This window comes from Lacerta agilis, chromosome 9 (genome assembly GCF_009819535.1).
Source record: "Lacerta agilis isolate rLacAgi1 chromosome 9, rLacAgi1.pri, whole genome shotgun sequence".
NCBI lineage: Eukaryota > Metazoa > Chordata > Lepidosauria > Squamata > Lacertidae > Lacerta > Lacerta agilis.
The window spans coordinates 67,515,956-67,804,313 of record NC_046320.1 but is presented as its reverse complement, the minus strand read 5'-3'; positions in this window follow the sequence as shown (position 1 = coordinate 67,804,313).

Sequence of the window (288,358 nt, the reverse complement as noted above, 5' to 3'; positions counted from 1 at the left end):
GCCGCCCTGGTGCAACGATCCCCCGGCGCCCCTGGTAGGCCGCCTCTCCGCCCACCTCCCTCCCGCGCTGGCCGCCCCTCGGGAGGGGGGGTGGGCGAGCGGGGGATGAGGGGCATGGCGCTGCAAGCCAGCCGCCCTCCGGAGCCCCAGCTGGAGCACTGGGAAGGGTGCGCAAAGCCCCGCGCCGCTCCAGCGCCACACCCCTCATCCCCCGAGGGGCGGGCAGCGCGGGAGGGAGGTAGGCTAGCGGGGGGATGAGGGGCGTGGTGCTGGAGTGGCGCGGGGCTTTGCGCGCCCTTCCTAGCGCTCCAGCTGGGGCTCCGGAGGGCAGCCGGCTTCCAACTCGCCCACCGGCGCGCGAGCACCAGCCCGCCCGCCCATGGGGGCGGGCACGGGTTGGGGAGGGGGCGCCCGGTATGCCGGCGGGCTTGCGGGGGCGCCCCTGGGGGGCCTGGCGCCCTGGTGCACTGCGCCACCCAGCCCCTATGATGAGACGGCCCTGCAGGTACCGACATCCCAAAGGAACAGAAAAGACTCTTCATGTAAGTGACAACAGCAGCACGGATGCTAGTAGCCCTGAGATGGAAAGAAGAAAGAGTCCCTACCAGAGAGGAATGGCAAACTAAGCTGTTAGACTATTTCATTCTCCATTTCCTGAAGTCAGTTCTCATAGGCACCCTCTGGCAAAGAGATGAGAGCTGGTTCTATCAAACATCAGGGTTTTTTTTTGGTTTTTTTAATATAGTGTGTTTATGTGTGTTTTTGCTTAAGAAGGAAGCTGCATGGAAACTCAAAAGCCTGGTTTTGCAGCATGTCTTGTAAACCATTTAGAAGTAGATTAATGATTTGTGTATCTTTTCTTTTCAAATCTACTGGTGTGGTGTGGGAGTGGTGGAGTGAACAAAACCCTCGGGACTGTTCCAGTCGCTTTAAGCCCTGACAAAGAATTCATGTGACTTTCAGAATTGTCAACAAAATATTAAAAGCCACATTTGATACTGCTTTGCTGTGAGCGACCCTCCACGTTGCATTTTCGCTTTGCTGTGGCTTGGGCCTGGCATTTTATGATAATATTGTGGCTTACACATGCTGTTTTGCTGCAAGACAGCCTCAGCTTTAGACCCTGGCATCTAGTGAGGTTTTTCTTTCCAGCTAGCGAAACCTCCATCCTTCTCTCTCGCCAGAGCCCCCATCCTAAGGATTGCTGGGTTCCCCTCTGGAAATACTTTTTGGATCCCAGAATACACTAATTCCACTTAGCCTGAGTTCCAGACTAAGATCCACAGCCTAATCTGGGCTTCAGTGGAAACAGAACTTGGAATGGTCTCTGGGCCTGGTGTGCCAGGATTAAGAAAAGGCATCATGGCTGTGAATAGCATAGAATCAATGATAAAATTTCCTTAATAAAACAAGCAGGGCCTACAAAAGGCACCATAAATCAAGAGATCGGATTTATACATCAATATAGCTGGGTCACCCTTTATGAAAAGGGTGAGTTTTAAGCAGGCACCACAATGCAAATACTGTAGGCACCTATCTGAAGTTCATTGGGAGCATATTCCACATGGCAGGTGCCACCACACTCAAGGCCCTGGTCTCAGTGGACGTAAGACAGACCTCAGGAACATATGGCACCACAAGGAGTGTCTCCCACATGGATCAAAGTCAGAACATAAGAACAGCCTTATGGATCAGGCTAATGGCCCATCTAGTTGAGCATCCTGTTCTCACAGTGGCCAGCCAGATGCCTGTGGGGAACCTGCAAGCAGGATCCGAACAGAAGAGCTCTCTCCCCTCCTGTGGTTTCCAGCAACTGGCATTTGGAAGCACTGCTGCCTCTGACGACGGAGGCAGAGAACAGCCATTGTGGCTAGTAGCCCTTGATAGTCTTCTCCGCCACGAATTTGCCCAATCCTTTTTTTAAGCCATCCAAGTTGGTGGCCAACACTGCTTCCTGCAGAAGTGAGTTCCATAGTTCAACTATGCACAGTGTGACAAAGCACCATATTTTTCGCTCCATAAGACGCACCTTTTTCCTCCTAAAAAGTAAGGGGAAATATCTGCGCGGCTTATGGAGCGAATGGTGGTCCCTGGAGCTGAATTGCCCAGGGGCCAAAAGAGGATCATGCTTTTTATTTTACAAAGTGAAAAGGGGGTGTTGAAAGGACCCCACTCAGCAGCTGATCAGTAAGAGATCGGGAGAGAGATAAGAGTCCCCGGCTCCCTTTCAGCCCCACTCTCTTCCCCAGGCCTCCATTGTTGAATGTTCTGCAGAGGGAGGTTGTTTGTTTCCCCAGCGACATGTGACTGGCTGATTAGATTATCTGTCTGGAAACTGTAGAAAAGGCTCCCTTTCCTTTAGAAGCTGCAGAAATGTGAGTTTAACCCAATAAAAATGGGACTTTTCCCCCTTTGCAAAAACGCTGCAAAGCTTTTAGCTGATCCTCAAAACAACAACAACAACAACAACCAGGGCTTTTCCCTTTGCAAAAAAGCTGCAAAACTTTTAGCTGATCCTCAAAAAAACAGGGCTTTCCCTTTGCAAAAAAGCTGCAAAACCTTTAGCTGATCCTCAAAAAAACAGGGCTTTTAGAGGAGGAAAACCAGAAAAATATTTTTTTTTCTTGTTTCCTCCTCTAAAAATGAGGTGTGCCCTATGGTCCAGTGCGCCCTATGGAGCGAAAAATATGGTATGGTATTATCTGTCTTGAATCTTCCAACTTTCAGCTTCATTGGGCACCCACAAGTCCTAGAGTTATGAGAGAGAGAGAGGGAGAGAGAGAGAGGGGGGGGGAAGCTTTTCTCTATCCAATTTTTCCATGCCATGTATAATTCTATAAACTTCTGTCATGTCACCTCTTACTTGCTTTTTTATATATGGAAAAGCCCCAAATGCTGCAGCCTTTCCTCCATCCCTGTGATCAGAAAAGTCTGCCTTTCGCTGAACCTTTTGCAACACGACAATATCCTTTTTGAGCTGAGGTACCCAGAACTGTGCACAAATACAGTTGTGCCATCAATTTGTACAACCACATTACTGTATGATTTTGGCAGTTTTATTTTCCATTCCTTTCCAAATTTGCTATTTTCACACTTGCTGTGCACTGGGATGGCATGCCCATCAAGCTATCCACTATGACCCCAAGGTCTCATTCAAGTCCTTAAACTTGGCCCGGTAGCATATTGCCAGCCAGTGTAGGTCTTTCAGCTATCTCCTATCGACAGGGTGTCCACTTCAGAAGCATCGCTGTGACATTCTGCATTAGCTACATCTTCCAAACCAATGTTCAGGGAAGCCACAGTTAGACTACATTGTAGTAATCCAATTCTGGAGATTACTAATGCCTGGACTACTGTAGCTAGACTATCCCAATCCAGGAATGGCCAAAGCTGTCATGTCAACTGCCAGAAGGGACTCCTAACCACTGAAGCCACTTGGGCCACCAGTGACAAAGAGGGCAACAGGTGCACCCCGAAGAAGAAGAAGAAGAAGAAGAGTTTGGATTTTATATCCCGCTTTATCACCACCCTAAGGAGTCTCAAAGTGGCTAACATTCTCCTTTCCCTTCCTCCCCCACAACAAACACTCTGTGAGGTGAGTGAGGCTGAGAGACTTCAGAGAAGTGTGACTAGCCCAAGGGCAAGGGGAGCCGTGTGTGTGTGTGTGTGTGTGTGTGTGTGTGTGTGTGTTGCACACTGCCTATCTCCATGTTTCCAGGAGTGCCTTCCATCTTCAGGCACCCGGGACCACCTTCCCTTCTCTTTTGCATCTCAAGCCCCTGACAGTTTATATTTGGCTGCAAGTCTTCATAACAACAGATTGCAATGAAAATGGCTAGGCATTTAATCTTGAGCCTTGTTTACACAAACAGCTGCTTTTCCCACAGATCGAGGCTGAACCAACTAACAGAGTTTCTTCTTCTTCTTCTTCTTCTTCTTCTTCTTCTTCTTCTTCTTCTTCTTCTTCTTCTTCTTCAGCATCTTTATTTATTTATTTTTGCCTGGGGCTCCAGGACTGTCCCCTTGGGGTTGCATTTAGCACTAGCCCACTTAAAGAATTTTAAGTACTCATATTAATGCTTCTTGCCAGAGGGTACCTGCACCATGAATCATGCGCCCCTGCTAAACCTTGTGTGCAAACCAAGATATTCTTGACTGCCATCTCTAAAAGACACAATGCAAATCCGAAATAATTATGCACATTTACTTTGCATAAACTTTTGTGGGGTTTTTTTGTGGGGTGTTGGTGGGATTTCAGAATCTGAAACTTGGGTTTTTGCAGAAGTGACATTTTTTGAGGGAGCAGGAGAAAAGAAAGGTGTTGAGAACAGAAGTCTGAATGGCATGCCAGGTCAGAGTCATCCGGCCTGTGATGGCTCTGCGGTGTGCCTGGCCCAGCTGGATGCAAATGGAGCTGGTCCAAAAGCCACGGAGGACCATTGACACCAGGATGTTGAAAGTGCAATGTTTTCCCAAGGGCCTTTTCAACCCCAGCTGGTGAGAGGCGGGGAAGGACAAATGACTTGGCCAGCACCGAGTGACAACTGCTTCAAGGGATGCCTTGCTGGGAGGAAAGAGGCGAGGGAGCATAACCTAGCCCAGACGCAGAACACAGTTATCCTGTGGGCTTCTAGCAGTGATAGGGAACCTGTGGGGCCCCAGATGTTAAATTCCTATGAGCCCCAATCATCATGGCTTATAGCCAAGGATTATGGGTGTTGTAGTCAACCTGGGTTGGATAAACACCAACTAAGGGGGACCTAAGCTACATCATATTTGGGGCTCAATAGCTTTAATAGCTGTGGGCTAAACCACTGGGCCTCTTGGGCTTGCCGATCAGAAGGTTGGTGGTTTGAATCCCCATGAAGGGGTGAGCTCCCGTTGCTCGGTCCCAGTTCCTGCCAACCTAGCAGTTTGAAAGCTATAGTGCATAAATTTGGTACTGACTCCAACAGCATCTGTATAGGTTCCTCATCCCTTGTCATTACTGATGGGAGGCTTCCAACAGGGAGGCTTTCCCAGCAGTGCTGTGGATTGAACCTTCCCTTTTGCTTGTTCAGCGGATAATTGTTCTGTAGGACCACGGAGAGCTCCTAAGGACAGCAGAGGTTCTTCCAACAGCAGCCAGTGCTGAACCTCTTTTTTAAAATAATAATAATAATAAAGTGTGTGTGTGTGGGGGTGTCTGTGTATGGCTACCCTGTGTGGTGAGCCTCTGAACTGCAGGCAGCTTCTCTGTGAAGAAACCTCTTGGCCTGCTCTGCCCACTGTATCCTTCTAAGCAGGATGGTGTTTGCTGCTGACTAATGGCCATGAATTATGGTGCTGGAGGAGACTCTTGAGAGTCCCGTGGACTGCAAGAAGATCAAACCTATCCATTCTCAAAGAAATCAGCCCTGAGTGCTCACTGCAAGGACAGATCCTGAAGTTGAGGCTCCAGTACTTTGGCCACCTCATGAGAAGAGAAGACTCCCTAGAAAAGACCCTAATGTTGGGAAAGATGGAGGGCAAAAGGAGAAGGGGACGACAGAGGATGAGATGGTTGGACAGTGTTCTCGAAGCTACTAACATGAGTTTGGCCAAACTGCAAGAGGCGTGCTCTGGTCCATGGGGTCACGAAGAGTCGGACACGACTGAACAACAACAACAACAATGGCCATGCTGGCTGGGGCTGAAGAGAAGGAGTTCAACAACATCAGGAGGGGACCACATTGGTTACGCCTGCTGCAGGAAATTGCTTTATGCACAGGTAGACCGATGGCCCTTCCAAACTCAGTAATTAGATGGATAATTTGTTGGGGAGTGTGATTATCTTCACCCTGTAAATCAGTAAAGCTGTTAAGCTCACCAACACGAAACAGTTTTTTTTTTTTTAAGCAGAGTTGGTTCTCTTAGCATGCATAGAACACAAACTCTATATTTACACACTTTATGCAGGTTCCAGAGGGATTTCTGTACTTGCTGAACAAAGTCCACACACAAGTTTTAAGTCAATTTGCACGGAGTCCTGCAACAGCTTAGAATTCTCCGAGTCCTGAAGGCTGGCAATTCTTGGATTCTTCTTCGAAGATGAGCTCTTCTCTTAGTGTTCAGGCAACTCCACAGTTCTGCAATGATCAGCTCCTTTCCTTCCTGCTAATGACCAGTGACCCACTTCCAACAACCCACAACCAATGCTGTAATCTGAGCCCTTTTATACCCAAAGTTACCCACCTCATCTGCTCCGTAACACTGATAGGAAAGTCATGAGATTGAGCCAGGTGCATCTCAGGAATGAGTCAGAATGAGTCAGCTCTTTCTTCTCTAATGGAATTAACCCATTACCTGCATTCCTTAACATCATTGGTTCTGATTATTGATTATTGATGGTTGAATTTCTATACTGCTCAATATATTTAAAAAATATATCTAAGCGGAGTACGCAAAAGAAGCAGCAACAGACAACTTAAACAAAATACAGTGGTACTTCGGGTGTCAAACTTAATCCAGTTCATTAATTCAGTTTCTGAACATTTTTTGGAAGCCAAATGTCTGACGTGGCTTCCAACTGAGTGCAGGAAGCTTCTGCAGCCAATCGGAAGCCACGTCGGACATTTGGCTTCCAAAAAACGTACGCCAACTGGAACACTCACTTTTGGGTTTGCAGCATTCGGGAGCCGATTTGTTCTGGAGCCAAGCCTTTCGACAGCCAAGGTACTACTGTATTAAAATAAAATAAAATACACAGTTACATATAAAAAAGTTGCATTAATACAAATACAAATCAATATCAATTCATTTTCCTTCTGACACACCCTCCCTCTCAGCCTCCAGGTGCTCACGCAAGCTGGCCCGGAAAAGTCTTAGCTTGGGGGTTGTATAACTAGTCTGACTCAGCATCAAGATGGACCAGGGGGTCTGACTTGGGTTGAAGATGGCTCAAGGTCTGACTCGGCATAAAGATGGATCAGGTGTCATGCTTGCTATAAACCACCTGCCTATGTAAATTTGCAGTTATATTTATAGACACCTCAAAAGACTAGTCTTGAAATAATCTTTTGCACAAATTCATATGCAGGATTCTTTTCTTCTTTATTTAAAAAAAACATGTTCTAGTTTACCTTCATTAAAAATATTTCTGGGGCATTCCATCCTGTTATGCTCTTGAGACAGAAGTGCGAATGATTGCTCGGTTTAATTTTAGGCTGGGTCTGCTCCTTCCCTTTTCCAGCCCATTGCCTTATGTTTGTATTTGCATCTCATATGCATTTGATCAAATGGCCACCATCTGAAGTCTCCATATGCTCATGTAAGGAATGGAACACAGAACTGCAGGATGTCGACAGGAGCGATTGTTTTCAAGGCAATTTGTACTTTGTCATCAAACGCCATCAAACATGATGTCAGCTCAGGAATTTACTTCTCCCAACACCACTGGAATGGATTAGAGCAGCTTAAATCTGAGGTTTTCTGCTTTAACTGGATTGCAAATTGGTGTCTTCACCTTCTGAGTCTATGAAGCAGCTGTGGAACATCGGCAGTTGCCTTCTGCTGAGTGAGACCGTTGGGTCCATGTAGCGCAGTACTGTCTTTTTAAATATTTATTTATTTATTGAAAATAAAGTTAAACAACTAACAAACAAAGCTTAATTTACATTTTGTACCAGACAGAATAAAAAAAAATGTATACATATTCAACGTTGTACTTTATGTTTCTGCTGATCCTCTTCCTCTTAAGAAATTGAGAGGGGTGGCTAATACCCCAGAGGACAGGATCACACTTCAAAATGACCTTAACAGATTGGAGAACTGGGCCAAAGCAAACAAGATGAATTTTAACAAGGAGAAATGTAAAGTACTACACTTGGGCAAAAAAAAAAATAAAAAATGAAAGGCACAAATACAGGATGGGTGACACCTGGCTTGAGAGCAGTACATGTGAAAAGGATCTAGAGTCTTGGTAGACCACAAACTTGACATGAGTAAACAGTGTGATGCAGCAGCTAAAAAAGCCAATGCAATTCTGGGCTGCATCAATAGGAGTATAGCGTCTAGATCAAAGGAAGTAATAGTACCACTATATTCTGCTCTGGTCAGACCTCACCTGGAATACTGTGTCCAGTTCTGGGCACCACAGTTCAAGAAGGATACTGACAAGCTGGAACGTGTCCAGAAGAGGGCAACCAAAATGGTCTAAGGCCTGGAAACAATGCCCTATGAGGAACGGCTTAGGGAGCTGGGTATGTTTAGCCTGGAGAAGAGAAGGTTAAGGGGTGATATGATAGCCATGTTCAAATATACCAAAGGATGTCATATGGAGGAGGGAGAAAGGTTGTTTTCTGCTGCTCCAGAGAAGCGGACATGGGGCAATGGATTCAAACTACAAGAAAAAAGATTCCACCTAAACATTAGGAAGAACTTCCTGACAGTGAGAGCTATTCGGCAATGGAATTTGCTACCAAGGAGTGTGGTGGAGTCTCCTTCTTTGGAGGTCTTTAAGCGGAGGCTTGACAGCCACCTGTCAGGAATGCTTTGATGGTGTTTCCTGCTTGGCAGGGGGTTGGACTGGATGGCCCTTGTGGTCTCTTCCAACGCTATGATTCTATGAAATAAAACTTTAGGTGAAAAGTAGACACACAAAAAAGAAAAAAATATTAAAAAAGGAAAGAAACAAAAAGGAAAAACAAATGTACAAATACTTGGACTTCCAATCAATTCCCGATGAACATACCTTTTCCACTTACGAATGTACCTAACATTGTTAGGATACCCTTTATAACCTTTCCAATACATTCTTAAAATAAAGCGTAACCTTAACTTATTTCATTCCCATTTTGCAAATCCAGGATCACTCAAAGGCCGCCGTGGACTTTATACCATTATTATTATTTTGTAAATATTTTCTATATTTTTCCCATTTAAGCACAAATGCTTGTCTTGTTTTTCCTCTTAGGTTATTCGTTAGCTGGTCCATTTCCGCATACTATTGTAGCTTATTTTGCCAATCTCTTGTAGATGGAGCATTTTCACCCTTCCAGTTCCTCGCTATCAAGGTTCTTGCAGTGGCATATAGAAATAGATCTCTTAAATTCCTTGGAATATCCTTACCTATACTGCTTAAAAGAAAGGCCTCTGGCTTTTTTAAAGGAAAGTTAACTCATTTTTTTTTTAAGTTCATCATATACCAGATTCCAGAATTCTCTGGTTTTTCTACAGGTCCACCAACATGTGGTACATGTCTCCATTGCTTACTCCATATCACCAGCAATTATTGGCAATATTCTTATACATTTTGGAGATCCTTGATGATGTCAGGTACCATCTGTAGCTCAGTACTGTCAACGCAGGCTGGCAGCAGCTCTCCAGAGTTTCAGACAGACAAAGCGCATTTCCAGCCCTATCTGGGGGTTGTCAGGGATTGAACTGGGACCTTCTATGTGCAAATCAGGAGCTTTGCCACTGAGATGGTGTGGTTGGGGCAGAGCAGTTCCCCAACCCATGTGCCAGCGGAGACCCAGCTTAGCATTTTGAAAGGCCAAACTGCGTATGGCCTGAATGATGGGAAAGCAATTGAAATGCATGCAACGAAATAAAAACCAAACTGCTACAGGGAGAAGATGGTTTTCATTGGGATCCCAGCAAGCAAGGAGAGAGGGCTTAACCCTTCCCTGCCAGCAGAGCTGCTATTAGTCCCAGCACATTCTTCAGGCTAATGGCAGTTTGAAGGAGAGGATTTTTTTTTTTTTTGGTCAGGAATACAATGGGGAGGAAAGGGTTACAGGAGGGCTGGGGGAACTTATTCCACCCAAGGGTCACATTTCCTTTTGGGCAACCTTCTGGGGGCTGGAGGTCAGTTATGGGCAGGACCAGAAGAAAAAGTAGGTGGAACAATGAGTGCAACTTTCTTTTTCTTTTTTATAATATATATATTTTTTAAAATTTCCATTTTAACAATCCAGTAAAAACCACAACAAAACATTCCAAGGTAAAAGGTAAAGGGACCCCTGACCATCAGGTCCAGTCGTGTCCGACTCTGGGGTTGTGGCGCTCATCTCGCTCTATAGGCCGAGGGAGCCGGTATTTGTCCGCAGACAGTGGTCATGTGGCCAGCATGACAAAGCTGCTTCTGGTGAACCAGAGCAGTGCACGGAAACGCCGTTTACCTTCCCGCCGGAGCGGTCCCTATTTATCTACTTGCACTTTGACATGCTTTCGAACTGCTAGGTGGGCAGGAGCTGGGACGGAGCAACGGGAGCTCACCCCGTGGCAGGGATTCGAATTGCCAACCTTCTGATCAGCAAAGCAAGCCCTAAACTCTGTGGTTTAACCCACAGCGCCGCCTGGGTCCAGTAAAAACCACAACAAAACATTCCAAATTATCATACAATCAAAAAAAGCCAATTATTCAATGCCATAATATATTCTTTTGGGTGACTTCCCATGCTCTGAAGTTTGGGGAGTGATGATTACTGCATTTCTTAATTAATAAAAAAAGGCATTTCTCATGTTGAACCTTCAATGAGCGTAAGTTTCACCTTTGTACAGTAGACTAGTTTCAACACGCACATCCTCCATCCCACCAGTAGGGGGTAGGAATAGATGACCCCCCCTCCAGGTCCCTTCCAACTCTATAGTTCTATGATAATAATATATTTATATGCTGCCCATCTGACTGGGTTGCCCCAGCCGTCTCTGGGTGGCTTCCAACAAGTTTAAAACATTAAGCACAATAAAACACCAAACATTAAAAACTTCCCTAAACAGGGCTGCCTTCAATATGTCTTCTAAAAGTCTGATAGTTGTTTATTTCCTTGACATCTGATGGGAGGGTGTTCCACAGGGCGGGTGCCACCACCGAAAAGGCCCTCTGCCTGGTTCCCTGTAACCTCACTTCTTACAATGAGAGAACTGCCAGAAGGCTCTCGGAGCTGGACCTCAGTGTCTGGACTGAACAATGGGGGTGGAGACGCTCCTTCTTGTTGTATCAAGTGCCTTTCCTGCTGGTGAGCTTCCTCTATGCTTTGGGCTGGCTGCTATGGGGAGTAGGAAGCTGCCTATTGGCCTATCTAGTTTAGTGTTGTCCACACTGACTGGCAGCATCTCTCCAGCTTTTCAGGCTGGGAATCTTCCCAGTCCTACCTGGAGATGCCCTCGGGGATTGAACCTGGGACTTTCTGCCCTGCCACTGAGCCATAGCCCTTCCTGGACCAGGGACCAGGTTGACCTTTGCTCTCATCCATCAGAGCTCTTCTGATGTCCTTACCCAGATGAAGAGGTTGCTCAGCTGGAGGCCCTCTGATAAGGGAAGCTGCACAGAACCTGTGAGCCGAGAACAACAGTTTCAAAAGCCTCGCACATCGCTTCCAGCAGAGTGGAATTGACAAATCGGGAAGAGAGAATCTCTCGGCTTCTTGATCAGAGCGATTAGCCACCTGAAGGGAAATAATGGACAGCACCACACGAAGGTAAACAGTGGCAGAATGGCGAAGCAAAGGGCTCATGCGCTGCTACCGTCTCAGACTGCCCGCTCCTTTCAAACCGTGGCTTTCTTTCCCTTCTGAGCAATCAAATGCATCAGCCGGCAATCAGCCTCCCACAGCTGCCGGCAGTTTGACTCAAAATCACTGGCAGGGCTCAGATTCTGCCCTCTCCTCCGGTGCGCCTGGAAGCCCCACCGACGGGCAGCTTGCTCCGATGAGAGCCAGGCGTGCCTGCTGGTGCGAGAGGCAGCATCAACAAGGCCTGCCCACCTCTGCCCCCCAGTGCCAGCGGAGACCTCTCCCCAACGGCTTCATTGCCCCAGTCCCGTTTCAGAGGCATCGTTGGGCCTTGCGTGCCAATCCAACCGCTTGCTTCGAAAGTCAGCAGGATGAAAGACAGCAGCCTCTGTTCATTATTTTAAGCCGAGGCTGGTGGCATGTTTACATCTGCAGGCCAGGTGCTCAGGGGTTGGTTTTGTGGTGGCAAAGACATAGTCAACCGACAGTGTGGAAAGTTAGAAGGAGTCTCTATGTCAAAGGACCTGTCAGACTGGAAACTGTGGTCTCTCTAGCTCCGATTTGGGGCAGAATGTGCTGTTCCCCACAGAGCCTTGCTCAGGCTAAAATCCATGCATGAGCGTGGTTTTTTTTTTAAATGGAAATGTTTAATGCATATTTTTCAAGCGTTGTGTACAGACTTCTACATTAGTGTGACTTGTAAAAGTCACTTGTATTAAGAAGAATAAGGTTTTAAAATTGGATTGTTAGGTTTTATGGACGTGCACGAATAAGCATAAAACAATGAAATCAAGAGGGGGAGTGGAGGGAAGTCGATTGAGTTGAGATTTATGATTTGAATTTCTGTTTGTGATTTTTTTGTCATTATAAAATTAGATATATATATATATATATATATATATATATAGAGAGAGAGAGAGAGAGAGAGAGAGAGAGAGAGAGAGAGATAACAGAATAAGAGAACAAAGAAAGAAAATATGTTTAGAGAAGATTGGAAAACGTTTATTGAATATATGGGAAATAACTGTGTACAGCTGAAAACGTTGGCAGCATTAGGATAAATTCAACAGTGTAAATAGGTCTTGATGGATGGAATATTGGGCTACTGAATGGTTTAGTTTTTGTAAAATATGCAGGGATTTATGATACGCAAAATAAACCATGGAAAGAGAAGAATGGAAGTCATTGATCTCCTAAGGATGTATAAAGAGTATTTTAAATTGTAAAATAGAAAATTTAATAATAATAAAACAGGACCCTCCATGTGCTCCATGAACTCATTCCAACAGGTGGCTGTGATGGCCACCAACTTTGGTGACAAATTCATGGAGGAGGAGAGGGCTATGGATGGCTCCTAGCCAGGACGTCTGTGCTCTGCCTCCATTTAGAGGCAGCAATGCTTCTGAATGCCAGTTGCCATTGGCCTGATCCAGCAGGTCCTTCTTATGTTTTACCTTTTCCCAAAGTTATCTGTTTGATCGATACGCCATTCAAGAGAGAAGAGAGGCAGGACACTGCCGGCCAAAATGCATCGATGGAGAAACACTCGCTTTGGCAGACGTTCTGTACCCAACTGTGCGGCTGGGATTGTTTGCCTGTGTTGTTTACTATCCGTTACCCGAGTTGACGTGTGAAGTCATTAGCGAGTCCCCCTCCCCTCGCCATACCCGTTATTTGAATCAATCTTTTTAATCTCCAACCGATAAGGATCCTGAGAGCTAATGAGTCAACCTGACAAAGCCTTACTCTCCAAATGAGTCATGGAAAGCATTGGCGAGAAGACAGGTAACAACATACAGCATTGGCAGGATGGAGGAAAAGGAAGAAAAGAGCTCAGCCGTACTGGCAAAAGCTCTTGCAAGAAGCTCACATCAACACAACAATACTAAGTGCATAAAAACAGCCTGGCTGTATCAGGGCAGTGGCCTATCTTAATCCAATACCCTGTTCTAACAGCAGCCAACTCCATTCCATTCTCTTCCAAAGTAGACATTATGGTCCCTTGGTGATCTGGCTCCAGAAGTTCTTGCATATGTCCCCTGGAAGCTTACTCATCTTAATTGGGATATGACTTTTTATTATTAAAAGGATTGTCTATACTTTATTTTTTAATGATCCTTCTCTGATTGGTTACCTTTTTATTCTGCCCTTCCACTGGCTCTTGGGAGACGGTGTCCCATGTTTTATTCCCATAATGGCAATCATCTCCCATCCTAAGCTAGGAGCATCCTCAACTAGTATCCCCCAGTGATTGTCATGGGTGATGGCCTATTCCTGTCTTGCAGAGGATCCCACAGTGTGAGCAACTTGCTATGACAAAGGCTAGAGGTGGGCTGAAGTCTTTGGATGGTAGGCTTCTGGGCAGGGGTGTAGCAAGGTAAATTGGTACCCGGGGCAATTTTTTTTTGTCAACCCCCCCCCCCGAGGCGTAGGAAGGTCAAGTGGTACCCGGTGTGGAAAATTTCTTGTCACCCCCCCCCCCATTGATTCCCCCCTGCAAAAATGGTTTTATGTTATTTCATATTTTCTTACAAAGGAATAATAACAAGTAATAATAATAACGTAAGGTATTACGTTAGGTAGCCATGTTGGTCTGCCGTAGTTGAAACAAAATAATTTTTTTCCCCTTCCAGTAGCACCTTAGAGACCAACTAAGTTTGTTTTTGGTATGAGCTTTTGTGTTCATGCACACTTCTTCAGATACGAATAAATTCATATCTTCTTCAGATTTGCATTTATCTACCGGTAACCCTCTGCTAATACCCTCCAAGATGGTGGCAATCGCGGTCTCCTGTGGGAGCAAGTTCTATAACTTGACTATGCACTGCATGAAGAAGTGCTTTCTTTTTATCTGTCCTGAAGCATAAAACACCAAGGCAGTATACAACATTAAAACTCTGTTAAAACAAATATAGGTAACCGTTAAAGTTTACAGGTATCTTATCTATACAGCCACTAATAAGCCCCCCCCCCGGGGGGGGGAGTCAATAGATAAAGATGCAATGAAAAAGAAGTGTTCCAGGACTAGCAGAGTCTCTAAAATTTAGTTTGGCCTTCAACTTAACAGCAGCCTGCAGTGACATCGAGTCTCATTTGGAGTAGTTAAGGCTGTGACATTTGTTGCAGCTAGGGAGAAATTGAAGGGGAAAAAGACTAAGATCATGGCCACTGGTCCCATCACCTCCTGGCAAATAGAAGGGGAAGAAATGGAGGCAGTGAGAGATTTTACTTTCTTGGGTTCCATGATCACTGCAGATGGTGACAGCAGCCACGAAATTAAAAGACGCCTGCTTCTTGGGAGAAAAGCAATTGCAAACCTAGACAGCATCTTAAAAAGCAGAGACATCACCTTGCCAACAAAGGTCCATATAGTTAAAGCCATGGTTTTCCCAGTAGTAATGTATGGAAGTGAGAGCTGGACTATAAAGAAGGCTGAAGAATTGATGCTTTTGAATTATGGTGCTGGAGGAGACTCTTGAGAGTCCCATGGACTGCAAGAAGATCAAACCTCTCCATTCTGAAGGAAATCAGGCCTGAGTGCTCACTGGAAGGGCAGATCCTGAAGCTGAGGCTCCAGTACTTTGGCCACCTCATGAGAAGAGAAGACTCCCTGGAAAAGACCCTGATGCTGGGAAAGATGGAGGGCACAAAGAGAAGGGGACAACAGAGGACGAGATGGTTGGACAGTGTTCTCGAGGCTACCAACATGAGTCTGACCAAAGTGCGGGAGGCAGCGGAAGACAGGGGTGCCTGGCGTGCTCTGGTCCATGGGGTCATGAACAGTTGGACACGACTGAACGACTAAACAACAACAACAAGCCTCTGTTGCTACACAGCCTGAAGTTCCATCATCTCATAAAGCTCAGCACCAATAATGCAGAATTCCGGGATTGCCATGTTAAACCTTCTCTCCTCAGGTGTTTCGGTAAAGAGCCATCCAATCACATTTGAATATTTGGCAGCGTTTTGGAAAGGAAACACTTCCCTGCCGCTGCTGCTCTTATTAACACAGTTGGGTGACATTTGCTTCATGGAAGTTGCTGCAGAAAAGAGGGGTGGGGCCCTTGAGCTCATGTGATTGATTTGCAGCATAAAGCCTCGGGATTGGTCAGATCTAGAAGCACAACATTTGTTTTTTTGACTGGGCCACAAAGCCCCTAGCCAATGGGGAAAATCTGCCAGTTTTCGGGGTCCTGAGTTGGAGAACAGATGCCCTGGTTTGGGAGGGGGTTGTCTAAAGCCACCTGGAGGGTTGAAAATAAGGTTTAAGCTTGTTGCTAAGTCTCTTATTCTTAAAATGGATAAGCGGTCAAGTTCATCTGAGCCTTTTAATCCTTTTAAAAACAGGGAAAAGAATTCAAGTCAATATTTTTCAGGCTCGCTATCACCGCTGCACTTTAACAATTAGGAGTTGTTTGGATAATAAGGTAACCACTTTTATTTTAACTGGCGTGACCCAAACCAAACACACGCTGGAAGGAATCAGGCCTATGCCAAGGGCGTCTAGACAGCGCCATGCAGGATTAAAACAAATGATCATGGAAGCCAAAGGAATGGATCCTGCCAACATGACTGGCATATATTAATTTCTATGTAGCTGCTTGCATGGGTAAGGAAACCCAGCCATCAGGAGGCAGGAATAGGATTGACTTGCCTGGAGTGAGTACTGGGGTGTAGTGGTTAGAACGGGGGTGGGGGAGGTAGGCAAAGTGGAGCTTGCCAGATGTTGCTGGACTACAATTCCCATCATCTCTGACCATTGGTCATGCTGGCTAGGGGTTTTGAAAGGCAGAGTCCATTCTCAGAGGCTCTGCACTTTCTGGAATGGTTAAATGTCTTCCTTGAAAAGGGAAAATACATTGCACACACTCAAACACATTATACTTAGGGGTTCCCCTCCCCCCAAAGAAAAACGGCATTTGGGTATTCTGAAGATCCACAGAAAACCTCAGCTCTGGGAGTGGGGATTTTTAAAAACAAAACTCGCCAGCACTTCTCCCCTCCCCATTTGTTTCTCTGTCTGTCCCCCATAAATTGCAGAAAGGGTAATTGGTGTTAGCTTGCCTTCAATAGAAACAATTTATGCTACCCGAGTTAGGAAGAGAGCAGAGAGAATTGTAGCAGATCCTTTACATCCCGGTCATCATCTGCTTGATTTACTTCCATCTGGATGTCGCTACAGGACTTCATATACAAAATCGGCCAGGCACAAGAATAGTTTTTTTTCCCTTGTGCCATTAAATTGTTAAATTCGTAGTTGTATAGCTGAAGGGGAGGTAAATTATGGGTGGGGTTTCTTTGCTTCTTTGTATTGTGAGAGGAACAGTGTCTGTATGTTTACATTGCAATGTAGCCGAAACAAATTCCAAGTATGTTGGAAAATGTACTTGGCCAATAATAAATTATTCCTATTCCTATTCCTATAAAGGGTGGGGAAGGTTCATATTCTCTTCTGGGCAGCTTTCCAAGGTCCACCTGTCCGTGGTGGGCAGGGCCAGAAGCAAACATGGGAAGAGCAACAGGTACAAATGTTGGCTTTGTACAGTGGGTGAGATTCTACTGTCACACACCTCTAACCACCCTCCATCCTAAGAAGCAAAAGGACCCCAGGCAAAAGCACTCAGGATGCAACGCAAGGGCAGTGGAGGGCCTGGCCTGGGAAGAGCTCAGAAGGCCAGACAGAGAGGCATGGAGGTCTGTATTAATCCCCTAGGCCTGAAATCCCCGACACCTGCTATACATGAACAGGCTTCTAGTGGAAAGCAGTGGTAACCTCTGACAATATTTCATAATAAGCATTTTTTTAAAAAAAAAAAAAAAAAGCCCGCAGAGCCTTTTAAAAAATTGTATTTGCAAACTTATTTCATTATTATGGCCAGAGACGAAATCTGGACATGGCTACAGAAACAGGGTCTCCTGCTTTTTTCATTAAAAAATGCATCTGCTGTACAATCTTCTTTTCGTTTATTTTCTCATCAGATGGTGTCTTCCTTTCTAAAGTCTCCAGGGGAAACTTCCATGTTTTTATAGTATCTGTCAATGAGCCGTGAGACCATTTACTCTTCATCCCACCCCCAAGACATGCCCTCCTATGTGGTACTTCTGCATCAGGGCAGAAGGGGAAATGGGATTAGCAGGGGATTTTTACAGGAGTCTGCCAAGCAAAGAGCTGAATTTCAAGCAAGCACCTGAGCTGTCTAAAAGGCTCATCCTGATGCATGTATAAAGTGGGAGGAGGGAGCTACTGAGAAATTGTTGGATGGTTTGCAAATAGTTGGATGGTTTGTAATTCTGCAAGGGCAGAAAGTGTCAACCTCTCTCCCATTTGCAAACAGTGCAATCCTGTGCAGGTCTACTCAGAAGTATGATCAGTGCTTTTTTCTAGGAAAAAATAAGGGTGCCGGTATTCATCATGAAGTTGTTACAGCATGTGCCAGACTTTTAAGCAGTGTTTTCCTTCTAGAAAAAGGGTGCCGGTACTGTGTACCCTTGAGTGCCCCCAGGAAAAAAAGCACTGAGTAAGATCATTGAGTGCAACAGGGCTTACTCTTAGGTAAAGGGGGAAAGTGGGGCTGCTTCAACCTAATTTGGCCAAATCATCACCATCATGTATTAAATTTGTCTACCACCCTTCATCCAGAAATCACAGGGCTGTTCACAACATAAAAAATAAAAAATAAAAACACAAAATTTAGTTATAAAACTAAAGCAAAACAAACCAATAACCCCATTTCCACAGAATATATTATTATAATGTGTTCAACAGGCACCAGCCAATTCAGTTCAGGATCTGGGATTTAGTTAGATCTAATACATAGCCCGAGTATTTTTCTGAGAGACTTCCAGACCTTTCATGAGCAGGGATGGATGAAAGTAGTTAATCTTTTTGAGATTTAATGGGACACTGTGTTCTTTGGAGTAATTCATTCAATATGGATTGGACAGATAGAGGAGGGCCTTTGTTGCAAAAGCAACAGTTGATAATGTGGTGTGGTTTGAGGGACATACATTCCACAAACTGAATGGCTTGTGCCTTTGGGGGCTGTCTTTCAGGGGTTAAATGCTGTCCATTTTGTGGAAGTTCTCCCAAGACTTTATGAATGATTGTGATTTATAAGTATTACAGTGTAATATGTAGTAATGAGGCCTCTCCATTTGGCATTGCGGTGTTATTAAAACCCAAGAGGAAAGATGGTTGAGGAGCTACTTCTCTCTTGGAGAGTTTTGGTTAACCTGGCTCACAGGGAGCTCTCCAGGGTCCTGTTCAGCATTCCTTTGCCAGGCTCACCGCTACTTAGATGGGACTTCTGGAATATCCCTAGTGCTCATCCACACTTCCAATTATCCCACTGCTTTTCCGCAGGGAATCGGAACAAATGGCAATTGGGTTTTCCCACAAATTGCTGTTTGTTCTGATTTAGCATTAAATGGGTTTTCATGGGGGAAGTGGCAGGGTAAAGGCAAAACTTCTCAGACCCATGGCTAGAAAGCATGGGGCAAGTGGAAAACTGCTCAGACCCCTGCTTTCCAGCCATGGGACAAACATAACTGTGGACGAACCCTTAGACTGGACTTCTGCACTAATCTTGCTTGACTCATGCTCTTCAAGACCTAACACCTCTGTGCAGGCTTTGCATGCCCCAGACTTGACCTGAGGGAAGATAGGACAGGATTGTTAACTGATGAACAGCACATGGGTAGCAGTGTCTACTCGGAAGTAGGTCACATTGAATTCAGTGGGGGCCTGCTCCCAGACAGGTATATGAAGCCTACAACATGAATTGGCATAAACATATGTGGTTGTATCCAACTAAATCAGAGTCAACCCACTGGAATTCATGGTCACAACTAACTCAAACCCATGGATCGCAATGGGTCTACTCTGAATGATGTAGGCTGCAATTCTAACACTAAACTGGGAATAAGCCCCACTGAATTCAATAGGACTTCCTTAGGAGCATTTCATTTATGCTTATTAGTTTTCTATATTTATATCCCACCTTTTCTCTGAAGACCTTGAGGTGGCATGCATGGCTCATCCCCTGAATCCTCACAAAAACCCTGTGAGGTAGGTTAGGCTGAGAGACAGTGAACAGTCCATGGCGGAGTGGGAATTCTGGCCCCCCATTTCCTAGTCCAGCACCCTACACTACACTGGCCAGGATTGTCCTGTTAGTTGGAGACAAGCTGTCAACTTCATGTGAACAAATTAATGCATCTGTACATGGAACATTCTGGAGATCTGAGACCCCACCCCAAAGATTTGGGGTTTGGGCCCTTTGGGGCACCCTTTAGCGCTGCTTCCCTCTGAGTTACAACCTGGAAGAAATGCCTAGACCAGCAATAAATTCTCTAAACACCACTTAACAGCCACTACCCAGTGGAAAATTGAGAGGTCTGGCTTTCTTTTCTGGTGGATTAGGGTTAAATGAACCTGAAATGCTTCAAATTAGTTAAGCGTCCAAAAGTTTTTTTCTGCTTCTGCTTTTTTTAAAAGTCCATAAATTAGCTGGCAAAGGCAGTTAGAATCATGTTTCCCCTCTGCCTTTTCTCTCCCAGGGTGGTTGGATAATCCCATTGCTGCTTCCAAGATGGAACCAGGAAGCAAGGAGATATAATTAAAGAGAACGAGAGAGAGAGAAAAGAGAGGGAGCTGCAAATGGTAATTAGAGGAGTCTTATGTGCCGATTTCAACTTGGAGTGATGGAAAATTGAGATTTGGAAGGATGACAGGGAAGAAAATGAAACTGATGGTCAGTTATCGAAATACAGAGTTTGAGGGGGGCAGGGAGGTCCTCTTGCCCAGCCAGCATTAGATGCAGGGATATCTGAGAACCTCCCACAAATAGGGATATGCCCATTTTGATTCTGTATTTCAAATCCTAAATCCAGTTCAAATCCTAAAAGCAGAGACATCCTAAATCCAGTTCAAATCCTAAATCCAGTTCAAATCCTAAAAGCAGAGATCACCTTGCCGACAAAGGTCTGTATAGTTAAGCTATGGTTTGCCCAGTAGCGATGTATGGAAGTGAGAGCTGGACCATAAAGAAGGCTGATCGCCGAAGAATTGATGCTTTTGAATTATGGTGCTGGAGGAGACTCTTGAGAGTCCCATGGACTGCAAAAAGATCAGACTTGTCCATCCTTAAAGAAATCAGCCCTGAGTGCTCACTGGAAGGACAGATCCTGAAGCTGAGGCTCCAGTACTTTGGCCACCTCATGAGAAGAGAAGACTCCCTGGAAAAGACCCTGATGTTGGGGAAGATGGAGGGCAGAAGGAGAAGGGGACGACCGAGGATGAGATGGTTGGACAGTGTTCTCGAAGCGACTGGCATGAGTTTGGCCAAACTGTGAGAGGCAGTGAAGGACAGGCGTGCCTGGCGTGCTCTGGTCCATGGGGTCACGAAGAGTCGGACACGACTGAACGACTGAACAACAACAACAAATCCAGTTCTCCACATTTCTGCAGAAATTTGAGTTTAAGAAATCCACATGAAAATTAGTGAGCATTTCTCCCCCAAAATGCTCTTGTTTTGTTTGCTGTTTTGACGTATTGCATTTATTTTGGCAACCAGTTCCTTCTAGTATGATACATTTTTGTAAGTTATTTTCACAGGACCCCTCTCCCCTTCCTGTGGTTCCCAGCAACTGGTATCCAGAAGCACTGCTGTCTCCAACCATGGAGAGAGATCACAGACTTCATGGCGAGTAGTCTAACCTTCTTTTAGTTTGGTGGCCTCCCCTGCCTCCTATTATTGACAATATCAGAGAGGTACCCAATATATGGTCTTTGCAGTGTCAGGTGAAAACCTCCTCCTCCCAGACCTTTTAAACTAGGCTTCCTCAACCTCGGCCCTCCAGATGTTTTGAGACTACAATTCCCATCATCCCTGACCACTGGTCCTGCTAGCTAGGGATCATGGGAGTTGTAGGGCAAAAACATCTGGAGGACCAAGGTTGAGGAAGCCTGGTTTAAACTCTCAGATTTAATGTCCAAACTCTGTTGAAATTATTTCCTGGTGTTGCTGGCAAGGTTTTTCATTTTGTCTTTTTTATTACATTGATTTTCTTTGCTGGTTATATTACTCTCTCTCTCTCTCTCTCTCTCTCTCTCTCTCTCTCTCTCTCTCTCTGTGTGTGTTTGTGTGTGTGTGTTTGTGTGTATGTGTGTGTGTGTAGCAGTGTTACTCTTGTAAACCACGCCACGTTATTGCAAATAAAATAAGGACATTTTCTGGATCTTATCCCGTGCTATTTTTCTAGAAAAAGAGGTACCGGAACTCACCATGAGCCCTTGCTCTCTTATAATGGCAATGGTGCCCACCTGAGAAATTGAAAGATAGCCCTGATCTCATCCTTTCTTCCCCTCTCACCAACTATTTTCTTTTCCTAGCAAATTCCAAAATTGGGTTCTAGCTTTGGAAGCTTTTATTCTGGCTTAAAAAAAAAGCTGAAGAGAGAGATCTCTGCCATGCTGACAGTTTGTTATTTCATTTACACACAATGGGCATCCTAGTAATAAACCCATTGTGTCAGCCATTGTAATGAATAGCCGCAAGACAGAGGGAAAGGAAGTCCAGAGGGATTTTAAAAAAAAGAAAAGGTAGGAAGGAAGGAAGGAAGGAAGGAAGGAAGGAAGAGAGAAAGAAAGCACAGAGTGAAACTTTGCATTCTAAATGCACTTTTTGAGTTCAAGTTGTGCTTGGGGACTTTGCCCTTCCTGTGAGCCTGATTTTTGTGAATGGCTAAAGACACCCACACCCACACCCACACCCACACACCATGAATGAAATGCTCACAGCAAAAAGAGAAATGAAAAATCTAGATGTATATGGACATAGCCACACTGCAGAACAAAAGTGGTGTATTTGCTATTGCCCTTTCTCCCCTACAGGGAACTGTAGGATGGCTGGGAACTCTAGCAAAATTATCAGCAATCTCATCAAACTACAGTTCCCAGGATTCTTGGGGTGGGGGACGGGACGGGACACAACACACACACACAAATTGTAAAACAGTTATTTGCACCTGCAACTGTTCCCTGAGACATGTGACTACATGGGATAGTCTTGCCTAACAAGGAAATAATATTAGAAAGGTGTTCAAGGCAGACTCAAGCTGATACTTTGGGTGGGGCTGTCTTTAGCAATGTCAATTGTTTTATTGAAGTTCTTCGATAAAATGGTTCCCCAGATGTATCAAAAGCTGCAAGTTTCCTAAATGCTCCCTCCCTCCCTCCCTCTTACACACACACACACACACACACACACACACACACACTGCTGATAATTGAAATATGGATGTTAAAACTTTGGGAGAAACAAAATAGAAAATTCTTTCCAGTAGCACCTTAGAGACCAACTGAGTTTGTTCTTGGTATGAGCTTTCGTGTGCATGCACACTTCTTCAGATACACTGAAACAGAAGTCACCAGATCCTTAAATATAGTGAGGGAGTGGGGAGGGGTATTACTCAGAGGGTGGTGGGAATGGGTCGCCCAAATGGTGACGCCTGTTGTCCTACCTATCTTGCAAAAATGGTTGTATAAACTGGATGCACTTGATCCTTTCTTTAATTTCTGGAAGAAAAGAAACTGTGAGAAAAATGGTTGTGTCTAGTCCCCGTCCCCCCCCCCCCAGAAAGGAGAAATTCCTATTGCCAAAACATACAGATCATGTGTTGCCTGATATATGAAGATGTTTGACCTGCCTGGTCCTCTCTTCTTTTCATTTGTGGGAAAAGAGTACCGATTAACACACTGTTTGACAAAACGGACATATAAAAAGCTTGTTGAGAAGCAGAGGAAGATACTTGAAAGCTTGAGGCCTGGTGGTCTAATCTGCAAGGTGAAGGCCATTTTCTGTCCTGCTCATTCTTCCAAGGGTTGGCGGCTGCAACCACTGAAAGCTGATCAAGACTGATGGACGCCATAGCTGTCAACTTTCTTGCGAGGAATCCTTTTCGGAATAAGGGAATTTCCCTTTAAAAAAAAGGGGAAAGTTGACAGCTATGATGGAGGCTTCTGGTCTTCTCTAGCCCTTGGAACGACATGTCCATTCAGTGAGATTCGGCTTATCTCTCTCCACATGCGCCCATCTCTAGAAGGGAACAAAGCATTTTTAAAAAAGAAATAATGGGCGAGGGAAGTGGAGAAACTGCAGGTAGGCTGTGAGCTTTCCTTTACTCCCAAGCTGCGTCTCCAGCTGATAACAAGACTTGTTATTTAAGTGTCTGTCAAGACCTGAGATGAATTTTCTGCTGCCCGAGGCAAAGCACTGAGTCTGATTTCCAACCCCCCCCCCCCGCCCAGTAACTTGTGTCAGTCTGACCGAGAGGACAGCTTAACCTCCAGCTTCTGAGGTCAGGATATTTCCACGTGGCCAACTTTTATGGATAATCACTTGTCTCCAAAGAAGGGTTCTGAAAAATCCTACTTTGCTAAAGAAAATGTGTGTCACCCAGATTGCTGAGAAAAAGTCCTCTATGTCCTCACTTGAGTCCTGTCAAGAGTTCTTCTCTGATGTGTAAATGGATGGTTTCAACATCAAATGGTGCATTATATTTCATTGGGGCTCATATGTCTTATTTCACCTTATACTGCAGTCAAATTATTATTCATTTATAAAAAAATATTTGTATACTGCTATTCATATTTTTTTTAAAAAAAATCAAAGCAGTTTACAACACCATCTATATACAATAAAGACCATGAGAAAGTATAGACTCAGAGATCATCAATGAATATGGAAAGAGGTTTTCTCAATTGCTGCCTAAGTTTGGTGGCATATAATTATTTTTTTTTAAGCAGATCTTTAAAGGTTCAAGCAGAAGGCACCTGCTGATTTTCTGTTGCTGTAGGTGCAGGATGAAGACACTAAAGACTCAGCTTCTTGTTACTGTTAGATCATAGAATCATAGAATTGTAGTGTTGACCATTCAGTCCAAACCCCTGCAATTCAGGAATCACAACTAAATCACAGAAGAGCCTTGTCAACTCAGGGGACCACCAACAGTACTCCTGCAGATGATCGCAGTGATAGAGCTGGGATATAATGGTTTAGGTGGTCCTTAAAGTCCTCTGGGCCTAGATTGTTCAGGGTTTTGTAATGTAATACAAGGATATTGAACCAGGCTTGGTAGCAAATGGGCAGCCACAGCAGATGTTTAAACCATGGTGCCACGTTCAAATATAGACGAGGTTTAGCCTGGAGAAAAGAAGGTTAAGGGGTGATATGATAGCCATGTTCAAATATATAAAAGGATGTCATATAGAGGAGGGAGAAAGGTTGTTTTCTGCTGCTCCAGAGAAGCGGACACGGGGCAATGGATTCAAACTACAAGAAAGAAGATTCCACCTAAACATTAGGAAGAACTTCCTGACAGTAAGAGCTGTTTGACAGTGGAATTTGCTGCCATGGAGTGTGGTGGAGTCTCCTTCTTTGGAGGTCTTTAAGCGGAGGCTTGACAGCCATCTGTAAGGAATGCTTTGATGGTGTTTCCTGCTTGGCAGGGGGATGGACTGGATGGCCCTTGTGGTCTCTTCCAACTCTATGATTCTATGATTCAATGAGTGTGAATTAAGACCTAGTAGCAATGTTAGTGGGTCTACTCTGAGTGTATTTCGAGGCGGGGAGGAGAAATTACCCAGTGGACCCACTGAAATTATTAGGTCTAAATTAGCCATGGCCATTCATTTCAAGGGGTCTGCTCTGAGTAAAAATTAGTTGACCACAGCCTTAAGGCTCATTGCATCCCTAAGAGCTTGCAGGATCCACCTTCACCATCCAAGACTCTGCAGGGATATAATTTAAAAGTACGTGAACACCTGCGGACAACAATGCTTTTTCCAAAACAAAGTTAATGTGAACAGTTTCTGACCATAGAGAAGACACCGCAGGGCATACTGTTCCTGGAGGCATTATCAGCACCTAGCCAATTCTCCCCTTTAAAAGTACCATGGAGTCAAGTATACATGGAACATCAATTTTTGTTGAATCAATCTCAATCTTAAATATAAAGAAACACTACATACAGATAGGAAAGCAGCTTTCTATCTATTGATTTCTGCCCTTGGGGGCCTTTTTTAAGTCTCTGCCAATGTAAAATGCTGGGCATTATATATATTCCATGGCTTTTCCAAAGAAAAACTGATTTAGGGATGCAGGCACCATCACTGGTACCCCAAAATGAATTAAAACGTAGTTTGTAGTAGAAAAGAACACCACTAAAATGTTTTGTTGTTTTAAGCATTTTCAATGGTCTGGATTAGTGGTTTTTCATTTTTGTTTTTTTTTCTAGCTCGCTAATGTGGGTATAAAATTTATATTTAAGAAATGTGTTTGATATTCTGAAACTTTTCTGGTACCCATATATTGATGATTTGCTTGCTGTTCTTGTGTGCTGCTTTGAACATAATTTTGAGGGGAAGCAATGTATAAATAAACTTGACGGTGGTGATCTGCATCTGAATTTCTTTTGCAATTTTTTGATTACGCAAACTTAGCAGCGCTGATCAAGGATAGAGAAAGACAGGTAGATGCAGTTGAAAAATAGAGGCTAAAAACAGTATGTCAAAAGAACTAAAAAATTCAGGGAAAAGAACAGACTGTATGCAATACAATATTTATAATGTATTAGGATAGGCTAAGGATGTATAGAGCTATTACTGATGGGACTATACTTTTTATCTTTATTTCATTTAATTTTTATAACATGGAATATGTGCTCTAATATGTGTGGTGTAGTGGTTAAGAGCGGTAGACTTGTAATCTGGGGAACCGGGTTCGTGTCTCCACTCCTCCACATGCAGCTGCTGGGTGACCTTGGGCTAGTCACACTTCTCTGAAGTCTCTCAGCCCCACTCAGCTCCCAGAGTGTTTGTTGTGGGGGAGGAAGGGAAAGGAGAATGTTAGCCGCTTTGAGACTCCTTTGGGTAGTGATAAAGCGGGATATCAAATCCAAACTCCTCCTCTTCTTCTTCTTCTTCTTCTTCTTCTTCTTCTTCTTCTTCTTCTTCTTCGGTATACAGAATATAGTGTAAATTATTAAATGGATAAAATTCCTGTTTTCCATTCTGTGTCTATCTCTCTCTATTTTTGTGACTTCCCTATACCACAACACAACATCCTTTTTATATGTTTTGAACTTTTCATTGTGTTATATATATTAGTTACTCCCCCCCCCAGTACAATCTTACAATAAAAATAAAAAATAAATTATTTATACCCCGCCCATCTGGCTGGGTTTCACTAGCCACTCTGGGCGGCTCCCAACAGAATATTAAAAACACTATAAAACATCAAACATTAAAAGCTTCCCTAAACAGGGCTGCCTTCAATATGTCTTCTAAAAGTCAGGTAGTTGTTTATTTTCTTGACATCTGATGGGAGGGTGTTCCACAGGGCAGGCGCCACTACCGAGAATGCCCTCTGCCTGGTTCCCTGTAGCCTCACTTCTCGCAGTGAGGGAACCACCGAAAGGCTCTCAGAGGTAGACCTCAGTGTCTGGGCTGAACAATGGGGGTGGAGATGCTCCTTCAAGTATATTGGGCCGAGGCCATTTAGGGCTTTAAAGGACAGCACCAACACTTTGAATTGTGCTTGGAAATGTACTGGGAGCCAATGTAGGACTTTCAGGACCTACATTGTTAAATGGTCTCGGCAGCCACTCCCAGTCACCAGTCTAGCTGCCGCATTCTGGATTAATTGTAGTTTCTGGGTCACCTTCAAAGGTAGCCCCATGTAGAGCACATTGCAGTAGTCCAAGTGGGAGATAGCCAGGGCATGCACCACTCTGGAGAGACAGTCTGTGGGCAGGTAGGGTCTCAGCCTGTGTACCAGATGGAGCTGGTAGACAGCTGCCCTGGACACAGACTTGACTCAAACTACAAGAAAGAAGATTCCACCTAAACATTAGGAAGAACTTCCTGACAGTAAGAGCTGTTCGACAGTGGAATTTGCTGCCAAGGAGTGTGGTGGAGTCTCCTTCTTTGGAGGTCTTGAAGCCATCTGCCAGGAATGCTTTGATGGTGTTTCCTGCTTGGCAGGGGTTTGGATTGGATGGCCCTTGTGGTCTCTTCCAACTCTAGGATTCTATAACCTGCACCTCCATGGACAGCTGTGAGTCCATAATGACGAAGATCCCTTCTCCAATCTCCAGCATCCCCTGGTAGGCCCAGGAATGCCCCCTGTCTAAAACCCTGGAGATCTGCTACCAGTCAGTTTAGACAATACTGAGCTAGATGGATTAATGGTCTCACAAGGTGTAAGGCAGCTCCCTCTGTTTCCTGTGTTGGGTTAGCTCTGTCTGCCCTCCAGGGTCTCCTGGCTCTGGGTGGCCTGTGTCTCCATCAGGCTCTACTTATGTTCTGAAGCTCTTACGTGACTGAAAGTTTCCCCCTTAGTACGTCAGACCCCACAAGTGTGCATTGCCTGGCTTAAGCAGATCCGCCATTGGCCAACTAGCTGTTAGTGTTCAGAGGTGTCAATTTAGGAGCCTTTCATCCATCTTGAGCGTCATCTCCCGGCAGGAGAGTTTTCATCTTGTTGCTCCTCTGAAGTTCTTTGGGCTGGCAAAGGCTGGAGGGGGGAGGGGGATAGAGCCAGGCAAAGCACAAGAGATCACAAGGCATCACGTCGCTAAAATGTGGGCTGGGAGATAAACAGGGACCATGGCTCTTTCCCTGAAGAAGAGCTTTATATAGTCCCGGATGTTTACCCTCGCCTTCGGTTGAGAAGATTCATTCCATCCCTTCTCTGCTTGCTTCTGCCAAGACTGTCCCTCTTGCAGTGGGAAGGGGGAAATCCAGATTCCCCTCTACACATGCTGCTGTGTAAAACTCACAGACTCTTCCCCTGACTTTCACAGATTCAGAGTAAACCTGTTGACAACTGCAATTAGTCCTACAGGAAAAAGCAAGGGATAGTATGTGGATGACCAAAATGCTTTAGCATATGTAATGAGACAAGAATCCAATATCTCTATTCAGACCAACCTGGCTACCTAGCTGAATCATTTCTCCTTGAAACATTTCAAGCCTCCTCGGTTTGCTGGCAAAACATGCAGCCAAAGTGCTGTATCCCAAAGGACCCTGGTCTTCTGCCCCCGCCATTTCTCCAAGTGAGGGCAATTGCAGCTATCCTGCCGGTTCTATGCAAATGCACAAGGGTGGGGGTAGGATGCCTACCTGGGAAATGGGAGACATCTCAGGAACTTGGTGGTGACTCTCATTGGTCAGAAAGAACTTCCAAAAAGACGAGAGAGAGCCTTTAAAAGCTGGACTGCACTTGCAGTCCCCTCTGCCATCAGGGCTGCATGCTGGATCTTCCATAAAATTGGGGTGCTGACCACCAGCACTCCTTACTTGCAAGTAGACCAGAAATACTATATTGTTGAGAACAGGATAGGATTAGCTCAGTTTCAGAGCCACGGCACTCTGGTTTATTTTACAGTCTCTTTGGCCTTCTGCTTGCTCTTACCCTACCTTTTATTTCTAATAATGTTTCACAATTTGATTGCTGAAGTGTATGCAATTGCCATCCTCCAGATTCTGGAATCTCCATTGTCTAAATGCTTGGAATCCATGCTAATGAAAGGTTAGGATCAGAGTCGCAAGAGACCAGGACATCCTCCTGAGCTCTGGGAGAGACTTGGAGGATGTGGTCTGCCTTAACACCAGTGGCTCCCAAACTTTCTTGAACCACTGCCTCCTTGGCTCCATAAACTCATGCCCAGTGCCCCCTACCCTTTAAAAAGCAGTATTCAGAAAGCAGTTTTCTCAACACACTAAGGAAGATAGTCAAAATCCAATTTATTAACTTAACAAAACAGATGGATTTGATCCGGTGATGCCAGCTTTTGAAACTCTTATACTCATTCATACCTCCAGAACCCTGGCATTTTAGCACCCCCCCCAAGTAATCCCCTTGCCCAACACAGGGAGTGATACTGGCCACTTGAGGAACCACTGCTCTACACTCTATAAGGGAGTGCATCCCAGGTCCCCTCCTATCTGAGATGTGAGATTGAATGGAGGATGAGTGGGTGCTCCCTGACTTTGGAACCCCCTCCCTAGAGAAGTTAGACTGGCTCCCTACTTGTTGTTGTTCCTCCAGGAGGTGAAGACCTTATTCCACTAGGCTTTGGGGAATGGACTGCTTCTGGCTGCTTTTAATGAAAAGGTTGGTGTTGGGCTGTTTTGGTTGCAATGTTTTAAATCTCCCCCCTCTCTCTCTCCAGATATAGTTGTACAGAACCCCAGTCTCTGAGCAGTGTGAGATTCCAGGAGATCCATGCACTTACCCTGGGTTCATGTTTCCTTTTGGGAATGAGGCACATCAGAGACTCTGGTGTCTTTATGCTATATAGTTTATTTACACATATACGCAACCTGAGCCTACAGTGGAGGGCTTCATAGCATTGTCAGCCCAAGAGGGTCTTGTTTCTCCCATAGCTGCAGCCCTGGATTCAAACAGGCCCCAGCCATTGCTCTGATTTTCTGTAGCTTGCTGACTTTAACAGACTGCAACCTCTTCCCTCAAGATCACATTCCTGCAAACTCTAAACCCTAAACCCTGGCTAACTAACTCTGGGTAGACCCTACTCACTTGCCATCTGGCACAAAACCCCTCTCCATAGGTTTCTTAATGGGCCGCTACCTTCCTTTTGTCTTCTTAATGGCTCCTCTCCCAGGCGATTACCAGTCTGGCCTGGCTATTCAAGCAATTGAATGTGCGATGGATCCAGGAATTAGAAGGGGGGTTCAAGTATTCAGCATACCCCCCAAACCTACCTACCTGCCTGCCTGCCTGCCTACCTACCTACCTACCTACCATCTATCTAATCTACCTACCTACCCAGTGCTTTTTTTCCTTTAAAAAGTGTTTAGGGGTACTCTCATTTTGACTCAAGAAAATCACCATTTTATAGTTCAGATCGGGAAAAATAAATACAGTAAATGGACAAAGGTACAAAGTTTAACAAAATGTTTAGGGGTATGCATATCCCTTTGTCCGTCCCCCCAGAAAAAAGCACTGTACCTACCTACCTACCTACCTAGTTATCTGTTTTTAGCTGTTCTTATTTTTCTCTGTGAGCCACCTTGAGTCCCAGCCAGGAAAAAAGAGGAGGGTGTGTGTGTAAAAATAAATATATAATTTGTTGTTGTTGTTCGGTCGTTCAGTCGTGTCCGACTCTTCGTGACCCCATGGACCAGAGCACGCCAGGCACCCCTATCCTATTGTTATTAATATATAATAACAATATATTAATAACTACCAGATGGTAAGGCACAAATGGCAACATGGCAAGGCTATTGCACGGCAGTTGGGCAGGGAATGTTTTGTGTGAGAGGCTCTCTTGAGCACCCTGCCACCCTTCTCTACAGGCCGGTGTTGGGATCGCCTTCAGTGTTTTGCTTTAAGCCTTGGGGCGTGAGTTTTCTTATACATTTACTCCAACATCTGGAAGGTACTGCGCTGGGGAAGGCCGGTGTTCATTGATGCCTGCAGAATTTAAGATCCTGGAGTTTCTGCGGCCTAGCAGTATTTGGGAAAGTGCTGTAGCTTGAAGGCGGGGGGTGGGGGTGCTGGGGAGGCAAAGGCAACAGAAGGCTGTCGGAAGGATGAGGTAATCCTAAGGAGTGTGGATGGTAGCAAAATGCAGCACTTTCTTCCTAATCACAGTAAACAGCATACATGAAAACTTAGCAGGTGGTTCCTGGCCGTATGCTGCAGCCTAAAATTGTATCCTTGTGATTCTAGGCATAGCTGGTTGGGCGGAAGAGCTCTCTTCTCATGCTAGACACCCCCTTTCTTTAAGAAAAGAAACAGCATATGGATGAGGTTTTCCTAAATACTTGAGGAGTGAAATTCCTTGAATAATTACTCAAATGTAGCCACGATGCAGAGAACCTGCTTGTGGTTTTTAATTTTTAAATCCCTTGCTATACGTTTTAACGAAAGGCATCGTAGGATGACTTTAGTCTGGAGCAGACGGGGTCCGCCAGAGAGCTAGTGCTGTGGTCGGAGAGTTGGGTTCAAATTGAGGAGACCCAGGTTCGAATCCTCACTTAGCTATAAAGCTCCCCAGATAGCCTTTAGCCAATTGATGTCCCTCAATTGATTTTAACCCACCTCACAAATATTGTAGAATTGTAGAGTCGGAAAGGACCACAACGGGCATCTCGTCCAACCTCCCGCAATGCAAGGATCTTTCGCCCAACGTGGGGCTTGAACCCCTGGCCCTGAGATTAAGCGTCTCACGCTCTGCCGCCTGAGCTATAAGTCTGGGGTCTCATTGGGTTGTTATGAGCAGACAGTGTTCAGAGGTTGAACCTTGTCTGCTTCTCTGAGCAGTGTGGGAGAAAGGATAGAGCAGTGGTTCTCAAATATTTTCCTCCAGGCCACACTTTCAGAATAATTTTTTTGTGCCATATCATATCATATATGGTAAGAAAAACATTGGAAAACACAACTAAGGTTGTCTTCAGTCTCACTTGATGCTCGTCCTTTCATTTTGAAAACGTATCTATCCATGTTCTGCAAACAAAAAATAACAACAAATGATACTGTGCTATATTAAACTGAAATGTTTAAATGTTTCTCGGATTACCATCGAATGTTCCTGCCACAGTTGCTATCGTCTCCTGCCACACCCTTTGAGAACCACTGGAATAGGGTAATACATAAATAATAATTGTTGCCTTAGGTGGGGCTAAGCCTGGGCCAAAACACCTTGCAAATACAGTGGTACCTCTGGTTATGAACTGGATCCGTTCTGGAGCCCCGTTTGTAACCTGAAAGGTCCGCAACATGAATGCGCTTCTCTGCATGCGGGTGACGTCATTTTGTGCATCAGCGCATGCGCGAACCGCCGATCCCAGAGGTAACCCATTCCGGTACTTCCAGGTTTGGCGCGTTTGTATCCTGTGATGAACGCAACATGCAGCATTCATAACACGAGGTATGACTGTATTTGTGTCCTGCATAAACAGGAGGTAATTTTTTACCTCATCCCTCCGAGCGCTTCACCACTTGCCGTACTGAGGCTTGCCAGGAAATGTGGTCAGTGGGAAGTGGTAGAGAGCGCCTTGAGCTGCTTCTTGTTGACAAAACTTCCCAGAAGGCTTTGGGAGCACTGCAATATGATGATGATAATAATAATAATAATAATAATAATAATAATAATAATAATAATAATAATTTATACCCTGCCTATCTGGCTGGGCCTATCCAGCCACTCTGGGTGGCTTCCAACACAATATTAAAATACAATAATTCACCAGACATTAAAAGCTTCCCTAAACAGGGCTGCCTTAAGATGTCTTCTAAAAGTCTGGTAGTTGTTGTTCTCTTTGACATCTGGTGGGAGGGTATTCCACAGGGCGGGTGCCACTACCGAGAAGGCCCTCTCTGTCTGGTTCCCTGTAGCTTGGCTTCTCGTAATGAGGGAATCACCAGAAGGCCCTCGGCGCTGGACCTCAGTGTCCGGGTAGATCGATGGGGGTGGAGACGCTCCTTCAGATGTACTGGACTGAGGCTGTTTAGGGCTTTCAAGGTCAGCACCAACACTTTGAATTGTGCTCGGAAACGTACTGGGAGCCAATGTAGGTCTTTCAGGGCCGGTGTTATGTGGTCTCGGCGGCCGCTCCCAGTCACCAGTCTAGCTGCTGCATTCTGGATTAGTTGTAGTTTCCGGGTCACCTTCAAAGGTAGCCCCATGTAGAGTGCATGTGAGGTGGCATTGCCCCAAGGCTTCCCAGGAAATGTGGAAGGATGGCAGGAAACTGTGGAGGGATCTCTGCAGCCTGAGGCTTTGTGAACACAAATGGTAAAAAGCAAGAAAGCAAATGGAGCCCTCCCTGCTGCCCCAGCCACCTTGTAAAGCTTAGGATGGAAAGTTGCAACCTCTCCTCAAAATTTCAGAGAAATTTCTATCCCCAAGGAATAGTTGGGAAATAATTGTTATGCACAGTTCCACATGGGGACTTAACACCTGTGTTGTTGTTGTTGTTGTTGTTGTTGTTGTTAATTTATTTAATCATTTTTTCAATACAAACATCAACCACAAAAGACACATACAACAAAAACCATAATAACAATAATAAAACAATTTGACAATTCAGATTTGAATACACTGATATGACTACACCTTTTTAAACAATATTTTCCCATCTCTCTCTCCTCCCCCTACCTCCCATCACCATCCGCCTTATCGTTTAAATATTTGTTCCAGATTTCTTCATATTTATCCATTCTTATTTTGTGTCGACATGCAATTCGTTTGTATGTAGCTAACCTGTCCATATTATCAATCCATGTGCTCAATGGAATCTTTTTGTGGCTCTTCCAATTCATTGAAACAAGTTTTTTGTTGTTGTTTATTTCCCTCATGCATAACCTCTCAGGAGGCAACCCAAACCAATTTACAGCATGATAACAATATGTATAAAACAGTTTATCTACCTACCTACCTACCTACCTACCTACCTACCTACCTACCTGGATGTCTATGAAACAATGGCAGCACATGCATAACATCAGTTCAAATCCAATCCAGACACTAACTGGTATCTTGTTCATAAAACTGTGCAATGCACCCAAAAATAGACTATCGTCAGGTCAGTTGCAGACAGTAACCAACTAGTAATATCACAGAATTGTAGAGTTGGAAGGGACCCTAATTGTCATCTAGTCTGGCTCTCTGCAATGCAGGAATCACAATAATGATCATATTTTGCATAAGAAATGCAAATGTGCTATCGGTTAAGTTCAATGATGTGTTGTACTCACTTTGAGGATGCTACCAGGATGTCTTCTGCGTGTTAGGCCACAATATACTTTCTTGATTATGTATGTCTTCAGTGATATGGAAACAATAAGTTTCTTTGCATGTATGGATGGGCTGCCTCTTGGTTGGAAGAAGTTCTACAAATGATGAAATCCTCCACGGACAAAGAATACAATTAAAGAATTATGAACTAAGACGCTGTGCAGAACCACCTTAACCAAGTTTCCTTGGGCGTAAAAGCCCTCTGTTTTCATTTGGACTTATTCCCCTTGAAATCATTTCGTTGCAGTCTCAATCGGTTTACAGCTAAGCTCACGAGCTGTACTTTTTGGCATCATCTACGGTGTGGCTCAGCTAATTCATTAGCTAATGCAAAGTGACTCACTGACGTCAGCCAATTCATTCATGACATCAGTTCCCTCAACCAGGCCCTCCAAGAATTTTAACTCAACAAAGCAGTGGGAAAATGAACAGAAGATGGACGTAACAGAGCTGGGTTTGAGATAGCAATAGAAAATGAATCACAAACTTAAGCCTCTAAACAAAATCGAAAATTCTTTCTAGTAGCACCTTAGAGACCAACTGAGTTTGTTCCTGGTATGAGCTTTCGTGTGCATGCACACTTCTTCAGATACACTGAAACAGAAGTCACCAGATCCTTAAATATAGTGGGGGAGTGGGGAGGGGTATTACTCAGAAGGGTGGTGGGAATGGGTGATAGGCTGATAAGTGTGGAAAACCTGTTGACGACTCTAAACGGCTGCAGTTAGTCTTGCAGGGAAAGGCAAGGGGTGGGATGGCTAAAGATGGCTTTGTTATGTATAATGAGATAAGAATCCAATGTCTTTGTTCAAACCAGGTTTCTCCATGGTTTTAAGTTTGGTGATTAGTTGCAATTCAGCCACTTCTCTTTCCAGTCTATTTCTGAAATTTCTTTGTATTAAGACAGCTACTTTGAGATCTTTTATAGAATGTCCTGGGAGATTGAAGTGTTCTCCTACTGGTTTCTCTGTCTTGTGATTCCTGATATCAGATTTATGTCCATTTATCCTTTGGCGTAGGGTTTGGCCTGTTTGTCCAATATAGAGAGCTGAAGGGCACTGTTGGCATTTGATTGCATACACAATGTTGGAAGATGAGCAATTAAATAGTCCTGAGATGGTGTGTTTGATGTTGTTGGGACCAGTAATGGTGTTATCCGGGTTTATGTGGCAGCAAAGTTGGCATCTGGGTTTATTGCAGGCTCTGGTACCAGTGTCCATGTTGAGTCCTGTTTTTGTGTTATTGTGGGTGAGGAGCTGTTTGAGATTGGGTGGCTGTTTGTATGCGATGAAGGGTCTTCCTCCCAGAGCTTGAGAAAGAGAACTGTCATTGTCTAGGAGAGGTTGTAAGAACAGCAAAAGCAGAAGGATGATGGTGATGGAGATATCCTTCATCGCTGTCCAAAGTCTTTGTGGGGTAATCTCTTCACGAAAGCATCAGAAACCACCTCTAGCTTTCATAATTTACACATTTCTCCCTTTTCAGCATCTAGGCACATAGGGAGCTGGCTTCTACTGAGTCAAACCATTGGTCCATCCAGCTCAGTATTGTCTACACTGACTGGCAGCAACTCTCCAGGGTTTCAAGTAGGAGTCTCTCCAGCCTCACCTAGAGATGCCAAAGATTGAACTTGCGACCTTCTGTGTGCAAGGCAGATGCTCTCCTTCTGAGCTACTGCCCTTCCCAGATTCTTGTCATCTGAGCAACTCTGTTGATAAAGACTCACTCCACGCAAAATTATTTATTTGCTTACAGTATTTATAGCCCGTTCTTCACTGAATATTTTCAGTCCTGGAGTGGGGAACAAAGTAATACAAATAAACAGAGGGGAGGGGTGGGTGCGTGGGCAAAGGTTCCAAAATCACATCAACATGTCCAATAAACAGCAAATTAACAATTCTGTCATAAGGCAAACAGCAATGAGGACAAAATGAAGATTTTCACCAAATACGCAGATAAAAGCAAGCATGCACCAATCAATGGTCTTTGCAACAATTTGCAGTCCATTTTTGTTATAGGACAGACCACTTACTTCCTCTCTGTCTATTACATAAAGAGGGCCCCACCCTGGGCCAGCTCATTCTGTGACTTTTGAGCCACTTAACCTCCTTCACCCTCATTCTACAACCCATCCAGGCTCTCACTTGAGTGCTATGAATTGTTTATCAAAAGCATCCACAGCAAAAAACAAAAAAACAAAACAAAAAACCCACCTCGAGCATTGAATCCTAATATGCGAATGGTAAAACAGAAACTCAAAACCTGAGAAAGTGGGGAGAGGAAGTAGAAGAAGAAGAGTTTGGATTTGATATCCCGCTTTTCACTACCTGAAGGAGTCTCAAAGCGGCTAACATTCTCCTTTCCCTTTCTCCCCCACAACAAACACTCTGTGAGGTGAGTGGGGCTGAGAGACTTCAGAGAAGTGTGACTAGCCCAAGGTCACCCAGCAGCTGCATGTGGAGGAGCGGAGACACGAACCCGGTTCCCCAGATTACGAGTCTACCGCTCTTAACCACTACACCACACTGGCTCCTATGCCTTTGCAACTGGTCTTCTGGGAGCTGGCCCTTCTCTTGCACTGAGATCAGTGTAGAGATAGGAACTTGCCCTATACCAGGTCAGACATCTGGTCCATCTAGCTCAGTATTGCCTTCTCTGGCTGGCTGTGGCTCTCCAGGATTTTTTTTTTCTTTGTAAATAATTTTTTAAAATTAATTTTCCACAGTCACGTTTTCACAATTAAAAGCAAAAATAATTTCACATTTCTACCAGATTTTGTTGTTGTTCAGTTGTTCAGTCGTGTCCGACTCTTTGTGACCCCATGGACCAGAGCACGCCAGGCACTCCTGTCTTCCACCGCCTCCCGCAGTTTGGTCAGACTCATGCTAGTCACTTTGAGAACACTGTCCAACCATCTCATCCTCTGTCGTCCCCTTCTCCTTGTGCCCTCCATCTTTCCCAACATCAGGGTCTTTTCTAGCGAGTCTTCTCTTCTCATGAGGTGGCCAAAGTACTGGATCCTCAACTTCAGGATCTACCAGATTAGATTTATACAAATACATTTTCACGAACCTTCTCCTTGAATCTCTGGACTTCCCTCCATACCCTCTTCTGGTTCCTTATATTAACCAAATTCTTCTGAATTTCCATACTTATACTTTCCCAATTATTATTTCCCTTATTTTTTTCACCTAATTTTCTGCTAGTTGCAAGCGTTTACTTAAAATGCTGCTGATGTGTCAGCCTGTTTACAGTATTTTTGCACATAAACAATGCACGATTGTTCGTTCTCCAGAAGTTCAGGCAGGGAACATCCCCAACCCTACCTGGAGATGCTAGGAATCTAACCTGGGACCTTTCACATGCAATGCATTTGTGGGATGTAACATAAGCAGTCAAATACAACATTTCTTGTTCGCCTAGAGTGGAAACACAGAGGAATGTTGCTTTGACCTGGAGGACTTCCTGTCACACCTGGTCTGGAGCACCCTCCCTCTGCATGTGACCAGGTAGATGGGCATGACCCTGGCAGACCCTATAAAGGGGCTAGTCACACAGCCATCTTTCTCTTGTCTTATGCTGCTCTTGTCTTCTTGACCTCTCTTGACCATCTTGATGCTTTTGCTGTGTGCTGGCTCTCAGCCAGCAACACATGGGCTCATCTCTCACAAAGGATGAACTCACACTTTTCTCTGTAACTGTAACTACAAGCTAAAGTCTGCCTTCAGGATCATAATGTGAACTGAATGTGAGTAAACCTTATCATTACTTCTAAAATGAAGACTGTTGTGCCATTATTGTTTTTAAGAGGGGATTTACCAGGATCAGTCCAAACTGGACAAGCCAGACTCCATTGTTTAACTCAAATGGCTCTAATGTATCAACTAGCTTCCTGCTATATACAAGGGAATGTGCTCTACTACTAGCTCACTAGTGTGAAGAAGGATAATATTTAATCAATATATCCTCTCCTACTATCCTCAGCATTCCCACAGCACTGAGCTATGGTCCTCCTGCTAGACCAGGCATGTCCAACAGGTAAATCGTGATCTACTGGTAGATCACTGGATGTCTGTGGTAGATCACTGGCTCCCCCCAAAGAAGCTCAACAACTTTGACCTGAACCTCCCAAAACAGGGCTTCCCTTCTTAAGAAAAGCTCAACAACTTTGACCTGAATCCCAAAAACTGGGGTAGATCACTGCCAGCTTTTAACTCTGTGAGTAGATCGCAGTCTCTTGGGAGTTGGCCACCCCTGAGCTAGACCATCTAGACCTTCGATGGACTAAGGGTCTGACTTACTTTGAGGCAGCTTGTTACATTCCCTAAGAGCTCTGCCCCACTGGCCTTCCATTATGCTGTGCCTGCCTCTGTCTCTCATTCCCCACAGCAGCCCCAAACCCAAAACCCACTGGGAGGGGTGTATCTAGGCACTGGCCAGGTTGACCCTTGCAAACAGCGCAGGCCAGATGGGGGTGGGAAAAGCCAGGACACGTGTTCCAAACCCGAGAGCGACACTCTGCTCCTAGGGATCTTATTGGCATGTCCATGGAGCGCGTGTGAGTTTTCAATCTTTCCACATGTCAAGAACATTGTCAAAGCAGCTCTGGGTGTTGAAAGCAGCTGCAACTGAGATTGCTGCTGTTTCTCGCTGAGCGTCTGTGAGCTCACAGCCCTCATATCTTTTGTTCGATTTAGAATCCAGCGAGCATTTCCATCCACCGTAGCTGCAAGGGACCAGTTGTCAGTGCCCCGTTTGCGTGTGATGGGAATGAGAGCCGACAATATGCTTGTGGAAAGGAAAAGAGGGGCAGGGATTGCCATCACGGTTGCCATCACCAAGGCACATAAAAGTACAAACTTGGATCGACTATGGCCGAAATATAAAGACATTTTAATACAAGAAGGACAGAGTTTTAAGTTAAAAACTTATGAACAACTGAAAGACCAAGTTACAAACTGGCTACAATATCATCAGATTAATGAAATATTTAAAGAAGATAGGAAAGTTGGTTTTCAGATAGAAAAATCCAAGTTGGAGACAGAATTATTAGAACCGAAAAGTAAAAATCTTTCCAGAATGTATAATTTGTTACTGGGGTGGCACACGCAAGATGAGTTAGTGAAATTGGCAATGATTGATTGGGCAAAAGACTTAGGGCACAACATTATGATGGAGGATTGGGAGAGACTGTGGAATCAAAATATTAAATTTACAGCATGCAGTTTACTAAGGGAGAACTTTATGAAGATGATTTACAGATGGTATTTGACCCCTGTTAAACTGGCGAAAATGCATCATGGTTTAAGTAATAAGTGTTGGAGATGTAAGCAATCTGAAGGAACTTTTTTCATATGTGGTGGTTGTGCCCTAAGGTGAAGGACTTTTGGGAAAAGGTTTATAATGAATTGAAAAAAATTCTCAGATACACCTTTAAGAAAAAAGCCTGAAGCCTTTTTGTTAGGCATTTTAGGTAAAGACATTTTGAAATGTGATAGAAATTTAGTGTTGTATGCCACAACAGCAGCAAGAGTTGTAATAGCAAAGAACTGGAAATTGGAAGAGCTACCCACTATTGAACAATGGCAGATGAAGATGTTGGAGTATATGGAACCTGCGGAAATGACCGGGAGAATCCGTAATCTGAGAGACAACGCGGTGGAGAAAGAATGGGGAAAATTTAAATTGTATTTTAAAAAGTATTGTAATATTTAAAATTTTTGTTTGTAGAAGAAGGATAGGCTGTCATATGTATAATTTGAAGTAAATAATGAGAATATTAGGAGATTATAGATTACTAGTGTTTTAAGCCCGTTAAAATAACAGGCGCTAGAACAGATGGTGAAGTGGTGGCATCCAGTTCACCTCCTCTCCAGCCACCACAATTCCTTTCTCCCCACACAAAGGGATGTGTGGGTCTCTCTCCCATAGGAGACACCCCATCCCATCTCTTCCACCCCCTCACCTCATCCTTCACTCCACTTCCCCCAACACACCCCTCACCTGCCAAGCCTTTCTCCTCACAGGCCGCCATGATGTGTAGAGGGGGGAGGCGAAGGGAGCAGGGCACACGGGGCACCAGAAGCGGTCTGAACGGCGCGTGAGGCGGCGGCGCTGGGAGACCGCGGAAGGCGGGGTTTGCGTGTATGGGGAAGCGGGGAACATGCATGCCCGCGCGCTGAGAGGCGGGCGCGTGAGCGAGAGAGAGAGAGCGCGCGAGAGAGGGAGGGGGAGGGGGAGCCGTTGTGGAAGCCCAAAAGCCTCGCAAAAAGACGGTCTGAGGCACCAGCGACGTCCCCACACCCCTACACCTCACCGAGTGAAGGGCGGAGCGCGCGCATGGTCTGTCCAGGGCGGGGATCCCTGCCTTTGTTTGTCACATGGCCCTTGGGGGAGGCGCCTCCTTCTCTGTCGGTCGGAGATGCAGCTCTCCGCCTGCTTCTGCTGCTAAGCCGGGCCGCGGTTGCTGGGGAGGGGGGGAGGAAGGGGGCAACGTGAGCCCAGCTCTCCTCAAGTCTCTCACAGCGCGCCACATATTGACTCGCCTGTCCCGCTCAGTGCCCCTTTCCTCATGTCCCGCCGCTCTAGTCCCGCGTTGCTTGGGGGGGGGAAGGCTGCCGAGTCGAGAGGGTCTGTGAGCCCGCCCTCAGCCCGTGCCTGCCTGAGGGGAAGTGGTGTGGGTGCCGGCCAGCTGCGCCAAGTCCCTCCAGCCTCTGCCCGGAGCCACCCGGTCCAGAGAGACACTCAGCCTCCTCAGCAGCGGCTCCTGGGGGGGCCGGCGGCAGCGACCCCGACATGCTTGGAAAGCAGCCCCCTGCACTGACTGGCAGCAACAACAACAACAGGCTTTCAGCGGCGAGAGCGGCAGCGTGGCCTCCCTTCTCGGACTCCCTCGTCTTTTGGAGCACCGACATTCCGATTCAACCGCCCCGCTTCAACTGCCGACGCTGCTTGCGGCCCGATCTCTCTCCATCCAATCCCTGTGTCCCTGGGGCACATGCGCAGTAGCGCAAACCCAGAGACACACGGACTGGATGCAGAGACACTTGCATTTTATATATATAGATAGAAATAGATTGGGAAATTGTTTTAGATATAAAAGGTTTTAGATTTAAAATGTTTTAAGTTTAAGATTGATTAGTATTTACAAAATATGTGATAATGGTTAAATTTGGAAGTTACGTGAATTATTCTTAAGGGACGTAAATAAGGGGAAACAGGAGGAAGTCCGTAAAAGATGACAAGAAAATGGAGTTTTTTAGTAAGATGAAGTATTTTTTGTGGTTATTTTTCTTTTTATTGTTTTGTATTTTGTTTTTTGTCTTTTTTGTTAAGTTTGTATTCGTTGTTGTTTTTGGAAAATACAATAAATATTATTTGAAAAAAGAAAAAAAAAGATACTGTACAAACAAATATACTGCTCTCCAATGCACATCAACAACATCAAACCAAGACATACAAACATTTTTTTAAAAAAGGAATCAGAAAATACAACAATGCTAATAATGAGTTATATACACATAAACAATAACGAGCAAGAAAAGAAAACCAAAACAACCTCACCTTCAACGCAAAGACCAATGGTAAGACATCAATTTCTCTTTTATACTGCATCTTCCTTTCCCATTACACTAAAGCAGCCACAGCAACGTGGGGCCGGGTCAGCTAGTTTACCAATAGAGAACCAAGTTTAGTTGGGAGCAAGGGTGGGATTGAAGGAAACAATCAATCAGAAAAGGTTTCTGAGATGTTGAGGAACATAAATAAGTACTAGTCTCTTTTCTGGACTCCATATTGGCCTCCTATTTTTTTCCTACACAAGCAGTTTTTCCCTGATGTCTTTTTGGGCTGTAGCGTCACTCTTCTGTGGAACACACACACGGAGAGAAGAAAATGTTCTATTAGATTCCATTCTTGCTGTTTGCAATGATCTTACACAGAGTTATGTTGTACTCTGCTGAGTTTTCCACATGCTTTTTTTTGCTCTGATTATTTTGTTCCTGAGTGAGCTTCAAACTTCACTATTCTATTCATAATATTCTTTTCTTTAATTTTTACCTGAACTAATTATTTGTTTGTTAGTTTCCTGGAAACCATATCCGGGACTCCAGATTGATATCTAGCAACCTGCACCTGACACCACAACAGTCTGCTTCCTGGGATTTCCTTTTAGAATGGCAGCGATGTTCTCACCTTGAGCTAAAAGGCCAGGTAGTTAGAACTGCTGTAGGAGGCTTTAATTAGAGGACTGGTGGAATTTAGGTGGGTCAATGCAGGATTCAGCAACGATTAAGTTGTAGTTATTTTTAATTTTGAATAGCAGCAGGGCCAGTTGTCAGGAGAGATGGATGCTGCAGACCAGCAATGTCTGAAGAGCACTACACTGGCTACTGGGACATGGGTGGCGCTGTGGTCTAAACCACTGAGCCTCTTGGGCTTGCTGATCAGAAGGTCAGCCGTTCGAATCCCCGTCACAGCTCCTGTTGCTCTGTCCCAGCTCCTGCCAACCTAGCAGTTCGAAAGCATGTCAAAGTGCAAGTAGATAAATAGGTACCACCGTGGCTGGAAGGTAAATGGTGTATCCGTGCGCTCTGGCACTCATCACGGTCCTCCGTGTGCCAGTAGAGGTTTAGTCATGCTGGCCCCTTGACAGGGAAAGCTGTCTGTGGACAAAGGTTGCCTCCCTTGGCCTGAAAGCGAGATGAGCGCTGCACCCCATAGCCGCCTTTGACTGGACTTAACTGTCCAGGGGTCCTTTACCTTTTACCTCTTTTTTTTTACACTGGCCACTCTTGCCACAGACGCAAGCTTTCTTCATATTCAGGGCTTCGAGTCCTGGACCATAAGAATGAGCAATGCATCACCCATTTCCCTTGGCCTCTGCCATTTTATGAAACTAAAACCCTTTTCATCCTTAAAATTAGTTTTCAAAAGAAATTATTTGGCACTCCAGGAGCCCTTCTCGTGGCCCGATCCAGACATGCTTTTGATCTGGCAGCGAGTGGGAATATTTTGATGGTTAACCACCAAAGAAGGTTTTGTGCATTCATGTGTTCCCAAGGGGCATCCCAGAGTGCACTGCGGCACCCCCTGCACCCGAAGCAAAGTCCCTCGATTCTTGGAACGTGCGTCATATGGCAGATTTGCATTTTGGAGCTGAGGGTAGGTGTGTTGGCAAAGGAGACGCGGGAGAGAAGCCAGAATATCTGCAGGCTCTTCCATCTGTGAACAAACAATTGAAATTGCCAGACAAACGGGATTAAGCTGGACCATACATGAATTCCCTGCATGATCAGCGTCTAGGAGAAATTTCATCCTCGCACTTTGGATTTGTAGGGGTGGCCAAGCTTTGGGCTCTCAGAGCTTGGTAGACCCTTCTATTTGTTGTCTTCTCTGCAAGCTCCTTGACTCCAGGATCTGCCACTTCCTGCTTTATTTCATAAAGAGGTAAAGGTAAAGGACCCCTGAAAGTTAAGTCCAGTCGCAGATATCTCTGGGGTTGCTGCGCTCATCTCACTTTACAGGCCGAGGGAGCTGGCGTTTGTCCGCAGACAGTTTTCCCGGGTCATCTGGCGCAACGGAACCCCGAAACCAGAGCAGCGCACAGAAACGCCGTTTACCTTCCTGCTGGAGTGGTACCTATTTATCTACTTGCACTTTTTGGTGTGCTTTCGAACTGCTAGGTTGGCAGCAGCTGGGACCAAGCAACAGGAGCTCAACCCCTCACGAGGATTCAAGGCACTGACCATCTGATCGGCAAGCCCAAGAGGCTCAGTGGTTTAGAACACTGCGCCACCCACGTTCTTACTTTGTTTCATAGAATCATAGAATTGTAGAACTGGAAGGGACCCTGCAATGCAGGGTATGCAGCTATTCCATACGGGGATCAAACCTGTGGCCTTGGTATTATCAGCACCACGCTATAACCAACTCAACTCTTCATTCATTCATTCATTCAGTCATTCATTCCCCACTTTCCCCCCACTTTTTCCCCTGACAGGGACTCAGGGCGGCTAACAGATAAAATAAGAATAGCCCTCCATCTTGAGAACTGTCTGATCATTCCTGCTCTCTGGTTGCTGTTCTTGAATGAATTAGCAGCCCATAAGAGGAATACCTATTTATCTACTTGCACTGACATGCTTTCTAACTGCTAGGTTGGCAGGAGCTGGGACAGAGCAACGGGAGCTCACCCTGTGGCAGGGATTTGAACTGCTGACCTTCTGATCGACAAGCCCCAAAGGCTCAGTGGTTTAGACCACAGCGTCACCCACGTCCCATGATGGAGAGGTAGTACCTCTGGTAGGGGACAAGTCATGCTCCTTCTGGGGTAGTTTGTCCACCTTTGGCCCCCACCTTGCACTCAGCTCTCACCTGTGACTCCTAGAAGCTGTGAGCATGCGGCAGTGACCACATCTCAGGAACAGTTCTAACTTGCCAGCTAAAGGAACTGAGAGGAGCTGATGGGTCTCAAATCCTCATGTTAGGGACTTCCCCTTCATGTGAAGACTGCCTCCTGTAGATTGAGTGGAGGAGATCTGTAGTAGGTCCAATGATCACGAAGGCAGTTTCTTCACGTGCTGCGGAGGGAAGTGAGGGGCAGAACATGTCCATTTATAGAGGCAGCTTGTGCCTGTGCTCAGTGTAATGTGTGAGCAAGACTTCTGCCCACCTTTAAGGTTCCTTCTGTGCATTCCTGCATCTAGAAGGAGGAGGAGGAGGAGGAGGAGGAGGAGGAGGAGGAGGAAGAGGAGGAGGAGGAGTTTGGATTTGATATCCCGCTTTATCACTACCCGAAGGAGTCTCAAAGCGGCTAACATTCTCCTTTCCCTTCCTCCCCCACAACAAACACTCTGTGAGGTGAGTGGGGCTGAGAGGCTTCAAAGAAGTGTGACTAGTCCAAGGTCACCCAGCAGCTGCAGGTGGAGGAGCGGAGACATGAACCCGGTTCACCAGATTACAAGTCTACCGCTCTTAACCACTCTTGCACACTTCCATATTTCCTTCTTTAGATTTAGGGATGTGCCCGCCCACTGCATTCCCAAACCCACTTGCTGATTTCCTGCTTCAACTATTAATACAAAGAAAATATGCAATTAGAGTCTTTCAAATGGATGTTTGGAATAAGTTATCTGAAAGCTTCAGGAAAGGCAAACAGGTATGAAAAACGGAAAGTTAAATTCAGACTGAAGTGATAAAAATGGCAATTAACAGTTTCCCCCTATTCCTCTCTGCGCACGGTTGGTGGACACAGTCATTATTTTTTTAACACAATGGCCACCTCCCTGCAATTGTGAAAATGTGAAACATTAATCCCAAATCTCCTGTCAATTAAATGGCGGGCAGATCCAGCTTTTGCATAACTTTAGAAGTTCTCTTTCTTTCACTGAGATGCAGCTCTCAACAACCTGCCATCTCCACCCGCCCTCCTTATTTCACAGGATCGAACTGTTCACACACTTCAATCATGTTGCTAAAACACTGAATTTTACAACCTTGTCGTTGGATCCAGTTCGTCTCCTTCCCTGCTTCCCTCTCTCCCTCTTTGGATTTGCAAAGCCTTTCGAATGCCGGCAGTTTACTGCTGCTCGTCTGTTCAAAGATAAAAAGGAGTCCATTAATCTTTCAGGGAGATGTGTTCAAAGCAGGGACATTTTTGGGGTGGGGGAACGATCTGTCAATAACATTTTTCTCTAACGCAATGCAGAAAACATCTGTTTTACATCAGAACATGTAATTTCGGCACTTACATAAGGCTGTGGTTGAAGAGTTGAGTGTTTTAGCTGCTTCTATAGTTAGAACATAACAAAGGGCCTGGCGTGGCGGTGGAGGAGGCTGAATTATGGATTAATAAAAACCCATTAGCAGCGAAGAGGGTGACTAAATAGTTCAAACGGAAAGTCAGATTAGCCCAGAACCATTCCCTTCTGGAATGGCTTTCGGAGCCATAAAACATGGACCTCAAATATGTCTTGTAGGTGAGCAAATGAAGTCCAGAAGAGAGAGCCTGCATTAGTTGATGGAGCCACAGCTCATCTGCCTTGTCTGAGGAAGGTCCTATGTTCAATTTCTGGCATCCCAAGGAAGGGCTGGTGTCAGGCTTCAGGGAATCAGCTTCTCTCTCCCCCCCCCCCTTTGGCAGTAGATAAGCAGAACAAAAAGGAAGGAGTCTCTTACCAGTTAGAGATTTCAGTGATCACAGCGAGAGAACAAAGCATCCATTCATAGAATCATAGAGTTGGAAGAGACCACAAGGGCCATCCAGTCCAACCCCCTGCCAAGCAGGAAACACCATCAAAGCATTCCTGACAGATGGCTGTCAAGCCTCTGCTTAAAGACCTCCAAAGAAGGAGACTCCACCACACTCCTTGGTAGCAAATTCCACTGCAAATTCCACTTCATTCCTCAGAATGAAGGCGCTCCCAATTAAGGGTTCCACCCACTTAGCCCCTAGTCACCCATGTCACTTCTGTGTCTTGCAACCTGATCTCGCAACCACTTTGATTTCTGTGATGCCAACTTATCTGCCCTCCTTGACCTTGGGCTGATTGGTGACGCTTTTCAGCAATATTGAGCCTGTTAGCTCTCTCTCTTCCAGTTCTTCTTCTCCTAACTGTTCACCTCCCCAGTTCTTCCCAACTTCAGTCTTCTGAACTATGTCCCTCTGCAAACCATTGTTCCAACTCTATACTGTCCCACTGGGAAGATTCAGGATCCTGATTAGGAGCAGGGGGAGGGGGAGGCTCCCGCCATTCCTCCTCAGAGCCACCCTCCTCTGCACGGTCCCTGACAGCTGGAAGGAATCCTGTAGAGCCACTGCCAGTTAGTGTGGATGATCCTGAGATAGATGGACCAATGGTCTGGTCTGGTATAAGGCAGCTTTCTAAGCTACACATAGATCCATCTGTTTTCAAAATCTAGTACACAATACCCTAATACGAAAGCATCACAAACCCTCCCTGCAGGTGTGCATTATTGAAACTGTTCTGACTCAGGCTAGCCTCCTGGTTCAAGTTATATTAAGCACTTTTCAGAATGCAGGTATTAATAATGCATACCTTATTAATAACACTCTGGCATAGGTTTGACTCCAAGTGCCAAGGAACAATATTTGTCTAATCCACCGGCACTGCAATTTTCATACAAGAATATATATATATATGACATTAACACAGCAGATTCCAGAGGCGTAGCTGTGTTTGCTGCTCTCTCACTCTCTCTTTCTCTCTACGTCAGAATCTCCTGGTACCTCAAAGACTAATAGATTTATTGCGCCTTTCGTAGATTTGAGCCCGTTTCATTAGATGCGCGGAATATCATCTTCAGTTTGACAATGCATTCCCTGCGTGGGCACAGCACACAAACAGGTGCAGCAAGACAGAGAGAAAGACGGATGGGGAGTAGGGAGAGAGATTGTAAACTGTGGTGCCAAAATGCAGGAATTATAGTCCGTGACCAGGCATATACAAGATAAGCATGCTGCTTGTTCAAAACAACAGTCACTGACGATGATCTAATCTAGGCATGATGGCTATGGTCCACCTTCACTGTTGGAGACAGTGTGCCTCTGAAAGCCAGTTTCTGGGAATCTGTAATCCAGAGCTCATTGTTCTGCTCAGGTATGGCTTTTGGGCTTCCCAGGGGTATATGGTTGACCACTGTGAAAGCAGGATGCTGGACTAGATGGGCCATTGGACCTGATCCAACAGGGGTCACATTCTTCTTGGTTCAACTCATCTAATTTGAAAGCCAGCAATGGCAGTGAAATCCATCGTTTCAGCTCAGTTCTGAATGGACAGAATCAAGATGATTGACAATCTCTGGTTCATCAGTTTGACACCGGAATCTCATTTTGTTCCTTTTTCAAAGAATTGTGACTTTCCGAACACCAGCAGGTCAGGGAAGGTTGCCACGTTCTCCTTCCAACGTGGCAGAGGAAAAACTGGTGGTGCACAGAACATCCCTGAACATGAGACAAAACACCTACAACCCCCCTAAAAAATTAAATACAGGCAAAAAAAAAATCAGGAGACTCCTCCCCACACTTTTCATTCTCAGCAACCCACTGCCTCCTGCCTCCTCCATGTCGAAATGACCACTTTTGACAGGCAGTTGGTAAATTCACCAATTTTGACTACTAATGAAATAGTAAGGGGTGTCTAGGAGTTTGAAAATTGAGCAATTTCGAGTGGATTACTCATTTCCCATTTTACCCAGGAAATCCATTGCCAGTACTTAGCTGGAGCTAAGTATTCTATCCTATTCCTTGTTTTTTCTACCATATCTCGCCAAGCCCAGAAACCACTTAGACTTGTGGTTTGGTGGGTCTTCGTGGAAATTCTAGCTGTGAGAGGACCACCAAGAACATCTGTGTTGATGCCTTACATCAGTGTTCTTCAACCTTGGGTCCCCAGATGCTGTTGGACTACAACTCCCATCACCCCCAACTTCTGGCCCAGCTGGCTAGTGATGATGGGAGTTGTAGTGAAAGAACATCTGGGGACCCAAGGTTGAAGAACACGGCCTTACATTACTCAGAAGAAACACTGTTCACTGACTTCCATAGGAAATCTCCTTGTCCGCACTTCGACTGTTCCCAGGTTCAGCCGAATACATACCTCAAGTGACAACTGGCTCAGGCCATTTGAGATCCCAATCCCACAGAAGGAATATTCTGGCAGATTCGCCTGTGTATATGTGATTATTTGCACCCATGAATCAGGCTTCAGTCTTTATCTGTGCTATCATTTTTACAGTTCAGGAGTTAGCTGGGTTTTCTTTTTTCTTTATTTACAAATATATTTATTTATGACATCAAAAAGCATAATAACAAATGTCAAATAAAATAAAAGTAGAAAGGGACAGCCAGAAACTGAACATCATAAATTAATATCACAAAGTTCCAAATTACACAAATGTGTTTACATTATCCTGTACAGTGGTACCTCGACTTATGAATTACTCGACATATCAATTTTTCGACTTACAAATGGACATCCGTTAGCAGTTTTAGATGCGGTTTACTCGACCTAGGAATTTTTCCGAATTTTTCGTTTCCAATGCATTCCTATGGGAAAATCGCTTTTTTTGACTTACGAATTTTTCGACCTACGAATGTGCATTCGGAATGGATTAAATTCGTAAGTCGAGGTAACACTGTACTTTATTACTACAGTACATTATAAAGATATAAATAAATATGCTATCCTGTTGTCTTCCCTCGCTGGTTCTCACCATAAGTGTAAGGTTAAGTATGCAGTGTCCCAGATTTTAATTATCTAATCTTTCAAGGATGGTGTTCTTTCTATCCTCCCCAATTATGACAAATAATAATTCTGGAAGCAATTATGAGATGTTGCATTAATTTCCTGTCCTCTGTTAGTCTCTTTAACATATTCAAATAGGAGAATTGGGGGGGGGATGGTTAAAGTCAGTGCTTTTTAAAAAAAAATGTTTAGGGGTACTTTCATTTTGACTCAAGAAAACCACCATTTAATAGTTCAAATCGGGAAAAATAAATACAGTAAATGGACAAAAGTACAAAGATTCACAAAATGTTTAGGTTACAGGTGGGTAGCCGTGTTGGTCTGCCATAGTCGAAACAAAATAGAAAATTCTTTCCAGTAGCACCTTGGAGACCACATGAGTTTGTTCTTGGTATGATAGGTGTGGAAAATTAAAATCTGGGACACTGCATACTTAACCTTACACTTATGGTGAGAACCAGCGAGGGAAGACAACAGGATCAGCTGATAGGTGTGGAAAACACCTATCAGCTGATCACCCATTCCCACCACCCTTCTGAGTAATACCCCTCCCCACTCCCTCACTATATTTAAGGATCTGGTGACTTCTGTTTCAGTGTATCTGAAGAAGTGTGCATGCACACGAAAGCTCATACCAAGAACAAACTCAGTTGGTCTCTAAGGTGCTACTGGAAAGAATTTTCTATTTTGTTTCAAAAATGTTTAGGGGTATGCATACCCCTGCGTACCCCCAGAAAAAAGCACTGGTTAAAGTATAAGCAGTTATTACTTCAATTTCCATTGCTATATCTTCCCAGAATTTTCTGACCTTAGGACATGCCCAAGATATATGCCACATCCCAGCATTTGCAAGGATTAAGATGATGTTTGTGAGTGCAGTAGAGGGGGCTTCTGAAGCACAATAAATATATAAACTGGAAATGGAAACAGCGATCAGTGTTGTCCCATCTACTGGAAGAAGTTACACCAATTCGCAGCACTGCTGAAGATCCGGAATGAACTCATTTCAATCACAGCCAGAGAGCATTTTTGAATCGCGGAACAGGGTGGGGTTAGGCAAGGCACCCCCATCACAGATCGAGATTTGTTTCCTGCGTGTCAGAAATAAACAATAACACATCCCGCCAAAGTCCAATATATTTTTGTCACTTTTTCTGACAGGCAATTTTCTCCTGGGCCTTTGCTAACCTCGAGGGGAATAAAGAACCTTGTTTTGTTTTCAGAGGGCTGTTGTGGTGAAACGCAAGGGTCCTCTGACTTTCAGGGCCCAAAGGACTTGAACTCTCAGGTTTGGCTTAAGCAACAAAGAGCAGAAGTGAAATGCAATAATTTTGGGCAACTGTAAGGCCTGTTAGGCACCTGATTCTGGGATCACGTCAGCATACAAAGTTGCAAAAAGGCCATCCCTCAAACTTTTCGGGATGCCACCTCCCTCAAGCTGCTGTTTTAGAAAGACATAGAAGGCACAATCCAGCCCACTTATCTGAATTCAAGGAGTCTCCAGTCTCCACCATATCTGTCCTTGCCTTCATGTTTGCCTGATGAGGGCAGACTGGTCAGAAGATACTAGGTTGGCACAAGCTGATGGGTAGTAGTAGTCCATGGAGGCGCAGGCCAATTCTGTGTCCAGGGCAGCTGTCTACCAGCTCCATCTGGTATGCAGGCTGAGACCCTACCTGCCCGCAGACTGTCTCACCAGAGTGGTGCATGCTCTTGTTGTCTCCTGCTTAGACTATTGCAACGTGCTCTATGTGGGGCTACCTTTGAAGGCAGAGGAGACCTGTCTCCTATACTTTTTGTGAAGGTTCACTTACTACTGTTAGCTAAAATGATATGGCTAAAATTGGGAGGAGACAAAAGATGGAGGTTATGCATTTCATTGAACGTTGACCACAATTTAAGGTTGGGTTCACATGCTTACATTTGCAAACTTCACTTTCCAGAAAAATTGGAGTCAGGGTACATAACATTAGCTGAGTAACTTGAATAACTCAGGTGGATTCCAGAGAGAACACAAACTGAGAGAAACTGAATGAAAACAGTATGTAATATGAGAAGAAAGAAACAGAGTGGCTTTTGTCTTATTTACCACAGGAAGATATTCAACAATACATACCGGGGGGGGGCACTCCCTCAGAACTGCACAGTCAATCAGCAAGTATCATGCCTGAGGCAACACCTCCAACACTACCACCTGCTTGGTTGACTAAGCATCAGCAGAATTTACCCTTAGGTTACCAACGGAATGATCCATGCTGCTGTGCTTCCAACTCATAGTTTGAAGAAAGTGCACAGGAGGGAGGTTTTTCACTGTGGTCTAAACCACTGAGCCTCTTGGGCTTGCCGATCAGAAGGTCGGTGGTTCGAATCCCCGCGATGGGGTGAGCTTCCGTGGCTCGGTCCCAGCTCCTGCCAACCTAGCATAGAATCATAGAATCATAGAGTTGGAAGAGACCACAAGGGCCACCCAGTCCAACCACCTGCCAAGCAGGAAACACCATCAAAGCATTCCTGACAGATGGCTGTCAAGCCTCTGCTTAAAGACCTCCAAAGAAGGAGACTCCACCACACTCCTTGGCAGCAAATTCCACTGCCGAACAGCTCTCACTGTCAGGAAGTTCTTCCTAATGTTTAGGTGGAATCTTCTTTCTTGCAGTTCGAAAGCACGTCAAAGTGCAAGTAGATAAATAGGTACCGCTCCAGTGGGAAGGTAAACAGTGTTTCCATGCGCTACTCTGGTTTTGGTGTCCCGTTGCACCAGAAGCGGCTTAGTCATGCTGGCCACATGACCCGGAAAAACTGTCTGCCAACAAATGCTGGCTCCCTTGGCCTGTAAAGCGATATGAATGCCACAACCCCAGAGTTGTCTGTGACTGGACTTAACTGCCAGGAGCCCTTTACCTTTACTTTTTTTACTATTTCTTAATACAGTGGAAACTAGGTTCCCGAATGCCTCTGTTGTCGTAAGTTTTGGTCCTCGAACACCGAAAACCTGGAAGTATATGCTTCCATTTTTGAACGTTTTTCAGAACCTGAACATACAACGTGGCTTCTGCTGAGTGCAAGAAGCTCTTGCAACCAATGGGATACAAGAATGCTTAATATTGGGGGAAGTTGCAAAAAAAAAAAATAATTTGTATATTAGGCATCTCTCCATATAAATATTATGAGAAACTCATGCTAAGATGCCAATGAATTTTGATGAGGGCTTAAAGCAAACAATTCAGAAACTGCTGTGGAGATGTGGAGAACTGAACTCAAGGTTATAAGAAACGGAGAGATGTTGAAATGGAGAGCTTCACCTATCTCTAGTTAGACTAGTTTCCCAGAGCTCTGCTGGCTTTAGCATTCATTAGGCCTCTCCATATCTTCCTATCTGAGATACAGAGGATCTGGTGGGAGGAGAACATCAAGAGATTGCAAGTAATTTAATAACAAAGAGAATTGGGTTTGCCAGCAAAATAAAAGGACGTTGAAGGTCACCCATCAGCAGAATGGTTAAAAATTTCTCGAAGTGGCTCTTAAAAATATAATTAGGCTTATACATCCCCATAAGCTCTTGTGAAAGAAGCAAAAGGCTATGCAAGGTAATAATATATTTTGAAACTCGGAATCAGTTTGTAATTTCCTGGAACTCAGGGTTCAAGCAGGGTGTATGCTTGAAATTTCAATTTATAAAAATAGAGGAAGGATGCATTTTCCTCTGAAATGGACTTAAGTGTTAATTGGCGCTCTTGTTGCTTCTGATAGTGAAATCCTTGGTGTAGTAATGGAAGAAACGAGTCAGGAGGGAGGGAGGGATGAAGAATTGTATGTGGGGTGGATCTTACCATATATAGCAGGGGTAGTGAACATTTTTCAGACTGAGGTCCATGTGCCCATCTGGGAAACTTTTGAAGGACCACATACATAGCAGCAATAGGCGTGGCCAGAGGCAAAAATGATTGGAGTATAATCATTACCATATTTTTCGCTCCATAGGGTGCACCAGACCATAGGGCGACCTTGTTTTTAGAGGAGGAAACAAGAAAAAAAAATATTTTTTTGGTTTTCCTCCTCTAAAAGCCATGTTTGTTTGAGGATCAGCTCAAAGTTTTGCAGCTTTTTTGCAAAGGGAAAAGCCCTGTTTTTTGAGGATCAGCTAAAGGTTTTGAAGCTTTTTTGCCAAGGGAAAAGCCCTGCTTTTTTGAGGATCAGCTCATAATTTTGCAGCTTTTTTGCAAAGGGAAAAGCCCTGTTTTTTGAGGATCAGCTCAAAGTTTTGCAGCTTTTTTTGCGAAGTGAAAAATCCTGGTTTTTTTAAAGGGTCAGCTCATAGTTTTGCAGCTTTTTCTGCAAAGGGAAAAGCCCTGTTTTTTGAGGATCAGCTCAGATTTGTGCAGCTTTTTTGCAAAGGGGGAAAAGCAAAGAGGAAAAGCCCCATTTTTATGGGGTTCAACTCACATTTCTGCAGCTTCTTAAGGAAAGGGAGCCATTTCTACAGTTTCCAGACAGATAATCTAATCAGCCAGTCACATGTCACTGGGGAAACAAACAACCTCCCTCTGCAGCACATTCAACAATGGAGGCCTGGGCAAGGGGGCGGGCCAAAAGGGAGCTGGGGACTCTTATCTCTCTCCTGATCTCTTGCTGATCTCCTTTCAACATCCCCCTTTCTCTTTTTAAAATAAAAAGCACAATCCTCTTTTGGCCCCTGGGCAATTCGGCTCCAGGGACCACCATTGCTCCATAAGATGCACAGATATTTCCCCTTACTTTTTAGGAGGGAAAAAGTATGTCTTATGGAGTGAAAAATACGGTAATTTTATCTTTATCCAGTAGGGTAAATGTGGAGGGGAAAGATGACAGAATTCTGCTCAAGGTGTAATTTGAGCTCGAACAGCATACCACATATGAAGATGCTTGTTTGCCCAGATTGGAAAAGGATTTCAACTGCACCTGTGATTGTTGGAACCAATTTCCAACCTTTGAAAGTGCTTGTCAGTCATTGCCAGCAGAAGGCAAAGGACCACGTCTTAGAGAAGTTCAAAATCCCTTCACCGTGATGTGCCAATACATATTGACAGATCAGGACTCGTCTCCTATGAACCTGCCTGGGATCCCAACATCTTTTTAAACCTTAGCAGCAGCCTGTTGTGTCCCTGTGCCAGATTCGAGAGCAGGTGCTTAGTCCTTCCTGCCAATTGAAATTGTTGCCATCTAAGTTGCTAAACACAGTTAAAGCTATGGTTTTCCCAGTAGTAATGTACGGAAGTGAGAGCTGGACCATAAAGAAGGCTGATCGCCGAAGAATTGATGCTTTTGAATTATGGTGCTGGAGGAGACTCTTGAGAGTCCCATGGACTGCAAAAAGATCAAACTTATCCATTCTTAAAGAAATCAGCCCTGAGTGCTCACTAGAAGGACAGATCCTGAAGTTGAGGCTCCAGTACTTTGGCCACCTCATGAGAAGAGAAGACTCCCTGGAAAAGACCCTGATGTTGGAAAAGATGGAGGGCACAAGGAGAAGGGGACGACAGAGGATGAGATGGTTGGACAGTGTTCTCGAAGCTACTAACATGAGTTTGGCCAAACTGCGAGAGGCAGTGAAGGATAGGTGTGCCTGGTGTGCTCTGGTCCATGGGGTCACGAAGAGTCGGACACGACTGAACGACTGAACAACAACAACAACAAGTTGCTAAGACTCTTGGGGGGGGGCAGGTACTAGGGCTGCCATATTCCTAGAAGTGAAATTCAGGACAAAAAAAAATTGTTGAGCTTCTTTTGGGAAATGAAACTCAAAGTTGTTGAGCTTTTTAAGGCAATCAACCCCACATAAACTGAAAAAAAAAGATAGGAACATAAGCAGTTAAAACCAACCAAAACAGAGGGAACATGAAGCAGAACAGATCTTGCATTATGGGCCTTCAGTTTACACCTGGTTTGTGGCAATCAGCCTCAAAATATTGGACATTCTCTGAAATTCCTCCCGGATTCTATTTTCGCCAATTAAATCCCAGACAGGTACCATATTACATTTGTCTTTTGCCTCCCTGGTGGGGCTACTAGAAGTGGGGGGGTTTGTTGACTGAGAAAACTGCATGGAGGAGGGTTCGACACCTGCTCCTCCACTGCCATTGCACCATAAGAACGTAAGAGCAGCCTGCTGGATCATGGCCTATCTAGTCCAGCATCCTGTTTGTACAGTGGCCAACCAGATACCTGTGGGAAGCCTGAAAGATGGATAGGAGCACAACAGAATGTTCCCCACCTGTTACTCCCAGCAAGTGGTATTCAGGGGCACAATGCCCCTGACAGTAGAGATAGAGCACTGTGACCATGGCTAGTAGACATTTATTGCCTTGTCTTCCATGAATGCCCAATCCTCGTTAAAGCCATCCTAACTGGTGGTCATCACTGCCCCCTGTGGAAGGGAGCTCCATAGTTTAACAACCCACAGTTTAACATGGCTGCTTTGATGATATATCTGTATCTTTATATATCTGGAGGGTCTGTGATAATAATAATAATAATAATAATAATAATAATAATAATAATAATAATAATAATTTATTTGTACCCCACCCATCTGGCTGCGTCTCCCTGGCCACTCTGGGCGGCTTCCAACAAATATTAAAATACAATACAAAGTCACAGATTAAAAACTTCCCTAAACAGGGCTGCCTTCAGGTATTTTCTAAATGTCAGGTAGTTGTTTATCTCTCTGATCCCTGATGGGAGGGCATTCCACAGGGCGGGTGCCACTACCGAGAAGGCCCTCTGTCTGGTTCCCTGTAGCTTTGCTTCTCGCAGTGAGGGGACTGCCAAAAGGCCCTCGGCGCTGGATCTCACTGTCTGGGCTGAACAGTGGGGGTGGAGATGCTCCTTCAGGTATACAGGACTGAGGATGCAACGCGTCAACTGTTGCTTGGCCCTCAGAGTAAAGAAGAATCTGATATTGAGGGCAGGCTGACTGAGAGATATCTATTGCTTCATTGGCCTTATTTTTTTGGAAAGCCAGATAATTAAGATTCAGGGATTCGGGACACTGTACAGCCGTACCTTGGTTTTCAAACAGCTTAGTTCTCGAATGTTTTGGCACCTGAACGCTGCAAACCTGGAAGTGACTGTTCTGGTTTGCAAACTATTTTTGGAAGCCGAACGTCCAACGGGCCTTCTGCGGCTTCCGATTGGCTGCAGGAGCTTACTCCAGCCAATCAGAAGTTGTGCTTTGGTTTCCAAACGTTTTGGAAGTTGAACGGACTTCCGGAATGAATTCTGTTCAACTTCCAAGGTATGACTGTACTTTATTTGAATGGTACCAACAGTGGATTTGTTACCTCACTGAGTCGTATATTTCAGGCCAGATACAAAACCGTTGACATATCCTGACATACCCTGAGGGCTTTGGCCCCTTTCTCAAATGTCATTTCCTGACAATAGAGTGCCACTCATGTAATCAGCACAAATCATCTCAGATTAGGTTGCCCCCCCCCCCGCTCCTGTAGTATTGCTCTTTTTTTAAAAAAAATTAAAAATTAAAAGGAGCTTTATTTTCACGGCAGCGCTTGGTGGCGGAGGAGAGACAGCCGCATCCATTTGCCCTCCCCGGTTATTTCTGGGTGCAACTTCTGTCGCTTTTCGCTCACAAGTTCTTCCCATACTGCAAGTTCCCCCTGCAATTAACCGTACCTGCAATTTTGCAGTCACCCATAATGTAGAAAGCCTGACAAGCATCCAGGAGAATCAAGCAGAGGAGGCTGGAGCATCACCCAGGAGGAGGGAAAGAGGAGGTCCTACACTGGAGGAAAGTCTCAATCAGCGAAAGATCCATCGAACCCTTTTAAGCAGGAAATGGGCTCCCTCTTCCACTTCACATCCCCTACCCTCCGCAAGCAAGCCTATGAGTCAGCTCATTACAAGGCCTTTGGGAAATCTATGTGTGCATGTGTGGGCAGGGGAGATCCTGAGTGGGTTCTTTTCTGGGGTATTCTGACACACTGAGTCTCAGATTACACAGAGGAGAGTGGGCAAAATTGGCCTGGTTTTCCCCACTCCATGCCTACCAGAGGACAAAAGTGGTCCTTCGGACCTCTCTCATTGGCCCTTGAATCTCTCTCCCAGATGGTTTCAAAGACAAAAAATCTAGATTGCAAACTGATTTGTTGGAAGGTAGAAGCAAATTGTTGACAAAAATGTATAATTTTTTATTAGAATGGTATACAAAAGATGAGTTAACGAAAGAGGTTATGATAAAATGGGCAATGGATTTTGGGCACAATATCGAGTATGATGCATGGACAAAATTGTCAAATGAGAATATGAAATTTACGGCATGTGTAACCCTGAAAGAAAATGTATACAAAATGATGTATAGATGGTATTTGACTCCAGTTAACTCCAGTTAAGTTGTCAAAAGGATGGAGAATTTTATCATATGTGGTGGACATGCGATAAGGTTAAAATGTTTTGGGAATTAATTTATAATGAACTGAAGAAGATGTTTAAATGCACTTTCCCCCAAAAGCCAGAGGCTTTTTTGCTGGGCTTGACGGGTGATGAAATTGCTAAAAGGGACCAAAGATTGTTTATGTATGCAACAGCTGCAAAAACTGACCGGCAAGGTAAGAAACCAGGACGATTCGAGGTTTCAAAGAGACCGGAGTAAATTTGTGGATTATTTAAGATTGAACCGAGGAAGTTAGAAAACCTATTGACGAGAGGGAGGGGAGTCACAGCACGGCAGAGCAAAGATTTAAGTATGTATGTTTGTAGAAGCCTTATTAGATGTAATTTGTAATTAATTGGAACATAATAAAATTGTTTATGAAAAAAAAGGAATCTCTCTCCCAGATGATCCTACTTTGCATCCTCCTTGGCTGTTTTTGCCTAGTTGTAATGCATGTGCTCCCCACCTAAACTAAAAAGGGAGTTACACCAGCCCTGGGATAATTTTGCTTGCTCCCATTCTTCATCTCTTTGAGGAAGAGGTGGAGAAGGAAATAAAGCAAGGGATGGAGGAATGCAAATATGGTGACATCCCCCCCCCAGTCAAAATCCAACAACATCCTGAGGGTGCCACATGGAGGCATACCCCTTCACAATGTCCTGCCCAGTTTTTCTGCTTTTACTGGACACCTTCCACATTTTTTTCCAGGCTTTCCTCTATGACCATGGGAACTAGAAACTTGAATTTTCAAAAAATGTTTCTATTCAGCGAAGCAAATTATTTGAGAGCTACACAATTGTCACCATGGGTGAACTTCTTATATTCAGCCTTTAGTCCTTCCCCTTGTTCAGCTATTACTCCTTAGACTATTATCTGCTCTGTCTAGAGCAATCTGCCCATAACCTGGCATTATCATAAAGCCCATTCAGACTAAGGGCAGGATTTTGTCATAAAGCCTAATCAGAGAGAGGGCAATGCTCCCTAATCTCACTTTTCACCCATCTTTTTTTGCAGGGGGAGGGAGAGTGGTTTCCACTACAAACCAGGATAGCTACCCCCGGTACCTTTTCTCTGCTCTCCACCCGTTTTGCACCCCAACTCGAAAACCATCAACTGTAAAGATGCAGCCAATGCAGTAAAACTGGGACTGGGCATTTTGGCTCAGTCCTATGGGCAGTTTCTGACCTACTCTTGCCAAGAGGAGTCCAGAACACTGAGATTGCAGCACAAAAAGATTGTCAAAGACCTGGCAGGCCCCAGTGAACGGTTGGTGGGTTGTGCTTGGCTCAGTGGATCACAAGATGCACAGTCCTGATCCACACCCTTCTATAAACAGGGAGTTCGAGTCCGGCCACTCCATCACCCAGCTGGCAGTAGTAGGTATCCAAGTGAGCCATTATGACATCTGATCTGGACACAATCCATCTCCATTCACAACCTCCAAGTGGCATTCGGATGACAGTCTGGTTTTTATCCGCCAAAATATCTCGCTGGTGGTGATATTTGCTGGATTCCAGACCGAGTATTATAGCTGCGACTTTCTAAGTCCAAATACCTGGTGCTTACTCTTCAAAGAGTACTTTTGTTACGCTGCAGTGCCTGGAGATAAATAATTCCGTCTAGACACAATGCTAGCGCTGGATTCCTGGGGATTTTGTCCCGTTAATGGTTCTTCAATCAATATACAGCCTGCCACTCAGATCATAAGCTATAAATACGATATTTGGCTCTAGCTTTTTTGCTGCACACTATTTTAAGGTGAAAGCAGGCACAATTCCACATTTCATTACTCTTTTAATATGTTGATTGGATTGTAAGTTGCCTCGAGCATTTTTACGAAGTGGGATTTAAAATGAAAATGAAAATGTTGTGTGAAATACTCTCCCCTCCCCACACGCCATTCCTTGGGGGCTTGTTCACACATGCAACTTCAAGTGATGTCTTGACTGAGTGAAGGAGTCAACACATATCACACATCAGCAAGAGAGCTTTCATCACCTCGGAAGCGATGATTCTCTCAACTGAATCGGTTCACACATTCAGCTGTGAATTGTTCGTCACGTAGTGGCCATGTGAAATTAAACGGAAGGGCCGTGGATCAGTAGAGCACATGTAGAGCACATGTAGAGCATGTGCTTTTCATGCAGCAGTTCCCAGGTTCAATTCTCTACAAAGGACTGGGAGAGACCACAGTAGGCCTGCTGCCAGTCAGGGTAGACATTACTGAACTAGATAGACCAATGGCCTGGACTTGCTAGAAAGCAGCTTTCTATGATTCTATCTTCCTAAATTAGCCCTGGGGACATACACTAATTCAGCTGTGTGCCATGATTTAAAAAAGAAGAAGGGAGATTAAGCATCTACGGCCTCATTTTCCTTGGATTTGGGTGCCTTTGAACCATCTATCCTAGTTGGAATGTTTGCAGAGGAGGGCAACCAAGATGATCCAAGGGTCTGGAAACCAAGACTTGTGAGGAACAGTTGAGGGTATGTTTAGCCTGGAAAAAGGAGAGTGAAAGGAGATATGATGATCACCTTCAAATATCTGAAGGGCTGACGCATGGAAGATGAAGCAAGCTTGTTCTCTCCTGCTCTGGAGAGTAGGACTCAAACCAATGGCTTCAAGCTACAAGGAAGGAGATTCCGACTAAACATCAGGAAAAAACTTTCTGACAGTAAGAGCAGTTTGACAATGGAACGGACTCCCTTGGCCGGTAGTAGACTCTCCTTCAGTGGAGGTTTTTAATCAAAGGTTGGATGACCACCTGTCATGAATGCTTTATCTGAGATTTCTGCATTGCAGGGGGTTAGAGTCGATGCAGGGGCATAGCAAGGGGGGGCATAGGGGGCGGCCCTCCCCATGTTCCATAATGGAGGGGGTGACAAATTATCAAGGAACAATTACTGCCCTACTTGGGCGGTTCATAAAAAACTTCTTTTAAAAAAATGCCTGCTCCAAAGGTCTTACCTTACTATACTAGGGATTATATAGCTATATATGAAATTTCATGCATATCGGTTAATATCTTGACCCTCCTCCACCAAAATAGCTGTTTACTTAGCTGTTTTCCTATGTCGTGAAGGCTGAAATTTCAGTTCAGTGGAGCACTTACTGTTCCCAACCCTAACCCTGTGGAAAGCCTTCTAATTAGACTTTAATTTGATTTTGAGATGCTTTTAGGAGGTAATTTAATTATTGTTTGATTTTTATACCAATGTTATGTATCTGATGTTAGCCACCCTGAGCCCGACTTCGGCCAGGGAGGGCGGGATATAAATAAAAGTTTATTATTATTATTACTTGTTATTGTTCCATTGTAAGAAAATATGAAATAACGTAAAACCATTTTTGCAGGGGGGGGAATCAATAGGGGTTTGAGAAGAAATTTTCCACACCGGGTACCACCTGACCTTCCTACGCCTCTGAGTAGATGACCATTGGGGCCCTTTCCAACTCTCTGATTCTATAATTGCTGCATTGGAGGGTAGGACTCAAACCACAGGATCCAATTTACAAGAAATGAGATTCAAACTAAACATTGAGAAGAGCTTTCTAAGCACAAGAGCTGTTCAACAGTAGAACAGACACCCTCAGGAGGTTGTGGACCCTCCTTTCTTGGAGGTTTTAAAGCACGAGTCTGTGTTTCTCAGTTTACAAATGCATATCTCTTACCTGATTTATCACCATATTCCTTAACACTTCATGAATGTGTGAAGTGACTCTAATGAAAAGTAACATGTTGTCAGTTGACAACAAACGTATCAGAGGAAAAATGGGACCAAGGAACAAAGAAGTTCAAGAGACATCAGCATTGTGGCCACAAAAAGTGCTTCTTTTGAATGTGTGGTGCCATCTTCTTTTGCCCATGGCTTCATATATTTAGAAAGGAAGCCATCGCAAAGTCACCTTGCAAGGCAAACTAACTGTCAGCTCTGGATAGAAAGGGGGGGAAAACCTTATATTTAGGATGATTTTTCATCAAACAGGTGAATCAATCAATTTTGGTTTCTCTGCTTTCCAATTTGGGGTCCAGTTCTTCACACTTCCAGATCTCTTTGTGTGAATGAAAATCCTCTTGAAAATACTTCAGCATCTTAGCATGATTTTCTCCTAATATACCAACATTTGCAATACGTTTCCCCTGATATAATGTATTGTTGTATCTCATTTTCACAAACGTGCATTTCTTATATGCAAAAATACATTTGCCAAGGTAAAATGTGCATTAACACTTGGCTGAAGAACTGCATTGCAAAATTCAGAGAAGTGTGAACTTCAAAGCATCACTTGGTGGTTTATTACTTTTGTGTGTGTGTGTGTGTGTGTGTGTGTGTGTATTGTTTCAAAAGATGCAAATTTAAGTCCGTTTGCCTTTAAATTGTGAACTGATCCAAGTTTCTCCCTCTCTCCCTGCCAGAAGCGTCAATTCTCCGAGTGGTTGCTTACTGTTGACTCCTGAATTATCTCGGAGAAGGGGGTGAATTTTAATTTGCAATTAAAACTTTATTGCTCGTTTTAATGGAGTGAAGCTTGCCAACTTTCAAATAAAGCCAAGAAGAAATGTGTGTCAGATCAACTGGAAGGGACCCGTCTTTGTGCGTGTGGACTTGCAATGCAGTACAAGGAATTAGTTGCAAAAACCTGCCTTTTCGAACCACTAGTTCTCTCTGCCTCCTGTAAAGCTGCACAGATAATCCAACCGCTTGGATGATTCATCACCTAAGATCAGTTGCGGGGGAAGGATGTCTTAGGCGCCAGCAAGCCTCTCAAAGGATGACAGCTTGGAAGGAGTTTTTTTGGGGAGGGAGGTCTCTGTGTATTTATTATTTAGAAAGGTGTTTGCTTGATTCCACCTCGATCCTTTCAGAAACCCAAATTAGCTAATGAATGTCATTGGGAGGTGACTTACCCCAGCGAGATTTTAGCTCTCCTGAGGAGTCTTTTCATCATTTTAATTAAGTGCGGAATGCCAGTGTTGACATTACAGGGGTGTAGCTTCTCCAGTTCCTTCAATAAACAAGATTAACTTGGGACATTTTAGGAGACAAAGGGAGGGGAGCAAAAAATGGAAACAAAAATACGCCTTTCTTTCTTGTGGAAGACATCAACCTGGGTTGAAATGAACACACTGGGTGCCCCTGGGAGATGCCCCCCAGCCTCAGTTTCCCCTATGTGTGTTTTTTTCTCCATCCCTTTTGATAACTTTTCTCAACCCCCAATTAAAGGGAGTAGATAGGCACATCCAACACATCCAACCTTGCAGATGGGCACAAAGCAATGACCTTCATCCTGTGTTTGTCTGCCATCTTGCCATCTCCTTTCTTGGCTTTCCAATCTCATGCTCTTAGAGAAAGTGCTGTAGATCAGAGCTTCCTCCCTTCAGAAACCTGGCATGACCGCTGTTTATCTTCTTCTTCTTCTTCTTCTTCTTCTTCTTCTTCTTCTTCTTCTTCTTCTTCTTCTTCTTCTTCTGATGGGCTACATGTATGGAGCGTTGGGTCCTGCAAGTATGTCATAGTTGCTTAGATCTTATAGCTCTATGAGCTTAACAACAAAGCAAAGAGCTCAATACTTTGGCACACTATTTAATTCTAGTCTTCTGGTGTCTTTTTTTTAAAATTATTATTGTTATTTAAAAATACGCCACTTTCAGATTTCTTGTTTGGAAAGGTAGTTTAAGAATGTTTTATATATATATAAAGTTACAGTTCACATCCAGGACAGCGCATTAATGATCTCATCCTAAGAAAAGTTTTTATTATAAGAAAGAAACATGAGCTTTTGTTTGAGCAAAGGGGAAGGAGCACATTTCTAATGTATTTTGCTGCAGTATGACTTGTTAGATTTGTGTTGTTGCACTAAGTCCCAGAGCAGGGCCCCTAAGCTGCCTTAAATTGTAATGGATTACATTTCCATATTATCAATCATGTATCACAGTTCAGTTGTCTTGACCGTAAACCACGATGGCTCTTTTCTAGCTTCTCACTCCAAATGTGAGCTCGGTTCCAATCCAGTCATTTCCTGTTATCTCCAAGGTTCAAGATGTGAGCTCCATAGCTTATGAATTTGAAGTTGTGCATCAGCAGGCTTAAGGGAAAAGTCTATCCTCCCCTCAAAAAAGTCTGCAGGGGGGAAAACACCCCTCACCTCTAGTGAGGACTGAACACTCGCATTGGCCACAGAATGCTGAGAGTCTTTTGGGAGGGGAAAATTGAGATCCAGGAGCAGGAATGGAATGGAATTTCTGGAATCCCCATGCTGCAACATTGTGTTGCAGTTCCCAGTTTTTCAATCTCATAGAATCATGTAGTTGAAAGGAATCCAAGGGTCATTTAGTCCAACCCCCTCAGCTAAAGCATCCATGACAGATGGCCATCCAATCTTTGCTTAAAAACCTCAAATGAAGGAGAGTCTACTACCTCTCTTGGGAGATTGTTCCACTGCCGAACAGCTCTTTCTGTCAGAAAGTAATTTTGAATGTTAAGTCGGAATCTCCTTCCTTGTAACTTGAAGCCATTGGTTCGAGTCCTACCCTCCAGAGCAGGAGAAAACAAGCTTGATCCCTCTTCTATGTGACAGCCCTTGAGATATTTGAATATGGCCATCATCTCAGTGCCAGCCAGCCCCAGTATTCTTTCAATGTTTAATTCCATTATGTATAATTGGTTGCAATCAGTCTTTGTACATTTACTATCGAGGACCGTGTTAATTGATTTTAGACAGATGTTCGCAATAAGGGGATGTTGAAGATCAAGAAGTTGATTTAAACAAATACACTTAACGGGAAGGGATAATTAAATATTATCTTCCACCTGCGGTTCAAACTCTCTGTGACCCAAACGGCCATTCTGAGGATACAGAAGTGATGCAGAACTGACCATATGAAAAGATTCAGTTACAGGTGGGTAGCCGTGTTGGTCTGCCATAGTCAAAACAAAATCGAAAATTCTTTCTAGTAGCACCTTAGAGACCAACTGAGTTTGTTCCTGGTATGAGCTTTCGTGTGCATGCACACTTCAGCTTTCGTGTGCATGCACCCATATGAAAAGATGGCAGCTCAACACAGGCAAATTCCCACTTGGAAATGATGTACATGTGCACAATCGCTGGCACACACACTGTTTTCGGCACCAAAAGCAGGAACTGGACTGAGGAGGAATAGTGGGAACCACCCCCCCTTCTTCTGAACCTTCCCAAGGGCAAAAGGAAAGTATTGATTTAGAACAGTGGTTCGCAGAGGGGCACAGTCCAGAGGGGAAAAGCTGGGAAATACTGGGTGAGGAACAACTGAAAGAGGAAACACCAGGAGAGAGACAGTTGGCAGATTCAGTGTCCTTGGATAGCATCCCTGAATCCCCTTCACCTAAGACTAGATGGACTTTGAGAGTGATAGAACAGAGAGCTCAGTGGCAACAAGCTCAGATTACCCAATATAGGAGTGACGTAGATTAATGGGGACGGAGGGGGTGAACCTTTACTGGGAGCAACACCATCTCTAGAAGAGATATGCATTCCTTTGTCTCCCGGTGTTATTATTAAATAAACTAACTGGTAAGAACGCTCCTTTCATTTGATCTGCTTATTTACTGCCACTGGGGGAGGGATCCGATTCCCTGAAGTCTGACAAGGGACAAGGGGCAGAATGGGGCAGGTGTGGAATGGACTGGGTGGACCGTAAGGGACTTCTTCATGTCCCACTGATGCACATGGTGGCCAGGAATGGAAGTCCCGCTTAAGCAGGGATTCCCCTGTATAGTAGAGGACATCCATTGCACACAAGAGGTCCCAGATTAAACCCTGGGCATCTCCAAGTAGAGCTAAGGAGGACTGCTATCTGAATCCTTGGAGAATTGCTCTCCATCAATGGAAACAGGCAATAGTGAGATAGCTGGACCTATAGTCTGGCTTGGTATACTACAGGTTTCCTCAACCTTGGCCCTCCGGCTGTTTTGAAACTACAATTCCCATCATCCCTGACCACTGGTCCTGCTAGCTAGGGATCATGGGAGTTGTAGGCCAAAAACATCTGGAGGGCCAAGGTTGAGGAAGCCTGGTATAGCACTATAACAGCCTAAGGCAGAAGGAGCACCATGGACCATACCTCCATTTTCAGTGGGCACCTTAGTCCTGAATGGACCTTGACTCCAAAAGCGTGTCAATTCAAGTAGCGTTTCGCCACCGTTAATTAAATCACAGTGGGGTCCCAGATCCAAGGTTATAGCTGCAACGTGAAGGACCAAACTACGCTTTATGCAACGCGTAACCAGGGCCAGTCCTAACATTAGGCAGGGTGAGATTGTCTCAGGCGGCAGGTGCTTGGGAGACAGCAGGAGCAGCCTTCAGCTAGTGCTTCTGATTCCCCCCAGCCATTGCCTTTGGCTGCCACATAGCCTGTCCTGTGTAGGTGTGGGGGGAAATGTTGGTTTTGTTCACATTTGCCTGGTTCCCTGAAACCTCACTTCTTGCAATGAGGGAACTGCCAGAAGCCTCTCAGAGCTGGACCTCTGTTTCTGGGCTGAAGGATGGGGATGGAGATGCTCCTATACATGGCCAGGGCTATTTAGGGATTTAAAGCTTGCTAAGACACTTTGTCACAAGGAGAAGGGGACGACAGAGGATGAGATAGTTGGACAGTGTTCTCGAAGCGACTAGCATGAGTTTGGCCAAACTGCGGGAGACAGTGGAGGATAGGCGTGCCTGGCATGCTCTGGTCCATGGGGTCACGAGTCGGACACGACTGAACAACAACAACAACAACAACAACAAGACACTTTCTGAACAGCCTCCCTTTCTCCATTAAACATCTTGCATGGGCTGGCCAGCCACTCCTCATGCTGCCGTTGATGTGGCCACCTACTGGCAGCCATGCAAACTGCAGAGCGTGATGACATTTTACATTTTTATGTATATAGAAAGATTAGTCAGGACAGGCCCTACAATTAGGCAGAGTGAGATGATTGTCCCAGATAAGACACAGGATGATACCCCCTTGGTGTTTACAAGGCCACACATCCCGGCCCACCAGCGCCAGCACGAGCTTTCAGTGGCCCAAACTTTTACCAAACATCGCCGCTGATGGTTATGGCTGCAGTTTAATTTTGTTTCATCATGTGTTTTCCCCGTTATCTTCTGTTTTATGCTGTTTTTGCTGATTTATTGCTGGGCGTTGTTGCTGTTCTTGTGGTGTACAGCAATTTGATGAGTTAGTTTTGTATTGTCTTATTTGGAAGCTGGGATTGTGATTTCTGTTTGTGTTTAAACTGAAAGGCAGAATATAAACTGCTTAAATAAAAGAAATAAATCTTTGGCAGAATTGTTTTTGCTGTCCTACCAAGCAGAAAGTTCCATTTTTCAACAGCTTTATTAGTTGTTTTCTAATGTCTCCATGCATATGCCAGCACAAATGCTATTTTGTTTTAACCAAATGTCAATGCTGCAATCATGCTAAGCATGTCCAGTGATTTTAGAAGACAACATTTGACTATCTGTATGCATGTTACGTACAATATGTAGCTACTATATATTTTGTGAAGCTGTTTGTCTGTCATTCCACCTGTCTTCCATGGATTTGACATCTTGCGGAACCGTAGAGAATTCTACTTTCTGAAAAGTGTCAGTTTTCATTATTTCAAAGGGTAAACATGTTTCTAGTCCCTAGCACTGAAATGGTATCCTTCAAAATGTGTGAGTCTGGATGGATGCATCTGCCAATTGTGGTTTCTCTTGCATTTTCATTGTTCCGATCTTAAAATCAGGTCAACTCATTTTCACACCAATGCATGATTTTTTCTTTGGGGAAAATTCGGCATGAAAATTCATATGCATTTAGGTGCACCTTTCAAATGATGTTTCCACCTTTCTATGCAATTTTTCCTAACCTACACTATTCATGCAAGCAATTTCCCCTAATATACTGCAACCTTTACATAATTTCCAGTAATACATGCATCCTTGTGCATACTGTTTGGTTGGAGAACTGCAACGCAACATTTGGAGAAATGCAGATGTCAAAAGATTGCTGTGTTTTAGTTCACTTACTGGTTTGGGAAGGGTGAATTGGAATTAGTTCACAATAATATGCAAATGGAACAAATTTCTCCCCCAACTGCTATTTGATGGCGAGGCCTGGTGAAATGTCAGAACACTGCAAAAGATTCCCGGTGGTAAGGAGCAGGGGTCTCATGCCCTGCAAAGGAACTTCCTCTTCCCCAAAATCAAATAGTACTGAAATAGTAGAAACACACACTTTAAAAAATTAATAAATCAGTTTAATTCTACAAACTACAAAGATGTCCAAAGGACTGGCTCTGAATTTCATAGCACCAAGGAATTCCTTTTGAGGTTGGATGGGTTTTTTCACTCTTCGCTGCCCTCCACGAGAGACAATGCATTTTCAAGTAGAGTATTGATGTAGAAATCTATTTTATTCATGGATCGTGGATGGGAACAGCTGAAGAATTATGGAGGATTCTCCCCCCAAAGGCTGATTGCCTACTGTGCTTGATCTCTTAATTATTATTTTTTAAATCCTGCAACATTTTCGTCTAAGCCAAGGATATTGAGCTTCAGACCTGGGTGTCAAATCCAGGCCTTCAAATTTCACCAGCTGGCAATCAGCCTAATAATAATAATAATAATAATAATAATAATAATAATAATAATAATTTATTATTTGTACCCCGCCCATCTGGCTAGCCCCCCCCCAAGCCACTCAGGGCGGCTTCCAACAAATATTAAAATACATTAAAATATCACAGATTAAAAACTTCCCTAAAAAGGGCTGCCTTCAGGTATTTTCTGAATGTCAGGTAGTTGTTTATCTCCTTGACCTGTGATGGGAGGGCATTCCACAGGGCAGGCACCACTACCGAGAAGGCCCTCTGCCTGGTTCCCTGTAGCTTTGCTTCTTGCAGTGAGGGGACCACCAGAAGGCCCTCGGCGTTGGACTTCAGTGTCCGGGCTGAATGATGGGGGTGGAGACGCTCCTTCAGGCATACAGGACTGAGGCCGTTTAGGGCTTTAAAGGTCAGCACCAACACTTTGAATTGTGCTCGGAAATGTACTGGGAGCCAATGTAGATCTCTCAGGACCGGTGTTATGTGGTCCCGGCGGCCACTCCCAGTCACCAGTCTAGCTGCCGCATTTTGGATTAATTGCAGTTTCCGGGTCACCTTCAAAGGTAGCCCCACATAGAGCGCATTGCAGTAGTCCAAGCGGGAGATAACTAGAGCATGTACCACTCTGGTGAGACAGTCTGCGGGCAGGTAGGGTCTCAGCCTGTGTACCAGATGGAGCTGGTACTCTCCCCAGGCTACAGACCCTCCTGCACTATACCCCTCACTCAACACTCCTGCTTTGCACCCTACTTGGGTGTTTTGGCCTGGACTAAAAGGCATCCTTGGACTCTGATCATAGAATCTTAGAGTTGGAAGGGACCCCAAGAGTCATCTAGTCCAACCCCCTGCAATGCAGGAGTCTTAGTTATTGGTTGCCTGGCTAGATGATAGAAAGGGATGTGTGAGTTTAAAGAAACTAGCCTACAGTAGAAAGCTAAAAAAAGAAAAGAAAAGAAAGCATATTCATTGCTCGGCTCACTTTTGTCTCAGGCCCCGCCCACCACTGGCATGTGGTTTCTGATAGGTTGTCCAGAAGGGAATATGGCCCCTGGGCTGCAAATGGGTTCCCCATCAATCATCTAAGGCTGGATCTACACTGACCTGTTTAACGTTATTAGAACGATATTAGATATGCAGTAGACCCTTGGGTTACGTTACTCTCGAGTTCTTTGGGTTGCAAAAGCAGCAAACCCGGAAGTATTTTTCCAGGTTTCCCCGCTTGCACATGCACAGAAGCGCTCTATCGTGCCGCGCATGTGCGCAGAAGTGGCGCCTCTGGATACAGATTTTTTTGGGTGCCCACGGACCCCTAGAACAAATTAAATTCATATCCAGAGGGTCCACTGTATTGTTCTAAAACGTCACAGGGCAGACTTGTAAGTTAAAAGCCTTCCTTACCTTGTTTTGTTCGTCAAGACACAGTTTCCCTACTTCTGGTTCTTGGTTGCTCTGCAGCGCTCTCTGGCCTTATATTTTGACAACGCATTATGAACGTTAAAAGCAGAATACAATGTGTCCATCTACGTTATGAAAACCAACCCTTCCTTAACATTATGTCAGGGACTGGACTGAGCAGGAGGAATGGGGAGAGTGCCCTTGGTCTGATTGGCTCCTTTCAGAAGAGGAGGAGGAGTGGGAAGTTTCGCCTTCCCTGTCTCCAGCGGTTTCAGGAGGAGAGGGAGACAGGGATGCTGTACAGCTGAATAAGGAAATCCCTAGTTATGAGATAGTGGCGGATGAGGAGGGGGGAGTTAGCGAGCAGACAGTAGAGACCTCCCTGGAGGGTATGGGAGATCCTCCTAGTCCAAAAATGAAGAGTTTGGATTTGATATCCCACTTCATCACTATCCGAAGGAATCTCAAGGTGGCTAACATTCTCCTTTCCCTTCCTCCCCCACAACAAACACTCTGTGAGGTGAGTGGGGCTGAGAGACTTCAAAGAAGTGTGACTAGCCCAAGGTCACCCAGCAGCTGCATGTGGAGGAGCGGAGACACAAACCCGGTTCCCCAGATTACGAGTCTACCACTCTTAACCACTACACCACACTGGCTCGTCGGTCATTCCGCATTCAAGAACAGAGAATGCAGAGGAGATGTCACTTGTGACTTGCTGTAGGTTTCCAGGATGTTGTGGGAGACGGAAGAGGAGGGACTCAGAGTAGCCAATGTCTCCTATGCTTGGAGACATGGATCTTTTATCTTGCAACCAGATGACTGAATAGAAAGCCATAAAATACGAACTGTTTGTTCTTCTTGCCTCTGAGGCTGCCAGGGGAGGAGAGGATACTCCACGCCTGACACATTATAAACCATGAGTGTAGATCCGCCCCTGCGTTCAGTCTGTTTTTCTTAAATATGGATGAAGTAGGCTTATCTCTGGGGCAGTTGAACCATGTGCTCTAGGTTAGAATTCCACACTGATCCTTAGCTCACTTCTAAAGGGAACTACCTCTGGGTCTGGCTTGTGGGTAGCCTTGAAGCTGATGACACATGCTGGCTGCCTCTTGACACATGGATCAAGAGACATGTGGCTCATGGCGCAATGACTTTGATATCCGAGGCACAGTGGATTATTTTTATGGCGCACAACAGGGAAGGAAATGCCTCAGTGGTGATGGAAGGATTAAGTGGAGCTGGAGGAGATCAATTCCTTGGGCTTGGGGTGGGGCAGGGGGAGGGTGTGCAATGACGGACCGGATGCAGGCTGTGTCTGGGAGACAGTTGCATAAAGAAAGACGGAGCAAAGCCTCACCTGTCAGGCACCGCAGGTGAAAAGGAGATGAAGAGCTCTATGATGCCATTAAAGTCTCAAAGAGAATTTCAAAAGTGGCAGGCAAAGGGAGGAGGGGTATTGCAATCTATAGTTAGCCTCTTCACAGGAAAAGGAAGAAAGGTGTTCTCTTTGAGCATGAATAGGCCATGTCAAAGGAGCTGTGTATATTTTCCTCTTGACAGAATAGATATAAATTAGGCTCAAAGCAAAGGGGGGGGGAACCAGCAACAAAGAAGGCCCGGGAATAAATGTGAAAAGGAGAGCCACAACACCACAGCATCATGGATTGTGGAAATGGCCCATGTAACCCAACATCCTGTTCTCACCGTGACCCACCAGATACCCGTGGGAAGTCTGCTAGTATTCCAAGGTGGGCAGGATTGTGACCAGGCCTCAGACCACACAAAGGGACCCGACAAATGGCAGGCTGGATCAATGCCAGTAGAGGTTCATACTTTGCCAATCATTTCATGAAAGATGGAGTTGTCATGATGCATTGATTGCCATGTCAAGTTATAAGAAGTCCGCTGTGAAAAGGGCTTCAGTCCACTCAGAGACATGTCTCATAACCATCCTTGACCTCAGAGACGAAAGAATGAAACTTCTTATCCTTTCTATACAGTGGTATCTTGGTTTTCAAATGTTTCCGTTGACGAAAGTTTTGGTTTACGAAAACAGTAAACCGGGAAGTAAATGCTTCGGTATTCGAACACGCCTCGGAAGTTGAATATGCCACACGGCTTCTGCTGAGTGCAAGATCCTGGGGCCTAGCTGTCAGCTGTTGAGTCCTTGGTTTTTGAAGGTTTCAGAACTCGAATGGTCTTCTGGAACAGATTACATTTGAAAACCGAGGTACCACTGTATTTGCATTTGCTTAGGAGGGTGAATTAATCATTAGATCTATCATCTGTCTATCTATCTATATCTATCTATCTATCTATCTATCTATCTATCTATCATCTATCGATCGATCAATCGATCAATCAATCAATCAATCTATCTATCAATCTATCTATCATCTATCGATCGATCAATCAATCGATCAATCGGTCAATCTATCAATCTATCTATGAATCTATCAATCTATTGATCTATCGATCTATCAATTGATCTATCTATCTGGCACCACACACACATATATAAACTATTCTAAATTTCATTTGCATTTAAGAGTTTAAAAAACAGGCAGAGTAGCTTTGGGCCGGCAACATCTAAATGCAATGGCAACCACACAAGTAAACAAATGTGCATTTTTTTGCCATTGTAGACTGCAAATGTCTGCTGGCCGGTAGATTACCCTTTGCTCCCATCATGCTCTTCTTCTTCTTCTTCTTCTTCTTCTTCTTCTTCTTCTTCTTCTTCTTCTTCTTCTACTCATCATCATCCCATCTTTCCCTGCAGACCAGGACTCAAGGCAGCTTACACAAATTAAAACAACACAGATAAAATACAGAACTCTAAAAACATATAAAATATCATCTTTTTTAAAGCAATTAAATGCTAACAGGTGCTTAGAAAGTATATGTTAGAAAGTGGAGGTGATTCTAATAATCTGTTTTAGCATTTTAACTTCTGTATGTTTTAAAGTACGGCTGTGAATTTTTCTTGCTTTATCTTTTTGTAAACCATTTTGAGGTGCTTTGGTTGTTGTTGTTTTTTAAAATCAAGCAGTGTAGAGCTTTTATGAAGTAAATGAATGAATAAATAAATAAATAAATAAATAGGATTTAAACAATATAAAAAACCCAAATCTATTAAAATACGGAAAATGAAAACAGCACAGCACCACGGAAAGTCCTTTCCTTAAAAACACATCAATTCCCGAAAGCCTGTCAGAGTAAGGCTGGATGGCTGGTCTGCTCATATATCGGGAAACTGGAAACCTCACTGAAAGGAAAGACGTCTCCCCACAAGATCGATTTAATTGCCCCCAAAGGGCTTCCCTCTAACTTGTCTCGCCATCATCCATGGATACAGTCCAGCAAAGTATTTTCAGTAGGCTTAATTACATTGGCCCATATATTCTCTAACAAGAAAGGTGTTGGTTGTTCTATTGCAAATCAAGCGCTTCCACGGCATTATTTTTTTTAATGAGGAGCTTTCACTAAAAGAGTGCTGTGCTCAGTTAGACCTCTCTTAAAGTTGACCTAGTGAGATGGTCAATGTTGGGGAGTGAGGGGTGGCAGGCAGGGCGAACTCTGCATTTTTCAGTAATTGCATCGTTTGACATCATAATAGCAGCTGCTTTCTAAACAAGGAATAATATATATATTTTTGGATGCAGGTATGTGATGAGATATTAATCATCTTTTTTAAAACCCACCATGCCATCAGGAAGTTTTGAACTGAAAGAAGAAAAGTGTGGCTATCTAGCATCTATATAATGTTTTTTATGAAGTAGGTCACTCGCAGTTTGTGTGGAAATGGGATGAAACAATGAATAGGAAACTCAGTTTCGGTTTCTCTCAGTTTGTCATTTTTGCAACCTTGAGTTCAGTTTTCCACACTTCCACATTCCTTTACAATTGCCTAATGTACACATTTTTGCAAAGCATTTCTGTATGCTATTTCCACAAATATTTGCATTGATATGCACGCTTTACCTCGGCATGTGCCTTTTTGCATACGTTACCTGGCTGGAGAACGGCACTGCCAAATGTGGAGCGGTGTGAATGTCAAAGACAGGCTGTGTTTCAATTTGCATATCATTTCGGGAAGCATGAATAAGTTAGGCTTGTCTTTAAGTGTGGAATCAATCCAATTTCTCCCCCAGTCGTGGACTTGTAGGTCGACACATCCAAAAGTGAGATGGATTAGAAATAAAGCAATTCACCTATCTGTAACTTCCGGTATTAAAATGATCCTGCTTCACTGATTCCTCAGCCCTAGAATGAGCACTGTGGCCAAACCTATCCACCCACTGCAAGGAAAACAACAACAACCAAAAACCACTCCAGGCTCTGTGGTGAATGTGCTTCCTACCTCTGCTAGATCCTTATGCATTCAAAGCATGAACCGAACACTTCTGAATTTCAGTTTTCATCAATGCTCCCCTGGGGTTCCAGTCTACATTTTTCTGGCTCTGCGTGACATCTGTGCCTAGGCAGGATTGAGACAAGACCACCCAACAAAATGATGGGAAGCAAAGGGAAAAACAACAGCGAGAGCATATCGTCAGGAGCCTTAACATTTATAGGTTGCTGAATAAATTTAAGGTGAAGTTTGCTTGGGGAAAACCGAGAATAGATCTTAGGGTTGCAAAGCAGGTGTGATTCTCCTGTAGAAGAAAGGCAGCACTGAATGACTAAATGATTGTTGACAATTTGATGTTGGGGGGGGGGAGGGGCACCAGAAATGCACATCTCTCTGGTATTGGATCAAGAGAGAAGCTGGGACTGTTGTCACCTCCCCAAATTAAATTGGATGCAATAAGAAAGAAATAGGGTGTATTCAGACCGGTCGTGGGGAATATTGTGTTAGTTTTCCTGATTATAACACTAGTGCCCCTACCCAGTTGTCGTCTAGCACAAGCCCTTTGATCATTTGTTCTCTTAATAGCCCATCACCCAGGAGGATAAGAGACCTTGATTCACTTGCAACGCTTGCAGAATCCAGGAATTAAAAGTGTCTAGCACTCATCTTAACACCCCAAGCCTTGATTAAATTCTAATACTTACAGGATCTAGGGAATTAGAGAGTTCTGGCACCAACAAACTCATAACAATACGTAGGTGGAAATGTGGCCAACTGCACTTGAGAATGGGGAAAAAAGGAGAAACTACAAAAAAATTGAAATGGACAGATTTCCCATTCTGATTCATATAGGAACAAGAAAGTAGTCCTCATGGTTGCCACACTTAATCATTTACAGGATACTCCTTTATGGAAGCTTTGGAGTGGGTGGCTGCTGTTTCATATGTGCCCAACGTCGATTATTTCTCTTGTGTTGAAGAAATCAGCAGTGAAACTGAATGGAATCGGGAGTGACGGAAATGAGGATACTGTCCCTGTGACATATTAAAGATGCAGCAATGCTGAGGCGTGATGAGGGCAGCTGTCCATCGCTTGAACTCTTCTTCCCCCCCTTCATCTGTGTGCAGCTTGCTGCCCCCCCCCCCAGTTCTCACAATCGTCAAGTGGCAAAGATGTAAGTGACACATCCGCCCCTTGGACCTTGCTAGGAAGTCAGCTTGACATCTGCAAGCCCTCTTTCCTCGGGGTGGGCGGGCTCTCTGGAGGCTTCCCTCTCTCACTTGGAAGGGCAGGAAATGACCCTCGAGGTCTCCTGCATCCTGTGTGAAACTGTCCCTTTGAAGAGCATCAAAATGGAAACAGGAATGGGGGCCAGCGACTCGCCCATCTGCTCTGCACATTTCAAGATCACACATGGGAATGTTGGGTTGGCGCCTGTACAAGTTTTCTGAAGAAGTGGAGAACAGGGAAGGCAAGGACACCCTTGCCATTTAAGAAAAACCTATTTTAGATCTGTTTAGGCTTGACAAGTCTTGCTTGTCACTGGGTATATCAACGGTGTCTTCGAAAATTTTTGCACATCACTTGGGAAGACAGGCAAACTAATGCCAGTGTACTGGAAGAAGCAAAGATCACCAGTGTCGTAGCAATGATTCTTCAACATCAACTTCGTTGGACTGGTCATGTTGTGCAGATGCCTGATTATTGTCTTCCAAAGCAACTACTCTATTACTTAAAAATGGAAAGCGTAATGCTGGTGGTCAGCAAAAGAGGTTTAAAGACTGTCTCAAGGAAAATCTTACAAAATGTAGTATAAAGACTGACAATTGGGAAGTACTGGCCCGTGAGCGCTCCAATTGGAGAACAGCCTTTACCAAAGGTGTCATGGGATTTGAAAACACTTGAACTCAGGATGCAAGGGAGAAATGTGCTAAGAGGAAGGCACGCTTGGCAAACCCTCACTGTGATCAGGTCCTGCCCGGAAACCAATGTCCCGACTGTGGAAGGACGTGTGGATCCAGAATTGGCCTCCACAGTCACTGATGGACTCACTGCTAAAACCATGTTTATGGACGACCATCCTACTTGGCTACGAGGGATCACCAGAGAAGAAGACCCCCCCCATACACACATCTTTCCTCAAAGTAGTTCAAGGAGGCACACCAAGTTCCCCTCCTCCTCCAAAACGTTTGGAAACCCAAGTGTGGCTTCTGACTGGCTGCAGGAAGCTCCATGGAAGCCCCGGCGGATGTTTGGGTTCCAAAGAACGTTTGCAAACCGGAACACTCACTTCCGGGTTTGCGGCGTTCGGGAGCCAAAACATCCGAGTACCAAGGCGTTCGACAACCAAGTTACGACTGTACTCTCAAGAAGAAGGTTCCCTTTTTACTTCTGCTGCTGGCCAGTGCTGGCAATACTAAGCTAGTAGAGCAGTGCTCTTGTTCAGTATAGGACAGCTTCCTGCATAAGTTGTGCTAACCCATTCTGCTCTTCAGCACTTATTTCAGGGCACACCCCAGCATCTCCAGGACTGTTTTGCCTGGTTGATGCCATCTGGAGTCAATTCACAAGGAAAAACAAAGTGGTTCGGTGACAGGCATGGGATGGGCAGCTTGGCACGGCTTGCGACCGTCAGGAATGCATGTCCCAAGGAAGCCTGGTGGCGACGCGTGTGCCTTGGCAAACTTGTCTTGCTTTGGTTGGAGGCATCTTGGAGCTGCTGCCCAAGCCAGCTGTTGACAACTTTCCTCCAAAGGGTTTTTGATGAGCCACGAAGCGGTCAACAAAAAGGCTTCGGGTTTCAAGTTGAAACCCTCACATAGTTTGACCAATTAAAGTCATTTGCTGGAAACGCCACGAAATGGGACGTTGCCTCATCCATAGCTGTCAACTTTTCCATTTTTAAAAAGGGAAATTTCCTTATTCCGAACGGGATTCCTCGCAAGAAAAGGGAAAAGTTGACAGCTATGGCCTCATCCCCATACGTTTTTAATGTGTCCCCCCCCTTCTCCCCTCCACTGCCGCCGTTCAGCTTAAACCACAAAACAGAACTGGGAATAAATATTCGCCAGTCCATTCCACCCTCTTGCTGGCTAGTTGAACAGCTGGGTTTTAGAACTGCCGGGAGATGCTCTTTGGAAAGAGATAATCAGTTCCCAAATTAGATACAAGCGCCTTTAACTCATTTGTGTGCGAGCGCGCCTCGTCAATGTACAGTTAACTTGATCTGGCTGGATGCCAAGCTGTCTTGAAGATTAAACAAAGCATATGTTAGCAAACTACAGCCTCCCCAGCTCATCACTTCTTAAATTGATCTGTCTAAAACAGGGGTGGGGAGCATATACCCCGGGGGTGAAATGCAGCCCTTCAAACTGGGAGTGGGAAAATCTGACAACTTCAATTTCTATCAATTTCTCACTTTTCCATTCTTAAGTTTTGTTCTACACAGCACTTTGTGACTTTTTTTTTTTAATGTCCCATGAAAATTCACCAGCACTTTAGTGCAACTTTCACCTAATATACACGTGTCTGTATGCAGTTGTATCTAAATATAGACATTTTCGCAAGCAAATTCCCTTAATATACAGTGGTACCTCGGTTGTCGAACGTAATCTGTTCCGGAAGACCGTTCGACTTCCGAAACGTTCGACAATTGAGATGCAATGGGCGGCCAGCAAATTCCATTGAGAAAATTGAGAAATGCGCCTTGGAAGCTGTTAGTCTTCCAAGGCACGTTCAAAAATGGAAGCATTCACTTCCGGCTTTTCGGCGTTCAAGTTTCAAATCGTTCGGCTTCCATGACGCTCAAAAACCGAGGTTCCACGGTAATGACTATTTGTACATTATTTTCAGTGTAAGCGGTGTTAGGGGAGGGGTAGGGGGGACATGTCATGGTCCTTTGGGGGTAGTTTGTCCACCTTTGACCCCCGACCTGCTCTCACCCGTGACTCCTAGAAGCTGTCAGCATTCAACAGTAGCCATATCCCGGGAATGGCTTCGGCTGGCTGGCTAAACCAGGTGAGGGGGTATGATGGGTCTTTAACTCTTGGTGAGTTAGGGACCTCCCCTGCATGCGTAGACAGGATTGAGCCAACAAGACCAATAGTGAGTCCAACAATCAAGAAAGCAGTTTCTGCACATCCTGGAGACGGATGTGAGGGGACGATAGAATCATAGAATCGTAGAACTATATAATTATATAATTGGAACTATATAATTGGAAGGGACCACAAGGATCATCAAGTCCAAAGATTGGGGGACTGGGACTATGGCTACAGGTCTGTACAGGTAAGTGCATATCAGAGGTGATCCTGACCGCCACCCCATCCATATATTCATCCATATATTCATCAGTCATCCAAACAAGGCTGTTCTATTCCTAGGATCTGTGATAGATGGTAAGAGCAATTCTTTTTTTTTGCCTTTTTGTTTTATTTGAATTTATTTTACGACACACGTACACACATTAAACATAAAAATAATGATACACAATCAACAATAAAACTTACAAAAAAACAGATAAATACAACTAAAACATTGTTACTTACAAAAATCTACGCAAACAAATGAACATCAGTATATATACCATACTTCATTTCTTCCAATTGATACCTCTTTTTCTTTCCTTAATACCTCTTGCTCTTTTTCTTTTTGACTTACATACCTTAATTTATTTTGCAGAAGTTAATCGAAACAAGTCCAAGTATTAATTTGAAGGCACTGCTTTTTAAGATATTCTCTATATTTCCCCCAGTGTTTTTGAAATTTTTGTTTGGGCTGATCCCTGATCACTTCTGTCAATCTGGCCAATTCAATATAATCTAATAATTTATCTTGCCATTTTTTTGTCGGTGTTATTTCTTTCCCCCCAATTTTTGTCAATTATTGTTCTCGTGGCCCCTGTAGCATAAAGGAATTTTTTTTTGTTTTCTCTGACTATATGTGTATCAGGTATCCCCAATTAAAAAAATATTCTGTTTTCTTAATAACATTTTGTTTGATTATTTTCTATAGCTCTTCATACACCTTATCTCAGATGCCTTTGAATTTATTACATGTCCATCACATATGTGTGAGTGTCCCCTCTACTTGATTATACCCCCAAGACAGATTTGATTTTGTTTTATACATTCTGCATATTTTGGTTGGCGTTAAATACCATCTACAGTATAAAACATGTTTATCAGGTTTTCCTTTATCGCTTCAAAAGCCGCAAATTTCCAACTTTCCCCCCGCTTTTTGCACACGGAGGGCCGTGACGAGTGCCGGAGTGCACGAAAACGGCGTTTACCTTCCTGCCGCAGTGGTACCTATTTATCTACTTGCACTGGTGTGCTTTCGAACTGCCAGGTTGGCAGGAACTGGAACAGAACAACGGGAGCTCACCCCGTCGCAGGGATTTGAACCGCCAACCTTCCAATCAGCAAGCCCAAAAGGCTCAGTGGTTTAGACCACAGCACCACCCGCGTCCCTTTTAATTTGTATACTTATGTTGTCTACCATAGGTTAGGCATGCAGGGACCTCAGTAATGCATGAAGTGTAAGTTTGCCATTTGGGCTTTTTGAAATATGTTCCCGGCCTCCTTGGAGAGATGATGGTGTTGGAGGGGGGAAAGGCCTTGAAGATCCTTTCCCACAAAGGTTTATAAAGAGACTGAGGTGTGTGCACTGGAAATGGGCAGCAATGCAGATGGATGTAGATAAAAAGCAATTAGGCTTTTCAATTCCTCATCAGCACCTTTTGGGGGAAAGGCCTGGGGCCCAATCAAGAGGCATTTCAAAGCAGAGAAGGAATAGCCCTGGAGACAAGCCGTCTAAGAATAGGAAAGCCACCTCGCCACTCTGATGCGATTGTTATCTGTGGTGGAAATTGCCCCCTTCCCCTCCACTTCAGATCCAAGGCCAAGATGTACACCACCTAATGGACTTAATGGATGTCCTTTCGGGAAGGGCTGCTATGGTGAATGCAATCCACTCCCAAGTCAAGAAATAGCTTCCCATTACAATCGCTATTACGTAAAATTATGTTATTGCCTCTTCCCTCCCCCGCCTCGCTTAGGAAGCAAGCCCCGAGATGCCTGGCCTTTTCAGATGTGTTCAAAAGCCCACTCATTTATTCTGTACATGTTTGGCTGCACGTTGCTAGCCATAATGTCACTGCCGAGCCGAGGAAGAGCTGCAAAAGTATTTGAGTGATGATGGACTTGAAAGGTGAGCTCAGGCAAACCTCTTCAATATACCTCTTCCTGTATATCAATGTCCACATTAACTGCTTTGCTTCTTTATTTTAAAGCTGCATGGAATTTCCTCTGCAATTTATTACACAGACAGACACACACCTACACCCACCCACCATAGCCACTTGGTTATCCAGGGGCGTAGCACCCCGTGTTCCATAATGGAGGGGTGACAAATTAGCAAGGAACAATTAAAAAAAAATGATTTTTTTTTGGAAAACTTTTTGTAAATGCCTGCTCCGAAGCTCTTACCTTACTATACTAGGGATTATATAGCTATATATGAAATTTCATGCATATCAGTTCATATCTTGACCCTCCTCCACCAAAATAGCTGTTCACTTCGCTGTTTTCCTGTGACATGAAGGCTGAAATTTCAGTTCAGAGAACACTTACTGTTCCCAACCCTAACCCTGTGGAAATCCATCTAATTAGACGTTAATTTGATTTTTAGATGTTTTAAGGAGGTAATTTAATTATTGTTTGATTTTATACCAATGTTATGTATCTGGTGTTAGCCACCCTGAGCCCGACTTCGGCCGGGGAGGGTGGGATATAAAAAAGTTTATTATTATTATTATTATTATTATTATTATTATTATTATTATTATTATTATTTGTTATTATTCCTTTGTAAGAAAATATGAAATAACGTAAAACCATTTTTGCAGGGGGGGGGTCAATGGTGGGGGGGGGTTTGACAAGAAATTTTCTTGCCCCCGGGTACCAATTTACCTTGCTACGCCCCTGTATTTATCCACCCCATCAGTCCTGTTCACTGCCTCTCCTGACAACTTATTTGTTTCTCTTCTCCTTATCCCATTGGCTTGGAACGTGGGAAGCTGTCAGATCATTGGTCCATCTAGCTTGGTACACTGACCAACAACAGTCGACGTCTGGAGGGCCACAGGTTCCCCAAACCATCTGTAGGCTAAACCATCATGCTTGACTCTAATTAATGCATGAAAGGGTCCGTGTCATAGAGTAAACTGTCCTGCCAGTCTTAGCCTATGTCACTTCCCCTAACCTTGGGAGGAAATAGGTAACCAAGACTTTGTTTCCTCGGTCTACATGTGAACTTCAGTGTCCGAGGAGCTCTCAGCTGCTCCTTCCAGCCACATGGCTTTAACCAACTTCTTTTGTTTCAGACAACAATGGAATCTTAAACTGGTGTTTTCCTATATCAAAAGTTTAGGAACTTTTACCATTTTGTAATCAAGCTATGTTTTACTGCCTGTGCAGTTTTTTTTCTTTCTGACTACTGTATGGAAAAGCACACAAATGACCTTTGGAGACTTTGTAAGTAAACCATTATATAACTTACCAAAGGTGTGGTCTAGTGGAAGTGGAATACTTTGGAAATAACTATTAAAGGGCTCATTTTAGAGTTCACTGGAAAGGGCACATTTTAAGGTTTCACAGCCTATCTTTCCATGCTTTTATTTGCTACATGTTTTCCTGTGTTAAATCTCTGCTGGGGTTCTCTCACCAAAGAGTATTTGTTCTTAACCTTTCCTAACCAGTGTGGTGTGGAGAGCCAGTGTGGTGTAGTGGTTAAGAGCGGTAGACTCGTAATCTGGGGAACCGGGTTCGTGTCTCCACTCCTCCACATGCAGCTGCTGGGTGACCTTGGGCTAGTCACACTTCTCTGAAGTCTCTCAGCCCCACTCACCTCACAGAGTGTTTGTTGTGGGGGAGGAAGGGAAAGGAGAATGTTAGCCGCTTTGAGACTCCTTCGGGTAGTGAAAAGCGGGATATCAAATCCAAACTCTTCTCTTCTTGTTACAGGTGGGTAGCCGTGTTGGTCTGCCATAGTCGAAACAAAATAGGAAATTCTTTCCAGTAGCACCTTAGAGACCAACTGAGTTTGTTCTTGGTATGAGCTTTCGTGTGCATGCACACGAAAGCTCATACCAAGAACAAACTCAGTTGGTCTCTAAGGTGCTACTGGAAAGAATTTCCTATTTTGTTTCTTCTCTTCTTCTTCTTCTTCTTCTAACCATTGTTGGAGACTTTCCTGTGGTAGCCCCCACTATTAGAGATGCACTGGCTGGGGACTGGGAAGAACATCTTCCTGGGTCCTGGTACTCCATTTATGGAACTCTTTCCACTTTCGTCAGGGAGACTTGCCTGGTACATTCTCTGCTATCTTTTCTGTGCCAGGCAAAATACCATATTGTTTCCCTAAGCTCTTCACTGTTAATATTATGATAGCATTTCACTGCTGCCAGTTTTCTTTGCCATTTCCCCACTTTTTTAAATAGTTCACATTTTACAGTCAGCTTTTATTTTATTTTTATTGCTCCCTTTGTCATATTGTTGTGAGCCATCCTGAAAATATTCATAATGAAGGGCAGCCATGGCATCGATTAAATAAATTCTTAAATCTAGCCAGTATTATTTTTCTAGGCCCAGTTACAAAACAGTAACACAGGCTCCCCTCGTTCTATGTCCACTTTTTAAAACTGGAGAATTGATTGGTGACTGTGAGCTGTTTTACATCCCTTGGTTCACTCTCCTTCTATTCCTAGCTGCTGGAATTATATATATAGCAAGACATGGCAGAATAGCATGGATTAGGTCTGGGCCAATATTTTCAGACCATTGAGTTTTTTCAAAGTTGCATCATGGCCAGAGGGCTCACCATTAGCAGAGGCACAATTTCGTTCTGTCCCTCTCATTCCGTCATTTTTCCAATCTTAAGTTCACATTCCCACATTATCATTGCATTGTCCTGCAGCATTTCAGTGCGAATCTGCATGCAGCTTTGCAATTTTTGCAAAGCAATCCCCCCTCAATAAAATAGAGAGTTTGGATTTGATATCCCGCTTTATCACTACCTAAAGCGGCTAACATTCTCTTTTCCCTTCCTCCCCCACAACAAACACTCTGTGAGGTGAGTGGGGCTGAGAGACTTCAAAGAAGTGTGACTAGCCCAAGGTCACCCAGCAGCTGCATGCGGAGGAGTGGAGACACGAACCCGGTTCCCCAGATTACAAGTCTACCACTCTTAACCACTACACCACACTGGCTTACATGAAAATGCATTTTCATGTAATTTTGCTGACGCGTTTTAATTCACGCTGTGCCCTAGCGTATGCATTTCATGTGAACATTACTTAGCTGCAGAACTGCGTTGCAAAATTCAGAGAGGTGTAAATTTCAAAAGGTATCGTACCAGTCTCTTGTTCTGGACCAAAAGAAATGAACAAACGAATAATGGTGGTAGTGGCAAGGAGAAGTCTGCATCTGTATTGGAATTGTTTTAGATGCTTTATCATTTGTGTGCTTGATACCCTGGGCTCCTATGGCAAGAAGGGCTAGATGCAAATAAATAACCGGTAATAAATACCGGTAGTTGCCCCTGACTCCTTGCTCATTAGCTTTCTCTGGCAGGCAAACAGGTGGCAGCAATTAGAAGATGATACAGCAGCTGCAGTAGCAGCAGCTAGAAAAGGAGAGGCATTTCATTAATAATAATAATAATAATTTTATTTATTTATTTATTTATTTGTAAATACCCCACCCATCTAGCTGGGTTTCCCCAGCCACTCTGGGCGGCTCCCAACAGAATATTAAACAGAATAAAACATTCAGCCCTTGTTTTTAAGCAAAGTGACCTAATTTGCACCTCCCAGACTAATGAGCAGATTGCAACACATGTTTCTAATTCAGCATTTTTCTGATTTGTACGACACACTCCTCAGTTCAGGAAAAAAATAAAAACCGTGTTTTTATACTCTGGCTAAAGTGAAATCAAAATAAATTTGGAACGTATCAAAAATGTAAGTAAATACCAGCTGTACACACAATACCATTTAGGCTGGCTCCAGTGTATTCCTACTGCTGGTGTACGAAGCCATGTACACACGTGAACACATCCTCAAGCAAGGATTCCCGCATGATGTCACTGAGTTGTATCTAGATATATCTTATATATTTCATGAGAAATTTTCATTTTCATTTCATTTACAGTGGTACCTTGGTTCTCAAACGCCTTGGTTCTCAAATGCCGAAAACCCGGAAGTAAGTGTTCCGGTTTTCAAAAAAAAAATTGGAAGCCGAACATCCAATGAGACCGTTGGCTATTTTTTCTGGGGCACCTGCACCAATCAGAAGCTGCGCCTTGGTTTTCGAACATTTCAGAAGTCAAACGGACTTCCGGAACTGATTAAGTTTGGTGCTTTTGTTTTTGCTATCTATTTTGCATTTTGTTTTTCAGGCTTTTTCAGTTAATTTGTTTTTGTGGCTGTGTGGAACCCAGTTCAGCTACTGATTGATTAATTAATTGCTTGTGTGACTGTGGAAATGGATAAAAGCCCCACAACCAAACAATGACTATCCTCAGTACAGTTAAGAAAAACTTGAATTTTAATTTTTTATCATCTACAATGCTGTCTTGTTTATTTTATAGTACAGTACATTGATTATTGCTTTCATTTTATAGATCAGTGGTCTCAGACAGTAAAATTCATGTTAAATTGCTGTTTTAGGGGTTGTTTTTAAAAGTCTGGAACTGATTAATCCGTTTTGCATTACTTTCTATGGGAAAGAGTGCCTTGGTTTTGGAACGGGCTTCCGGAATGGATTAAGCTTGAGTACCAAGGGACCACGGTACAGTGGTACCTCGGGTTACAAACACCTCGGGTTACAGACTCCGCTAACCCAGAAGTAGTACCTCGGGTTAAGAACTTTACCTCAGGATGAGAACAGAAATTGCGTGCCAGTGATGCAGCGGCAGCGGGAGGCCTCATTAGCTAAAGTGGTACCTCAGGTTAAGAACGGTTTCAGGTTAAGAACGGACCTCCGGAACGAATTAAGTTCATAACCTGAGGTACCACTGTATTAGACTTATTAGTTGCCTGTCACCTAAAGGTCTCCAAGTGTCTTATGGGGGGGGGATTACCACAGATCCTTGCCCTCACTTGCCCTCACTGTTGTTTAATTTGATTGCTTGTGGTAACCAATGTCATTTATAGATGCCCATGGCATCATCTTTCTGGGTGACTTGATGTAGTGAACAGCGCAGTGACATCATATATCCTCCTTTTTGATTCAGAAAATAGCAGCTGCAAGCAGATTTACACCAGCTTGGTTGAAGAGACTCAGCTTTCCAGTGAGACTCAGTGCTGGGTCTAACCCCGTTTGGCAGATTTATTAATGGCTTGAATGAGGGAGAGGAGAGGCTATTTATCAGTTTTGCAGATAACAACTGTGGGCTTGAGATAGTAAGTGCTCTGAAAACCAAGATTAGAATGTTAAAGGATTCCCAATAAATTACAGAACTGGATTCAATGTGAAAAGAAAGAAAAATGCGGAGACGCTCAGGAATGATGGACACTTTGTGAACTCTCTGCGGTCCTGATTTCTCAGGAACCTGTTTCTCCAGAAGTGCAGAACACCTCCATGGACTTCAAGAGAGGCAGCAGGTTCTCACATGAAGAATACTTATTTGTATATGGGGAATGACTAAGCCACTTCTGGTGAACCAGAGCAGCGCACGGAAACACCGTTTACCTTCCCGCCGGAGCAGTACCTATTTATCTACTTGCACTTTGACATGCTTTTGAACTGCTAGGTTGGCAGGAGCAGGGACCGAGCAATGGGAGCTCACCCCGTCGCGGGGATTCGATCTGCCGACCTTCTCATCAGCAAGCCCTAGGCTCTGTGGTTTAACCCACAGCGCCACCCGCTTGGCCATGCAATTTGGTGACCCTCATTGCCTCCTGTGGGAGTGAGTTCCATTTAACTATGTGCTGCATGAAGAATTCCTTTCTTTTATCTGTCCTGGATCCATAATAATAATAATAATAATAATAATAATAATAATAATAATAATTTATTTATACCCCGCCCATCTGGCTGGGTTTCCCCAGCCACTCTGGGCGGCTTCCAAATGAATGTTAAAATGCAATAATCTATTAAACATTTAAAGCTTCCCTAAACAGGGCTGCTTTCAGATGTCTCCTAAAAGTCTGGTAGGTGGTTTTCTCTTTGGCATCTGGTGGGAGGGTGTTCCACAAGGCAGGTAGCCAATGGCAACTCTCTAGGGAAGAGTGTTCAATGGATTTCACGCACATCAGCCTTCCCAATGTGCCCTCCAGATACTTTAGACTACAGTTCCCATCATCCATGACCATAGGTGGAAGGAGGAAGACTGGATTTTATTGTGGTTGTTTCCACAGAATTGCGGCAGGTTTTCCATGTCTCTGTACTAAAACTCACTTGTGCAATCTAGCATAAACAATATTACCAGCTACCAGCAGATACTTTCCCCCCGGTACAACCACATTCTCTTGGTGCTAAACAATCTGCATGGGGAACAAGTATACTACTAAGTGCTTCTACAATGGGTACAATACTTACTCTCCTTTTTCTCCAGGGCACATTGGAATAATATTCAAGTCAAGGGTTGCTTTTCTCTATTTATGAAAAATACATGAAGTGGCCATGAAGGCTAGGAAGCATTGCATTCAATTATTGTTTCCAGCTGCCCATGCTCTTTGGGAAAGCTCTTTATGCCTTTATTTACCTTAAACTACAGCATCAGGTGACATAGCTCTGCTGCCGAGTCCTTCCTTTAAACCTGATATTGATTTCACAACCCCTGCACAACGGAGTAATTGCATTGAGACCAGCTGGCACCCCAAGCAAAACTGGATCTTTGTAAATATGACTGCAAAGTTGGCCTGATGCCCTGCTCTGTGATGTTTTTACCGGCGCAGTCATCACTATGGTGTATGGGGTTTTAGGGGTAGCATAGTACTTCTGTTGGGGACACGTCATACTCTTTCTGGGATAGTTTGTCCACCTTTGGTCCCCACTCTGCTCTCAGCTCTCCTAGAAGCTGACTGCATGCAAAAGCAGCCACATATGGGGAACAGCTTCAACTGGCCAGCCAAGCCAGGCGAGGGTAGCTGATGTTAGGATATTGGTACAGACCGAGCTGCAAAAGCAGCAGTGAGGCTGGTATGACTTGTGTTTTTCCCATGAGAAAGACAGCTGTTTTGTCTGCTTTCTCAACCATGTGATGTTATTGTATATCTTTACTTTCACTTTCAGTTCTGGCTCAAGAGATGTTAGATGCATTATGCACAGCTCTGACTTACTGAGCTGGCAAGCAGAGACATACTCTGCATCTTATCTACAATAAAATAGTTTAGCCTTAATGGCTTGTGTGTGTTGTTCTTCACGCTGGGGAACAGTCGCATATCAATGTGCCACTGGACTCGAGTAGCCAGGAATGCACTCAGACTTCGTCCCTGCCTGGGGGGGGGGGTCAGTCTCACAACTTGCCCTGGGCGGGACATTTGCTAACAGCTGATGGGTCTCAAACCCTCAGAGAGTTAGGGATTTCCCCTACATGCGAAGACAGGCTCCAGTGAATTGAGCAGACGAGACCAAGAGTGGGCCCAATGGTCAAGAAGGTGGTTTCTGGATGTGATGTAGAGGGAAGTGGGGGGCAGATGGGCTCATCGACCTGGGAAGGTAGCCCATCTAGGAGAAGGAAAACTCTGGTCTTAAAACCTCTGCTGCTTTGTGGGATATCTTCAGAAGAAGAAAAGGCTAATGAGTAAACCTAACACATATCTGGAGTGGAGCCCCTAAGAAGTTTGATGGCACCTTGTATGCTTTGTTCCTCAGTAGATTTCATGGTTGTTCTCCATAGTTTCCCCCAAGATGTCATTTCGATGTTATGACCTATATCCGTTGCCCAGTGTATCATAGATGCTTTGATCAGTTTGTCCTTCGTTTCCCATTCCAGCGAGATTTTGTACATTTCAGATATTAATTTCTCATTGTTCACTAGCAGGCCCCTTTCAAACAGCCCCAGAGAGGTAACTTTGGGGTGGCTAATGCAGTGGTTTGACTTCACCCCTGGAGACACACCACATTGTCTCTCAAGACAGATGGATGCCAAAAACATCAGTATAGATCCTAAAGTATGGGGCTTTTCTTAAATACTCTTCTCTGATACTTTGAATTTGATTCAAAGGACTCATAAAAAGACAAGAGAGCGCTGTTGGACAGGGCTGTCTCGTCATAGGGGCTGGGTGGCGCAGCGCGCCAGGGTGCCGGGCCCCCAGGGACGCCTCCGCAAGCCCGCCGCCGGCTGCTGGAAGCTGATTTTCACCATGGCTGAGCAGGAGCAGCAGCGTCCGAAGCGAAACCCGACGCCTCGTCTGCACTCGACGCGGCTCTCTGGACCATCCGCCGTGCCCACCCCACCGCTGGGAGGAAGCGGCGGAAGTGCCGCCTTGGCTCTTCCCCCCCTCCCACGTCTCTCCCCCCTGCCTTTGCGGGAGCGCCAAGAGTTAACAAGGCTCCGTGGACGCACGCCTTGCACTGGCGAGTGAGTAGGTGGCCGCGAGAGTCTGAGCTCAGGATGCGTTCCAAAGAAGCTCAGGGAAAGCGAAAGAGGCGGTACGCCGGGGGCGCCAGAAGGATCGCTGTGCCACGGCGGCTGATCTCCTTCAGACGACCCTGCTGTTGGATCAGGTGAATTGCTCCAGTATCCTGTTCTCAAGGTGGCCACCTGGATACCTATGGGAAGCCCACAAGAAGGACATGGACACAACAGCCCTCTCCCCACTTGTGATTCTCAGCGACTGGTATTCAGAGGCATACAGCCTCTGATAGTGGAGGGAGAACACAATTGCTGATAGCACCACCCTCCATGAATAATAGGAAGTGGCCCTATGTTGTTTAAGACCATTTGTCCATCTAGCTCAGCATTATCTACACTGACTCTCTAGGCTTTCAGGCATGGTTCTCTCCCAGACCTATCTGCAGATGCCAAGGATGGAATCTGAGACCTTCTGCATGCAATGTGTGTGAGACTCTGGACACTGATCTAGCTGAGGCAACAGGGAGGATGGCTATTGAACCTTCAAACTGGACCGTACCTAGACTATCTCACCGGAGGGGTATACGTGTGTGTGTGTATCCTCACACAATGAGCTGACTGCTTTTGGGAATAGAAATACTGGACTATGAGCACACTAATTTCATCCAGCAAGTGAATTCTTATGCTTTATGTTGTCAGTTAAAGTCACTTAAATAACACAAATAAGAGTCCAGAGAGAAAAGTTATTGAGCAAACTGAACAAGAACAAAAAAAAGTGTATAATTTGAGAGGAAAAGTACAAAGACTTTTTGTTTTTAGGCTTTGTACCTAGCAGAGAGACATTCAACCAAACATAGGGAGGACAACTCCCTCAGAGCTGCAAAGCCAATAGGGCATGTGTTACCGCAGTGATGATCATATTACTCTGCTTGGTTGCTAAGCAACACTTCCAGTGTGGTGTAGTGGTTAAGAGTGGTAGACTCGTAATCTGGTGAACCAAGTTCGCGTCTCCGCTCCTCCACATGCAGCTGCTGGGTGACCTTGGGCTAGTCACACTTCTTTGAATTCTCTCAGCCCCTCACCTCACAGAGTGTTTGTTGTGGGGGAGGAAGGGAAAGGAGAATGTTAGCTGCTTTGAGACTCCTTTGGGTAGTGATAAAGCGGGATATCAAATCCAAACTCTTCTTCTTCTCTTCTTCCACCCATCACCTCTTGGTTTGTTGGCTTCAACTCTTAACAGAATTAACCCATAAGCTGCACATGGAATGGTATCTCCTGTTGTACTTCTAACACTGATAATATAGCCAACAATTAAAACCAAGCAAAACATTTGAAATGCAATAATGAGTCAGCCATGAGCTGTAGAAGGCAGACAAAACTTTGAGTAATTCCTTCCACTGATCCCTGTAAGTTGGCGGGGGCGGGGATCACGATGCTGAACTGTTTTCTTTGTCTAAAACAAAACCCTTATCAAATGTTTTGGATGCTGAAGAGGCACTACAGGACAGAGATGCTGAAGTAGGCAAAACAAAAGGAACTCCTGGCACCCAGATGCCAACCGCAATTCTTGCCGACAAACATCTAATCATGTATTCTTTCCATAAGCTTGTCACAAAGTCAAGAGCTATCAGGCTGATTGATGGTTGTAACAGCCTCTTCTCAGCAAAATGGCATTGAATTTCTGGGTTCTGTCTCCTCAAATCGGCATTTTGAATCAATAAGATCCTGATCTCCACCCCTCCCCATTTGCACTAGCGTAACAGTGCACTGGAGCGAAATAGAAATTGGATAGGCATTGCTCCTTGAGACCAGGCAGGGCAGGAAGTAGGAGCATACCCTCCAACATTTCTCCAACGAAAATAGGAATGTCCTATTCTATTATTATTATTATTATTATTATTATTATTATTATTATTATTATGCCCCACCCATTTGGCTGGGTTTCCCCAGCCACTCTCTTGTTTTTGTAGTCCTAGGATACAAAAAGAAGAAGGAAAGAAAAAGGGTGGGTTTTGTGGACCACCAAAGGTGGGCTAGATTTGGTCCAATCATTTAAAGCAGGGGTCAGAAACTTCCTTTGGACATAGTGGGGGGGGGGTTGAGAACACAACTGAGAACATTGTTGCGGGTGCCAATCGCAAAATGGCTGCCATTGGGGAGTGGCATAACACAGAATAGTTTTCATGAAGAGAAGCAAGGGAGGCTAAGTCAGTGGAAACAGGACCTGAGCAGGGAGGATGAACAGCCTCTCTTGCGCTGCATACTTTTGAGAGGATATTTCTTTCGACTTTTTACATGGAAAGGGTTAGCGGACACGGTGGCTTAAGCATTGGTGACCTGTCTCATGGAGGCCCAAATCTACAACCAAAGACTTAAACATCATAGGAGCATCATACATGGAAAATGTGGATTTGAGTGATGTCACATAAACAAGATCTGCATTAAATTTAGGGCCACAGGTGTGTGCAGCACCTTTCATTAGGGTGAGCACCTGGGCATTTATTTATTTATTTATTTCAATGAAGGAAGGAGGGAGGAGGAGGAAATGACAAGGCAAATAAGGATGAGGAAGAGGTAAGGTTCCATTTTCCTTCATTTCCTTACCTCTCCATTTCATCCCCACTATAACCCTGCAAAGTAGGTTAGGCTGAGAGATCGTGACTGACCCATGGCCGCCCAGCAGCAAGCTTCATGGCGAGTGGGGATTTGAACCCTGGTCTCGCAGGTCCTAGCCCAATACTCTAACCACTGCGCCACGATGGCTTTCCTTTCCGCCTGCCCCGCCGATTCGCCATAAGGCTGTTCCTAATTGGCAATTAAAGCTGCCACCGATTTCTTGCACCGATGAATCCCTTCAGGCTTCCATAGCTCTGCGATAAACACGGGTGCTCTCAGCTGAACCGTGTGTCACACTTGCTGCAGCCTGGTTGCATAATAATATTCCCCGCCTGCCTGATGTCGTGAACAGATGTTCCATCTATCAAAAGGGCAGGTTGACCCTGTGGGCAGCTTGTCGTGCTGTTGGCTGACTTCTTCCCTGCTAGCAAATGGAAAGTTCTAGATAAAGAGCCTTTGGCTCAACCCGAGGAAGGGTCTTTCTCACTGAACTTCTTCTTGGAAAGCAGCTGGCGCTGCCGTGTGTGGCGGGGCAGATCGTGGCCAAAGCCTCGCCTCTCCTGACCTGTGGCTGTTTTGCTTACGAAGCCTTAGATGGATGGGCAAATAAACCTGTCTCTTGCCGCTGTCCCATTTCCCGCTCCTCCTTTTCCTCCCCGTAACCTTTCCTGCATTGCCGATTGCATCTGGCTGCAAGATACTGCACACATTTACAAATAACAACCCTTTGAACCCCACTCTGCAATAGCAACTGATGTTTACTACACTGCGACCAGCAGGATCTGGCTTTGCCACTGTGTTCTTAAGCAGTCGGATTGGACAGACGAGAAACTACTGTCTTTGGATTAGAGGCACCTGTAAATTAAGTGCGGTTTAAAGTCCCAGACTAGAAACTGATGAGCTGCTCCCAGGTGTGTTATATTTAGGCACATATATTTAGAGATAGGGGCATATGCCTGCTTGCCCCCTCCCCATTCCTCCAGACTAAGACCCTCCAAGATTCCTCAGATGAAAATAGGGACATTTCTCACTGCCCACAAACTGACCCTCCTCAACCCCCTCCATCCCTCCCTCCCGAGCATTTCCTATCAGAAGGAAGAGTGCCACCAATGGGACACACACCCTCTGCTGTCCTAAGAAACCCTTGCCCCCATCCCGATTTTATTTTATTTTATTTCATTTCATTTTATGCTATGGTAGATTTACAAAAATAAACACACACACCAATAAATAATTTTTATTTTATTTTTTTATTATATAATTTTTATTAAATTCCCCGTTTTACCATTTTGAATACTCATTTAAACATCCTTAAACTATCAATGACTCCCCTTCTTCTCTTTTTACATAAACTAAACCATTCGGTATTCCATTATTACAGCCATCAAAACTTAGTTAAACTGTTGGATTTATCTTAATGCTGCCAACGTTCTCAAGTGTACACAACCCCCCCCCCCATATAATCAATAAACGTTTTCCAATCTTCTCTAAACATATGTTATTCTTGTTCTCTTATTCTATGTGTTCAGTCTGCAAGCTGTGCATATTCCATTAACTTAAGTTGCCATTCTTCTTTAGTTGGAACCTCACTCATTTTTCATTTTTAGGCTAACAAAACACGGGCCGCAGTAGTGGCATACATAAATACCTATATAAATAAATTTTAAAAGGCGGCAAGATTATATGTGAATGCACAAAGCATTTTTTTTTTAAATCAAGACTCATTGCACTCTCTTCTGCTCCCCTTTCTTCCTGCCCAGAAAGGGTGTCATACAGGGCTGGGTCTCAATGGCGTCAGCCTCTCAATCTCCTCCTCGCCTTCTCTCTAGGAGCCACTATGAGCTTCTCAAGGGAGGAGGCTGGCAGCGGTTGCCATGGAGAGGCAACTGGATGCTCTCTTGCTACAGCTATCACTTGGGACAAGCGCTGGCTTATCTCACTCCCTGAGCTCAGTGGCAGAAGCACGGGGGAAATAGGGACAATCCGGGATCAAATCAGAAGCTGGGGTGGCTTTTGTAATTCCAGGACTGTCCCTGGAAAATTGGGACACTTGTAAGGTATGCAGACTGACCACAAGGAGATTGGCAGCTTCTGTTTTTAAATAACCACAGTTTCTTGTTTCGTCCTAACCAGGAAGTGCCGTTTGTCCAAAAAAGTCAGGATCAGAAACCACAGTTTGAAGTTCAGTTAGTTGCCAGCTCTAGACCTTCCCAGAAGTCACTGCTCTGTTATTGAAGCCGGCGAAGTTTAGAAGTTTGCAAGTTATGAAACCCTTTGAATCTATTTTGGAATTTGCTGAACCTTCCCACATCATCACCTAGTGATTGGCATGGCATCGGATATAATAATAATAATTAATAATGCCGATAGATTACGGAGTGGGAGAATGAGATTATTAATAGACATCTGCTGTCGCTGCTTGATGTTCACATCATAAAAGCTGGAATGGGAGGGGGGAATGAAGTTTCAAATAGGTGCAGAGGGCAAAAAGGCGGGGGAAAGTGTTAGAAGTTTTGGATTGTATCGATCAAAGTCATCCTGCAAGCAGAGCAACATCTGCTCACAGAATGAAAGGTCTCTTCCTTCTCCTTGTATGACCCCACACCCCCTCTCTGGGTGGGGGGGTTTGGGGGAACCTGCAGAGCAGATTTGGGGGAAATGTGGGGTATGCAGAAGGAGGAGGGTAAGTTCCATTGTGGAAACACAGAGTCAAAGACGGTAGCTAGCTCCACTCCTACAATGACTTTTATGCAAATTAAATTGCCATTACGTTATCTCAGCCTGTTCCTTCAATGCAAAGAAAACACAATGCAGATGAGTGGGGGGGGAGCAATCTTTTCCTATCATTTGCAGACTGAAAACAACAACAGTGAACACCAATCGTTATCTGCCGGATCAATTTCTGTTCTGTACATGGGACAAATAAATGAACATTGACAATTTCTCCTCCTGTTTCTGCTTCCACTGAAATTCTCTGACATCCCTAACTCCCAAAAGATCAATATATTTATGTGACGGATGCTTATTGAACTTTCCCACTATTTAGGGTTTACAAAAATGTCTGAATAAAGTAGCTTCAGCAGAGACGGACCCCCATAGATAGATCTTCTGACTGAAAACAAGGGAACAGATTCCCTCACCTCTACAATTGAGAGAGGTGGTGCCGTGCAAGTGTTCTTGGAGATCGGGTCCTCCATTGAAAGAGGGCACGTGTTGCGGTGCGACCTGCAACCCGACCCATTGTTGTGGGGGTAATTGGAAATAAAGGCCACAACCCCTGATAGGTCGGTCCCGGGTTGCTGGGGTGAAATCTGGCCAATGGGGCGTCATAAAATGCAGCAATGCGGGACCTATTTAAGCCCATGCAAGGCTACTGAGATTCCTCTTTGGGGCTTTCGCATCGGAACACCCGCCCACCTCTCCCTATATTTAGGGCTTGCTCTTGACCTTGCTATGAACATTGTGTGTCATCTGCCGTTGGGGCAGGGGCACGACAGGAATTTCCCCCACTTGGCTGATTGGCTGGTGCCATTCTGGTTTTGCCTGCCGCGTAGCAAATAGTCACAACTAGTAAGTTGCGGATAGGCTCTGGTTCAGGTGATAGGCATGGCACATGACGTGGCCACGCCTATGCAAGTGAAGGATATTCCAATAGAGGAATCCAGGGACTCACTGGTTTGGCGTTACCCGAAAGGGGTCCGGTCCGCGCCCGAGTCCAGGGGACACCAGGGCGGCTGATTGGTGCTCCTCCCGGCAGCTGTCCCTGGTGTTCATCCTTGGCTGTCCTACGAATGTGGCTCTGGGAGAGCACTGCCTCCAAGGGTGCAGGGAGTTAGTCGAACCAGAACCTATGCAACCACTCACTTGCTTGTAATCAATAAAGTTGTGGCCTAAATTTCTGCCAAAAACCAAACCAAATATCTGACTCTTGTGTGAATTTATTTGGGGGAAGGTAAAAGGTCTAAACACGCAACTGCCTCTTGTGGAAGGAAGGGAGTTCCATAGATCATGTGCTTCATCAAGAAGTACTTTCGTTCACAGAATCAGATACCTATTGGAAGTGTATGGAGAAAGGGGGTACTTTTTCCATATGTGGTGGTCTTGCAAGGTAGCAAAATCATACTGGGAAATGATATATAATGAGTTGAAAAAATACTGAAATTAATATTTGGAAGAAGAAGAGGAGGAGGAGGAGGAGGAGGAGGAGGAGGAGGAGGAGAAGGAGAAGGAGAAGAAGAGGAGTAGGAGGAGGAGGAGAAGAAGAAGAAGAGGAGGAGGAGAAGAGGAGGAGGAGGAGGAGGAGGAGGAGGAGGAGGAGGGGAAGAGGAGGAGGAGGAGGAGAAGGAGAAGGACAAGAAAAAGTTTGGGGATGCCTGCTCTAACCACTACACCACGCTGGGTCTCGTTGTCCATGTTTTGCTGGAATCAGTATCCTTTGCCTCTTCTTCTCCTCTTCACATTTCACATGGTGCCACAGATAAGCCGCCAATCGCTTGCTCCATTTCATTCGCCTTAGTGTTGCCAATTTATTTTTAAGTTAGCTTTGTTATTTTAACCTGCAGAGAAGTTTTCACCCCATGCGCTCTGCTTTGATCTAGCATGGGAGATCTGGGAGAGTTTATCTTGTCTAAAACAATTGCCAGAAAAGACTGTTTAGAAAGCAATAACCGCTGTTGATGAAACTGTTGGGAGCCAAAGCAAACTTCAGAAAGAATAGTTTGAAAAATTTCAGGAATTGATGGAACATAGGAAGCTGCCATATACTGAGTGAGATCATTGCTCCATCTAGCTCAGTATTGTTTACACTGACTGGCAGTGGCTCTCCAGGATTCCAGATCCCTCTCAGCCCCACCTGGAGATACCTGGGATTGACCATCAGCATGGAAAGCAGATGCTCTATGTGCAGAGGAGGATGACCAAGGTGATCAAGGGTCTGGAAACCAAGCCTTATTAGGAATGGTTGAAGGAGCTGGGTATGTTTAGCCTGGAAAAGAGGAGACTGAGAGGAGATATGATAGCCATCTTCAAATATCTCAAGGGCTGTCACATGGAAGATGGAGCAAGCTTGTTTTCTCCTGATCTGGAGGGTAGGACTTGAACCAATGGCTGCAATTTACAAGAAAGGAGATTCCGGATAAACAGCAGGAATAACTTTTTGACAGAAAGAGCAGTTTGGCAGTGGAGTGAACTCCCACAAAAGGTGGTGGATTCTCCTTCCTTTGAGGTTAAGCAGAGTTTGGATGGCCATCTGCACTGTATGATCTTGTTGAGATTTCTGCACTACAGGGGGTTGAAGCAGATAATCCTCAGGGCCCCTTTTAATTCTACAAGTTTAGGATTGCGGGGGGGGGGGGGGAGCCACAAAGTGGTTTACAAAAAAGATAAAAGTGCCACGATACTACTTTAAACATGGCTTCCCCCAAAATATTCTGGGGACTCTGGTTTGTTAAGGGTGCTGGGAATTGTTAGGAGACCCCCATTCCCCTTCTCAAAGCTACATTCCCTTTGAAAAGGGGTTGATTGTTAAAGCACTCAAAGAACTGGGAAACAGGGGTCTCCTAACAGCTCTCAACTACCCTAAACAAACTACACACCCCAGAATTCTTTGGGGGAAGACATGGCTGCTTAAAGTGGTGCCGTGGTGCTTTAAATATATGGTACGAATATAGCCAGAAAGGAGATGGAGTTAGCTGCTCAGTGCATTCATATCACATATCCCCACATCCTCAGATAAAGCGGAGTCAGAAGTGATATCTTTTGTTAAACTTCACTGGGAGACTTTCTCTCCACAGCTCTTACAGCCACCCATGTTTTCTTCAAGCCTGAGGAGACCCTGGAACTCAGCTGCAGAAGCTGTGGAATGTCCCCCAAGCTGAAATGTGACTGCTGGCTTTGTTTAGCATTTGGGTTAAGGATTAGCTGCCGATGGACATCTTCCAACAATTCCTTCCATGTGGCGAATAACAAGCATCAACAGGATTTCACTCTATCTTCCGATTAGTTCAAGGCTGGTTGAGTTAGGAGCAGGCATGTGGACAACGGGCTGGGGAAGGGGAGAGAGTAGAGAGGGAATTTTGGGGGGAGAAATGTGAACTGAAAGGTGAACCTACTGAAACCAAATTTTCTGAAACAATGCATGAACCAAAACCCAGTCAAAATACAAACTTCATAAAGTTAATAGTGGCAAAAGTGTGTACCTGCTCAGTTTGTTATCTAGGTGCTACCTATGGTTGAAGAACTTGAAGGCTCGCCTGCTCTCCCTTCTTAGGGCCCTTAATATTTCAACCAGAAGAAGAAGAGTTTGGATTTGATATGCCGCTTTTTTTTGAAGCTCAACATCAAAAAAACTAAGATCATGGCCACTGGTCCCATCACCTCCTGGCAAATAGAAGGGGAAGAAATGGAGGCAGTGAGAGATTTCACTTTCTTGGGCTCCATGATCACTGCAGATGGTGACAGCAGTCACGAAATTAGAAGACGCCTGCTTCTTGGGAGAAAAGCAATGATAAACCTAGACAGCATCTTAAAAAGCAAAGACATCACCTTGCCGACAAAGGTCCATATAGTTAAAGCTATGGTTTTCCCAGTAGTAATGTACGGAAGCGAGAGCTGGACCATCAAGAAGGCTGATCGCCGAAGAATTGATGCTTTTGAATTATGGTGCTGGAGGAGACTCTTGAGAGTCCCATGGACTGCAAGAAGATCAAACCTATCCATTCTCAAGGAAATCGGCCCTGAGTGCTCACTAGAAGGACAGATCCTGAAGTTGAGGCTCCAGTACTTTGGCCACCTCATGAGAAGAGAAGACTCCCTGGAAAAGACCCTGATGTTGGGAAAGACGGAGGGCACAAGGAGAAGGGGACGACAGAGGATGAGATGGCTGGACAGTGTTCTCGAAGCTACTAACATGAGTTTGGCCAAACTGCGGGAGGCAGTGAAGGATAGGCGTGCCTGGCGTGCTCTGGTCCATGGGGTCACGAAGAGTCGGACACGACTGAACGACTGAACAACAACAACAATCCCGCTTTTCACTACCCAAAGGAGTCTCAAAGCGGCTGACATTCTCCTTTCCCTTCCTCCCCCACAACAAACACTCTGTGAGGTGAGTGGGGCTGAGAGACTTCAGAGAAGTGTGACTAGCCCAAGGTCACCCAGCAGCTGCATGTGGAGGAGCGGAGACACGAACCCGGTCCCCCAGATTACGAGTCTACCAATCTTAACCACCACACCACACTGGCCAGGTTTGGACTAGGCTGCCTATCAAAGAGAGGACTTGCCCTTCCTAGGGGAGAGAGAAGATCTCTGTGGTGGAACATCTACTTTGCCTACTTAAGGTCCCAGGTTCAGTCCCCAACACTTCCTGGTAGGACTAGGGATGTCCCCCATCTCAAATCCTGAAAAACCCTGCAAGTCAGTGTAGGTAAATCAGAGATAGGGGATAACTTTGGTTCAGTTCTCCCTTAAAGGTGAGCCTACCAGATTCACACTTTCTGAAACATTAAGGAAACTGAAACCCAACTCTCACACTTCTCCAGATTTCACAGTGCAGTTCTCCAGCTTAGCAATGTGTGCAAAAGGCAAATATTTTGTTTCTTTATTACATTTATATACCACCTTTATCTTCCAAGGGTCTCAAGGTGATGCACATCCTTCTCCCCCTCCCCATTTCATCCTCACAACAACCCTGTGAAGTAGGTTAGGCTACGAGATGGTGACTGGCTCAAGGTCAACCACTGAGCTTCATGGCTGAGTGGTGATTTGAACCCTGCTCTCCCAGGTCTTAGCCCAACACTCTGACCATTATGCCACACTGGCTCCATATAAACTGTCATGAAATGCATATATTAAGGAAAATAACATACAAGAAGCATTATAATGCCTCAAGGATACAATCCAACCAGCTAAATGCCCTTCAGTAGCAGCTGAGGAGTGTGGTCTGTGGAGAGGGGAAGCAGCCTTGGGGGATGGAGTCAGCACCTGAAGAAGGCCTGGGGGGGCTAGATAGAGAGGTCTGGAGAGTTGCATTCATATTTTGTGGGGGTGGGAATTATATCAATTCAAAATAACAAATATAGAAAGCAGGGGTATCCATGACAGCAAAACTACTGCTGAACAAAATTCTTGGTAGGACTGTGCACCAGATCAGGTTGAAATACAATGGTACCTCAGGTTCCAAATACAGGCTCCACTAATCCGGAAGTAGTACTTCAGGTTAAGAACTTTACCTCAGGATGAGAACAGAAATCGTGCAGTGGTGATGCGGTGGCAGCGGGAGGCCCCATTAGCTAAAGTGGTACCTCAGGTTAAGAACAGTTTCAGGTTAAGAACGGGCCTCCAGAACGAATTAAGTTCATAACCAGAGGTACCACTGTAACCTGGAATCAGCCCAGGTCATGTGAGGAACATGCTAGTGAAACAGACACCAGCAGGATTGAACCCTCCGCTCACCACTCACCAACTGGTGAACAGACTATCCTGTCCTGCTTCCTGCAGTGTGGTGCTGGTAAGTGGGGAAGGAGGTGCGGTGTCTTCTTCCACCTCCGGACTGCATGTTTAATTGGGGGTTTAAAAAAACACCTTAATTAAATGTTAGCTCCGCCCCATGAATCCATTCAGGGCCAGATGCAGGTTAGGTTTGCCCCAGGTTGGGGTCAGTCCGGGGTGCCGTATTGCATCCCTGGATCTTCTACAGGGGGTTGTGAACAACCCTAGCTATTGGGGAAACGATACACAAGTTATAATGTTCATTTTCTGAATCCTGTGATTTCATTGGCCATTGCAACTCCGGGTGGTGGTGAATTGGGCCCAGTAAAGGTGCCCAATCAGCTCACCCGAATGCATCTTGAGTTGTATGCAACTAAAACACAACTGGTGGGGAAAAAAACTGGTTTCACCCTGGATAAATGTGCATCCAATAATTCAGAGCGGCTTGCATGAGCATCACTGATGGCAGGATCAGGGCAGCTGTGCAGCAATTTCATGGGATCCCTAAACATGTTACCCATTACCCCCTTTCTTCCATCTCATTTTGATTTTCTATCCTGTGATATTATGCCTCTTCAGTCCTCTTCTGAGCAGAAAACCCCTAATCCTTTTAGCCTTATTATGTTAAAGGCTCCCTGGCCAATTTTGCCAGACTTTTTCTGCATATTTCGCTCAACTTTCTTGTTTTGATGTTGGTCTTTTATTGATTTGTTTCAGAGGACAAAAATTGGATGCAGATCTGAATACAAAAATGTGGTGGGTTTTGGGGGTGTGGGGGTCTCACTTCCTGAAGGAAAATGTATTCTTTGATATGTGTTTGAAAGAACTTGGAGATTTGGCTGCAGTTCAGATGACCAAACACATGTAGAACATCAGTTTTCACACAGCTGCTGCCTCTCCCCTGCATTGCTCTGCAAGATTAAGAATCTGACATATTCTGAATATTGTTTCATCTGTTCCAGGGTTATGGGTCCACTTTTTTCAACCTGAGCAAACTTTGCTGCTTTTGAGACTTTTTGGTTCAGAGAAAAGATGAGGAAGGGGTGACATTATAGATGCTTATAAATTTATGCATGGCATAGAAAAAGTGGCTAAATATTTCTCCCCCTCCTGCTCCCCCTCCACCCCCCCTCTACCATAACACTAGGACATGTGGACATTCACTGAAGCTGAATGCTGAAAGATGAGGGAGTGGCTGCCGGGACCACATAACACCGGTCCTGAGAGATCTACATTGGCTCCCAGTGCATTTCCGAACACAATTCCAAGTGTTGGTGCTGACCTTTAAAGCCCTAAACGGCCTCGGTCCTGTATACCTGAAGGAGCGTCTCCACCCCCATCATTCAGCCCGGACACTGAGATCCAGCACCGAGGGCCTTCTGGCGGTTCCCTCACTGCGAGAAGCAAAGCTACAGGGAACCAGGCAGAGGGCCTTCTCGGTAGTGGCGCCCGCCCTGTGGAACGCCCTCCCATCACAGGTCAAGGAAATAAACAACTACCTGACATTCAGAAAATACCCGAAGGCAGCCCTTTTTAGGGAAGTTTTTAATGTGTGATATTTTTGTATTTGATTTCTGTTGGAAGCCGCCCAGAGTGGCTGGGGAAATCCAGCCAGATGGGCGGGGTACAAATAATAATAATAATAATAATAATAATAATAATAATAATAATAATAATATTTAAAGGAAGTACTTCTTTTAAAAATATTTTATTTTTATTTTCGCATTTTACAGTTGAATCACAAAACTGAAATTACACATCCAATTAAGACATCCAATCATCAACCCACCCTTTCTATGGTTATGTTATCCAGTTCATATCTATTTACTAGTCATCCTTTATGTTCCATATAGGTTATTCTCACTGCACGTTTTTATGTGATTTGAGTTGTTTACAATAATTCTTCAGATAGTCAATAATTTTTCTCTTCTACATTAAAACATCTCTCTTCTTGATTTTTTAATCTTCTGGTAAGTTTCGCCATTTCTGCATACTCCATCAGTTTTTGTTGCCATTCTTCCTTAGCTGGAACTGTTTCTTCTTTCCATCTCTGGGCATATAATATTCCAGCAGCCATGGAAGCATAAACAATTTCCTTTATTCTTTGGGTACCTCTGGACCAATACTACTCCTCCTCCTCCTCCTCCTCCTCCTCCTCCTCCTCCTCCTCCTCCTCTTCCTCCTCCTCTTCTTCTTCTTCCAAATGTTAATTTCAGTATTTTGTCAACTCATTATATATCATTTCCCAGTATGCTTTTGCTTCCTTGCAAGACCACCACATATGAAAAAAGTACCCCTTTTCTCCTTACACTTCCAACAGGTATCTGATTCTCTAAAAGAAAGTACTTCTTGATGAAGCACATGATCTATGGAACTCCCTTCCTTTCACAAAAGGCAGTTGCGTGTTTAGACATTTTATCTTCCCCCAAATAAATTCACACAAGGGTCAGATATTTGGTTTGGTTTTTGGCAGAAATTTAGGCCACAACTTTATTAATTACAACCAAGTGAGTGGTTGCATAGGTTCTGGTTCGACCAACTCCCTGCACCCTTGCAGGCAATGCTGTCCCAGAGCCACATTCGTAGGGCAGCCAAGGATGAACACCAGGGACAGCTGCTGGGAGGAGCACCAATCTGCCGCCCTGATGTCCCCTGGAATGCCAAACCAGTGAGTCCCTGGATTCCTTTACCGGAATATCCTTCATTTGCATAGGCGTGGCCACGTCACCTGAACCAGAGCCTATCCACAACTTACTAGTTGTGACTATTTGCTACCCGGCAGGTGAAACCCAAATGGCACCAGCCAATCAGACAAGTGGGGAAAATTCCTGCTGTGCCCCTGCCCCAACGGCAGATGACACACAATGTTCATAGCAAGGTCAAGCGCAAGCCCTAAATATAGGGAGAGGTGGGCGGGTGTTTTGATGTGAAAGCCCGAAAGAGGAAGCTCATTAGCCTAACATGGGCTTAAATAGGTCCCGTGTTGCTGCTCTTTCATGATACCCCATTGGTCAGATTGCACCCCAGCAACACAGGAATGACCTATCGGGGGTTGCGGCTGATTCTAGATTACCCCCCACAACACTGGGTCATGGGTCAAGTGGCCAGGTCGCACCGCAACACGTGCCCTCTTTTATGGAGGACACGCTTAATGGCCACCAATTTAGATGACTTGAAAGAAAATTGGACAATTTCATGGAGGAGAAGGCTATCAATAGCTACTAGTCATGATGGTGGTGGTCTGCCTCTAAAGTTGGAGACAGCAATGCTTCTGAATACCAGCTGCTGGAAAAACAGAAGGGGAGAGTGCTCCTGTTTTTTAATCCTGTTTGCATGTTTCCCCACAGGCATCTGGTTGGCCACTGTGAGAACAGAATGCTGGACTAGATGGGCCATGAATTTGATCCAGCAAGTTCTTATTTTCTGATATTCTTAACGTCTTCACCATGGAAAAACAAACAAACTAGTTTTGAGAAGATGGTTTTGTGGCTCTCAGCCTTGAAATGCTTACAAAGCTAACCAAATTCTGATTTTTAATCAAGTTTTCAAAAGGCACATCTCCCATTGGCTGGTGGTGGCTTAGTTTGACAAGTATATCATTTTGGGGGCTGGCGTTTGGCTCCCTTTCAACACACAAAGAAACCACTCACTACAGGGAGAAATGCCAAGATCAAGTTGAAAAGCAGCAGCTGGTTGGTAGCTGCAAGAGAATGCTGAGGCATTCAAAATGAGAGGAAGAGGGATGAAAGCAGCTTTCACTAACCTGGCGGTCTCTTGATATGGGGCTCATCTGTGCTAGTGAGAGGCTGATGGGAGCTGTAGTCAAACACATCTGAAATACAGCTGGTTGGGGAAGATTGCATGCTCAAAAGTGTTAGCTGAGCAGCTGCAGTTGAAGAAGGCTCTCTCAGAGAACTGTGCAGTTATGAGCTGAATATTCTTGGAGATGGGGTGTATAGGGTGTTAGAGGAGGCGTAGTACCTTGGGTGGGGGACACATTGTGCTCCTTCTGGGGTGGCTTGCCACCCTGCACTCAGCTCTAACCTGTGGCTCCTAGAAGCTGTCAGCATGTGACAGCGGCCACACCTTGGGCATGGCTGCAACTGGCCTTCTGAATCGGGTGAAGGTAGCCGATGACTCTCGAATTCTCAGTGAATTAGAGACCTTCCCTGCATGTGAAGACAGGCTCCAAGTCCGGGTCCAATGGTCAAGAAGGTGATTTCTGTGCATGTTGTAGAGGGAAGAGATGGGGCTCGTCAACCTGGGAAGGTAAACCATTGTTATAAAAATTAGGTTCAACCCCAGAAGGGAGTCCACGAACCCGGGGGAGAGCCTTAGTAGGGCTCCCCTCCTCTCAAGAGCACTTATGAATAAATAGAGACAATACAGAATCTCCCAAAGCAAGGCGATAGCCCTTTATTAGAAAGCTGCTGCAGCAGGGTGTTTTGCAAGCCAAAAGACCCCAACAAAGGCGTGCAAGCTCCTATATAGACTTTTGAAATTGCCCCCCTCCAGCTCAAGACCACCCCTCCATACATCACAAATTGGGAGGGTCTGTTAGCAGTGATCTGAGCATCCTGGATCCTGCCCCCTGCCTCCTCTTGCCCTCCACCAAAAACCCATCAAGTGAAACAAAAGATATTTACATTTCCCTATATCCCAGCCAAGTTAATCACACCCTTTTGTCTGGCACTCAGGTATCAGGATGCCAGAGATTATCACTCAGGCAGAGGGCTGCTGAGTAGCTGGAGGGGCAACCCCCCCCCTTTGTTCCTGAGACAAAGAAATACTTGGTCAGTTGGGAGTCAAAATGGAGTGAGGCCTGTCTTCCTGTGCTGTTTTTCAGACATGTGGCCTTATTTGTTTTGGTACATTAATAACAATTATTATATATAAATAAAATACCTTAAAATTCTTACAACACCATCTAGGAGAAGGAAAACTTACCCTAAATCTTCTTTTTTTTTTTTTTAAATATGATTTTTATTATTTTTACACTAAAATACTACAATAATCCTTAACAAACATTTTCATATGTTTTCCATTTGGCTACCAAGCCGTGACTTCCGTCAGTCCCTTCAAATGGTTTTCTGAATTTTAACTTGATATTATACTTCTTTAATCAACCATTGCTTACATTTTCCAAAAAAAAATTTCCCTTACTTTACTATCCTACTTACAATAATAGTTCTACACATTCACTACAAAACTTCTTGAAATCCTATTAACGTATTCAAATGTAAATTGTCTTTCAAATAGTTCGTAAACTTTAACCAGTCTTTGATGAATTTCTGGTCCCGCTGCTCTCGGATTCTTCCCGTTAGTTTGTCCATTTCTGCGTATTCAGTCAATTTCACTGTCCATTCCTCTTTCGTCGGTAATTCTTCTTGTTTCCATTTTTGTGCTAGAAGGATTCTAGCTGCCGCCGTTGCGTATTGGAAAAGTCTGATGTCCTTTTTTTCAATGTCTGTACCTACAATACCTAACAAAAATGCTTCGGGTTTCTTAACAAAATTATATCTCAACATTTTCCTTAACTCATGATATATCATATCCCAATACACTCTCACCTTTTTACAGTCCCACCACATGTGAAAAAAGGTGCCGACATTTTGTTTACATTTCCAACACTTATTATCTGACTTATACATCTTAGCTAGTTTAGCTGGGGTAATATGCCATCTATACATCATTTTCAATAAATTTTCTTTTATTGACGTACATGCCGTAAATTTCATTCCTTCCCTCCAAAGTTTTTCCCAGTCTTCTAGCATAATGTTATGTCCAATATCTTTTGCCCAATGAATCATCACCGACTTCACTTCTTCATCTTGGAAAACTTACCCTAAATCTTCACTGCCTTGTGGGATATCTTCGGGGGACTAAAAAGCTAAGGAGTAAACCCTACACAGATCTGGAGTGCAGTACCTAAGACAGGTGGGTGGTCCTTTGTACACATTTTTCTAGCAACTCCTGGTGCCATATGTCTTGTTCTGCTTTCTTTTGGACCACATCAGCGAGGTTGAGGGGGGAGGGTCTTGTCTCCATACACACTGCCCAGGCTTGCACCCCGGGGAGGTCCCTTTGGTGCTGGTAACACAGCAATTTTACTTCGCCCCCAGAGATGCACTGCATTTTCTCAAGGCAGATGGATGCCAACAGCAATTCCTGGTGTTGGGGGACGTATGAAAATTCAAATGATTAGGAGTCACAGGGATATGATGATGGTCACTACCTATATGACTTTAGAAGGGGGCTGGACAAATTCTTGAAGGAGAAGACTATCATTGGCTACTAACCACAATGGCTATGCTCAGCCTCCATGTTAGCAGGCAGTAGTAATGCCAGCTGCTGGAAACCAGGGGAAGAGAGAGTGCTCTTGTGCTCAGGTTCTGCTTGAGGGTTTCTTACAGGTATCAGGGTGGCCACTGTGAAAACAGGGCGCTCATTCTGGTGGTCTATTGGCCTGATCCAGCAGGCTCTTCTATTGTTCTTAGAAAGCTGCCTTATATTGAGTAAGACCTTGGTCCATCTACCTACGTCTTGTTAATTGACTGGCAGAAGCTCTCCAGGGTTCCAGACATAGGCCTCTCCCAGTCCTACCTGGAGAACCCAGGAATTTGAACTTGCACCCTTTTGCACCTGAAAACAAACACTCTACCACTGTGCTATGATCCCTTCCCCATACGTCCCTTCCCCTGTGAAGCAAACATTTGTGGGTCTTGGGGGGGAACCTGTAAGAGATTCTGGTTTTTCAAGAGCAGATTTGGGTCAAATTCTATTTTGGTTAGCCTGTAACAAATAACTGTTCCCAACACAGCTGTTTCATGAAATTGTCAGTGAATTGCACGCCATATTAATAAGGCTTATTTGGACTATTTTCTCTCCAGGAGTTTGCTGTGCAGGGAACATAAATAGACATCTGCACAATCAGCCTTGATTAGGTTGACATGTCTGAAGCAGTCCAGCCTGTCAGTGTCCACACTCCCTTTTGATGAGCTGGTTTGAAGTCCTGCAAGTAACATTATATTTTCAGCAATCCCCCCCCCCCGTCAACCAGGAATATGTTTCTGTAGCATCGCAACAATGATGAAGTTGTGCAAAGAATTTAAGGCAGGGTATTTAAAGACACCCTTGCTGCAGGGGAAGGGGTGTGCATGTCTGTATTCAAGATGTTTCGAATGCCTGTTTAAGAAGGGTTCAGCAATCTCAGCCCTAGGAACTGAATAGAGCCCTCCAAAACTCTCTATCTGGCCACACCCTCACTGGTCCCATTCTCTGTGGGCTTTTCAGCCAAATCACAAATGCATGTTTTGCTAGGCAAGCACAAGGCCAATACACAGAGTTCTTGTACTTCCTAGAGAGGACACTCTGTGTGTATTCACTTCCTTTGCTTCCTCCGAGTGGGAACTCTGTAACAAAGGAGAGAATCCTTTATATTTTCTTCTGCCTGTGAGGAGACTCTCTTTCCACCATGGCTCCAAGCTGACCAGGCACACATCGTTAAAGCTCCTGCTTTCAGCCATGTTAGCTAAGACTACCAACTTTTATTTTACTGCAATTTAGGAGTATTTTTCTGCACACTACTTTGCTGTATTTGCTGCCTGCGCTGAAATGTAAGTAAACCCTTTTTCTTTTGTTTATCTTGCTAAAATATGTGGTTCATTCTCTGCAATGGGGGTGAAGAGAAGGAGGTCAACAGACCACAAATATGAAGGGGATGAAAAGGTGTAACTGCCTAATTCCTAAGCTTTAATAAGCTGAAAAACTTAAAAGTGTTTTACTCTGCTAAAAAGGCTTCACAGCCAGATTGCTTTTGTATTTCTCCTACATATGAGGGGTAGGAGGTTTAGATCTAAGTCTACAGATTTAATCTTCAATCAATTTCTCACACTCTCCATCCTTCACAAGGTGCTTTTGCTTGGATGCAATGGGTCCTTGAACTGTGATAATCTCTCTCTCTTGCCTGACTAGAGAATGAAGAGTTTTATACTGTATGTGTTCGTGGGTTATGCTGTGCTGCTGCAGAAACCTCTGACTTTTACATAGATCATATTGACTGCTCCACCCCCCCCCTTTGCATCTGTCCCCCACCCACCACTAACACCCCCCCCCCCGATTGACCATAATGAGATGCAGCTCTTGGGCTGAAAAAAGTTCCTCATGCCTGGTACAAACCAATGACTTGAGGCTGGAATCTGCTGGGCTAGTGACTGTGTTCAGACAAGAGCAAGCCACTGGGTGATCTCATCCAAATCACTAGTGAAGAAAAGCAGGAATGATCTGCCTGTTCTCCACATTCTTTTTTAAATAATCATTTCTTATGATTTTTCAACATAGTTTTCAACATAGAATACAATAAAAGCTAAGATGATCTATATAAAAATAAAACAGAGGGGAAAGATGGGGGGAAAGAGAATAAGAAAAAGAAGATGATGAATATGATGATGATGATGATGATGAAGAAGAAGAAGAAGAAGAAGAAGAAGAAAACGTTACAAAGATACAACTATCAAGGTTGTATCTTAACCCTTACTGCACACAAAGGAGGGTGAGCCCTCCAAGCTCTCACCTGGGATCGTCCCCCTCTTTCCCCAGCCTCCCACCCTGGAAGATCCTCTCTACCCTGGTCCTCACACAGGGTCCTTCATTTTCCATCCATCACCTTCCTATGTGTATCTTCATTAACCCAGAATAGGAAACATTTTTTAAAAAAACTCCCACGATGGCCATTATTTCCCTTTATTCATGCTTCCTAAAGTGCTCCTAAACAACCAAGGATTAAGTATTGGACTATTATATGCATCTTTAAGTACATTTTACTCCAGTATGTTCATTTCTATGGTTGGACAACAGCATTGCAAAATTCAGAGGAATGCCAATTTGAAAGGGTGGCTGTGTTTCGGTGTGCGTAATGTTTCAAAAAGTGCAAATTGGTTAAGGTTGCCTTTGAATGTGAACAGAGTTGGATTTCTCTTCCCCCTGCATCCCTAGCTAGTAATTTTGGAGTGTTTGATGCCTCTCACTTTAGAACAAGGGCAATTGAGGAGGAAGCTGGTGCTAGCAGAAAGGGAGCGTTCCCATTCCGAGAACGTTTAGGGATCTACTGAAATGATCTGAGATGGAAGATGTAATTAGAGGGGCTGAGGCTCCAAGGCTGCTGAAAAGCTTCATGGAACAGCATTTGTGGTGTAGGCGTCAGTCCAAAAGTATATGAGTGTTAATTGGGCAGGATATTAAAAATGTTTTGCATTGAGATAACGACTTCAGGAGATTCCTAATCTACATTAGCATCCCCATGTGATTTTGGCCAGCTTCGCTGTCATTAGCTAGGAGACGGTAATTTCTTGACTCACATCGCCATATCAGTGCTCACGATCTCGACCAGAAGTGCTTGGGGCTTCTTGAGGGTACATTCTGTTCCTTCATGTTGGCAGTGGCGAAAACTCACATTGTGAAGGGGATTCTATAGAGTGGCAGTAATCCGCAGTTCCAGCTGGGATTCTAGATAATAGGAAGCTGTTCAGCCACGCTCCCAATTCACACCCTGCAGTAATATGTAACTGAAACGAATATTCACAACTTATTGGAAAAGGGGTGGATGGGCCTGGTATCATCAGCACCTGGTAAGATGGGGCAGAGGCTGGGGCCTGGGGGTCCAGCAGGACTGATATTAGTTTTGTTTTGAAGCACCCTCTGATCTTTGGATGAAGGGTGGTATGCAAATTTAAATGATTGTGATGATTATAACAATACTAACAATAGGGATAAGTTGTTGTTGGGATAGGTGAATCTGCCAGCATCAATTTCTCTCAGTTTCTCATTTTTCCCATTCCAAGTTCAGTTCCCCACATTGCCACATCAATTTTTTTCTTTAAAAAAGTTGTCATGATAATTTAACAGCATTTTAGTGTGACTTTCTCTTAAAACATCCTTGTTTCTTTTTCAGTTTCGCCTAAGAGACCCATTACCGCAAAGCGATGCTCCTTAATGCACCATATTTCTGTACTATTTTTGTGAAGGTGTGCCTTTCTTGGCACAATATATCCTAAGACATGCAATATATCCTAATACGTATTCCTTGCCTTCAGAACAGCATTGTAAAATTTGGAGAAGTGAGGATTTTGAAAGGTGTTGGTGGTTCGGTTCAGCATTATTTCAGAAAGAGCAACCTTTAATTGCAAACTTAATTGGTTTTATTCCGTATTCAAATTTCTCTTTTTGGAAGGAAAAAAAAAAACAAGAAGAAAATGTTAAGGTCCTGGTGCTGAAAGGATAACCTCTGGGCAAAGGCTGCTACATCCTTGCCTTCCCAGTGTGTGTAAGAACATAAAAAGCTTGCTGGACCAGGCCATTGGCCCATCTAATCTAGATTCCTGTTCTCATGATGGCCAACCAGATGTGACGGAGTGAGCTCCTGTTGCTCTGTCCCAGCTCCTGCCTACCTAGCAGTTCGAAAGCACGCCATTGCAAGTAGATAAATAGGTACCACTGCAGCGGGAAGGTAAATGGCATTTCCATGCGCTCTGGTTTCTGTCACGGTGTTCCGTTGTGCCAGAAGCGGTTTAGTCATGCTGGCCACATGACCCGGAAAGCTGTCTGTGGACAAGCGCCAGCTCCCTTGGCCTGAAAGTGGAGGTGAGCACTGCGACTGACCAGCTGTGGGGTCATGCAACCTGAGGCTACCTGGGGAGTCACTTTGCCACTTCTTGAGGGCTTCCAAGTGGCAGATGGAAGTGCATGCTTGGTATGTATATACTGCTTGCTGTTTAGAATAAAATCTTCAATCTTCTCATTCACTTGTGTTTTGTATTGCTTCTGAATCTCATTTTCAAAGAACCACCTTGCATTTGGCAAGACATGTTGTTGTTGTTCAGTCGTTCAGTCGTGTCCGACTCTTCGTGACCCCATGGACCAGAGCACTCCAGGCACCCCTATCCTCCACTGCCTCCCACAGTTTGGCCAAACTCATGCTAGTCGCTTCGAGAACACTGTCCAACCATCTCATCCTCTGTCGTCCCCTTCTCCTTGTGCCCTCCATCGTTCCCAACATCAGGGTCTTTTCCAGGGAGTCTTCTCTTCTCATGAGGTGGCCAAAGTACTGGAGCCTCAACTTCAGGATCTGCCCTTCCAGTGAGCACTCAGGGCTGATTTCTTTAAGGATGGATAAGTTTGATCTTTTGGCAGTGCATGGGACTCTCAAGAGTCTCTTCCAGCACCATAATTCAAAAGCATCAATTCTTCTGTGTGAATGTGCTGTGTGAATAAGCCCTTTATTTTATCTGTCCTGAATCCCCCAACATTCAGCTTCATTGAATGTCCACAAGTTCTAGTGTTATGAGAGAGGGATATATAAAAAAAATCCACCTCCACTCTCTCCATGGCATACATAGTTGCTACAGTCTCTGCCTCTCCCCAATGCCACTCTGGGCGATGGAGACATTTGGAGGGAATAAAGATGGCAGCTCTTGCAGCCACCTGACCTGGCTCATGTTCTTTCCCTTCAAAAGAAAAGTTGTGCTGGCCTAAGAATTGCCCCCACCCCTGGTAAGCTTGCCAGGAGAGCCTAGGCTGGTACTTTTGGTGATTCCTTCCCTACTTGGTCCTGGTTACTTTCCAGACAAAACAGCTGTTTGCAGACTGTGTTTGATGTGCCATAGGATTCAAGGCTCTCAATAAATTTTGTAGAGAACAATATAAACAACAAATAATGGGTAGTGCTCACCAGGTATAAAGCAAAATACAGTCAGGATGTGTATAAGGCAGAAAATAATAGCAGAAGATTTTTTTTAATTATTAAAACTTTTTATTGCAAAAAGAAACAAAAGGAAAGCAACAAAGCCTGGCAGCTTACATTAACAATACGAAAAGCATCAATCGAGCCATCTTAGTTTATACATACAGCTCAATATATCCCATCAAATGTCTGAATTGGTATACAGACAAAGTTGATGTTTCTAAAAAGTGCATTCAAACGTAACAAGGGCATTAAGGTCTTCAAACCATTCTGTAATAGATGGTGAGTAATTTAGCTTTCCAGACTCGAAGCAGAAGTCTCTTAGAGTTCACAAATGCTTGCAAACTCCATTTTTGTTGTCCTCCCTGTAATCCCCATAAGGGGGATTTACAAGTCCAGGGACGACTACAAATATCATGGATTTCGCCCATACAAAATTTATTCATGTCTTAGTTTGAAGGCCATTCAGAAGCCGCCCTCCTAACGCTGAGCACTGGATACTTCTGACAAAGGAGACTTAATGGGATTTTTTGGCAGTATACACATGCATTGCACATGGGCTAGGTTGTACACATGGAGGATGATTTTGATTCAGTTCACATCTGAAGATGAGCCTACCTAAGCCACATTTCCCGAAACGCTATGCAAACCAAAAACATAGCCATCCTTCCAAGTTTGGAACGTCTCTGAATTTTGCAGAGTAGTTCTCCAAGTGTTTGACCAGGACCTGGGAGTGTAGGGTTCAAATCCCTGCCCTGCCATGAAACACACTGGGTGAACTTGGGTCATCCATGGTTTCTCAGTCTAACCTACCTCACAGGGTTGTTGTGAGGAGAAAGTTAGGAGAAAGAGAACCATGTATGCCATGGAGGATTTAATGCAATCAATCAATCAATCAATCAGTTAAAAAAAGAAAAAAACACCTCACACACTAGGGTAAAATGTGCAAACATTAGTGAAAATAACATACGAAACTGAGTTACATTAGGGAGCATTGCTTTGCAAACATCTGTACATACATTAGGAGAAATTTGCACTAAAATGCTGATTAATTTTCATGAGGATGTTTGATTATTATTATTTTTTAAATAGAAAACTTATATGAAAACGCGGAGAATTGAAATTAACATTAGAAAGTGAGAATGTGAAAGGACCCCAGCTCCATATTTAAATGATGGAACTCCTTCCCACAGGAGGCAGTGACGGCCGCCAATTTGGACAGCTTCAAAAGAGGATTAGATGAATTCATGGAGGAGAGGGCAATTGATGGCTACTAGCCCTGATGACTTTACTCTGCCTTCAACCGTTAGAGGCATCAATGCTTCCGAATGACACTTGCTGGAAGCCACAGGAAGGGAGAGGGCTCTTGCGTTCGAATCCTGCTTGCTGGTTCCCCACAGGCAACTGTTCCCCCAGTGTGAGAACAGAATCCTGTATTAGATGGGCCATTGGCCTGATCCAGCAGGTTCTTCTTAATCAACATTGTCAGATTTGCCCACCCCTATAGCTGACTGGAGTTGGGAACTAGCAACATCTGGAGGGCCAGATGTTTCAATCACTTGACTTCAGCTGCATCCTGGACTTTTCTCCCCTCACCCCAGAAGTTCTTGTGTCAGCTCCAATCAGCTTCAGTTTGAAAGTGTGTGTGTGTGTGTGTGTGTGTGTATGTGTGTGTCCCTGGAAGCTCCCCATGAGGAAAGTCCAGCAGTGATTTTCAGAATAACGTTAACTTTTTTTTTCTCTGTCACTGTGTTTGAAAACCTTGAAACCCACAATGATTCACATCGGCTCATCTTAACGGAATGACTCTTGAGATGGGAGAGCACGATTTGCTGTGTTTCCTTTGCCTGAGGCCAATGAAAACATTTTAAGCACCGCTTGTCGGCATCACCCCTGCCAGCTTTTGACTTTTCCCAGCTCCTGCTTGTTAGTCCTGATCTGCCTGATGCAACTAGAGAAGATGGAAGGGAAAATCGGGTGGGGCTCCCAATGCCACATCTCACCTTCGAATCCTGGTTGAAGTTAGCACATTGGTGCAGAGACGTTTCCTCTTTGCTTGTCATTGGTGTCCAGACACACAGAGCCTGCAATCTGCTTTACATTCCAATAAGGATGAACACCCCAGGTCATTCAAGAATGGCATCTGCTCAAGGTCCATTCCGGGAAGCGGCCATAGCTCAGTGGTAGAATATCTGTTTTGCATGCATAAAGCCCCAGGTTTGATCCCTGGCATCTTCAGGTAGGCCTGGGAGAGAACCCTGACATACCCTCCAAATGTCTGTATTTTCCAGGGACAGTCCTGGAACAACAGAAGCCGTCCTGGTTTCTGGTTTGATCCCGGAATGTCCTGCTTTGCCTCAATAGGACACCCCTATTTTCATTGGTGAAATGTTGGAGGGGATGGAATAGGACATCCCTATTTTCATCAGAGAAATATTGGAGGGGGTGCCCTGTCTAAAATCCTGCCAGTCAGTGTAGGAAATACTGAGCTAGATGGACCAATGGTCTGACTCTGTATAAAGCAGCTTTCTGGGTTCTCATGTCTCTTGCTGACAGTCTAAGCTTGCAATTTTGTGACTGACAGCTGTCAACAAAGGGGACCTTGCAGTGTGGGGTGCAGCCAGTTCTGGGTGCCAGCTGGTCAGCCTATTCCAGCTTACTCCTTTCACCCCCTGGCTTCCTGCCTCTCCTTCCTGTCACAGCATTCGAAGCCCACCGAGCTATATTTTTAAATTTAAAAAATCCTACGTTTGGGAGTTTTCTTCCAAAGGGCCCCCCCCCCAATACTCTTGCAAACCTTTCAGTTCTTTTGAGACCTCCTTCTTGTGCCCGGATGGCACAACAGAAAATAGGTTTGGTATTGGCAGTTAGGATGCCAGACCAGGGCACTTGACAAAGTACAGTTGTTTCTTAGGATTTCCATTTGGTTCTGTTCTGGTTCACTTTTGCCTATTAAGTCGCAGCTGCATCTTCCAATATGGCTGTCTCAAGCTCTTCCAGATTACTCTCTTAGTTGAATTGTGCTCAAACCCTGCTCACCTTCAGCTGGCTCCAAATATGCAACGGCACCTGGATTTTGCAACCCATGGTTTGAGCATGCAGCGATAGAAAACTGCTGTCATGAGGACCAGAAACTTTATGGGTTTTAAATAAAAAGACTCTCAGCATTCTGTTCCGCTTGTTGGGTTCTACATTATGTTCCACAGTCCATGCACCTTTTCAGAGCTCCTTTCAGGATGGTGCAACTTAATGCCCTCTGCAGCATTACAAAGAAGAAGTTTGCTTGTGAGAGCTTTGCACAAATAAACAATCTGTTTCTGACTTGGAGAGCTGTCTTTTCTTGTTAATTGACAATGTGGATCCTTCCATGGTCAAGCACATGCCCTGAATGCAAAAAGTTCCCAGGTTCAGACCCAGGGATCTCCAGGCAGGGCTGAGAAAGGCTTCCTGTCTGAATCGGCGACGGAGGGATCCCACGGCCGTTCATACGGTGCTCAAGCGGCGCCGGCAGCAAAACGCTATGTACAGTGCATGTGCGCCATCGTTACGTACAGCGCATGCGTTCAATGCTGCACATGCGCTGTACATAGCAGTGTGCCACTGGCACTGGGATCCTCTGCTCACGGATGTAGCCACAAATGGAGGATCCTCCACATGCGGTTGTGTGATGGCTGCTTGTGTTGTTGTGAGCTCCCACAGGGTGCCTTCTTGTCACCCCACCAGACATGGCACCCAGGTCACACTGCGCCCCGTTGCGACACCACTGACTGTCAGTTAGTGTTGACAATTCTAGTCTAGCTAGGCCAGCAGCCTGATTCAGTATTAGGCTGCTTCCTACATTCATGTCTTGTTGCAGTGGTGCAGCGATAAAACCACTAGCCCATTTGCAAAGCTAAGCAGGGTTCAGTATGGTTTTAAATCGGATGGGGAACCACGTTTTGAGATTCCTGCCTTGCAGGGGGGTTGACTAGGTTCCTTCCAACTCTGTGATTCTATTATTTTTCTCCTCTGGCAAACACTCTTATCTTAAGGTTTCCTTCACTCTTGCAGACAGTTCATGGGTTAAAAGGAGCAGTTAGTGTTATACAAAAGTAGATAAGATAAAGATGGAGGGAAGATGAAATCAACCAGCAGCTCTCAAGCCAAAGCAAGTGACACACACCACAGAATGTCTCAGCCTCTCCCCCCTAAATTTGGTGGCAAATACAGAGTTAAATCCAGCATTTGCACGGGTGGCACATGTCAGATCTCACTCTGTCTCTTTCCATGACAGTGCAGCAAGCATCAAGCCCCAGCAGGCATAGAGAGACCAATATTGTTCCTAGCAGGTTTTCAAACATTGCTGGCCAGCTCCTCGTCATCCTTTTTCTTTGCCAGATGAAATGTGGTGCTGGTGTCCAGAGGGATAAAGCTTTTGTGCCCATTCATTTATTCACATTCAGTATTTATAGGCCGACCAATAATCCGGTCCAGACAGCATCATCAAAGCACAATGATGAACCACGATGCCAAGAATAAATAAGGCAGCATAAAATTTCCAGCAGTGGAGAATAAAAGGAGATGGGCAATAACTTCCCCTACAGAGTGTTGCTTTGCGTTTTTCTGTTTACAAATTCACAAGTGCAAATTCACATGCCAGGTGACAGAGGCAAATGGAGGTGAAACCAAGGATGTGATCCTTAGCTCAGTGCGGAAGGTGACATTGTACTCATGTGAAAGTCAGAAGTTTCTATACCACCACAGTCCAAAAAACCACATATATAACATTTCATCCTAAGGGACCGCCTCTCCTGGTATGTCCCGGGTAGGACCTTAAGGTCCTCAAATAATAACTTTTTGTAGGTCCCGAGCCACAAGGATGCTAGGTTGGCTTCAACTAGGGCTAGGGCCTTCTCAGTACTGGCCCCGACTTGGTGGAACGGTCTGCCACAAGAGACCAGGGCCCTGCGGGATTTGGCATCTTCCTGCAGGGCCTGCAAGACGGAGCTGTTCCACCTGGCCTTTGGGTTGGTTTCAGTTTAACCCTGATGTTTCATTTTTTTGGTGTGATTGGTGGGCTACTGAAAAATGAGGCTGCAGTCTAAATTAAATTTTAAATTGTATTTTAATCTGTATTTTAATGAGTTGTTTTATATTTTTGTTGTGATTTTATTGGTGTTAGCCGCCCTGAGCCCGGTTTGGCGGGGAAGGGCGGGGTATAAATAAAATTTATTATTATTATTATTATTATTATTATTATTATTATTATCCTCTAGCCAGGTAAGGAAGACACATTATCGTAGTTCTGGGATGTATTTCAGCCAGTCTAAAGTGCTTGAAAAGAGTATAGAGCAGGGTCAGTGAGGGGCACAGCCTAGGGAGAGTCCTGGGGGCCAGATTAAGAGGTCTAGAGGGCCGCATGTGGTTCAGGGGCTTGAAGCTCCCCAATCCTGATTCCTAGGAATAATACAAATATGAATAAAGAATAAGAATCATACCCCACCCATCTGACTCGGTTGCCCCAGCCACTCTGGGCAGCTTCCAACACATAAAAACACCACAAAGCATCGAACATTAAAAACTTACCCATAAAGTCGTACCTCGGAAGTTGAACAGAATCCATTCCGGAAGTCCGTTTGACTTCTAAAACGTTCGGAAACCAAGGCACAGCTTTCGATTGGCTGCAGGAGCCAATTGGAAGCCGTGGCAGCTGTGTTGGATGTTCAGGTTCCAAAGAATGTTCGCAAACCATAGCACTCACTTCTGGGTTTGTGGCATTTGGGAGCCAAAACGTTTGAGTTGCAAGGCGTTCATCAACCAAAGTGCGACAGTATGGGGCTGCCTTTAGGTGTCTTCTAAAAGCTGTATAGTTATTTATCTGTTTGGCATCAGATGGGAGGGCGTTCCGCAGGGTGGGTGCCATTGCGGAGAAAGCCCTCTGCCTGGTTCCTTCTCACAGTGAGGGAACCATCAGAAGGCCCTTGGAGCTGGACTTCAATGTCCGGGCTGGACAACGGGGGAATATAAGTCTGAAGGATCTAAGTCAGGGATAGGGAAGCTGTGGCCCTCCAGATGTTGTTCCCATTGTCTCCGGCCAATGATCAGGGATGATGGAAGTTGTAGTCTGCCAATGATCAGGGGGCCATCACCACTCAGAAGTGGTGACCTAACCTCTGTGTTCCCCGCGAGAATTGGGAGCCCGTCAAATAAACCAAACTGCACAGCCCAACTACCAGGAACTTGAGATATGTTTAAGGAGATCTTGCATTTTTTATGCTGATCATTTCAATGGCACATACTTTTTTTAAAATGCCCCCCCCCCCGCCCGCCAAAAAGCAGAACTGGGGATCTTGCTGAATGGCAGCATTTTAGGACATTTTTCTCTTCCTGATAATTCATGGAATCCGTTGTTCTCGAGGGTTATCAAGAGATTTCTGGCTGCTCCCTTCCCAGTAGTGTTGCTAAGCGCCTTCTGCACTTCCTGTGTGCTTTTTATTGGCATATTTGCTGCTAATTGGCCCGAATTCTCATCCCACAGTGGTCCTGCCGAATGTTAAACTGTTATGACCTTTCTTTGTTTACAGCGTTCCACCCTGGAGAAAGTCCAGAGCCACACTCTGGAAAAAAATAAATCATTTCCCATCCATCTGTTATCTGATGTGTGGCTGTTTTTCTCAGAAAATGTGCACATTCAGCTTTTCAACGCTGAACCACACGAGCACAATTTGGGCACTGCTCATCTGTCAATATATGAATAATGGGTTTTGTTTAATGACCATCAGAACTTAGGAGTCCTGTACAACATCTATGGGCATCACATATTCAGGGCTTGTTCCCCAGTGACTGGCATCCAGAGGCATGCTGACCCTGAGCAAGAAGTTAGCATATAATCCTGAGGACTAGTCATGCAAATGGAGAAGGAAAACTCTGGTTCTAGGCCTCTGCTGCCTTGCGGCTGTCCTCATTCAAGAGAAAGGCTTGGGGAGTAAACACAGAGGAAACATCCATACCAGCTGCCTTGAAGAACATCTTTGGGAGAAGAAAAAGCTCAGGAGTAAACCCTACACAAATCCAGAGTGAAGTCCCTTAGGCAGTTGGATGACATCTTGTATGGCTCTTTCCAACAACTCCTGTGGCCAAGCTGGTACCAAATGTATGGTTTCCTTTGGACCACATATGTGAGGCCAAGAAAGGGGTCTTGTTGTCTGGGCAGACCAGGACCTCCATTCAATACTACCCAGGCTTGTGCCCGGGGACGTCACTTTGGTGCTGCTAACAGCAAAAACAATGCGGGAGGCAGCAATTATGAGTTACCAGTTTCTGCAGCCACAGCAGGCGCTGTGATTGTCCAGCGGTTTGACTTCACCCCTGGAGGTGCACTCCATTGTCTCTCGAGACAGATGGATGTCAGCAGCAACAGTCATGCAAATGGGGCATATTAACAATGAGTTATACAGTACATGGGCCAGTCCCAGCGGCTTGTGCCCAGTGGTTGCGTGGCCACTTCTGTATTGCCCAAAGAGGGCAGATCAGCATAAGAGAGATTTGTTGGTAATCAGATTTCCTACTGGGTCCAGCTTCTGAGGAAAAGGTTCACATTTCTTTAAAAAAACAGGCAATATCTAATTGTCTGCTTGTGCTCTTAACATGCATACTATAGTCCAGGCTTCCTCAACCTCAGCCCTCCAGCTGTTTTGAGACTACAATTCCCATCATCCCTGATCACTGGTCCTGCTAGCTAGGGATGATCATGGGAGTTGTAGGCCAAAAACATCTGGAGGGCCGAGGTTGAGGAAGCCAGCTGTAGTCGTCTGCTGGCTGCAGTGATGAGATGCAACTTGTGTCTTTATTTATTTTTTGCCAAACAGATAACATTTGTCTTGCAATCGGCTTAGCAGTTATATTAATGCCAACTGCACAAAACTATGCTTTTGTTGAGCAAGTTTTTGAAAGTGTAAAGCTGTAACACATTGCTGTATTCAGTGGCTTCCATTATCGATCAACGCACCATCTTCAGAAACAGTCCCTGTAAAGGTTTCAATTTGGCAAATGGCTTCCGTGTTAGTAAAAGGCACATAAGAACATTCATCCTCGGAGTAGGAGGATAAAAGAACAGATCAAAGGATGCTCAGTGAAAAGAAGGGTGTGGAGAAAATGGGAACAAAACAAACCATCACATCCAGGAAGGGAGAAATAATAGGAAGGGAGAAATATAGTCACTTTAAGAGATTTCTTTTGCAGAAAGTGGGGAAGAGGAGGAGGATAGAATTAGGGATATGAAGAAAGAGGAAGTGAATCTTGTAATGTGAATGAACGGAGTGGAATGAATAGAAACATTGCTTCTCTCTTGATTTCTCCCCCCAAATCTAAAGAGGCCCTCATGACCCACAGGAATTTGTGAATAACATCACTGTAGTGGCAGAATCTAGGTTTTCTTTATAAAGCATGACATTTCTATGTATCCCCCACCCACCACCACTGTTTAGCCTGGAGAAGAGAAGGCTAAGGGGTGATATGATAGCCATGTTCAAATATATAAAAGAATGTCATATAGAGGAGGGAGAAAGGTTGTTTTCTGCTGCTCCAGAGAAGCAGACACTGGTCAATGGATTCAAACTACAAGAAAGAAGATTCCACCTAAACATTAGGAAGAACTTCCTGACAGTAAGAGCTGTTTGACAGTGGAATTTGCTGCCAAGGAGTGTGGTGGAGTCTCCTTCTTTGGAGGTCTTTAAGCAGAGGCTTGACAGCCATCTGTCAGGAATGCTTTGATGGTGTTTCCTGCTTGGCAGGAGGTTGGACTGGATGGCCCTTGTGGTCTCTTCCAACTCTAGGATTCTATGATTCTAAGCCCTGATTTAGCAGATGATGGATTATTATTTCCTATTTATATGGTGCACTCAGTTAGGTAAAGGTAAAGGTAAGGGACCCCTGGATGGTTAAATCCAGTCAAAGGCGACTATGGGGTTGTGGCGCTCATCTCGCTTTCAGGCCAAGGGAGCTGATATTTGTCCACAGATAGCTTTCCAGGTCATGTGGCCGGCATGACTAAACCACATCTGGCGCAACAGAACACCGCGATGGAAACCATAGCTCATGGAAATGCCATTTACCATCCCACCACAGCGGTACCTATTTACCTACTTGCACTGGCATGCTTTCAAACTGCTAGGTTGGCAGAAGCTGGGACAGAGTGACGGGAGCTCACCCTGTCATGGGGATTCGAACCACCAATCTTCTGATCAGCAAGCCCAAGAGGCTCAGTGGCCCCAAAGGACATAGGAAGAGGCTGTGAGCTGCTTCTAGAGTCCCACATGACTGGCATCTCATTCTCATATGGTAGCTAGCTGTATGCAGGGCCAGCTCTACCATAAGGTAGAGTGAATCGGCTGCCTCAGGCGGCAGATGCAGTTGTGTTGGAAGGAGTGAAAAATGTTGGAGGGCACCATTGTGTCTGCCATGTCACCAGCCCGGCACAAACTTCCTGCCTTTATGGAATAAGATTCCTTGCCAGTAATGGAATAAGATTCAACTGCCGGTTCAGTTGGCTTCTCTACGTGGAATGGGACAGGAATACCATTTTGTGCTTGGCCTCTGGCAGCAACATCTCTTAGGCTGGCTGTGGTCAAGTGAGGATCCAGGGCCAGTTCACAGATGCTTGATTTCTCTAGACCACAACTGGGGAGACTTCTTCAGCTCCGTGGGCCAGATCCTTGTGGTTCAAATTTGGTAGGTGGGATTGCCCATCGGTCAGTCTTCTGGTAGGGATGAAGGCTGGGAGCCCCAACAGCAGGTGGAGCCAGATCCTATGGCTAACCCTGGTTTTGCCCCCTAACTTCTTCCTTGCTGAGTTCTGGAAGGGCAACACTGAGACTCAGAAGGAAGAGGAAGCTGTCAGGCTGGACCACAAACCTGGAGGGGTTGTAAGAAAGACGTCAGGCAGGTGGAAGATGCTGAGAAATTTCCTCCTTTGCCCTGATGTAACAACCTCTGCTGCTCCCTTTTACAGAAGCATCTACACTTTGGTGAAGTTCCAGACTTTAAATCTGAGTGGACCTTTTAAAATTTAAGCCAGTCTTTGTATCATTTATCTACCTCCCCTCCCCAGCCCCCCCCCCCACAAAACCCATCACATTTGGTAGTCGTGGGTCTCTTTTGCTCTATCTCTCCAAAACTGGGAAATACCTTACGAAAAAGAGAGAGAAAGAAATAAGGGACGCTTTATCAATATATTCTATTTACTGTGCATTCAGAGCTAATAACACCAGCTGGTGGAAGGACAGCAAAATGCATTACACTGCAGTTGAACTGGAATTTTAATGCCTTGTAACACAAGATTGCATTTTTTTATGTATCCCAGTGAATACATTAAATGTTCGGCGCAGAGAAACTGTCAGCCTCAAAAGGCAGAATAATAAAGGAACACATTCTCTAATCAGTTGCATGGGGGTTACATCTGGATGATGTTTCTGAATCCTGTTGAGCTATTCCACATTTAGTCCCAGACAAACACCTTTTCAATTTAGCCCCCAAGCTATTTCCACAAGTCTTTTCACCCTCCCACCCCCAACCCATCCTCCTCACTTCCACGTCCTTTGAAATGTGTGAACAATTTTCTATTCCATTGCTTTTCCGATGGACTGTCAGACAAGTGTGAAGAAGCGCAGAATATTTATGAAAAGCAGAAACTGTATAGCTCTAGAAACGTGCCTAATGTTGGGATTCTATGCATGTCTGTCCTACTGCATTTAAAGGATCTTACTGCCAGGTGTTTCTGTGCACTGCTCTGGTTCTCCAGAAGTGGCTTAGTCATGCTGGCCACATGACCCGGAAGCTGTATGCTGGCTCCCTCAGCCAATAAAGCGAGATGAGTGCCGCAACCCGAGTCGTCCGCGACTGGACCTAATGGTCAGGGGTCCCTTTACCTTTACTGCCAGGTCAATGTGTACAGGAATGTAGCTTCGGGCTTACCCAGGAGAAAATAGGGATAGTGCAAGCTCACCTGATTCCATGAACAATCTGTGAACTGAAACACACAAATTTCCCTTCAAAATCTGTACTCCTCTGAGTTTTGCACCACAGTTCCCCAATGTAAATGCATATCTTAGGGAATATAGTCTATACATATGCATATCTTAGGGAATATAGTCCATACATATGCATATAATTAGTGGAAAAAGAAAAAAGAAATGCATTGCATTAAGCAAAATGGCTTTCAAAAGCCAATATTGCAGTCAGGCTGTGTATGTTAAGAGATATGCAGATTAAAATGCTGAAGAATTTATGTCCACCAGGACATATGGCAGCCCTCAAATAGGATGTCTCTATTTTTATCAGTTAAATGTTGGAGGGTACGAGGTAGACAATTAGTCTGGCTTAGGATAAGTCAGTCCGCAGACTATCTCGCCAGAGTGGTGCATGCTCTAGTTATCTCTCACTTGGATTACTGCAATGCGCTCCATGTGCGGCTACCTTTGAAGGTGACCTGGAAACTACAACTAATCCAGAATGCAGCAGCTGGACTGGTGACTGGGAGTGGCTGCCGAGACCACGTAACACCGGTCCTGAAAGATCTACATTGGCTCCCAGTACGTTTCCAAGCACAATCCAAAGTGCTGTTGCTGACCTCTAAAGCCCTAAACGGCCTCAGCCCAGTATACCTGAAGGGGCGTCTCCACCACCATCATTCTGCCTGGACATTGAGGTCCAGTGCCAAGGGCCTTCTGATGGTATGCTCGCTGCGAGAAGTGAGGTTACAGGGAACCAGGCAGAGGGCCTCCTTGGTAGTGGCACCCGCCCTGTGGAACGCCCTCCCACCAGATGTGAAAGAGAAAAACAAATACGAGACTTTTAGAAGACATCTGAAGGCAGCCCTGTTTAGGGAAGCTTTTAATATTTAATAGACTATTGTATTTTAATTTTCTGTTGGAACCTGCCCAAAGTGGCTGGGGAAACCCAGCCAAATGGGTGGGGTATAAATAATAAATTATTATTATTATTATTATTATTATTATTATTATTATTATTATTATTATTACTACTACTACTATTACTATTATTATTATTAGACAGTTTCATATGCTCCTGTGATCTGATAGGATGGGGTTAAACTCTTGCCTCCCAGTCCCTGTCTTTTAGAAGAAGGATGAAATCCCCCCCCCCCTGACACAATCCCTCCATAGGGCACACAATCTTATTTCCCACCTCTCTCTTTTATTCACTCATAGTTCAAGAGCATGAGAAGCAGGGGTGGCCTAAGGCAGTTGGCACCTGAAGCAAACCACAAAATCATGCTGCATTTCCTAGATCAGGGGAGAAGGAGGGGAGTGAAAACCTACATCAGGAACAAGGGTAGGAGGAGACCAGCAGAGGGCGCTGTGAAGGCAGCAGATCTGGCCTGCAAGGAAAGCGCCACAGCTGTCGCTGCCACTGTGGCAGCAGCAGTGGTCAATGCATTCCTTGGTGTCTGGATCTGCTGCCCCGGTGAATCCTGCCACCCGGGGCAGTTGTCCCGCCTTGCCTCATGGGTGGGTCAGTCCAGGTAAGAAGATCCTGCAGGATCAGGCCTATGGCCCTCTAGTCCTCGGCCCAGTATACCTGAAGGAACGTCTCCACCCCCAACTTTCAGGCCGGACACTGAGGTCCGGCTCCAAGGGCCTTCTGACGGTTCCCTCACTGTGAGAATAGAAGGTACAGGGAACCAGGCAGAGGGCCTTTTCGGTGGTGGCGCCCACCCTGTGGAATGCCCTCCCATCAGATGTCAAGGAAATAAATAACTATCTGACTTTTAGAAGACATCTGAAGGCAGCCTTGTTTAGGGAAGTTTTCAATGTTTGATGTTATTTGTGTTTTAATGTTCTGCTGGGAGCTGCCTAGAATGGCTGGGGAAACCCAGCCAGATGGGCGGGGAACAAACAAACAAACAAACTAATTAACCTGTTCTCACAGTGGCAGGAATTTACTTTTTGCAAACCACCACCACCCCAAAACACATTTCTGAGAAGCAACTTTTTTGATGAATTGGAAGACCGTATTTTAGGCAATTTCCAACATCATAAATTGTAAAGGGGCGGTGTGAGGAGAGTCTGTGCTTTTGTTGGAATGGCTGTGGCGTTTGAGAATTACGATAAGGCCAGTCTGAGTCATGCCTGGTCGTAGTTGAACAGTCTGCCATAAGGGGAGGACAAAAAGTGTATTCCAAGAACTTAATTATCTGAAGAGTTATGGTTAGCATTTTAAAGTTCCTCTAAGGGCAGCGTGATCTGGCGTCTAAGAACGCGAGGACATGCAGCCTTCCATCTGCAGCTGCCCTTGTCCTCATAATTAGGGACGTGCATGCAACACCTATTTCCACAGACGCTGCCTTCATTAGAAACTAACAGTGCATGTTCGGGGCACTATTCTGGAAGAGGACATCAGCCGAAATTTTTTGCAATGCTAATGTGAATAATTGCTGCACATTAAACATGCCCTACTATCCACTGGCTCGGTTGGCTTATTTGTGCATCACATTCAACATTCAAAAAGTGCAGGCAGCTCCCTAGGCAGAATAATGCAGATCTGAATCATTAGCTCCTCACAAGGGTGTGACTGACTTGCTTTTGCATCCATTCATCCAACTCTCCCCAACAATTCTCATGTAACAGTATTCTGAAACCTGCTGCCTGCTCAGTAAACAATGTATTCCCCCCCCCCCCATTTTTTTCTTCAGAAGGAGTGGAATGTCACAACTGTTTGGCAGCATCCCTCCTAACAGTAGTTTATATCTTACAGCTGCAGGATCATATGCAATAGACCGCAGGCACAATCAGGGGCGTAGCAAGGGGGCGAGGGGGGCGGGCCGCCCTGTGTTCCATAATGGAGGGGGTGACAAATTATGAAGGAAATTTCTTTTTTGAAAATTTGTTTTTGATTTTTTTTTGAAAATGCCTGCTCTGAAGGTCTTATCTTACTATACTAGGGATTATATAGCTATATATGAAATTTCATGCATATCGGTTAATATCCTGACCCTCCTCCACCAAAATAGCTGTTCACTTGGCTGTTTTCCTATGTCATGAAGGCTGAAATTTCAGTTCAGAGAACACTTTACTGTTCCCAACCCTAACCCTGTGGAAAGCCATCTAATTAGACTTTAATTTGATTTTGAGATGTTTTTAGGAGGTAATTTAATTATTGTTTGATTTTATACCAATGTTATATATCTGATGTTTGCCACCCTGAGCCCGACTTCAGCCGGGGAGGGTGGGATATAAATAAAAGTTTTTTATTATTATTACTTGTTATTATTCCTTTGTAAGAAAATATGAAATAATGTAAAACCATTTTTGAGGGGGGGGATCAATTGGGGGGGTGAGAAGAAATTTTCCGCACCGGGTACCACCTGACCTTCCCATGCCTGGGGGGGGGGTGTGACAAAAATTTTTTTGCCCCCAGGTACCAATTTACCTTGCTATGCCCCTGGTCACAATCCACTGGGAACGGTGGAAGCACCAACTCCACTAGAGTGAATGAGAATGATTGTGCCCCCAGGTTTTAGATAAGGGTAAGGCAAGCATTTAATTGCAGAGGGATGGGGGAGATATTGCCAAAAGCGAAAAACACAAGGACACATTTTAAATTGGTGCATGCACACAGATATAGGTGGTGGTTTTTGTTGTTGTTGTTAAAGTCATACAGGTTGTAAACATGGGGAGAGAGACATTTTAAATGCAACTGTCTTCATTAAGGCAATGAATCATAGATTTGGAACGTACCCTGAGGATCATCGAGTCCAGCCCCCTGCAATGCAGGAATCACAGCTAAAGAATCCCTGACAGATGGCCATCCAACCTCTGCTTAAAAACCCTCAATGAAGTAGAGTCCTCCACCTCCCGAGGGAGACGGTTCCACTGTCGAACACCTCTTACTGTCAGAAAGTTCTTCCTGATGTTTAGTCAGAATTTCTTGCAGGTTGAATCCATTGGTTCAGGTCTTATCCTCTGGAGCAGCAGAAAACAAGCTTGCTCCATCTTCCATGTGATAACAACAACAACAACAACAACAACAACAACAACAACAACAACAATTTATTACTTATACCCTGCCCACCTGGCCAGGCATCCCCAGTCACTCTGGGCGGCTTCCAACAGGATATTAAAAACACGATAAAACATCAAACATTAAAAACTTCCCTAAACAGGTCTGCCTTCAGATGTCTTCTAAAAGTCAGATATCATAGTTGTTTATTTCCTTGATGGGAGGGCGTTCCACAGGGCGGGCACCACCACCAAGAAGTTCCTCTGCCTGGTTCCCTGTTACCTCGCATCTCACAGGGAGGTAACTGCCAAAAGGCTCTCAGAGCTGGACCTCAGTGTCCAGGCAGAACGATGAGGGGTGGAGACACTCCTTCAGGTATACTGAGCCGAGGCCATTTAGGGCTTTAAAGGCCAGCACCAACAACAAGACTGATCATCAAAGAATTGATGCTTTTGAATTCTGGTGCTGGAGGAGACTCCTGAGAGTCCCATGGACTGCAAAAAGATCAAACTTATCCATCTTTAAAGAAATCAGCCCTGAGTTCTCACTGGAAGGGCAGATCCTGAAGTTGAGGCTCCAATACTTTGGCCACCTCATGAGAAGAGAAGACTCCCTGGAAAAGACCCTGATGTTGGGAAAGATGGAGGGCACAAGGAGAAGGGGACGGCCGAGGATGAGATGGTTGGACAGTGTTCTCGAAGCGACTGGCATGAGTTTGGCCAAACTGTGGGGGGCAGTGGAGGATAGGGGTGCCTGGCATGCTCTGGTCCATGGGGTCACGAAGAGTCAGACACGACTGAACGACTGAACAACAACAACAAACACTTTGAATTGTCCTTCTTGAATATTTTTGAAGATATTCAACTTTGTCATATAGACGAAGGGGCCCAGCCCTACCATTAGGCAGCATGAGATGTTGGATCCTGGGAGGTGGGGACAGAGAGAGTGGTGGCTGGCCCCTGGCCACCCCTGCTGAGCCACCCAGCCATCCCTATCCTCCTGAGTTAGCACCCCACAGTTTGTGATGTTCATCGAATGCTGGTCTGGACTGGCTGGCTGCCTTTCCCAGGGACCTTCTCTCAATGTGTCACAAAGAGCAACACAGGAATAGGCTGCTGAACAAGTGGGCAAGCAGAGAGGCAGGCAGACCTTCCTGGCAATGTACGCCAGCAGGCCTCATGCATGTTCATGCACCGCTCAGTTCACATGCTGGCACTGTTGCTGAGAGACAGCACGTGGAAACAGACAGAGCCGTGAGGAGCAACAAGAACAGAGTGTGACATGTGCATTTTCTGATCAAATGTCCTGTTCCATCATCATCATCAAGAAAACATTTAACTTTAAAAAAATTCCCTATACAGGGCTGTCTTCAGATGTCTTCTAAAGGTTGTATAGTTACTTATCTCCTTGGCTTGGGGGGGGGGGTTGCATAACTTCATGCCCTCCAACATTTATTCTATGAAAATCGGGGTATCCTAAGGGAAAGTGGGACATTCTGGGATCGAATCAGAAACTGGGACCACTTCTTTAAATCTGGGACTGTCCCTGGAGAATAAGGATACTTGGAGGGTCTGTATGTGGCCTGCCCTGCCCGCAGACCCCCCCAATTAGCCTGCTGGTACAGTGGAGGCCACTATCCCTCCTTTGTGTGGGATGTAAAGCACAGTAGCCGTCAAACACAACATTGCTAGAGTGGACATAGAAGGGGAACTCTAGGCCAGCCAGTAGGAACTTGCTGTTTCTCCTGGGCTGGGATGGACTTCCTCTGTGTAACTGGAGATGGGTGTGGTCTCACCTGGGCAGGTTAACACAAGACCACAGGGGCGAGACTCCATCTTCCTCTTTTGGACGACGCTCTCAAAGAAGCTGCTTTGCTAAGATGCTCTCTTGGCTTCCAGCCAAGAGAGGACAAAGGAGCTGTTTTCCCTTATGGAACAGTGTCCTGAGTAAATGTAACTTTTACTAAGTTTAAGTCTGTCACCTGGGATCCAATTGTGAACAATTGTTTTTTTTTTAAACAAAATTTTATTAGCATTTTCATAATATAACACAAACCCAACCCCACACCTACAAATACAAAAACAAATACAAATACACATAAAGTCAGGATTCTTCTTCTTATTTATATACCTTACAAAAAAAAATTTCTAGTTCTGAATCTTGACGTTTGACTTCCCCCGCCTTTTCACCTTCGGTTTTAATTCAATATACTATTTCCTTAACAACTTTTCTCTATAAAAAGATTTAACTTTGCTTAAAAAAAAAGAAAACATACTTATCTCAGTCTTTGCATTATAACCTAAATCATAACCAGATATTCTTGTAGCTAAACTTATTTCTTCTGTCCTTTATCATGCTGCTTTTAACTTAAAATTCAATATCTCCTTACTTATTTAAATAAACTTGTAATTAACAGACTTCACACTCCGATTTCGGATACCATGGCAGACCATTTAGATTATACATTTAATACTTCAACCCACTCCCCCTCTATCCATTGTCTTTTTCTGTCTTTCTCCAAAACCAGATCTCCAATTGTCTTCCTCTGAGTGTCCACAGATCCAGGCAGCATCCACAACAAACCCAGCATCGAGCCTCAGGGCGTTCCTCATCTCCATTCTGGGCTCCTCCGTTCCTTTTTCTCCTTCTTCTTGTAAAAATCTTAATTCCATGTCCCTTGCCCCCGAGCTGCCACCTCGGAGTCTGGATATTGTAAATTTTCCCATTTCAGGTTCCTTTTCCCGGATTTGCCCAGCCATTTCAGACCATCATCCAAGCGCCCCTCCCAGCTCTTTGCCAAGGCTTGATTCCATTGTGTAGAACTTTTGAAAAGCCTCCTCTGTGGAAAGTGAATCCTTTTTATGAATAATTCCACTCAAGACTTGTAGTTTCCGATTAAGCAATTCCATCTGCAAGACAGTGAGCATTTCCTCATCCTTTAAATCAGAGTTCGATACCAGTGCGAGCGCAAAGTCCAGCATTTTAAGAGAGAGGGTGAGTATCAGATTTCAGTTCCTGTCTCTTCCTTCCTTTGTTTCAATTTTTTCCCACGACAAACCAAGTCGCCGCCATTTCTCCGAAGCCGGGGTATAAAGACCAAAACTTCAAACGGAGATATTTTTCCCCAGTTAACCCCAAAGGGAGATCTCAACAGACTCAGTTTTCAAATTCCAATACTTTCTATTGATTGTTGTAGCAGCAGTCACTTAAAGAGTTAATTTCTTTCACCACCCGAAGGGAGGGAGGCGGGCTGCCTTTCTTCTTTCCCCCAGATCGTTCCAGGAATACAAAGAGTCAATCAATTACTCACAGCCTCTGGGTTCTTAACAGCTCCTTAATGACAGGTAGAACTTAGACGCTCATCACAGGCTTTGTCGCCGCATTTACATCCCGGTTGGGGCATGTCCCCTATAGCCCGGCTCCGTCGTCCCTTCACCCCCACTCCCCCTTTACAGGGGGAGCGGGGGAAGGGTTCGGAGCCACAACGGGCACAGCCGGGGAGCCCAGGGTGCGGGACGCTCTTCCCGCACCCCAACCGGAGCCCCGCTATGCGGCTGCAGGGCTCCTAACCCCCGGGATGAACTGGGTGCTTCGCAGCCGAAGCATCCCACGACCACCCATAATGGCGTCAGCCGCCGGAAGCCCCAATTGTGAACAATTGATTTCTCATGAGTAAACGCTTTTATACTTTTATAGAAGACTGCGTAATGTCTTATTTTGAGAGGGATTAATGGGCAGAAATCTCCTGCCAACCTAGCAGTTCGAAAGCACGTCAAAAGTGCAAGTAGATAAATAGGTACCGCTCTGGTGGGGAGGTAAACGGCGCTTCCGTGTGCTGCTCTGGTTCGCCAGAAGTGGCATAGTCATGCTGGCCACATGACCCGGAAGCTGTACACCGGCTCCCTCGGCCAGTAACGCGAGATGAGTACCCTAGAGTCGGACATGACTGGACCTAATGGTCAGGGGTCCCTTTACCTTTTTAATGGGGAAAATACCAGGCCATTTATTACAGAGGTTTTAACGAACCTGAGCAAGCTTTCCACTGTGTGTGTGTATTTAAAAGGGGAATGAGAACTCTGCTAATTTCTGGAACTTGTAAACACAAGTTGGAATAGGATATCTTAAACAATATATCCTCTCCTGCATCCCAAAACATTCCCACACTTTGCCCCATGCAGCAAAATTTCTTGAACCAACCCAGGCTTGCGCACCTCTTAGTTGATCAAGACTGCTGTGTTTCAATGGGAGTATGTTGAGTTTGTTGTAGGAGATGACGGTGGGGGTGCTGGTGGGGTTGCATACTTGCAAAGCATCCCTGAAGCCAGAGGAAACCGCTTTGTGTCAACAAAGAAACCTGCAAGAATAATCCATTCACAGGCAGCAAATAGGGACAGGAAGTTCCTTTGGCATTAAGCTCCCAATGAATAATTTAGCCTATTGCAGTGAGAACCAAGGGGTTGCTTGACCTCCTGTATTCAGAGGAGACCTATGAAGATAATAATAGCTCCAGAAGACAAAACAGAAGGAGAAAAACTGATGGAGCTTTAGCCTAATGAAAACAAGGGGTGGTTGGGAAGACTGTGGGAGGATGTGTTGACTGTATCTGTCATGAATTGCTGGCCGAATTCTCTAAATTCTCTGTTACAGATTTTCCCTGGATGTGCAAATTTGCATGAAATATTCTCATTAAAAAATGAGCAATTACCATCAACGATTCCTAAAGTGGCTGTTAACAACTGAGAGTATCTGACAGATGACTTGTAATGGCGTTCAGTAAAGTTCCTTATAATATTATTTGTTCAGTTCACCAACTGGGAAGCATGTACTTGAAGAACCAGGGATGGTTGTGTGTGTGTGTCATGAGTCGAAATATTGTGGTTAAATGCTGACATTAAAATCCAAATGGAAAAATGTGAAAATTCTCTGTCTGTCTTTCTGTCTATCTATCATGTTTCACTTCTAGTATTAACAGTTTTGAAATATTGGATTTCAGGGTGCTGGTGAATTGCATTCCCATCTTCCCATAGGAAACCCACTTTTCACAGCAGGGATTCTCTTACTCCAGCTGGGGTGAGTGGGCATAGGAGCATAGGAAGCTGCCATACAGAGTTAGACCAATGATCCATCCAACTTAGCGATGTCTACAGTGACTGACAGCAGCTCCTCCAGGCAGGACCGGCCCACTTATGAGGCGGACTGAAGCAGCTGCCTCGGGTGGCCAAATCCTACAGTGCAGCACCCCTGTGGGTGCCCCGCCTGCCCATGGCACTGTGGCATGACCTGCGTAAGCAAGGCTTTGGCAGCGGGGTGCTGGGAGTGGGGAGAAGTGGCATCTACCAATTTTGCCTCAGGCGGCAAAACAGAATGGGCCATTCCTGCCTCCAGGGTTTCCAGTAGGGGACATTCCCAGCCCTACTTAGAGATACTAGAGATTGAAACCAGGATATGCAGAGCAGTTGTTCTACCACTGAGCTTTGGACCACAGAGATCAGCCCTTGTGTGAGGGCAGCCTTGAATGACCAACCTTCCACAACACGGTGCCCACTGAAACTCTTTGGATTGCAATTCCCATCACCCTTGACCATTGGCCATGTTGGCTGAGTCCTATAAAATCTGTAGGACACGGGATGGGGAAATATGGTCTACACACAGAGTGATAGTGGCTCTCCAGGGTTTCAAGCAGGAGTCTTTGATCACATCCACAGCCTGCACTGAAAGCCCATCCATAGGACTGCAACAATCATGGTTTCCTCCAAAGAATGATGGGAGCTGCAGTTTACCGAGTGATAATTACCTTAAAAAACTACATTTCCCAGATTTCTTTCAGGAAACCCATGTGTTTTAAATTTGAATGTGACCTTTCTCAGATTTACCTTGAGATGCTGGGGACTGGATGTGGGACCTTTTAAGGCAGAGAGATAGATTCTCTACCACAGAGCTATGGTTCTTCCAAATGGGGACTCTGATCATGGCTCCAAGTATTTTGATGGAGCTGCTCTTGTGAAGGAGGATTTCCCAAGAAATGCTGGGCTGTGTTTTTATGAAACTTTGTAACGTTTCCCCCCCCCCCTTCCTGGTGGCTTTTAACAAATGAATAAATTCACGATATTAGGCATTTCATTTTTTATTCTATTTTATTGCTGCGTTTTATTGGCTATAATGGTGTTATTGCAGTTTTCTTCTTGGATTGTGAACCACTTTCAGGGGTTGACAACGTGTGCTTTTAAAGAAAATGGGATAAAAACGTTTTTGCGCAAATAAATTGACCAATGAAGTTATTATTGCCAGAAGCAATTGCTGGTTTATGCAGAAAGTCTGACCGTGGATGGAACAGGGTAGCTGCTTGCTCATCACTAAAACAGAGGTCAAAAGAGGATGCATACATTTGCACTTGTTCTTTTGTTTGTGAAGACCCAAACTGAGAACCAATGGCTTTGATTTAAACAGAAATACAATGAATCTCACCCTGGTAGGGAAGACTGTGAGCAGAGGACTCTTATGCCTGCTCAGTCTGCTGTCCAGGTTCTCAGTGATGATGGACAACTTCAGTGGCAGGTCCTGAGCACAGATATACTCTCACCACTTGTGATTCACAGTGACTGGCATTCAAAGGCACAGTGACTCCAACCGTGAGTCACAAGTCACCAACTAGCCGTAATGTGTAGCAAATTGGGATTCAAACCAGCCCTAATGTGATCCTTAAATAATGACACCACACAGCAAGGGGGAGCAAATTCCAACCTGCTCCCACTCCATTTTTGTTTCAGTTTAAAAAGGAGGGAGGTGAGCTTGCCCTGCATTTTTATCCTGAACCCCATCCAATTCAGGTGGCACTTTCAATATTTCCAAAATTTGGCCCAGCCATAGAAGTAACAGAACATCCCTTGATGGGCAGAGTGACTGCACAGTTCTGTTTTCTGACAGCCAAGACGGTCCATGAAATCCTGGATGAATTTAGCAGGAACTCTTCTTGCGCTCCATGCATCGGGTCTCTCAAGTCTCCCAATCCAACTTCCTTCTATTGCACTCCAAATCCTCATTAGATAAATTGGAGTTCTTGTTATTAATATACCAAAACACACACACACCAAGAACTCTGGCCAGAAATTTCAATACTAGGAATAAATCCTACTCATGAGTTGCAGTCAAATAAAGGTACCGGTATATATTCTGGTAAGAGTTACAGGCTTGTAAATTCTAACAGGAAAACAGCTTTAAAGTCACATACGTATAATCCGTTACAATGTAAAACATAAGAGGTTTGACTCAACAACAAATGATTTATAAGTCTGTATCCAAAAAGTATTCAAAAAGTCGTTTTGTATGTGGAGCCGGAGTCGAGAGTCGATTCAAAGAAAGAACCCAGGACAGAGCCCTGTTTCGGTATGAACGCCTTCGTCAGCTGGGAATATCAATAATGCATACAAATATATCAACGTTCTATAGCAATGCATCAAAATTCTAAATTATCATAAATTATAAATTTACAGAATTATGTGACATTTGGTTCCTTACCTAATGTGTGAGTTCATGTTAGTTAGTAAAGTACCAAGTGGTTCTATGTTTTTCAAATGTAGCATCTGGAAATAATAAGTGCCAGCAATGATTATATGTTTTAAGTCAAAGTAAACATTATTAATTATGAATTGTAAAACATCATATAATTGTGTGTTTCCTCACCTACGTATGAAGCGATCAACGTGTCTCTATGCTTTTTCAGTTTGGAAGTAGGCTTATTGTCTTATATATGTTCTTCAGGAGGGAGGTGGAAGGAGGAGAAAAATGGTGTCTTAATCTCCTTAAAGGCATTAAGTTCGAAATTCGAAATTCAATTTTCAATTGGCAGAGAGACTTAGCTTTGCCAAATCCTCATGGCAAAGCTATGTCAGCAAATGTTTTTGCCTTGGAAAAATGTGTCCATTTATCGGGGTGAGGAGGAATGGGGTATGTGGCTTTGTCAACAGCCCAGCTGCTGCCACCGCCTCTCTCTTTGCAATGGCTTCCTTGGTGACTTCCAGCTGTCTCAAGGAATTTCCTTGCACTCTCATATTCCCCTCATATCTCGGCTGTCAAAGGGAGCCACTGGCTCACTGAAAGCCGCACTCAGCTGCATGTATTCAATCGTTTCCCCTAGTGTCTTCCCCTCTCTTTTCAACTCATCTCATGGAGTCCCAAGGGATATTTTGGCAAGGAAATAATCTGGCCAGTTTATCTGTTGTTGTTCTGATAGCGTGTGGGAACAGCTTACAAAGGACACCATTGTGTTGTTTTCCCTTGGGAGTAAACAAAAGGAAATAAAAAGAGGAGAGAGAATGAAATGTGTGTGTGTGCGTGTAATTTGATTTATATATCTTTCTCAAATAAATAAACAAACATCTCTCATCACTGCACAATAAAAGTTGCATGGGGGCCATATTGGATAACTCCAATATGGATTTTCCCTTAAACTAAAACTGAGTAAACACCAGCAATTTATAGTAGCACACTATTTTATTCCCCCTTAATTCTCTCTCTCTCTCCACACACGCTTCTCTTGCTTCCCTTTGTTGTCTTGTGGGACAGCTGTAGCATTTTTCTTTAAAGTCTACAAGGCTAGGATATATTCTGCTTCTCTGGGGGCTCGTTCACTTGCCTTGCCACTTTCCCCAAGCAAAACACTCTCTTTACCGCTGAAACAGAGGAAACATCAATTGGGGGTTTCCATGGATTGATGTTCGCTCTGACTCAACTCTAAAGAGCAGGTTTTCCCAGGGAAAGTAGTGGGACAAACAGAAAACTGGGCCTAGAAAGTGTGGAAAACCACTTGGACTCATGATTTCTAGCCATGGGAGAAGCGGAAGTATGGATGAGCTCTATATCTTACTATATCATAATATTTTAAGCATCTCATCATGCTGTAGTTCATGTGGCTGCCAGTAGGTGAAGTGGTGGGGGTGAACTGTGAAGGGAGGGTTTGGGAAAGCTGCAAGGGTGTAAGCCAGGGGATGGGAGAGGTTTGATCAGAAATGAAGGGGAGAGGGCTTGGCCAGGTGTGATAAACAGCAGTAACACTACTCCACATTAGAGCATTGTTGTGCAGGGATAGTGTATTAGGGCATATTCAGAGGGCCGTTGAATTACGAGGAGCTGGGGTGATGCTCTGCAAAGGTCCCCTATGGATGCCCTCAAAGATGCCCAGACACAGACCTGGGCCTAGCACTTGCTGGTAGTAGTAAGTCTATGGTAGATTTGTAGAGCAGAGTTCTGTAAGGGTTCATCATAGCTTGCTAGAATCAGTGCTCATTATAGAAAAGCTACCTGACTGAAGGAGCGGGAGAAATGGGGCCATGTGCCTTTGGAGATATGGCCACCTGGTTAGCCATGTGAGTCTCAAGACATTGACTCTTCTGTGCTGAGAACCACAGGATTCTTGCAGCCGTCATATCCCTTTGTAGACCTCAGTTGACGACTTCTCTGACCTTGCCAGACATAAACATACACATGGGAAGGTGACCCTAAGCACATGTGATCAAGTGTCATCAGACCTCCCAGTTGGTATATAAATAATAATAATAATAATATTTATTATTTGTACCCCGCCCATCTGGCTGGATTTCCCCAGCCACTCTGGGCGGCTTCCAACAGAAACCAAATACAACAATATCAAACATTAAAAACTTCCCTAAAAAGGGCTGCCTTCAGGTTTTTTCTGAATGTCAGGTAGTTGTTTATTTCCCTGACCTGTGATGGGAGGGCGTTCCACAGGGCGGGCGCCACTACCGAGAAGGCCCTCTGCCTGGTTCCCTGTAGTTTTGCTTCTCGCAGTGAGGGAACAGACAGAAGGCCCTCGGCGCTGGATCTCAGTGTCCGGGCTGAATGATGGGGGTGGAGACGCTCCTTCAGGTATACAGGACCGAGGCCGTTTAGGGCTTTAAAGGTCAGCACCAACACTTTGAATTGTGCTCGGAAACGTACTGGGAGCCAATGCAGATCTCTCAGGACCGGTGTTATGTGGTCTCGGCGGCCACTCCCAGTCACCAGTCTAGCTGCCGCATTTTGGATTAATTGCAGTTTCCGGGTCACCTTCAAAGGCAGCCCCACATAGAGCGCATTGCAGTAGTCCAAGCGGGAGATAACCAGAGCATGCACCACTTTGGTGAGACAGTCCGCGGGCATAAAGCCCAAATGCATCAAGGACCAGTAGGAATTTCAATGCAGACCTTGCTGTTGGCACTGATGCTGCAACTCATAGGGAGCCCTATGCATTGCTCAAGGAGATAAAGTGATTCTCTGGTAGCAGATGGGGCCAGAAGATGTAATCTGCTTCCTTTTGCTTTGTTATCTTGTTTTCCTCATCCTGTAAATGAAACCTGTAGAAGAGGAACTTTGGTGGTCTTCATTACCCATCCAGAATCTGTGGCAGCACAGGTTGTGTCATTGAATCATAGAGCTGTAGTGTTGAAAGGGACCCCAAGGCTCATCAAGTCCAACCCCCTGCCACGCAGGAATCTCAACTAAATCATACATGACAGGTGGCCATCCAACCTCTGCTTAAAAACCTCCAAGGAAGGAGAGTCCACAACCTCCTGAGGGAGACCATTCCACTAGATGCTAACTGCCGCATGTTTCCATGTGTAAGACGACCCCTATTTTTTAAAAAACCAAAATTAAGAAACAATAAGTTGTTTAGCTTTGGGAGGGTGGGGTGGGGGAGGTCACTTCCGCCAATCACTCACCCACCTGCCCACCACTGCCGATCGCTTGCCACAGCCACTGCCGACCGCACACCTCGCCGCAGCAGCCAACTGTCTGCCCGCTTGCCGCCACCAACAGCCCACCCAATAGCCTGCCTACCTCACCACAGCCGCTAATCACCTGCCCAATTGCCGCAGCCACAGCCAATCGCCAGCAGCCCTTGCCGCAGCCACCAATCACCTGCGCAATCGCCGCTGCCAATCTCCTGCTTGCTGATGCCATTAATCGCACGTCCCACCTCTGCATTCACTATCCGTGTGTAAGACAACACCCAATTTTTGCACCCCCTTTTTTAAAGTAAAAAGCATCGTCTTGTACATGGGAAAATACGGTACATCGCCTATCTTCCCTGGCTATTGGCTGTCTGACTGGGGCTGATGTCACCTTGGGTGCCTCTGTTGTAAGGATTATAACAAGATGACGGCTGAACACTGCAAGCTGCTGTCTGAATGCAAAATATTAATTACGATAAAGCTAGCATGCTGGGTTGTGCTCACAATACAACGAGGACTTCCAGGAGCGCAAATGATTAAACACAGAAACCGCAGCACTTAACGGAATCAGTTTACTTTTTTAGAGAGAGAAAGAAATACAATCCATAGAAGAAGAATACTCCCTGCGCCCTCCTCCCGAGTGATCCCAAATGAGGAGGCATCAGACACAATAGAATTTAGCAATTTAACAAGCCACTGAAAGATGTTGGCAGATGTTCCGTGGATGTTTGGCAAGCTGAATCAGCGGGGAAATAATAAAGCCATGATAATACAGTCCTTAGATTGACTCAGAACAATACAAGACACAAACCCATTAGAAAGGGGGGGGGAAACACCTATTCCCTTCCTTTGCATAATTAATTGAGCTTCTGAGATGTCAGGTTTTTTCCTCTGCAAAGAACTTGGACTTTTTTGTGGCAACTCTCAGAGTGGCAGGCGGATGCTGTACGAAGAGAAAAGAGGCAAGGGATACATGGAAACATCTATGGCAGGCTTCCTCAAACTCGGCCCTCCAGATGTTTTCGGCCTACAACTCCCATGATCCCTAGTTAGCAGGACCAGTGGTCAGGGATGATGGAAATTGTAGTCTCAAAACATCTGGAGGGCCAAGTTTGAGGAAGCCTGATCTATGGGGATGTGTGTCGTATTTGAAGAAGCCAGGAAACAGCTAAACCTTAACCTGTTGAGGCTGGTCCTTTAGGACAAATGGGGCATTGTTCTACCAAACTTAGTCTGCCCTCAGGCAGTCCCCACTTGCCTAGCTGTCTCCAAGTTTAAAAGACCAAGACCTGGTTGTGCTACCTCACTCCTGTATTTAAAGAGAGATATTGGGCGGCACTGTGGGTTAAACCACAGAGCCTAGGGCTTGCTGATCAGAAGGTCGGCGGTTCTAATCCCCACGATGGGGTGAGCTCCCATTGCTTGGTCCCTGCTCCTGCCCACCTAGCAGTTCAAAAGCACGTCAAGGTGCAAGCAGATAAATAGGTACCACTCCAGCGGGAAGGTAAACAGCATTCTTGTGCGCTGCTCTGGTTCGCCAGAAGCGGCTTAGTCATGCTGGCCACATGACCCGGAAGCTGTACGCTGGCTCCCTCGGCCAATAAAGCGAGATGAGCGCTGCAACCCCAGAATGGGACACGACTGGACGTAATGGTCAGGGGTCCCTTTACCTTTACCTATTGTGTGATGTCATATGATGTGCAACGGCCCCCCTCAATGTTGGGGGCAACTTGGCGCCTCTGATCTGAGCCCCATGTTGTGGGAAAGATTCAATTCTGTGATTCAATTTTGTGTTTTGAGCAACACACTCCCAGCTTGTGAATCCCAGCCAACTGGTATTCAGAAGCATACTGCCCTCAGAGGTGGCCCGCAAGCTCCACAACTTCAATAAGATTTCCCCACCCCACCCCAATGTTTTCTCCACCATGTTCCCTGCGACTGGAAATTCCACAAAGGGGTTACGCAGTTTGAGAAACTCTGGCTTGCAGCTTTTGACAAAGCTCTCCTCCAGCCCCAGACGTCTGGGAATGACAGAGAAACTTGTTGACTTAACAGGCTTTGGAAAGGAAAGTCAATGGTAAGGCATATTTCAGAGAGAGAGAGAGGAAAAAAAAAAAACAGGGTAGAAAGACACATAAACATCCCTACCGCTAACCTAGGAACAAAAATAAGTCTATGCATCAACAGCTTTGTGGCAGACAACTGAAAGCAGGAGATGGGGAGAGGCAAAAGAGGTGTGGCCACTTCCTACAGATGCGCCAGCAAAAAGTACCAGAATGATTAAATAATAGTATTTGTTCTTACAGACCACAGCACATAGTGACAGTGCTTTTGCCAGTGGTTTTTTCACTCATATTGTTTGTGGTTTTAATGAGGATTTTTAAAATTGTGTGCGTTGATGTTTAATGAATGTTCATCTCCCTGAGATTTCATGAGAGGAAGGGGGTGGGTATCTGCTTGCCATGCAGAAGGTTCTGAGTTCCATTCCTGGCATCTGTAGAGAACCCTGATGGAAATCCTGGAGAAACTCTACCTGTCTCTGTAGACAATATTGAGATAGATGGAACAATGGGCTGGCTCAGTAGAGGGCGGCTTCCTGTGTTCTGGACTGGAGAACCACAAGGGTTAAATATATGCCCATACATAGTCTGGATATTGTGTGCTTCTGTTACTCAACAAAAGTATTGTTCTGTGGGAAGAGCCCCAAGGAAATCTTGGAGAGCTGCTCCCAGTCAGGGCAGTCCCTCCAAGTGTCCCTATTTTCCAGGGACAGTAGTGGATTTACTGAAGCCATCTCAGTTTCTTATTTGATAGATGTGGATAGATAGATAGATAGATAGATAGATAGATAGATAGATAGATATAGATATAGATATAGATATAGATATAGATATAGATATAGATAGATAGATACTTTATTGTCATTGTACATAGTACAATGAAATTGAATGCCTTCCCACATTTACATCTCTATTTTCTTTGGAGAAATGTTGGAGAGTATGGTAAAAAGGTAAAGGGACCCCTGACCATTAGGTCCAGTCGTGTCCGACTCTGGGGTTGCAGTGCACATCTCACATTACTGGCCAAGGGAGCCGGCGTACAGCTTCCGGGTCATGTGGCCAGCATGACTAAGCCACTTCTGGTGAACCAGAGCAGTGCATGGAAATGCCGTTTACCTTCCTGCTGGAGCAGTACCTATTTATCTACTTGCACTTTGACATGCTTTCAAACTGCTAGGTGGGCAGGAGCTGGGACCAAGCAACAGGAGCTCACCCCGTTGCGGGGATTCAAACCGCCGACCTTCTGATCAGCAAGCCCTAGGCTCTGTGGTTTAACCCACAGTGCCACCAGCGTCCCTAGGATGTCCCTATTTTCATCAGAGAAATGTTGGAGGGTATGGAGTTACCCAACCCATGCTCTTGAAGGTGTGATGCCCATTGCCTAGCTGTTACGCTTCAGCGTGTCTCACATTGTATTATATCATTAGTGAATATGAGATTTCATTGTTGTTAGTCTAGACGAGAGCCTGCCAGTGGGCTGGAATTGGCAAGATCGAAATGTCAGATGAAACGTAAATAATGAATAAGCCCTCAAGAGTGAGTACGTTTCGATAGCGAACCACCAAGGTTGACAGGCAAAGCTCTGTAGGCGGTAGCGTTTTCTCAGCAGATTTACTTCAGCTGCTTCTCCCCTGGAGGCCAAAAACCTTCCAAGGCAGTCTTCAGCCCTGATTGATAGTAAGTGGTGTGCTTTCATATGTTGATGCAAGGCACTGGTCTCAATTTATCACCTGTTCCCTAATATAATCTAAGAGCAGACATTGTAAGGTGGGAAAGCCCATGCTTTTCACGCAGAAGTTCTCCTTCCTTGGAGGCTTTTAAGGAGAGGTTGGATGGCCATCTGTCATGTATGATGTAGCTGAGATTCCTGCACTGAAGGGGGTTAGGCCCTCAGAGTCCCAAGTCTACAATTCTTTGATTCCCTGAAGGTCCCAAGGTCCCCCACAGTATTTCCCGGTAGGGCCGGAAAGAGATTCCTGCCTGAAGCCACTGCTGGCAGACATTACTGAACGAGATACACGCATGACCTGAGTCAGCATGAGGTGACTTCCTCTGTGACGCATTATGGCAGTGAAGGAGATTAAGCTCCTATGTCTCATACATTGCGGCTACCAGAATCCACGTGTAGGATTTTTACTTTCTCACCTGCATTATCTACAAGTTGCATCATCAGGGAGTTCGCAGGGCAGCTCGCAGCAAGACACAACATCTGCCCAGGACCTATTTATATAAATGCTAATGTTCACAAACACTCAAGCCACACAGCTGAAAGTCCACATGAGATCTGGGAGATGACTGTGCTTTTCTTAGGGGTGGGGCAATGCATGTTGGAGGTTCCATGTATAGACTGAAAGTATACGAAATATCAAGTTGTGGCGTTCTGCTTAAGCCACTTTGCGTGAGTTCAAATAAAGACAGACAAGGTCTTGTCCGGCAAACCTGACTGGGAGGCAAGAGTGGGCGAAATGCCTCCTCTCTCTCTGTCTACCCAGAGACTTTTATTCCCACAGAAAACCGCCTTACAGAATTCAAACTAGCCAATGACAATCGTCCAGCGTAACCCCCCAAAAACCCAGGAGGGTAAGATGAGAACAAAGACTCTTTGAACTCTGCAGAACTAGTTTAAACTAGCAACTAACTTCCTAGCTACAGGTCTATTAGCATTCCAAAGATCAGGTAGAAGAAAGGACAGAAGATTGATAGGAGGAAGTGAAGTACAAACATCCATGGCACATCTCTGCCATATTGACACTACTTCAAAGGGACAGATGCTCTGAGGTTATCAAAGGGATACATTCTTACCAGCCAGTTGTAAATTAAACAGCAACACTTAACTAAAGGAGATGTAATGGAAGCTTAAGGCAGCCAATAGGAATAGCCAATTTCTTGCCAATGTCAGGTCATGTAGAATTGGTCATAAGAAATCATATCTTGAACATAGACCAGCAAGGAACGTTACACTCAGCACAATCACATATGGATATCGGAATGTCTTTTGCTCACTCGCACAATGTCTAAGACAATGTATCACTTCTCATCTAATCCTACATGAATACCACATCAAGTAGGATAGATTAAGGATGGGGGAGAAATCCAATTCCATTAGCAGTTAAAGGCAAGCCTATCTAATCTGTACTTCTCAAAATATTACATGAACCGAATCACAGCCATCCTCTAACATTCACAGCTGTCTGAATTTTGCAACACAGTTCTCCAGCTGGGTAATGTGCAGAAAAATGCACATCCCACAGGCAAATTGTGCATAAAATGCATATTTTATTGAAAATAACATACAAAGATGCATGGTATTGGGGGAGGGGTAATTGTTTTGCAAAAATGTGAATGTAAGAAAATAGTGCATATGAAAATGTGTACAGCAGCAGAAATTCACACAAAAATGCTGATGAATTTTCATGAAGACTGGGGCCAGCTCAAGACATTTTGCTGCCTGAGGCAAATGACAAGATGGTGTCCTCCCCCAAGGCCCATATAGAAGCCAGTTGGACTGGTAGTTGAATCTTACTCCAATACTGGTGAAAGGACAGCATCGTCCGCTGCACTTAAAGGCAGCAGGCTATCGCCGGAGGCACAATACACTCACAGCACTGGCTACTCACTGTACCTCAGCATCAACTGCCTGAGGCAGCTGCCTCATTTGGCCTAATTGTAGGCCTGATCCTGATGAGCACTTTCTAAAAAAAACTTTAACTGATACAGTAATGTGCAGAACCGAAGACTGAAAAAATTGTACAGGCGTGAAACAAGAAATGGCGGTTTTGTTCATCTCTAAAGATAGAATTGATGCTTTTGAATTATGGGGCTGGAGGAGAGACTCTTGAGAGTCCCATGGACTGCAAGAATATCAAACCTATCCATTCTGAAGGAAATCAGCCCTGAGTGCTCACTGGAAGGACAGATCCTGAAGCTGAGGCTCCAAAACTTTGGCCACCTTCCTGCCAGAGTGGTACCTATTTATCTACTTGCACTTTGACGTGCTTTTGAACTGCTAGGTTGGCAGGAGCAGGGACCGAGCAATGGGAGCTCACCCCATCGTGGGGATTCGAACTGCCGACCTTCTGATCGGCAAGCCCTAGGCTCATAGGGGTGGACCTAAACAGGGACAACTGTCATCTTGCAGACTGTGGTGCAACACTAAGTAGGTCCTCTACCAAAGAGTACTGGAAGGGCTTGTTCATATTACTGCTTATCTGAGAAAGCATGAGTCTGAGCAGTTTTTCAGTTGACCCGAGCTTTCTAGGCTTGGGTCCACATTGTTTCCCCATTTCCCCACTCTTTCCCCTGGGAAAACCTGCTCTTTAGCTCTAAATTGGGGGGAGGGGGGAAGCAATCTGTGGGAAACTTGATTGCAATTTGCTCTGATTGAGCACTAAAGAACAGTTTTCCCCAGGGGTAAGCGGGGGGACGGGACGGGACGGGACGGGACGACGACGACAATAGGAAGTGCAGACAAGCCTATATTGTTGACTATATGTTAAACAGAGCAAGATGTCAGATGGACAGAAGATGGTAGCATTCTGCATTGTACCACTGCAGTCTGCCACCGAGAGATATTCCCCCCCCCCAAAAAAAAAGAAGCAGGGGTGGGGTGGAGTGGGGAAGAATCCCTGCATGTTGTAAATAAACACCCCACAAGTGTTTATTTATTTGGGCAATTCATGGACCACTTCATATTTCAAAGAAAATCTCTGCGCAGTTTACAACTTCCTAAAAATACCACAAAGCAAACAAAACAAAACAGGGGGGAAATCCATCTCTTAGAGCAGCCCAGATAGCACTTAGATCAGATATTCTCTTGTAAACATCAATAAAAACTGAAACAACCAACATATGGGGGGCAGAGTAAAGGTAAAGGTAAAGGGACCCCTGACCATTAGGTCCAGTAGTGGATGACTCATGAACTTGTTTGCTCTGCACTGTAAATAGTTTGCACCAATAAAACCTGATAAAAGACAGGTTGGAGGTTTGCCCCGTTACTTGTCAGTAACCACCACAAGGATCTGACAGAGTACAACCAATTTTTTGGGGGGAGGCCCCATTGGCAAAAGCGCATCTTGTTTTTTTTTTTTTTTTTTTTTTTTTAATTTTATAAATCTTTATTGCTCTTTAAAAATATTCTTACATATCTCACATGTGTGAATAAGTATATACAAAAAAGGAAAAACAAACACAATCAAAACTTACGTGCATCTACATTCAATATCTAAAAAAGAGAAGAGAAAAGAAAAGGAAAAAAGGGAAAGAAAAGGAAAAAGAAAAGAGGGGAAGGGAAGAGAAAAAAAAAAAGGGAAAGAAGAAAAAGAGAGAAAGGAGACCAAAGGCATAGTAAGGAGTCTCCAGTTGACATTACATAATTAAACTTCAAAAGATGTACTTCCACTGCTTTAACAACGCTTCATTTTAAGTAAATTACCTTGTTATAGCTGTCATTTATACATATTCCACAATTTTTACAGATCTTCCAATCATCGCTTTATTAGCTTTAATTCCTTTCCTTATTCTAAGCACAACCAGTATCTTCTGTTCGTATCTTGCTTCCCCAAATATTCATTTATATATTTCCATTCGTTTTTAATTGTTTCTTTTGAGATACCTCTGATGTAATTCGTCAGCTTCGCAAGCTCCAGATACTCTACTATTTTACTGAGCCATTCATCTTTTGATGGTAACTGATCTCCTTTCCAATATTTAGCCACCAGCGTTCTTGCGGCGGTTGTTACATATAAAAAAATATTTATTCTGTCTCTTGGTACTTCGTTAGTGATTATTCCCAATAGATATAGCTCTGGTTTTTTGCAATACGATGTTTTGATCAGCTTTTGCACCTCTTTGTGGATCAAATTCCAAAATTCTTTAATTTTGGGACAGGTCCACCAGATATGGAACAACGTCCCAGTCTGGTTTCTACATCTCCAACACTTGTTGTTATTGGATTTACTTATCTTGGCTGTTTTTTCTGGTGTTAAATACCATCTATGGTGTACCTTCATAAGGTTTTCTTTTATTTGATAAGAGGCGGTGAATTTGATATTTTTTGTCCAAAATTGGTTCCATTTGTCACTCTCTATTTCATGCCCGATATCTTTTTCCCATTTTATCATATTACTATTTTTTATATCTGAAGTCCTCTGTTCGCCTTTTAGTAATCTATATATTTTGGATAATATTTTTTGTTTACAAACAATTATTTCATCTATTCTTGTTTCTTTTTCCCCGAAACCTCTATTTTTTACATCTTTTTGGAATGTTGCTCTCAATTGAAGATATTCTAGCCAACTTATGTTTAAGAATCTTAAATCTGTATAATTTTTTAATTTCGGGTTTTCTTTCTGTTCTTCCACTAATTCCTTGTATATAGGCCATCTCCTTTTAGTCGTATTCTTAAAAGTTGAGGTGGCCTCCACCGGTGAGATACACCAGGGTGTTTTTTGCATTATTTTGATTTTAATTCTTTCCCAGACTTCAATCAGGGCTTTTCTTACCAGATGGTTATTGAACCTTCTATGCATTTTTAGTTTCTCGTAAAAAAGGTACCCGTGCCAGCCGTAGAGCTTGTCCCAGCCTTCCAATTCTAATGTTTCTTTGTTTTCTAATGTAATCCAATCCTTAATCCAGATCCACCCTGCAGCATCATAGTAAGTTAATAGATCCGGAACCCCGAAGCCGCCTACTTCCTGTTCACTTAACATAATTTCTTGTTTTATTCTCGCTTTTTTCCCCTGCCAAATAAAGTCTGCCAGATCTTTTTGGCAATTCTTTAGATACTTCGTCCCAATGATCACCGGTGCTATCTGAAAGAGGAATAGGATTTTTGGGAGTATCATCATTTTTATCATTGATACCCGTCCTAATAAAGATAACTTTAATTTCTGCCATTTTTTAAGTGATTCTTTGACATCTTTCCAAAGTCTGACGTAATTATTCTTAAATAAATTTGTATTGTTGTTGGATATCCACAAACCTAAATATTTGGCTTTAGTTTCGATTTTTAATCCCGTTATTTCTTCTAATCTTTTTTTCTCCATTTCCCCCATATTTTTTGTTAATAATTTGGATTTTTCTTTGTTTAGCTTGAAGCCTGAATTCTTCCCAAATTCGTTAATTTTCTCTAATGCTTCTTGCAAACTTTCTGTCGGGGATTCCACTGTAATAATTACGTCATCTGCGTATGCTTTCACTTTATAATTATAATTTCCCACTTTTATTCCTTCAATTTTCTTGTCTTCTCTTAATGTGTTTAGGAGAATTTCTAGTGTTATAATAAATAACAGTGGGGAGAGGGGGCAACCTTGCCTAACGCCTCTCTCGATTTCAAAACCTTCCGACAGCTCATTGTTTATGATTAATCTTGCATGTTGTTTGTTATAAATACTCTTAATTCCATTCAAGAATTTCTCTCCAACTTTCCACTTCTCCAAATTTTTCACCATAAATTTCCAGGAAATGCTGTCGAAGGCTTTTTCGGCGTCCACCAGTAACATTGCGATTTTTTTGCTAGGGTTTAGTTCTGCATATTCCCATAAATTGATTATTGTTCTGGTGTTGTCTTTAATTTGTCTCTCGGGGAGGAAACCCGCTTGGTCTTTACCTATCACTCTTTTTAATAATCTCTTTAATCTATTTGCCAGCACCCCGGTAAAGATTTTATAGTCTATATTTAATAGCGATATCGGTCTGAAATTTTTTGTTAATTTCAGATCCGCACCTTGCTTAGGGATCAAAGTTATCAAGGCATCTTGCCAAGAATTAGGGATTCTCTTTTTTTGCAGAATCTCATCTAATATAACCTTTAGCTTTGGTGTTACTATCTCTTTGAATCTTTTGTAGTATATTACTGGAATTCCATCCGGGCCAGGGGATTTTCCTGTTTCCATTTTATTTATTACATTCTCAATCTCTTCTGTTCTAATTTCGGCATTTAACATACTATATTCCTCATCTTTAATTTCTGGCAATTCTTTCCCATTTAGGTAATCTTGCATTTCCCTTTCTTCCTCCCCCTTATCTTGATATAAATTTTTATAGTATCTCCAGAATTTTGCCTTAATTTGTTCCGGGTCTGTTAACTCCGCCTCTCCATCCATTATTTTGTTTATCACCCTATTAGCTTGTCTTTCTTTGGCTAGCCATGATAACATTCTCCCTGGTTTATTTGCCTGTTCAAAATATCTTTGTTTTGTCCAGAGAATCCTCCTTTCTACCTCTTTATTTATCATGTCCGAAAGATGAGATTGTAGGTTCCTGATACTCGATCTTAATTCTTCACTCTTCGGGTTTTTAACCAACTCCAATTCCTTATCTCTTATTTGCTTATTCATTCCTATAAAATTATTGTTCTTCTCCTTCCTAATTTCCTTCATCTGTTGGATCCCAAATCCCCTCATATACGCTTTACTGGTGTCCCAGATTACCATATTATCCGTTGTTTGATTTTCATTTAGTACAAAAAATTCCTTTAGTGTCTCTTTTGCTTTATTTACTCTTGCCTCATCCCTCCAAAGTTCTTCATTCATCCTCCATCTCCCACTTGTGCATTTCCTGAATTTCATCTCTATCGACACTGGATTATGATCGGAGATGGATTTATTTAAGATTTCCGTTTTTTCCACATTCAACATTAATTTTTTTGAAACCCAAATAGCGTCAATCCTCCCTCCAGATTTGTGTACTTCAGAATAGTGGGTGATGTCTTTAACATTTGGATTCTTAGTTCTCCAGGCATCGTATAAATTTAGATTGGTGACCAAATTGAAGAAAGATAAGGGGAGTTTACCGGAGTTGGATATTTTTTCCCTATCCGTTCTATCCAGGTCGATTGAGATCACACCATTCTGATCTCCCATAAATATCATATCTTCCCCTACAAAATCCCAAAGTTTATCCTCTAAGTTCCTGTAGAACTCCTCTTTCCTGTTATTGGGAGCATAAAAACCAACCAAAACAATTTTTCCAACTTCTGATTGTATCTCTACAATTAATATTCTCCCTTCTTCATCTTTAAATAATAACTGAGGCTGTAACCCTGGATTGATGTACATTACTACACCTCTTTTTTTCTCTTCCCCCGCCGCTATAAATTCCTTTCCCAGTCTTGCGTTCTTTAAGACCCTTGTATGAATTTGAGAAATATGCGTTTCTTGTAGGCATATGATATCCCATTTTCTTTTTTTCAATGTACATTCTACCCTATTCCTCTTTAGCTTGCTGTTTAAACCGTTTACATTCCATGAGACACATTTCAACATCGTAACTGTAATTCTATCTTTATTCACCGTTTATATACTTAATGAGGAAGCTCTAAAGAGGAAGAAAAGGAGGAAGAGAGAGGGGGGAAAATGTTAAAAGAAAGGGACAAAGAAAAAAGAGGGCGCAGAGAGAGAAAAGAGAGAAGAAGAAAACAAAAAAAAACAAAAAAAAAAAAAAAAAAAAACAAAAAAAAAACAAAGTCCACGACGCCCAAAATGCAAAGGGGCGACGTCTGTTTAAAAATACACATTCCCTGAACCAGTTACAGTTTAGTCGATCGAGAGGTCCCAAGGAAGGTCAAGATGTGATTAGTCCTCTGTTGTTCCAACCGCCACTTTCTCGTCGTTTCAGTCGCTTTGAATACTCTTTTCTGGACGTTTCTCGCCGCCCAGCTCCTCCCAGTACTTTCTCCAGAAGATTTCAGTATCATCCACGGATTTAAAAAGCCTTCTTCTTTCCTTAAATGTAAACGAGAGCCCCTCTGGGAACTCCCATTTGAACAAAATTCCATTTTTCCTCAATGCTGTTGTTATAAACTTATAGTTCTCCCTCTTTTTAAGCAGGCGAGTCGGGATTTCTTTCATTATTTCTATCGTATTTCCGTATATTTGAAGTGGTTCTACTCTTCCTTTTAGCAAAAGCTTATCTCTCAGCAGTCTTGAGTTTAAAAAGATGAGGCAGTCCCCTGGGCCTTTCCTGATTTTGGTTTTATTCACTCTTATTCTGAAAATTTTCTCTATATCCAATATCAGCTCCTCTTCTGGCACTTTCAACCACTCCGCAATTGCTTTGGTGATTATTCCTGGAATGTCTTCATCCCGGTTTTCTTTGATACCTCTCAGACGAAGAATCATCTCCTTCTGCCTCATCTCCAAAACAGCTAAAGCATCCAAAGTTTCTTCATGTATCCTCTTCAGTTCGTCTATTTCCATTCTATCTTTTTCTTGGTATCTTTTGATTTCTTTTTGTTCTGACTGCGTCTTTTTGATGTTCTCTTCTTGTTTTTGCAGCTTCTCTTTAGCCTCTTGCACCATTGCGTCTAGTTCCGTCTGTTTGGCTGTCATTTGGTTTACTTGGCCTGATAACTCCAAAATTAGACTTGAGTTTTTCTCAATCTTACTTCCCATGAGCTCCATCTTTCCGTCCAGCGTTTTAATATTCCCGTCAAGCGTTGTTAGTTTGTCACCTATATTTTTTTCCATTCTTTCCATTACTGCCATTAGCTCTTTCATCTCCATACTGGTGTCGTTTTCTATAATTGAAGTTCTACGTTGGTGACTCAGAGCTGCTGCGTAGCTACTGGATGCTGTTCCTTTTTTAGTTCCCATTAGCGTATTGCCACAATTTATAATATTTCAGTCTCTTTTTGTTTTAACTTTGTATTATTAATTTTGCTACAATACCCGCTTCTTTCCTTTTATAGGGAGTTCCCTTTGGGAGTATTCCTTAGCAACTGTCCATATCCACTCCTCTTTTCCCTAAATTTAAATTTCCCCTGTATTTCTCAGATCGGCCACTGGGTGGCGTGTGTTCAGATAGTCTTTTTATTTCCAATTGCCGTTCTATTTGTGGCCACCTGGGGTCGCGCTTCTCTCTCTCTTACTTCTCTCCTTCCCTCGCTTACGATCTATTTTCCAGCACCTCTTTGTCTTCTCCTTCCGCCCTCTCACTTATCTCCTCTCCTCCTATGATGGCGGCCCTTCCGCTGACTCAGCTTTCTCAAAGTGTTCCGGCTATTGGTAAAATTGTTTTTATATCTCTTTCTCAGGGGAAAAAAAGCTTGAATTTGTATATTTGCACGCTCTTCACCTTCCCGCTCCCCCTTTAGCGGTTTCTCTCTTTCTCTTTCTCGTGCGTGCTTTATTAGTTTCGGTTTAAGCCGTCTGATATTATTAAGTCCACAGGGGGTGGTTTACGATACTTTCACCACGGTCTTGGTTGTTTTATGACAGATATTATGCGTTGTACCGCAGCCCCCCTAGTTATTTCTGTCCGTTTCTGCCGTTTAGCCTCTCAACGTCCTCTCCCTCCGTTGTAACCCCCTCGTTCCAGGGTTGTGTTCTTATATATCTTTATATTTAATCCTTCCAAATTCGGGGGAGTTTGTTCTTTTGCAGTCTATATTTTAGTGGGGGAAAGTTCGGCGCCGCTTTGCCGAGAGTTGGGGCGTGTGTGTTGCGGAGGGGTTTATGCCCGTTTGCACGGAGGTCCTCCCAGTCAGTGCTATCGCGCCCGTTCAAAGTTTTTTAGGGCAGGAGACCCCAAATCGTGCCGCCGTGGGCTTCTGCCCCCAGGATCCCCCCCTGGGGTCGGTTGACTCACGCTTCGTCGCCCGTTTTCGCCTCCTTTCAACACCGGTCCGCCTCGAGATAGCAGGAGCGCGGATCCCCACCCGGCACTAAGCACGCCGTCCCGGAAGTCCCCGCAAAAGCGCATCTTGGATTACTACCTGTTTTGGTTTACAACCTGACCTCCGGAAAGGATTATGGTTGTAAACCAAGGTATCACTGTATATAGAAATGAGCAAACCAGAGATATTTTATAGAGCAGGCTAGCAGGGCCCCCCCCATTACTTACATCATAGGAGCCTACACAATACAAAACACTGCTGTATGTAGGCTTTATTTTATTTGTTTTTTAGCTTATATTTTGCAAATGTACACCCAGGGTTTTATCCTTTAATTTGGGGGGGGGGCGCCAAGAGAGCGGAGCCCTAAGCTATAGCTTGTTTAGCTTATACGTAAATCCGGCACTGGGTGGGGAACATTTTCTGTCTGGGGGCCGCATTCCCTTCTGAGCAACTTCTGAGGGCCGCTTGCAAGGCCAGAGTGAAAAGCGGGAAGAGCAACGATTGCAAATTTCACCTCGGTACAGCTGGCTAGTTTCAGCTCACAATCTCTCTAGCCTGGGGAGCAGAGTTCTAGGACATAATACAGGCGCACAAAGGGAACTTAAGTGATTATCCATATTGAAAGGATGAGCGCCAGGTAGGCTTTTCAAGCACCTGCCCACCGCTGAGCCTTTCAATCTCCGATTTGGAAGTTGAAAGGATCACCATGGGGTCGGCTTGGCAAGGTGCAGGGAAGCTTGGGGATCCATCTGTGCTTCAAAGGACGAGTGCAGGGATGCTACCAGAGTGCAGAAGGATTCTCTCCTTCGCTCCCCACCTGCCACAGCTGCTACCTGGGCTGAGTAACAGGAAGAAGTCTGCATTTTGAAACACAGGCTTTCCTCTCTCATTTACTGCAGCAGCAGGAGGGGCGAAGGGGAGAAATAATTCATTGTGGTTGTGGTTTCTCCTTCACGGGAGGTTCTTAAGCAGCCGTTAGTTGGCCGTCTGTCATTGATGCTTTCCTGCGTTGCAGGGGGTTGGACTGGATGACCCCTGGAGGCCCTTCCAACTCGGCAGTTCTATGATTCTATTTCTATTTCTGTTTCTCTTCTCTTGCTGCTGCAGCTACTACTGGTGCTGGGTTTCATTCATTTGTTCATTTTATTCGTAGCTGCTATTCCACCGCAAAAATAAAAAATGCTTATGTAAGCGGCTTACAACAAAGAAACAGGGGTACATTTCATTTTTTATTTTTTTATTGGTTTTACATAGTTTTATACAGTGCCAGATTTACGTATAAGCAGGGGCGTCGCTGGGGGTGGTGGTACACCCTGGGTGCCAGGGGAGGGGGGTGACAAGTGGCGGCCCCTCCTGCCACTGCCCAAGGGGAGCCCCGCCACCTGGCACCCTGTCTGTGCAGCGTTGCTGCTCCCAGGGCGACGGAGCGAGCGGCAGCGCGTGGAGAGTGGCGGGAGGGGCCGCCACTTGTCACCCCCTCACGCCGCCACTTCCTCCGTCGTCTCGGGAGCGGCAGCGCACCTGGGGCGACGGAGCGAACGGCAGCACGTGGGGGTGATAAGTAGCAGCCCCTCCCGCCACTTCCACGCGCTGCCACTCCCTCCGTCACGCCGGGAGCAGCAGCGCACGGTCCGGCGACAGAGTGTGCCTATGCGACATTTCACGCAGGTGCACTCCGCCGTCGGGCCGCCGCTTCCACAGCCCCCTTTTGAGCTGCAGAGCCAAAAGGCGGCTTGTGGGGTTGCCGTGCGAGATCGGCGGGTATTCTTATAAGATCAAGGCACTGGGAGGGAGAAGGGGGGAGAATGCAGACTTCTGCCACTTCCTCGTGGGGAAATCTGGAGATCAGGCACTGATCACAGTGTCTAGAGCATTGGTCCCCCAGATACCGTATTTTTCTGTATATAAGATGATTTGTTTTCCTTAGAATTAATAGGCAGGAGTTGTGGGTCATCACAGATAGCAGAGGGGGGATGGCCGATTGGTGGCTGCAGCCAGCAGGAGATTGGCAGCGGCAATTGTGCTTGTGATTGGTTGCAGTGGCAATGCCTGCTGCTGATTGGCTGGGGCTGCGGCAATTGGGCAGGCTAATTATGGCACTGGCGAGGCATGCGGGCAATTGGTTGTGGTTTCGTTGAGTGTGCAGGTGGGCTTATGTCAGTGAGTGTGCAGTTGATTGATGGCCGTGGCGATGCGTGCGATTTCCATAGATGGGGAGGCTGTAGGCGGGCAGGCTCATCAACTCTGGGCAATCTCCCCCCCCCCCAAAAAAGCTCAATAACTTTTGGCAATCCCCCCCCCCAAAAAATGTGCAGTCCAAAAAAATAGAGGTCATCCTATACATGGGGGTGTATTATACATAGAAAAATACTGTAAGTTCTATAAACTCATCTCCAGTGCTCCCCTACCCTATAAAAAGCATTATTCAGAAAGAGTGGTTTGCACGGCCAAGTAAGGAAGATAATACCACAAAAATAGTCAAAACAGATCCCCCCCCAAAAAAATTCCAATTAAAACTACTTAGTTTAATTAATTCAATAAAATTGATGAACTGTGATCAGGTGCCCACACCGAGAACCCCTGGTCTAAAGGGAAACACAAACAGCATCTAAATCTGAATTTTGTTTAACCCAAATGTAATTTGGGGCCAAGCGGAATTTTAATGGTCACTTCGGGAAGGGAATTTTGAGATTACTGCGGGGTGTAGTGGGGGGGGGGATTCATGAGGGCTGGGGTGAGAATTTCTGCCAGATAGAGGAACTCTGAGCTCCCATTCACAGTGGCTTCCTGTCGAATTAAGCTACGCTCAACAAATAGGAGGCACTGCTGGTCTCCTTCCTCTCCTAAGGAGGAAATGACAAGGGATGACCTCTGGGGTTCCCTGGGCTCTGTGATTCAGAGCAGGCTCCTTCCTCCACCTCCTTATAATGGTCTTTGATTCCAACTTCAGCTGTCAAGTAATTGATTGCACCCCTTGTTCCCATTGTAGATCTTTGCTCCCTCCTTTTCCAATGAAAATCTTTGGTCCCCTCCACCTTGTTCCTGATGTAGACCTTCACCCACCTCTTCTTCCATGGTGGGGGGGCTCCATTTTGAGGCTCACCTCAGGTGCCAAAATAACTTGGATCAGCCCTGTCTGATTTGGCTAACAGTAGGGCCAGCCTTACAGTCAAACCTCGGCTTCTGAACGGCTCCGTTTTCGAACGATTCGGCTCCCGAATGCCGGAAACGCAGAAGTAAATGTGCCAGTTGTTGAACGTTTTTCAGAAGCCGGACGTCCGACGCAGCTTCTGCTGAGTGCGGGAAGCTCTTGCAATCAATCGGAAGCCATGATTCGGTTGTCGAATGGGCTTCTGGAATGGATTACGTTCAACAACTGAGGTTTGACTGTATATAGAATTGGAATGCTCCAAGTTATCCTTTGTTCAAGCGTTCTCTGGCCACATTCAACTCCCGATCATTTTCTGCTCTGCGCTTCCCTAGGCCCACCCCAGCTGAAATTTTTCTGCATAAATAAAGGAGATGGCATTTCTTTGCAATGCAAAACTCCCTTTAATTCCAGGGTTGGAGGTGGATGGGGGTGTGTGATTTATGTGCTTTCAGTCTCACAGTGTATATGACCTTGCCTATTTTTACATTTGCTCATTTACTCTGCTTATCATCTGCTTTGTATACCAGGAATACATATTCCCTGAGTGATTGGTTGAAGAAATCCAATACTCAGAAAAATAACGATGGCTCAGGGTGACCCAATGGGTGATGCTCATCTTGGTGCAATTTGAGGCAGGCTGGATGGATGGATTCCCACACTGCAAATCTCTAGGGAACCAGAAATCACAGTTCAGATTTCTAACAGGCCCAAATTCTAAGGGATTTATTTCCCCTTTGTAGTCAAGCAGGCTAGAAAAAATCGTGGGTTATGAATCTAGATAACATGGACCAAGGCTTTTGAAGATGTTTTCAGGGCAGCTGTACCTTCTCTCCAATGCTTTTTTCCTAGGGGAAAAAGGTGCCGCTGCTGCATACTGTTGAGTACCACCAGAAAAAAGCACAGACCAAAAGAATCCTGGGAACTGTAGTTTGCTCATCAGAGCTGCATTTCCCAGCACACTTAAAATACTTTGAAGTATGGGGTGTACACAGCCTCGGAGGCATGCAGCCTCTGGCACTGGAGATCATAGAATCATAGAATTGCAGCATTGCAGAGTTGGAAGGGATCCCAAGAGTAATCTAGTCCAACCCCCTGCAATGCAGGAATCTCAACTATATCATACATGATAGATGCCCATCCAACCTCTGCTTAAAAACCTCCAAAGAGAGTCCACCACCTCCTGAGGGAGACCATTCCACTGTCAAACAGCTCTTACAGTCAGAAGGTTGTTGCTTATGTTTGATCAGAATCTCCTTTCTTGCTGCCATCGTGACTTACCGCCACTGATATGTCTTCGTGGAACAGCGATATCTCTGGAGACGGACTAGTGTGTTAATTGCCTGCGTTCATTAAGTGCTAGGCATAGTATATTTACAGTGCAAGCACATGCATGTCTTTGCAGAAGCATGCCCTATGGGATTCAAGCAGACTTCCTCCCCACGTACATGTACGCACAATTGCAAAATTTAGACTAACTTCTCTTCTTCTTTGGCGATCACTCGTAGCCGAGTAAGATTGTCTTTCATAAACACGGTTTTAACAGTGAATCCGTAGGTGACTGTGGAGGCCAATTCTGGATCCACACGTCCTTCCACAGTGGGGATATAGGTTTCCAGGTGGGAGTTGATCATGGTGAGCGTTTGCCAAGTGTGCCTTCCTCTTAGCATGTTTCTCCCTTTCGTCCTGAGTTTGAGCGTCTTCAAAGTCCATGACACCTTTGGTAAAGGCTGTTCTCCAAATGGAGCGCTCACCGGCCAGTGTTCCCAAGTTGCCGGTACTTATACTACATTCTTTTTAGATTTGCCTTGAGAGAGTCTTTAAACCTCTTTTGTTGACCACCAACATTAGGCTTTCCATTTTTAAGTTCAGAATAGAGTAGTTGCTTTGGAAGATGATAATCAGGCATCCACACAACATGACCAGTCCAACGAAGCTGATGTTGAAGAATCATTGCTTCGACACTGGTTTAGACTAACTACTACCCTGTCCACACTTTCCAAGGGAGTGAAATCCCACAGAACTCCATGAGAATTAATTCCTAACAGACAGAGAGAGGATGACATTGTTAAATCGCAGTCCAATACACACTTTACTTCGGAATCTTTCTGAATAGGCAGCTCTGGGCCTGCATTGTACACATTTTGAAAAACAAAAGCCTTCCCAAATCTCTGGGCATCCCCAAAATGCCTTTTTTGCCCACTAGCTTCTCAGCTTCAGGACACCAGCACCGACTCCACTGATGGTCCCCCCTCACTGCTCTCCAAACAGCCCCCTCATAACCCCCTCCACTCAGGCATCTGCGCACCCAAAGCTACCCTTGCAAAGATTTCTACATCCCTCCCGGCAAGGCTCCCTCAACTGGTACCTGCCACCGGACCACCTCCGAGTTACAGTAGTACTTCACAGCCAGTAGAACTGTTACTAGGGCCAAGACTAGGTCCAGCTGGGGCAAGCACGGCAGTGGCAGAGGGCACCAGGAGCTGGTGCCACTGGCTTCATTCTCGGCCTCGCCAGATGCCACTTCTGGCAGAGCATGGAGCAGCAAGACCTCTCCATACTCCATCAGTTTCATCTGCCACTCCTCCTTTTTTGGTGTTGTTCTCTCCTTCCATTTCTGAACATATATCATTCAAGCTGCCATGGTTGCATAGAGAAACAAATTTCTCTGATCTGTGGGGACATCTGTTCCTAATATTCCTAAAAGCAAAGTTTCTGGTCTTTTATAAAAGACTTTTAAAACTCCCCCCACCCCATTTCATTATATATCATCTCCCAGAAGTCCTTAGATAATTGACATGTCCACCACATATGATGAACGGTACTCTCCATTTCTTGACATTTCCAATCTCCATTCCTATTGCCGCTTCAACAACACTCTGATGGACATTTATTCCCAGGGCAATCAGCTAGCCTTGTTAGCATGCTGTGTTGGGGGGTAAATGGATCGACTTTTGTGTCCTGCTTCTACTTGCTCCCTTGCTGCTGTGTAAGTTTTAAATAAAATATGTGCAAAAATTGAATTGATCTGCAAATTTCATCCCCTATTTTGTACCAGGAAAGCAGTAGCAGAAGCGCAACGTCTCTCAGAGCTCATCATGGCCAGCAAATTTGATATCTAAAATTGATGAACTGTCCCCCTCCCACAAAAAAAATCCAATAAGGAGCAGGAAAACAAAACAAATAATCTCCCTGAAGGCATGAATCTAACATCTGGGTCTATGAAGGAGATATGCACACAAGGGTGTAATTAGGCTCTCATTTGAATTACAGCAATTGAATTTAATTATTCTTGTGACTTTCCATTGGGAAGGAGCATTTTGCAAATATCTCTGTCAGACGTTGAAGTGGAAGACACCCTCCCTGCTCTGCACTAGTTTATTTGAATTGTTCTCCAATTCTAGCATTTGCCATGGACAAAATGAACTTAATGAATAATCTCATCTCACCCCATTTATCATTGTAAGCTAGAGTTCCAAACTGCCTGCCCTCCCAAGTTGCAGGAGATAGAGATCCACAGCCGTCCTTTACTGGAATGGGAAATTAATTTTGCAATCAGTGCAAACACCTTCTGCCATGTAGGGGGGTGAAGGCAAATGCCCATCATTATGATGGATACCTGTGGACAGAAAGCTTGCATGCTGCAAAACCGCAGGGTTTCGGTGTTGTGTGTATCAGTGTGCTCTGCAAACAGAGGGTTGCATTGAACTAAGTTCCTCTCAGAATAGGGCCATTAACACATTAATGGATCTTCTTTGAGTAGGACTGATGTTTGTTGCAAGTCACAGCCATACAAAAGAAGCCAAGCCAAACCAGAGTTTAAATCATCAGCGTCACCCACAGTTGCAGTAAAATGGCAGTTGGTGAGGACGCGGGTGGCACTGTGGTTAAACCACAGAGCCTAGGGCTTGCTGATGAGAAGGTCAGCAGTTCAAATCCCCATGACAGGGTGAGCTCCCGTTGCTCGGTCCCTGCTCCTGCCAACCTAGCAGTTTGAAAGCACGTCAAAGTGCAAGTAGATAAATAGGTACCACTCCGGTGGGAAGGTAAACGGTGTTTCCATGCGCTGCTCTGGTTCGCCAGAAGTGGCTTAGTCATGCTGGCCATGTGACCCGGAAGCTGTACACCAGCTCCCTCAGCCAATAAAACGAGATGAGCGCCGCAACCCCAGAGTCGTCCGCGAATGGACCTAATGGTCAGGGGTCCCTTTACCTTTACCTAAACTGATCATGCTAGGTTTAATTTCACCATCACTCTGCACTAGTGGTGCTGGTGAATTTCAGAACTGGGGAAAGTTGTGTAATCCACACCTAAGGATGGGCAAATATGTCAACTTTGGTTTCTCTCCCTTTCTGGTTTTCCCAGCCTTCAGGTCTCCTCATTTTCAGTTCAGTTTCTGATTTTTGAAGAAATGCTTATGATAACTCACCAGCATCCCAACCAGAGGTCCCAATGGGAAGACTGGAAGCACACCTGAGCGCAACAACCCTCTCCCCACATGTGATTCCCAGAAACTGGCATTCTGCTTCAGACACTCGTTGACATAACATAGCCAGCATGACATGTAGCTATTGACGCACATAGCCTCAGATTTTGCAAAGTTCACCTGGGGGCCTGACACCGTTGTGAAGGTGTTAAGTTCTTCTATTAATGTGGTTGCTGTGTTTGTGGGGTCTGGGGTTGTAAGCATAAGGTCATCTGCAAAATCCCAGGTTTGTAGGTTGTGCCTTTTACTTCTACCCCTTTGGTTCCAGGGGCTGTTCTGAGTCAGATCCCTAATGGCTTGAGGGCCAAGACATGAATAGAAAGGGGGATGGTGGATATCCTTATTTTGTGCCTCTTAGAATTTGTCTGTCTCTTCCCTTTGAATTTGCAACCTAGACTCCGTGATTGATTCTGATTTTTGCTGAGGCCTTAGAGTAAATTTGTTAAAGGATTTGTCGGACGTTAGGGCCAAATATCATTCTGGTTAGTACTTCTAAGAAGTATTTCTGTTCCAGACCATCAAGTCTTTGAGGATGTCTAGAGACATGACCTTGCCGACAAAGGTCCGTATAGTTAAAGCTATGGTTTTCCCAGTAGTAATGTATGGAAGTGAGAGCTGGACCATAAAGAAGACTGATCGCCGAAGAATTGATGCTTTTGAATTATGGTGCTGGAGGAGACTCTCGAGAGTCCCATGGACTGCAAAAAGATCAAACCTTATCCATTCTGAAGGAAATCAGCCCTGAGTGCTCACTGGAAGGACAGATCCTGAAGCTGAGGCTCCAGAACTTTGGCCACCTCATGAGAATAGAAGACTCCCTGGAGAAGACCCTGATGTTGGGAAAGATAGAGGGCACAAGGAGAAGGGGATGACAGAGGAGGAGATGGTTGGAAAGTGTTCTCGAAGCGACTAGCATGAGTTTGGCCAAACTGCGGGAGGCAGTGGAGGATAGAAGTGCCTGGCGTGCTCTGGTCCATGGGGTCACGAAGAGTCGGATATGACTGAATGACTGAACAACAACAACAACAAGAGACATGACCATTAATGGGGATTTGCTTGTTTTGCTGTGTTCTATCAGGTTTAGTATTTTCCTAATGGGGTTTGTTTTATTCCGATCTTTCCCCTCCTTAAAGAAATGCAAGTTGCTGAGAACAAATCCCATGGTTTATCTATGCACTGCCTAGATAATGTGGCTCCTTCTCTTTGTCCTGAATCTTCCGACACTCGGCTTCCCTGAATGGCCCTGGTTTCTAGTGTTTTGAAAAGCGGAGACAAACTGTTCTTGAGCCAGTTTCATTTTACGAACCTCTGCCACGTCTTCCCCTTGTTCACCTTTTCCTTCCAAATCGAAAAGCCGCAGATGTTGTAACCTTTCTCTGAAGGGGAACTGCTCCAGCTCCTTAGTCATTTTGGTTGGCCTTTCCTGAATGTGCGGTGTGTTCTTTAAAATGAGATACAAGGCCAGGGAGAAAGTGGGGAGGTTGTTACAAAGTTCGCAGCACGTAGTAAGAGGAGATTTTTAGCTTTCCCAGCCACAATCTCTGTGGAAATAACACACCCACAGCAATTAGCATTCGGGTGAGCAAACTTTCAGTGACACTAATAGGAGCTTTTTTTTTTTTTTTGCTAAAACTAATTGCCACATGGTGGGGCATCATAGAAAGTTCAGCTGGAGATGGAAGATTCAGTCCTCTCCTCCCTATTCACTGTGATGTTGATGAAGGGTGAGAGGATCATGTACCTGGTATTTAAATTGTTAAAACTTAAAAAAAAAATCTATTTAACAGGATTAATATACTGCTTAGCTAAGTACTTAAAATATACATCAAAATTGCCAGCAAGGCAAGTGATTATTAAACACAAGGTAGCCTAATTTTCTTCAAAATAAAACCAGCAGTTTTAAAAATAAACAGCACCAAATAAAACCATGGGCTAAAATACTTGTCAAAAGTACATGTCTGATCAGGCATGCTTTAAACAACAGCAGCAAACGTTTTAGCCCCAAACAGTACAGTGGTATCTCTGGTTACAAACTTAATTAGTTCTGGAGGTGCGTTCTTAACCTGAAACCGTTCTCATCCTGAGGTACCACTTTAGCTAATGGGGCCTCCCGCTGCCGTCGCCTCCACGCAATTTCTGTTCTCACCCTGAGGTAAAGTTCTTAACCTGAGGTACTACTACTGGGTTAGAAGAGTCTGTAACCCGAAGTGTTTGTAACCCGAGGTGTTTGTAACCTGAGGTACCACTGTACTGTAAAGGTAAAGGGACCCCTGACCATTAGGTCCAGTCGTGTCCGACTCTGGGGTTGTGGCGCTCATCTTGTGTTACTGGCCGAGGAAGCCGGCGTAAAGCTTCCGGGTCATGTGGCCAGCATGACTAAGCCGCTTCTGGCGAACCAGAGCAGCGCACAGAAACACCGTTTACCTTCCCGCTGGAGCAGTACCTATTTATTTACTTGCACTTTGACGTGCTTTCAAACTGTTAGGTGGGCAGGAGCTGGGACCGAGCAACGGGAGCTCACCCCGTCGCGGGGATTCGAACCGCTGACCTTCTGATCGGCAAGCCCTAGGCTCTGTGGTTTAACCCACAGCGCCACCTGCGTACTGTAAAAGCACCCACCTAATATCAACGGGCAGGGAGTTCCAAAGTGTAGGGGCTGCCACATGGAAGGATTGATTCCTTGCAAGTGCAGAAGTAACATTACGTGGCACTTTCAGCTTGCAGACACACCTGGACACGATGTACTCAGCTCTTCAGGCCCCTTCCTGAGCGCAATAACCTTGCTCAACCACCCAGCTTGCCTTCACCTCCTTCCTAAATCACAGCACATTCCGTGCTGACAGAGCCCACACATCCAGCTTTGGGTTTGTAGAAGGAGAGATGTCAAAACTGCTCCTGGACACCATTCTTACTTGCCAGCTTGGTTTATGAACGCTGTTCGCTCTCTTGCTAAGTCTCATAAACTAACAGTATACAAAGTCAAAGGGGAGTAATAAATTTCCCCCATGAAGCTTCAAACACATTGTTTTATTACCTAGGAAGTTTTCCACATATTTTCCGTCCCGTGGTTATATATTCCTGCAAAAAAAAGGCAAGAGAGTAAGAGGAACAGAAGAGGGTTACTACAGCACAAAGCTGTTTGTAAAGGTTGGCTGCTCTTGACAGCGCTACGGCAACAACAAGCTTTAGAACAACAAGCTGTCATGTTAGGGGTCCACATATTCAGTTATGACAGTTGTAGGGAAGCCCGAACACATGATTTGGTGAACAGGTGAATGGGGGTGGGGGGGAGCCACTGACTGGCTACAGGGCTCCTCTTTTTCACCTCCTCCATACTGATGGGGGTCCTTTTCTTGGAGTGGCATTTTTGATTGGTTTAATTGGTTTTCAGTTTGGGCAGGAAAGGCTAGTTGTGATCTGGTGTGGTAAATACCCAAGGCATTAATGGATTAATGGCAGTCTTGTCACCCTACATTGCCTTGGCTTTGGGTCCTTTGGGGTGCCCTGTAGACTTGGGAGGCGCACTGGGGTGAATGCCAAACCAGCAGGGCCACAGCTTGCTTGCTGGGTTCACATACTGAAGGTTTTCATAGCAAGGAGGAGGAATGCCTTCCAATCCTTTGCTGCGGGTCCACAACTGGAGCTTGTAAACATGCCCAGGGTTGAGGAGGGCATTTCCCTGCCAGGACTATATTTTGATTTGGCTCGCTTTACTTATTTGGTTATTTGCAGGTCCTCTACGTTGTTACATTCAAATAAATGTTATCTTTTCCACCACAGTTAAGGCTCCTTGTGTGTTCTTTACGGGTGTGCAGGCAATGCATTTTTATCTTCACTAGCATATCCCATGGACTGCAAGAAGATCAAACCTATCCATTCTTAAAGAACTCAGCCCTGAGTGCTCACTGGAAGGACAGATCCTGAAGTTGAGGCTCCAGTACTTTGGCCACCTCATGAGAAGGGAAGACTCCCTGGAAAAGACCCTGATGTTGGGAAAGATGGAGGGCACAAGAAGAAGGGGACGACAGAGGATGAGATGGTTGGACAGTGTTCTCGAAGCTACTAACATGAGTTTGGCCAAACTGCAAGAGGCAGTGAAGGATAGGCGTGCCTGGCGTGCTCTGGTCCATGGGGTCATGAAGAGTCGGACACGACTGAATGACTGAACAACAACAACAACAACAACAACAACAACAACAACAACAACAAGCATATCCATTTACATGCACAACTGATCGTTGTTGAAATATACTCGGAGTCAAGTGTGAATTTCATGCTCTTTATTCAGCTCATAGTAGTGAGGAATGCAGTTCCCCCAAAACGTTTGCTTTATATACACTATTTACACAATGGGCCCCACGTGATTGGCTAATTCTGGGATACTCCTGTATGCCAATCGGAGTGCGGATTCACTTCCACCTGGAGCTGGATTGGGTGGCTCCTATTGTTCTGGGACCAGTCAGACTGCTGCAATCTCAATCCTATTGTTCTAGGACCAATCAGACTGCTGCAGTTTGGATCCTATTCAACTCAGTACGTAACAGTTGTGCATCCATTTTTGGGGAAAACATAATTGGTTGGAGAACTGCATTGCAAAATTTGAAGGAGTGCACATTTGAAAAGATCGCTGTGTTTCGGTTAGGATACTGTTTCAAAATCAGGTGGTTTTGCCTTTAAATGCAAACTGACTTGTATTTCTCCTGCACCCCTCAATATGCCTCAGTGAGAAGGTCTCATCTATACAGCTTCCTCCATGCGTGTGGCTTTATGCCTCCTTCCTTCCCTCCAGGGCTCTATTTATATACTTTGACTCTGATAACTTATGTTTTATGGACTGTCCCATTTGGTTCCCTCCATCGGCTCCCATTCTACGGATTCCTGTTCAACTTAAGAATAGCACTATGGATTTATTCCACCTGGCAACTCTGTCATGGTGCTGTGCCATAATAACGGACGATGCGATTAAACCGTTGATTCATTGGTTGACCATTTTCCATGGAGAGAGTCCTTTACAGATACTTTCCTCTTATCAAATCCTTTCAGAGCCTCCTCAGCTATGAAATATTGGCTTAACGCCCTGCTCAGATTTAAGTGCAAATATTGACAGCATGCTGTATATATTAGATGTGAGATTCTAAGGTCCAGCAATTCCCGCTGCCCCCCCCCATTTCCTCCAGCTCTCCCTGTGAGTTGGTGGGCAGAATTAATAGTGCAGAGTCCGCTCCCTCGAATTATCGTGATGGCCTCACCCATTAGGATTTCCACAAAACTGCATCTCCCCTTTGATCACATTTTAATGCAATTTCTTTTCTCATTAATTAATAGGGAATGGCAGGATAAAAAAAAAACCCACTGGATAATTTCCCCAGCACAGCACTCATTTCCGATGCAAAATTACCTGCTCTGACAGGAGTCTGATTCAGAAAGACAGAGCCAGTTCCCCATAGGAGCTTTTATGAATTCACTTATTTCTCTTGGTACATTAGTAGTTCTCCCAAGACGAGCTAATGTGCTCCGGTATACCACATAGTAATGACTCCATTAGAAAACCTAAATAGTTGCAGGGAAGTTTTGGGGGGGATTGCTACTAATGTACCAGTAGAGTTATATCGTCGTTGTAGGGTGGAAGGGAGCCATTTCCCAGGTCGATTGCCAGCTATCTGAGTTGGACCTCTGGCTCAATGGGGTGGATTCATAGAATCATAGAGTTGTAGAGTTGGAAGGGATCCTGAGGGTCATCTAGTCCAACCCCCTGCAATGCCGGAATATGCAAATGTCACATATGGTGATTGAACCTGCAACCTTAGTGTAGTTGTTGATGATGATGATAATAATAATAATAATAATAATAATAATAATAATAATAATAATAATGTATTTTAAATGTACTTTAATATTTGATGGAAGCCGCCCAGAGTGGCTGGGGAGACCCAGCCAGATGGGCGGGGTACAAATAAATTTGTGATGTTTGGAGCTTTGAGGGTTAAAGAAGCTCAACAGTTCGCTCCTCCCACAGGGATGAGGATGTGTCACAACATCTGGGTTATCTGCTGTATGCGATGTCTTTGTGATTTATGTGACACACCGTTTATTTTCTGGTCAGTCCTACTTTCGGTTCTGAACCGGAGAGACCGGAGTGATGATGTCCTCCCATTCTCCGGGAAAGTGGCAATGATTTATATGCTTGTAATAAAGCGTACTTTGCTTTGAAACAACCAAGACGTTGTGGGAGTTTAATTGCTGGCACGAAAGGTACACACACCGTTACGCAAGAAGAAGTAAGAAGTAAGAAGTTTGAATAAACTCTGCTATAGCACTGGAGAAGCAGGAGAACGCAGAAGGAAGCGTTGCTGAACACCACTCCAAGTGCTAAACTGGTTTTAAGGCTTTTCCAGTTAAAACCAAAAGCCCCACCAATAAATAAATTTATTTATTTATTTATTTATTTATTTATTTATTTATTTATTTATACCCCGCCCATCTGGCTGGGTCTCCTCAGCCACTCTGGGCGGCTAATAATAGCACCATGCTCCAACCAACTGAGCTATCCAAGTCCCTAGCTGGTAGCTTACTGGTTCAGATCATCCCAATTTTATGGTAATTGCTAGGATAGATTTTTTTTAAGCCCAATCTCTTGAAAATTAGGGGAAATGATGTGTGTGGTCTTTCCACTTATTTGAATTTTCCATGCATTTATTGTGCAGCGAAATGGGGCATAAGTAGCATTTACTGGTGGATACCGCTGGAATGTTTGTGGGTGTTCTAAACTTCCCTGTGTTAGTTGATCTTCTTTATAGTGTAACTGAGATATTAGAAAACGGACTGGCTGACTCTTAATGAGCTGCCTTGCAAAGGATGTTTCTCATGAATAAGCAAAGCCATTATAGAACAAAGCCCTTATAAGTACCATGGACAGCTTGAATCATCATCCACGCAATTCTTCAGCTGAAGTCATGCAAGGGCATAAATGTAAATGTTACCTCTGCTTTGTTTCCACACTTCCCCATTATTATGAACTATTCCACAGTAGGGGGGAAATTTGTGGTGAGTCAAGGTCACCTTTGCTGCACAAAAGCAACCTGGGGGCGTGTAAAAATCCACTTTTTCTTGGGAGGGGTGGCTAATACCCCAGAGGACAGGATCACACTTCAAAATGACCTTAACAGATTAGAGAACTGGGCCAAAGCAAACAAGATGGATTTTAACAGGGAGAAATGTAAAGCACTACACTTGGGCAAAAAAAATGAAAGGCACAAATACAGGATGGGTGACACCTGGCTTGAGAGCAGTACATGTGAAAAGGATCTAGGAGTCTTGGTAGACCACAAACTTGACATGAGTCAACAGTGTGATGCAGCAGCTAAAAAAGCCAATGCAATTCTGGGCTGCATCAATAGGAGTATAGCATCTAGATCAAGGGAAGTAATAGTACCACTGTATTCCGCTCTGGTCAGACCTCACCTGGAATACTGTGTCCAGTTCTGGGCACCACAGTTCAAGATGGATACTGACAAGTTGGAACGTGCTTTCAAACTGCTAGGTTGGCAGGAGCTGGGACCGAGCAACGGGAGCTCACCCCGTCACGGGGATTCGAACCACCGACCTTCTGATCGGCAAGCCCTAGGCTCTGTGGTTTAACCCACAGTGCCACCCGCGTCCAGATGAGGTAGACATGTTAAAAAGAAAAGGAGGAAGAAAAAGAACCATTTCCAAGGCAGGTTCTGTTGGTAGAGGAAGCAACAGTGCATTCCAAGTTCCATTATTGTCTCTGCTGCCAGTTTTATAGTGATGCTCTTCCTACCAGTTGCCAGGAGGAATGCCGTCAGTGTCACTGTTAAGCCCTCCCCATTTCCTCCCTTTTGAAAGTCAACAAACCTGTACTCCATTTTCGAACACCTTCCATGGCAAAGCGAAAAGGAGGAGTGGGCATTTTGGTCCCTCCTTTATTCTAAGCCGAAGCTTCAGGAATCGGGGCAGCAAAGGAGAATGATTGTGCTGGGAAAATATTGGAGGGAGCAGGAAACTCTGAGCTGGCAGAGCTACAGGAACAGGGATTCTATCTTGCAAAGATTGGAAGAATTCTCCCACACACATCAAAAATATCAAGCATTTTTTTACAAGGAAAAACTGCCCCAAAGAGGGCATCAAGACAATTAACATAACCAGTAATTTAACAATCTGTTTCCTGGAGCCTGAAGATCTGGCACCTTTACCATGGAATTATTGGGAAATATTTCTATTTTTGGACAAATGAAAACAGCAGTGGGAGGTGGTGCAGCAATACTAATTTGATATATACAGTACATTTGTAATTACGTTAATTGCGTTATGCAAATCTAAGTAGGGTGATGCATATATAAACAGGCAACTGTCTTTTAAGGAGCAAGAGATTTGTCTCTGTTTCCGGGGGGGGGGGGGTTCAGTGAGGATAACATGTCAAGGTTTTCAAATTCTTGTAGTAAACATTTTTATATTAAATATCTCTTTACGCCCCTCTTTTTAAAGGTATGGTTCAGACTACCAAAGGATCAAAAGCAAAAATTCTAGACAAGTTAAAATAATCTTGGTTCAGCCTTTTCTGACATTCACCAGTACACCTGAAAAACCCAGGCGACTTCCATTTATGACCCTCACTTGTATAAAATAAATAAGTAGATTTTATTGTTTATAGCCTATGGCCATCAGTATGAGCACAAATCGCACAACCACAAAATGAAATACATTACATGCACCAGATCAGGACAAATGGACAATGTGAACTTCTGTAACTTGAAGGTAAATGTTGATATTTACCAGGGTGAACTGGGAAGTGTTCAGAACTGCAGAGAAATTGCCTGAAACCTATTACAGCAGCCCAGGGAGAAGGGGAATGTTTTTGCCCGGCACCAAAAGATATGTTGTGAAGGCAAGCCTGCCTGGGGAGGACATCCCACAAATGGGAAGCCACTGCAGGAAAGTCCTGTTTTTTTGTGTGTTGTCGTCCTCAGGACCTCTCACGGAGGAGGCACATAAAGAAAGGTCTCAGAGGATGATCGCAGGGTTTGGGGTGGTTCATATGGAGACAGGTGGTAAGGTATTATGGTCCTGAGCCGTTTAAGGGTTTATAGGTCAAAGCAGTGCTTTTTCTGGGGGGGGGGGACACACAGGGGTACGCATACCCCTAAACATTTTGTGAATCCTTGTACTTTTGTCCATTTACTGTATTTATTTTTTTTTCTGATTTGAACTATAAAATGGTGATTTTCTTGAGTCAAAACGAGAGTACTACCCCTAAACATTTTTTTTAAAGCACTGGGTCAAAGCCAGCATTCTGAATTAGATCTGGAATGAATGAATGAATGAATGAATGAATCTTTATTTGCGTCAGCCATCAGCCATAGCAATCAAACAACAATATGATATACAAAGAATAGAAATAAAAAAATCAGTTATATAAAATACATTTCAGGGTTTGGAATCAATAGTCAAATAGTGGATCTTAATCTAATTGTGCCAGCTAAAAACCTTGCAGCCTTTGCTGTCACCTGCTCGTCTTGTTCTGCCAAGAGAAACGACACTGTGGCAGTGGTTGGGCGGCCCGGAATGGACAATAAAAGAGGTGATAACCTCATTCCCCAAGTCTTTATAACTAATTCAAATCTAGTGCAGTCGGGCCAGGATTGGCATAAACTGTCTTGCTCTGCTGAGCCACCTGGCCACTGAATTCTGCACCACCTGAAGTTTCTGAACCGTCTTGCAGCAGGCAAAGCAGATTGCAGGATGGCTTGGTCTTATTGCTCAAACACCTACTTTGAAACCTCTGACACCTCATACAGAAAAGATACCTACTTCAACAGGTGTATTTCTAGCATCAGAGCCACACAGGAGTTGCTGTGAGAGCTGGAGCAGACAGTATCATGGAGAGCAGCTGAGGTCTAAAGGGAAGTGCAATACTCATAGTGTCATGACGAAGGAAATAAAGATGACTGTGCTCCCTTGGGGAAATTTGGAGCTCATACCCCAGGACTTTATGTATTTGTTTAAGCCTATATGGTGCTTAAAATTACCCTGGGAAATATAGTCACAGGCTACAGGAAGGTTATGTTTCCTCTGAGCTGTAATTTCCCAGATGAAATTAATACAGCCGGGCAGAACATAAGGATTCCCCTTGGAATTCTGACTTGTGGAAACACAGTACTGTCACACCAATCTGTAGCTTCAACCTCCTACTCTACCTGTCCTATTGATATGAGAATGGTGTCAGTAAGAGAATGACACCATTAAACACTTGACTATGGTTGTGGTTGTTGACCTTGGATCTTCTCAGAAGAATTTCCCCAAAGGGTTCTTTTTTTCTTGGGTGGTTCCCCTTCAACAACCACCCTATGATAAAGCTCCTCATGGCAAGGGAAGGTGTGTGGCTTCCCGTTGGTCTTGTATCCTGGTATTTACCTGACCTGGACTTCTTAGCTTCAACTTGGTGGTGGCCATTGTCCATGTTGGCTGGGGTTGATGGGATTTGGAGTCCAACCATTTCTGGAGGACCACAAGTTCTCCAGACCTGCCTTATATGGAGAAATATTTTTGTCTGAGTCTTGAGAACTGGGAAATGCCTCCTATCCCAGAAAACAAAGTTTGTTTTTCCTTCTTGCTGCTCTCATCAGGTTGTATAAATATTCACCAGTGTCCTTTGTCCTCCATTTCTGTCCCTTTATTCCTCCCCCCTCCTTTCCACAGTAAAATTGAAATAAATTTTTTGGTAATAACATCAACTGTCAACTTCATAAGAACTTAAGAAGAGCCTAGAGGGTCAGGCAAATGCCCATCTAGTCCAGCTTCCAGTTCCAATCGTGGCCAACCAGGTGCCCATGGGAAGCCCATAAACAGGACAGGAACGCAACACACTCCCCACTTGTGATTCTCAGCAACTGGTAATCAGAGTCATATCATCTCCAAAAGCACAAGAGGAGCCTAGCTATCATGGTGTCAGGGGCTGGGCAGAGGAGGAGTGGTGGAGACCACCTCCCAATTGTGACCCTTCCAGGGAGGAGGAAGAGGAAGACAGTATAGATTTACAACAGGGGGTTGCGGGAGGTCAAAGCTCAGAGGCAGATTAGGGAAAAGTTGAGAAATAATGGGAGAGGAGGAGAAGGAGGCAGAACCGGAGCGGCAGCTGGCTGACACAGTGTCATCAGAAAGCATCCCAGACCCTCCATCTCCCAGAACCCGGTGAGCCTTGAAAGCAGGAGAGCAAAGAGCTCAAAGACAGAGGGCAGATAGCACCCGAAGAAGTAGGAAGTGGGAGAGAAAGGGGATAGAGATTCACTCAGGACAGTGCCACTATCCAAGAGGCAGTGTTCTATAGCAGTGTTTTTCAACCACTGTTCCGCGGCACACTAGTGTGCCACGAGATGTTGCCTGGTGTGCCGTGGGAAAATTACTTTATATATAGTCAATATAGGCACAGAGTTAGTTTTTTTAACATTTTCTAATGGTGGTGTGCCTCGTGATTTTTTTCATGAAACAAGTGTGCCTTTGCCCAAAAAAGGTTGAAAAACACTGTTCTATAGTCTCTCTGTGTAAAGTTTGAAATAAAAAAGGACTTCAAGAAACTTTCCCTTGTCTTTATGCTTTCCTGGGCCGGGAGCCACTGACAGCATCCTGACACCTGGCTACTAGCCATTGCTAGTCTTGTCCTCCATGAATTTGCCCAATCTTCTTTTAAAGTCATCCAAGTTGTGGCCATTACTAACTATTGTAGGATTGAATTAAATAGTTGAACTACATGCTTTGCAAAATAATACTTTTCTGTTTTCTGTCCTGACTCTTCCAATGTTCAGCTTCTTTGGAAGCCCCTGAATTCCAGCATTATGTGACACCATGCATGATTTTATAGACCTCTGTCATGTCTCTACTTATTTGCTTTTCCTCCAAACTAAAAAGTCCCAAATGTCACCCCCTTTGTTTTTAGTGATCTTTGTTTTTATCTGTATGCTGCCTTGAGTCTTGTCAGGGAAAATATGATAATGATAATAATATATTACCACTAGAAATCAAAAAAGGTATAAGATCACTGTTTATGTATGGTATAACAGCAGCCAGAACTCTTTTAGCAAGAAATTAGAAGAATGGGCTACAAGATTGAAAAGAGTGTTGAAAGATTATATACATAGAGACCAAGCAGGTTTCTTGCCAGGAAGACAAATTAGTAATAACACGAGAATTATTGTGGACATTTTAGAAAAACTGGAGAGAAACATAAATACAGATGCGGCACTATTGTTTGTTGATGCAGAGAAAGCATTTGATAAAGTCTCTTGGACATTCATGAAAAAGAATTTGGAAAGGATGGGAGTTGGTCAAAATTTTTTGAATGGCATCAATGCCATCTATACAGAGCAAAGAGCTAAAGTAATAGTAAACAGTGTGATATCGGAGGAGTTTGAAGTTGAAAAGGGAACAAGACAAGGGTGCCCTATCTCCCCTTTACTTTTTATTACGGTCCTGGAAGTCCTCCTAAATATGATACGAAAGGACAAACAGATAAAAGGAATTCGTGTGGGAGAGAAGGAATACAAACTACGCGCCTTCGCAGACGATTTGATGTTATCCCTGCAAGAACCGGAAAGCAGTGTCCCCAGAGCTTTGGGAATAATCGAACAATTTGGACTTGTAGCTGGTTTCAAGTTAAACAAGCAGAAAACCAAAGTTTTAGGAAAAAATATGAGTGCAGAACAAATTCAAAGAATACAGGAAGGCACCGGCCTCAATTTTGTTAAAACAGTAAAATATCTAGGTATCAACCTCACAACCAAGAATCTGAACCTGTATAAGGACAACTACGAAAAACTGTGGATGGAAATAAAGAAAGACATGGAAATATGGACAAGATTGAAATTGTCGTTAATGGGAAGAATTGCCGTGATAAAAATGAATGTCCTACCAAGGATGCTGTTTTTATTCCAAGCCATACCAATTCTGGACAAATTGGATTGTTTTAAGAAATGGCAAAAGGACTTATCAAAGTTCATATGGCAGGGCAAAAAGCCAAGAATTAAGTTTAAGATTTTAACAGACTCTAAAGAGAGAGGAGGCTTTGCCCTGCCGGACTTAAGACTCTACTTCGAAGCAGCGGCCTTTTGCTGGTTAAAGGACTGGTTCAAACTAGAAAATGTTGATGTATTGGACTTGGAAGGGTATGATAATATGTTCGGTTGGCATGCATACCTTTGGTACGACAAGGCTAAGATCCACAGAACTTTTAAGTCTCATGTAGTTAGAAAATCCTTATACCAGGTTTGGTCTAGATATAAAGACTTGTTAGAGAGAAAGACCCCTAGATGGATCTCTCCAGTGGAGGCCAAGGCCTACAAGAGACCGAACATGTCTGCAAATTGGTTAAGATATATGGACATATTGCAGCAGGAAGGGGACTCTTTTAAGCTAAAAAGCTACGATCAAGTGAAAAGTCAGGTCCCCGACTGGCTGCATTATCATCAGGTATATGAAACATTCAAAATGGACAAAAAAGTTGGTTTTCAAGTAGAAAAATCAAAACTGGAAACAGAACTGATAGAATCGAATTTTAAGAACCTTTCCAAAATGTATAATCTTTTGCTAGAGTGGCATACGAAAGATGAACTGGTTAAATCGTCAATGATAGATTGGGCGAAAGATGTAGGACATAATATTATGATGGATGACTGGGAGAGATTGTGGCAGAAAGGTATCAAATTTACTGCTTGTCATAGTTTAAGAGAAAACATAATGAAAATGGTTTACAGATGGTATTTGACACCAGTTAAGATTGCTAAGATGAATACCAAAATGTCAGATGTATGTTGGAAATGTAAACATGCGAAAGGTACCTTTTATCATATGTGGTGGCTGTGCCCAGCGGTAAATGCTTTCTGGGATAAGATTTATAATGAGCTCAAGAAGGTAATGAAAGTTACCTTTTGTAAGAAACCAGAGGCATTTCTTCTGAGCATGACCAATGAAGAGATACCCAGTCAGGATAGAGTGTTTTTTATGTATGCCACAACAGCAGCTAGAATATTATTGGCAAGAACATGGAAAGGAGAAGAGATACCAACGGTGGAAGAATGGCAGATGAAGATGATGGAATATATGGAACTCGCAGAGCTGACCGCCAGAATCCGGGACCAGAGGGAGGAGAAGGTGTCAAGGGATTGGAAGAAATTTAAGGATTATTTAGTCAAAACAGTAAAATTGAATATTTGAGCAGAATTAAATAGAATAGCGGCTTCAGTAGATATATGTTAGATAAAATTGTGGGTAAGATATTTTTTGCGTGAAAAACTTAATTGTTAGGAATTGTGTTAAGATTTGGAGTCAAAGTTAAGATATGATTAAGCATAGTAAAGTGTATTAGAAATTGAGCTAATGTGAATAGAACAAGATACAAAGCTACCTTGAAGATATATATGATTTTGAAGACAGTGGAGGGAATGGGGGAAGTCCCTCAAAATAGAGAAGTTAGTAACAAGAAAAGTAAGAGGACAAGTGTTAGTTTAAAGGTTTGTATATGTTTTCTTTTTATTGTGATTGTTTGATTATGTTTTTGTGTTGTGTTTTTGTATTGTATTTTGTATTCTTATATTGTGAATGTTGTTGTTTATGTTATGTTTTGTTTTCCCTTTGTCTTAATAGAAAATAATAAAATCTTATAAAAAAAAAAAAAAGAAATTAGAAGAATGAAACGTTGCCAGAGATTATAGATTGGCAGATGCTCATGTTAGAATATTTACAATTAGCAAAACTGATGGGATCAGTAAGAGGAATATCGAAACAAAAAACATCTAGAGAATGGATAATATTTAAGGACTATTTAAAACTTTATTGTACAAATAATTGCATATTAGCAGAAACTGAGTGATATTTGTAAAGAAAAAGATCAAAGGAATGTACATACAATAGAAAGAAATGAAATCATACAATATAAATATGTGTAAAAAAGAATGATATATCAACAGTATAATGCGAATGATTGGAAGGACTGTACAGATGTGTACTTTTACTATGTAAATAATTTGGTTTTTTTCTGTTTTCTTTGTGGGGGGTTTTGGCTTTGTTATTTCCTTTCTTCTTCCTTTTTTCTTTCTCTGAATCTTTTCTTTTTATATTTTTCTTACCTATTAAGGGATATTACACAATGTTTGTAGAAATATGCAAAATTTTTAATCAATAAAGAACATTTAAAAAATAATAATGATAACAATAAATGTTGAAACTTTTCCTCATAGGACAGTTGCTGCATTCCCATAATAATTTTGGTTGCCCTTTTCCAGTTCTACAATATCCTTTTTCAGGCAAGGTGATCAGAACTGTGCATAGTGATCCAAGGCTAGATCTATACTGGTTGTAAAAACACTTAAAAAAAAATAAACGTTATATAGCTCTCAATGCAATTTTACATTGACAATGTTACATTGCTCTACAGCACCCTCTGGTGTCACGTGCTTATAACACATTTATAATCTTTAAAATTGAGTAATATAGATTAGTCCCCGTTTAAATGTGTTATGATATTTGCCATGATAAGAATGCAGGCTATACAAATATATGGGGCAACTTCATTTGAAAGATTGCCAACACTACTGTACATCTTGGGCTCTTCAAGCAGATGGTTTCGCTCAGACGCTTCCTAATCCCCCAGCATGCATTTTTCAGAGAACAAGCTCAGGTCACTTTCCCTCTGACAGAGCAGCAGAATCATTTGCACTCTTCCTCACAAACAACAGAAGCTGGGGTGAAACACCTGTTAGCAATTATGCAAATCAGGCATGATCATATGAAACTCCTTTGCATAATAATTGCCATATCTGATCAGCATAATGTGTCAATTATGTTGACTGGATCTAGGTGGGGACAGTGGGCATTGCCATATTTTTGACTGACGGGAAGATGTTGGGCTACGGCTCTCATCACCCATGACCATTGAGCATGGCGGATGGAGGCTGATGGGAGTTGGAGTCCAGCAACATCTGGAGGACCACACGGTATTCCCATCCTTGGCCTACAGAAGTAGGATATGGTTTTGGTTAAGGCCAGAACTGGGGTCAATAAAAAGAGGCTAAAGGGTAGCCTGTGGTTTTGTCTGCTTACAATGCTGATTGGAAGAGGATGGTCTCCAGTAGGTGCTACAAAGAGACGATGGTCTCCAGTAGGTGCTACAAAGAGACGGTGACTGTCTAACATTTACAGGAGAGAATTCCAATGGGTAGGTGCCACACCACTAAATGTCTGATTCCCACGTCATGGGGTTCCTGATGAGATGGTATCTGCAGGAGGTCCTCTCCTGCAGAGTGCAGTTATCGATCAAGTATATAGGGGATGAGACAATCTTTTAGGCATCCTGGTCGCAAGGCATAGAGGACTTTGTACACCAGTACCTTGAACTTAGCTCAGTAGATTTTGGTTGAATGTTAGGAGGAAGTTCTAGACAGTAAAAGAGCGGTAGGGCAATGGGACAAATGATCTAGAAGGGTGATGAGCCTGCTTACTAGGGGTCATCAAGCAGATGCTGGGCAGCCTTCTGTTAGGGGTGCATTGAGAAGGGAGTTGGGCTAGCTGGCGTGAAAAGAAGAGCTCAGGCTAAACCGGCTGTTCTTTGTGACCATCAGTAGAAGCAATTCCGCTCTCCTTTGCCACGCGGAAGTGAAAATGAAAAGAGAATGTTTCCTGTGATCTTCTGGGAATCTGAAATGTGAATGGAAACAGCAGGAGCTGCAAGCAATCACAACCTCTTTGTAGAAACTCTCAGCAGCTTACAAGGAGAGAGAATAACCTAAAGGTTGTGAAGACAAACATGTCTGATGGCTGATGGAACAGGGGCTTTGTGTTTCCTGAAAAATGATTGAGGAAGTGCTGGAGTTGTTTGTGACTCTTCCCCTTAATATCTTGTGGTGCTTACTTGTTTTGCTTTGAGCTCTCTTCTGAAAGAATCTAAGAAGTTGCATTACACCAATTCAGATCACTGGACCATCTAGCTTAGTCTTGTCAATAATATCTGGCAGGGGCTCTCCAGGTTTTTCAGATGAGAGTCTTTCTCAGACTGATCTGGAGATGATGGGGATTGAACCTGTGACTTTCTGCATGCAAAGCAGATGCTCTATTTAAGAAAAGCTTCCCAGGGCTGATTTGGTTTAGAAGTGTGGCTGCCAAATGTGGCTTCCAAAATGTTGTTGTCAGGGGTGCCAACCTGAATGAAATATTGGGTGTGGGTGGGAGGTCAGTCCCGCCCCAGATAAACAATCACATGATGCAGTGAACACACATCATTTGAATGACAATGCCCATCAACTGGGGGGGGGCTCAAATATTTTATTGGGGGGCAAAGACCCTTCAGCCCTTAGGAGTTGGCTCCCATGGTTGTTGTTGTTGTTGGAGTAGTTGAAAATAATTGTAATAATCATTATTTTCTAATAGACCTACTGATGTGGAAATTTTGCAAGTGCCATTATCAGTGATGCCAGTGACATGTATGCAAGAATTCAACCTGACTACGAGAATTGGTTAAAGAGGAACCTAACAGCTCAAGGTTAAAGTAAACGACAACAACAACAACACTCCTCCATATAAGGTACAAAGAGGGTTCTGAGATGTACAAAAAAAAATGTGTTGAGTAAGTTGTATTTTAAGGACTGTGGTTGGATGAGAGGTGGTGATGTGATGGGGTGGGAGAAGATGATTGGATAGAGGGTAAACAGCTAAGATGATATATATTTCTCCTATATAATGTGTACTATTTTAAATAGATTTTTAGCTGTTTTTAACATGTGTGTGTAAATTGCCGAGACATAAGGAAAAGGGGATTCATAAACAAATACAGAAACACAAAGACACCAGGAAGCTATCCATCTGCAGGGGCGTTTCTAGCCCCTTGGCTGCCTGGGGCGGTAAGCCAAGAGGAACCCCTGGGGGCGGGCCATCACGGCATGTGCGTGCGTCATGACATCATGCCGGGCGGCGTTTCTTGCCTCCGCAGGGGGGGGGGGGAGGGAAGCATAGCAGCGCGTGAATGTGCCCGCTTTGCTTCCTTTTTTCTCCCCTTTCAGCCGCTTCTTTCGGCGTGAGGGGTGGGCCAGCGAGGAGGGGGCATCATGCCAGTGATAAGCGTGACTCCCCCTCCTCGCTGGCCCTCCCCTTGTGCAGAAAAAAGCTGCTGGAAGGGGGGAAAGGCGGCATGCTCTCATTCGGGGGCCCGCCCGGCGGGGTGGGGTAGAAAGGGGGCGGCCAAAGTGTCATCCCCGCTCCCCTGGAACCTGGGGAGGACCCCCCCCGCCCCTTGCTCCGCCCCTGTCCATCTGTGAGCACTACCTAAGAGGATGAAGCCAGAATCTGAAGTTATCATGAAGGAGAAGGCTATCAGTAGCTGCTAACCATGATGGCTATGCTCTGCCTCCACGGTCGGAGGCAATAATGCTTCTGAATATCATTTCTGGAAACCACAGGTGGTGAGAGTGCTCTTGTGCTTGCGTCCTGCTTGCCAGTTTCCTATGGTCATCTGGTTGGTCACTGTGAGAACAGAATGCTGGATGAGTTGAGCCATTGGCCTGATCTAGCGAGCTCTTCTTATGGCCTTCTATTTCCATGAACACAATCTGAATAAGGATGCTACTAATGTTCTAGGAAGAGATGGGGCAGTAAGTCCAGGTTCTTCTTCTTCTTTGATGATCACTTGTAGCTGAGTAAGATTGTCTTCCATGAACACGGTCTTAACAGTGAGTCCGTAAGTGACTGTGGAGGCCAATTCTGGATCCACACGTCCTTCCAGAGTGGGGATATAGGTTTCCAGGTGGGAGTTGATCATGGTGAGGGTTTGCCAAGTGTGCCTTCCTCTTAGCATGTTTCTCCCTTTCGTCCTGAGTTCGAGCGTCTTCAGAGCCCATGACACCTTTGGTAAAGGCTGTTCTCCAATTGGAGTGCTCACAGGTCAGTGTTCCTCAGTTGTCAGTGTTTATACTACATTTTTAAAGATTTGCCTTGAGAGACCCTACCCTTCACACAAATATATTTTACAGGGTGGTTCACAATAGCAAATTACTTTAAATGAGATTACGTTATTCAAATACTACACAAAAACACAGTTAAAACAAGAGCACTTTGCATCTTCACAGCTTCAGAACAAATTCAGGTTGCAGAACAGATGATTCAATCACAGTGTTTAAAATGCAACTTTCTTTCCCAGATCTTTTTGAGCCTCTTTTGTTGACCACCAGCATTACACTTACCATTTTAAATTCGGAGTAGAGCAGTTGCTTTGCAAGGCATCCGCACAACATGACCAGCCCAACAAAGTTGATGTTGAAGAATCATTGCTTCAACACTGGTGATCTTTGCTTCTTCCAGTACACTGGCACTGGTTCGCCTGTCTTCCCAAGTGATGTGTAAAATTTTTCGGAAACACCGTTGATGGAATCAAAGTCCAGGTACAAAGCTCTTTGCATGCTTCCTGGCTGTTGCTGAAGCAACATCTCCTTCTAACTCATCTGCTTGTGTTGCAGTTTGACTCCTGGGTTGGACAACTCTTCAGCTCCTCCAGCACACCTTGCCACAGACCTCCTCTTGTCCTGCTGGATATCTGATGAGTCTCACTGATATGACCAGAAACCTACAACCCCACTCAAGGTTGGCCTGAAAAGGACATGGACTGACAGTGTGTATTGTTCCAGTTACAGGTGGGTAGCCGTGTTGGTCTGCCATAGTCGAAACAAAATAGAAAATTCTTTTCAGTAGCACTTTAGCTTTCGTGTGCATGCACACTTCTTCAGATACACTGAAACAGAAGTCACCAGATCCTTAAACCCCTCCCCACTCCCTCACTATATTTAAGGATCTGGTGACTTCTGTTTCAGTGTATCTGAAGAAGTGTGCATGCACACGAAAGCTCATACCAAGAACAAATACAGTTGGTCTCTAAGGTGCTACTGAAAAGAATTTTCTAGTGTGTATTGTGGAATCATTATTAAAAAGAGTTTTTAATAAATCACAAGAAATGCAAACAACTTGCAAATGCATCATTTTATCACTCCTATAAAAAAGAGCCTCTTTGTGCCTTACAATGTAATAGTTCCTTTTTAAAAAATAGCACAGAATCCCAGAATCTAATAATCCAGAAAATAGATTGAATTCCTTTTTTATTATTATTGCATTGTGTTTTCCTTCTGACTCCCTGGGTGAAACTTCGGGTCATATTATGCTGTACAAAACTGTGCAGCTCCTTCAAGTTCATGCATGACCTTTGCAGAAGTGTGGAAGGGAGAAAGGAGCTAATACCTCCATAAAGTCCATTCCACAGAAGATTTAATGACCTTAATATGAGGGGGGAAATAGCAACTGGTGCTTTAATTCCAGTTAATTTGAGAACTACAGCAGCGTTGTTTTCTTTCCGGTAGGGAGTTGTTCTTCCAGGGCTTCCTTCTGTTCCTTGATGCTACTTCATTCTTCACTGAGGACATTGAGCTTACCAAAGAAAGTAAAGCTGTGTTTGGAACCTAACACTACGCTTCAGATCCAGATATCCAGAGGGCTATGTGCATGCTGTAGCAGAGGGTACATGTCTTGTGCCATCATATTACCACCAACTACCCTCTGTGCACTGCATAATCCCATTTGACAGCTGAAACTTCTCCTGAACAGAAATTATTATTACACAGCTTCTAGAAACTTTAAAGAAACTTACACTTTTTAAAAAGCTGGGGATCTGGGAATTATGAGTCATATGGGAAGGGGAAGTGACCCCCTCCTCTGTGGATGCGTCATTTATTTGTACAAACTTTGGCATCGGAATAGGGTAAAACTGAAATTATGAGAGCTCAACTAAAATTTGACTTCAAAAACTGGAAAATCATGTTTCCAGTTGGGAATTTAATCCCTAGAAGAGCTGAGTACTCTTATGTGTCATATTCATTTCTGCATCATTAGGGGGAATGGGCTGGCCATTGGGTTGCCTGTGATAGTCAAGAGGAAAAGAAATCTAATTATTGTTATTCTTAGCAGTGGGCAAGTTTTATTCTTCATGAATGTATCATTTCATTAAGCATAATGTGCATAGAGCAGTACTCTAAACTTTCAGAAAATGTAAGGGGAAAATCAGAAATCATTGCCGCATGGGGTCATTTTCTTTGTGGCTCGAGTCTGGTAGTATTCTGTGAAGGGCTTTGATGCCTTCTGCATAATGCTTTTCAACAAGTACTCCAGAATACAGCCAATGTAATCATGCCTAATAGAATATCAGGGGTCTTTATGTTATATAAACTGAATGGGAAATGAAACAAGAGATCATTGAGCTGGAACAAAAGGCAGGGTAGTAATTAATTTGTTTCAGAACAGACCTTACATAATCAAAAGGAAGGGGAAAAGGAGAAACTGAGCTGGTAGAACAGCCCGCTTTGTTTATGATAACAGGAATAAAATAATGGCTTTTGGGGTGAAGAGACAAGGATGCTCTCTTTGGGTATCTAGCCGGGACATGTAGACCACAAACGTGCAGATCAGGTAAGGTAGGTTTTCCATTTGAAAGGAAATGCTTTCAGGTCATTCTGCTTACAGGTCTTCAAGACCTTCATGCGAAAGGTGTGACATTTGGGGGTGGACCATATGACAGACACTTTTGCCCCTGAGTGTCAAAGCTGAACCCCTGTATAGGGTTAAGGAAACATCCCCAGGTGTGGTGGATGTGGTCGCTGAACACACTTTCACAAGATTCTCATTTGTGGCCTGCACAAGAAGGAAAATGTGGTGGTGAAATATACTCTGAGTCAAGTGTGCATTTCATGCTCTTTATTCAGCTCATAGTAGTAATGACGGCCCAATCAGACTGCTGCATTCTGGATCCTATTGTTCTAGGATTCAGCTCAGTACATAACAGGTGGTAAAGTCCTGCAGTGATAGAAAGGGCTGTGCCAGATCAGATGGCAGGGCACAGGTCATTTTTTAAAAAAGAAATACTTGCAAATATAAAAGGGGCACAGTAGAGAGTAGACTGCTAGGAACATCTGCCATGGCTTGACCCCACCCCCACCCCTTTTCTGCAGGAAGTTTGATGTGGAGAAAGATCTTAAAGTAGCATTTCCCTTAGGCAGCCTGAAGTGCTCATGCCGTCTTAGGACTCTACCAACTCATTCTGCTGCCTGGGCCAATGAAGTCTACAGCAGTGGCTTTCATAAGACGGAGTACGCCTGCTCAAACTCTCTCCACCATACTTAGAATCACGCATGCCAAATAAAACTTTGAAGAAGCAAATAAACTCAAAGTGTATTTGGGTCTGCAAAACAAGTTGACAAACCAATTCTTTGTACCTTGGCTTCTGACTCCCAGGGCCTGTCCTGTCATTAGGCAGGCTTCGGCAGCATAAAATAATTGGGTGTAATCAAATTTGACATAAGGCTGCAGTCCTATGCCCACTTAGCTGGGAGCTGGGGCGTTCCTAGCCCCTTGGCTGCCCGGGGCGGGAAGCCAAGAGGCACCCCTGGGGGTGGGGGCATCGCGGCACGAGCGTGCGTCATGACATCATGACGCATGCACACGCTGCGGCGCCCCGCCCTGGGGATGCTGGGCGGGGGCTTCCCTCGGGGGAGCGCAAGTGGGCAGGGAGAGGGGCGGGTCAGCGAAGAGGGGTGTCACCCCTCCTTACTGGCCCGCCCCTCTCCTTGCCCCGGCTCCGCAAGCCAGCCAGCGGCGTGAAAAGCCGCTGGAGGGTGGGGGCTATTTTCGGCGCTGCCAGCGAGGGGGGTGACACCCCTGCGGCTCCACCCCGACAGCACCAAAAATAGCCTTAAGGGAAAAAAACGGGGGCGGGGCCACTGCCCAAAGTGTCACCCCTAGCAGGGCGGTGCCCGGGGCGGGCCGCCCCCTGCCCCCCTTGCTACGCCCCTGGCTGGGAGTAGGGACGAGGGAGAAATTTGATCCAGTTTGCATTTAAAGGCAAAACAGATTTTCGAAAAGTCAAAATCCAGCACACCAAGAGAAAAAAGTTCTTGCTGAGACTTCTTCCTTATATGCTCTTTTCCTATCTGTGCAAAGGGGATAATTCAAAAATGTAACCTGCCTGCTGCAGTCTGGTATGGCACAGTCCATTTTATCCTCCACCTGCAGCCTGATGTGGTCTGATCCATTCTGCCATCTGGAAAATCTACCACTTCATTCTGCCGCAGGGCTTGTTGTTGTTGTTGAATAAATTTATAGGCCACCCTTCATCCAGGGGATCACAGGGTGGTTTACAGCATACAGTTGGGAACCTCAGGTCTAGCAGCCAAATGAAGCCCACCCAGGAGTCTTGCTAGACCACACAACTCAATGGCCTTGCTCTGCACCCTCCTTGAGTTGCTCTTAAATACATGGAGAGAAGTACTTGTGGGCTGTGGGCTTCACTTTGTGTGGTGGCTACAGTGCCTCCCCCTGTACATTGCTCCACCCACTTTAATCTCTGATCCCGCCCACCACTTGCATGTGGCCCCTGGAAGGTTGCTTGCATGGGATTTGGCCCTCAGCGCTGAAAAAGATTTCTCCACCCTGTTCATCCCTCCCGGAGCCTGATCCTGCCAGTAGGATTGACGTCTGGGAGGCTCACAACACTTCCACTGGAGAACCATGACAGCTGATAGAAGAATTTAAACATTCAGCAATATCTAGTTTCCAGAACAGAGCAACCGCATGGTAGTTGTGGGTTTTATTGTTATTAACAATCTGCCCTGTAAAGTTAAAGCTATGAAAGGGATGCCATCACTGCTGCCCTGCTGGTTCAGCTGTGCGGGGGGGGGGGAGGAGTAAAAGCGGCAAGATATATATATTTTCTTTTTAGTGTTCTTTTGCTGGGTGAGTGAAAGGCAATGAACTTGCGTGCAATGGTATCGTTGGCTCTGCTGGGACACTGCAAGTACAAGAGGTACCTGTGGCACGTGCTCTGATGAATGCCAACTGCACATCTCTGATGAAGGGATGAATAATGCTCATTTACCGTATATTTTGCTCTGTGCAGACGTTAGCTAATTAAGCAGAACTCTCCAAAACAATGGGGAGCGAGCGGAGATGAGCGGGAAGAAGAGGAGGAACAACAACAACAGAAGGAGGCAGATAAGAGGTGGGGGAGGCCAGAGTTACATCTGTTGCTTCCAAAAAAAAAAAACCCACCAAAGGGAACACAAAGAAATCTCTGGCCCTCTCTTGTCTATGCTAAGCAAATGAGCATCAAATGATGACTCCCTTTTATTTTAAATGGCGTATTCATTATTTGAGTTGGTATAGCTAATCTAAAGCGCTTGCCATTTCTTTGCTGCCATGATTTATAGCACCTTCAAGGTAAATGCATATTCCTGAGATGGCTTGTGTGAAACAATATAAGTATATTTATAAAATAGAGAAATAAATAAAAAAGGATACAAACAAGCACAGCAAGTTAAATCAGCAAAAAAGCCCATTAAAACAGAGAGAACAGCTCAGATTTATACATACTGGCTCTTAATATAACATAGGGAAAGAGAAATGCTTTTTCCTGGGGTTGACAGAATAGTAATGAGAGCAGCAGGTGAGCCTCCCTGGGAATGAAATGCCAAAGTCAAGGAGCCACCACTAAAAAGGCTCTCCCTGCAGTCAACAACCACACAGCAAGCCCTTCAACGTATTTATATTTTCAGGTTACATGTAGATGTGATAGCAGATTTTTGATTGGACATCCTTCTTTAAACAAATTAATAGCAGCAAATGGGCAGGGGAAAATCTGAACAGCACAATCAAGGAATCCTGAAGTGCTTCAGTCATAATACCTAGATCACCATCTTGGGCTGTCAAAGAAAACAGCAACACATTTTAAGAGCAGTTGTGACTACATGTTTATACCACAAACTTACATAATGCTGTCTACACAGGTCAAACAGTTGGCTATTTTCAGTGGTGGACTTGGGTTCTATGATGTCCTATATGAGGTCAAAATTTGGCACCCTGCGCCCTTTCTGAGGGTGGTGTCAGGTGCTGGACTGAGGAGGAATGGTGGGGACCACCCCCCCTACTCCTGAACCTTCCCAAGAACAGGAGGGCAGTATAGATTTAGAACAGTGGTTTGCAGAAGGGCATAGCTCAGAGGCTGCAGAGGGCAGAAGCTGGGTAATATTGGAAGAGGAACAGCAGGAAGAAGAAGAAGCACCAGGGGAGAGACAGCTGACAGACTCAGTGTCATTGGAAAGCATTCCTGACCCCCCTCCCAGAACCAGGCAGGCATTGAGGGTATTAGAACAAAGAGCACAGAAGCAGAAAGCTCAGATTAGCCCACATAGGAGTGACGTCTAATAGGGGAGACGTAGGGGGGTGGGACTTTACTTGGAGCAATGCCATTATTAGGGAAGGCTGCATTCCTTCGTCGCTCTCTGTGAATTATTGAATAAATTGCTTGGTAAGAACTGTATTGTTTCTCTGATTCCCCGAAGCCTGACAGGTAGGTAAGGAGGTGCCTAGATACTGACCCATTGCACCACAGAGCCTGTTTGCATTAAGGGAACCCTTGAGAATAACCATAACTCATAGTTGTCAACCTTCCCCTTTTTTCGCAGGAAATTCCCCTATCAGTACTATACTATAGACTATAATACTGATAGGGGAATTTCCCGAAAAAAAGGGAAGGTTGACAGCTATGCCATAACTTGAATCGCAACAAGTAGAGCTGCTGGATCAAGGGAAACATCTGGTTCCAGCCATAGCCAGATGCTCACTTAATTTAAATATCTGAAGCTTCCTTATGCCAAGGAAGACCACTGGCCAACTTCGCTCAACACAGGGATGTCAGACAATTCTGACCAAAAATGGAAACAGAAGCAGAAACTGTAGGTGTCTGTTTCTCCATCCCGTGCCCAGAATGAAAACCAATCCCACAAATACCAGTTGGTATTCAATGCTGTTTCACCCACGATAAGTAAGAGTCGATGTTTTCCGGTTCAAATTGTGTTTCCCTTGCACTGAGATGAATAGCAAAAGGATAATGACATCATTAACTGTGTTAAATTCGAAACTCGTGCAAATAATTGCACAAACTGCATTAAATGGTGGACAGCAAGTTAAATAGTGTCGTGTTTGGTGGAAACTGAGCTGCAGCAGAATGGAAACAGTGGTGAATGTGATGGAGACAGTTCGGAATGGCAATTGCTGTCTTAGACTTACGTCATAGGACAGTAGTGCCTCTTTGGATTGGCAACAGCTCTCCACAGTCTCCAAAAGACCTGCATGTCTTCCCTTCCCTGCTGTCAGAGATCCTTTTTAGCTGAAACTGCAGAGAGTTGTACCTGGGACCTTCTTCATGCAAACCATACTCTCAACCACAGAGCTCTCTGCCCCAAATGAAACTCCAACTAGCGCTGACAGTAATTTATATGGACATCTACAATGCCTTTTGGGTTGCGAAGGCTCCCAAACGGCGGTAATAAATCCCTGTGGTGGGAAAAGAAACCGTTAATTAAAAGCCGCTTTTCTGACATTGTAATCAAAAGCTGGCTTTGCCATTTGGAGATTGCTTAACTGCCTGGAGGGTTCTAAGGCCACCAGCTGGAATGCGCCTTCTGAAAGCTTCCTTTGTCATCGTTCCAGTAAATTAAATGTGCCCTGTATACAACTGTTAAGGGGGGGGGGGAAGAATCCATCTTGGAAAGAGGCGAGGTATGCTAATGGACTGCAAATTTCGTCTTTCTGAGATGAAAAGACATTAGACGTGCATTAAAGGAAGAGGATTATTTACATTTCTTTCAAAAATCCAGTTAAGACCCAACTGAAAGAGCTAAAATGTAAAAGAAACAGCTACCTCCTCTGAACCCTCTCAGTTGACTTTTTTTCCAGGCGGGACTCAGTTCCGGTACCTCTCAGGTGGACGCCATTACCATTATAAAAGAACATGAGGCATTTGTGGTGAGTCAGAACCAGTGTGGTGTAGTGGTTAAGAGTGGTAGTCTCATAATCTGGGGAACCGGGTTCGCGTCTCCGCTCCTCCACATGCAGCTGCTGGGTGACCTTGGGCTAGTCACACTTCTCTGAAGTCTCTCAGCCCCACTCACCTCACAGAGTGTTTGTTGTGGGGGGAGGAAGGGAAAGGAGAATGTTAGTCGCTTTGAGACTCCTTCGGGTAGTGAAAAGCGGGATATCAAATCCAAACTCTTCTTCTTTTTTCTATAAAAATGGCATATAATAATATGCCATCCATCTGACTGGGTTGCCCCAGCCACTCTGAATGGCTTCCAGCAAAATATTAAAACACAAGAAACCTTAAACATTTTTTAAAAACCTTCCAACGTTGAAGAACGCTCATTGGCCTGGTTTGTTCTGACTGGTGCCGGCACAGCTTCTTGAAATGGGACATGGGTTGTCCTTGAAATCAGACATGCATTGTCCTTAAGGATGGTAGACCAATCCTAAGTATAGGAAGCTGAATACCTCTGTTACAAACTCTGCCCTCAAGTCTTGCACGTGGGCTTCCAATAGGCATCTGGTTGGTCACAGTGAGAACAGGACAAGATGGGCCATTGGGCTGATCCAACAGACACTTCCGATGTTCTAAAGTTCTTGGAATGGACAGCTACAGGTTTTAAATCACAGTGAATTGCTTTCCCAGGGCACTCCAGTTGCAGAAATTTGGAGGGGGTGATGGATTAAAAGCTGTGTTTGTCGTGTGGACCTATATCTATTCCTATGCAATTGGATCAGGTCCAAAAAATCTTGGGGCGGCAAGCAACGGTGTCCTTGCTGTGGGGCTACATTTCCCCCACCACAATCTTTCCTGGGGAGTTTTCCTCCACCACCTTCCTCTATGAAAGTCAACGGAGAGCATTATTTCCCAGGGAGGAAAGGGGCTGTATCCAGGGGCAGAGCATATACCCGCGCTGCCCAGGGCAGGCATGCTTCTGAGGGGGGAGGGGGCGGAGGGTGCCCTCCCAGGCACAGGATAGCTGCTCAGGTGCGCAGGGCGGTGCGTGCACCCTGCAGCTGGGGGCGGAGCAAGCCACCCACGGGGGCGGAGCGAGCTGCTGATGGCGGACATTTGGTGTGCAACTCCCAAGCCTCCCCCAGTTGTCAAAACAAAGGGTGAAGGGGGGATGCTGCCAGCAAAGCAGCGCAGCTCCCCCCTTGCCCATGATAGGCTCAGGAGTCGCAAGCAGGCAGCACACTGAATGTCACCTCCCTCAGTGAAGACACCTGGGGCGGCCTGCCCCCACCACACCCCCTTCCTCCCCCCCCCCGGCTGTATCCCCCCAAAACCACAGAAGGCAAAACGCCACCCCACCCTTGAGAGAACGGTGTCCTTGCTGGGGTTAGTAGGGGTGGCAGTTTCCCCACCCAAATCTTTCCTGGGGATCTTTTGCCCCACTCCCCTGGCCCTTAGAATCCATGTTGAATCCACTCCAAAACAGTACAGCATGCAGGCATTATTCCGAACTTGTGCAGGCTTCATTGGGCCTGCCAACTGCATCCAGTTCTGGCAGAAAATGATGGTAGATATTTCTTTCTTTTTTAATCCAAGTTTACACTTGCTCTGAATTTAAAAAAACACAGTGGATGTATAATCTGCTTACAAGTTGGCAGGCTTCATCTACTCTGCTTGAAAATCTCATCCACTTGTGTGAAATGGAGGAGGGGGTGCTCTTTGAATGCAGAAGGTCCTATTTTCAATTTCTGGCCTTTCCAGTAAAATAGTAGCCTTAGTAGCAATAGTAGTAGTAAATGTTCTCATAGCAGGTGAACCAAAAGATCTCTCTCTCTCTCTCTCTCTCTCTCTCTCTCTCTCTCTCTCTCTCTCTCTCTCTCTCCTAGTCATAATAGCTTCGTTCTTCTAGAAGCCTGACCTGCTCTGCTGTTTTATATATGCTTGGCTGCATAGCCCAGAGGACTGTCTGTAAATGGTTATTTACTCCATTCTCACTGCTACCGTTTTTGTCAGTCAATGACTCAGCATAGTTTGCCACGTTCTTCACTTTCTTGACTCAGCCTGCTTCATTTGGGGCTAAACGTGTGCATTTGTGTATCAGGGACAAGGAACCTGGTGCCTTCCAGACTCCAGTTCCCATCAAGTCCAGCCAACATGGCTGACAATTAGGGAAGAGGGGAGTCCTAGTCCACAACAACTGATGAGCGCAAGTCCCAATGTTGTCATTGGCCTACAACCTCCATCATCCATGACCACTGACCATACTGGCTGGTGCTGATGGGAGCTGAAGTCCAATAATGTTTAGAGAGCCACAGGTACAGGAAAAGTATGTGCTCAACCACTGAGCTATGGTGGAGCCCCCAAATGGTAGCACGGTTGCCCTCCCTCCTCCTCCGTTCAAAGGATTCTGAATCCTTTGGAAACCCGTCTTATTATTTCTTCCAAAGCTGGATATATTTGCTCACTTGATCCTAATGAAATAAAAATTCTTTCCAGTAGCACCTTAGAGACCAACTAAGTTTGTCCTTGGTATGAGTTTTCGTGTGCATGCACACTTCTTCAGATACCTGAAGAAGTGTGCATGCACACAAAAGCTCATACCAAGAACAAACTTAGTTGGTCTCTAAGGTGCTACTGGAAAGAATTTTTTTTATTTTGTTTTGACTATGGCAGACCAACACGGCTACCCACCTGTAACTTGATCCTAATGTTCACTTTTCAGATGCCCTCATCCATGTTCCATTCTTGGCAACTATCTTGGTGTAACCCTCTTATATTTTCTCAGTTCTTTCACAACCCTGGCTTGGATTCCAAGACATATAACTGGATGTTATCACACCACAATTAATTACACTAAATCTTTTACAAATCCCTCAGTCAACCTCTCGAGGGCATTCGAGGAGAAATCTGTTGGCTTTTGTGCAACACTCGATAGGAAGAAGAGCCAAAATATTTTAAAGCCTGTAGAGATTTGTTCTCCACATGCATTGACAACCTGCTGATAGCATCAGCTTACAACCCACATTGCCTAGAGTATTGTTGATCGGGTTTTTTGGGTTGTTTGTACTCAATACTTGGGAGGCCCCTTTAAACATTTTTTTAAAGATTCAAAGCTAGTTGACTATGAACAGAAGTGCACATTTTTGTTAATTATTTCCAGAATTTATTATTATTATTATTATTATTATTATTATTATTATTGTTATTATTAGCCCAGGGGTGGTTGGTTCCCATTTGGACTGGTAGGGTGAAAGGCAGGGAGGCCAACAATAGGTGGCAGCAGAGCAAATGACAGGCAGAGCCAATTATTGTTTTGCCCCAATCCTCCTCCCTGCTAAATTCTAAAACGTGAAGCATTGAGACTAAGGAGGAGGAAGCAGATTGCCAGGGCAACCCCATGGATCTTAAGTAAGAAGACAGGAAGATGGGCGCCCGCTGACATCAGACTGAGATTGCTGGGGCAACATCCTGTTGGCCCCAATGGGGCAGCCCCCTTTGTATAGGCTGTGTAGAAACAAATGATGAGGTGAATTCACTCACATTTCCTCTTCCTTTTTACAGATGGATGGACCAGACTAATTTATTCATATTGGTTCTCTTTTATAGGAAAAGTGCATGGTAAATGAAACAAGAGTACTGGTAGTATTGAATGCAAAGCACATCGCATTGAACACCCATTCATAAATATATCACACTATCTGCTTTTGTCCACATGAACAAAGCCTATGAGTCCAAGTTCAATGCATGAAAGCTGGATCCTCCCTACTTTGTACAAGCTTTCATTTTGTGGGAAACATCCAGCCCCTTGTTCAGTCAATTGCTTCCCAGTTTAATTAAAATGTGCTGGGTTTTTAAAATATCTTCCCTCTCAGAAGCACAGAGTCATAATGTTCAAAGACGATCTGGAGTATCGCTCTGTTTCCACCCTTCCAATTATCCAAATGTGACTTCAAATATGTCCTATTTCAGTGCTTTCTCAAGCCCATCTGTTATAAGCACCCCCCGCCCACCCCGCAAGAGTCATGCTTTCTTATCCAAGCACTGGTTGCTGTCCTCTGCAAAGTACATTGTGCCATCTTCCATGCCTTCCTTTGGTGTGGTGGATCTGATGGTAAACTTATGGCACATTATATCTTCTGCCCAGTATGTGCCTATATAAATTGTAAGCATAACTGGGTTTGGGGAGGCTGGCAGCTCTGATTTCATATAAATGAACATTACCTAGGAAGAGCCTACTGGATCAGGCCAATGGCCCATCTAGTTGTCAGTTTGCATTTCTTCGTGCAGAAAGTATTGATCTTTTCTATTCTACTTATTTCAAGAGGGTTCTGGAAGCTTCTCTGTGTGAAAGAAGCAAGCAGAAGGTTCATGGTGTTTGGGTTATTATTTCAGAGAAGCTGAGTACAGCTGGTTTAAACTGGTTCTGCTATCTCTTTCTGTCAAGGTCATGCTGACTATAAAAGTAGGGCCAGAAAAAGCTTGGGTTTCACCCTTTCTCTTTCTATCTCTCTTCCTTCTGGTGTGATGTTCTGTACATAGTATGCTTAGTGTTAAGGTTTTAGACTTATTATAAGTTATTGCAAGTTTGAGTTAAGTCTGCTGGATTTCTTATGCACAGTGCCACTCTTGAATGTATTGGATTTGTGACCATTATGCTCATTGGTCTTCAAGCTCTGCTGGATGAAATACAATTGCCTCTGGTCTATTTTTTTTTTTTTTTTGGAACTCCTACAACGTGCTTAAGTTTTTACTCTGCTAACTACCGGTATACGTCGGAGTTCTGCTCTGGATAAATACTGACTAGAATTCCATGACTCTGGTCCAGCATCCTGTTCTCACAGTCACCAACCAGACACCTGTGGGGAACCCAGAAGAAGGATTCACACACAAGATCACGCCCCCTCTACTCAGAAGCATCACTGCCTCCAACTGTGGGGGCAGAGCAGAGCCATCGTGGCTAATGGCTAATGGTCTTAGCTTCCACCTCCAACATCTCTAGTGAAATGAACTTCAGCTGTCAAGACTGAGATAAGACTCTGCCAAGGACCCTGGAGAGCTGCTGCCAATCAGAGGAAGCAATACTGGGCTAGACGGAGTGATGATCTGACTCAGTGCAAGACAGATCCATATGTTTCCATTTAAGTAGCATTTCAGAGTTTTCAACAAGCTCCACACACATTAGCTGGTAATATCTTAGAAGCATATGGAGGAGGAAGGAATCGGGGGGCGGGAGTTATTTTTTTCTGGGTCAGAAAATTAAGCAAAATGAAGAAGAATTGAATGCCTCAGAGAAATCAGTTGATTAATATAGTCTTAGACAAGAGTCTTTAACAAAGAAACAAAGTGAGTAAGGACAATTGTTTTTGCACTGGAAGACGAAACTGCCAAGCGAGGCAGAATTGCTCATCTTTTGACTGTGCTAAATGAAGCATGGCTGAATTGAACTGGACAGTAGTTTCGTTAAAGAGAAAGAAAGGTTTCCAAAGACCTGTTTACAACAAGGGGGCGGGGGCGGAGATTCAAAGCAATACATTCGTATTGTGTATTCCAGTAAATCAAGATTGGAGTTGATTTCTGTATTATAGAAGCTAAACAGTACCTGTCACTTTTTGCCTTGTTTCAGCGCAATTTGGGAGTAAGTCGCATTGTACTCATTGGGGTTTATTACTAAGCAGACTTAATCATGCGAAAGGCTGGAATGGATGAATCCCAAACCAGAATTAAGATTGCCGGAAGAAATATCAACAACCTCAGATATGCTGATGATACAACCTTGATGGCAGAAAGTGAGGAGGAATTAAAGAACCGTTTAATGAGGGTGAAAGAGGAGAGCACAAAATATGGTCTGAAGCTCAACATAAAAAAAAACCTAAGATCATGGCCACTGGTCCCATCACCTCCTGGCAAATAGAAGGGGAAGAAATGGAGGCAGTGAGAGGTTTTACTTTCTTGGGTTCCATGATCACTGCAGATGGTGACAGCAGTCACAAAATTAAAAGATGCCTGCTTCTTGGGAGCAAAGCAATGACAAACCTAGACAGCATCTTAAAAAGCAGAGACATCACCTTGCTGACAAAGGTCCATATAGTTAAAGCTATGGTTTTCCCAGTAGTAATGTACGGAAGTGAGAGCTGGACCATAAAGAAGACTGATCGCCGAAGAATTGATGCTTTTGAATTATGGTGCTGGAGGACACTCTTGAGAGTCCCATGGACTGCAAAAAGATCAAACTTATCCATCCTTAAAGAAATCAGCCCTGAGTGCTCACTGGAAGGACAGATCCTGAAGTTGAGACTCCAGTACTTTGGCCACCTCATGAGAATAGAAGGCTCCCTGGAAAAGACCCTGATGTTGGGAAAGATGGAGGGCACAAGGAGAAGGGGACAGCAGAGGATGAGATGGTTGGACAGTGTTCTCGAAGCGACTAGCATGAGTTTGGCCAAACTGCAGGAGGCAATGGAGGATAGGGGTGCCTGGCATGCTCTTGTCCATGGGGTCACGAAGAGTCGGACATGACTGAACGACTGAACAACAACAACAACTAAGCAGACATGTATAGCATTGCACTGTTAGGTGCTAGTAACATGCTGAAAGATGAGAAAAATTGAGACTGCAGAGTGTCCCAAAAACAGTTGAGGGTAAAAACTTAACAACATAAGCCTTTACCCTTTTCCTCTTGAACTCCTTCCCAGGACTCTTAGATAGGGCCATCTTCCTTTAGTCAGTTCATTATAAGGTAAAGGTAAAGGACCCCTTGACGGTTAAATCCAGTCAAATGCAACTATGGCTTTGCAGCACTCAACTCGCTTTCAGGCAGAGGGAGCCAGCATTTGTCCACATACAGCTTTCCGGGTCATGTAGCCAGCATGACTAAACCGCTTCTGGTGCAACAGAACACCGCGATGGAAACCAGAGCACACAAAAACACTGTTTTCCTTCCCACTGCAGCGGTACCTATTAATCTATTTGCACTGCTGTGCTTTCAAACTGCTAGGTTGGCAGAAGCTGGGACAGAGCAACAGGAGCTCATCCCATCGTGGGGATTTGAACAGCCAACCTTCCAATCAGCAAACCCAAAAGGCTCAGTGGTTTGGACCACAGTGCCAAGTGACAAGATAGGGAACATTTGGAGGACAGGTAAATTGAATCATTGCAGCAGGCCCTAGCCTCCATATCAGGTAGCCAGTAATAGTTGCTGGCTGGGGCTGATGGGAGTTGCAGTCCAATAACTTCTGGATAACACCATGTAGATGTTGGACTACAACTCCCATCAGACCAAGTCATAATGTCCAATGGTCAGGGCTGATGGGATTTGTAGTACAGCAAATATCCAGAGGGCCAACCCAGCTTTACAGCATTACTGTGGACAGGCTGCTTGGATGTGGACAGGCTGCTTGGACGAGTGAAACCAACCACCTGTCTCCTTGATCCTTGCCCATCCTGGCTTATAAAAGCTAGCCGGGAGGGGCTGGGCGATGGGCTGCGCGGGGTGGTGAATGCTTCCCTCTGTGAGGGAGCCTTCCCAGCCCCGCTGAAAGAGGCGGTCATTAAACCGCTTCTTAAAAAAACATCCTTAGACCCGGCCAATATGGCCAACTATCGCCCAGTCTCAAATCTACCATTCTTGGGCAAGGTGATTGAGCGGGTGGTTGCTGAACAACTCCAGGCACGCCTGGAAGAAGCGGACCATTTGGATCCCTTCCAATCGGGATTCAGGCCTCACCATGGGACTGAAACCGCCTTGGTCGCGCTGGTCGATGATCTCCGGCGGGCTAGGGACAAAGGTGAGAGCTGTTTCCTAGTTCTGCTGGATCTCTCAGCGGCCTTTGACACCATCGACCATAACATCCTTCTAGACCGGCTAGAGGGGTTGGGAGCTGGAGGCACTGTTATACAGTGGTTCCGCTCCTTCCTCCTGGGCCGTGTTCAGAAAGTGGTGGTGGGGGATGAGTGTTCAGACCCCTGGGCTCTCACTTGTGGGGTGCCTCAGGGTTCTGTCCTCTCCCCCATGCTTTTTAATATCTATATGAAGCCGCTGGGAGAGATCATCAGGGGGTTTGGGCTGGGTGTTCATCAGTATGCGGATGATACCCAGCTCTACCTCTCTTTTAAATCAGAACCAGTGAAGGCCGTGAAGGTCCTGTGTGAGTGCCTGGAGGCGGTTGGAGGATGGATGGCGGCTAACAGATTGAGGTTGAATCCTGACAAGACAGAAGTACTGTTTTTGGGGGACAGGAGGAGGGCAGGTGTGGAGGATTCCCTGGTCCTGAATGGGGTAACTGTGCCCCTGAAGGACCAGGTGCGCAGCCTGGGAGTCATTTTGGACTCACAGCTGTCCATGGAAGCGCAGGTTAATTCTGTATCCAGGGCAGCTGTCTACCAGCTCCACCTGGTACGCAGGCTGAGACCCTACCTGCCCGCGGACTGTCTCACCAAAGTGGTGCATGCTCTGGTTATCTCCCGCTTGGACTACTGCAATGCGCTCTATGTGGGGCTACCTTTGAAGGTGACCCGGAAACTGCAATTAATCCAAAATGCGGCAGCTAGACTGGTGACTGGGAGTGGCCGCCGAGACCACATAACACCGGTCCTGAGAGATCTGCATTGGCTCCCAGTACGTTTCCGAGCACAATTCAAAGTGTTGGTGCTGACCTTTAAAGCCCTAAACGGCCTCGGTCCTGTATACCTGAAGGAGCGTCTCCACCCCCATCATTCAGCCCGGACACTGAGATCCAGCGCCGAGGGCCTTCTGTCGGTTCCCTCACTGCGAGAAGCAAAACTACAGGGAACCAGGCAGAGGGCCTTCTCGGTAGTGGCGCCCGCCCTGTGGAACGCCCTCCCATCACAGGTCAGGGAAATAAACAACTACCTGACATTCAGAAAAAACCTGAAGGCAGCCCTTTTTAGGGAAGTTTTTAATGTTTGATATTTTTGTATTTGGTTTCTGTTGGAAGCCGCCCAGAGTGGCTGGGGAAATCCAGCCAGATGGGCGGGGTACAAATAATAAATATTATTATTATTATTATTACTTGCTTTGATTATTAGGCTCCTGTCCTAGAGGAATCTGCACTTAAATTCTCATTTTTTTTCCTAGTTCTGTAAAAATCCTTAATTAGTTGAGCTCTGAAGTAGGAGAGCAAAAGAGTCTATTTATAGCAATTGTAGAATGGAGAGATAAAAACAAAATGAATTTGAAGCATAAATTTTGGGAGAAAGCATGAGGAATTAACTTTCAAAACACAGATTATACAGGAAGGAAAGACCAGCTGCTATCAGAAATCCCCATTGCATTAAAAATTGTTTATCAACCAGTTTTCCCCAAGGAATAGCTTAACGGTTATGTTTTCCTGCAAGTCTTATCTAATGTACAGGGAGAATAATGTTCTTTCTCTCTCTCTCTCTCTCTCTCTCTCTCTCACACACACACACACACACACACACACAAAACATACACACATAAACACCCCTTGAAGGAGCAGCAGCTGTGGAAGTGACAAAGAATTTTAAGGATAAGATGAAAGGAATAAGTTTATGTGTAAATTAATATCATTACCGTTCCCTCTTGGTGGTATCTTTCATCTTATGATCTAGAAGATAATGGATAAACAAAGCAAGCCCATGCAGTTGAGGAAGGTGAGGATTAAAGAAGTTGGGTTGAAAGGTGAAAAATACACAGTTCTTCATGCTCTTTTAAGCAATTTGCAGGCTCCCAAACTCCTCAGTTCTGACATCAAGAAAGGATGGCAGGACCAGCCACTGCTTCAAGTCATACTATTTAGCATTTGCAAACACCACCACTGTAATGAACAAATCACAAAAGTGGCCAAATCTCTGTTCAGAATCCATATAGCCGACCAGTGATGGCAAACCATGTCTGAATTCTTGTGTGAGTCACCATGTGAGGAGGAAAATGGAGTTTCCAACCATGGATTTTCATCAGAAGGGAAATATGAAGATGAGGGTCACAGATACTAAAGAATCCACCCTATTGTGTCAACTCACTGATTCTCTTCTCCAAATGTCACCAGTGGTTTAATTCAGGGATCCCCAAACTAAGGCCCAGGGGCTGGATGCGACCCAACTGCCTTCTAAATCCGGCCCGCGAACGGTCCGGGAATCAGTGTGTTTTTACATGAGTAGAATGTGTCCTTTTATTCAAAATGCATCTCTGGGTTACTTGTGGGGCATAGGAATTCATTCATTTTTTTTTTTTTCGAAATATAGTCTGGCCCCCCACAAGGTCTGAGGGACAGTGGACCGGCCCCCTGCTGGAAAAGGTTGCTGACCCCTGGTTTAATTGCTTACCCACTTCTCCAGTACCCAAGTAGGATGTAAGTCTAGCTTGGGGGATCTTATTCTTGAGGAAGCATTTGAAGAATGAATCATTGGTCACAGATTTGTGGCTAAGCACCCATCCCTCTGATTCAGCTCTATAAAACCACCTCCCCATTCAGGGGTGGCTGGATGTGTCACTTTTGATTTCACTCAGTTTCTCATTACAGGTAGGTAGCCGTGTTGGTCTGCCGTAGTCGAAACAAAATTAAAAAAATATATTATTATTTTTTATTTCCAGTAGCACCTTAGAGAACAACTAAGTTTGTTATTGGCATGAGCTTCGTGTGCATGCACACTTCTTCAGGTATCTGCACACGAAAGCTCATACCAATAACAAACTTAGTTGGTCTCTAAGGTGCTACTGGAAAGATTTTTTTTATTTCTCAGTTTCTCATTTTCCTCATCTTAAGTTCAGTACTCTGCATTTCCACAGCAGTTTGCAACTTTAAAAAAACAGCAACAAAAAATTCAGCATTTTAGTGTGAATCTTTCCTACTGTACACATTTTTTGGGCAAAGCCACTTCCAGAACACAATGCATATTTGTGTTGTATTTTCACACTATGCATTTCTGTGCATATTATTTGGTACTGCAAAGTTTGGAATCATGTGAAATTGAGGGATGGCTGCAGGGCTTTCTTTCTGGGGGTACACATACCCCTAAACATTTTGCGAATCTTTGTAGTTTGGTCCATTTACAGTATTTATTTTCCCCGATTTGAACTATAAAATGGTGATTTTCTTGAGTCAAAATGAGAGTACCCCTAAACATTTTTTAGGGAGGGGGGAATCACTGGATGGCTGTCTTTAGGTTCTGCTGTTGTTTTGGAAAGTGTGGGCAGAGTAAAATTCCTGAGTTAAATTATTCTGCCATCCCAACATTCAAGTTGCCTTGGCAAATTAGGCTTTGAGAAATATTTTTTTTGCTAAATTAGTCTCTACCACCCTAATTGCATAAACTTATTCTGGAGTTGCACACTGCTCCTCTTCCTTCTTGACCTGAAATTTCTACATAAAGTGTCACCAGCATCACCTGATCAAAAAAGAGCACGAGTCTCCGATCTTGCATGGGCGGTTGTCCAACCTCTGCAGAAATCTGAAGACCTCAGGAGAATGCTAGTACAATGTGGCAGCAATGTGTTTCTGAAATGTGTGAGAATTTTCTCCTTGTGTCAGCAAAACCCTGATAGGAGGCTGTACAAGTTCACACCTTTAATTTAACCAGTGTAACTTTCTCTGAAGATCAAGCCTGATTCTCCAAAGTGATGACAACCTTCTCGAGATAAAGAGTCACAAAGTTCTATTGAATTCCAAAGTTGTTAAGGGTAATCAACACTTCCTTCCTTCCTTCCTTCCTTCCTTCCTTCCTTCCTTCCTTCCTTCCTTCCCTCCCTCCCTTCCTTTAAAAAACAACAGCTAGCAAAAAGGAGGACCTGGGTTTTAATGAACCCACCAACTGTACATTAACTTTGTTTGTTTGCCCAACTGTTACAGGGGCATCTTTTTTTTTAATGCACTAATTAGGAGAGAAAATAAGAGTCAGGTAGGATAAATGGCTGGCTTTACCTGTTAAGTGCACTGTGTGTGTTGAAAGAGGGAAGAGATGTTTCTGAAAAGATGTAGGTGGTAAAGCTGTCCATGGATCAGCAACTTTTGAGAGTAAAAATATAACTCTGTATTTCCAAAATACTTTGTTTTCCTCATATCTTGTTAATAAGTTCTGTTGTACTGATCTATTATGATCTGGAATGGAACTCTTAAATGGGGGCAATGAACAAAGAGGGCATATTTTAGCTCAGTCTTCCATAAAGTCTTTGGCTTAACCCCTTAGCCTTTGGCTTAACTCACCCCACGTTGGAACTAAGCTTAAATATGTGTAACTGAGGCATAGGGAACCTGTGGCCCTCCATATGTTGTTGGACTTCCATCAGTCATAGAAGGTGCAATGGTCAGGAATGATGGAAACTGTAGTTCATCAACATCTGGAGGGCCACAGGTTCCCCAGCCCTGGTGCAACTATACTAAGAAATAGACTTCCCCATTTACTCTTGCCCCTGTCATCTTCCTTTAGTCTCCACTTGTCCCCCTCCCTATAAATTAGATGGAAAGCTCTCCAGGTCAAGGTCTACTCCTGTTTTTATGCTGCTGTGTAAAGGGCCATGGGCATCTGGAATGATGACGACGATGTGTTAGCATTCTGTATTTTTTCACTTCCCCGATTAAATTATATTTTCAGTGAATCTGCAATGTTCTGGGCTGATGTCAGATCCCACAGAGAAAGTGGGAAGGGTGGAGGCAGGTTGTATGCTGCTGGACCATGGATAGCAACAAGCAAGCAACTTGCTGCAACACGGGTTGAGAATAGGCTGAGTCTTTTTAAGCTTTGGTCTCCAACCTATCTCCTATAAGCTCGACCAGTGCTTCCACACCCCGCCCCCAAAATGTTTAAGGGCACTCTCATTTTCCTACTCATATTGAAATACTGCCCCACAATGAGACCAAACTTAGAATCACAAAATGTTTATTTTTTTATTTTTTTTTAATGGCAAACTGCCCCCCTGCAGCGCCTTACTTGGATATGTCTGGAGTCTTGGAAGCTTGACTACCCTACGTTCTCCTACAAATGGACCTTGAGCTTGTTTGGAGGTTCTAGCAGCTATTGTATACCCTTGACCAAATAATGGTACACTCCTTCTGTCTGGGATGGTCGTCCTCTTCCACCGAGTGCGCAGCTTCGGGAGGGATGCACATGGAGCGGTGAGGGAGGGAGGGGACACCTGCCTAGCCAGCCAGATCAGCCGAATCAAACCTGGCGCTCAATGGGGTGACAGATGTCGCAGCCAGATAGACCTCACATCCATATTTACAAAATGTTTAGGGGTATGCGTACCCCTGTGTCCCCCCCCCCAGAAAAAAGCACTGGGCTCCACCCCCTTCAGAGTCTTAATGGGCCATCCCTCTGACCTTACAATGTGCAATCTTCCTTCATTCCACAACCTCCCTTCTACTGCTGTCTTTGTACTGCCAGACTGGTGCTGTCTGGTGGGAGGAATCTAGTTCTTCAGACTAGGAGGTAGGTGATGGTGAGGGTCCACCAGTACTCTTGGCTATCCCTTTGGGGGGCCCCGTACAACCTCCATAGGCACAATACTCTCCCTGTCTTCAGCAGCCAGCTCTGAAACTCTGGTGTCCCTGCGGTCTTTATGTGTCTGGATTACTGCTAGATTCAGGGCTTATCCTGGCCAGGGATGGGGAAGCTTTGGACTTCCAGACCCTAGTGGACTACAACTCCCATCATCCCAGATCACTGGCCATAATGCCTGGGGCGGGGCTGATGGCCATTGGAGTCCAACAACATCTGGAGGACCAAAGGTTTCCTGCACCTGAGCTAGACCAGCCAGATCCTTTAAGGTTCCATTCATGATTAATTTCCCCTCGCCTGGCATTACAAATGATGCATTTTCTTTTACTCATAGTGAAAGTGCTGATATTAATTTATGTTTCTCCTCACAGTAGGAAATAGAATTATCACTATAAATTGATAAACTCTGGCTTCCTGGGGTGTGTGTGGGTTTTCCTCTCCTTCTTCAGAAGCAAATACTTCAAGAACAAGCACTAAGCATCCCATCATTGGTGTGTGGTGGTTCCTCACACCTGTAACACATATTTTGCAGCTTTCTTTCTTGCTACTTTCCCACAAACCTGGCAATGTGTCTTCCCACCTCTCCCTTTGGGGGAAAAAGTTCCATCTCACCATCTGGCAGGCCAGCGTCACATTTGAATGAGGTGTTCCACCTAGCTACTTCAGATCTCATGCGCTTATTTCTATTGGATATCATGTTGTAGGCATTGGTTCCAATATGACTACCGCCATGGTCTCTAGAGCAGTGTGCAAATGGACTCTGGAAAATTCTCCATCATATTTGTGGGGAGAGAACTTGGGGAAGGGGAGGGGAGATGGAAAATATCACCAAGTTTATCCAGGAGGAGGAAGAAAAGGTCTCCATCCCTGGCATCTCCAGGCAGAGACGACAGTCTGAAATCCTGGAGAGCCTCTGGCAGTCAGTGTTGTTGTTCAGTCGTTCAGTCGTGTCCGACTCTTCGTGACCCCATGGACCAGAGCACGCCAGGCACGCCTATCCTTCACTGCCTCTCGCAGTTTGGCCAAACTCATGTTAGTAGCTTCAAGAACACTGTCCAACCATCTCATCCTCTGTCGTCCCCTTCTCCTTGTGCCCTCCATCTTTCCCAACATCAGGGTCTTTTCTAGGGAGTCTTCTCTTCTCATGAGGTGGCCAAAGTACTGGAGCCTCAACTTCAGGATCTGTCCTTCTAGTGAGCACTCAGGGCTGATTTCTTTGAGAATGGATAGGTTTGATCTTTTTGCAGTCCATGGGACTCTCAAGAGTCTCCTCCAGCACCATAATTCAAAAGCATCAATTCTTCGGCGATCAGCCTTCTTGATGGTCCAGCTCTCACTTCCGTACATTACTACTGGGAAAACCATAGCTTTAACTATACGGACCTTTGTCAGCAAGGTGATGTCTTTGCTTTTTAAGATGCTGTCTAGGTTTGTCATTGCTTTTCTCCCAAGAAGCAGGCGTCTTCTAATTTCGTGACTGCTGTCACCATCTGCAGTGATCATGGAACCCAAGAAAGTGAAATCTCTCACTGCCTCCATTTCTTCCCCTTCTATTTGCCAGGAGGTGATGGGACCAGTGGCCATGATCTTAGTTTTTTTTATGTTGAGCTTCAGACCATATTTAGCGCTCTCCTCTTTCACCCTCATTAAAAGGTTCTTTAATTCCTCCTCACTTTCTGCCATCAGGGTAGTATCATCAGCATATCTGAGGTTGTTGATATTTTTTCCGGCAATCTTAATTCCGGTTTGGGATTCATCCAGTCCAGCCTTTCGCATGGTGAATTCTGCATATAAATTAAATAAGCAGGGAGACAATATACAGCCTTGTCGTACTCCTTTCCCAATTTTGTTGTTCCATATCCAGGCAGTCAGTGTAGGCAATATTAAACTAGATGGACGAAGGATCTGAGTCAAAATAAGAATAGCTCTGTTGGGTCAGGACAAAGCTCTATCTACTCCAGCTTCCTGTTCTCATAATGACCAATTAAATGCCTATGGGCAGCCCACAAGCTGGACCTGAGCACCAAAGCAATCTCCCTACCTGAAATTTCCAGCAATTTGTATTCCAAGGCACACTGCCTTCAACAAAAAGGTAGAACACAGCAGTTGCAGCTAGTAGGCATTGATAGTATAAGGCAGTTTCCTCTGCTCCCGTTTTTTCTTTTGGAGCTGCGCCCACCATTATCAGTAGCCATGGAAGAGCTTCCTTCTTTTTTCTTAAGGTCTTTTGTTTTTTGCTTCCCCCCCCCCTGATCTTTTTGTTCTCCTCCTGTGACAAGTGTTTTTGTGTGCAGTCCCAGGAGGGATGCACCTTGTGAACTTTCTCTCTGAAGAAAATTCTCACCTGCCTCACAAATTTGCATCTCTGTAATAGAAGGCATAGAGGGCATTCAAGGTACTAGACAGGCACTTGATTGCCTCTCTGTTACAGGAACAGAAGAAACTCAGGAAAATCCCAGGTCCACCCAGATACAACCAAGTACAGAATCTCCCTGTGACACTGTCTGAACGATCTCCATGCTAACGGTCAAAAGTGAAAAGCGGTTGCCTGTTTTGCTCCCATCTCAAAGCACAATAAAGTGAATAATAATAATAATAAAAAATTCCTTCCAGTAGCACCTTAGAGACCAACTAAGTTTGTTCTTGGTATGAGCTTTCATGTGCATGCACATTTCTTCATGAAAGCTCATACCAAGAACAAACTTAGTTGGTCTCTAAGGTGCTACTGGAAGGAATTTTTTATTTTATTTTGTTTTGACTATGGCAGACCAACACAGCTACCTACCTGTAACACAATAAAGTGGTTCTCTTTCATTCGTGTATGTGTGTGTGTGTGTGTGTGTGTTTGTAATTTTTATTTTACATTTAATATTATACATTCACATCATCATTATCCACATTACCACTTTGGCTCTTTAGAGCCTATCGACTTGCTTCCCTCCCACCTCATGGCTTTCAAAATTAACCTTTATATCATTGCATTTTGTACGTTTTCCCATTCTAATTACACTTATTGCAAAATAACTCAAAATTTAAATAGAAATAGAAAGATAGAATGTTTCTCATTACAAGTCTTCCGATAAACCTGCTAGTGATGTTAATTGCTTAATAATAATAATAATAATAATAATAATAATAATAATAATATTTATTATTTGTACCCCGCCCATCTGGCTGGGCGGCTTCCAACAAAAATCAAATACATTAAAATATCACACATTAAAAGCTTCCCTAAACAGGGCTGCCTTCAGATGTCCTCTAAATGTCTGGTAGTTGTCTATCTCTTTGACATCTGAAGGGACAGAGTTCCACAGGGCGGGTGCCACTACCGAGAAGGCCCTCTGCCTGGTTCCCTGTAGCTTTGCTTCTCGCAGTGAGGGAACTGCCAGAAGGCCCTCGGCGCTGGATCTCAGTGTCCGGGCTGAATGATGGAGGTGGAGAATAATCTTTCAGATATCGTATAAATTTACTCCAGTCCTTTTGGAATGTTTGATCATGCTGGTTTCAGATTTTTCCTGTCAGCTTCACCAGTTCTCCGAAGTCCATCATCTTCATCTGCCACCCTTTCGCACAATAAAGCGGTTCTTACTTGAGACTAAAGGAGATGATTTTACTCATGCCAATAACAGTCAGTGCCTAGCAGCAAGCACTGGATACTCTTGCAGAGACAGTGCTCTTGTGCTCAGATCCTACTTGAAGGTTTCCCAAGGAAATCTGGTTGGCTACTGTGAGAACAGGACGTTGGACTAGATTGGCTGGATTCAGCATGACTTCCTAATGTTCTGATGTAGAGACATCAAGATTCCAAGGTACATGAGCAAGGCAAGAGACACAGAATTGAACAGAAGCAAGGAAGATGTCCCAACAGCCAGCATGCCCCTCCTACCAAGCTTTTAAAGATGAGGTGGGACCACCACACGTTCAAACATGCACTCCATCTGGGCAGCACCTAGTTCTCAGTAACAAGACAGTGTCCTGCCCCCTGACTCCACCTCCTCCTGCTCCTGCTCTGCCCCTCCCACTGGCTATTTGGAGCCCCCAATGAGGTTCTGTGCTCCACAGGAGGGGCAATGGGGGGGTAGAGAAGGCAAATCTGTTTCCCCCCCCCCCTTTGATGTCTCAAATTACAATGGGAGGATCTTCATCCCCCATCGCTGGGTGCCAACCTTCAAGCACCTCATCCCACAACTTAAGAATGTATGAAGAGTCTGCTGGATCAGGCCAATGGGACATAGGGGCCAGCATCCTGTTCTCACAGTGGCCAACCAGATGCCTGTGGGAAACTCACAAGCAGGATTCAGGCACAAGATCACCCTCCCCTTCAATGGTTTCCAGCAACTGGAATTCAGAAGCATTGCTGCCTCCAACTGTGTTGGAGAATAGCTATCACTGCCTCCTGTGGGAGTGAGTTCCATAGTTTAACTATGCACTGTGCAAATAATGACTTTCTTTTACCTGCCCTGAACCCTCCCTACTTTTTCTTCCTCCAGCTCCTCTTCTATCTGGGGCTGCCAAACCATTCCAGATCCTGACATTGCTGAGGAACCCATGACAGAGCACAGCTACGTATTTTTCACTCCATAGGGCGCACCGGACCATAGGGCGCACCTCGTTTTTAGAGGAGGAAACAAGAAAAGAAGTATTTTTCTGGTTTCCCTCCTCTAAAAGCCCTGGTTTTTTTTGAGGATCAGCTAAAAGTTTTGCAGCTTTTTTGCAAAGGGAAAAGCCCTGGTTTTTTGAGGATCAGCTAAAAGTTTTGCAGCTTTTTTTTGCAAAGGGGGAAAAGCAAAGAGGAAAAGCCCCGTTTTTATGGGGTTCAACTCACATTTCTGCAGCTTCTAAAGGAAAGGGAGCCTTTTCTACAGTTTCCAGACAGATAATCTAATCAGCCAGTCACATGTCGCTGGGGAAACAAACAACCTCCCTCTGCAGCAAATTCAACAAAGGCGGTCTGGGCAAGGGGGTGGGGCTGAAAGGGAGCCGGGACTCTTATCTCTCTCCCGATCTCTTGCTGATCAGCTGCTGAGCGGGGTCCTTTCAACACCCCCTTTTCTCTTTGTAAAATAAAAAACATGATCCTCTTTTGGCCCCTGGGCAATTCGGCTCCAGGGACCACCATTTGCTCCATAAGACGCACAGATATTTCCTCTTACTTTTCAGTAGGAAAAAAGTGTGTCTTATGGAGCAAAAAATATGGTAATCTTCTTTCTGGCTCATCGATAACCAGTAGATGATCTGATCTTTTACACCTTGAGCTGTTACGAAGATATGCTGCCGTTAAATGAGAAATAAATCCATTAAGCTCATTCTCAAGACATTTATTCATGATTTATTTGTCATAGCCATTTTTGTCTCTTAAAAAAACCCACAAAACCAACATGGCAGACAAGAGTGGAAAACAGCAGCACAATAACAAAACAGTAATTAAAACTAAATATTTTAAGACCTGACAGCATATAAAACATACATAAAAGCCACCATCCCCAATAAAACCAGCCATTAAATGTCTCGTGGAACAAAAAGAGCTTTAGAGCCCTTCTGACAACATGAAGTCTTGGAGGAGATCCCCAGGGAAGAGTTAGAGTAGCTTTCTTGCTGATTTTATGAAGCTTATTCAGAAAGGAAATATACAGGTGAAACTCGAAAAATTAGAATATTGTGGAAAGGTTCCTTTCTTTCAGTAATTCAACTTAAAAGGTGAAACTAATATATGAGATAGACTCATGACATGCGAAGCGAGATATGTCAAGCCTTTATTTGTTATAATTGTGATGATTATGGTGTACAGCTGATGAAAACCCCAAATTCACAATCTCAACTTTGGGGTTCTCAGCAGCTGTACGCCATAATCATCACAATTATAACAAACAAAGGCTTGACATATCTCACTTCGCATGTCATGAGTCTATCTCATATATTAAACTCCAGTAGCTAATGAAAACAATTGCTTACATAAATGGGCTTTTCCATGATATTCTAATTTTTCGAGTTTCACCTGTATATCTTGGTGACTCCTCAACACAGAGATGTATTCTGTTTTCTTTTTCTGCTTATTACACTGATATCCCACCTTTTTGTCAAGGAGCTCAAGGTGGCACACATGGTTCTCCCCCTTCCTTATTTAATCCCCACAACAACCCTGTGAGGTAGGTTAAATTGAGGGACAGTGACTGGCCCAAGGTCGCCCAGTGAGCTTCGTGGCTGAGTGAGGATTCCATATTGTGGTTATTAATATTGTACATATGGAAGCAATGGAATGAATAAAAAAAAGACTCTTCTCTAGTCCAAAAATAGGGTTCAAAGGCTATAATAACAGAACTTGTTCCAAAACAGACACTTAAAACCAAAAATGTTACATCTAAATACAGGCATAATATCATGTGCTTGTCCAAGCCCAGGCAGAGCATCTTAGAAATATGAAATTACTTTGTCCAGAACTGAAATCAAAGTTCTGCCTCTCTCCCACACAGACTCAATTAGACTGAGGCTGTGTTGTCCTAGAGAGAGATTAAGCACACATCCTTTCTCTTCCAATGCTTGAGAGAGAGAACAAAGACCAGCTCACACAAAATGGAGACTTACAACTGAATACTTCCCATCTGATCTAAAGTTAAACACCTCATGACAGAGTAGCAGAAATATATTCTAAGTTAATTATCAACCTGTTAGGCTCTCAGCAACTCCTTTGTTTAGCTACTGCGGAAGTTTCCATGCTATGCATTTAGCAGTACACATAAAGAGTTGTTTTCCATTAAACAATTGTACTTAACATTCCAGGTCGTACTCTGACACTCTAACTGCTGTGCCACACTGGCTCCTGGTTGAATATATTCTGCATTGTCAGTATGAATGAGTCCATTCGGGGGGAAATTTAGAGGCATGGTGGTATCACCAATGAATTGCAAAAATGAGGACTTGATTTGCATTTGCTAATGCATATGTATAGAGAAACTTTGTATAGAACTATCTCTCAACATGGAGAGTAAGGCTGTGAGCAGGTGGCCTTTGTGCCTGCTCAGTTTTCTTTGCAAAGGCTTCCTGCAGGTGGGCTGTTTCCACCGCCACCACCACTGCTGCTGCCACTCTCCTTTTTTATGGTTTTTTAAATCTTTAAACTGGACCTGGACGAGACATCCCTTCAAGCAGAACTGTGCTCTGAAAGACCTTCTGATAGATGGCAGACACATGGCAACTGCCTTGGGCAGAGCCCATCAAGAGCTATTGTAAAACTGGCTGAACTGATCTGTGGTCAAATGTGTACTGATAGTGTGTGAGTGTGTGTGTGTGTGTGTGTGTGTGTGTGTGTGTGTGTGTGTTATTTGCATGGAAACAACACAACCTCAGTGCCCATTAATCAAACACTATGTATGTGAGTGATTGTGATCAGATCCATGCATGCAAATGCATTGCCATCTACAACTGGGAAAAATTGTGCATGCAAAATCATATCTGTAAATCCTGAAATGGGCTACAAATGAAGCATCTGATTTATTTATCCATCTGTACTATTTATTTATACTTCTTTTCCCTTTACTAGGGTGGGTTGCAACAATAAAATGTGCAATTAATGAGCAAAGAAAACAGGGAAGAAAAGGGTTAAAACCATTCCATATATAAATTATATAAAAACAATTCAACACCTAAAAACATTTTTGAGTACAGATGCAGACTGGGATAATGAGATTCATTTTTAAAGTATTATTTTCAGTACATGCCGAAAAGACAGATGTAGTGGCACGCACCACATGCCTGATACTGCCTGATGTTAGAAGATGGCAATCTTAAACAACTCCTCACCCACAATAATACAACAACAGGACTCAACACTGGTACCAGAGCCTGCAATAAACCCAGATGCCAACTTTGCTGCCACATACACCCAGACAACACCATTACTGGCCCCAACAACATCAAACATACCATCTCAGGACTATTTAATTGCTCATCTTCTAACATTGTGCGTGCCATCAAATGCCAACAGTGCCCTTCAGCTCTCTATATTGGACAAACAGGCCAAACCCTACGCCAAAGGATAAATGGACATAAATCTGATATCAGGAATCACAAGACAGAGAAACCAGTAGGAGAACACCTCAGTCTCCCAGGACATTCTATACAAGATCTCAAAGTAGCTGTCTTAATACAAAGAAATTTCAGAAATAGACTGGAAAGAGAAGTGGCTGAATTGCAACTCATTACCAAACTCAAAACCACGGAAAGACCTGGTCTGAACAAAGACATTGGATCCTTATCTCATTATACACGACAAAGCTATCTTTAGCCATCTCACCCCTTGCCTTTTCCTTTAGGACTAATTGCAGTCGTTAACAGTCATCAACAGGTTTTCCACACCCATCAGCCAATCACCCATTCCCACCACCCTTCGGAGTAATACCCCTCCTCACTCTCTCACTATATATAAGGGTCTGGTGACTTCTATTTCAGTGTATCTGAAGAAGTGTGCATGCACACGAAAGCTCATACCAAGAACAAACTTAGTTGGTCTCTAAGGTGCTACTGGAAGGAATTTTTTAATTTTTATTTTGTTTTGACTATGGCAGACCTACACGGCTACCTACCTGTGAAGGAAAGAAGGATGGGGGAAGTTAGTTTTCCCACATCGAGTGGAACTAGCCAACGGTTCTTGGGTAGTAAGTGTGGGTGTTCTGAGCTAACAAAGAGAGTGGGAGAAAATAAGGAAGATTAAAAAATATATTTCCAGCAAAATTAATTCATTGTCATTTTCCCCATCTCTTTGGGGTGGTGGTAAGAATCTGGACCAGAGAGTCCTTTTCCTTGGCATCCCTGAAGTAAGACTTTCTATAGAGTTTTGTAGCCCAATCTATTGTAACCAGACGATACAATACCATTGCACCAAAAATAAGTGATTTATTATTTATGGAATGCAACTCATAAGGTTTTCTATAAAAATTGCTACATTTTAATAAAGATCATGTTCTGAAAACACAAATCTGAGTAGGGCATAAATAATCCATGTTCAGGCATCCTGAGAACCTGGAAGAGGTGAAAAAGGATTATGTAAGCCAGTCTTATCATGCCAGTAACTGAAAGCAAAGTGGGAAAGGAAGGTACTAGCTTCCGACCCTGGTTGTTTGTCCCCAGAAGTAAGGGATTTCTTTGGGACCAAACATAGAGGCTATCAAAGTCTAAAATCTCTACACTTCCAGCCTTTGTGATCTATTTTAGTGATTAGCCATGGTAACGAAACATTGAGCCTCCAGTCTCAATAGCAGCATTGATTGGTTACAAGAAGCTGGGGCCCAGAAAATTAGGAAGAGCTTTCTCCATCATGCTCTGCTTTGCCAACTCCTTAAGGGGACTCTGGCTGATATTTGTTGGAGGTGGACCGCTGACTCAGTGGCTGCAGGGGCGAAGGAAGGCGTCGCAACACCCGGGGCGGGTGCCACTACGTAGGGCGGTGTCATTATGTGCGATGCCACACATGTGCTGTACATAGTGGTTTGCGCCGGGATACTCTGCTCGAGGCTGCAGCGGCGAATGAAAGATCCTCCACATGTGGCTGCGGTGGCGCAATGGCTGCTCGCACTGCCATGAGCCCCCACGGGGTGACTTCTTGTCACCCCCGCAGACATGGCAGCAGGGGCGCACCGCCCCCTGTTGCGCCGCCACTCAGTGGCTGTTCTGTAGCTCACATCACGCAGACCGTTGTATCTCATGTTCTAAGCTCTGCATTTGCTTTCTTTTTCTCTGGGGATTCAGCTATTCATGCACGTCATCAGATTCCTTCACAACCGATAATTTGCTTTTTAAAACAAAATTAATATACCATTTGATTTTAGTCAAACCTCAAAGTGGTAGAATAATGTAGACCAGGGGTGGCCAACTCTGAAGAGACTGCAATCTACTCACAGAGTTAAAAACTGGCAGTGATCTATCCCCTTTTGGGGGGTTCGGGTCAGAGTTGTTGAGATTTTTTTTAGGAAGGAGGAAGGCCCATTTTTAGGGGTTCAGGTCAGAGTTGTTGAGATTTTTTTAGGAAGGAGGAAGGCCCATTTTTAGGGGTTCAGGTCAGAGTTGTTGTTTTCTGAGGAGGGAGGAAACACCTGTTTTTTTTGGGGGGGGGTGAAGGGCTAAAATGTTGAGCATATTTTTAGGGGAGCCAAAGTTGATGAGCTTCTTTGGGGGGAGCCAATGATCTACCAGTGATCTACCACAGACGTCCAGTGATCTATCGGTAGATCCCGATCTACCTGTTGGACGTGCCTGATGTAGACTTTCAAAAACCTTCCTTGCCCAGGTAGGGAGGAGGAAAAACCACCTGACCAGGGAGAGAAGAGCACTTCGAAGAATTCTAGAACACCTGTACTTTCAAAAGGCATTCTTTTCTGCATCTTAGTGTTGTGAGACATCTCTCTCTCTCTCTCTCTCTCTCTCTCTCTCTCTCTCTCTCTCTCTCAAGAAACCTGACTGTGTGGAGTGGTTGTAAATTTAAAAGAGAGTTGTGTGCTCTGGTGTGTCCTGTGCTCCACTTGGATATAGAAGAAGAAGAAGAAGAAGAAGAAGAAGAAGAAGAAGAAGAAGAAGAAGAAGAAGAAGAAGAAGAAGAGTTTGGATTTGATATCCCACTTTATCACTACCCGAAGGAGTCTCAAAGCGGCTAACTTGCCTCTAGCAAGTTTCCTCCAAGGGAATTCAACTGTCAAGATAAAAATGTTTGGCCACTTAAAATATATGATGTTATATCTGCAGTGGTCTATTTAAATATCCAGGGCATCGCATGCAGTTTTTTTAAAAAAAGACTCATGAATGAGCACAATGCTTGATGATCTCAGTATCGACATTCAGCTGCCAGTCATCGAGCAATCAAGTGCAGTGCGTCTCTGTGAGAATCAGTGCTCCGTGTCATTCATTCATTCATTCATAACATGTTTTTTAGCCGCCGTTCCAGTATTTGCTCAAGGTGACATCCAAGAGTAAAAATAGGCTGCAATAAACCTAACATTTCAAGCAAACAAATCGTTCGTCAGACAATCAAAACATCCGGCGTGAGAAAAGGAAACGCGGCAGAAAACGATCTCAGACAATGCTGGAAAAGGAATTAAAATGCCTTTGGAGAGCAAGCTACTGCACAGCTGAAGAAGCTGAATGCATGCATATATGGATGGAGAAATAGCACACACTGCTCACAGCCACATGCCACTTCTTATGCTTGCAAAGGCCAGGGGAACTGAATTCCAGGACAGTATGACTGTAATTTAATTGCACAAGAAGAAAGTCAGGTTGCAGCAATTGAGTCCCCGAGCTACAAGTTGCATATAACCAGGGGTGGAGGAAGGGGTGTGTGGTGGATACGGTCTGCCCCGGGTATCACCCCTGGGAGGGGGGCATAAAAGGCCAGGTGGCAATCACGGCGGGGCCTGCAGCGCGCCAAGCCACACATCTCTCCTGCGAGTGACACAGTGGCTTGGGCGTGCGCAGACTGCCCAAACGGTCTGCCCGCTGCCTCCCCCCCCCCGCCCAGCTGTAGGGTGGCTGAGTGGGAGGAGGCAGGCAGTCTCCGGAGGCCCCGCGGTGTGCCCCGCCCTTGCCCCGCCCCTATGGGCAGCTCGTCCCACCCCTAGGTGCGCCACCCCAGGCACCTGAGCGGCTTCCTCCGCCGCTGCATATAACCACGTATCCTTTGTAGGGATGTACCAATCTGTCAATTGTAGTTCCTCTTGGTTTTTCACCTTTCCAAGCTCCAGTTCAGTTCTCCACATTTCCACATCAGTTTGTATGTAGAAACAGAAGTCCTTGTGAAAATGCTGCAGCACCTAAGTCTGAATTTCTCTTACCATGCACATTTAGGTCCCAGGCCCTAAGGAAGCCAAAGTATCCTCCACCAGGACCAGGGCTTTTTCAGTGATGGCTCCGACCTGGTGGAATGCTCTGTCGCATGAGACTAGGGCCCTGCAGGACTTGATCTCCTTCCACAGGGCCTGTAAGACAGAGCTATTCCTCCTGGCCTTCAATTTGAATTAGCCTGATCCTCTATTCCCTTTCCCACTTTCCTCTTCTATGAAGAAACCCTTTCTGGGACCCCACATTTAAATTCTTCCCTGGTCTCCTTGCTAGCCCTGGTAGGACCAATTTGGCCAGTTAGCCCTGGTGATCATTTGATGTCTACTGCCTGGGTTTTTTCCCCCCTTTTATTTTTCCCCAAAATGACCCCTGAATTTTTGAATTTTATTGATATTGATGCTGCATTTTATGTTGTATTTTATGCTGTTTCATGCTGTTTTTAAGTCGCATTTTAATCAATGTTTTATATTTGCTGTTAGCTACCCTGAGCCCGGTTTTTAAACTGGGAAGGGCGGGGTATAAATAAAAAAATATAATATATATATTTTTGCATGCAGAGCCACTTCCCTGATACAATGCTTTTCGTATGTTATTTTCACTAATACGTGCATTATTATTTTTTGCACACTTTAGCATAACAGAAGCATAGTATCTGCATCGTACTACAGGCACAGTGTAGCCATGGCTGGAGACAGAAATGCTTCTGAATGCCAGTTGCTGGAAACCACAGGAGAGGGAGGTGTGCTCAGCTCCTGCTTACCAGCCTCTTACAGGCATCTGTTAGGCCACTGTGAGAATAGGATGCTAGAGTACATGGGCCATTGGTCTGACCCAGCAGGCTGGTTCTGTGTCCTTATGTCACTGCATAACAATAGCCAGGAGCCTTCAAACAAGCACCATATTGCTCCTTGGCAATGTGGCACAGCCAGTCGTTACTCATAGAGGCAGATTCCGCAAGCACTGATCAGCTGATTTGTGCTTATAGCAAGCCCCCTGCTCCTGCCAAAATGGCCTGCAGGGGTTGGAGGAGTTCAGGATCTAGCCCACTGGTCAAATCCCATTCCTCACATGTGGTGTATAGCAATTGGCAGTTCTCCTAGTTATGCAGCAATAAGACTGCTGGCACATTTGCAAAGCTAAGCAGGGTCCAATATGGTTTCAGATTGGATGGGATCTTTGTTGAGATTTCCTGCATTTGCAGGGGGGTTGGACTAGATGATTCTCGGGGCCCCTTCCAACTCTGCAATTCTATGATTTCTATGACCTGTCTTTAGGTGATGTTATTCCACCCACTACAAAGCAGCCCACTTTGCACGAATGAAATGGAAAAAGAGAGCTGTGTGTCTGACAGATTTTTCAATCTCTTTTGTCAAGTTCACATCCAACTTTGGAAGAAAAAGTAGCCAGAGGTGAAGATCTGAATTCTCATCTCTTTTTCTCATCCAGCCATGCTGTTTGTGCTTTAATGATATTTTGGCTGAAAGGGAACAGATGAGGTCATGTATCTATTCTTTGGCTCTTCTTGGATTTTGTATCTCACTTTCTCTCTGAAAACACTCTAAGATCTTGCTTCATTAAGAAGACCTGCTTCAAAGGAAGCAGTACATTGAAAAGCCCAAGTTTCCATTCTCTCCGTCCTTCCAGTCCTGGTAGGGAAGGTGAGGTCACCTCATATGCTGCTTCAAATGGTGAACTCTACTCCAGGTTCTTCAATACTCTCTCTCTTGCCCTCAGGGCAAGATGGTTCCTGGGTAACACTGTGGTGAAATTTGTGGAAGGGAGAGACCCATGTCACTGCAATACCAGGAACCAGATGATGAACAGCTCTTTAGGCTGTTCCACCTTCTCTCTCCCCTTCCGTCAGAACAAGATGGTCCTCAGATATTTGTTTGTTTGTTTTAAAAAGCACTCTGAGAAGGAGGTAGGAAAATGGAAGGCCCCTTCAGAGCAGAAGAAAACTTTCCAGAAATTAAGAGGATGGGTTTCAGCACAGCGCAAGAAAGAAAAACAGGAGGAAATGCTTCTGGCTGCTAAAAAGCTATGACATTGTGGTCTCCAGAACACCTGAGAATGTGAAGAAAACATCTCTCACTTCCGCAGCCTCATCCCTGGGCTGTGAAAGTGAGATGCTGCTCTCTGATCGGTCCTACGACGAGTCCTGTTCCCCTTTCACTCAGACTGCTTTGAGCAGCTGGCAGAGCTTCATGACAAAGATACTGTTTTACATCTCATCTCCTCGCAGCCTGGAGCTGTGGGAACAATGGTAAATGTTATAGTGGAAATCTCACTGTTTGCACATTGCATCTTGGCAAATGTCACTGTGCGGTGCTGGGTTCCTTTTTGGCTCGCTCACAGCGCTTGTGATTCCCCCTCCAGTGGTAGCTACTGTACTGATGGCAGAAGAAAACAGGGTCAGCCTGACTGAACAAGCAACCCAGGTGATCTCTTGTGGGTCACAGCAAATTCAGGGCAGCGGCAGAAAAAGTGTTTCCGGCCTGAAGCACATTTCAATCTGGGCAATCTTCTTAGTGGGGTGGGTGAACGCATACTAATGGTGGAGTGAGAGGCGAAAACAGATGCAGTAATGGATGTGAATTGTACCTTTGTCCATAGAACCATAGAATTATAGAGTTGGAAGGGACCCCAAGGCCCATCTAGTCTAACCCCCTGCAATGAAGAAATCACAGCCAGGCTACATTCGAGCCTAATATCACTACTACTAATAACAATAACAATAACAATTTATTACTTATACCCCATCCATCTGGCCGGGCCTCCCCAGCCGCTCTGGACAGCTTCCAGCAGAACATTAAAAATGTTGTAGCGTGGGGTTAGTGATTTCAGTATGTGATTTCAGCTTCCTGACATAGCAGGCAGGAGACAGCTTCTTCATGTAACACTCTTTATTCAGGCAAACAAGACTGGAGACTGAGGAGAGGGAAGCTACATTTATAGGGACAGAAGACTGGCTAGAAAGGATACATTTTGGAGGGAACAATCTCAAGCAATCACAAAGCTGCCTTTTGGTGGGAACCAATAAGACTGAGGATCCAAATACAGCAGCTTAAATGAACCAATAGTAGCTTTTCCTTCTGGAACAGAAAGGCAGTTACTTTATCCTAATGCAAATACAGGCAATAGTAATACAGTGGTGCCCCGCTAGACGAATGCCTCACTAGACGAAAAACTCGCTAGACGAAGGTATTCGTCTAGCGGAAGGCTGCCCCGCTAGACGCAAAAGTCTATGGGGCTGCCTCGCAAGACGAAAAATTTTCGTCTTTTTTTCCGTTTAGCAAAAGCGCGGCTGTCATTGCCGCTTCGCTAGACAAAAAACCCGCTAGACGAAAATTTTCGCAGGATGAATTATTTTCGTCTAGCGGGGCACCACTGTACAGATATAAAAACCATTGAATCAATACACAACAAAAAAACACAATAAAACACCAGATATTAAAAACTCCCCTAAACAGGTCTGCCTTCAGATGTCTTCTAAAAGTCAGATAGTTGTTTATTTCCTTGACATCTGGTAGGAGGGCGTTCCACAGGGCAGGCACCACTACCGAGAAGGCCCTCTGCCTGGTTCCCTGTAACCTCACTTCTCACAGCGGGGAAACTGCCAGAAGGCCCTCGGAACTGGACCTCCTTCAGGTATACTGGGCCGAGGCTGTTTAGGGCTTTAAAGGTCAGCACCAACACTTTTAATTGTGCTCAGAAACGTACTGGGAGCCAATGTAGGTCTTTCAGGACTGGTGTTATACTGTATAGCACTCTCAGAGCCAAACACTCAGATGCAACATCCAGGCAACCAAGAGACATTGTTACAGCTCAGGGGCATATTGCAGCTGTTAAGCAGGTGATACACACCAAGCCAAATCCTGACCAATGCACCAACATTCACAGGATCCCAGTCAAGCTTTGATTTTGCTCAGTAGTAGCCCAGCGGAACAGGACATAAAGCTTACAGCCTGCCTCCCCATGACTTTTGGATGTGACTGGGGTGAGGGGGGGTGGGCAAACACCATTGGTTTATTGATGTACAAAGATTAATGGGAATGAAAAATGGGAATGATCTGAAATGATGTTGGGTTTATAAGGAAAACAGGAAACGGAATGTAACAGGGATCCATACAAGATTAGGTAAAATATGATTGGATAATTAGGAATTGGATATGACTTGCCTTGAATTAAAAAGCAGCATCGGCAAAGCAATCCATCAAAGTAAGTAACTGTCCTGAGCGAACCCAGCCCAAGGAGAACAAATGGGTGATAGCGACTTGCGAGGGGCACAAGGGTATACACACCTGCTGCTTGGCTAGCTAGGCATCTAATCCCCAGGCGTGAGTTCTGAACTGGACCATTGGAGCAACAGCGTGACCATGTCATTGGAGCAACAGCGTGACCATGTCTCTTCTCTAACTTAAGCCCCCTCACCTGACGAGGTGCACACAAGCAACCTGAAACTTCTGCATAGCAGCTCCCACTGTGCCTGGTGCTTTTAAACCCACCCCTGTCTTGGCTGTGTATTTTTTGATGTTTTGTTTATGTTTTGAATTCTGTCTCTCTCTCTCCCCCCCCCCCCCGTATTGTAAGCCGCCCTGAGCATGGTTTTAACTGTGGAAAGGTGGCATAGAAGTAAGATGATGTCTGTATGATGCTGCCCCTGTGACTCTGGGCAAATAAAAGCAAGGGAGCATGTGCGGTGTAGTGGTTAAGAGCGGTGGACTCGTAATCTGGTGAACTGGGTTCGTGTCTCCGCTCCTCCACATGCAGCTGCTGGGTGACCTTGGGCTAGTCACACTTCTCTTAAGTCTCTCAGCCCCACTCACCTCACAGAGTGTTTGTTGTGGGGGAGGAAGGGAAAGGAGAATGTGAGCTGCTTTGAGACTCCTTCGGGTAGTGAAAAGCGGGATATCAAATCCAAACTCCTCCTCCTCCTCCTTCTTCTTCTTCAGGTCAGCACCGACACTTCGGGTTGTGATAAAGCAGGATATCAAATCCAAACTCTTCTTCTTCTTCTTCTTCTTCTTCTTCTTCTTCTTCTTCTTCTTCTTCTTCTTCTTCTTCTTTGCCTGTATTACAGAGACATTCGTACTACAGTAGCTTCATCTTACCATTACTGCATAAATATCCAGGGTGCACAGGACAATTCTATGCCTTCTTGCTGCTTTCAGATACCAACCCTGGTACAACATACAATGTTGCCAGATTCTGCACAGCAGCACTCAAAATTCGTTGGACGATGACCCGTGTCACAAACTAGATTTAATGAGCACTCATATCAGAGTGCTCTATAGACTGATAGTCTGATATCAGGGCCGGATTTAGGTTTGATGAGGCCCTAAGCTACTGAAGGTAATGGGGCCCTTTATATGTCCAGCTGTCCTTTGTCAACAACAAATTGCCGCTGTTTTTTTTTTGTGTGTTGAATATATGCTAAATGGTAATTTATGGACCTAATAGGTAACTAAAGCCGTTTGCACATAACAAAACATCTATTTTATCAAAGTAATTGTTGAACTGAAATACAATTAAGAAGATAGTGAAATACAATTAAGAAGTATATTTTGGGGGGGGGGGGCAAGAGAGTGGGGCCCTAAGCTATATATAGCTCAGGGGTCAGCAACCTTTTTCAGCCGTGGGCCGGTTCACCGTCCTTCGAACCATGTGGTGGGCCAGACTATATTTTGGGAAAAAAAATAATGAACAAATTCCTATGCCCACAAATAACCCAGAGATGCATTTTAAATAAAAGGACACATTCTACTCATGTAAAAACCACGCTGATTCCTGGGCCGGATTGAGAAGGCAATTGGGCCACATCCGGCCACCGGGCCTTAGGTTGCCTAACCCTGCTATAGCTAGTTTAGCTTATACATAAATCCAGCACTGAGTCTTGTCTATACTAACTACTTATGCTTTGCCACTCACGTCTAGTGTACCTAACCCATCTTTTAGATTTCCCTTGCTTCCTTTAGATTTTTATAGACTTTTAATTTATTTAGTTTTTCAAATCGTTTTTTCATATTTTAAATGACTGTACTCCCCCCCCCCCTTATGCTGGTCTATGACCGTAAGAAAGATTTGATTTGATTTGATGTATATTTGTAGATTCATTGAACTGATTTCCATTTTGGACATGGGACAAATAAGCAGACGTTGCCAGTTTCTGCTCCCGTTTCAATTTTCATCAGAATCCACTGACATCCGTAGTTACAGGCCAGATAATTATGGTTTCTTCTTTTTGTTCTTTACCCATAAAAAAAAGAATCTCCGCTTTGGTTACCCTGCAGTCCTTCCCCAAGCTGTGCGTGAAATAAAGAAAGGAGGAGATTCCAGCAGCCACGACCAAACGGCTTCGCGAACAAAGGAATAAGATTAACCAGCTTCCCATCTGTAAAACGCAGGCATTGATATAATTATATCGGGACCAGATTGATTCAGAGGGCTGAGAAAACCACTCTTGATAACCCAATTAGCCAATCATCCTGGCAAGTGGAGCCAGAGGGGGTCCTGACACATCATGAATCCCAACCCTGTCCAATTCGCCTCCATTGGCTGCTTTATCGAAGTGGGTTTTATGCTTGGTGTCCTCCGAGGGACAATCTGTGAATACATGATTAGCGGAATAGCCACATTTGTTTGATTGAGATGGAGTGAGCTAGCTCGAATGCAAGGAAGAGAAGCTAAATCAGAGACTAGGGGTGGGGGGGGGGAAGTTTCTGGTTTAAAATGAGGAAGGAGGGAGAGAACTCTGACTCCTCCTTTTGTGGAACGCATGATTTGTAACGTTTAAAATTGTGCTGGATGCTGAAGATTGCCAGAATCAAATATGCTCCATGTGAGGTTTGGAGCTTTCAGGGTTAAATAAGCTCAACAGTTCGCCCCTCCCACAGGGAAGATTTGTCACAACATCTGAGGGTATCTGCTGTATACAGGATGTCTATGTGATTTGTGACGCGCTGTTTTTCTGTTCAGTCTACTTTCGCTTTTGACCGGAGCGGAGATGTCGTCCGTATCTCTGGGAAAGAATGTTTGTGATTTATGCTTGTAAATAAAGTGTGCTTGCTTAAAACAAGCTGGACTCTGTGGAGTTTATTTGCTGGCAAGAAAGGCACACACACCGTTGTGCAAGAAGAAGTTTGAAGTTTGAACAACTCTGCAAAAGCACTGGAGAAGCAAGATATGCAGCAGAAGTGTTGCTGGACACCACTCCAAGTGCTAAACTGGTTTTGAGGCTTTTCCAGTTTAAAACAAAAGCCCCAACACTACATATCTGTGTTGTATTAAGGCCCAGAATTGTCCTGATCAAGTATCCAGCCACTCCCTTCCCTCTTTTCCTTCCCCTCTGGCTAGGAAAAGCCACGCTGCAGGCCTGTGCTAGGAACCCTGCCAGGCAGCTGTATATAACCTTGCAAATAAAGTAATGATTTTTTTAAAAGTAATTTTTATTTATTTTAAAAAGAAAAAGAAACATACAAACACAAAGGCAAACAAAACACAAATATTTCTTATCCACTCATAACCTTCCTTAACATTTTTAGGTGACTTCCCCCGATCTCCCCCCCCCAATCTGAATTTCATTACTATTCATCCTAGACAGTTTCTAAGAGGGGGGGAAATAGAAAATTAACATAATTTTACTTTTATACATTCTATAAAACTTAACCTAAATTCTATGTCTACACCGAAAGCCTATATTAATATTCCCCAAGGTACATTAAATATTGCAATATTTCTTTAAATACAATTTTAATTTCTTCCAGTCTTCTTCCACCGTCTCTTCTGACTGCTCACGGATCCTCCCAGTCATTTCGGCAAGTTCCATCAAATCATTCATCTTGATCTGCCAATCATCTATTGTTGGTATGTCTTGGGCTTTCCAGTTCTTAGCAAGTAGTAGCCTCGCTGCAGTTGTGGCATACAGAAAGAATGTAATATCCTTCTTGGGGATTTGTCCCCCTACTAATCCAAGTAGAAAGGCTTCTGATTTGGTTTAAAAAAAATAAAAAAAAATAAAGTGACTTTCAGCACTTTTTTCATCTCATTATAAATCTTTTCCCAGAAGTCTTTTACTTTGGGGCGAATAAAGCAATGATGTCATGCACACCATTGCGGAAATCCAATAGCCACAGTTCAATCAACAGCTCAGTGCCAAGTTTTACAGTAGGTATAGCCAACATGGTGCCCTCCAAACAGCCCTGGAAAGGGTGGTCAATGGTCAGGGATGATGGGCCATTCTTGCAGGAGTGGTGAATCATTTTTCAGTCCGACGGCCACATTCCCTTCCGTGCTACCTCCCAGAGAAGAAGAAGAAGAAGAGTTTGGATTTGATATCCCGCTTTATCACTATCCGAAGGAGTCTCAAAGCGGCTCACATTCTCCTTTCCCTTCCTCCCCCACAACAAACACTCTGTGAGGTGAGTGGGGCTGAGAGACTTCAAAGAAGTGTGACTAGAGGCCATTTCCCTGCCTGGTGAGCAAGGTCAGAGGAAAAAACGTTTGTAGCTTTGCACAGTAGGCTAGCACACACACACACACACCAGGGGCGGAGAAAGGGTGTGTGGTGGGGGCGGCCCACCCCGGGTGTCATCACTGAAGGGGGTGATGAAATGCCAGGCGGCACTCACCGTGGGGCCTACAGCGTGCCTGAGCCATGCGTCTCTCCTGGGTGTGACGCAGTGGCTTGGGCACCTGCAGGCTCCGTGCTGCCCCAAACGGTCCACCCGCCGCCTCCCCCTCAGTTGTAGGACGGCTGACTGGGAGGAGGCAGGCAGACTAATCAGAGGCCCCATGGAGTGTCCTGCCTCGGCTGGCCCCGCCCCACAGGCGGCTGGCCCCGTCCCTGGGCACAGGGCATGCGTGCTGCCACAGGTGCCCGATCAGCTTTCTCCACTGCACGTGCACACACACACACACACACACACACACACACACACAGCATCGGTTACCAGAGCCTTGGGTGGGCGAGCATGCACATACCAGACAGGGGGGATGTGCATGTGCCGGGTGGGGAGATGCCAGACAAGACCTCGCTGTCGATGGCACCGGAATGACCCCACCCCCAGCAGAGCAAATCGGGGCCGCACTGAGCTGCCTGCCCACCTACTCAAGGGGAGCCCGGTCAGCTGATGCAGTCCTTGGCGGGTGGAAAGGAGCACCGGGCCGGGCCGGGCTGGGGGCACCTGGTTCGCACCTACTGAAAAATTGTGCCCCACGGCTCCCCTGGCATCCCCTTGGCTGTGGGTTGTAAGTTAACTGAATTTCCAAGTGGGAGGTGGAATGTTAGGGAGCTGCATCTGGCGTGAAAGAATGAATGCAGCTTATAAACATACAACCAGTGTGATTGGTGGGTATTTTGTGATGTTGCTCTTTTATTTTCGAATGGTTTATTGCATTTATTTTGCTTTTATTGTGCTTTTCTTTTGGGCCACATTAACATGCTGTTGAGGACTTCGGGCCGAAAAGTGGAATATAAATAAACTGTAATATAACAATTAAGCAGTTTTCAGAGGCAACTTCAAACTGTAGGCGATTTCCCAGTCGAAAGACACAATGTTTATTCCTGCTCAAGAGCGCTTGCATTTTTCAAAGCACAAGGTGTTCTGTCTTTTCACACTTCCTCCTTGAAGTACCCTATTTTCCAAGGGAGCAGGGGGGGAGCCAAGGTGTTGAATTAGACCATGACAAAATCTAATTTCTGAAGGATATGTTTGCACTGTGTTCCAAAGCAGACTTTGCTGTAGTGTTGGGAAACCAAGTTAGACATTTCCTTTCTGCAGTCTCATTGGTATTCTCTTACCTTTGCACGCAGAACTCGGTGAAAGGTATGTGCCATTAGCTTTAAAAGAGACAAATGAATGAATGGAGTTGTTTGCTCAAAACATCCAAGCTTTTGGCAATCTCTATAGTGACGTTGTACTTAGACGCTGAAACAAGATTTTCGTTTGATGATTAAATCCAGCTTTCGAAAAGACAAAATAATTGTGTTTGATGGCCGGGAATTCAATCTGTCAAGCCGAAAACATCAATTTTTGTTAGTGTTTACATCTTCCAACAAGCAGTGTCCTTTATTTTGGTGAAATATTCAGTAGCGGATAAAAAGAAGCATAAATCATCAATTTATTGCATCTCCTCCATTTTTTTGACAGTGCAGGTGGTGGTGAGGAGAAACAATACAAAGTTTTAAACCCACCTAAGTCAGCTAGGCAATTGGATTGACATTAATTGTATTGCCTGCTTTGAAACCTATAACTAAGCTGTCGAAAGCTACGGCTTGGATCTCAGGGCTGTTTTCTTAAGGAAATTCCACTTTTTAAGCAACACTAATTCATTATTAAAATGCAAGTGTTTTGGCACCTGTACTGCGGGCAACATCTCTGAATCATTTCTAATGGTTTTAATATTTCCACCTTGCCACTTCTCTATAATTAGAAATGGACTCATTGAATCAGAGAACTGTACAGTTGGAAGGGATCCTTAGGGTCATCTAGTCCAACCCCCTGCAATGCTGGAATCTCAACCAAAGCATCCATGACTGATGACCATGCAAATTCATTGGACAGCTAATTGGTGCTTTAAGTGCATTTATTTTCCAGATAATAGCTCCAGGGGCTGGTAATTGTATTATTCAAAATAAAATAAAAATTTCTTTCCAGTAGCACTTTAGAGACCAACTAAGTTTGTTCTTGGTATGAGCTTTCATGTGCATGCACACTTCTTCAGATTGCAACTAATCACCAAACTTAAAACCATGGAGAAACCTGGTCTGAACAAAGACATTGGATTCTTATCTCATTATACATGACAAAGCTATCTTTAGCCATCCCTTGCCTTTCCCTGCAAGACTAATTGCAGCCCTTAAGAGTCGTCAACAGGTTTTCCACACCTATCAGCCGATCACCCATTCCCACCACCCTCTGAGTAATACCCCTCCCCACTCCCTCACTATATTTAAGGATCTGGAGACTTCTGTTTCAGTGTATCTGAAGAAGTGTGCATGCACATGAAAGCTCATACCAAGAACAAACTCAGCTGGTCTCTAAGGTGCTACTGGAAAGAATTTTCTATTTTGTTTTGACTATGGCAGACCAACACGGCTACCCACCTGTAATTGTATTATTTAATTTTGATGGAGGAAATAACATTGGATAATTATGGTTTCTTTTGCAGGGAAGGGACATAGCTCGGCGGCAAAGCATCAACCTTGAATGCAGAAGGTCCCGGGTTCAGTCCTCAAGATCTCCAGGTAGGACCCTGGAGAGCTGCTGCCAGTCAGTGTAGATGATATTGAGCCAGATGGACCAATGGTTTGACTCTGCACAAGGGAGCTTGCTACGAAAACAAGCAATTGAATGCACAATTCTTGCCTTCACGAAATAAAATAAATACCGCATGTGTGAATTGTCTCTTCCAAAAAGCATTGATTTAGAGGTTATGTAACTTTATTACCTGTGAAAGCCCATTTCACACCTTCAAGGTTTTTCTTTGAGCTTGTCATCATCAACTGATCAATGTGCCGAACTCCTCAGAGGAGGGAGTGAAGTGGATTTGAGTAAAGAAGATCCTTTTCACGTGAACTAGTGGCCAGCCAGGTGTCTCCCGGCTTATATTTGTTTACTGGTTCTCCCAGCCTAAAGTGCAGAAATATCGGAACTCATTTTGTTAGTTTGGGCCCAGTTCTCCAATCTGTTAAGGTCATTTTGAATTGTGATTATGTCTTCTGCGGCATTAGCTACCCTTCCCAGTTTAGTGTCATCTGCAAATCTGATGAGCATCCCCTCAATTCCTTCATCCAAGTCATTTATAAAGACGTTGAATGACAACGGGCCCAGGACAGAGCCACTTTTTCCAGGAGGACAAGGAACCACTAGTGAGCACTCTTTGGGTTCGGTCAGTCAACCAGCTACAAGTCTTCTGTCATGTCACCTCTTATTGACCCTTTCTCTAAACAAAAAAGTCTCTCAAGGGCTGCACCCTTTTCACATAGTGGAGTTACTCCATCCTGTTGATCTGAACCTTTTCCAACTTTAGAGTACAGTACGCGGGTGGCGCTGTGGGTTAAACCACAGAGCCTAGGGCTTGCTGATCAGAAGGTCGGCGGTTCGAATCCCCACGACGGGGTGAGCTCCCATTGCTTGGTCCCAGCTCCTGCCAACCTAGCAGTTTGAAAGCACGTCAAAGTGCAAGTAGATAAATAGGTACTGCTCCGGTGGGAAAGTAAACGGCATTTTCGTGTGCTGCTTTTTGGTTTGCCAGAAGCGGCTTAGTCATGCTGGCCACATGACCCAGAAGCTGTACGCTGGCTCCCTTGGCCAATAAAGTGAGATGAGCGCTGAAGCCCAAGAGTCGTCCGCGACTAGACCTAATGGTCAGGGGTCCCTTTACCTTTACCTTGGATCTCGAATGCCTTGGCTCCCGAACAAATTGGGAACAAATTGGGTTTCGAACGATCGAAACCCAGAAGTGAGTGTTCTTGTTTTTGAATGTTCTTTTGGAAGCTGAACGTCCGATGGAGGTTCCGCCGTCCTTTGGTTTCCCTAAGTTTTGGAAATCAAACAGACTTCTGGAATGGATTCCGTTTGACTTCCAAGGTATGACTGTATTCTTTTTGACCAGAACTGTGCCCAGTATTCCATCTCCAGTGACAATGATCATGACTGTTGCATATTGGGACATGGTAAGCGCACAGGATGGGGAAAGCTCTAACACAAGGGTAGGCAACATCTCAGCTCCAGAGATTGTTTCCTTACAATTTCCATCCAGCCCAATCAGCACAGCCAACAGCCAGGGCTGATTAGAGTTGTGGGCCGATAGCACCAGGAGGGCACCATGTTGTCGACCCCTGTTCTGCAGAGCTAGGGGGAATCAGAGGATCATAGAGCAGGAAAGGACCCTGAGGACCATCTAGTCCAACCCCCTGCAATGCAGGAATATGCAGCTGTCCCATATGGGGATCGAACCTGTGACCTTGGTGTTATCAGCACCATACTCTTGCTCTAACCAACTGAACTTTTCATGGTACACGGGGAGGGACAGTTCTTTTTGCCAGAAGGGCTGCATAAAGCATGCACACAAAATCCTTTTTTAAAAAAAATGAATAAAAAGTCCATTAAACACTGGGAAAAGAGCAGAGAGACATATGATCCAACATGAGCAAAAGAAGCAAAGGGGAAAGAGTGTTACGGAATAACTTAAAAGGAGCAAGTGTGACAACAGGCCCTTTAGGGATGTATTTGCAGCTAAATAATGTGTGACGCTCATAATCTCAGCAGCCTGTTACGAATCAATGAGCTGAGAGCCTTGTAATGTTGCTGTTAACACCTCCAATAAGGAGGGAAATATTTCCCCATTATCTTTCCTTAAGCATGAAGGGAAAGTATTCATTGGGTTATAACGGAGTTATGGCAAGGAGCCAGGGTTCTCCTGCTGCACCAACCATTATTTCCCCTTGGATCCTTAAGCACAGAACAGCTATTGGGGTGGGGTGCTCAGAACATTAATTGCTTTTGCCAGTGCTTTTTTCCATAATAATAATAATTATAATAAATATAATAATAATGTTTAGGGGTGCTCTCATTTTCCTACTCATATTGAAATACTGCCCCTCAATGAGGCCAAACTTAGATTCACAAAATGTTTAGTGGTATGCGTACCCCCAGAAAAAAGCACTGGCTTTTGCACAATTAATTTTACCTTTATAGTTCCTATTCAGTGGTATTGAATTCCTCTCCTGCTGTTGCTCCATTTTGTTTCCTCCTGAGGGCTTTCATTTTCCTTCCCATACTACTCGCACGATAGCCGTAGTGTAAGGTCCTCTGTTGGTTGCTCATGAGTAAGCAGGCAAAACTCCGAGTTTCCTTTAAGAGTTTTATTGTGCAAACTATGTCCAGTGCAGAGCTAATAAGTTCATGTCTGTATCAAGCGTCGTCAGAATCCGGGAATGGCCCCTTCCGGTTCTGACCCCAACAAAAGAGCTTCGGTATACGGAAACCCCGCCTCCCATCCTTTCGTTTCACCCCACGACGCCTTTGGGGCGCAGGAAGCTGCACGTCTCTTTCCTTGCCCCTTGAGCGAGAGGAGTGCAAGGGCTCTTCAGCATCCTCAGAGCCTTCTCCCTCCATACCCTGAAAAGCCTGCCCCTCCCCGCTCGATGCCTTGCTGCTCCCTCGGCTGCCAGAGGAGGTGCTGCTGGCCAGGTGGGACCGGGGCTCTCTGTAGCATCCCGAGAGCCCTTGCACTGTGCCAGGGACAGTTCCCTGACACGTAGTCTGTCAGGGATCCTATAACAGACAAGGTGTCCTGTTAGAAGATTTGTGATGAAGGGGAGCCAAAATGAATCCAGAATGACCTTATTCAGTTGTTCACACGCACACCACCCCCTCAAATAGAATCAAAGGAAGGGGAAAACAGGGATACCAAACCTGTTGGCTCTACCAACCATACTATGCATTCCTACTGCCTTCCAGGTTCAAGCTGATTGGAGTAAATTTTCGAAATATTTAGAAGTCTATAATTATGTAAATCACAAACAGGTGTGACAGAATACTTGCAACCTAGTAGAAAGTATGACCAAAGATGGAGGTATTGTAATAGGGAAAATAAAACCTGAGATCTAAGGGAAAGCAGACGAATGATGTAAATTAAGAAAACTGAAGTAGAGAAGGAAGGAAGTCAAAACTCGGCGGAGTTCTTGTACTATTGTACTATTGTAAAAATTGTATTTGACAAATGTGTGTTAAGTTTTGTTTACTTTTGGAAAATAAAAATATATTTGCAAAAAAGGAAGGATAACCTGTGCCACAGGGAACTTTCCCTACTTGTGATGTAGAAACCAGCGTAGGGTGATGAATTGATTGCGGAGGATGCACAATTAGAGAAAGTTCCCCACGGCAGACATTTAGCCCTCAACATGTGGGGTGGTGGGGAATTAAAAGGATACAGCAGTTGGGAAAAATAGCACCCAAAGAAGTCTAGTGAGGACATTTATTGCTGCATTAGCCCCGTAAATGATCCCGTCTAGTCCAGGATAAAGAACCAAGCGAGATGATGTAACACCACTATGTCGCTAACAAGATATGGCAAGGTGCTAATGCCACCAAGAACAAATTAAATTGTTACGGCGGCAGCTGTTATATTTTATTGCCCTCCCCCCCATCTGTCCTTCACGCTAAGGTCCCGGGCTGAGTTGCAGTCATTTAAAATACAACATTAAGATCAGCTTTAAAACACACACACTTTGCAAACGCAAAAAATCTTAAGATTTAGTGTCAGGAAATAATGTAGTCCTGGACACAGCAGAGTGAACGCAGGTTTTCTGGAAGCTTCTGGCTGTAGAGCATTGACTGGACAGCACAACACAGGAACTCAGGAACTCACTTGGATAACTATATACAGTATTTATTAAAGCAACTAGTATCCATAAGTTACTATGTACAGACTTTGGAAATAAAAGAAACAAAAGTAAAACCTCTCCTCTCTGTCTCTCTCTCTCTCAACCTTCATTAACCAAAACTACACACACCACACCACACAGCTCTCACACAGAGCTCATTCTTTAGGAACTCCTTAACCAATCACAAGTTGTTGCTAAGGGTCTGGAGAGAGAGCAGATCTTGGCTTTCAGCCAACAGTTAATTGCCTAAAGGTAGATAGCTGACTTTCTGCACATAGGCACTTTGAAATCTCTAACAAAAAATAGCGTAGGTTCTCAGGTGTCAAAGGCCAGGGTAAAGAGGTGCATTTCCAGCATTTGCCAAAAAAAACGTTTATTGAAGTTGCCAGATGCATCCTTCCACAATTTAGGGGACACCACAGAGAAAGCCCTGTCCCGCCACCACATTTGAATCTCCGAGGAAAGCAGAACTACCAAAAGGGCCCCCTCTGCTGATCTTTACACCTGAGGGGGTTTGTAGAGAAGGAAGCAATCTCTCCGATATTCGGGGTCTGAGTCATTTAGAGCTTTCATCAGAATAAGGGCAGTGCATCCTTTTTGGTAACTGCAAAATCACTGAAAGCGGTGTTTTGCTTTGTTTTGCTCTGTTTTGGGGATGGGTGCAACAAAAGATGCTATGAGTAGCAAGAATCTGGGGCACTTTCAAGTATAGGAAAAGTAGTTTAACTATCTATACTTCAACTACCCCACAGCACAGCAAACCATGACTTGCTGGATTCCAACCTAGGTTTTCCTAGGATCTACAACTAGATTCTTCAGGGAGAAGGTCACTGGCTATGTGCCACTGCTTATAAACTTCCCAGAGTCATAAGGCTGAATGCTGTTAGAATCAGGCTGTTGGACTAGATCAGGGTTGAGGAACTAGTGTTGCTTCCCAGATGTTGCTGCATCCTAACTTCCATCAGCCGCCCACAGCATGGTCAAAGGTCCAGGATGATGGGAGTTGTAGTCCAGCAACATCTGGAGGGCTTGACAGGTTGATTACTGTAGATGGTGGTTTGGTTTCCTCCAACGAAGCTCTCTTTAGGATGTAGATTCTTTCTCTTTTAAAAAAGAAAGTAAGTTGATTGCAAAGCTGAAATACAATTAGGATTTGAAGTCTGGTAATATATATATATATGGATCATACTGTGAGCACATTAGAGAGACTTGAACAAATCCAGTAGGTTTAATTTACTGAAGAGCCTCCTTAATGCCAAAGACTAAAGCATAAAAATTTTTAAATTAAATTTGGATAAGGAGAGAGAGAGAGAGAGAGAGAGAGAGAGAGAGAGAGAGAGAGAGAGAGACGATGGTTTAATGAGTAGGTTAGTTATACATTCTCCCAATAGCCTGATTGGACAAATGAGACATTTGTTCAAGACAGTCTTTAAGAAGTACTCTGTATCCATCTGCTCAGCAATCTTCTCTAATGTATATCTTTTCATTATTCCTGTGAAAGAAGAAAAATACAAATCACTCCTTTGAAAAACAACCGCAGCTTCAAAGAGGAAAACTTCATGTTACAAAACAGCACCAACAACTGGAAATGTCTCCATTGAAATTATGATTACACTTCCAGAAACGGACGAATGTGCAAAAGCTTTTGCCATTTCTTTTTCCCTGTCTCCCATCTCAAAATCTTGTCAGTTGAGTAAGTTTTTGACTTTGGTGTGATAAACCACCTTTTAGGACAGGCATCTTTTTACAGATAATATTTCAACACCAAGTCTGTTATTTGTAAGTAATGTGCCCCCCCGAACAGCGCAGCAGAAGTGTCTCAGACATTGAGCGTCAGAAATTGAGCTAAGGGAGTAAGGGGCCAACTCTGCAGATGTAAATAAACATACATAAAACTGACGGAGAGTCATCGCTGTTTATCAGGCTGCTTGCCTGCCAAGAGATCATTAAAGTAACCGTGTTAGCGGATCAGGACTGTCAGGTGCCAAAGAGTCATATTGGAAGCATACAAGGCAGCTCAGGGTCCTCCAGGCACCCAAATAAAGTCGCAAATGCTTGAAATAAAAAGAAGTGGTACCCAGCACAAAATCTGCTTGCCCATTTGTTGCCCTTACTACTTAGTGCTGGGCATCAAGCGGTGCCACCCAGGCACTCACAGGGGCGAAGGAAGGCATCACTACATAGGGCACATGTGTGGCATCACTACATACGGCCCATGCGCTGTACATAGCGACGCCGCACATGCGCTGTATAGCGGTTTGCCACCGGTGCCGCTCCAGCGCTGTACGGACGGTGCCAGGATCCTCTGCTCGCGGTTGCAGTTTGCGGCTGTACCCACGAGCAGAGGATCCCAGCACTGTCTGTATGGGGCTGGAGCAGTGCTGGCGGCAAACCGCTATATAGCACATGTGCGGCGTCACTACATACAGCACATGAGTGTGATGCCGCACATGTGCTGTACTTAGCGGTTTGCTGCCGGCTGCGAACGGAGGATCCTCCAAAGGCGGCTGCGGCAGCGCGATGGCTGCTTGCGCTGCTGCAAGCCCCCGTGGGGTGACTTCTTGTCACCCCTGCAGACACGGAACCCGGGGTGTATAAGCCCCCCGCGCTCCCTGTTGCGAAGCCACTGGGCACTCACAGATCACAGCACATAACACCTGAACCCCCCTCCACCAGCCCGAAAATGAATCATTGGCCATTCCTGCACCTGAGCCGCTGGACCAGATCTGCCAGCAAAAGGATGCTGCTATATCCAAATCATTTCTTAGATGTTTCCTAATAACCTCTGCAAAGCTCTAGGCAACTGGCGAAGGAAAGAGCAAAACTTTTCTCTGTGCAAAGTGCGCATTCTCCGTGTGTCCCGCTGTAGGACTCTCTCTCCAATTATTCAATCTCTTCATAACTGGCTTCTGTAGGTGAGGGGAGTTAACCGTATAAATTTGCAAAGGGCCCCTTGTGATATTAAATTCTGCGGTTCCTAAATATTTAATATGTATCAGCTGCCTAGCAGAACCGGAGTTAAGAAGCTCGTGCCAACACGTTGCTTTCCTTCAAGCGGATTGCAGATGCTGCTCACGACTGGCAAAACATTTTGTGTTTAGACCAAGCAGCTCAGTGTGTAAGAGAATCTATGCACGTGCTTCCTCATTTTCCATTTAGAAGCTCCAGTAAAGGTTACTATGGGCTATGTCCAACATTTTCCGCCCACTAGCACATGAGTTCTTGTGTGGTGTAGCAGTTAAAGTGTTGGACAGGGACTTGGGACACCAGGATCCAAATCACTACTTGGTCACAAAGATCACTGTGTGACCTTGGGCCAGTCGCTGCCTCTCAGCCTAACCTACCTCACCGGATTGGTGTTGTGGGAATTTAAGGAAGAGAGGGAGAGCCATGTTTGCGACCTTGCTCTCCTTGGATATAAACAACAACAACAACAACAACAACAACAACAACAACAACAACAGGCAGATGAAATTTAATGTTGTGCAACAGAAGCAGCCAGCAGAGCGGTTGCACTAGCAGAAACTCGTTGTGAAATGAATTGTGCAATCTGTATTGCAACAAGATTATCAGAAACCAGCTTATGCATTCCCTTGTGAAACCATGTTCCACTAGTGCAAGACATTTCACCAACAGACCATGCACACTGCTAAATGACTTTAATTTCAGCACTACATTAGGTAAAACCACCCATCCATTTCTAGTGCATTGGGTGGACTGGGATTCTCAACTTTTTGTTGTTCAGTCATTCAGTCGTGTCCGACTCTTCGTGACCCCATGGACCAGAGCACGCCAGGCACGCCTATCCTTCACTGCCTCCCGCAGTTTGGCCAAACTCATGTTAGTAGCTTTGAGAACACTGTCCAACCATCTCATCCTCTGTCGTCCCCTTCTCCTTGTGCCCTCCATCTTTCCCAACACCAGGGTCTTTTCCAGGGAGTCTTCTCTTCTCATGAGGTGGCCAAAGTACTGGAGCTTCAACTTCAGGATCTGTCCTTCTAGTGAGCACTCAGGGCTGATTTCTTTAAGGATGGATAAGTTTGATCTTCTTGCAGTCCATGGGACTCTCAAGAGTCTCCTCCAGCACCATAATTCAAACGCATCAATTCTTCAGCGATCAGCCTTCTTTATGGTCCAGCTCTCACTTCCGTACATTATTACTGGGAAAACCATAGCTTTAACTATACAGACCTTTGTCGGCAAGGTGATGTCTTTGCTTTTTAAGATGCTGTCTAAGTTTGTCATTGCTTTTCTCCCAAGAAGCAGGCGTCTTCTAATTTCGTGACTGCTGTCACAATCTGCAGTGATCATGGAACCCAAGAAAGTGAAATCTCTCACTGCCTCCATTTCTTCCCCTTCTATTTGCCAGGAGGTGATTCTCAGCTACAGATGGACAAATCTGCCAATTTCATATTATCATTCCCCCCCAGGTCCAGTTCTCTCCATTTCCACATTTTTTATTTAGCCACTTCCACCTTGAGGAGGAAGTGGGGTTGCGGGCTCTCATGGCCCCGCCACGTGTCTGTGATTGGGGGATTCCTGGCTGCGTCACAGGCCAGGCTGACCAATCTGGTTGGTCTGGAGGTATGGCCTGAGCAATTTAAGCAAAACACAGCTGGGAGCTCCCCCTTTCCACACTTCCAGCTGCTCCGCTCACAATCTGTAACCAATAAAGTTGTGGCCTTTTTTTAGTCCATTAACCTTAAATACTGGTGTCAAGTGTCTTTATTCAATTATGGGCAGGGTGGGGGTAGGGTGGGTCGGGCCCTTGCCACACAATATATACCCACATGAAAATGTGTAGACATTTCCATGCACATTTCCCCTAATATATGTAGTTTGGCACACAATTATGCCTGACTGAATTCATGACTGATATGGCATGAGGCATGAATGCATGATATGACATGATGTGGTATGAAGACTAGCAACCCAAATGGATCACTTTAAGAAAGAAACTTTGTAGCTGTAGATTGCTGTCACCTGTAACTAAAATCAATACTGTGCCTGTCTATATAATCTTTCTTCGCAACAGTTGTTGTTTACTGCAGCAACCACTATGTCGTAAGATCCATAATCTTGATATACTATTGTACGGTATGTACACCTTTGGTACAATTGATTATATTGTTTATATTATCCTTATTTGTCAAAAATGTTGAAATACGACATGGTATTCATTTATATTATTTAGAACATGTACAACTGATGAAGCCCAGAAGGGCGAAAAAAGGCATTATTCCGGAAATCCTTGTCAAGATTCTGTGGAACTGTAGCAAGTTCCCATTTGGATTTTATGAATATACAAAGACAGACGTGGAATAGAAACTACCAAATATTTGGACTTTATGAATGAACTGATCTATTGGGACTTCTGTTTGCTTTGTTGAACTTTATATGTTGATCACGTACAAGAGAAATATTTGATATTGTGAAAAACATAGAAGAGCATTATTTATGTGAATGCACAACCAGTTACGTCTTGTTACAGATTTATAGATTTACCAAAGAGAACACTATAAACAACCACCTAAGAGAACACTATAAACAACCACAAACTTTAGCAGGGTTTGAGTAACGCTTGTAATGTACTAAAAACTAAGGTAAAAATGGATTATCTTAAGAAAAATAGAGAAAATATATGACGCAGTTGAAAAAGATTGAAAATGGAAACCGTGGAAGGGTGGAGGGATTCAGGGAATCTTAAATGCTGATGATGATTTCTAATGTTTGAATTTAAATGTGTAGTGTAAAACTGGAATAAAAAAGGTTGTTTTTTTTTAAAAAAAGACAATACATAGATGGGTCTGACTTGGTGAAAGGTTCTTGTGTTCTTATATTGTTGTTTCTATGAGCTCTTACTCATTTTCTCCTACATATTCAAGGAATTGAGCAACAGTAGGCTTGTTTCCTCACCGCTTAATCTCACCAGCACGCAAAAGCTGCAAAACAAATTCCAAGGAAACAAGGCAAAAGTTAAAAACGCGGACGCGAAGGGGACGCCACGACAATGAGGCTTTGCCAAAAGAGGCTAAACTCAAGCAAACAAGTTATTTTTCCCTTGGTCTAGGAGAGCAGGAAACGAATTGGTTTTTGAAGTGTGAGAAATGAAGCAGGAGTGGCTTGCACTTCCATCATCTAATAAGGGACAGAACGAGAACAGAAGAATTGCTTCAAGGGCTGTCAAATCTAGCGTTTGGATTGCAACAAGAGCCAGTCTTCTCCCCCCCCCCTTCATTTTTCTCAGGGAGGCCATAAAAGGTGAGCTCAACCGCATGCACAAAACAATTTCTACTCTTTGCACAGAATAGACTGCCTCTGTAAATGAAGGTTTCATGTAGTGATCACAAATAACAGCCATTGCAGGTGTTGGGAAAACATTCTTCAAGAAACAGATAAAAGTTCCTGGAAACTTTAAAGAAGGTTTCAGAATTTTCTTCAGTGTGTAGGAGTGGCACCCTAGGCTTGATTGGTGTCAGTTGGAGGTGCAAATAAAGGGAGGGAGTTGCAGGCTGCAATTTCCACACAAGGAAAGCACACAAGCACACACACACACACACACACACACACACACACATTGTCAGCACACACACTGACTGGGAGTTGGAAATAAGACAATGTGTGCTGCTGATACTGTGAGTTTTGCTGTATCGGGGGAGGGTCATTGATGGGCTCTGCTTGCACTAGGAAATGAATTAGGTCAGTATCCAGCTTTCCATTTCTCCTGTTCTTTGCGAAATAAGTAGAGGCTGTATCCAGCTGCTTGAGTTCGGGGGCTCTCCGCAGGAGACTCTCTTGTGAGGCCTGGGGTGAATCTACACTCATGATTTTTAACATTAAGAAAGGGTTAAGGAACGGTTTTGATAACGTAGAATCAACAGCTCTTGGGGAAATGACACATTCCTAGAATTATTTGGAGATGTTTGCCAGAAATGGAGCTCTGGTTCTTCTGATGCCACCAATGGTCCTCGGATGTTGGGAGAGATGGTGGAACATCCCTCTGTTCCATAACTCACATCAAAGTCAGGCTGAACCCAGACCCTCCATGACAATTGATGCCCAGCTGCAGTGATATCTATGTTGGGTCAATCTACACTCATGGTTTTTAACATTGATAACATGGATGGACACATGGCATCCTACTTTTTACATTCATCATCACCTTATATTTTTATCGCTTCATTTTTAATCATTTTATGCTACTATATAGGTGGACCACTGCTCATATGTCCCTATGTAGCGCTTTAACTCCCCCCCCCCCCACATTCAAACACCAACCCCCCTCCAATGGCATTCAAAGGGCGGTGTTCAGTTTCAACAAAGGACACAGAGGGAGGGAGGAAGGATTAAAATGTGACACCCAAGTGCAGAGCAGAGCAACCAACTAGCGGCAGCAGGGAAAGAAACAACGTGTGTAGGAGTGGCACCCTAGGCTTGATTGGTGTCAGTTGGAGGTGCAAATAAAGGGAGGAAGTTGCAGGCTGCAATTTCCACACAAGGAAAGCACACACACACACACACTGTCAGCAGACACACTGACAACAAGGTTGGAAGTAAGACAATGTGAGCTGCTGATACTGTGAGTTTTGCTGTGTCAGGATTGTTATTTACTGGACTGAGATTATACCGTGCTGGAGAGATAGAGAAGGAATGTAAATAGCTTGTATATAATAGTAACAGAAATGCTTGTGCAACCATTCAAGCAATAAAGAAGCTCTTTATTGAAGAATTTGAGTATGACTCCTGTTCTTGTCCTCTGCCTCCGGGGAAAACTCTGCTACAAACGGTAAGAAGTGGTTTTACCGAGGTGCCACCACACAAGCAGAAAAGCGCAGCGGAAGTGTGTGGGAGGCAACCTCTAAAAGCAGAATCCCTCTTCTGTGAATATATGCATAGTGCATCCATCACTATGTCCTGTGGCAGGCTGTTCCATAAGTTAATGGTTGAAACAACAGATGCCGTCATTTCTCAGCCCTCCATCTATTGCTGATCAGCTTCGTTGCTTGGCCCTATATTGTAGTGGGATGCAGAGACATGGGGTGGATCTACACACAGGGTAAAAAAAAACCCCCGCTTTAAATAAATTAGAAATTAAATCGTTATAACAAAAGAAAAAAAATGCTATGTAAAAATCACTTAGATTTTTTTTGTTTTTGCTCTCTGGCGCCATCTGGTGTTGCATGTTTACAACGAAATCAAAATGTTGTTTTTTTGACTAATGTAGCTGAGTCCAGGGTGGCATTCAACTAGGTTTTACTCAGAGCAGACACGTTGAAATGCATGACTAAGTTAGGTCCCTTCATGTCACTGGGTCTACTCTGAGTATACAACACCACCAACTTAGTTATCTACTACAAGCATTTCCTTCTTTCCTTAGCACAAGAGGAAAATGATTGTGATCATTGACAATTTTCCACTTGCCTCCCCAGCACTGAATGCTAACCAATGCCACTTGACCCCACTCTGCTCCACCTACATAAGAAGATAAAAAGAGCCTTGTTGTTGGATCAGCATCCTGTTCCCACAACGTCCATAGAATCATAGAAATATAGTTGGAAGGCACCCGCAGGGGTCATCTAGTCCAACCCCCTGCAATGCAGGAATCTCAGCTAAAGCATCCATGGCAGATGGCTATCCAACCTCTGCTTTAAAACCTCCAATCAGATGCCCCAATGGGAACCAACTCTCCCCGGTTGTAAGTCACAGCAACTGGCATTCAGAGGTATCCTGGCACCATGTAGCCACTGTTGCCTCCTTCCAGGTGAGGATGATGCCATTTCTAGAGTGGCCATGAGTCCTACTTGACAGAAGAGAGTCCTTTATTTGATTTTGTCCTCTGCTACAAAGACCTTCTGGTCCAAGTCCAGTTGAGAATCCTAAGAAGGAAGGGCAGGAGAAGCCTTGAAGTTGCCCATCTTTCCCTTTAAACTATGGTCAGTATTTCTAAATTTGCATCTCAGCATGTGAATCAGCACATGCACTTTTTATGCAAATATGCACCCTCCTTTCTTTTTTTGCAACATAGAAGTGGTCACCCTAGACAGATTCAGTGGTGGGAATGTAGGAGAGCTCTGTAACTTTTCTCAGAGCAGAAGAAATTATGTCTTCTGCTTGAGCAGGAGAGGGTCATTGATGGGCTCTGCTTGCACTAGGAAATGAATTAGGTCAGTATCCAGCTTTCCATTTCTCCTGTTCTTTGTGAAATAAGTAGAGGCTGTATCCAGCTGCTTGAATTTGGGGGGTCTCCATGGGAGACTCTCTTGTGAGGCCTGGGGTGAATCTACACTCATAATTTTTCACATTAAGAAAGGGTTAAGGAACGGTTTTGATAACGTAGAATCAACAGCTCTTGGGGAAATGACACATTCCCAGAATTATTCCTGAATTATCAAATGGAAGTGGACGACTTACTACAGTTCACTCCAGCTCCAAAAACAAAAGCTTCCTTGCAAGATCCCTTGCTTTTAACAGAATCTGAAACAAAGGTCGTTCCTCAGAAGGATTCCGCCTCTCCAGCCTTGCTAAACATCAACTCAAACCCCCTATCTGCTACACCGAAGGGTGATGGTATAATCTCCCTGCAGGTTTTAAATTCCTTCTCAACTCATTCATCCATGCCAGAATTAGAATCCTCCCCTGTATTGACTAAAAGGAAGACTGAAAAAAGCCACTCCCCTGGAACAGCCGAAGATGTTCCAGGCCAAAAGTAAATTAGGAAATAAAAGAATTCAAACAAATAGGGGCACTGATGGTCCAGTGGACCTTCTCCAATTTAGTCCACAGCCCCAAAATAGGTCCACAAAATCTAAGGTAACGATACAGACAATCGTCCCTCCTCCCTTGTTAGTGAATTTGGTACCAGATCACCCGGTTCCAGCCGGGATGGATGCATCTACTAAAGAACAACAAAACGTAAATAAAATTTCAACACAATCCTCAATGCCTGACCTTGAGTCATCTTTGGCAGACGGGGAATTTGGCAGACAGGGAATCCTTAGCTGATGATCTAGAAGTTCAATCTGATATTGATATGGACTGGACCGAAGATCCCTTGGGCCGTATAAATAAGATTGCATACCCTCAGAAGGAAAATTTAATAAAACCTAAAACTTGTATTGACTTAATCTCTGCACCCCTAGGTGATAAGCTCACTGATAAAATAAGGGACCTCAGAGACAGGATTAGATCAAACCAGGATGCTACCCCTAAAGGAACGGGTGACCAGAGAATAATCAGAAATAACTCATGAGGTCCATCTGTGTCAAAGGGAGACAAGTCACCAATTACTAGTCAAAGGAAAATTACTGACTTTTTCAAATCTGACAACTCAACAAGATCAGCATTCCCCCCCCCCCTCCATTGTGACTATCCAAACTACACCTAAAGCACCTCCCGTTCTCATTTTTAAGCTGGAACATAGCAGGTTGGAGCAGGAAAAAATTCGACCTGGACTTTTTAAAATTAATAAATCTACATCAAGTAATTCTTTTACAAGAAACATGGGAAGAGCAGAGGGTAGATATCAATGGTTTTGAAGTTATATCATTACCTGCATGCCCGTCTACTAAAGGAGGCCGGCCTAGTGGAGGATTAGTTATAGCAATTTCTCTGAAAATACAGGCAAAACTCACTCTTGTAAATACCTCCACCTATGCAATCACAGCCCTGATCATGGGAACATTTTTTGAACTCGTTATAACAAATGTCTATCTTCCTCCTGGAGGAAACACTGCAGAATTATACAAGAAATGGGGAATTTTGGAGGAACACCTCATCCTTTGTTACTCCAAATACCCCAACGCACCAATGTCATAGGAGGGGACTTCAATGCTCACATTGCAACAAACTGGGAGTCTTTAATCAAAGCCAAATGGTGGATTACCCCAGACTTTATTAGTGACCTCGCCCTTCATACTCAAAGATTTTCTAAAGACAAAAGGATAAACGAAGCAGGAACTCTTCTCTACCAATTAGTACTACGTTTAAATCTAATGATTCTAAATAGGAACTGTCCGCCAGATGTTCCGGGTGAGTTTTCACACAAAAGCTCTTCTGCAAATAGTGTCCTGGACTATATTTTAGTATCTCACGACATATTTTCTAAATTTTCCTATTTTAAAGTTGAAAATATCCAACTGAGCGACCACCTACCGTTGGTCACCAAAATGACCATAGATTGGTCACCAGATGGAGATAGGCATCCAACACACATGATAACGAATTTGGCACTGCAAATCAAGGGTGCAAAATGGCCTGAATTTCAGGCCCAAAAATACTCAGAATATTTTCAACAAGAGTTAAAACAAATATATTCAGGCTTAATTGTGGACTCTAATGATTACGACCAAGTTTTAAGACGATTCTTGAATCTGTCAGAAGATCTAACGTCTTTTTTCTCTGTCCCGACGCATAAAATAAACCGAACTCAAAGGAAGATAGGCGCACTGTGGTTCAATAGTGGTTGCAAACAAGCTAGACAACTTCTTGGTAACATCTACAAAGAGTATAAAGCTTCTGGGGCAACGGTCCTTCCAAAAGAATATTTCCAAGCAAAATTGGCCTACAAGAAAATTCAAAAGAAAGCTAGACAGGAATGGCAAGTAAACCAATGGCGGGCAATCATAGAAGCTTCATCTCTCTGGAATTCCAGACAATTCTGGCTTCTGGTAAACAAAAGAACTAAAAGATACCCTTTAACTATTATTTCTGCCCCGGTTTGGGAATCTTACTTAAAAAATTACTTTGCCTCAACTGATTGCAATGCCAATACAAGAGACGAATTCCAAGATCAGCTACCCCTCTGGCCACCCACCAATCCGGAAGACATCTACGACTTGATCGTTAGACTTAAAACGGGGAAAGCGCCTGGGCCGGACCTGATTCCGGCAGAAGCTATAAAATATCATGCGGACTGGTGGGCTAAAGCCCTGGCGACCATCTTTGATGCTGTCAATAATTCAGGAATGATTCCGGGAGCATGGAAGGACGCCATTATCATCCCAATCCACAAAAAGGGCTCTCCAGACGACCCTGGGAACTACAGAAATATCAGTTTGCTCTCAATAGTGGGGAAACTGTATGCCCGGTTTTTGCTGAACAAACTTACCCAATGGGCCGATGAGAAGAAATTGATTGGGCCCAAACAAGCTGGATTCTGTCCAAGACAGGCAACAACTAACCATATCCTAATTTTACATCATCTTGCCCGGAAGTACTCCACCCCAAAGGGTGGCCAACTCTCTGCAGCTTTTATTGACCTAAAGGCAGCATTCAATAGTATCCCCAGGAGAATCCTCTGGGAAAAACTTGCCCGCTGGGGCATTGACAGAAGGCTCCTTTGGTTAATAATTAAGCTCCATGAGAACTCTGCGGCCAGGGTGAGACTCACCCCAGAGGGTGACCTTACTAATCCAATTCCCATTAATAGAGGAGTCCGACAGGGTTGCATATATGTGGAGGGATGATTTCCAGAGCCCATGGGTAAAAACATTACAACTGAAAATCATGACAATGGGGATCTCCCCATCTAAATTACAGGAGCAGGATATAGTTCCAGCTAAAAGAACAGTAACCTGTAAATTAGAGGAGATGGACCTGCAGCAGAAAATGGTGTTGGGTAATGGTACCTGTTCATCTCTGAACCTTGGTTTATTACCCCTCCCAAAACTCCCAGGTTATTTGAATTCCTTAACTTCCACAGCTCATAGATACACCTTTATAAAGGCAAGATTCAATACCTTCCCATCAAATGTGTTGGGAAATAGATTCTCCAATGGACAAATATCGCTCTTACGTGATTGTAATTGTGGAGCACTAGAATCGTTGCATCATATAATTTTTGAGTGTGCTCTTCACTCATCGTCTAGGAGTAAGTTTCTTGCCCCATTTCTAAAGGGTATTGCCGATGATTCGAACGAAGCCAAACTGAGATATCTACTGAATGATGAAGACCCTTCAAGATCACTTACGGCTGCCAGATTTTTGATCAGCGTCCTATCCCTAAAGAAGAAAAACGGACTTCTGGACGGCTTGGATTACCCTTTCAAATCATGATTTAGGTTCTAATTATGAGATACCATAATTGATGTCTTTTTATAAATTTATGAACAGAGGGTGATGTTTTTGTTCTAAATTTACTGTTTAGTCTGTTAACTTAAAGTTTTATGGAAGTCTTATAGTTGAAAGTTTAAGTACATATATGTTGTTTTGGGAAATTGTTGCGCGATGGGCCAATGGCCGTAATAATAAATATCTATCTATCTATCTATCCCAGAATTATTTGGAGATGTTTGCCAGAAATGGAGCTCTGGTTCTTCTGATGCCACCAATGGTCCTTGGATGTTGGGAGAGATGGTGGAACATCCCTCTTTCAACAAAGGACACAGAGGGAGGGAGGGAGAATTAAAATGTAACACCCAAGTGTGGAGCAGAGCAACCAGCTAGCAGCAGCAGGGAAAGAAACAACGTTTTGGAAAACAGTGTGGCCGGGTATTACTTACAATTCACACAAAAAACAAGGTAAAACAAACAAACAAACACATTTTAAGTAACAAGTATGCCCCGTGACGTTTTAGAATGACATATCTAATATTGCTCTAATAGGGGGAAATAACACTGAACAGGTCATTGTAGATCCAGCCCTGGTTATGCGCTCTGCTTAGGGGTGTGGCTAGTCCGCTCATGTCTTGTCTGGTGGGCAGCATTGCAGCCAGTCAGCCGAGCGTCAACCATTTTCCAGCGTAGGGAGAGGTACTCTGCCTCCCCCACCACTTCATGGCCAGGTGTGTCATCTGCCCTGGGGACAACCCCAGCCAATCTGCTGCCAGGGTGGGTGTGGCCGTGGGCGATTTCATCCCAGAGCAGCCAGTCGGCACCCTCATCTTGCCAGCACTGGGTAAGCCTCCGTTTGGTTGTAGGGGAGGTTGTTGCCTTTGCCTGCCCTTCCTCAGTAAGAACAAAATAAAATAAAAAATTCCTTCCAGTAGCACCTTAGAGACCAACTAAGTTTGTTCTTGGTATGAGCTTTCGTGTGCATGCACGAAATCTGAAGTATCTGAAGAAGTGTGCATGCACACGAAAGCTCATACCAAGAACAAACTTAGTTGATCTCTAAGGTGCTACTGGAAGGAATTTTTATTATTATTATTATTTTGTTTTGACTATGGCAGACCAACACGGCTACCTACCTGTAACTTCCTCAGTAAGGGTATCCTGTTAAAGGGATCCAGGGTGTGAATACTGTCTGAAGCCTGGGCGTGGCCTAGGCCATGTCACAGGCCCTACAGGGACCCCTCAGGGTGCCACTATCTGATTCAAGTTATAGAGCACCCCTATCTGTGGTTTACCTTTCTGTGGACTCCTCCCTGCAGACAGATATAGCCTGGCTTCACCCCAATGCCTAAGCCAAACCGCTCACATCTGTAAGCCATAAAGTTGTGTCCTATTTGAACCCAAACACCAAAATACTCTGTGTCAGTGTGATTTACTGTTCTCCTGGGAACTTTGTGGCTTGGGTGCCTTGGCATGCAATGGGCAATTCTCGGAAGGATGGCTCTGAACTCCTTTGAGGCATGGCTATGGACTCCCCTTGCATGTGTGTGGAGGGGTGCCTATAACAAGGCAGGATGAGTTCCTGCACTGCAGCATTCACCACTACCCCAGTGGATTTCCAGATGAGGCCAACCCTGTTCCAAACCAGGTGGGAGGCTTCTCTTTCATGTACCCAATGCTGCAACCTCCCATTTTTTTAGAAGAGATGGAATAAATTCCCCATTCCTTAATTGCACTCTACTATTTGATGAGCATTAATGCCACATGCAGCCTTTGCTGTTCGTCACAGATTTGTTATGCACAACGGAAAAATAGCAAATGTGTCAACACAGAGAGGTTCAAGGCATAATTACTGAGTAATACTGTGACTGCTGGGACTGAATTTTTTTTTGGGGGGGGGGGGTTCTGCCAGGAAAAAGATAGCATCGATTTCTTGATTCCCTGGGTCTCATGACATACGATTTATGTCCAGCCAAACCAATTATTATATTAAATATGAAACTGCTCCCAAGAAATGATCTGACATCGTTGCCGGCAGTATGCCTTATGTTGTTTACTGCAATCAGGAAAGCAGGCTATATAATTAAGGAAAGATGTGCGAGGTCTGGCACATGAGCAGAGCACAGAACCAAAGACTGCCTTTTATGTCCATCAGTTAAGAGGAGCAGAATGGAATAAAAATCTGGAGCATTTTTGCTCCCGCTCCCACACAGCCACCACAAAAGGCGACAAATATCTCAGATTAGGCGGCTTTCCTCAGAAGGAATCGCAGCAGAGAACAGAAAACCCCAGCAAGACCCTGTCTGTGATATAGTGGTAAAATTAAATGTCTACAATACCTTCTTCTTTGGTGATCACTCATAGCCAAATAAGATTGTCTTCCATAAACACGGTCTTAACAGTGAGTTCATAAGTGACTGTGGAGGCCAATTCTGGATCCACAGTGAGGACAGAGGTTTCCAAGCAGGAGTTGATCATGGTGAGGGTTTGGCAAACGTACCTACCTCTTAGCGTGCTTCTCCCTTATGTCCTGAGTTTGAGTGTCTTCAAAGCCCATGACACCTTTGGTAAAGGCTGTTCTCCAACTGGAGTGCTTGCAGGCAAGTGTTTCCCAGTTGTCGGTCTTTATTCATGATAAATTCCAAATTGGATGCGTACGAGAAAGTCCAATCGGGTTTTCTAAGATCTATTACTCTAACCCCTAAATGTGTCCCTAATGCAAGTCTTACGACTGGAAGCTGGAGTGCAGGAAGTAGAAACTAAAGTATGGCAATCAGCTCTACAGTATTGGATAAGAGTGAAAACGTCCCCAAATGGTCTTCTCCCCTTAATCAATACTGATAGTTTTCAATCCACTTGGGAGCAGACTATTCAAAAGAAATTAGCCTCGTATGGACTGCCGGTGGTGACTACTCTATCTATGGGTAGCGAAAGGGCGAAAAAGCTTATTAGGGAAAGAATCGCAGATATCGACCGCCAAAACACCTTAACTCGTCTTCCCTCAATGTACAGATAACTGTATGAGCACCGCCCAAACCACCCAGCTATCTATTTAAAGACGTTAGAAAACCCGAGACACCGATGGGCCTTTACTAGGGCTCATTTTAATGCATTACCCTCAGTGCTATTAACTGGTAGATATCTTCAGATCCCGATAGAACAGAGACTATGTCCTTGTGATCACAAGGAAAACGAATCTATTAGCCACGTTCTCCTACACTGCACCCTGTATCGAGAGTCGAGGAAGGAGTTAATCAAACCCCTGTTAAAAAATCTACCAGGCCGTTCAATTGAAATGCTGACTAGATATTTAATTGAGGACACCAACCCAGAGCAAACTATGACTGTAGCCAAATTTTGTTACCATGTGGCAAGACTGAGACGCGCCGTGACATCAACTAACAACAGCGATAAAGCCGTCCACCAAGCCATAGCGGATAATACATAAATGAAATTATCTCCCATTAAATTTTAACTTAATTTTAATCTAATACGTGATTTGAAATAGTATTGTTAAAAGACATTATTTAAGAATTATTTATACTATGTACTATCGTTTTATTTCTCTTTTGCTGGTCTATGACCGCAATAAAGATTTATTATTATTATACTACATTTTAAAAGATTTTCCTTGAGATAGTCTTTAAACCTCTTTTGTTGACCACTAGCATTACGCTTTCCATTTTTAAGTTCGGAATAGAGTAGTTGCTTTGGAAGACGATAATCAGGCATCCGCACAACATGACCAGTCCAACACTGGTGATCTTTGCTTCTTCCAGTGCACTGGTATTAGTTCGCCTGTCTTCCCAAGTGATGTGTAAAAATTTTCAGAGACACCCTTGATGGAATCTTTTGAGGAGTTGGAGATGGCGTTTATAAGTGGTCCATGTTTCACAAGCATACAGTAAGGCTGGTAGTACAATAGCTTTGTAAACAAGCATTTTGGTTTCCCTGTGAATGTTCCAGTCCTCAAACATTCTGCACTTCAATCTGGAGAAAGCTGCACTTGCAGAGCTCAGGCAATGCTGGATTTCGGCATCAATGTTGGCCCTTGTGGAAAGATAACTGCCCAGGTAGGAGAAGTGATTGATATTTTCCAGAGTTACACCATTGAGTTGGATTTGTGGCACTGCAGAGGGGTTGTTTTGTGCTTGTTGGTGCAGCACTTTGGCAATAGTAGGAATACCTTTATGGTAGGGATGGGGGAGTAACTCGTAGCTCAGTGGCAGAGCATCTGCTTTGCATGCAGAAGGTCCCAGCTTCAATCCCTGGCATCTCCAGGTCGGGCTGGAAGAGGCTCCCTGTCTGGAACAGCGGCTGAGTGCTGCTGCCAGTCAGTGTAGACAATACTGGACTAAATGGACCAATGGTCCGACTGAGCCTAAGACAGCTCCTTGTGCTCCTATGATTTAGGAGCACACAGCCTGCTCTTTAAAAAGAAATCATGTGAACATGTCCATTTAATTCCAAAATCCACATTTCTAAACTTATTTTCCATCAAAATACACAATTTTAAGTAAATTTATTCAAAAGAATAAAATTGCATTGGAAGTGCAAAGTGCAATGGGTATATCCATATCATTTGAAGCTTTCTTACCCTGCTCTTCAATGACATTAGGCATAGATCCCTGATGCAGAATGTAGAACTTCAACCCCAGTTAGTTAGTTATTTACCAGCAGTCTTAGGATTCTGGGAATCCTAGGAAACAAAAACAACTGTGCAGTTTTGAACTCAGTGGTGAAAATCAGTGCAGTTTTGAAAGGTTCAGTTTGCCACCTTGGTTCAAAATTGTGCCCAGTTGTATGCAAACATAGACAAAAACCTGTTCCTTGATTTCAGGAATCACCGTGCAATATTTGGTTACGGTGTCTTAAGAAGTGTCTAAAGGCAGAGTGAATTGACAAACAAATCACAACGGTCCACAATATATAGTAGATAATTTGCACCTAGATCCTACCCTTCACGGAATGCTCCCAGAGCTGGTTACAGAAACATCACAACTATAACAAGTAGATAGTATACTAAAATCATAAAACACAACCACAGAATTAACCAACAACTCAGTTAATGTGTTGATGTGTGGATCATCAGCGAAAGAAGTGTGAAGACCACACCTTAAGCACAGATGTGTCATGATCAATAGATGACAATGATGGTGCAAGATAGATCCCAATTCCACAACCTGGGGGCCACCATAAAGAAGTCCCGGTATATGTCAAAAGTCCCTTTGGCTCCCAATTTCCTTTGAGGCATAGGAGCCAACTCCTAGGGGCCAAGGTCCTTTCAGCCTCCCCAATAATATATTTCAGGGCCCCGGGACCCCCAAAGTTGATAAGCATTGACATTCAAATGTACCACCCCCCTCTCCCACCACTCTCTCCTCCTCCCCCCTGTCTTCCCCTTCAAGCCTATAGTAGATACAACATGGTCTTACATTGAACGTAACTAAGGGACTCTGTGATCTGAGGGGGTGGGGTGGGGGAGAGGAGAGACATTGCACATTTTTTGTAATTCAAGAAAATCTTTAATAAAAATTATTTCCCCCAAAATGGTGTGTGTGCACCGCAGATTGTGATCGAATATGTGGGGCAGGGCTTACCTTTCCCCTCTCCCCAATATTTTATTCAAGTTGGTACCCCTGCTCTGAGGCCAGTACCAAATGAATACTTCTGGCGGTTCCCTCGCTGCGATAATTGAGGTTACAGGGAACCAGGCAGAGGGCCTTCTCGGGAGTGGCGCCTGCCCTGTGGAACGCCCTCCCAGCAGATGTCAAGGCAATATTGTAAGCAACTATTTTACTTTTAAAAGACAACTGAAGGCGGCCCTGTTTAGGGAAGTTTTTAATATTTCATGCTGTATTGTTTTTAATATTCGGCTGGAAGCTGCCCAGAGTGGCTGGGGAAACGCAGCCAGGTGGATGGGGTATAAATAATAATAATAATAAGAAGAAGAAGAAGAAGAAGAAGAAGAAGGCTGGAATGTAGCCTGGCTGTGATTCCTGCATTGCAGGGGGTTGGACTAGATGGGCCCTGGGGTCCCTCCCAACTCTACAATTCTATGATTTCACATGTGTAATGTTCCTTTCAGTTCTTTTCTCCCAAACTGATCACCGCTCATTTATTTTTATTTTTTAAAATAATTTTCATTGAATTTTACATACATTCTTTTAAATATCCAATAATTTTCAACTATTATACATATTTTTGACTTCCATCAACCCCTTCTCAAGATTTTCAAATTTCCTAATTCTTCTTGTAATAATAATAATAATAATAATAATAATAATAATAATAATTTATACCCTGCCCATCTGGCTGGATTTCCAACTTCACTATTACTTTTTATCACAATATTTAATTATTACCTTCCAAAATTATCCCAGTAATATTTCCTAAAATTAACCTTACGAAACTTCTTGTAAACCTACTAGCATAATTTGTTGTTTACAATTATCTTTCAAATATTTCTCAAATTTAGTCCAATCCTTCAGGAATTCCTCGTCCCGTCGGTTTCGAATTCTTCCTGTCATCTTATCTGATTCTGCGTAGTCCATGATCACCACTCATTTAAAGACTGAAGGGATGTACGAGCTTTCCCTCCCCCTCCCCCCCAACATGCACCTTCAAACCCGTAGCGCCAGATATCTCATATAACCCAGTAACATTTTATGTGCCAGTCTGAGACTCCACAATGCAAAGGGCTTGTTTTGATCTCCAAGAGCCCAGCTCCATTCAGGTCTCAGTCCTGTCCCATTTGGCACTGGAAAGGCAATTAAATATATTGTTTGTTTGCGCTTGAACAAAGCAATACGTCTACAGATGAAAGCAGAGGCGGTCTTGGGGTGGGGGAGGTGGGCTTATTCTCTCGGCCAAATGAAACTGGAAAAATAAAAATAGATTCTTTTTCGTTATCGAAGGGTACAGCCTTAAATAAACTTCATAAATCTCCTGGACTGGAACATTTCAATGCTGAAAGGGCTTTGCTGGAGGTGTTCCTGCCCCCCTATTACCCATGCAGCTAAATTACCAAGGTGGTGAAAAGCAGCCAGCAAGAAGTTGTCAGAAGTGCAATAAATACTTCTCAGCAGAGAGAGGCATAAGTGCTTTCTATTTGACGTTAAATGTCAGTGATTATATTAACATCCCGCTAGAGAACAACTGCAATAATTGTGTATGCAAGATGGGAAGAGGGACACGCCCTCCCCCCACCATTGCTATTCTTGCACATCACTCATAATGTTTAATCTGACAGAAGTGGTACAGTCATCACATGGGCTGATACATCCTCTTATTGCGTGTTCAGACCCAGAAAACCTCCCCCCTAAATAAATTCACACTTGACTCAAATTTTAGTTTGGTTTTTGGCAGAATTTAGGCCACAACTTTATTGATTACAGAAAGTGATTGGTTGCATAGGCTGTGGTTCGACTAGCTCCCTGCCATGCAGGTAGCACTGACCTAGGGTTCCAGCATAGGTCAGCCAAGGGTGAACACCTGGATAAGCGGAAAGCCAGGAAAAGACTATCTCCGCCACCCAAATGTCCCCCTGGACTCAGGCACAGGCACAACCCCCTCTCAGGGGTTGACCAAACCATTGAGTCCCTGGATTCCTTTAACAGAATACCCTTCACATAGGGATGGCTAGAGAGTTCTCTCATCCCTATCACCTGAACCAGAGCCTATCCGCAACCTTACAAGTTGTGACGATTTGCTACTCTAGGCGAAACCCAAATGGCAACAGCCAATCAGCCAAGTAGGAAAAATTCCTGCCGTGCCCCTGTCCCAACGACACATGACACACGATGGCATAGCAAGGTCAAGCACAAAAGCCCTAAAAGTAGGGAGAGGTGGGCAGGTGTTCCGAATGCACGCACCGAAAGAGGAAGCTCTGGGTCACATGCATGGGTATATATAGGTCCATGGGTATATATAGGTCCATACATTTAGATTGCGCCCCATTGGCCAGATTGAACCCAGCATCGAGGGACCTTCCAATCGGGGGTTGTGACTGACCAATCATACCCACCCACAACACAGGGTGTCGGTTCTCCAGGTCTCACTGCAATATTGCCCTCTTTAACAGAGGACCCAATTTACCATGGAGAATCTGAAAGCAGTTCGGATAAGGCTGCAAAGGATTAGACCGGGGATCCAAACATTGGGAACATCATTTGGGAACTCAGGGCTGGGAACATGATTCCAATACTGGAGTTAAAAAATATTATTATTATTATTTTACAGGAAAAACAAGCTCCAAACAGATTGCCGCATCCAGCATCAATTATCTTTGGTTCAGGATGTCCAAACAGGAGCTGGCAGTCCTTAGCTAGGAGTCTCTCGGAAGGCAGGTGCCCAGAGATATGTGCAGTGCATTAGCACTTGACTGATGAATGTATCAGTCTCCAGCATGGAGACCTGTTCTTTCGAAAACACATTTAATTTTGCAACCAGCCCAACACTGGATAGCAGTGAATCCAGTAAGTCAAAGGTTCATTATGTGAAGAATTCATCCTTCATCCTCCCCCTTTCTACCTATAGGTTCAGATGTCCACTGAGTGTATCCTCCTCCTTTCCTTAGCTTGAAAATTAAATTTTGCTGCATGAGCTTCTCCATGTTACAGACAAACTGGTTTAATATTAAATTCCTTCTTCTTCCTCCCACAGAGTTCTGAGAATTGTTATTTCTTGATGTGAGGTAAAGGTCTTTTGCAGCACCCTACCAAATCCAAATTCCCTGTGTTTTTTTTGGGGGGGGGGTTGTTTGTTTGTTTGTTTGTTTGTTGCTGTTGGGGAGCTTGTATGCAGGGTTCAAGAAGACTATAAAACTGACATATCTCTGTGGAGGAGATTGGACTTGTTTGGGGGTTGTTGTTGTTTTTTGCCAGAACTGAGAATCACTGCCAAGGGGGTAGTGAAAATTCCTGCACAACCCCCCCCCCCCCCGCTGCCTTTTAAGAACCCAATGTTGTTATACATCATAAAAAATTTGGCTTGCACCTAGAACTTGTGCCTGTTTTTTTTAAAAAAGTAAAGTACAAGCTGTCCACAACAGCTATTTGAAATGTGTGTGTTTCATTGTTGTGATATAAGTGCGTTGGCTGGAGATATGCGAGGCTGGGAAATTTTTTATTTTTTAAAAAAAGCAAAAATAGGAAATGGACCTAATTTTAGAGACAGAGCAGGGCCATTATGATTAGATTGCTTGCAGAATATTTTGTACCAGGGTCCGGCCTTTTTAATGATTTATCTGAAGTAGCACAAAATCATTGATTATATTGTAGCAGGTGAATTTAACCAGCGCAGCTTTGAGTGCCAAACATTACCTTTGATGGGGTGTAATTAATTCTATAATAATGCTTCAGCGTGCTTTATTACAAGGTTCATAATAACCTTAGAAAATCCTTGCTGGGTCAGGCGAACTGTTCAGCTAGACCAGTGTCCTGCTTCCCACAATGCAAAACCAGGGACATCCTTGAAGCCCCCAAGCAGTCGTTGCAGCCAAAACACTTACCCCATACTTTTAGCTCTTTTGCAGTGCTTTGCATTGTACCCCCAAACTCACAGGGAGCAATTTTAACAGCAACTCTTTAAGTTCTGTTTCATGGACCTGTTCAGGGTACAGTCTATCTGCAGGGATTTTGTACTGCTAGAAATCCTGGAATTCTCATTCCGCTGCATTGGGAATCTAATATATAAATGCTTGGTGAGGGACCTCAGGCCCAGGTGCTGAATGTGGCCCTCAAAGCCAGCAAAAACAAAATAACGAAGTTGAACATTGTCTTCCTATTTGTTGTTCCAGTACAGAACAAAAGGAACCCATCTGTCAACACAATCATGTCTTCATCCTCCCAGCGTCATCAGCTCTTACAATATAAGAAAACCTTGTCATTAACACAGTTGACCAGCTTCTTTTAAACCAACCCAAAATGGATTTTGCACAGTCAATAAATTTGCTCTCCCTTGGCTGCTAATGCAAAGCAGCTGTAACCTCCCAGGTGGCAGCGTGCCATCATTTTCACATGTTACGACAGTGAGCGTCGTACATGCGCACTCCTTGCACCGTTGCCAGCAGAGAATTTTTGTCTCAGTGTTCATGAGGTCCTGGCCACAATGTAATCAGCCTGCGGGTTAGATTAATTAGATTCTATTGTGTAATTACATTCCGGCCGCTCTGGAAGAGAAGAGAAGGAAAGCAGGTGTATGATTGGTGAAAAATCTACAAGTAACGGAGGGAGCAAGAAGCTATCACTTTGATTATCACGATTCTATAGCATACTGTTAAGAGTTACTGGATCTCTGTACACCTGCCCCATGTGGCAAATCGGGACACCCACCCACCTCTCCCTATATTTGGGGCTTGCGCTTGACCTTGCTATGCCACTGTGTGTCGCCTGTTGTTGGGACAGGGGCACGGAAGGAATTTTCCCCATTTGGCTGATTGGCTGTTGCCACTTGGGTTTCGTCTGCCACGTAGTAAATTGACACAACTTGTAAGGTTGCAGACAGGCTCTGGCTCAAGTGATAGGAGTGGCAGAAAGGTCTGGCCATCCCTATGCGAAAGGTATTCTGGTAAAGGAATCCAGGGTCTCAATGGTTTGGTCAACCCTGAGAGGGGTTCTGCCTGTGCCCGAGTCCAGGGGACATCAGGGTGGCAGACTGGCGGGGTTCCCACCTTCCGCTGTCCCTGGGGTTCACCTTTGGCTGACCTACAATAGAGCTCTGGGTCAGTGCTGCCTGCAAGGGTGCTAGTTGAACCAGAGCCTATGCAACCACTCACTTGATTGTAATCAATAAAGTTGTGGCCTAAATTCTGCCAAAAACCAAACCAAATATCTGAGTCATGTGTGAATTTATTTAGTGGGTGGTTAAAAGGTCTAAACATGCAAATCTGTGAATTGCACTTTGCCTTGAAGGACCTTCAAGTCCAGGCTCCTCAGATTTTGTTGGACTACTATACCCTAAAAACTAATTTTTCTAAAACCAAAATTATCCCCTTCGGCACGATAAAACCAAATCCATCGTGGAATCTCGCAGGCTACACCATTGACCAATGCTCAGTCTTCAAATACTTGGGCATTACTTTCCATCACAGATTATCCTGGACAGCCCATTTAAACACGACCATCCTGGCCGCTCGCCGAACTGTGGGTGCCTTGGTGAAATTCTTCTTCGCAAAAGGTGGGCAGCTGGTGGTGCCAATCAGAAAGATCTACCTAAGTAAAATACCCCCAATGTTGCTTTATGGGGTGGAAATTTGGGGATGGAATCTGAATATCCTTCAAAGACTGGAGTCCTTGCAAAACCTTTTGGCAAGAAAGATCTTGGGCCTCCCTAATGGGACAATGGCGGCCCAACTGAGAATGGAATTGGGCCTACCATCCATCGTAGCAAGAGCCCATATCAGGATAATTACCGTCTACAAATCGCTTGCTGAAACTCCAAATTCTCTATTAGGCAAACAAGCCTTCTTAGCCTTCACCAGCAGCAGCACCTGGTCAAGGGGCATGGAGTCCATCTGTCATCGCTATTCCCTTCCAGATTTCGCCGCCCTATCCTCATGGGACAAAGACAAAATTCACAACTGGATTCTTGCTAGGGACGCTGCCCTTGATCAAGAACTATCTATTGCGGCCAGACTCTCCACGTGGTTCCCTCGCGTGAAGGCAGTTAGATCTCTGGCCCACTATTTGAGTGATCTGATAAATCCTACGCTAAGAAGGGCCTTTACACTAGCTCGATTTCATGCCATTCCCACAGCATTCTTACAGGGTGTATTTTCCAATACTCCTCTGGATCTTCGACTCTGCCCATGCAACAAGGGAAAGATAGAGGACTTTATTCACTTCTTCCTCTACTGCCCACTATATGCCTCAATAAGACCTAGGCTTCTCCCTCTAATCCCGCTGACTATCACCAGGGACATTGACCGCATGAAACACTTACTGGCAGATGCCAACCCCTTGATTTCATGTGGAGTGGCCATCTACATATTACAGGCCCTGAAACTCAGGTCCACCTTTTTGGCTAACTTCCCTTAGCCTTAGTCTTATGTATCTTCCTGACATGGACTCTGTCATCATGCCCTGCTATTGCTTTTTATTTTATTTGTATTTTCCAGCACGATTTTACTTCCAATTGTTTTAACTGTATCTGTTGTATTCTTTGTATAATCATGCCAGGCCACTGCCTGGTCTTTTACTATGTGCTACAGCCATATGGCTAATGCAATAAATGAATTGATTGATACTATACCCTCCTTCTATCACCCTCAGTCAGCATGGCTTCAATGGTCAGGAATTATGTGTATCCCAACAACCGTTACTGATATAGCTCTAATTGGTCTTGTAAGCAAAGATTGATTCATGGGAGATTTGTCTTTATTTTCCTTGACTTGTCAATTGACTCAGTCCTCAGGGTTTTGTTGTTGTTGTTCTAGTTTGATGAAAGATTATATTAAAGTTGTGTTCTTAAAGAGATGCTGAGGACCCTGAGATCTAACTAGTGCTGCCCCCAGGCCTATCATTTGCTCCCCATTGTTCAATCAGAATGAAATTCTCTGCTAGCTGCATGCCCATTAATCTGCCCCCTTCCAATATCCTAATGATTGTCATTTATATATATAAACCACTGTATAACTGTGGAAAAACGCTTCCAGCATTCTCCTAGGAGACCAAAACAAATCTTCAGTACAACGAGCTGGGCCTTCCACTCAATCCAGTAGATTACTCCAGACTGTTAATTAAAGTGGCAGGAACTATTAATTCTAAAAACTCATTCCTTCATCATGTTTTTTCCCCCTTTGCTAAATGAGTGTGTAGCATATGTATAGGCTGAAGCTTAGGGAATAATCCATCACTAAGACACAGCTGAATACTTAGGTAGAAATCTACTTACATTTCAACAGAGCCCCCTTCTTCCCTCCCTCAAGATACATCAAGAGTTGGGTTGTTTCAGGAGATCCAGAGGGTCTCCAACAGATGGTTCTCCAGTCTCTGCTTGAAGATCTCAAGTGAGGGGAAGCTCCTTCCACTCTAGATAATCAACTCTGTTGCTGAACTGCTCTCAGCATCAAGAGGTTTCTTCTAATAGTCAACCAAAATGTATGCTCTTATAGCCTAAGGCCGTTTGATCTAGACCTGGGGTGAAGAACCGGGTCCACCCAGTGGGCTAGATTTAGAACATCACCACAGGAGGGTGGGACCACTGAATTCAGCACCAAATGGAAGCTGTTTGTTCAGCATGGATCGTCTCCACTTGGGAGTTCTGATTGGGAACTCCCAAATGAAGCTGGTCCCAGTGGGCCTTGCATTTGCTGCTGGATTTAAATACATGGCAGGGATCGGCTCCTGACAGGGCTTGTATTTGGCACCAAATTTAAGAGGCAATGAAATCAAGCCGAGAAACAACTGAGAGCACGTTCCATGGCTCCTGGCTGTTCCTTTGCAGATTTACTTGTCCAGCACCTGACATCACATCTTGTTAGGTGTGGGGTAGGGTAGCATGGCTGGGGAAAGTGGGTTTCATGTACCAAATCTGGACCCTTGGTGGGTCAGAGCCAGAGGTTCCCCATTCCTGATATCTGTGACAACCCTTCAGGTATTTCAAGTGCCCTCCATGCCCCCCATCCCTACCCGAGATTTTTCGGCCCTCTAGAATAAACAAACCCATATCCTAATGCTTCATACAACTTGTTTCCCACCCCCTTCACCATCTTCAATTTCCTCCTCAAAACCCATTCCAACTTGCTTATACCCTTTCTTAGAATTGGGACCCAGGATTGGGGAAGAGTAGCTCAGATGCAGCTGGACTTGTGCACAATAAAGTGTTTGTATTAACACAGCACAAAATCATTGAGATGGCCTATAATGCCAAGATTCATTTCTCATATATTTATGGCAAATCAGGTACCCTGCATTGTTTACCTGTGCATATGATTTCCATCCCAACAAATGCAGAACTTTGCATGAATCTCAATTGAATAACATTATGTTATCTCCAGCCCAGATTTCCATTCAATTAAATTTATTTCGAATTTTATTCCAGAGTCTTATGAGGGGTTAGCTGCGCCTCCTAGTTTTGCATTTTCTCAAAATTTAATCATCACTCTCTACCATAGAAGCCAACTCTTAGGGGCTGAGGGGTCTCTCCCCCCCCCCCCGTAAAATATTTGAGGGGGCCAGCCCTACCCCAGTTGATGGGCATTGCCATTCAATTGATGTGTGTGATTGATTGTGTGGGGAGCGGCTTACTTGCCCCCTCCCATATTTTATTCAAGTCGGCACTCCTTTTCTCTATGGCTCTTCATCTAAGACACTTTAGAAATGATGAAGAACATGGTACCCAGGGCAGAACCATGCTTGAAACTTCCCTCCAGTATGATGAGTGCACAGTTCTCAAGCCAGGAGGTCCTTGCACACACCTGTGCATGACCATTGAGGGCCAGCTGGGGACATGAAGGATTGAGAGTCCACTGAACCCCATGCTGGTGTCAGGAATGAGCCAGCTCCAAGTGAAGGGTTGCAGCCAACGACAGAAAGCAGCCAGGAATAAAGAGGCTTAGATTTTAGTCAGATGGGGGAGAACCGGCAGCTACAGACTTTGCCTCTTCCTGACCTTGACGTGCAGGCTGATAAGGCAGTAGCTGAGAGCAGGCGAGAACACAGCCAATTCAATAAGTCCACACAGTTGGCTAATGGGAGGGCTGTTGGACAGGAAGCAAAACAATAAATGTAAGGTGTGAGAGTTCAATATATTCTGTATACACAGGAAGGAATCTTCAGAAGGGTCATCTTGAGTAATGGTGCCCGAGGCTTTGTTAGAGCTGCTCCAGAGCTATCTGTTTGTTTTTGCAATAAATCCTCCTTTTTAATTACCTACGCTTACTGTGTTATCCGGCTGGGAACCTGGACTCCTGACAGCTGAGCACAGCTGCACCAGCAAAGAGACAAACTGTGACCTCTACCGATAGTGTAGAGGGCCTCCTGCAGATACTTTTGTGTCATGACTTGAACGCTGAGATGTAGCACAGTTCAGCAAAGAAGAGAGAGAGACAGGGTCACACAGTGAACTTGGAGTTAATGGTTTTATTATAAAATCAGAACAGGAATATATGGAAACTTGTGAGATATGCTCTCCGATGTAAGCTGGTGCTCAGAGTGGCTAGCTCCTCTCCTTCTACACACACACACACACACACACACACACACACATAGAATTTTCTGTTTTACAATTTAAAATACTCATCTTTAAATCCTTAAGATATCAAAGACTTCCCTTCTCCTCTTTCCACGGTTCATTTTGCATATCATAAATCCCTGCATATTTTACAGAAACTATACCATTCAGTATTCCATTATTGCATCCATCCAAACTTATTTACACTGTTGAATTTATCTTAAGGCTGCCAGCATTTTCAGCTGTATAGTTATTTCCCATATATTCAATAAACGTTTTCCAATCTTCTCTAAACATATGTTCTTCTTGTTCTCTTATTCTATATGTTAAGTCTGCAAGCTGCGCATATTCTTAAGTTGCCATTCTTCTATGGTTGGGACCTTGTTTATTTTCCATTTTGGGGCTAACGAAACATGGGCCGTAGTAGTGGCACACATAAATAACCCTTTTTGACACCTGGGAACCCTTCTAGACTATTTCCTAGCTGTCAGATCCCTTCCCCTGCCTCCAGGAACTTTCCTGTCTCTGTTTCGTTCTCTGTTGCATGGAGTAAACACCTTGTTTGGGGAGAGGGAGGAGGTGCTAGCAGGCTTTTGGCAGACACACAGTCATCTGGTGCCAAGTCTGACTCCTGACTTGGCTCAGGGCTGGGACATCTGCTTGGTGGCCCTGTTCCTTGCCCTCCAGTGTCTCCCAGCTTCTCTTCTCCTCTGGTGTGTGTCCAATTGCCCACCAGTCTGGACCTGGGTCCAGAAAGTGCTCTCCTGTGCTTTCCCTGGTCAGGCGGCTTCCACCACTCCTCCTCATCTAGCCAGTCCTTGACCCATTGTCATCAGGAGGTCCCGTCTATATGAGACAAGAACTGGGCCTTTAGTGTGGTGGCACCTATCCTCCAGAACTCCCTCCTGCTGCACATTAGAAGGGTGTGGTTAGGAAATGGGTGTGGCCTGGGGAGACTCTTGAGGGCCAGACAGAAAGGCTTGAAGGGCCATATTTGGCATGCAAGCTTGTGGTTTCTTGCTCCTGGTTTAGGACTTTGTGGACAAGTAACAGCACCTTGAACCTGGCTCAGCCAGTACAAATGCTTCAGAAAACTGTAGCATGGTTAACTCCAAATCACAACCTCACAGCAATATTTTATACCTACTGCAGCTTCCAGACCAACTTCAAGGGCAGCCCCACACAGTGTTCAATACAGTAGTCAAGTCTTGAGGACACAGAAGCTTGATGTGCCTCCACAAACTTTTCTTCGTGCCTTTTTCTTTCCCTTCCACCTCATCCATTCTGTTATCTACTGTAAAGCACAGTAGTTTGATAGGTAGCATTCTTCCCTATAGACATTGTATCATGTGTATGCATATAATAATGAAGCTTTTGCATGATAGCTTTGACAATGGTAGAAATCAAGCATCCGTACGACCTCCCCAAAGTTCCCAGATGTGTCACTGTAATTGGGTATTGTTCTGCCTCAGCCAGCTGTCACTATTGTAGGCAGTGACTAAATGAAACTACAGAGCTGGAAAAGATCAAAAGGAATGTAATTGGCAAGCAGGACAGGATAGGGCTGTGCTCAGATGATCCTTTATTTCAGAAGGTAGAGCTGCAGACAGGGGACTAGTATGGTGATCAGGCATGAATTTGCCATTTTGAGACAAAAACAACAAAAAACACTGGCAGAACTCTGAAAATGTGTGCCGAAAGAAAATCAGGGGAACGGAGAGGCATGTGAACTTCAGCAATGGTTTGGCAAGAACACAGAACAAAAATCCTCCACCTGCACATTTTTGTGGAACATAGGGACCATTGGTCCATCTGAGCTCAATAATGTCTGCACTGGCTGGCAGAAGCTCTCCAGGGTTTCAGGCAGGAGACATGCCCAGCCCTACTTGGAGATGCCAGGATTTGAACCTGGGACCTTCTACATGCCAGGCATGTGTTCTGCCACCGAGCTGTGGCTCTGCACTGATGTGAGCCAAGACAAAAAAGGCAGCCACTTTGATGTGGCACAATTAAGCATATGGAATACAATTAAGATCCTCTCCTGTTTGTGAGTACATGTTGTAATCTTTGCAATACAAACATTTGACGGTGGTTTTAATTAACAAGGCAAGGTTTAGTGACTCTAATGCCTCTATAATTAGTTTACAGGCTGCAGTAAATATGTATTAGATATATGTGGCCATATATTCAGTTTATGAATGCTGGGATAGGGTAGGGTTTTTTCCCAAAGAGAGAGAGAGAGAAGGGTTTTGCTTGTAGATTTTAATATCAATGGAATCACAGAATCATTGAATTGCAGAGTTGTAAGGAACCCTAGGCCAACCCCCTGCAATGCAGAAATCTCAACTAGATATTATATGCAACCACTGCTCAGAAACATCCAAGGAAGGAGAGTCCACTGTCAAACAGCTCTTACTGTCAGAAGGTTCTTCCTTATATTTAGTCAGAATCTCCTTTCTTGTAACTTGAATCTGTTGGATCATGCCCTACCCTCTGGAGCAGGAGAAAATAAGCTTGCTCCATCATGACAGCCCTTGAGATATTTGAAGATGGTTGCGTGTCAAGGTCCTCAAGCCACCCCCAAAGAATTGACCCTGGAGACATTAATTTTGTTTGGGTTTTTGGCAATAATTTAGGCCACAACTTTATTGAAATACAAATTCGGTGAGTGGTTGCGTAGGCATCGGTTCAGACTAGCTGTCCGCCGGGACAGAGCTGACATCCAGTCAGCGTTGGGAGAATGCCAACTGGGGAGAGTTAAGGAGGCTGGGGGCAAAGCCTCCCTCTCCCCAGAGGTCCCGGGGGCTCTGGCTACAGCCCTATCCCCTACCGGGGGTTCGGACAAAGCATAAAGAGCCGCCGGATTCCTTTAACGGAATTCCCTGTACCATCATCACCATGATTGTGGAGGTGGGCATCACCCATCCAGAAATCAACACAATAACCAATGCTTAACTGCCAACCTTACAAGTTGTGACAAGTTGCTACTGCAGTAGGCAAAAACCAGATGGCAACAGCCAATCAGCCAAATGGAAAAATTCCTACTGGGTCCCTGCCCCAAAAGCAGACGACCCCATGACAGGCAGTTGCAAGGTCAAAAGCAGAGGCCTATGAAAAGAGGGTGGGAGGGTGGGTGATCTGAAGCTCGCAGCCAAGAGGAAGATCACCCTGCGTGCAGAGCAATATAAAGGATGCTGGGCTGTCCATCACAAGTTGCAACACTTATCTTTGCCCAGCAACACCTCCTGACCCTATTGCAGCTAAGGCCAGCTAGTGGCCCCACCCCACTGGACAGGGAGGTGTCTTGCCAGGCCCAACCGCAACATGTGCTGTTACTCAAGGTAGAACCCAATCTATTATAACACCTCCCCACCTTCTCTTCTCCAGGCTAAACACACCCAGCTGATGATCTGTTACTGAGTTGTGGTCCTTCCTAGAGAGCCTTTGCAGCAACAGTCTGAAGGTAATGTGGTTGGTGGGAAAGGAGGTGGAGATTCACGGAAGATGGAGTGTGTGCTATTATCTTTGGGCAGGTTCAAGTACTGAAGCTGACAATTAAAAGTTGATTTAATTCACTCTTGGAGTATCTCTTTCTCCTGAGCATCCTTCAGATTTGCATATAATGGCTGACTCCTATCCAAATATTTCCCTGAGGGAAATCATGCATTAGTGCTATCTCACTGCCTTTTACCCAAAAAATGGTGTCATGGGGAAATCTGAGCACTGCTGTTTGGATGATGATTGGATTTTCATATACAACAATGGCTTTGGATCCCAACACCTAACAAAATGCCTCTCCTGCCATGAACCGGGAATGTAGGAAGCTACCTTATGATGAGAACATTGGTCCATCTAGCCCAGTCTTATCTACATTGACTGGTACCAACTCTCCAGGGATTCAGACAGGGAGTTTCTCCCAGCCCTACCTGGAGTTGTTGAGGATTGGACCTGCAACCTTCTGGACGCAAAGCAGATGTTCTACCACAGAGCAATGGTCCCTATTGATACATTTAGGCCAATGAATGGGGCCTTTCTTGGACACCTCATCTAAGGGAGGTTCCAAGAATGGTGACAATGGACAGGGTCTTTTCAGCAGTAGTACTCCATCTGTGGAACGCTCTCCCCAGCGAGGCCTGCCTGACCCTGACTTTGCCATCTTTTCAGAGGTTCCTCTATTGCAGATATTAATATTGTGCAGCTTGAAGCAAAAGGATGAATAAAAACTCACTTCTCTTGGAATAAAAAAATTTCAGACCAAAGATTATGGTTCCAGAGCTTTACTAATGATCTAAGGTTAAACACCATGTGTAAGAGAAGAGCAGGGAGATATTAAAAGTTCATCACCAACCCAATAGGAGCTCAGAGAGCTCTTCTTAGCTTCAATCGAATTTACCTAATGTTTAACCATTAGCAATGCACATACAAAGTCATTTTCCATTTCAATCTACAATTAAACAATTATACTTAACATCCTCTACTGCCAGAAATACGATGGGGTGGGATGGTTGCTTTTATATCTTTTAAAAGTTGATTATCCATGATTTAGGGGAGGGGGCAGGCAGCTGCTTGGACGGTGTGGTTATGATACTAAGTTATTGCTAATCCTGTTTTGTGTTACACTGCCTTGTTTTAATGTCTGTACATTTTAATTTGCTGTAAGATACCGTGTATGAGGTTTTTATATAAAAGGCATTTTAGAAACTACAGCAGTTATACAACCACCCAACAGTCTTTCCTAACCTTGTGTCTTCCTGGTAATTTGAACTGCAACTTTTGTCAGCTCTAGCCAGCACAATTTTCAAGCTTCAGGTGTAGAACGAATTTCATTTTGGGCACCCCTGTATTACAGAAGCAACAGATAAATATTGGTACTTGCAAAACCAAGTAGAAGCCTCAACTGGCTTGCACACGGCTCAGTTCTTAAGTTGGCAAGATCTAACATCTAACAGGTTAATTGACAAGAAATGTTCTTGACACGTAGCATCTTTTTCCTGTATAATGACGAGGGTTTTAAAAATAAAAATAAAAAATACAATAGCAGCAATCAGCCATTTATGTGCTCCCCGTAGATTCTGGGTATCTATTGCAAAATATATGGGCATTGTTTGTCGGGAGCTAGCCATCAATAATGTAACGATGACAGACATAGTCACAGGATCAGGGGTGAGTGCAATTGGGAAAGATGGGCGAGAGTGGGTAAACAATGACAAATTCACCAATCAGAAACTCACTCTTGTGGAATTGAGGCTCATTGCGGCATGTGGCAGACGGTGGGATTCATGGCTAGATGACACCAAGTGTTTTCGGGGGGAGGGGCACACTAGCTGCTTCTTATAATGGCATCCTTGCTGGGAGCAGATCCTCTCCCTGCCCCCTGTCCAGTGCAAAAACGGCTTGTGGGGAGAGGTGTAAAAAGCTTGGGAAGATCTGGAGCTATTCAGCAGATGCTCTGCTTTTCACTATAAAAATAAACCTGGGATTTAAGAAGAAGAAGAAGAAGATTTTGGATTTGATGTCCCGCTTTACCACTACCCGAAGGAGTCTCAAAGCGGCTAACATTCTCCTTTCCCTTCCTCCCCCACAACAAACACTCTGTGAGGTGAGTGGGGCTGAGAGACTTCAGAGAACTGTGACGAGCCCAAGGTCACCCAGCAGCTGCATGTGGAAGAATGGAGGAGATGCGAACCCGGTTCCCCAGATTACGAGTCCACCGCTCTTAACCACTACACCACAGGCACACATTGCAAGCTTGGTGTCCAAGCTCAGCAGTGGGCTGGGCGAGCATCACCAGGAAACACTAACCACAACTGATGCGGATGTGAGACTTCAGTGCAAGGTGCTTCTAATAGTTGAATAAAAGCTGGACACGACCACAAGTAAAATCTCACCACCATCCTATGCTGCAGGGATGGGGGGTGTTGTTCGGCTATGTGCTAATGGAGGACAGGGCAAGATGGAAAAGTGGACTGAGCTGTCAGTTTGCATTTCTTAGTGCAGAAAGTATTGGTCTGATGTGTAGAGATCTTTCCTATTCTACTTAATTCAAGAGGGTTCTGGAAGGTTCTGGAAGCTTCTCTGTGTGAAAGAAACAAGCAGAAGATTCAAGATGTTTGGGTTATTCCTTTCAGCTGACTATAAAAGTAATCACAAACACACCACAAAGACGTAACCGGCTGTATCAAAATAATAATCATGTAATGTATTTCTCTCTGTATCAAAAGTTCTTCACAGACATAGTCTACATGTAGAGATCAACAAAGTTCAGCGAAGTAACATAATAGCAGAATGGATAAAAGTCCCAATGAACGATATCGATCACAAAATCCCAGATATGAACTTATCCACATATGTCTCTGTGTTTGTGTGGTCCAAACAAAAGCTTGCACAATTCACAAGAAGAGCTTGCACAGTTCACAACAAGGTTTCCCGGAATAGTAACCCTGTTTCGCCCTCCTAGGCTTCATCAGAGGTGCATGCATATCAAAATGTACGACTCTCATGACACAGTGGTTTCTTGCATTGTTTTGCGACTATAAAAGTAAGGCCAGAAGGAGCCTGGGTTTCACCCTTTCTCTTTCTATCTCTTTTCCTTCTGGTGTGCTGTTCTGTACATAGTATACTTAGTGTTAAGGTTTAGAGTTCTTATAAGTTATTGTAAGTTTAAGTTAAGTCTGCTGCAACTGGATTTCTTATAGACAGTGCCAATAATGAATGTATTGGATTTGGGACCATTCTGTTCATTTGCCTTCAGTAACAGTAAAGCTCTGCTGGATGAAATACAATTGCCTCTGGTATATATATATATATATATATATATATATATATATATAGGAACTCCTACAACGTACTTAAGTTTTTACTCTGCTAACTATACGTCGGAGTTCTGCCCTAGATCAATATTGAGTAGAATTCAATGACATTAGCAACATATGTAAGATTTACCATGTTGCGGTAGGCTAGTTTTTGCACATACTCTTCTCTGTCCTCCATTCAGACAAGCAGATTATCAGAGTCCAAGGACACATGCCAATCACACAGAGACACTTGAGGTCTGGAGCAGGGTCAATGAAGAGCTGTGGCCTGCAGAGAGTTTTGGGGTTCTCCACAACTGCTTTAATCTGATCCAGTAAAAATATACACACGTTATGCCATAACCCCCCCCCAAAAAAAACCCATTAGAGTTGGCACTTATTTATTTGCATTATTTATTGCATTTATAGTTGACCGTTTTCTCCAAAGAGCTTCGGGTGGCATACATGGTTGTCCTCCTTTAATCCCCACAACAACCCCATGAGGTAGTTTAGACTGAGAGGCAGCGACTGGCCTAAGCTCACACAGTGAGCTTCATGGCTGAATGGGGATTTGAACCCTGGTCTGACACTCTAGCCACTACACCAAACTGGCATTCTCTTCTGAGACTTCTGGGTGGTCTTCTGTTACTTGATGGGTTTGAAATCTGGCACTTTCATAGACACCATCCAGTAGGTAATGCATGTCCAGTTTCCTGTTTTTAGCCCGTCAGATTCCCTTTTTATAAGCTGTAGGATTTCGAGACTCATATTGATGAAACCTTGGTTTTTCTACTCACCTTCGCTTAGGAACACTGCTGCCCTCTTTCTAGATAGATATAGACAGAATTGTTTGTTCTCCATCATAGTTCTGTATCAATACATGACGACAGCAGTGCAAGCCTATATGCATCTACTGTACTCAGAAGCAAACTCCACTGAGTTCAATGGGAACTTACTCCCAGGTAAATGTGTATGGGATTGCAGCCTTGTTTCTCCAGTGCCTGGGGGGGGGGGAGGAAGCATGCAACTAACACACCAATATTTAATTCCAGGAGGGTTTCATTCTCTCCCGTGAAGTTCGTACAAGTTAAATATCTATGAATATAAATGTATGATTTCTGCCTGGGTGATGAATGTTTTAAGTTGAGCACACGGCTAATATATGCTAAATCATTAACCTTGGCAAGGACCAAAGCATTTCCTAACTGTGCAGCTACATAGCTCCAAGGAGTCATAATGTTCCCCTCCAGAGATAAACATAAGACGACTGAAATTGACATCCACTTTAGGAAGGATAATTTACACTCTGGCATCACAGCAGGGAGTGGAGGATGGAGGTTGTGATTAGTTCGAGGAAAAAGGGGAACAGTCTCAGCGGTGCTGGGATGTGGGGTGCAGTATGGATCCTGTCAGGTAGAATACTGGTATTCTTTCCCTACCAGTGCTGCCACAACCTCACATTTCAGTGGGGCCAACTGCGTGCAGGATGCTGTGCATAATCAAGAATTGTAGTGTAGTTTACAACGGGAGGATCCTGTTTTGAACAACATCAAATGGAGGATTCCTGTGGATTCTGATATAATCTGCACCTCCTGGGCCAGAGTGAAAATTGGAATTAATTTATCCATTGGCTTTCATGCTTCCTGTATGTTCCATTGCAGTTCTTGGTTCAATGAGCATATCGGAAACCTTATAAAATGTGCATTTTGAGAGAAAATCCATTTAGAGAGGCTTAATTTGTGAGGATACATGTTTAGTAATGCTATTCAAATGTGCATTTTTCTGCACCGGGAAGGGGGAATCACAGCTTAATGTGCAAAGCAGGATGGATGGGTCAACAAATGTGAAAAGTGAGATGAACTGCAAACAGACTGATAGGAGGCATGAAACTTAACCCCAGAATTGCACATGGGGGGTGTTTCCTGAAAATTGAGGTATACATTTCTGTGGGATGTCTAGCAGAGAATTAATGCATACAATTCATCCACATGCTCTAGTATGCCTTACCTACAACACGTACATAACTATTTATGGAGGTTCAAAGTCCACAAAATGCACCTGAACTTTGAAGAAAAGGAGAAGGTAGAAGGAATGAAAATATGGAGAAGAAATATTAGCTGGCACCTGCAATTTGTGTAACAAACATTCTGGCTGTTTCAAGCAGTGAGCATCATCCGAAAGAATATGAACACCCAAGCTTAGCCACTCTTCAAAATTCTCCACATTTTGCTGCCCAGCTCTCCAACCAAGTCATGTGTACAAAATTCACAACCTGGGTGGGGGAAGCGTACAAAATAATCTGTTTAAGAGTGAAAGCAATGTGCGATAATGTGTGTGTTTGGCAAAATGGCATAGAAACGTGCGTATTTGAGAAAATTCACACTAAAATGCTGATACGTTTCCACAAGGACCGTTTCTTAAAATTGCAAAATGATGTGAAAATGTGGGGAACCGAACTTAAGACTGGAGAAAATGAGAAACAGAAAGAATTTGAAATCGATAGTTTTACTCATCTTGAACCCAGGCTAGTAGAGTTAAGGCAAAATGAACCTAGTTAGAAGTCACTTTGGAGAACAGCAGCCACCAGGTAAGGGGTGAGGAACCTCTAGCTGGGCAGATATTACTGAACTACAGCTTCCATCATCCCTGGCCTTGGCCCATGCTAGCTGGGGCTGATGGGAACTTTACGTCAACAATATGTGGAGAACCAGAGGTTGCCCATTCCCGATCTAGGTGTTTGGAGGCTCTGTTATCTAAAGAAAAATTCACAATCCTGAGTGATAGAAACCTAGTACTTTTGTAAAAAAAGAAAACTCAGAAACTCCAAATTCTGCATTGGTGGAATCAAAGAGGGATAGTGTGCTGGCCCCAGGGGTTTGTCCGTGAAGCGAGGTCCAAGTCCAGTCCTGGGCCTAGGGTTCCAAAGCAGGTCAGTCCGGCGGGGAGCGAGGCAGGGAGCAGGCCGAGGTCCAAGGCAGGTGCAGGCACGAGGTTGCAGGTTGAGCATACGCTTGCAACTCAGTTGCTCACGCAACTTGGGCTGGGTCTGGCTGGCTTTTATCTGGCCCTATGCTTAGGGCAGCCCCGATCCTCCGGAGACTAGCCTCTCCTCTGGGCCTGGAGGCGAGCACTCCTCCTGTAGGCACTTAGCTCTCTTCGCCTGTCTGTCCTGAGCCTCTGCAGCTCAGGAGAGGCTGGTGGGTTACTGGACCCAGGGGCTGCCTCAGCTTCCTCTGAAGAGGCTGGGAGTGGAGCACCTGCAGGCAATGGGTCCTCCCTCCCATCAGGAGCCAGAGCAGACTCTGCTGATGCCTGCACCTGGGGATCCAGCACAGGTGGGGATCCTTCAGGCTCAAGCCCTGGCCCCGGCTCAGCTGGTTCTGGAGGCGGGGAATCCTGTGCAGGCTGGGATCCCTCAGGTTCAGCATCAGAGTCTGACTCCCAGGCCATCACAGATAGTCCCATAATATGAATATGCAGTGCATCTTTCATAATCTTTTCCAGAAGGGAATATCACCCACAAGGATGGGACACTTCATAACCGAGCATAAGTCGAGCAAATGAAACGTAAAGGAATTTGACATGCCATTCTGCAGGCTGAGAGGCAAAGGAAGGAACACACGATTCTCAGCCAACCACGTGCTGTAATATATGATCTTGCTCATTAGCCGTGCAAGCTACGAATATTATAAACAAGTTTTCAAGATCCTATTAAAGCCATGTCTGGCAAACTGCAAAAACTTTGTCGGAAGGGGGAAAGAGAAAATATATATATATATCACTGTACGCATGACTGTCTGAGAGATTAAAGCTGCGAGGACAAAGTAAGTGGTAGTTAGGAGTTATTAACTGCTGGCGATTAAATTAGCCAAGCGTGAGCAAGCAATTGCCGCGTAGCCATTGTGCAGAATGACAGCAAATCAGATAAGCAGATTATACCGAGAGAGCACGACGTTAATTAATGGTGTCAAGATATGAGGGACAACCCACACCCCAGCGGCAGCCAGGGCCTGCTTTGAGAGTAAGACGTTCACCCATGTTTCCTTACATAAAGGCATAAGAAGAGTTTTGCTGGATCAGGCCAGTGGTCCATCGAGTCCAGCACCCTGTTCTCGTAATGGCCACCCAGATGCATGTGGGGGAACTTCAAGAGGAACCTGAGCACAAGAGCACTCTCCCCTCCTGTAGCTTCCAGCAACTAGTATTCAGAAGCATCTCTGTCTCTGAGTGTGGAAGCAGGACATCAGGGCAGGACCACTCATGAGGCAAGGTGAGGCAATTGCCCAGGGGTGGAGTGTAGAGTGGGGTAGACTGCTGGGGCATGGGGCATTTGGTTCCTCACACCGCCCTGCCAGCCCTGCATCTCTTTGCGAGGCTTGGATCTGATCTGAATGATTTGCCGGTGGTTTGCCCCAGGTTCCAAAATGGCTAGTAGCCACTGGTAGCCTTAGCATTGGGAGCAGACACCTATACCGTATAAAACCAGTCCTGAAAGACCTACATTGGCTTCTGGTACATTTCTGAGCACAATTCAAAGAAGAAGAAGAAGAAGAAGAAGAAGAAGAAGAAGAAGAAGAAGAAGAAGAAGAAGAAGAAGAAGAAGAAGAATAAGAAGAAGAAGAAGAGTAGTTTGGATTTGATATCCTGCTTTTCACTACCTGAAGGAGTCTCAAAGCAGCTAACATTCTCCTTTCCCTTCCTCCCCCACAACAAACACTCTGTGAGGTGAGTGGGGCTGAGACACATCAGAGAAGTGTGACTAGCCTAAGGTCACCCAGCAGCTGCATGTGGAGGAGCGGGGAAGCGAACCTGGTTCACCAGACTACGAGTCTACCACTCTTAACCACTACACCACACTGGCTCTAAACCCTAAACAGCCTCAGCCTGCTATACCTGAAGGAGCGTCTCCACCCCCCATTGTTCAGCCCGGACACTGAGGTCTAGCTCCGAGGGCTTTCTGCCGGTTCCCTCCCTGAGAGAAGCAAAGTTACAGGGAACCAGGCAAAAAGGCAAAAGATTTATACGATCTGAGGAGAAGCCAGAGGGCCTCCTTGGTAGTGGCACCCACCCTGTGGAATGCCCTCCCATCAGGTGTCAAGGAAATAAACAACTATCTGACTTTTAGAAGATGTCTGAAGGCAACCATGTATTGGGAAATTTTGTATTGGGAATTTTAAAATGTCTAATGTTTTACAATTTCTTATGTGCTGTAAGCCACCCAGATGAGCGGGGTATAAATAATAAAATTATTATTGTTATTGTTATCCATTAAGTTGCCCAACCCTCTTTTAAAGTCACCCAAGTGGGTGGCCATAACTGCCTCCTGCAGGAAGGAGTTCCACAGTTCAGCTATAGGCTTCATGAAGAAGTACTTTCTGTTATCTGTCCTGGAACTTGCAACATTCAGCTTCATTGAATGCCTAGGAGTTCTTCTTCAATCATCACAGACCCCCTTGTGAGAATTTGCAATCTGCTTTCCATATCTGATTTACAGTGGAATCACAGCTAGCCCTACTCCATATTAATGCACTGAGGTGGGGGGTTTTCTTTGCAAAACTTCCATATAGCCATTGATGTTTCCACAAGGGATGTTTCTAAAATTCTCTTCATTCAGATCTCTCATCTGCAGAGTTTGGCGTTTCAGCTGTGACAGACATCTGGGATTTGTTCTGGGAGGGAGAAGAAATTGCTGGGAGAGAAAGAGCAACTTGTGACCCCAGGGCTGTGTGTGAGCCTCAGGATAATGTCATGCAGCTGGCAAAGTGGGAGGCAGAAAGAGGGGGGGGGGAATGACACCCTACACAACCTGGAGCAATAGCACCTCAGGGTGCCAGGGCAGCATGTTGAATCAGGGTGATAACTGGCCGTTCAATCCTATGCATGCCTACTCGGAAGCAAGTCCCACTTTAATGGGCTTGCTCCTGAGTAAACAGGCACAGACAACAACCTTATCATAGCCATCTCCAAATATTTGGTGATGGCCACATAGATGATGGAGCAAGTCTGCGGCAGCAATAAAAGTGCTAGCACATTTTCAAAGCTAAGCAGGGCATTGCAGTGGCTTGGAAAAGATACCCCCCCCCAGTAGATAGAATAAAAGGTAAAGGGACCCCTGACCAATAGGTCCAGTCGTGTCCAACTCTGGGGTTGCGGCGCTCATCTCGCATTACTGGCCGAGGGAGTCAGCGTACAGCTTCCGGGTCATGTGGCCAGCATGACAAAGCCGCTTCTGGCGAACCAGAGCAGCGCATGGAAATGCCATTTACCTTCCTGCCAGAGTGGTACCTATTTATCTACTTGCACTTTTATGTGCTTTCAAACTGCTAGGTGGGCAGGAGCTGGGACCGAGCAACGGGAGCTCACCCCGTCACGGGGATTTGAACCGTCAACCTTCTGATCAGCAAGCCCTAGGCTCTGTGGTTTAATCCATAGCGCCACCCGCATCTCTAGTAGATAGGATAGAATACAATAAAAAACAATAAAAGGTTCTTTCTCTGCGGAACACCCCTTGACATCAGTGTTGACTGATAATTTTCTGTCCCAAGAGGTTCGAATGACAAAAGGTAGGTTTGGCGGAAACAAACATTAGAAAGGAAATCCTGATTGTATAGGTAGACTGCCTTGGAAGGTGATGTACTTTCCTTTACTAGAGTTTTTTAAGTAAATGCCACCCATTAGAGGTACTGCAGCCGTGAGTTCCCTGCATCAGCCAGGGGTGGTGATCTGTTTGGTACCTCTCCACCTTATGATTCTACTCCATCCTTTCACCAGGCCCCTCATCGATGCTGCAATCCTAATTCATAGCTGTCAACTTTTCCTTTTCCTTGCGAGGAATCCTATTCGGAATGAGGGAATTTCCCTTAAAAAGGGGGAAAAGTTGACAGCTATGAATCCTATCCTCACTTACCTGGGAGGAAGCACCATTTAAGTGAATGGGGCTAACTTCTGAGTAGATATGTAGAGAATGGTGCTGTGCAATTGCCCTAACATTGTATCCACGTGCTGGTGGGTGGACAATAAAAATTAATTGAAGCTGTCCACCAATTAAGGAGTTTGTATTACACACCAGCCGTCTACAAATGAGTCAGTTAATTAATCATTATCCTCAAATAAGCTGTTATATTGTCAGTATGTAAACACAGGTGCCCTTTGAGACATTAAAGGGAATATGAGAACATTTAATTAATTTTTAAGGGAGAGAGAGAGAGAGAGAGACACCACCTAATTTCAGTCATTATAGCAAAATATCAGGACAAAATTAACCCCGACAAGCAAGAGAAAATGCCCTTATTTCAGCCCCGGACAACGAAAGCTGACCTCCATCCATCCATCATTGCAAGTTTGAGTCACCCTAGCAATTAGACCTCGCAGCCCTGGAATTAATATGTCAACAAGTAGCCAACTTAATCTCCGGTGCAATTATTTGCAATGCATGGATCACAATGGCCAGTTCTGTGGCCAAACTTTCCCATAATGCCTCGAGGGAAGGGAGGGTGACAATGCTTGAAGGAAGAGCAAAGCAGGAAATAATAGCCGAGCATCTCAGACAAGTCACTATCTCTGTGACTTGGCAGAGTGCTAACAGCAATTTATTATCGTCTTGGCTATTCCCCCCTCAAGGGAACCTCATAAGGCAACCTGACCTAGCTCATAGTGTTGCTTTGGGAACACAATTAGTCAAAATGATGTGTTTTAGCTAGTGCTTTCCCCCAAATCCCATGTTGGCTTTCTGCAAAAGGAGTGATAAAATATTTTTGGGGGACCACTATGAATTAGAGCCATGTCCTCAGTGATACAGTGGAAGGAGAGTATTACACAGTCCTTAATGCACATTCTATGCTCTGGTGAATAAATGAGGGAATAACGAGACTTCCAAAATTTACTATTGTTTGTGACAGATTAGCCCAGAGGAAATCATGAAGCAGGAGGTTGGGTACTAGGGAGGGAGGGAGGGAGGAAAGAAGTCATTGCCAACCACAGGACAGGTAAAGGTAAAGGACAGTTCAGTCAAAGGTGACTATGGGGTTGCAGTGCTCATCTCGCTTTCAGGCCGAGGGAACTGGTGTTTGTCCACCAGGTCTTTTGGCCAGCATGACTAAACCGCTTCTGGCGCAATGGGACACTGTGGCGGAAACCAGGGCACACAGAAACACTGTTTACCTTCCCGCCACAGCAGTACCTATTTATCTACTTGCACTGGCATCCTTTTAAACTGCTAGGTTGGCAGGAGCTGGGTCAGAGCAACAGGACACCACCCTGTCAGGGGGATTCGAACTGCTGACCTTCTGATCGGCAAGCCCAAGCAGCTCAGTGGTTTAGACCACAGCACCACCCAAGTCCTAGGATAGTCATCTGGTGACTGGTGGTGTAGTGGAATGTGTCTTTGGAGACCTCCCCTAAATCTAACTCGCATAGATCCAGGACCAACCCAAACTGTGTCCTACGCTGAGCTCTTGAAATCTGCACCTCTGCTACATCTGATAATTCATCTTTCCTGCGTGCCGTAAAGCTTAAACAGGGGGGGAAAGGAACCCATCCACCCCCGTGGCTCATTCTTGTTCAAAGTCATTCAAATTCAATTGCACATCCTCATAGTTTAATTCCTTTAGGTTAAAACATATTGGCCTCACACGGGGCTGCCAGTTCATGAAGCCCATTTTCCGGGGCATCTTAATCAATTTAATTAGCTGCCATGTAATTTCCATCTGAACAGCTGGAAAACGGCTTCCTCCATCAATTAAGCCTATCAAATCAATGGCATGGCATGACTGTGCAGCCTCCTTTGAAGCGTGTAGCTTTGAGATCATATGCGTGAACAAATCCCTCTAATGCAAAAATGGCATTTTACAGGTGCCACATAATATCTGTTCAGCATTTGTAAGAAATTGATCTTTTGGAGTGGCAGCACCCACACTTCGAAGCTCTCTGGCTGATGTCTTGGGAAAGGTTCCTTCTCTGTGCTCTTTTTGGTGTCTCCTTAAAACATTTTTTCTTTACACAAGCCTAGCCAGATATGTCGAATGCCAACATGTGTCTTAATGTGTTTTTTAGCTTATCCTTGCTTTTAATTGTTGTTGTTGTTTGAATGTTTCAAACAGCTGCTTTTAACTGTTTTTACTTATAATTTATGTCCATGGAGTCCATGAAAGTGAGGAGGAATTAAAGAACCTTTTAATGAGGGTGAAAGAGGAGAGCGCAAAATATGGTCTGAAGCTCAACATCAAAAAAACTAAGATCATGGCCACTGGTCCCATCACCTCCTGGCAAATAGAAGGGGAAGAAATGGAGGCAGTGAGAGATTTCACTTTCTTGGGTTCCATGGTCACTGCAGATGGTGACAGCAGTTACCAAATTAAAAGACGCCTGCTTCTTGGGAGGAAAGCAATGACAAACCTGGACAGCATCTTAAAAAGCAGAGACACCACCTTGCCGACAAAGGTCCATATATTTAAAGCTATGGTTTTCCCAGTAGTGATGTATGGAAGTGAAAGCTGGACCATAAAGAAGACTGATCGCCAAATAATTGATGCTTTTGAATTATGGTGCTGGAGGAGACTCTTGAGAGTCCCATGGACTGCAAAAAGATCAAACTTATCCATTCTTAAAGAAATCAGCCCTGAGTGCTCACTGGAAGGACAGATCCTGAAGCTGAGGCTCCAGTACTTTGGCCACTTCATGAGAAGAGAAGACTCCCTGGAAAAGACCCTGATGTTGGGAAAGATGGAGGGCACAAGGAGAAGGGGGCGACAGAGGATGAGGTGGTTGGACAGTGTTCTCGAAGCGACTAGCATGAGTTTGGCCAAACTGTGGGAGGCAGTGGAAGATAGGCGTGCCTGGCATGCTCTGGTCCATGGGGTCACAAAGAGTCGGACACGACTGAACAACTGAACAACAACAACAACACTTACAACTTTATTGTTTTGTCCTCTGTGCAAACTGATTTATAGGTTGTTGGTTGTTGTTGTGTTGTTTTTTTACCATCAAGCCCTGTAGATTCATTCCATGAAACAAATAATGGAAAAATAACTGGGTGCTGAACAAAGGTGCAAAAGAAAAACTCACACCCCAGTTAACAGTGGCCCATAAAAGTACGCTTCCTGCAGAGTCAAAAGAAGGAAAAAACGCAACAGAAACTGACTTGGCGGAAGCAGGCCACCAGGAGTCAAAGAAAAGGGCTTTTCTAATCTAAACTTTAGTTTTCAGCAAACATAGTTAGAACTCCCTATTAGCTGCTAGCCTTCTCTCAGAGACTCTTTTAAAACTAATTCCAAATACGCTTTATCAAAAACTCACACTCCCAACCTCCCCACACCTCTCAACTCCCAAAAAACTCCCAACAAGAAACTGCTTCCCAACAGAGCCTTATATATACAGAGTAATGCCCACGCTTTGGGCAATTAAGAACAAAACACCGGCACCTGTTTCTTCTGTTTCTTAAACAGACAGTACTATTTCTATACTACATTTTGAAACTTCTGCACTGCAGTTTGATTCTATGAATGTGTCCCTCCATTCTGTCATTTCCATGCTGAAACTCATCAGCAGATGTTTGGCTCTTTGCTGGCCAGACTTCCAGTAAGGTCAAGCTCAATTCTGTGTGAAACATTTCCTGTGAGATATAACCCCATGGGTGCCATAGGATCATAGAATTGCAGAGCTGGAGGGGACCCAAAGGGTCATTTAGTCCAACCCCCTGCAATGCAGGAATTAATAGCAGCCAAATTTCTATCTGTGTCAGTGAGAATGAGGAGGCAATTGGAGCTGGAGGGATTATTTCCAGTGAATTATCTGAGGCAATTGGTTATTTCACATAGAAATGAGCTGCTGTTTCTATGTCGTTGCACTCTTTTTTGTATTTTGTTCTATATTTAAGATTTTGCTGTTCTGTGTGCTTTATTTCCAGGCTTTTTCAGATGCTGTTGGGCTGTAACTCCAATCATCATCCCTGGCCATGTTGGATGGGGTTGATTTGAGTTGGACTCAAGCGACAAGTGGGCTATATGTTCCCCTGAAGGAGAGGCTGCACCACGGGGACTGAAACCCAAAACTGTAATGACTTCGGAGTAGGGATGAGCAACTCTGTCAATTTCAGCTTCCCCCCCCCCCCGTTTCTCATTTTTCAAATTTTAAATCCAGTTCTCCACATTCCCACATTGGTTTCCTTTTTTTTCCTTAAAGAAGTCCTCGTGAAAATTAATCGAGATTTGAGTGCACGTTTCTCCTTATGCATAAATGTATGCAACTTTGCCAAACGTACAGATGTTTTTGGAGCAATTTCCCCGAATATAATGCATTTGGTATATTATTTTAACCAAGCGTTTTACGCTCCTTTGCACACGTTACTGGGCTGGGGGAACCTCGTTGTTAAATCTGGAGAAGTGAAAATTTCAAAGGACGGCTGTGTTTTTGGTTCTTGTATTGTTTCCGGAAGAGTGAATTAGGTAGGTTTGCCTTTGAATGCACACTGAATTGAATTCATCCTCCATCCGTAATTTGGGAGCAATACACTCGGAGGAACTCAAATCCTCGGCAGAAGCTTGGGCTGCACAACTTCAGTAGACGAGGGAGTTCTGCTCTCAGATGATGCACTTTTCTTCCCCTGCCCACCCGTGTGCTTCTTTCTAAGACAAGGGGAAAGTGTTGCCTTGTGTAATAAGAAAAATCTGCCCTTATTCCCTTATGGGGTACACAAGAGCCCTTGCAAAGTCCTTTGCAGGTTCTCCATTGGTAGGAGTAAAAAACAGAGGCCAACCAGAGAAGATTGAGAAGCAAAGCAGCTAGTAAGCATTGTTCAAAATCCCTCCTGGATTCTAGCCCACCCCCAGAAACATAATCCAATCACAGAAGAGGTGTAACCCAAGACCACCCCTCCCCAGATACATCAGAGCTACATCACAAAATGGGAGGAGGTAACTTGGGAATTTTCCACACCTGTGCCATCTCTCCTTGACCCTCCCAGACACACATTTCTGCAAAATAAAAGGTTCCCTGCCCTGGCCCGTAGGGCTAATGGCTGTCCTTTGTGAGGGAAATGTCCCATATCTGGCACTCAGGCAGAGATTTCTCACCTCCTCCCTGCAGATGAAAACACTTGGCCAGCTAGGAGTCAAAATGGAATGAGGCCTGTCTTCCTGTGCTGTTTTCAGATATGTGGCCTTATTTGTTTGGTACATTAATAACAATGATTATATATATGAAAGACCTTAAAATTCTTACAACACTTGTTATTCCCTCTTTCATCTTCTGATAACATTGTCATTTCCCCCCACAAAGCCAAAATTATTTGCAGCTAATGGACTGCAGAGTAGATTGCTTTCTGTAGCATCAAAGAACATTTAGAGGGAACACACACACACACAATGCTCCAGTGAACCAGGTAGCAAAAACAGAAATGTTATTCAATTACCTAAAGTAAATTCTGAGACATGTCTGGTTTGTGAATGTCCAGTGTGCCACTAGCCAGCTGAAATGCACATTGTTCCCACCGCCTTCTGTATTAAACAGATCCAGCCCTCTCCCCAGCGCTGTGGGTAATTCCTCCAGGAATGTGGATCTACAGTGGTACCTTGGTTGTCAAACGTAATCCGTTCTGGGAGGCTGTTCGACTCCCGGAACCGTTTTAAAACCAAGGTGCGGCTTCTGATTGGCCGCAGGAGCTTCCTGCACTCAATCGGAAACCGTGGAAGCTGCGTCGGATGTTCAGCTTCCGAAAAATTTTCACAAACTGGAACACTCATTTATGGGTTTGCGGCGTTCGCGAGCCAATTTGTATGGGAGCCAAGTCGTTCAACAACCAAGGTACCACTCTCTGAGAGGCACAACTTTCAGGCTGACGATGTAGTATTTGTTTAACTGGAAGGTGTGTAAAGTCCAGATCCCAATTGCAATGATGTTCCTGTTTCTACATTCATGCATAAGATGATGATGATGATGATGATGATGATGATGATGATTAGCAAAGCTACAGGGAACCAGGCAGAGGGCCTTCTTGGTAGTGGCACCCGCCCTGTGGAATTCCCTCCCATCAGATGTCAAAGAGATAAACAACTGCCTGACATTTAGAAGACATCTGAAGGCAGCCCTGTTTAGAGAAATTTTTAATGTGTGATGTTTTAATGTATTTTTAATCTTTGTTGGAAGCTGCCCAGAGTGGCTGGGGAAACTCAGCCAGGTGGGCAGGTTACAAATAAATTATTATTATTATTATTATTATTATTAAGCTGGTAAAAAGCAGCAACACATTCCACACAGGGGTGGGGATCTCATCTGCTAGCCAAGCATATGAAAGGATAAAAAATCCCTACCTGCCTCCACTATGGCAGCCAGTTAAACCCACACACTGTATACCAGGAGGAGGGGGGCCCAGCCTTCAGTTTTCCCACCTGTCCCTCCCCCTAGCTGGAGCTTTGCAGCTTCTGGTTTCATGCCAGTCGCACGGCAAACACACTCCTGAGCAGACCTCTTTTAGTGCTAGATAGAGGGGCAATACTGTCTCATGCAAGAACCGAGTTGCATCCATCCGGAAGCAACAGATGACATACCCAGCTTTTTTCCATCTATCAAATGCCATCTTAAAATGGGATTCTTACATGGGAATCCCATTAGGGCAACGGCATCTTTTTCCCATAAGTGTTCATAGCTGCCTTATAAAGAGTCAAATAAGAGAAGCTCAATAGTGGAACCGACTCCCTTGGGAGGTGGTGGACTCTCCTTCCTTGGAGGTTTTTAATCAGAGGTTGGGTGGCCATCTGTCATGGATGCTTTAGCTGAGATTCCTGCATTGCAGGAGGTTGGACTAGAAGAGTGTTGTGTCGTTAATAACTGGAGGCAAGAATCAGGTACAACATCTCTTTATTTCAGGAACAGGGAAGAACTAACAGGAATGGAGAAAATTGGGGTTTATATATTAACAGGCCTCTAGTAGGGAGAAGATACATTTTGGCGGGTACCAATGGCATGTCTTCCCTCCAGTGGAAACCAATCCAGCAGAGGATCCAAATCCTGCTCCCTGAATCAGCAAATGATTGCTGTTCCCACTGTAACTTGTACATTCAAATAAGGTCTGTAATACACACAATACACACAATACACTCTATTAAACATCTTGACTGTGTTATTGCTTAATACACAACAAAGAGCATTAGGGTCCTTTTCAACTCTACAATTATATGATTCTCTTAATTGTTATTAATTTGATATCCCACCATTCCTCCCAGGAGCTCAAAGAAACATGCATGGTTCTCTCCCCTCGGCCCCCATTTTATCCTCACAAGAACTCTGTGAGGTAGGTTTGGTTGAGAGACAGTGACCAGCCCAGTGAGCTTTATGGTTCAGTGGGGGATTTGAACTCTGGTCTCCTATGGTCTTAGCCTGACGCTCTAACCGCTAAACCACCCTGGCTCTTAGTCCATCTGGCTCAGCCTTTGTAAACCCTAACTTCTGGGATACTTGCCATTCTGCCTCATTATACTTCATGCGAATGGCTCATGCCATTTCTGCCCATTTCATTTTGTTTGCATCTTCGATAGGAGAAGCCGGGATAACTTATTCTCCTCCTGCTAAACACATCTCACGGACTGCCTGGTGTCTTCCAAGCCAGACTCTCTGCCCACTGCCAACTGATCTCTGATCATGTCTTTCTCCGCTTATTTTGATGTCTCCATACCCAGCTGCCAGTAAGACTGGCACCGAGCCGCAGTATCTCTTTTAAGCAAGCGTCTGTGAAAGACAATTCCTCGGAGAGCCAATTCCCAAGTTTGTCGTGCTGCCTGTTCTCGCTCAGCGGGTGTTTGGCACTCCATCACAACACTGAGAAGCAATTGCCTCTCAGCCCTGTGTCTTTCAGGCTTTCTGCTTCCACAGGCAGCATTTCACACTGACTCATCGGCAACTGGACTCCAGAGGATTCTGGGACTCATGCTAGGTCACAAATTCAGTTCATGCAGGACTCACTGCTGCCCCACTTCAAATGAGAAAATCATTTATATGGGCAACATTCTCTCATGGTGATACCCTGCAGAGGAAGATTTGCAGGCGCGGGCAAGCTTAGGGAAGCTTGCCCACCATTATTGCTCTTCTCATTGAGACCTTAAGAAACCTCACAGAACCTCGCTGAACCAGAGTCTGGAATCACTGCTGTAAAGCTTAATCTCAGTGGGCAATCATAAAGTGTAGGTTTCTTCCATGTCCCATGTCCCCATACTTCTAGTTTTGTTTCTGTAGTCCCAAATCTGTTCAATCAGAGCAGGGTTTTCCAAACGTGAGTCTCCAGCTGTTTTTGGACTACAACTCCCATCATTCCTGACCACTGGCGCTGATAGTTAGGGATGATGGGAGCTGTAGTCCAAAAACAGCTGGAGACACAAGTTTGGAAAACCCTGCTCTAATTGAACAGTATTGGGATGACAGAAACAAAGGGTTTGGCTGGTGCAGCAGGTTTTGTTCACCCTCCACGCACAGCCCTTGGTCCTGCCTGGTGCACATGCCCTCGACTCCAATAAAGGATGTGACACCACTGTGCTAGGATATCAGATTAAATAGTCATGGTTTCCCTTAAGAATTCTGGGAGCTGTAGAGTCTTGGTTCCACCGCCATCTTGCCATTTTGGTCAAGGGCTTCAAGACTGCTCAGCCTCTGCCATGATCCCTTGAGCGGGAATGCACGGACACAGGAAAACAGCAGACATTCCAGAGGGCAATTGACAGTTAAACACAGGCCATATCTCCTTCCTCTGGACCCATTGAAGGGTGATAGACCTGGCCAGGCAATCCCATTGTTCTATTCCCAGGAACACTCAAGATGAATACATCAGTGCTTACCACTGATTTGCATTTCATTTCCTCCATGTTGATCTCGTTTACCAGTATGTTAATCATGTATAACCCTCCCCTTTCCGCCCCCTTTCTGACGTTTCACCTATGTAGTTGTGTAGTGACATAATTATGACATGTAACAAGATGCATTGTGGGAACCAGAAAAGTTTTGAAAAGTTCTTGCAACCTATTCCCAGGTGTTCAGTCCTGACTTGAACCTGTTGCGCAATAAACTTTGATATTTGCTTTTGCTCCGGTTGGTGGCTGGACTCCTTTTTATTTCTCCTCAGGAACCCGCAGGGTTTTTGCCTGACGGCCAGGTAGCTGAGTAGCCTCGTGCCTGGATTTTCCCCATAACAAAACCACTATAGCTCTATAGTTCTGTGAAGGGAAGAGGGGTCCCCTAACGACACTCAGTGCCCTTAACAAACTACAGCTCCCAGGATTCTTTCAGAGATGCCATAACTGTTTAACTTGTTATCCGGGTGCTCTAAATGTATGGTGTGATTTTGTCCTAGATGGGCATTTGACCTGATACAACAGCCAGGATCTTTTATGTAACAGGAGGACCTTCTGCTTTTCCAGGAACTTAATTTCAGAAGAAATCTGGTTGCACCTCTAAAACCAACATTAAATATCCCATTACAATCCAACGAAAACACAATTGAGCATTTCAAAAATAGCCTTGAAAGGGCAACTCTCACTATATTGCTTTTCCGCAGCGCAACACGCAGGTCTCATGTTGAAATCCGCCCGGAGCCAATACTAACAGCAACAATGATAATCACGATAATCAAGCATAAATCCTTGAGGCCTCCAGCTCAGTGTTACGAGCTGGAGCCTTCTGTTTTTCTCGAGATCCCATTTTGAGTTTCTTTTTATTAAATCCTCCATGCAACGGTTGACATTTCTACCTAACAGTTCTCCCCAGTGTTCAGCTTTCTTTTGCAGCGGCTGTTTGGTGGCGCAGAGGAACGAAACCCCCACACAAATCTGTCATGAAAATTCTCCTGGAAAGATTGCCCAAAACTTTTCGTTTACCAAAACACACACACACACACACACACACACACACACACACACAAAAAGCCCCCTCATCCAATTTCTATAAGATAAATAGGCCGTGGATTCACTCTATTATTTCCCTTGACAGTTCGATAATTATAAGAAGCTTTGCTGCGCCTGCTTGTCTTTCACTTAAGGCATAAATTTCCCGTCCTTAACTTAAGGCACAAACTTTGGGAAGCTTAAGTGTTGCTCGGCATGCTAATGTGGAAACTTTCCCAGCTCCCAGGACTTGTCCCAGCACTGAAAACAAAACATGGGAAAAGCAGGGATGAGAAAATGAGAGAATCAACAGCCCTCGGGGAAATGACACATTCCCAGAATTGTTTGGAGACGCTTGCCAAAAAAAAAAATTGGAGCCCTGGTTCTTCTGATGCCACCAATGGTCCTCAGATGTTGGGAGAGATGGTGGCCACCCCTCTGTTCCATAACTCACTTCAAAGTCTGGGTGAACCCAGCCCCTCCATGACAATTGATGCCCATCTGCAGTGATTAAGAGTTTGGATTTGATATCCCGCTTTATCACTACCCAAAGGAGTCTCAAAGCGGCTAACCATAGCTGTCAACTTTTTCCTTTTTTTAAGGGAAATTCCCTTATTCCGAATAGGATTCCTCGCAAGAAAAGGGAAACGTTGACAGCTATGGCAGCTAACATTCTCCTTTCCCTTCCTCCCCCACAACAAGCAGTCTGTGAGGTGAGTGGGGCTGAGAGACTTCAAAGAAGTGTGACTAGCCCAAGGTCACCCAGCAGCTGCATGTGGAGGAGCGGAGACCCGAATCCGGTTCACCAGATTATGAGTCTACTACTCTTAACCACTACACCACACTGGCTCTATCTATGTTGGGCCGATCTACACTCATGGTTTTTAATAGTTTTGATAGCATGAATGGACACAGGACGTCCTACTTTTTATGCTCAGAATGTGTTATTACATTGTCTTTTTATTGCTTCATTTTTAATCCTTTTATGCTGCTATATTGGTGAAACGCTGTTCATATGTCCTTATGGAGCATTTTACATTTTTAAAATTGCATTCAAACTCCAACACCCCCCTTCCAATTGTATTCGAGGAGCAGATAACAAAGAACACGGAGAGAGGGAGGGAGGGGGGAGAATTAAAATGTGACACCAGAGGGCAGAGCAGAGTAACCGGTGAGCAGCAGCAGGGAAAGAAACAGCGTTTTGGAAAATGGTGTGGCCAGGTATTATTTACATTTGAAGGGGAAAAAACCAAGGTAAAAAGTGTTTTAATTAAGAAGTATACGCTGTGACATTTTAGAACGACATAGCTAATATTTTTCTAATGGGGGGAATGACGTTAAACAGGTCAGTGTACATCCAGCCTTTGTATAATTTTTCTTCTTTTTTATTTGGTCAGAGTAAATCATACCTCTGGTGATTCTAAGCCTTGAGCCTTGATGTCAGAGGCAATATACTTCTGAATACCAGTTGAGTAGACCCACTGAAATTCATGGACGTAATTAACATAGGCTCATTCATGCCAGTGGATCTACTCTGAGCAGAACTTAGTTGGGCTACAGCCCCAAAGGTTTTGCAATTTGAATGTGTGGCATATAGAAGGCATGGCTAACCTGTGTCCTTCGATATGTTGCTGGAGTCCAACACCCATCAGCCTCAGTCAGGGTTGTAGTCCAGCAATATCTGGAGGTCCATGTGTTAACTATCCCTGACTGTCATGGACTGGTTGGGCACAGAAGAATGGTGGGAGGAACCAGCTGGGTGACCCCCAAGGAAAGAAGGCCCAGGGAGTGGTGGTGGGACAACAAAGAGGGAGAACAGTGAGCAGACTGGGGGGAGGAGATGTCAGAAGCTGGGGAGGCAACAGGGCTTAGTGAGCCGTGAGAGTCTGTGGCAGAGAGAAGTCCAGAATCAGAGACAGAAACCGAAGCAGGAGAGTGGGATGAGGGAGGCCAAGAGGCAGAGATGGGTCAGGCTTCTCTCTCCCTCCTGCTGTGCCCAGCTCCCAGATCCAGAAGAGGCTTGAAAAGGGCAGAGGAAGGATTAGTGATGCACAGGCACAGTCTCCAATTGCTTTGGGGGGGAACCCTGGAGAGGAGGGTATTTAGGCAGTTGTGGGGAGGTAGGGACCTTCAATCTCTGCAACTGCTTTATGGGAGCAAGACCTACTGGAGAGGAGTTGCTGTGCTCATTAGTCCTGACATGCCTATGCCAATTTTGTTTTTGCTTATAAAGAATTAATTCAAACTTTCATGGTGTGATTTACTGCTGGCTTGCCTCTGACACTGATTTAAGGGTGCATTCAGACACGGGGAATATTGCATTAGTTTTCCTCATTATAATGCTAGTTCTTCCTATCCCATTTTCTAACATTCCTTTCACATTGTAGTACCTGCTGAGTTACATAATTGGCTTTTTGACCAGCATGCTGCACAAAATTCCATTCACACCAGTGAGTGTGGTGTGGCACAACAGTGAATGTCACTGGACAATGTCCTTACTCCCCGGTGAGCATGCATGCTTTTGTTTTTCCATGATTCACCCACAGAAACAACGAGAAAGTACTGTATGCTGGTATACAATTCCAAATTTTGTCATTTTGCTTCTGTGATTTCCTGGGATTAATGTGGTTGCACAAGGATTATTTCTGGAACCAATTAACATGGAAGTGATCTCTAACTTCCACTGTCCTCTGCTACATTTCCAGAAGTTGCTTTTGCAGCATGTAAAACCTCAAATGTAATATGGAAATTAACAGTTAGGGAAACATCGGGAAAACAGAACGAACTGCCATGCGAACACAGCCTTATATGGTCCTTCTCCTATCAGTAGAGACATACTGTGTCCAAAGAGGCAGCAGGAAGTAGGATGGAGAAAGTAGTTCAGTCTTCACTTGATGTCTCTAATTAAACTATGGTGCTGTTATTTAGAAACCTCAAGCCCAAAATGTCATGCATCAAGCCCAAAAGGACATGCGTCTGCCTTCTCCTAGACTCCCATTCAGTCAGTTGCATGACTATGATACAACATAATGATGAGAAGAAACAGCCAAAGAGGGTGAAGTTCAGGTGGGGTGTGGATGGAGGGGGTGAAAAAGCATGTGAGATGCACTCATGCTTCTCTTTTAAATTGAGGATTTGGGATGGGGGAATCTGAGACTGGCAACCATTTTGGGAATAGACACCAGAGTAACTCAACAGATGTTAAAACAAGATAAAATAAAAAAAATTCCTTCCAGTAGCACCTTAGAGACCAACTAAGTTAGTTCTTAGTTAACAACTGCAATTGGTCTAACAGGGAAAGGCAAAGGGTGAGATGGCTAAAGATAGCTTTGTCATGTATAATGAGATAAGAATACAATGTCTTTGTTCAGACCAGGTCTCTCCATGGTTTTAAGTTTGGTGATTAGTTGCAATTCAGCCACTTCTCTTTCCAGTCTATTTCTGAAATTCCAATTTATTAAGACAGCTACTTTGAGATCTTTTATAGAATGTCCTGGGAGATTGAAGTGTTCTCCTACAGATGTTGACACGGATGTTTCAAAAGCAAAAATAAATAAATAAACCTTGGAGTCAATAGTGGAATGACTGAAGAAGAAATGACAGTTATTACCTATTTCATTTCAAAACACATAGTCATGGGGTTATCATTTCTATATATGAAAGGAAAAGGTTCCTTTGAGGATATAGTACGCTGGGGCCTTACCAGAACAGGACAGATCTCTATTAACAGAGAGAGTCCGTCTAAGTATTGAGGGTGTTTGAAAAGTACCTGGTTAGAGAAGGTCAGAATCTGAGCTGTCTTCCAAGCAAAGCCCTCCCCTGGATGTATTTATGGCCAGGCCAAGCCAGAGAGGACCAATGAATTGCCTCTGTGTGAAAACCTACGGTGGAATCTGGGAGAATAGCACAACTGTTTGAAGTCTGAGTGGTTTGCCCCAAGGGGCAGAAGACAGAAGGGCTACGGTATGGCAGAGAAATGGATGTCATCTGACATTTTCGAACCTTCCATGTGCACGAACACTTTTGTTCCCCCGTGACTGGCCCATGAAAATGGCAGGAAAGAAATGTATGTCAGAATTCCACCCCAAATTTCACCACATGACGCGATCCATGAAAATGGCCAGGAAATGACAGCGCAAAACTCCCACAATTTGGGGGGGACTGACAATGGACTATTTCTGCAAGCAAATGATGTGGAAACGAGTGCTAAACATTCACCATATCCCGCTAGTCTTTTCTGTTGTGTGGAAGATGAAATAAAGTGTGGAAATTACCAGGTAAGGAAATATTGGGAAGACAGAATAATCTCCCATGTGAACACGGGCTTAGAATTCTGAGAAGCTCAAGTTCTCTAGGCCTCATTAAAAGCTGGAAGGTGAAAGCTTTGCACTGAACAGGTTCAGAGTCGGTTTGCAGCATATGGTTTCTCTACCGAGAGGTACACAAAAATCTTTCCTGAGTCTTAACAACGTGGTTTTCCCAGTAGTAATGTACGGAAGTGAGAGCTGGACCATCAAGAAGGCTGATCGCCGAAGAATTGATGCTTTTGAATTGTGGTGCTGGAGGAGACTCTTGAGAGTCTCATGGACTGCAAGAAGATCAAACCTATCCATTCTCAAGGAAATCGACCCTGAGTGCTCACTAGAAGGACAGATCCTTAAGTTGAGGCTCCAGTACTTTGGCCACCTCATGAGAAGAGAAGACTCCCTGGAAAAGACCCTGATGTTGGGAAAGATGGAGGGCACAAGGAGAAGGGGACGACAGAGGATGAGATGGTTGGACAGTGTTCTCGAAGCTACTAACATGAGTTTGGCCAAACTGCGAGAGACAGTGAAGGATAGGCGTGCCTGGCGTGCTCTGGTCCATGGGGTCACGAAGGGTCGGACACGACTGAACGACTGAACAACAACAACAAACAACGTGAGCTTGGAGTACCTGGGTTTCAGACTTGTGTTTCTTCCACACCAGTTTACCAAACTGCATGAAGAAACCACTCCTGAAACCATGTGGAATTATAACATATACTTGCTGCAAACAATAATATGAAACCATGGGAGATTGAAACGTGAAACACAGTGAACGTCATTTAACTCTTGCAGCACCTAGAGGTAAAGGTAAAGGGACCCCTGACCATTAGGTCCAGTCGTGGCTGACTCTGGAATTGCGGTGCTCATCTCGCGTTACTGGCCGAGGGAACCGGCGTACAGAGTCGCAACCCCAGAGTCGAACACGACTGGACCTGATGGTCAGGGGTCCCTTTACCTTTACCTGCTGTATTATGAAACTGTGGCCATAACTCCCACCTCTCCAACCCCCACGACACATGCTAGAGTTCTCAGTGTTTCTTTTGTTTCTCAAAAGAAGAAAATAGCTTGGGTGTTTTTGGGACAGGTGTGGCCACAAAGTAACTCAGAAGCTGCGTGAGCCTCCATTCTAAGTCATGACAATTTGCAAATCTAACATACAATGACCTTCCCAAAATCACCCCAATTCAGCTCGCAATTTGGGCACACACAGAGCTGATGCACACACTGGCGAAGGAAGAGGGGGACAGGGTAGCGCATGCCCCTGGCACCACAATCCCAGTGGGGTGCCATCGCAGCTGCCCCCGCCACCACTGGGTGCCACGCACCCGGAGGCAGTGTGCCACGCCCCCGGGATGCACGCCAGCTATGCCCCCACCTGCTCTCTGCCCCCGGTGCCGAAGCATGAAGCTCTGTCACTGGATGCACACCCCTATAACATCCAGCGAAGAAGGTCAGTCACTAGTTGTGTTAGGTGGATACTTTGCAATAGCCTGTTGCTGCAACCACTGCTTCTTCCAGATGTCCAGGGATGGTTTTGACTCCAGGGCTGCAAAAATAATTGACTTGAGTGCTTCATCTCCCCCACCTAAGAAGAGAAATTACACAAAAGGCTCCGATAAATTTTGACTGGATCTCACCCTGCTTTATTGAAAATGAATTTCAAAACGCTTTTGAATTTAGTTTCCACTGTTCCCAAGCACCCCGTGGCACTCATTCGTAACCTTCCCCTAAGACTGCATCTGTCAGCATTTTTAAAAATGCAAAGCAAACACCTACACCATAGCTTTGTCACTTAGCTCATGACTGAAACGTGGGTTGGTAAAAATTTCACTCCTCTATTGTTTGGAAGATGCTCATAGATACCACCTTGGGAAGAAGTACAACAGACACACAAATTGCCCTATTTATTTGTGAAGTACTTCAAGAAGGTGTGGGGGGGGAGAGAGAGAGTTTGTTGACAAGGACTTGTTAGCAGTCGATCTCCTAACTCATGGGTAGGCAAACTTTTTCAGCAGGGGGCCGGTCCACTGTCCCTCAGACCTTGTGGGGGGACGGACAATATATATATATTTTAAAAAATAATGAATGAATTCCTATGCCCCACAAATAACCCAGAGATGCATTTTAAATAAAAGGGCACATTCTACTCGTGTAAAAATATGCTGATTCCTGGACGTCCGCCGGCCGAATTGAGAAGGCGATTGGGCCGCATCCGGCCCACGGGCCTTAGTTTGCCTACCCATGTCCTAACTCCATGCACTACCATTCAGTAGGGACTAGGGATAATTATTTTTAGTTTGCATTTTCATGAAAAACAACCTGGTTTGCACTTCTTGAACTCGAATGTGGCCTGAAGCACCAGACAAAATGGCATACAAACAGCATCCCTTGGGAGAAACGTGCACGGAATTGTGTACAGATTTCCTGGCAGAATTATTTTAGAAACATTTGCAAATGGATGCTGAAATCCGATGAACAGAACTTAAGGTTGGCAAAGCGGAGAAAGGGAAAGAAACTGAAATTGACGAATCTATTCATTCCTATTCCCTGCCGGGATGGAGCAACGAAAAAGAAGAAATGAAGAGGAAAGGATGGGAGAAGGAGGCAAAGGCAACAAGGACGGAAAGTAAACATATTCTGTTCCATTTCCTGTGCCGTTTTTTCTTTGAATGCAGAAGCACTCCTGCAAACTTTTAGCAGTTTTCTCCTCCCAATACCTGATGGAGCTCATTTTCAGCACACATCCCAATCCATTAGGATATAAATAAACCTTCCGAGTTTCACTTCCCATCAGCTTTAATTACAAGCTTCACTTTCCCTCCTCCAGTTGTGTCCTGCCTCTCTTTAACAACTAATTTCTCACCGAACAAGATTCTAGGTTGAACAACACTTCTGATGGGGGGTGGGTGGGGGGAACATACTTTCCTTGCTGAGTGATTCCTATTGTCAGGAATTCCACAGTCTCTCCTTCCTTGCTGCCTCCTTCCTCCCCCAAACCATGTTTTTTTTTTTTGTTCAGTCGTTCAGTCGTGTCCGACTCTTCATGACTCCATGGACCACAGCACGCCAGGCACCCCTATCCTCCACTGCCTCCCACAGTTTGGCCAAACTCATGCCAGTCGCTTCGAGAACACTGTCCAACCAAAAAAATGATGTTTTTAGGACCCGCCTTAATTTTATGATTGCATGTTGTCCTGAATAGCTTTTATTTCGGAGGGTGGGAAGTAAATAAATGGCAGCCTGCAGGATCAGGCCAATGGCCCATCTAGTCCAGGATCCTGTTCTCACAGTGGCCAATCGGATGCCTGTAGGAAACCTACAAGGAGAAACCGACCACAAATAAACTCTCCCCATCCTGTGATTTTCACCTGACAGTGGAGGCAAAGCATAACTATTACAGCCAGCACAGGTGTCCAACATGACACTAGTGGGATCAAAGGTTCCCTTCCAGTCTTCCTCTGTCACTCACAACCCACCTCCCTGCCCTCCTCCTTTACTGCCTCCTTTGGTCATGAAGTACTGTTGGTGGTTACTTTTTCCTGCCTTGAAAACCACATAGAGATGAAGTAAGAAGTTCCTAGACTGGCAATCTTTCCCACTTCCTCTTTCAGCTCTATGTGCTTTTCAGTACTCAGAATAATTCTACTGGATCCTACCCAGATCCTTTGGATAAGCAAAGTGTGCATGCATGGGCATTTTTCACACTGTTTCTCAGTGGGGTGATCTGGTGAACAGGGAGTGGCATGGCGGAAGGGCATGGCACCCACAGCACTTGCTCAAAAAACCAAAGGTGCCCGCAGGTCTAAAGTTGTGGACTCCTGCTCAAGAAAAAATGGGGGCAAGTGAAGAAGGCCGGAGAACAACAGCTTGAAATCAATTTGGTGGGGAACTGGCCAGGATCTGCAGGAAGTGAGGAAGGCTGAAGCACTGGTGGAGGAAGCTGCTTGGCTGCCCAGGGCGGCAAACTTGGGGGCACCCGGGGGACTGGTTTCGCTCCGTGGCACGCATGCGCAGTGTTGCTGCATACGACGCATGTGTCGCGACGCTGCGCAGTGGCGGTGCCGGCAAACCCCGGGCAAGCTGTCAGCAAGCGCCTTTTACCTGGCAGCGGGGCTCGGTGTGGGGCGGGGGGCATGCCGAGTGTCACCCCCCTCCAGGGTGGAACACAGGGCGACCCGCCCTCAACGGCCCCACCTTGCTATGCTACTGGGCTGAAGTCTACATATTGCTCTGGGAAACTGGCCAAATATCTGAGTATAGAGCCCAGCTCCATCTTTCATGCAGCTTTAGACTAGAGTCGTACCTTGGCTTCCAAACGCTGCAAACCCGGAAGTGAGTGTTCCAGTTTGCAAACATTCTTTGGAACCCAAACGTCCTCCATGGCTTCCGAACATTTTGGAAGTTGAACGGACTTCCGGAGCAGATTCCATTCGACTTCCATGGTACGACTGTACTTGGCTCTTTCTTTCTTTCTTTCTTTCTTTCTTTCTTTCTTTCTTTCTTTCTTTCTTTCTTTTAGCAAACGAAGCAACAGCCTTTAGCAATTGTGGCTTTATTGGAGGTGGGGGCAGAGAGGATTAAGAAATCTTACAAGGTGAAGCTCTTTGAATTAAGACAGATCAAGAATGTCAATTGGCAAGCTGTGATGAAATGCATTATACGCTTGCCCCCAGATGACAGCATTTATACAGTCCATGTCTGAGGATCGCTAATGGCTTCTCTTGCTCTCGGTGCCATAAGAATGAATGATCATCTTCCCAGGGAAATGAAGGTGGGGTGAGACTATCATCCTTCTCTCCCTGTAGACCTTTCAATGAGCCATTGACACATTTGGTTCTCTTGGGGTTCCAAGAGTTCATCTGCAAAGACATTATATGGTTAGATCATTGTCTCTGCGGAAGTGTGTGGCAGTTCAGTATTTTTCCTATCTCTTCAGATATATATATTTTTTTAATCTTCTATGGCATACCCTCCAACATTTCTCCAATGAAAATAGGGATGTCCTAAGGAAAAGTGGGACATTCTGGGTTCAAATCAGAAAGCAAGATGGTTTCTCTAAATCAGGGACATATCTAGAAAATAGGGACACTTGGAAGATCTGCTGTGACACCCTTGCATCTATTCATTTTTAGTGATAAATTGTGTCAAATTCAATCAGCCCGCTGTAGTTTTGTCAGGCTCCCCAGTTTTTGTTTTTGTTTTTTGTTTTTGTTTTTTTGCAATGCAGCACCATGTGATCTGCAAAGTTCTGTAGCAAACTGCTCAGTCCTCTACCATCAGTCTCAGTCAGGAACAGGAAGACTCAGAAAAACCCTGATTCAGGTGGTGGATTCTGATGTAAAGCATGCATGGGTGTGCATTCACCAAATATTGTATAGTGGAGGTACCAGATGAACCTCTGTGGGGAGGGAGTTCCACAACTTAGGAGCTTCCCCAGAGAAAGCCTTTTCTCAGGCTGCCACCCCCTGAATTTCTGCAGTATTTGGAACCACAAAGAGACCTACTCTGCTGATCTTAACACCCAGGATGACCTGCATTGAAGGAGGTGGTCTTTCAGATATTTGGGACCTAGGTTATCTAGGGTATTAAACACTAATGTGAGCACCTTGAATTGGGCTCAGAAATGAACTGGCATTCAGTGCAGCTATTTTAAAACATGAAATCTAAAGGGAACTGCAGCCAGGAACCAGGCTGCTGCATTTTAGACCAGCTGAAATTTCTGAGTCATCTTCAAGGGCAGCCCCATGCGGACCACATTGCAATAATCAACTC